The following is a 288,358-nucleotide window of genomic DNA, read 5'->3' as shown; positions in this document are numbered from 1 at the left end:
GTCCCTGTCTTCCAGCTCAGGGGGCTGAATACCCTGAGGATAACTGCTCTGACTATTAAAGACCGAAGAAAAGAAGGCGTTAAGTACCTGAGCCTTTTCCTCGTCCTCGGTGGCAATGTTCCCCCCCTGCATCCAACAAAGGATGGAGATTCTCCTTGCTCTCTTTTTGTCATTAATATATTTGTAAAAACGTTTTCTGTTGTCCCTTATGACAGTGGCCAGGTTGAGTTCTAGCTGGGCTTTTGCCTTTCTAATTTTCTCTCTACACGACCTAACGAGATTCCTGTACTCTTCCTGAGTTGCCTGCCCCGTCTTCCACAAGTGATAAACTCTCCTTTTTTTCCTGAGTCCCAGCCAGAGCTCCCCGTTCAGCCAGGCCGGTCGTCTTCCCCGCCCGTTCTTCTTACGGCACATGGGGACAGCCCGCTCCTGCGCCTTTAAGACTTCCTTCCTGAAGAACGTCCAGCCTTCCTGGACCCCTTTGCCCTTCAGGACTGTCTCCCAAGGGACTCTCTCAACCAGTGTCCTCAGCAGGCCAAAGTTCACCCTCCGGAAGTCCATGGTAGTGGTTTTGCTGGCCCCCCTCCTTACTTCACTAAGAATCAAGAATTCTATCATTTCATGGTCGCAAAGCCCAAGACGGCCTCCGACCACCACATCTCCCACCAGTCCTTCTCTGTTTGTAAACAGCAGGTCAAGCGAGGCACTCCCCCGGTAGGCTCGCTTACCAGCTGTGCCGCGAAGCAGAAGTATTTTGGTCAGACACACATTGCTGGCTGCACTCGCTCTAAGACTAACCAGATGAAATTCCAGTGTGGACATGCAGCATGTCCACCAATCACATAGGTGATTTCATGGACTCTTTCCTGGCTTGGAATGGTGGATGAACCTGTGTGTTCATGTTACCTCTTTTCCTAAGGAAAAAAGTAAAATGTCTCTCTCTACTTGATATTCCCTCATCTTGCAGTCCTCACCTGAGCACAGTTTCCATCAGCTTCATCAAAGTGTTCTTCACGCAATCCTGTGAGGCCAAGGCCAGATCTCACTCTTGGCCCTTCTCCTGGCTCAGACTATGACTCTGACGTGCCACTTTCACCACTTTCTTGCAAAATAAGGGCGCAATTGCAAGGTGGGAAAAGAATAAGTATCTAAAAGGGACCAAACGCATCCAGAGGCATCTAAAGAGACAACTCCTCACTTCCTTGGGCAAGCAGCAATATTTAACTACAGCCAGCCACACTTTGCTCTTATCCGCAGCTGTAAGGTTGGCCCCACGGTGGCCCTGGATCGCAGCCTTCTAGAAACCCAGCGATGAGCATCCATCTCCCCTTGGCTAACAGCAGTAACCCTACTTCTACACAAGAAAATGTGTACACTGGTTATGTCTCAGAAATATCAAGTCAAATGGATGTTCTTACTTATATTTCTCTTTTTTTCATATAATATCTCTAAAAATAATCCCTGAAACCCCCCTACCTTAAGTGTTTTTTGAAAAATAACAAAAAACCCAAGAAACTCTCCAGTCAGTTATAAACAGACGACGGGAAAATCCTGCACTTGACTAATTGTAGTACTGCGGCCGGGCTTTGTCTTTGGGGATTTCTCAAAGTTCAACTTCTGCATGAGTGAGCTAAGAGCCAAACCAAAAGTGAAAATCAGGCTCTGCTTGGAGCCCTGCTGAGCCAACCACAGGTGAGCTGGGTAAATCTGTGACTCCGCTTTTACTGACCTCTACCAAACAAAACAAACAGGTCTTTTTGGTGCTGGCTTGAAGAAAAAATTTGAAAGGAGCTCGATTTCTTAAGAACAGCTGCCCAAAATCTCTTTTTTGGCAGGTTGCTGGGGATTTTCTTTGCTGAAAGTGGAAGAAACACAAGAAGTTGACTCACATTTCAAATAGTTGGTTTTCAGCTGAGGAAACCTTACTTTTTTCAGTGAAAGCATTTTATATTCAGTTAAACTTTTCATGTCATTTCCGAAACAGTTTCAGTCTTCCCTTCATTTTGCAAAGAGACGAATCTATCCTATTTTTCCTCAGCATTTTTACCACTTTGACCTTGATGGCGGCTCACCATGGAGCCGGCTGGGGGGAGCAGCACAGTCGCAGCTGCCCTGTCAGCACCCTGCTCACTAACCCGGACCTTGCAAACGGGCATGTCACTGTCCCCATCCTCACCCCAGGGAAATCCACCCGCATCCTAACTTCAGAGAGCCTACTGCTCATGGCAGACCTCTCCAGGCTATTATGTTTAGGTTATAAAAATATTTCCCAGGAAAGTGGTAGCAGGTTCTTTGTTTGAAAAGGATTACCAGATTCCTTCAAACTGATAACCTTCTCCTCGCATGGACCCCAGGTACCTGCTGTGTCCAGACTATAACCCGCCCAGGCAGAAACCTGGTCCCTTTCACCCGTGGTGCCCTGATTTGGTTGAGCCCTAGGCACTGCGCTATAATAAGCAAGGTTAATAATAATCATGCTAATGGCTAGATCAACAACATCAGAGTCAATCAAGCGTGCCCACCCTCGGACCCCAAACTCAGCCTCTCTATATATAACATATTGACACAGTAACCTTTCCTTATCAAAACAGTCGATTGACTGTTTATCTAGCATTTAAGCATTTATCATTGGTTTTCAAATCAGCCATCTGCTGTTTCCTGATTTATATATGAAAGGCGCAAGCTTTCACTTTAGGAGAGTGACTTGCACAAAGCTTGTGCTCACCTTGAGGAAGTCATCGATACCCACCCCTCTTGCACACCAGTGTTCAGCCACGGGCAGCTCTCCTCCTCTTCCAGCTCCACTTTTCTAGTTGGACGTCTCCATTCAGACCCTGGTAGTACACTCTCTGGTTCAGATGCTATCTAATGAGCAGATCCTTCAAAACAAATGGAGATGAGAGAGCCAGCAGCTCTGCTTATTTTAAAGAACTTTGAAATGTAATCATTCAGGAGGATACTAAAGGCAGAAAGGGAATTTCCCTGGACAGGCTTGGTCCGAGGGGGGATGTTAGCACAGCTACAGGGAAGTCCACAGCACAGAGGAAGTTAGGTCCAACCTTTAAATAGATTTAATCTGCTTCACAGATCATAAATGTTCCTCTGGACTCTTCGCTGGGCAAAGTGCTCATTTCAGGGTCCCAGCTCTTTTTTTTGCAAGCTTTGCAGCTAGAGGAAAATGAAGGAGGCTAGGCACTCTGAGGGGAGCTATGCTTCTTAAGCCCTTTATCCTCACAAAAATACATCAGGAGTCGAGTAGACTGTGTAGGCCATTATTCAGAAAATGCTGCCACTCTTAAACAGGTGCCAGCTGGATGCGTTGCAATCTAGTATGTAAAAAGAGGTGGCTAGCGACTTTTAGCAAAGTATTTGCCCAGTGGACCAGGACAGCTCTTTTGTAGCAATAGCAGGAAAGGTTTTCTGAACTCTAGCAGACACAGAATGGGTTATGAAGTATGATGATCCCTGGTATCTGGTGTTTGGTTTTCGGTTGGGTTTTGGGGTTGGTTTTTTTCTCTGCAGCTGCTCTGTATGCATGCATCTAAACTTTGTGTGGCTCATAGATCTAGTAAAAATGATCACATCCTCCCTCTGTGTTCCATCCAGGTAATTGTGCCATGTATTTGGAAATGCATCACAAATCAGACTGATTTTCCTTTTCCTGGCAGCACTGGAGGAAGGGACTCTGATTATGCTTCAGGGCCCAAAGAATTTGCTTTGTTCTTAGAAAGACCCTCTCCTCAGGTAAAACTATCAGCCTGAGCTCTAAATCCTTGGGGGAGAAAAAATATCAGCTTTTCTGAAAGAGTGTCTGCCATAGTCTTAAACCGCAAACACCCCTGGACGGCTTTTCTCTTCACACAGGCAAAACATTCAGCCCGCGCACAGGTCAGCCAGCCCACCGCACTTCGTTGACTTTTCACTTTCCTCCTACATTCAAACAAGTTGGTGCTTCTTCATAAAGCCCGCACTTCTTAAATTACTCAGGGGGAACTTAATTTATCAGTCTGAAGGTCTGGGAAATAACAGAGGCTACACCTCCTGATTGCAATATTTGCAATATTTGACTTACTAATGGACAAAGTGCATCTTGTGTTTCCCATCAATGCTATTCATTTCTGTTGAGAAGTGACTTATCAGAGAGAGCTGACTGAAAAAGAACAAAAAGATCTAAATGTATTCCTATCCAATTTCTTCTCACAGTCAGTTCAGATGAACTTTTTCATTTCCATTGTTTGGGGTAATTAAAAAAGTTTCCGTTATCGTATTAGATACACTTCCCATCAAAAATTCCCCTAAATGATACCTATAAGCAGAATTCTTAAAATTGATTTACAATGTCACTTTTGCGATACTATGGTATGGGTTTGGGTCTTTTTTTGCTGCTGAGAAGCACAAGGAAGAGCAACAGTCTTTCCCTGGGCTGTTTTTTTGGGGTTTGGGGTTTTTTTCATGGTAGTGCTACTGGCAGTTTTAAATCTTGTCTTTGTTTTTCTTGGCCTCTTTTTGGATGACAGAGGAAGGTGAACGGGAACTCAGCTGACACTTACAGGAGAAAAAAAGCTGGACCTTTAATGGATACATTTTAATTTACCTTCTTGCAGCAGACAGCATTAAAAAAGTATCATTTTAAGGAGCCTTCAAGGAAAAAAAGAGTAATTAAAACCAGAATTTTGAGTATAAGCCCATTCAAGCATTTTTTGTCTTGCTTATGTTGTGTGAAAAGACTAAAGCAATAGCAAAACACATTAATTGACTTTAATTAGTCATTCTTTAACATGACTGTATGCTGCTTTACAGAGAACAACCAAGATAAGGGTCTCTCTGGATATGACTGAGAGAACTGGGTGATGCGAAAAGCATAGGCTCTAGCAGAGAGGAAGCTCTTCTGCCTTCAAGGACAGCAAGCTCAGAGTCCCGCTGCCAAGACTTAATGCAGAAGGGCAGCATATGTCTCACAGCTTGCATGGATTAGACAAACAGTAGTTAATTGATTCTATTTTGGGGGTAGAAGATGCCCCAGAAGTACGTTCCAGGTCCCTACCAGCAATCTTTCTTTTGAACACTGTGCTCTTCTGCCCATGGGAACAGAAGCTGATGTACTGGTAAAACTGAAATGGTTACCAGTGTATTATCATTTCTACTTGTTTTAGGTAGACAGTTTCTAGTGAAATAAGAACCTAAATCAGTCTTCTTCTATATTCTTTTGTCAAGAATAAGTAAAATTAATAAACTAGGGGCTTGGAAGAAAAAGCTTCTTATAAAGGCATGAGAATTGCAACTATTTCTGAAGTAAGTAGCATCATTTGCCATTAGAGAGAGAAACCTCGGTTAGGTGGCTCACCAGCCTGATCCAACTTGCTAATGCCTACATTCCTATGTTTTATGTACACTTTTTTCCCTAATGAGATGGCTCAAGCTGAAAATTCAGCTGTTTTCAAGGCTTTCATGAGCTGATGAGTATTTGGATACGGAGGTTAGCTGTGGCCACTTGTAGGGGCTTCCCACCACCACATGTCTTCACAGATCTTGGTTTCAATTGCAACTACAGGCAGAAGTTCCAGAATAGCACAAGAAACGATATTCCCCAAATTGTTTCTAAAATTGGGAAGTAGAAGAAAGCTGGTAAGACCTCCAGAGCTAATGCAAATGCTAGCCTCATTCACAAGATATGCGTTCTTGTTGAGTGCTTCTGCCACCCAGACTTTTGGGCTTCCCCATCCTTGAGTATATTTTAAATATAATGGAAGGGGTCTACACTTGGCTGTTCAGAGAACCACAAATCCTCAGGATCAGCCCACACTGCAGAAGCCTTCAGGTTGTTTGAATGTGTTGCTTGGGGATTTGCTCTGTAGACAGCTCAACACAATCAGCATGGAGAAAGGTCAGGGTGGTCCCCTTAAATGGGCACTGTATGGCTCAGAACTGTTATGGATGTGAATTATAAATGCAGTCTGCAAATCTATCCTGAATGCCTGCATTTTTCTTCCAAGTAAAAATGACAGAATTGTGTAGACATGCAAATGCTGCCTATCTGCATATATGGATATCTGTATACGTAACTATGTATTTAATGGGACGGATCCTGTTGTCTTTTCTTTACATAATGCATTTTTATAAGGAGACAAAGATGATAATATTCAGGTAGCTCTGTTTTAGGCCAGTCTCCCCAAAATTCAAGTTTTCTTGTTCAATTTGGAATGACTAGGTGGAACAAAAATAGCTTGTTTAGTGAAATATGGTCACCCACTCCAAAAGCAGAATCCTACTTTATCACCATCAGCTCAGAGCAGTGGCTGGGAGGTTGTCTGTTACAGTCGCTGTGTACCCAGTATCATCTGATAGCCCTGGAAGACTGGGAGGACCATCTGCCCCGATTTCAGCTCCTTCCCAGCACAGAGTGCACAGGCCGAGGGCAGGTGGTGTCTGGAGAACCAGTTAGAGCTCCCTGACCTTCCGCCTGGCCCTGGGGTTTGGGATCTGGCTGCAACAGCTTCCAGGTTAGAAAATACTTGCAAAAGACACTTAGTCCTGTTAAGTTTCATACTCTGGAGAGAAGATTTGTTTGGCTGTCCTCCTCCGCTCTGCCTCCAAGGGTGTCTCTTTCATGAGACCCCCATGCAAAGATGCCTTATACAGCAGAGACAAGAAGCACGGAGAGGTCTGTTAGCTGGCTGGCAGTGGTCCCAGGGATCAGCCAGGATTTGAGGAGACCTGGAGAAGAATGAGGCCACCTCGGGCATGTCTTTTTCTTACCTTGCAAAGTCTGTCTTCTCCATCTCTCTCTTTTTCTGAAGTTGGGGAGGATGGCAGAGGTGCTGCTGTGCTAACCTTGCAATCAACAGAGGCTGTCATCTGAGGGGACGCTGAGGGTACCTCAGGAACATGGCAAGACAGAGAAAGTGCCCCAGTGACTCGGACTGATAAACGCAAATGGTGTTCAGCATATTTAAAATGCAACCCGCATGAGTGTCAGCGGTATGTCACAGAAAAGAAGAGTTATTTGTATTTGGGCTGATGGATACAGGTTTTATTGTGTGTGTTCTGGTTTCTGAAGGCCTGAAAAGGCTTGAAGTCACCCGTGAAAGGTTAAAACCCCTAAGTGAAAGATGTAAAAAAAAAAAGCTTGAAGTCACCCAAAGGTAGTGTTGACAAATAACAGTTTCTCAGGGATCCAAGAGAAGAGATTTTTGCCTCAGTTTGGGCTGGCTGAATGCTAGTTGATGAAGCATGAATGTGACAACTGTAGGCTTTTCTCTGTGTTACCAGATAATCTGAAAACCCATCTCTAGCTTTTTCAAATATACTGTGATTTGTAATCACTAAGTAGTCAGGCAGCTGCTGTGAGGACAACACAAGCGATGGTCATCTCAGCACTGGGGGAAGACCCAGTGGGGCAATGGTGACTGACAGGGAGAATTCTGGTCATGGGAATGAGCAATTCAGCAAATTCCTCAAACAGCAAAAGGCACGTAGTGGCTTTCAAAAGAACAACACAAGCCAAGCTAAGTCACTTGACTGGCAATAAAATGAAGAGCTCATTTAAAAGAAACCGGGCATATCTGAGTTGTAGAAAACTTTCATGCTTGCACAACAAGCCACTAGGCATTGAGGCAAGACACCGACCAGCTGCCATATATGATATGATGCTGTCGGTCACATGAACCAGCTTTGCAGAGGAAATCTCACTGATGAGCCTTTTAGACAGTTACTCAGCAGATTAGCTGCCGTGGGTCTTGCAAAAAGTTACCTACCTTCCCCATTTTGTAGCGTTATGTATTCTTAAACACTTGTTCTCAAGAGTCCTTAGCAGGGTTGAAGAGAGAAACGCGCAAAGGCCCACAGTCTCCATGAGGTGATAGTGGGCAAACTTTTACCTTTTCATACTCCAGTGTAGATTGTTGCAAGTCTAAAAATTATGATACCTGGTCAGATTAAAGGCACTGGTTTTTCTCTGCTTGCTTGTTTAGTTCAGGACGAGAAAGCTGCTTCTACTTTATCAGCCTCCCACATGCAAAAAAAAAGTTTAACACCTCAGAACCTGCCAATTTCTCTCTGAGGAGGAGGAGGGCGTGAAGAAATGTCACCAGCAATTGCTTTCTGAATGCACAGTGGGCTGGAATGTCCTCTCACTGGCACTGCCATTACGCAGCCTTCAGAGGAGCCCCTTGCTGACATGTGCAATCACGACTGCAGATCTGCCTCTGCTCTCATTCCTTTTTTGCCTTTCTGCCTTCTGCTTAGTCAAACTGGAGGCATATATCCAGCGGCTCTCCGGGCTTGGGAGCATTTTGCACTCACCGTGCCCTGGGCAAAGCAGGGGAGGACCCCACTTGGAGCATCCCCGGTAGCATGATGGGAGCCTGAAGTAGCTATTACAAAACTGTCAGGAAAAATCAGGTGTGGGAATCCCAAGCTTCCTTTGTCATGAGGGAGGCATGAGAGTGGTACAGACCCACCCACGCTGCTGAAGGGAACCTGGGCGAGTAAATGAGATGTACCTCAGTGCATAAAAGAGCAGAGTGAGAGCTACTGCTGGGGAGAACAGTTTAAGAGCAAGGTGCTACTGTTATTGTGTGAGCAGGAGGAAGGAAAATGGTGGTGTTGTCTCGTAAGAGCTGCACAAGGAGAATGTCTTTATCAGGAACTGAAAGAAGCACTTTTCTTTAGAGAAGAACAAGAAGAAGTTTTTATTCCATCTCAGTTTATTTCTTAATCTGTACTTACTATGCGTTTACCACACGTTTACGGTATTGTGGGAAATACTGAACATCTGAGCCTGTGGTTTAGCCCCTTTATAGTCAATGGGCAGAAAGAGGCAGTTCCAGCTGCAGAAACCCTCTGAGCTGTTTTAGGTTCCTATTGTAGGACAGGATTCCTCCCCATGTAGACATGCCTTGCTCTCTCTCTGGACTGTGGAGAGAGTCTAGATGACTAACTTGGATGTAGATGTGTCAGTTTAGACAGAGAAAATAGCCAATAGGTGTTATGCCCACTACCTTTTGCACTAACAGAGAAGGTCTCACTGGTTCCTCGTGACGCTTCATGACTCGCTGTGTCCACTCAGTCTCAGCCTTTGACTGCATCTTCTTTGGGTGAAAGCTATTATTTTGTGCTGTGTTTGAACAGCACCTTGAGCAATAAGGGTTCAGTCCGTGCTCCTTCAGCGAACCCTTAGTGTTGCCACACACAATGATCATAACCACCATCCCAAAAAATGAAAGTATGTTTGTCTCATGCTTCTGTGATTTCAGTGTTGGGATATGTAGTGTATGGTAGTGTAATGGCAGTGTAAATGGCAGGATGGAGGGAAAGAAGAGAGACATGTCATAGGTCAGAACCATGGCAGTGCCAGTCAGCATGTCTTCACAGCAGTGACTTTTGCTGATTTCTGCCATCCGAGACTCTAGGCCTCCATTCCCAAGGCTCTGCCTCAGTGAAATGACTCTCCCAGAGATGGTTCCCATGGTTGCCCTAAGAAGGCAACCTAGAAGTGAGTCCCTGCTGCTCCCCTCTGCAGCTGTGGCACAACCTTCTGCCTGAAGCACCAGCTGGGTCTCGGTGAGCTGTGGGTTGTGTGCAGTGAGAAGGCAGTGTCCGGGTGTGAAGAAGAGCAGGAGGTATTCAGCTTCAGATGCAGTAGTTCTCTTATCCTTCCCTGGCCCAACAGCTTCCCTGTTGGCACTTTCTGGTGAAATTTGGTGACATTTCACACAGCTGTGCTGGGTTGTATGGCATAGCATTCATCTGCCATCCCATCTGGGCTACCTCAGGCTTGTGTCAGAATGTGGGAAGTGAAAGCAGAGGCATCACTTTGTATTTAGACCGTGACCACATTATTTTGAATTGCTCCTCTCCCCTTCGTAAACAGCCATGCAGTAAGCGTGCAACACCATAACAGCGAGGCCAGGTTTGTAGGAGGGAGTGTGCTGAGAGGTGTGCATGTGTAGACTGCTGGAACGAGAAGGGCAGATGTACAGGGATGCATCTTTTGTGTACTCCTACCAAGCGGAAAGTGGCCATTCTTGGTCACAGGAGACCACAGATTTACTTTCACCTAAGAAAGTAAATCGTCTAAAACCAGTTAAACACTAGTCAGCACCATTCCTCTTAGTAATCCTGAATTTCAGGCTGTGACAGCTCTGGAAGACCGGACCGCCTTTTTTCCACTTCATCTCCTTTGTCCATTGCAACCTGCATATTCCTGGGGGCAACGGCAGCCTCTTGTTAGAAAGACCCAAGAGCAACGGAGAGCTCCTTTTTGGGCAGGTGCTTTTGATACCACTGGGACGTGGCCCTGGTCCTGGCCTCCAACCTCCCTTCCTGTATGATCAGGGAGATGACCCCCCACTGTCTCTGCTCTCCATTTGCTTCTGAATACACGGGGGAAACGAGGCATCTCCCTCCTCTGAAGCAGGGGTAAGAGGCACCTCGGGCCTTCACCCACCCTTTAGCCAGCAGTAGGCTGAGGAGATGCTCTGAAACTACCTGTGGCTGTCAGAGCAGGACCCAGATGACGAATTAGCTGTGGCTTGATGGCAAAACTGTTTTCACTGACAGAAAGTCCCCGTGGTACAAGATAGTGCCAGGTGCTGCCATGTCAGATTCTGTTAGCAACCTTGCACCGTCTCTGCCAGAGCTAAGAGAGGAGCGTGCTGATTTGGAAAAGCCCTGGTCACCTCCCTCAGACATTGCCGTGACCCCTCTGAGGAACAATCCTGACACTGCAGCCCCGGCAGACATGATATTGGTATGGAGAGACTCCAGACGAAGAGCAGCCTTACATTCAGCAGAAGTCAGAATGGGAAAACGGAAGGGGAAAGGCTGGTCACATGTATTTCCCGTGTCGGAGCAGAGCTCCTTCATCCTGGGGTGGGACTGGGCTGGCGCGGGCACATGCGGCACCAGCGGTGCTCCAGGGGAAACCTACAGTCTGTGCTCAGAGCCGAAGGGGAGGTGGGATTTAGGCTTGCTAGCCCTTGGTGACTGACATCCAAACCCAAAGCTCTCCAGCCTCCTCGGCCCCTCTTCTGTGAAGAGTTCCTGATCTTTTCAGGTATGGATGACGAGCTGGGTGAGAAACACTTTACCCAGCCCATGAAAAGTTTCTGAGTCTTACAAATTTTCAGAAGAAAGTTCTGTTCAGATTGGACAAAACTCCAGTTTCCCAAGGTGTTTCCCAAGAAACTGAGAGGGAAGATTAAAGAGCTACATTGAAATAAACAGCAGTGGGAAAATCAGGCTAGACAGAAACTTAATGTCAGTCACAGAACTACCAATATTGGGCCACTTTCCTGTCTTTTGTTGCAAACTAGTAAAACAAAAGTTAAATTCAGTGGGTGGATTTTAATTGCAACATTATTCTCTGTGATGTTGGTTTATGGGTATGATGAGCCTCTAAGAAAAACATCTCCATAAACTGCGGAAGTAACTGCTCTTTTCCCCCTCTTTTGAAACATATTCTAGGAAATCATGAGGGAAATAATATGTCTAGTGAGGACTCCATTTCCAGGAAAAAAACCTCAGGCTGGATGGGCCGAAGAGAAGAGAAACTGAACAGTGAGGAGGGGACACATAATCACAGAAAACTGTGTGGAAGCTGCGTATCTCAATGCAGAAATAAAAATGTGCTGGGAAACATCACATGGGTTGCGATGAGATGTATTCAAAAATTTTGAACTAAGAAAAATAAGAATATTATTTACATTTATCTTAAGCCTACTCCTATGCATTCATTTCAAATCCAAAATGAGACAGGGATCTTATGAAAAAAAATCTGTGTAGTGATATGGCCAGAGATGTTATGAGAGCACATGGGGACAAGGCAGCTAACATCGGTTCGCCCATGCATCCATAAAGTGGACACTTCCCAGTCACTTCGCAGTTTGACTTGGCAATCAGGATCACTTTCTTTCTTCAATGTAATTTCCCAGGTCTTTATTAGAGGTAAACCAGAGACACGTTTATTGCTTTGTTGTGCAGGCACATGCATCCTTTCAATTCAGATTTCATTGTTTCTAAGCCCAAGTTTGCAAGGCTCACAAGTCCCTGGCAAGGAAAATTAGCGATGTTTATAAATCTGAATGGAAGAAAAGTGACAACCCAGCTTAAGCCAAGCCCAGGGAGTCGGCCATAACTGGACAGCATTTCCACCAAATTCACAGATTCTCATTAGCCTTCTGTTTGGTATAAAAGTGTCCACAAACAGGAGAAAAAAAGGAACACTGAGCATTAATAAAGACAGCCTACAGATACGGTGCAGGAGACCCTTTTGCTCCCTGTCCTCGTTTAGAGCAAGCATGGTGCATAGCTTTTTCTCACTAACTTCAGATGTCTCTACAGAAACCCTGCAGACCCCTTCCAGCCTGTCTTCCTTCTTGACAGTCTCCACTGTGGCTTTGGATCTGTCTCCCAAAGGAACAGCACATGGAAAACCAGATGTAAAGAGCTGAGCAGCTGATGGACAGGTTCTTTGTGCTTGTAACTTTTCCTGCCTACCTTCCAAGGGGGTCTCTGACCTCCATGCCACTGTCCTCGACTAAGGGCACTGCCCTAGTTGGGTAACATGGGGGTGATCAGAGCCACTTGCTCCTCACTGAGCACTCTCTTGAATCTACCCAGCTTCTGCATATCATTATATGTAACTTTCACTAGTATCTGCATTACTTACTCCACCTCACCATCAGACCATGGTCTGGAAAGGGAAAATGAGAGAGAAAAAGAGAAGAATACCATATCTGCATAGGTATTAAAGAATTCTTTCTCTCTGCTTGGTATGTTTGTCTCCTTGAAGATGTCATCCAAATGTCCTTGCCACAAGCCCTCCCACTATGCACCAGCTGAGGGACTTGAACCCTTTGTCATTGTAAGGGTTGAGTCAAAAAACAAGTCACAGTGGCTTGCGCCAAGTGAGGGCTGCTATCTCAAAGCTAAGGATGCATATTTGCATCTGAGGAGTCAGCCAGCTCCTCACCCAGCATCTCTGTCAACTGCTGCCTCCCCATCTCGTGGGCCCCGGAGCAGTATGTGCTGCAGTTCAGGTGGAAGCTGTTCAACTGACTAAACCATCTCCCATCTCCCTGCTCTGTTGCAGTAGTTTTGACGGCTGTCAGATGTTCTCAGCCCAGTGGCTGCTGCTGTTGCTGGATTGGTACTGATGGGAACTTGGCCTTAAACGTTCCTGCATTTAGTTGTTATTTGGATAGGCCAACAAAGCGTTTCCAAGGCAACCCAAGCTTGGGAAGGTCTTTGACAATGTTTGGTACTTTCTACCTCCCCAAAGGACGAGTGGACTTTAAGAAAATAATGCAAAGGTATTTCTATCACTCTGTAGATTTCCATATGCTGAACAGCAAAGGCTCTGAGAAGGTTTGTGGGTCCCTCAGATGAAAGATTGTAAGATTCATATACAGCAAAAACAGGGATCACAATCAATCCCCCCTTAAAACATCTTCCTAAAGAGGGCTACCGTCAGCAGGTACATTGAAGGTTTGTTACTAGCTGCTCTTAAGTCGAAGTATACACATTCCCTGAGGTGTTCAGAGAAGTGTGAGCGGACGCTCACTCTCCTGAAGGACAGCTGGTTAATAGGAATCAGGTTAGCCAGCAATAATGGGGTTAGGGCCGGTGATGACTGGGGAGTGTGTAGTACAAATCAAATATGACATGTGCAAGTGCTTTATGCATAATCAGCCAACACAATAGGATGGTTTCTTGGTTTTCTCTACACTTTTTTTACTGTTGCATATTTTGTGGGCAGATCCAAACACCTCCTGAATTCCTGCAAGACCTTAGCAGGATTTGTATTTTACACTTTGCATTATAACACTACTTATTAAAGCAAATGGTACCTTCCTCATTTTCCTGTGGTCATGCGTATCACTTTTAATGCATCAAGTTTGTGGAGAAGGAATGGCTTCTGCCCGTGCACAAGGTTATTAGCATGTTAAAGTCTTGTTAAAGGTTTATACAGCGTGGCACCATGGTGGAGATGTGCCAAAGAGTCTCAATGATCCACTGCCCACTTAAGTAAAGAAAGTTACACTAAAAGGAAACATCTTGCTGTGGCCCCATAAGTTAGTCCAAGGCAGAGTTCATTCAGAGCAGAGTTCCACTAGGGATACAACAAAATCTCTTCATTCATAAGATTTTGGCTGGTAGTAGATCTTTGAATCATACTCATTTTTTTAGAGATGAGTCATTGACTAAAACTTGATTCAAGCACCATTTAGAGTTGTCTCTGAATCCCAGCTCTGCAGCATTCCTGTGCAATATTTCTCTGACAACTCAAATCAAAACCTAGCTGCTGATCCCTGTCCCTTTTCTCTTTGTGTCCCCAGACCTGGCCTTCCAGGCAAGCACCCTGATATTAAATCCATCCTCTGTAATTATCCGATGCAGTCTAGGTCATGCTTTTACCATCTGTTTTCTGTAGAAATGATTTGGGGAATGCATCATGTAGACTGTTGCTTTTTTCACTGGTACGGAAAATAAAAGGGAGCACAATGAAAAGCACTGCCCAAGCACTGGTTAGTTTTATCTCAGCCATGCTCAGTGCACCGTGGTCATGAAGAAGAGCGAACTGAAAGGAGTTACACCTCACACTGCCAGAGCCTGCCCACCGTCTCCCTGACACTGATCTCATCCAAAATTTGCCCAGGCAGTTAGGTTCCCAGCTTCTATTTAAAACCAGGGTGGGTAGGTGACTAAAAAGGCGATAGGTCCCTAAGTACCTTTGAGGATCTGGTCCCTGACTCCACTTCCTCACCAGAGCCTCAGTGGTAACTCCCCAGCACAACGTTCCCCACAGCCAAGGCCAGATCCAGCCTCCTCCCACCGAGACGGCGCAGAAGTCACGGCAGAGGAGATAAAATCCCACAAGTGGGCAAATGCTGTTTCCATCCCCTCTTCTCTTCCAAGGAACAGAGACTAGCTTGGTACCTTGACTGTATGAAGTAGAGCCTTCATATGTGTGTATCATTGTGAAAGACTCTGTGGTTTCTAATGGAAATTCCCTGTTTTGAGGACAGAAATTTTTACTAGAAGTGATAAAATATTTCATGACAGCAGGCTTCTATAGGCGTCCTCTCATAAAGGCACAATCCGACACCAAACCCCTGGATTTTTTGCCATTCTTGTTGTCACTTATCCCTGTTCAATTTTGAATGCCACCTAAATCAGAATGGTGGCATTTTATACCCGGGGTGCACAGAGAGCCAGGCTGCAGGAATCGGGCCCTTTCCAATTATAGCTACATGGATACAGAAACAGCCGCACAAACCACTGCGAGGGAAGGCATTTTTGGCGGGAAAATTCATTCTGCAAAACTAGTGGTATCTTATGCATGGAGAAGAAGAGAACCAACAAAAACTGCATTTTGAGGAACTAAAACTAGGATCTGCTAAGCAATACTAAAGAAGAATAAAAGAGAAGGAAGAGAAAAAACCAACCACAGTGTCTGACCGTAATTTCCTTTTGGAGGATTACCTCTGTGTAAGAAATTAAGCAACTACTTTCAAGTCGATGAAAGTTTTTTTTCAATCAGTACAACATAATTCAGCATTTAGAAACTAAACTGGAAAATACAGGCATCTTTTTTCCTTAGTTTCATTACAATCACTTTATCTACATAGAATACTGGCCAAACCCCAGCCAAAATTCTCTAAGGTACACTAAGCAAAAATCACTGGTTGACCAAAGAGAGGATATTGTTATTGGATTCTTCCCCCACTGTCAAGAATAAGTAATCTTTGGGGTATAAAATGGGCCTTTGTCTCTTGACCAGGTACCCCAGTGTACTGAAAATGGAAGAAGGGAATTTCAAGCTCTGAAGTGATACATAAGCCCAAATGCCATTGATTTTCATTTTTTTATGATAAGAATAGAGGAAAGGGACAAGCCTACTAATTACAAAAATAAAGGAATGATTCTGTCTTGCTACCAAATGTATTCAGTTCACACTCCAGCTCAGCGTGTTCAACTAGGTACCTGTCTATGCTCTTTGCTGAAAAGTGATGAACTGAATCAAATGCTTTGATACACTCTGAACATCTCAGTGTTCACACAGATGGTGTCACACTGGTGGAAAGGGATTTCTCTGGCTTGTTGTTCGGATATAGAGCAAGAAGTCTACCTCCATACACACATCCCTTCAGTCACCATCCCAGTGTTTTTTTAGAAGATTAAATATGAAGTTTACGAAAATTGGCAGCTACCTCTTACCTTCAGCACTTCTTGTATGTTGAATATACAAGAAGTTCTTGTATATTCTCACAGCCCTCCAGATATGTGTTTGATGACAGAGGCACACCTTGGCACAGGTTTTGCTGATAGATAGAATGGGCTGTCCATCTAACCACCTTCCACCCTCTGTTTCCTCATCTTTGTAGCTCAAAACCTGAACACAGTCACCGAAGCTTTATCTGAAAATCTGAATATGCTGTTCTGGGAACAGTGGAACCAACCGTGTGACGTTTCCTGCAGGCTTGTGTCCTTTGTGACCTGATCCACCTCTCTGCAAAGACCTTGATCTTCACCATGATTATATGCCATTTCCATCAGGCACACCACAGCTAGCCCAGAACTACGGGCACAGTGACTGACTGGCCATGATGCGCATGCTGATTAGCCACCCAAGGTTGTTTAATGACTCTTTCTTGGGAAGAAAAATCTCCATCACCCACTAATTCCCAAAATGCTTGTAAGAAATTCACTTGGGGAAGAGTTGCTCACTTGTCTGCTGTGATTGAAATTAATGTAGAGACTAAAAGTTACTGGGGGTGATGGAGTAAAAAACACTGGGGAAAAAAGTGCAGTCACATATGCCTTGCCTGCGAGACTAGGAGCGCAAGATTAAAAGCATACAAAGGATTAAATCCAGTTAAATCTGGTAAAAGTTCTGCATGGCTAAAGATAAAGAATTTGGCATAGGAAAGTAAAAATTCGTGGACAAAGAATATTGCATGTGAGAAGTTAGACACCAGTGTCTTAGAGGGGATAGCTGTGGGCTGGGGGTTTCTGAGGAGCTCCGACTGAGGCCCCGCAACCCCATGCGGAATTAGACCCTTTTTGCTAAAGGGGCTTGCAAACTTTCTTGCTAAGGATGCTAAGAGCCTCCTTAGGAGCTTGAAGGTACACAGCAATGAGTGCAGTGCCATGTGGCCCTTCCCAAGCTCACTTTGAAGGAAGTAGCTCCTCAAAGAACGTGTAGACATCGTGTGACACCAGATCCCACTATCTGTCTGATGTTTAAAGCATAGCTTCTGCTGTGACCGTGCTGGAGTCCCGATGTCAGATCCCTTCCCACAGGTCAGGCAAAGGGAAGGGAGTTCATGCTCAGAAACATTTTTGTTACAGAATCTAGATAAAATGGTTAGTTCAATTACCATATTGAATAGTTATTTCATTGTGACATTGTCATACTTCCTCCTGACAATAAGCTGCATGCTTAAAATTAGTGAGTATTTGATCTGGCCAGAGGTGACTGTCGTATTTCGATGTGGTAAGTAGAACTGCAAAGATCTCGAGGGACACAAGTAATGCCCAGAAAATTACATATTATCCTCACAGATGATGCATTTAAAATGCCTTCATTTGTCAAAGATTTGCCACTAAGGCTAAAATTAAGGTCTTCTCTTTGCTATGTGGCACATAGGAGACAGAAGAGGCAACAGTTGCCAAACTCCTTAGTGGGTTCTCCTGTATGTACCACTTTTCACCAAAAGATATCAAAGCACCTTATGCAGTGCAGTGACCGTTTATTTTTGGCATGTTATTCATGAGAAACTGAGGCAGAAAGAAGGCAAGCTACCTTTCAGATATTACATGGAAAATCAAAGGGCAAAACAAAGCATCGCCTGGAGTTCACCCATAAAACCCCGACACAAAGATGCAATTACAGGTTTTTGGTTAGTCTGAAAATTCCCTAATAGGGCGATTACTGAGCGCTGTAGGTTTGATGAGTAAGCCTGTTCAATTGTTAAAGTAACGATTTTTTCTATGCTTATGACATTCGTTAGGATTTTTCCTTTAAGGTCAGTACAGAAATATTATCTGCATTGTTTATTCATGTCAGTCTCGTAGTTATGACAGGTTTATGTTGCAGTGCACTCTCGTCCAAAGAAAACTGCGGGAATGCTTGGTTCTGGAAGCAAGCAGAAATGTTGCAGGGAGGAGGCACAACCACTGGGACATAATACAGGCCTCTCAAACTCCTCTTCTAGCACATCTGGCTCTCCTAAAATAGCACAGACAGGAGTCAATTACAGTGATATGTTGTATTTCGGTGCCTGAGTTTAGCAAATGTTTTCACTGAGTATAGCATTTGGAGGTGACTAACTTAGAGCTATAATAATTCCAGGGGGTTATGTTTGAAAGATACACTCTGGGGATCTGTGTATAATGCAGTAAGAATAGGCACTTTGCCTTGTTACCTACCAAATGGAAGTAGGACCCCCTTGCAAATGTACCAGCATCTTAGGTTTGGCATAACTTACAGGATAATGAGTGTTCATTTTTACTCTCTGAATACTAAATTCAATCGAGTTACACACGGACAGGATCGGTTCATGGTGTTGCACGAGCAATACTAAGACTCTCTGTAGCAATACGGTCTTTGGTTTACACAAATGTTATAGCAGTTGCTGGACTGTACATCTTTTGGCTTAGCATTTTTGTATCTTATGATGCCTAAAGGTAAGAGGATTCAACCTGTCTTTGAAAAGACCCTTCTTGCGGTACTTCTGGGGTACCTATCTTATCTCAACAAGTAACCATGTAACTCATTAATGTATCTAGTAAAATTTAGAGTATTTCTTCTCAACTTGTCCTTAGATTGAAGACAGGCATTTCTTTTCAGACCTGAGGAAGGGTTTTGCACCTGTATCAGTCGGCCTGGTTAAAGATACATCCTCCCCTCACAAACTTTCTTGCTAATACTAAATAAGGCAGTTCATGACTGTAAGACCACACACAGCGACTGTTTTCAGAGAGAAAAATCCCAAAGAAACATACTGATCTGATAAACGGGAGAAAAGGTAAAGCTCAAACAAAACACAAACAAACCTTTAAAAGGAAATGGAAAGAGAGAACAAAATCTTCTGTTCAAGCCTTAGCCACCACTGAACGGGCAGATGGACATGGTGGCATGCAGGTACCTTCTCTACATACTCCTTGCTGTCAGCTCTATGCAGTGACTGCAGATCTGAAAGCAAAGCAGGGTTCAGAGCAGGCACATACGAGTGGAATAAGCGAATGCAGCCGTAACAGCACCTGGTCTGCATGGCAGCAGCAGTAATTAATGGCCAACTTTGCAGGAATGCAGGCCTGAACAGAACAGCCTGGCCTTCAGGCCGAGCCCTCTCCAGCAATGAGCTGATATATCTGAACTCAATCTCAAAAGCGTTTTTTCTTCCCCCCACCCCACTCTCACTAGGAGGCAATCCCAGGTTCTGCTTGCTCTGGAGGGTGGGAATTCCTCTTATTCCCGGCCTGAAAGAGTCACCGTGCTTTTGCAGATGTGGAGGCGAGGCCCTGGCTGCCCTGGTTCCAGGTGGGGCAGCCCTCGCCGCCCCCGGTTGTGCTGGTCGGTGCCGGTGCCCGAGGCCGGCTTGCTCTGCTCCGCGGCGGCTGCGGCGTGGAGCACCTCCACCCTCCGCGTGTCCCCTCCGCGGCAGTAGCGACAGTCCCCTTTGCCCAGAGACCTCGTGGTGCCCTGCGGCAGGAGGCAGGGCCCGTGCCATAAGAAGCGTTTGCTTTCTGAAATCCTCATAAGGTAGTCCTGCTTTAAAATGGGATAGCAATACCGAAGTGGAGTGTTTATATAAAACACTAATACGGCAGCTGTTGCTACTAGCAACAATATAGCAATCACCAGCTAATATGGAGATGTTTGTTTCAAATTTATCATCTTGATTTTGATGGGTGGCCAAAACTTCGCAGAAGAACATTTTATTTTGCTGTGTGTGGATGTGCATGCACAAGGACAAGAGGGCATGACAGCAAATAATTCTCCCAAAGTACGGGGTCAAATGTGCTCAGGGGAGTTTAACTGCAGCCAGCAGAGTTGTGCTTGGAAAGATTTGCCTTGCCTGACATTGCTTTTGCCTGGAGGATGGAGTCCAGATGTGTGGTCGTAAATGTTCCCATTCATGGTTAATTTAGTGGTGATGAGGGTCTGGTTACTGGCAGTTCTACTTATTACTTAGGAAGCAGGTACAATACAGGAACGACAAACTCACAAGGGCATCACTCTGATGAAGAGTTTGGGGATATTCCCATCATACCACTGGGGCTCGGAGGAGGCCAACTGGAGGCGAACGATGGGGAAATTCCAACTACTTCTGGTTGTTCCTCCTGGGCACCTACGGTGACAGCCATGTTCACAGCCATGGGCGCTTGCTTTGCCTGGAGCAGCTCCTGCTTTACCAGGGGAGTTGTAAGGTCTTGCCACTCCTGAGCCCGCCTTTCTTTTCTAGTTTTTGTATCAATGGGACACATAGACAATGAAACCCAAAATTACACTCAGGCCAAGTTTTCTTGGTCTTATTCTGGACCGGCTTCTAGGATATTGGCAGTCTGCAGATCATCTTTTGTGTGAAAGTGAGATGACTTATGCCTGAAAATCACATGCAAGTTAGAATTCAATGTGAAATCCAGGTTACCTCTGGTTTCCATTGATTCTCATTTTGAGATCTGAGATCGTTTTGATGCTGAAATTCAAAGCAAAACACAAGGTGCAGAAGCAGGAGAAATACAAGCCTACATCAACCAAAATCAAAAAGAAAACATTTGTATTAATCCTGAAAAGCAAAATCAAAATTCACACCTCTCTGGATTCAGTAAGAAATATAATCTGTCCCTGAGAGCAAACAAACTTGGCAGAAAAGCACCATCTCAGTTTCTGTTTTGTGAATGGACAACATAAAGAAGCAAAGTAAGCACTGCTGCTGGAGTAACAAAAAAAATGAGTAGCGTCTCACTTTTCAATACTTTTTGAATACCTTCAGCCAGAAATCTTGAAAAGAATAGAATTCAGACTTAATTACACATGTTCTCTATTACTCTGTTGTTTATTGTAAGCGAGCAAAGATTTAGATTTGCATCTGCTCAGTCAGAAATGATGGGCAACTTCAACTCCCAGACTGCTTTGTGCTGGCCACCCTGGGGAGCCCAAGGAATGAGAGATTCCCAAGTGCTGCCAAGATACAACAGCAAGCTGAATTCAGACATGACTGAACACCAGCGCAGACCCTTTGGAAAAATGGTCAACATATGCCCGCCCTTCGCAGCTAAAAAAGCCCCATTGGAACCAGTCAGCTGATGACTGGTAAAAAACTTTAGAGCTGCCAACTTAGTCTTGGGGGGAGCACCCATGAAAGAATAAACAAACCATCCTGCAAAGCAAATGCAACCAAAAGGGTGTCATGATAAGGGCACAGAGTACACCTTGGGCTGTATTTACGATATTATTTTTGATTTGTACCTTTTTCCTGAGTCACCCAGTGTGTAGAAGGGTGGTGCAACCTACCCCATATTGCAATCTAACCTTGATATCTGATTAAGGATAAAAAGCAGCAGAGCAGAGCTGGGAAAAACTGCCAGTGGGTTTCACTTTCCAAAGGCAGGGTTAGCATGAGCCCAGGTCCCACCTGACTAAAACTATAGGAATTCAGCACCAGCTGGGTTGATGGATCTCAGTCTGAACTGTTACAGATAGGGGGCAGGGACTGGCCTGATTAAAGCTCAGGCCGCCCTCTTTTCTGTGATCAAACCCTGAACCGTGCCTATGCAATCTGCAACACACTCTGGAAAGTGGTAGGAAATCAGAGCTGTCTTCAGAAGACGGGTAGAAATGTGACCTGTTCTCAGCAACCCCCACACCACCCTGTTCTTTGAGTCCGTGAACAGATCGTGCAGAGCTTTCCTTTCCAAAAAAAAACCAACCCAACAACTCTCTGACTCTGGCATAATTGCTTTCCTTATTTTGGTAAATGTTCCTGTCATCCCCCGGGAGACCGCAGTTGTGCCAGTGAAGACAAAACCGGAATACAACCCCTTTTCCACACAGAGAGGCAGCAGTGCAGAACTTGGCTCTTTCTGCTCTATATGGGCTTGAGAGAGTCACTGCTCCCGGGGCGTCCTGCCGTACCCTTCTCGCAGCTACGCTCCTGCTGCGTCCTTGCTGGTACAACAACAGGGCGAGGGCGGGTTTCAGGATTCATTCACACAGTCCCTCATTTCTAAGAGCCGTCATGTCAAACATTTGTGAAAGTAGTGTTGAACAAAAGTGAGCTGTGGCTGGGATTTTCCCATTTGTGTTTTGATAAGGAGAGAAGAAAAACAGATGCTTTCCAGCCACAGCAGATTTGTTCTTTTGTTTCCTATCAGCTCCTGATTCCTTTCTCCTCCCAACTGATGCTGCCCCTTCACTGCTACGGTCCGGGGTCCTTCACTGAGCCGCAGTGTAAGAGGAGAGAGGAGAAAAGAGGAGGAAACACCTAGCTTGACTGTAGCTCACAGAAAGGGGAAAATCACCATTTGGTCTGTGTTGGCAGCAAGTGCTATTTAAGCCTTCTCTCCAAAACCTGGCTGGACAAGGTGCTTGGGAGTGGATCACAAAAGCAGCCATGGCCTGGGAGGGGAGAGGGGCTGCCTGGGCCCAGGGGGAAGCTGAGGCATCAGTCTGATGTCCTGGCTTCTACAAGGAAAATGCTTCTCACCTTGAGGAACAAACCAAGTCCTGAGAGGCCTGGATTTACCCAGGGTCTGCTGCTCTGCGGGACCTCCTTGCTCCTGCTTTCCCTCCAGTGAATGCAAAGCACTTCAGCAGAACTGAGGGAAGCAGCCTGATGTGCAGGAGGGAAGAGCTCCTACACAGGCTAGTCCTACGAAACCCTTGTAAGTCCACCCCCTCTCCCGCACCCTGATCTTTGTGTGAATGTCCCCGTGTATTTGAAGGAGAGCACATTCACTTAGCTGGGGGTGGCGTGGGAGAAACACGTCACCTTGCAAACAGCTCCAGGTGTGCCCAAGCCATCTATGCCGCCTGCCCCAGGGCAACCGCTGTGGTACAAAACCCACCTTGTACTGTACACTGTGGTACCAAAACCATTGTACTCTAATGCATAGTGGTATAAGATCTGTACCAAACCGAGGGGCAGACCATAGCAAAGGCTCTGAGTCTGCAAAGCAGAGCTGGGTGGTAGAGAAGGAATTGGTCTCTTCGGGGAGAGAAGCTGTTCATGTAAGGGACCTTCATTTGTGAACATCCCATACGGCAGGCCTTTTCTGTTAATATTCATTGTGGAGACCAGGTTTGGGAGCTACATCTATGTTACCCTTTACAACTGGTGGAGGCAGCTGTGAAGCTGCTCTGGCTGGTGGGTGTGAGGGCAGCTCACGCTGTGCTGGTCCTCCTGTCTTCACCCACCTGGCGCAGCAGCTTTCCTGACCTGGGGACCCTGCACGCAGCTCTGCAGTGCTTGACAGGAGCCAGCGCATGCTCGCTTACTGCTTTTCACGAATACAGCCAAGCTTCGTTCTGTGCAACCGTACCATTATTCCACCAAACCATAGCTTTTTAGGATGTCTGCTATTCAGATGGGGCATGTTTGTTTGTAATGAAATAAACTGCTTTAAAGTCATTTTGGCATAAATTAAGTGTTTGTGATACACACCATACAAGAGCTATAAAAAAAGAATGCTATCACGAGGGTAAAAAAAAACAACCCCAAATTGTTTTCCATGTGGGCAGGCAGGCCTATACACATATCTTCCACGTACAATGGCCATTATATCCCCATAACTGTTAATAGATGGGAACTAATTAGGTAGAGATACAGCAGTATGTGCCAACGGACAGTCTGGGTGATGTGCTATCAATACACCACTCATGACTGTATCTTTTCCTCCTGGGAAGTTCAAAGCTTTATGCCCTGTGTACAGCTGTGCCCTATTTGTAATCTAAGCTTCTGGCCTGGCTAATCACCACCCATTGAACTCCCATTTTCCAGATCAAACCCCGTGTCTTAATCATGCAACAGACTGAGCTGAGAAATACGTCTGCGTACAGTGCTAGGAGTGAGGACAAGGCAGAACTGAATTGCATACGTCCCCTAAGCCTTCGAGATACTTAACAGACAGATATGTTTGGATACACATTTAAAAGACGTACTGAAAAGTAGATGCCCCTTGTCCCAGAAATCCTGCTGGGACTATCAGCAGGGGTGCTGCAGCTGCCAGCGAGCCTTGGAAGAAATTCTCAGGGGAACACGATGCAGGATGACAATATTTCTGCAAAAATGTGCATTGACCCATGGAATTTAGTAGGGAAATGACAGATGTCATGGGACTGCTAATTAACAAAATCAGTTACAGCAGTGAGGAAAAGATCAGTGTTAAATGCACAAGCCTGCAGGGTAATTGATTTAGATTCCCTTAAGTTTCAGCCCTAAACAAGTCTACAGATCGGTGTCTCTACAGGAGCATGGAAATGACGGCCTCAGGAGGACTTGAAAGGTCATCTACGTCATCTTCCCCTGCAAATGCAGGGCAGCTCCCCTTTTGCCCTTCTGGACGCATCTCTGTCTAACCAAAAGTGAATTTTGCACCTTGGATTTCTGCCAGAGTTGAGCTGAGACCTCCTGTCTCTTTTGCATGACAACCCAGGGTCGCTATTACGCGGGCCAGGACTGATGTGGTTAAGCAAAGAACAGCTTTCAGGGTGAATTCAGCAGCGGATGTAGCCGTAACATGCATCTGCAAAGAGCTGTGCTATGACACAGCCCCGTCCCCTGCACACGTGAGAGGGAGCATCCACTGGGGGAAGCAGCAGAGAGACCACAGTTTTACAAGCGTGATTTCCTCCTAAATCCACAGCTGAAATATTCCCAACCCTTGGACTCTCAGCCTTAGGCCCTTTTTTTCGCTAGATCAAAAGACTGGTACCCAGAATACTAGGTTGTAATTTGCTTCTATCAATGAATCAGTAGAACTAATATCATGCATTTAACATCAAACGTTGATGAATTTTCATAATGGCCTGGCAGAGTGAGTACTGTTGTCCTTATGTTCCTGATGTGCCCAGGTTGGGAGGAGTCAGCAACAGACCCTGAAGAGGTACAGGGAGAGCAGGGGCAGATTTTCCCTGGAGTTTTTGATCTCTTCAGTTGAATTAAACTTTGTTATTTGGACACATAATTCTTACTAAGACATATTTTAAGCAAGACTTTTTATTACATATTGTCGTACATTACTAAATTATTACATAACACCACTTCTTCTATAGAAGTCCAATGCTTACATTCTCAAGAACTAGTTGGCACCGGCAAAGTCTGTGTCTACATCTGCTTGCAGACAGTAAACTGTTGCCATTAGTTTTTCCAAAAAATATACAAAAACATTTCTCTGAATCTTGGCTATTCCACTCCCCCATCTTTTTAACTATTCTTAGTGTAACTTGATCTGGTCATGTGTCTTTAAACTGCAAAATCTAAGGTCTCCGAGCAGTCAAAGGACAGACTGTACCCACTGCCCTTTAACGCTAAGAAGCAGCTGCCCACACTGCAGCCCCCTCTGCACATCCCACCTCACGCTGGTGATGCTAGATGGAACCTTTACCTGGCGAGTGTCTCATCTTTTCCATCCATAACAGCTACAAGGGCTTTTTTTTTTTCTTTAAGGAAAAAAAAGTAGCTCCTCTAAAAGGAAAGAGGAAGCCAGAAATTTCGTAGCGTCTCAGTCCTGCCCCATGATGCTTCTTCCTGTCCGTGAATTTCCACCTGCCCCTTCTGCGTATATAAGGCAGCACACGTGGGGTAGAACTGTTTAGTCGCCTGCCTCCGTCCAAAGGATTAGTAGCAGTGGGGAGTGATGCTGTTTCTTCTTTCCTCTGCAGTTTGCGGGAGGTGAAGGAGCTCTGGGTGGACTCACTCCTTGGGTAAGTACTCCCTGGGATTAAGCCTGTGGTGTCGTGATTGAAGTCAGTGGAGTGCTCCAGACACAGCTGTACAGAGATGTACAAAAATATAGACGGGGGAGAGGTGCGCCCACTGCTAAGTGTAGCTCGTGGGCAGAGCTGACTGAGTTGCTTAGCCTTGTGTTTGCAGATTAACAACAATCTCATGTAGCTGTCACCACTTGCTCATTTTTCGCATGGATTAAAAATGGAAAGCTGTTTTTTTTCTGTTTTAATCAAGAGGCAGATAGAGGAGCAGGGCAGAGTGCCTTCCAGAGAAGGGCTTTATGATTGACTTGTGTTGGATATCTAGCTGGTTCAGGATCAAACTTAAATGCTAGGCTGGCTTGCAGGGGAGGAAGACAAGAAGGGTGCAGTTTTACAAAGCTCTTTCTTTGTCCATTCCCTGTTCAATAAACAGGCAAACAAAAGGACTGAAGGAAACCAGAGTGTCCAGATCTCCCCCGATCAAACTCCTCATGAAAGTGTTAAGCAGCTGTAACTCTGTGAGTGTCTTTATTGTTTCAGCTCTGTCAACAGAGAGATTTTGAAAAGCTCTGATTTCTAAACCATGGCATTCAATTACTCACATAGTGTCTTTGCTTTCTTGCCTAGTCAAAGACACTAAATGCTGGGAACATGGAGAGTCTGATTGAGTGCCAGTTGGAGGTAAGCAGCCGCTACATTTCCCCCGATCCTTGCTGGGTACTGATGTGAGATATCTTAGCAAAGTGGGGGTGGCCCCTGTAGGAGCTGCCTGCTGCCTACCATTACCCACGAGCGGGCAGAGCCCTTTGAAGGCAACTCCGTGCAGCACCGTGCAGACGGAGCTGGGCATCGCTGTGAGCAGCCAGTGGGGAGCTTTGCTCAGGAATGTGGCAGGTTCCAAAGCCATTAAGGCTCCCTGGAGAAGTTTGGGAGGAAATCTCCAGTGCCAGGGGAGGACACAGAAGGGCAGGCTGTGTCCGGCTGTGGCTTCTCTGCATCAGAAAAGCAGCCTGAAAGAGCACAGGGTTGTGACCTGCCTGGCAAGTCTGGGCTGGCTGGCTGCAGGGTTTACCACAACCCCCTCCATTGGGCAGGGAGGCAGTGTCACTCCTGGAGCGAGGCACCTCTTCAGCAGGTGTTCGGTTTTCTCTCGCTGTTCCCTGGAGCCTCCCACAGATTTCTGAGGAGCTGCAGCAACTCGATGGTGGCTCTCGCTGCTGGTGGCAGCTCTGTAACTCCAACACGCTTCTTGCAGGCTGATGCCAAGAAATGCCCCCCGCTGGTCCCAGCAGATACTGAAGACGGACTTTGCCACTCGACTGGTGAGTTTTAAAAACAAACTGAGGAACTGCCTTCTTACATAATGCTTGCAAGCTGGCGCTTCTGCAAAACCACCCGAAACTGCCCGCCTCACCTCCCTGAGAGCAATCCACAGCCCTCAGCCCCATCCAGGAGATGGCTTAACCCCTGGAGTGCCACTCACTTGCAAATGACCCCTTTCCCTTACGCTCAGTGGCAGACGTGACACTGCTGAGTGCCAGAGGTCTTGGATCCCTGTTCCCTGGTCCTCAGAGCCACGTTTCATTGTGTTCCCTGGCAGCGATGGGAAGTAAATGTGCTCTTTTCTCAAGCATCACCACTGAGGTGTGGCACTGCAAGCGAGTACAGCTACCAGCGGTTGCACGCCAGAGCAAATAAACCCTCTTGGCAGCAGCAACAGCACTTGTTTTCTCTCGGCATGCAAAACCTCAGCACCTGTAAACAACCCGGAGGAGATCATTAGCAGGGCAGGGTCAGATTTGGAGCAGGCCATCATATCAGACCATTTTTCAGGAGTATCAGAAGCAAACATTTTATATGTCGCTATAATGTTGGGTGATTTTCTCATAGCTTTTTAACCCCTCCCTACCAAGGACTTGTGCTAAGCCACAAATACAGGTCCTGAGAACTTCTCATCTGCGTAAGACAACTTCATTTTGGAGTAGAAAGCAAGTCCTTTATAGGAAATTTGCAGAAGGCAACTCCTTTAGAAAGCTTTCTAGCAAAAGGATCCTTCTCTCACTGTTTCTGAAAAGGAAAAAAAGCCACACCTCATCCCAATACAACCATCATCTCCAAATTCCTAGCATGGCCTCCTCTTTAAGATGCAGGTGCAAAACCCATGCTAAGAGATTTCCAACCCTGAAGCCCATGAGGCCCTACTGTGATGCTCCCATCCTCTGGAGCAAGTATCACCTTCCACTGGCTGGCTGGCAGGGGACAAGCACCAGCTCTTGCAGGACCACTATCATTAGAGCTGGCTCCGAAGCTGGCAGAGCTGGAGCCGTGTGTTTTTATTTCAGCCTGTGAAAGGGGCTGAAAAGCAGGAGCCCCTATTTCCACTCCTGCCCTAAGGCTGCGGCGCAGTCAGACCGCGCAGTGAAAATTGTTGTCATTGCCAGCTGCCCAAGTGACATATTTGCCTTAGATAGTTATCACAGAAACCACTGCAATATCAAAAATCTCTATAAAGGCTGTTATTTCTGTGCTTTGTATGTTCCCACTCTCTAAGAAGAAACACTGACTAGAATGTAAAAATAAAAACCCCCAAAACAGGAAAGGTGGTGTCCTTAGAGGGATGGTCACAGTTTTACAGTTTAGGCGGTTGTTTCCTTAGTAACCACTTAGTTGTCTTTCAGTTTCTCCCTGTTTAGTTTGAGTTGTTTCAACATACATCCCTGCACTGCACACAGATGAATGGCCGCATAGCACGCTCTGTTTTTTTTTTTAAATTGATTTTTTGCTTTCCTTTTGCTTGCAGCAGATGGGACAAAGAAAAGAAAGAAGGTGATATCGCAGTCATTTACTCTGAGACGTAGCTCTACCAACGGGAATTCCCCAGGGCAGCTGGACTCGGGTGCCAAAATCGCTCTGTTTGGCCAGCCTCTGGCAATTATCTGTGGGGAAGATGACACACTGCCCCAACCGGTCCAGGTAAGCAAGCCTGGCGATACAGTTATCTTACCTCTGGCTTCCAGTGCTTGTGCTGCAGCACCCAAGTACTTGTGCTGCAGCACCCGGGAGATGAGTGATTTTGGTGCTTCCCCTCCACACACACTTCTGATAAGCTCAGGGCCCATCCCAGATGTAGAAAGGGTCAGGTCTGCGGGTTTTGTCCAGCCCACTCAACTTTCACTGGAAGTCACTTTGAGTGGAGACAACCCAGGACCAGGAATAGAAGATCTGCTCCTTGGTATAAACATCTGTGATTCTACAGAAGTCATTTAAATGAATCTTGCAGCAGCATAAACTTCCAAGGATTTCTGTATTTCCCTGAAAAAAGTGTTCAACTATGGACTGCCACCGACAAATACCTAAACACTATCTTCTGGATAAAAACGGTCTTGTGACAGTTCTCCCACTGAGTTTGCTTTTCCAATAGACAGGCTTTTGTCTCTTCTAAGCAACATTTGCCTGACTTGGGAGGGAGGGGATTTGAACCAAGACTTAAGCCATCCCTTGTTTCCTTCTGGAATCTGCTTGGAGCAAGATTGTAATCTAATTAGAGCACAGTGTACCTCCAGACAATTTTTCTTCTGTTTCTAAAGAAATGTTCACTTGGTAAAAGATCTTCCTTCACCCAAGTAACTGTTCTCCCATTCCTGTTTGTTTTTTTTCCCTGCAGGATCTCCTAGCTATATTGTATATGAAAGGACCTTCCACTGAAGGGATATTCAGAAAAGCTGCCAATGAGAAAGCACGAAAGGAGTTGAAGGAGGACCTAAACAAAGGCGGGAATGTTGATTTGAAAAGCAAATCTGTGCACCTGCTGGCAGTGGTCTTGAAGGTGAGCTCCTCTGACCTGCAGTGGTGGGAGGGCATTGCTAATCTGCACGGGACCACTTCAGTGCCAGAGCTGACCTAGGTGGGACTCCAAACTAAAGCCAGAGTGAAGCCAGGTCAATGTTTCCAGCTTAGGAAAGTTTGGCATTTTCTTTTCCATCTGATTTTCAGTGCCAATTGTGCTGCTGATTTCCTGCATGCCCACAGGAAACTCACTTTGTCCTCCCCTTCAGCATCCTCCCCAGGAAGGAATACTGAGATCTATGAGTGAACGAAAATCAGCTAAGAGCTGGGTCCCGCTACTACACCAAAGCAAGTGTACTTGGCATGTTCTTGGGGACCCCACTGCTCTGCCAGTGCTGATGGTCAGATAGCTCAAGCTAGCCTGCCTCCTAGTGAGCCCATGTCACGGTGATGCTCCCTCTGTGCTCAGGGGTAGTGTCCAAAGCCTCATCTAAATCACTTGGCCTTGCAGGACTTCCTCCGAAATATTCCCTCCAAACTCCTGTCGGCCGACCTCTATGAGAAGTGGATGCAAGCTCTGGAGAAACCAAGCAAGCAGGAAAAAATTGAAGAATTGAAAGAGTAAGTTTTGCAACCAGGAAGTTTTGCAAGCAGCCCCAATGTGATGGAGTGGCTGGTAGAGGCCAGTGACGCCTCCCAAAATTGAGAGGCTCACTTAAAAGCCTGTCGTTTATATCAGCTTGCTATTGCTCCATGGGGTTTGGTCTAGAGGGCTCTAGCGGCAGCACTTCCTGCAGGTATCTGAGACTGCCCTACGACACGACTGGCGGAGGAAGAGGGGAGAGGCTGCTGTGCCTCAGCTGACGCAGTCACTGTGCTGTGGGACAGGCACTGACAGGGAGCCCTCACATCTGCTGGCACGTGGAGACCACCGCCGTGTTTTGCTCTTTAGAAAGAGCAGATGTGGAGGCTGACTGGGAGTGCTTTGAAAGATGCACAGCACAACCGCAGGCTTTCATGTGCCTTCGGGAAGCCTCCAGTGACATCTCCTGATGTCATCTCCTCTACATGAGTAGATGGCCTGCTGTAATACTTGCTTTTCAGTCAAGATCCTGTCATTCAAGATCTTATAATTAACCACAAGCTCAGCAGCCGTTGGGGATTTCTGAATGATACTTCTGCTAAGCAGTGAAACAAGCACACGCATGCCTCTCTCTGGAGGAAGCGTCATCCGTCTGCGTTTAATTGAGACACGCTCAAGTAAAGAAGTAGTGGCTGCTGCACCATGAATTAACGTCACATTTTGTTTGTGTTCATGCAGGGTGGCTGACAAACTGCCTAGACCAAACCTCGTCTTGCTCAAGCACTTGCTGTCTCTGCTCCGCCACATCAGCCAAAATGCCGAGACCAACAGGATGGACTCCAGCAATCTGGCCATCTGCGTTGGCCCAAATATGCTGAGCCCAGAGACGGACAACACGCTCCCGCTGGAAGTGCAGAAGGAGATGAATGACAAGGTGTGTTGAACTCACCAAGCAGCCACCCGCTTCGGGGCAGCTCAGAGCCATCCATAGGGATCCCACTGCCATTGCCAAAGCTGAACAAAACAGCCCCCCTGGACATCGGGGGTGCCCCTCAGCTCAGGTGCCTGCAATGTGATGGGCAAGGCTGCCCCTCGTCTCGCCTCCTCTGAGCAAAAGTAGCAGTTGCCCCGCAGTCCCCCACGTCGTATCACGGCTCCTGAATACTTTGCACACAGAGAGCAAGGGGCACCCGGTGGGCATTGCCACCCGCGGGCCCTCTGGACAGTGAGGCTGAAGCTGTGGCTGATGGCGTTTTGTTTGTGTCGGGGCAGATCAATTAGTCTGCAGCATCAGGCCTCATCCTCCAGAGTGAACTCCTGGTGAGTTCTGAGCTGACTTTAAGCTAGGAATTTTGCCAAGAAAGGCTGGACCAGATGATCCTTGTGGTCCCTTCCGGCCTGGTATTCTATAATTCTATGATTCTATGATTCTACGATTTTGGCAGAAGCCACCCTGCTCTGTGCTGCCCTTCATACAAAGACAGTAGGCAGGAGCAGGAAAGACTGTTTAATGTTTTCAGCCCTTTTGACTGAAATAAACTGTTCTCTGTGTGCAGGTGACAGTGTTGGTGGAGTTCCTCATAAACAACTGCTCAGAAATATTTGGGGAGGACATTGCCTTGTCTGCCTGTGCCTCAGCTGAGGAGTCACCGGAGCACACAGACAGCTCCACAGGTATGAGAACGGACTGGGGATGTCACAGACTGGGGCTGCTGGGCCAAATTCTTTAATTTGTTATGGGAATACATCTGTGGAAACACAGAGAGTTGCAGAGGGTTCAAGACACTGTTGCAGTGCTCTTCTACAGGAACTCTTTCCATATAGCTCCCTTTCATCCTCAGATGGTCAGTAAAAACTAACAGGTGGTTTCTCCCCACAGAACACCTATGTGCTGCTCATCAGAATGACTCTGCCTATGACAGCCCAGATCCTGAAGCTGAGGGCAGCCTCCGTACCTCTCAGATGGAGCAGCCCAAAGGGAGGAGCACTAGTGTGAGCAGAAGATATCCCACATGCATCTCTGCCCCTTCACTGACTAATTTCAGAAATGACATCAGCACGATGGACAGGAGGTACTCAGAGCCAGACCTGTCCTTCCAGAACCACCTTGAAGGCAGGATAAGGAAACAGAAGCTAAACAAAAGTGAGGACAATTTTCCAGTTCAGCAGAAACAGCTAGGGTTGGAGGCACTGGAGAAACGGCTTGCCATCTTACCTTCACAATTATCAACTGACTCTCTACCCCAAACATCCTCCAGTTGCTCTCTGGAAAGCTCTGATGGCTCGGTCTTCACCAGCTCCCCAGTAGTTTCGCCCTCTAGTCCCAAAAAAACCTTTTTAAATAGGCCCCAGTCCTTTTCCACCAAGGCCACTGAAGACTGCAATACGCCTAGCAGAGAGATCAAAAAGCATTCTATGTCATTCTCTTTTGCAAACCGCAGGAAAACACTAATAAAAACCCAGAGTTGGGGGCCTGGAAAAAACATGGGTTTTTGGAGAGACAGTTTCACAAAGAAAGAAGATCAGTTCTCCTGCAGAGTTGTCCAGGAGAACAGCCCTGATGATGACAAACCATTGCCTGTGGCGTATCAGCAAAGGCCACGTTTCAAGTCAGCTGATGAAGTGTTCAGAGAGGTAGACCAGAGGAATCCTGGAAGACCACCCTCTTACGAAGAGGCTACTAAAAACTGCCTGGCCACTAAACTTCCCTCCCACAATCTCACGGTTCAAACTATGAGATTAAAGGTGTCAAACCAGGACGCTTTGCCGCCTCATCCATGCAGCAGCTGCGCACAGGACGCAGCATGTACGGCTCTAAGGGATCTACCCAGTGGCAGAGTTTCGGCAGCGAAGGATTCTGATGTGGAAACTGAAACCCTCAGCGTCACTGTGGGAATAAACTCCCGTGTGAGTTTACCTGTGACCCCGGGAGTCTACCGATTGAGAGCCATGTCTGAATCCTGTCAAAAGAACAAACTTGAGTATGTGGCTCGGAGGTGCAGCCAGCCAGTTTTTGAGGTAGACCAGATCCAGTATGCTAAGGAATCCTATGTTTAAAAAGCCTATCCCTCCTTTTCGCACTGTACAAAGTAACTATTGTAAAAATAGACATCTTGCTCAGCCTTTGTAAGATTTTACTTTTAAGAGACCAAGAATAAGCTAGCTCTGCATGAACTTTTTTTTATCTTAAGGCTTTCCTGAAGTGTCTGTCACCTTGACATGCCACATTCTTTCACCGCAAGAGGTGGTGGTGGGGAAGACCTGTGTATTATTATGTAAAAATGTAAGTGAATATGCTGTACATAACCTGTTGTGTGGGAAAACTAGTTAGTAGTTGATAAACAGTGTTGTATTTGTATCCCTGAAAGGACAATTAAAAGGTTGGCAGGTCCAAAACCTGTCCCACCTTCCTTTTCTTTTCTATATGGTCACAGACTCCATGTCATTTGTCACGTGTGTGTGCCAAGCTGATGCAATGCTTTGCTGATTTTCTGCATTAAGAAGTGGGCTGGCAGTTACCCCAACTGAGGAAGAGCTGTTCTGCCATCAAGGCCACTTCAGCACTCTTCCATAAACCCCCTGTACCTGCTGCCATTCCCTCGCCCTGCTTGCAGGTGATGAGAATGATCTGACCACTAACCAGCATTAGTGTTGTATACCGAGCCCGGGTTTAGAGCCACTGAAGCCCTACAAGGTCATTATGGGAATGTATCAAGTAAACTTCATGTGGCCTGAGGTGCTTTTAGTCTAAATAAACTGGACAGGCTAAGCAGAAGGAAAGAGTATCTTCAGGTTTGCTTTTATGAGGGGGAAAAAACCCAAGCAACAAAAACTCCTGTAAGGAAACATTCTGGATTCCAGCTTTAAATAGCTAAAGCTGCAGCTCATTTAAAAAAAAAAAAAAAAAAAAAAAAAAGAAAATACCAGGCCCTGTCCTTATAACCTTGTAAAAATGACTGGAAGTGCAATGTGTTTTTACATGTAGGAATTTGTTTTGGTTAGTACTTACGTCCCCTTTTATGGCTCAGCATAGCCTTGAACCTGGAGCAGGGAGACTTCTGTTTTTCTCCTGTGTAACTTCACTACAATAAAACATTTTTCTGCATGAATGCTAAACTGTCCATTGTCTGTCTTTAAAACATCCAGGCCCTACATGTACTGTACCTAATACTATTCTACAGGTCCTGCGGGTCTGCTTGGATGACATGGCATATCTACATAGCGGGAAGGAAAGTAATTGACCAGCACTCTCACCACTATAGTTGTTGTAAAAGGCTGCAGGCTAGATTTTGGGAACAAATCCCTCTCTGTCAGGGAAACAAGTTACACTGCCGTGTAACAGCAGTTATCAGTGAGGTGGAGAGGGGGCTGCAAAGAAGTGATGCTGCTCCAAAGGTGGAGCAGATTAGAAAATAGCACACCAGCATCTCCGGTATGATGTTTTCCAGCTGTAGGTGTTCACAGGACACAGAGAAAGGGGAAGGAGAGTACCTCGCCTGACAGGACAAATGATGTGAGAAGGACCATACTGGTAGGCTGCAACTAGAGAAAATGCCACCTCACTCAGCCCCCTAAGCAGTGGCACTCTGCTTCCAAGCAAGCTGAATGAGAGGGCTCTCCTGCAAGCTGCAAAAGGCATTTGCCATTTTCTGGAATCTGCAACTCCTGAGTCACAGAATCACAGAATAGGTGAGGCTTGAGATCCTCCTGTCCAACCCCCCTGCTCAAGCAGGGGTCAGCTACAGCAGGTTGCCCAGGACCATATCTAGACAGCTCTCAAGTATTTCCACAGATGGAGACTCTGCAACATCTCTGGGCAACCTGTTCCCGTGTTTGACCACCCTCACAACAAAAAAATGTCTCCTTGCATTCAGATGGAATTCCATGTGTTTTAATTTGTGCCCATTGCCTCTTGTCCAATGTCACATGGGAATGACAGCTTTCTTTTGTAAAAAACACATGCATCTTGCTCTCATGGCAGAACGAGTGTGAAGAGAGAATCCATGTGCAGTGGAAAGGCTCAGAAGCCACAGAACAAAAAATACAAACTTCAGAATGTACTCAAACAACAACACAGCTACTTCTTTGGTAAGCGACTCATTCTTTTTGACTGTGGTAAGTCTAAGGATCCCAAGAAGAGGAACTGCTCATTTCCTGTCCTGTAGCCACACCAGAAAAACCACGGAGAATAAGCACGGTCACTCACCAGAGATGAGGAGAGTCTCTCTTTAGGTCCAAGGTGTCCTAAGGCAGACATGACAATCACACTCGGAAAGCTTACCTGGGTTCTAAATATTCAATATAGATGAGCCTAAATCTTCCAGCTCCTGGATAACAAAGTCCATTTGGAATTTCTTTTAAGGCATTTCAATAGAGGGAGAAAAAGGAAGATGAGTATAACAGAGAGGAGCTCTACACATTGTTAACAAACAAGGGGTAAGGTGAAAGAGTGGCCCAGTCCCCCTCACCTTGCTCTTGCATTTCTTCAAGTCTAGGAAACACCATGATTAAACAAAATCTGAATATAAATGGACCTCAAAAGAGATTTACTCCCTCATGACAGATAACTTTTCTCTTCCTCCATCTCTTAAGACTTGCCTGTTCAGTCAGCATTATTTTCATGTCACGTCCCTTCACACAAGGGATTTCTCTTCTATATAAGCACTTAGGAGGCCTCAAAGTCTAGAATGACACAGAAAGCAGAGAGTTTTGCTTTAGCACTTACTCATCTGCCTTCAGCTCAGAAAACAGCTTTATCATGCTACCAGCCCACCATACCACATTCAAGTATCCAGCCCAATTATCCTGACCTCCAAGAGTAAGGCCCTTTAACTGCTATATCCAATGAATTATCAAAGTGCCTTTGTCAAAGCTGTCTTTGACTCCTTAGCCAGAAAGATCAAATACCAATTTACAGCTGGGTCAGTTGGAGCTGACTTATTTGGTACAAGAGCTGAATGAAGACAGCAAGCCTCCTATTCTCCACAGATTACTTAGATTAATCATCAGCATTGCTTGCTTCACATATCCAATTTTCTAATTAAATTTCATGAAAACACTCTAAACGTACATGGCACATAAGACTGAAAGAGGGAAAAAAGCAGTATTAAAGCAGAAGATCCAAGCCATTGCTGTGTAAGGCAATGCTGGAATTAAGACTATTGGTGCAGCCTGAATTCAGTTCCTTGTGTTTGCATCCTGCTGTTGTTTTCAATCACATGATGCACTCTGTTCCTCCCCACAGGATGCACCTGCTCTGGGGAGGAACCAAGGCTGTGCAGCAAAAGAGAAAGTTTTAACTCTGGCATTCCCCAGCACGCCTTGCCTAGCAGGGCACCCAGGCTTTGGACGTATGGCTATGTCTGAATTTCTAGGACTTGAAAGAGCCAACAGAAGAACAAGGGAGTTCCTCATGGAGCAACATGCTCCTCTCCTTCCTTCTCCATGTTGTGCACTGCGTAGTTGCAAACTCGTGTTCTCCGCCACTTGAATTAGGACAGCAACTTACAGCAAAAGCACATTGTCATCAATTCTGTGGCCAAGCACTAGTGAAGGCTGAGATACCATGCCTGCAGGTTTCACAAACATTCAGACTGGCACTCGGATGCAGACTGCAGACATAGACACTTACATTTAGTTATCTGTATGCAAGCATTTATGTAAGCCTGTGTCTCATCTTCTGCACAGTCTGCAGTTGAGTATTTCTCTGGACTCCTGGGACTGAGTTGAGTGCAGGTGGAACACAGCACTGAAAGTAGGTGTCTACAGTCATTTGAGTATCTTAATTCTAAGATATATTCTAAGGCATCAAAAGTGGATGCAGGTCCAGATGTTTAGGCAGCTGAATCCTTCCCTAAAATCTTCTCTGACTGTGATGGGAGCTTAGACTCCCACCTCACACGTAGATGCCACATTTAGATATCTTGAATGTAGGTCTCTATAATCTAGGGCTGACACTTACTTTTACTGACAGCAGAGAAACAGTAAAACTTGGGATTTTAGGCTCCATCTAAGCCTTCAAAGGAAGCATTCTTTAGCAAGTATAAGCCCTCCTGCTTGCCCCCCTCCAGAGCTTGGGTCCTTCTGACTCAGACCTTCCTCTTCTCCACTCCTGACTCCTCATCTCTGCCCCATTTTCATTGCTTCCCCATTCCCAGCCTGCATTCCTCACCTCATCCCTTTATTTACCTTTTAATTGAACCAAACCCGATCTATCCCTGTGGACTTGCTGTCAAAGTCCCAATTTAATTTCTGCCCTCTCCATCCCCAGACCCACTTCTTTCAGTCAGCCAATTTCAGTTTTCCTCTTCCACTTCTTCTACATTTTTCCCTCATATCTGCACTGGTTATTGCAATAAGCCCCACCAACACTCATCTAGTTTCAGTCCCCCTCCTCCCCCCGCCTTGTTTTAGTCTCTGCATAGGCAGATAATCAGAATAGGAGAAGGAAACATCTCTGCAAGCTACAGGAGAAAATACACAATTCATAAGGTCCAGTGATGACCTCAATTCACAACTGTAACTATGGAAAGCCTCTAGGATGAAACTCCCATGAACAGAGGTCCTTGACTTTATGGGACTTCAGCAAGGGGTCTGCACATCTCTCGCTGTGGGGAAGTATGGGCTGTCAGCTACTTTGGAAGATTTGGAGCTCGATTAAGGTAAAATAACAAATCAAAATAAGCCACTTTTTCCCACACCTCACCAAAGCAATTCACAACCTATGATGTTAGGGATATTTTTGGTAATTTGCTTACATTCTTTGAGAAAAGGCATTGTCAGTACATTGATTTTTGCTGCCTCTACAAGCAAGGTCTTGAGGAAGAAGCTTTCTCACCTGTCTGACCTCCTCTCAAAGCTGTTATCTGAAGGGCATCTCCTTCTGGGAAGTGCAAAAACTAAAGAGATCGTGAATCCTTCACACCCAAGGAAGAACAACTGCTGGCCACTTAACAATGATGCACAAGAGAATTGTTACTACCATGGACACCTTCTGTAATACCTGCCGCAACATAGCCCAAGAAAGCCCTTCACTGGATGTAGTCACAGAACAAAACATAACTGCTTGTCTGCATAAGATCTTTCTTCTGTATTGTCCTCTCATGGTTGCTACCTGAATACCCCAGGCACAAGATGCAACATTGAGATTGCTGGTACAAATGGCAAAAATGTTAATGGAAGGAATTCCATCAACTTTCTACTAACTAGTAGCTTGGAGTGTCACTGTCCACACTTTGTATTTGCCATTTACTTCTTTACAACACAGACACTTGGCTTTCTTTTTTCAGGTGCACTTGGCTCTTCAGAGTTTCTTACACTGTATCTAGTTTGATGAAAAAGGATTTGCAACCTTCTTCTTTGGATATTATGTAAATGGAGGACAAGACTGCATGCCCTGCATTGACAAACATCACTTGGAGTTCCACAGCTAGTATTAGGGAAGGTAAGGCATCCTGTTTGTCACCCAGAACTATGTTTCGGTTGGGACTAAACCACTCTGTAGGATGTGACTGTGCTCCACAATTCTGACACCTAAAATAAAGCCAAGAACTCAGGAAATTTTTTGTAACGGGATTGTATCTCTTCAGCCTTTTGCTTAGAAATAGATCTCTATATTTTCCTGTAGCACTAAAGCCAAAATGGATGGCTTTACAATTCCTGATTAGACTATGTATACTTTAATGTTAAAAAGCTAGTACTAATGTTAAAAGCTAATGATAAAATTACTGCCTCATAACTCAGTTACATATTGTAGGGAGTTCCACACAGACTATTTTTTACCATAATGTTCCCTCTTGTAATACTGGTATCAAATGTCTCCAACTACAACAGGAAGAAGTATCACAGCAGACAAAAATCCCGTCTGTATTATTTTTAGTCCAGGAATGGGAGTTCTTATTTCTCTACTGCCTGTTCTGGTTTTGGTGCTGGTTCATCACAGGAGAGCAAGTGGTTTGCTGCAGCACCACACCAGCACTGCTTATTCCCAGGCTGACTCATTCTTCACCCATACACTGCAAGTGACAATTTCAGCTTCCCATTGCACCCAGGCAGGTCTCTTGACCCAGAGAACAAAATTTTTGCCATAATGAGGCCAAGAGATGACAGCAGTTGGCTATCACAGGAGTAAGCTTTGAACAAATATAGCTAGGCAGCCCAGGATCCTGAATGATAGCCTACAGTAGATAAAAGAGTTCTCAAGTTAAGCAGCCACTGATTTTTAGTGCCTCTTTTCCAGGACCTCCAAGCTCAAGGGTTCCCTAGAGGAAGATGGGATTATAGTTGTCAGGAATTTTATCCTTCTGCCACCTGCAAGTGTCCAGAGACACTTCCCCCCACAGGATCCCTATAAAGGGAACCTCTTCATAAAAAACGCCGAGAAAATGCCCCAGTGGCTCACTGCCAAAAGCTCCATGAGAATAACTTTATCTTTCTTCCCTTAAATCCATTTATTTATTCCCTCTCTCAGGAAAAGAAGATGTTTTCAAGTGTCATTCATGCAATCCTACATTTCTGTTCAATGTAAATCATGTCTTCCATAACGGGTGCATGAGCCATTTCACCTGCCTATTAAGACATACTGAAGACAGCAGGCCTGCTTCTCCACTGCTCTGCAGACTCAGGGGGCACTAAGAGCTGCGTGGAGCAGGCATGAAAAGCTGTTTTCTTGGTACACATTCCCTCTGCATGGCAGAATCTGCCTGTCTCAGATGGAAAGCAACACAGAAACTCATTCACCAAGTTAACTTGGAAGCTCAGCCATGAAGTTAACCAAATTCACTTTGAAGTTGGCTTGGTTGGTTGTCCAACCCAGCAAGCATTTCATGTCCATAACTGATCACGTCCAAAATTCAGGTGATTAAAACATGCTGCTACTCTGCTAGCATTAGCCAGATAGCAGTTATTGTGGCTATTGTGTGTCTCCATGAGGACAATTTCTGACTACAGGAAAAGGAAACCCACCTTGGTTAGGCGCTCTGGTTACATTTTTCTCTGAATTTTGTTAGCAGTCAGTCCTTATCGCATGTGTCATCAGAACAGAGTGAAAACTTCAGAGCAGCTTCTGAAGGCTAAAAATTCAGAAGAGAAAGCAAATTTTTACATAAAAAGTCTGACAATAATAGAGAGAAAAATCCATGGGAAAGGGCAGCCACTGTTGGAGAAGTGATATAACCTCATGTGGACAGCTGACTCTCATATACATAGCCAACTGCAAGTCTCTGTGGATGTTGGGTGAACAATTGCTTTTTTATGTCTCTCTGTTACTCAGAAATGCTAATTATGTAGTCAATTTTTTTTCTATAGAATGCATCACTTTTATCGTTTTAAATCAGTCTTTTCCATTTGCTGTGATAAATATATCAATTTAAATCTCACTTCTGAATGAAGCCTATTCCAAATTCTTCATGTTCTTCTACAAGGGGAGAGGAAACCACAGATTATTTTCTGTTTCTAGCCTGAGGTGCCATCACATAAGTCTGAACAAATGGTTCACGAATCCCAAACAGGGTTTGACTCCGTTGACTGCTGGGTAACAATATGAAAAGGCTTCTATGAAGGGCTTCACATTTTCTAAACAAAACATGCTCTTTAGCCAACCAGCTATTTACAGAACTGATCCAACGGCTACTTGAAACTCTTCCTTCCTACCACCCACAAACCTCCCACCAACTTCCTTGACAGATGCTATAGTCCAAATTCAAACCCTGCACCTTCAGTATCACACAGGCCAAGCTGAAAATTATAAAACTGTATTTTTAAAAAATTTTGAGGCCAAACCCAAGCAGATTCTAAGACAGATGATCAGAGAAGATGCTCTTACGATAAAGATTAGAGATTTGTCTACTTTTCCACATGCTTGGTGCACAGTCTTGGGCCATGCAATTCAACCTCATCATATATAGGGCATATCCCTGCCTACTTCGTCCGTGCACTGAGGAAGAGGTTTTGCACTCATCTTTCCCCCCACTCTTCCAGGTGTGAATTCTATGTCCCTGTCATAAAGCTGTGACTTCACACAGCAAGGGCAGCTGGACAGCTTTGCCTGTGATTCACCAACCAGTTCTCTTTAGCACAACTGGTCACGAGATAAGAACGTAACCACAGTATCATTCAAGAACTTCGCAGAGCGCTGTACTCCAAGGAGTGCATAACATTACATGATACAATATGCAGGTGCACGTCCATCCTACGAGCTACCGACACCAGAAGACATGGCATTTGAGAAGTCTTTGGGTCTGTGAAAAAGCAGAGCAGTCACTAGTTTTCTATAGGTGATCAGGGAGGATGGTCTTGAGATAAAGACTGGAGACTTGTAGTTAGGTTATTCAACATCAGCGTTTTTCCACATGCCTCCTGCCCAGTGCAGCTCTTCGACTGTGCCGTTTAACTGCACGAAAGCACAGATGATAGTGCTCTGCCTCCCAGAGATGTAATAAGGGGCAATTTATTTCAAGATGGACAAACACCGAGGCTACAGTGAAGGGGTAACAGAAGCAGATCAGTCTTGTTTCTTACTCTGCAAGTTTAGTGCAGTTGAACAACTGCCCTCAATACAGGGAGATGGAAAATAAGGCAGAGCTTCCTGAGCCAAAAAGAAGACAACTGGGAGAGCCCTGTTCAAGGAAAGGAGTGGTAAGAAAGGAATGGAGAGGGATTAGCAGCACACAGTCTATTTGAGCTTAAGTAAGAAGGCCACCAACAATTGATTTTCCAATTAATGAATGGTAGTTTAAAATCAAGTGTGCTCTGCTCCACCCTCTAAGGTGCTCTCTCACCCCTCCATAATTCTTTCCAGTCACTGGCTCTGAAGTCCCATGGTGGCGTAGGGCAAGAATGCAAGCCCTGAGAGCAGGCTTGTCACACTGAAAAACAATGCTTGTGGGGCACACGGAGGGAAGGGAACCTAGGGAAAATGGTGCTGAGCGTCAGACGTGAAGTGGTAGGGGGAAGCAGGATTGTTAATATCGGCTGGAAATCATGAAAAATAAAATCTCTTTTTTGACTAGTGTTGGAGAAATGAAGGCCTTCAGAACTGGAATTTCCCAGTCCTGCCCAACCCCACGAGCTCGGGACTGGGGTCAAGAGGAAGCTGTGCTGCTACAGAGAAAAGGAAGTTTAATAATTTGGTTTGAAGACATGAGTGATAGGATCTGCAATTTTTTCTATTCAAAATTACATACCAAGATTAACAACCCTACTTAAAAAAATACTGATGTCACCATAGGGACTCAAGTTTAGCTCAGGTATTTATTTATTTTTCCTTCTATGTCTCTCATCTGTCAAAACTCTCATATTTTTAAAAACTGAGTATCTCACTATTAGGACCAGGCCTATATGTAGGCAATGTCTGTATATCATGGATGCATTGAACCTAGTGACTACAAACAGCAGCAAAGACACCATCTGTTGTGGTTTAACCCCGGCCAGCAACTAAGCTTTACCCAGCCGCTCGCTCACTCCCCCTCGGTGGGATGGGGGAAAGAATAAGAAAAGTAAAAGTGAGAAAACTCGGGGGTTGAGATAAAGACAGTTTAATAGGTAAAGCAAAAGCTGCGCGCACAAGCAGAGCAAACCAAGGAGTTCATTCACTACTTCCCAGGCAGGTGTTCAGCCATCTCCAGGAAAGCAGGGTTCCATCACGCATAACGGTTACTTGGGAACACAAACGCCATCATTACGAACGTTCCTCCCTTCCTCCTTCTTTCCCCAGCTTTATATGCTGAACATGACGTCATATGGTATGGAATATCCCTTTGGTCAGTTGGGGTCAGCTGTCCCGGCTGTGTCCCACCTTCTTGTGCACCCCCAGCCTACTCGCTGGTGGGGTGGTGTGAGAAGCAGAAAAGGCCTTGACGCTGTGTCAGCACTGCTCAGCAGTAATGAAAACATCCCTGTGTTATCTACACTGTTTCCAGCACAAACCCAAACCATAGCCCCATACTAGCTACTATGAAGAAAATTAACTCTACCCCAGCCAAAACCAGCACACCATCTGAGGGCTGGCAGCCACCAGTGATACAATACTGGTGCAATATTGCTGATTCTCTTTGATCACACCACTGCAGCAAGTTAAAAGCAGGTTTCAGTGCACTTCTATTAATTGTTATCCAACACCATTGGGGCAAATAGTACATATGCACCTCATTTGGGCTCTGCAATTCTTTCATCTTTACAGTCACACTGATAGCTCTCCATGTTTGTACTGTTTTCTGTATTTCTGTCAGACATCTCAGGGCATTGATTAGCAGCAGCATGATTTTCATTTTTTGGGATTTTCAAGGCTACCCCAAGCATCTCCATCCCTGGAGGTTTTCAAAACCTGGCAGGAGAAGGCCCTGACCAATCTGATCTATCTTTGAATTTGTCCCTTTCAGTCTAGATTGCTCTGTGATTCTGTGATGTGTACTTGAAGGCAATGGCATGTTGGCCTCAAGTAGAGTTACTTCCAAGACTGGGAGCTCCATCCCTTTATCTACAGGCCCAGAGGGGTAAGAACCACAGCTTAGAATTCCATCTCAGGACCATGGAGAACCAAATGTAACCCAAATTTTGGGTAATTACGGTACTACATCAGGGAAGAATTCCTGTAGTTTTAAAAGCAGCCATGGTCCTCTCCAGACAGAAGGCAATGCTCTGGGAAGGCAATATGACCCTCCATGTCCTTCCTTGATAATTAAGCATTGTCTATATCCAAAATAGCTCCGTAAACCTCCTTCCTTTCTTAATTATGCAATGCTGCAGAAAGTTAAGATAGTGTAAACTGGACACAGCTATTCTGCGCAGCATCATATTATTCAATGCACTGTGGCACAGAGTTTCCTAAGCTAGCAACATCCAAGCTAGGGCCCCAGGAAAGCCCAGTCTCAGCACTGTAGACCCCTTATATTTTATTTCAAGATGTCATTCAGTGGTTACTGAATGCATCCTAGGTGCTGGAGGAAATGGTGGATGCACATCTTTTGTTACTAGATGCTGACACCTTCACACTTGCTTTGCTGTGAATAAACTCATTTCACATCCAGAAAGCCCACTGCCAAGGAGCATTCCGTAAGGCATGGTACAGTGCCAGGAAATTCTCATGAAAATGAAAAAACATCATCTGTTTGTGGCTCCAAAGCATTTTAACAGACCCACGGCAAACCTGGAAGGAGACAAAGCCCTTGCTCTGCAGCTTTCAAGTCAGCTGAAGGCACCTCAAAAGACCTTTCTTAGCTGCCATACGGGAGCGGATTCTTTCCTTGCTAGGCAGGCCCACTTTCCAGACAGTACCTCCTGCGCTGAGATCTGTGCATGTCCCAGACAATCCTCCAAAGAATATGTGAAACAGCCACTGTGACTGTAAAATCTGGAGTGCAGCTATGGGTACGAATGGCAGCCTAGCCATCTGATTACAATCAATGTGGTTTTGGCTCCTGCTGCAGTCAATCTTGTGATGACATGAAATGTTCCAGAACTCATGGGGTATTTTTAGCAAAAAACCAACATAAAAGGGGGCAAAGGAGAAGAGCGGAGGTTTTTCCTGGACATGGCTTTGTCGTTTACAAAGGTCTGCTAACCCACAAAGCCAGAGACCTTTGCCTCTTCCACAGAGTACTTGCAACGCTTTTGCACTCAACTGGTAACTTAGGAGTGTTTTACCAGTGTTTCACAGAGGTAAGTAGGAGAGTTGCTGCCATTCAATCAGTGCACATATTAGGCGAATGAGAAATTCACCCAACAGGTGAGACACCAGGCTGGGGCCAGCTTCTGAAGATGCCTTCATCTTCACAAGATTTGTGGGCAACGGGTGTGTAACACGCAGCTCCTCAGGAATCCTTGCTCAGGTGGTTACAGGCTCTCCTCTCGCCGCCTCCCTGCCCAGTCCATTCCAGCCAGATTTCTAGGGCTGTTCAGGAAGCACACTCAAATAATTCCTTACGAGATGTGTACAGATTGACGTTTTTGAAGGCTATACTGTGGCTATTTTTTCATGCAAACAGAAAACACCGTGACCCTAGCAGCTTGGAAATGTCTCCCCAGATCTCAAGTCCCCAGGCCAAAAGCAGAAATAGGTATATAGCCCGACTCAAATTTTCAGAAAATACAAGTCAGGTCCCCAAAATCAAAGGGTTGTACTGGTTCTGGTCAAATTTAAGGGCCATAGTGCTCTGGCTTGGCTGGACCGAGCTGTTCATTCATTAACTTTGCTTGCCCAGACACAAGCAAATACTGAAGGACTGCTCTCCCCTCCCACCCCAGTGACACTTGCACTGTGCTCCTGCAGCCCCATATCCTCTTGTCCAACCACCCAGCTGGTAATCCTGTAGTCAACACAACTCCCATTCCTGTATTGACTCTGCCAGCTGCCTGTTAATTAATTACAAAACCATTCCTTCCTCTTTTCCTTTGCCTCCCACATTTGGCCTTGTTTTTTTTGGTAGGGTTCTTTTTGGTTTGGGGTGGGTTTTTTTACTTCTTTTTCTGAAAGTTTCTCTTGCTATACAGCTTCCCCCATGCCTTGCAGGTCTCCTATGAAGCGCACTCTGCTACCTGCAGTTCTCTTGTCTGTGGCTGTCTACACAGGGCTGTCATGGAGCACAGACATCTGCCACAGTAACATAACTGAGCTGAAATAAATAGCATTTCACCCGCGAATTACATTTGAACCAAAGATTTCAAAACAAAGGCATGGATTATTTTATATACTCAGTCTTGCCAGAGTAATCAAGCCTTTATATCACTACCCACATGGGTTAAAAAAAAAGAGCTATCGCTGTATCAGTAACTCTTAATTGCTTTTATGTTTCTTTTAATGGAAATTTTTCATAGAATCTGAAAACATGTCCTCATGATTTGTCATGACAGGGAGTGCAGCTCACTATGGACACGGGATGGTGTACTGAGGGCCCACCTCACGCTCCCATCTCCCATCGTACACCTTTTCGGTGTGGTGTACTTGTGTGGAAAAAAAAAACTAGGAGTGCAGCTGTTTGCGATACCTTTCAGGACACCGGTACTTGAGCCAGCAGCACATCACCCGACAGGTTTTTGCGATCCGCCAGCCGATTTTTGCATCCCGAACGGCACTGCAGGTCGGGTTAAGACACCGTCAGTTTAACCGGAGACCTTCGCGTCCCTGAGCAGCTTGTACAGAGGCGGAAGGACGGTGACACCTCGCGGTTAAACTCCCTCATTGCCTGGGCCCAGGAGGGACCCCGCAGCGCTGCCGAGCGCAAACCCGTTACCAGTTAAAGTGCTTGTTCTCCGCTAAGGACCCCAGTGCCTGGCACGTCCTCCTTAAATCTCCCTCAGCCGTTAGCTCTTTCCTGGCAGGAAAACCTGCGTGAGAGGGAACCGGACCAACTGCCGCTCGACAACGCCTCAACCGCCTCGCGGCCACCGCCGCCCTCCCGCCCCGCGCCTGCGCGGCGCGCTCCCCCCGCCCCGCTCGCGCGTTGCCCTGGAGACGGTTGCCGCGGGGCGGGCGGCCGTTACAGCTCCCTCACCGAGCCGCTCGGCTGCTGCGGGCCGGACCCGCCGCGCCCCGGCCGGACCCTACCATGCTGCCCGCCCGCGAGCCGGAGGTCGTGGCGGCCCCCGCCGTCCCCTACAGCTACTGCAGCCAGCCCCGCGCCCTGCCTGCCCGCCCGAAGTACCGAGCGCCGCCGGACGCCGCCGAGCCGTGAGTGCCGGTGTCCGGCGGGCCGCGCCATCCAGCCCCGCGGCCTACGCGCCCCGAACGGGCACCGCTGCCCCTCCTGCCCTTCGCTCCTTCACCCTCACCCCAGCTCCCTCGGCGCCCTGCGTCCCCGCCCGAGGGAGGGGAATTCTTCGGGGGGACTTGCACCTCTGGCCTTTCAAAGTCCTTCTGGCTTGTTGAGGCGTTGGCATACGGTTTGCAGCTCTGTAACCATAACTATCTGTGCTTGATGTTGCAGAGAAAAGGAACCCGTTCATTACGCCAATCTCATGTATGACAGGAGAGTGGTGCGCGGCAACACTTACGCCCTTCAAGTTATACCTGTGGTATGTTTTTTATGTAGATCATACTACCGCTTTGTTGAAAAGTAACAGGTAGGGCAGGAAAACTGTTCCTCATTAATAATTTTAACTACTGAAGTTGTAATTTTACTTAAAATATTTCAGACAGTTAGAAGCTCTCCAGTTAAACTAGTATGCGACTGTTTTCAGCCTTTCTTTAAGGCACTTAGTTTCCCATGAACTTCTGTAGTTCTGATTTTTTTTTTCCCCATTAAGTGCTTGATTATTTTTTCCCTCCATTTCTTTAGTGTAATGATACTAAGCACAAGTCATCACTGCATCATCTGTTACCATATGCATCCACAGGTGTTATCAGTAAGAATAGCAGCTCTTGGGGAAATTAAGTCTTGGGGTAGACTTTGGATTACCCTACTAGAGAAGCAGAGCTAAATGGTCCAGCTGTATGCAAAAGCTGCTTGTGTGAAGGGAAAAGTATTTTATTTATCCTGATACAGTAGTAAATGTTTTAGTGATACTTTATTTTCAGAGAATATTTCTATATAGATACTTTGATCAAACTTTGAGTTTAAAGCAGTCTGTATTTTTAAAAGCTACTTTGTGGAAATAACTTTGTGTTGTTCAGTAGCTGTTTCTTAGAGTGAATTTCACATATGTTCTGTTTAACAAGTTCGAAAGTGATGCTCATTTCAATTCACAAACACAGTACTGAATATAAAAATATGGGTTTCTTTTGCTTCATCAGCAATAAAGAACCTATAATTTTTATCTCACAAATAATTCTGTTGATAATATGATAACTGGATTTAAGTCCATTTGACCTTCTTAAAGCTTTACTTAGAAACTCTCACTTGTCAGCAAGAACATGCCATTTCAATATACTTCATCTTGCAAAGCAAAGTTCTGTATAAAATATCCATTTCCAAATAGCAACTGATTGCTCTTAGTGTGAGATGCCATTAGTATGTGCCTATAGACAGCTAGCAAAACTTATTAGTTTCACGCCCTACATGAAAATTTAAGGTAACTGAAAATTTAGGATCAGAACCCAGAAAAGTAAATCTGAAATGCTAGATTTGTAGCATTAAAATCAAACAACAACTTTAATTTTCCTGCAGAGAGAAATTAGTCCTATTTTCAAGTACAAAGTGTATTCTGGTTTGTGATTTTTTTCTTCTTCATCCCTGCTCAGAGTACCCAACCCAATCACCTTGAGATTCAAAGGCAGAGGGAAGCACGGAAAAGAGCACTGGCTAGAAAGCGTGCAAAAGAGCAAATGCAACCAAGAACACCTGAGCCTGTGGAAGGCAGAGAGCATATTCATGTGCAGACAGGTAAAAGGCTGAATTTTTTTGAAATTAATCTGAAAACAAAAACTTGCTGACTTATATTCACTTACTAAATTGATAATGCAGTTGGTAGAATCACATAGGGTTAAGGTTAGAATCACAGAATTCTAGAATCAGAGGTTCTCTAATCCTTTCCAGTATAACCCCTTATTTTTAGTTGTATTTAATAAACTTGACTAATTAGTGACATTTTCCCAGAGGCTCTGTTTTTCAGTGTACATTCTTGAACACTAGTCAAGACTTCTTCATTTGTTCTTTCCTTTTCCAGTATCATCAGTCTGGTATATGCTTAAAATTGAGGGTTTTTAGAAATTTTGCTTAAGAGTGCAGTCGTATGTAAGAATAAAACCACTATTAAAAATTGGGGGACACACCCTAATTTAGAATAGGAAACGGCCCTATTTGTGGGAAAACAATTTTATTTGTAGGAAAAACAAAATTTGGCAGTGGGGTAATCATGAGGTGAGTGTAATGTATTGCTGTGCCCTCTGGAAACCATTTCAGACTGGGCTGATTTACAAACTGGGAAAACAGTTGTGTTACATGCTAATCAGACGCAGACTTTGGCTTCTGAACGTTCCCTCTGCCCCAGCCCTGCTGAACCTCCTACACCACCTCCAATGCACACAGTGGCTTTTCACCATTCGAATTCTGTTGGATGCAGAAGGAGGCTATCTAGTGTGGAAGTCTTGGTCTCATATCCTTTCCACTGACAAGCGAAGATAATTTTAAGTACTCCACAGACCTTTTTATCTGAGTCAGGCTGCAGTAGGAGACAGACAGTTATAATTCAAATCGAGCACATGTTGTTATAGATGTGTGGTTACCTCAAAGTCACTTCTGGTGGGGCCAGGAGTACAATATCATTCTTAAAACCCAGTAGATCCAGTGTTGTGGTTTGCTGCATACAATGGAGAAAAATGTATGTTTTCAATATTACTCATTAGTAGATGGGCAATCATTATTCTGTTTTGAAATTGTCCTATCCCGTTGATTCTATCAAGAATTGTTTATTCTGCAAGGTGGGCTGAAATGCTCTAGACTGACTTTTGAAACCTACAAAGTGAAATGTCCTTTTAGGAAGTGCACCAGACATTACAGAGAATGTGGCATCAGATGGCCTATGCAGCAAACTGATCTATGTTTTAAGTTGAGGTGTCTTTTTTTTTAACTATAGAAGACATTTTATTTCACTCTTTGGATATAATTCACCCTGTAGAGTCATCAAAAATAACTGAGTTAAAATAAAAAGAATCCAACTTGGAGCATTCATTGTGCTTTTATTTCTAGAACTGTATTTGGAAGAGATTAGTGACCGGATAATAGAGGTTGATACAGAGTGTCAAACAGATGCATTTTTGGACAGACCACCAACTCCACTCTTCATACCAGCCAAAACGGGAAAAGATGTGGCCACGCAAATAGAAGAAGGAGAGGTATGAACCGAAGTCAGGTTCGCAAGTGCTGTCAAAACATGTCTCCCATACAAAACACATTTCTGATGCAAAATTGAGGCAGAAACAGAAAGGAACTTATCCTCACAGAACATGCAAAAAAAAAAAAAGTCCTCAAATGTCTGCTGGGAGGTTAAGTGCAAAATTAAGGAAGGTGCTTCTCCACGTGCACTGGTTCTGCTGCTTTCAGCTAAGAACTACGATGTTGAGAAATGCTCTGCCCTGTAGAAATAGTGTCTGGCCTGAGAAGGCCAATAGAGGTGAGCAGAAATAGGGGCCAGGTGAGTGCTCTGCTTCTCCCTGGCAGTCCCCACAGTGGCTGTGGAAGGGTGTGTGGTGTCTCACTCTGGCCCACTCATCATTTAGCCCCCAGCTGCGTTCATGCTTCTTGCCTTAGCTGACACTGCCCCCCCCCCCCACTTGCACTTCTCAGGCCTGCCTTCAGCACAAGGGCTTTGTTCATCATCCTTTTCTCCTTGCCAAGATGCTAAGAGTGATTGTGATCAAGGGACATTTATCTCTGTTTCACTCCCATCCTCAGTTGTTTGACTTTGACGTTGAAGTCAAGCCAATCCTGGAAGTGTTGATTGGGAAAACGGTTGAGCAAGCTTTGCTGGAAGTCATGGAGGAAGAAGAGCTGGCCCAGCTGTGGGCACATCAGCGTGCCTATGCAGAGCTGCGTAATGCAGAACTTGCTGAAGTACAGCGCCTGGAAGAGCAGGACAGGCGATACAGAGAGGAGAAGGTAGGACTTCCTAAGAGCAGAACAGGCCTGTCTGAATGCTCATCAGAAGAGAGAAAACCATTTCCAGTACTGAAAGACAAGCTGTGAAAAGGGTATTGTCAAGTTTGATATTCCTCAAAGCATTTTGGTGCCATACAGCTACATTCTGCCATTTGCTCTCATGCACCAGCACCATGGAATCATAGAATCATAGAATCATTAAGGTTGGAAAAGACCTCTAAGATGATTGAGTCCAACCATCAACCCAACCATGCTGTTGTGTTTATTCGGAGCACTCATGCTCCAGTGACCTGGTGTACTCGGACACCTGATCAAGGGGCCAAACCCAACAGTACCCTTTGTACCTGGTGCAGCCTTTTCATTATAACAACTGCTAAATGAATACTAACAGAGCTTGAAAGTAAGAGAGGTACCTCCTAGTCTTTCACACTCAATGCCTACACCTACTGTATCTGCACACATACCTCTCAAGATCTCCAAGTATTAAGCTATATTAGTACTGTCTAGTAAATAGAAAGGACAAGTCTTAATTACTCGCTATTCATCAGCCTTATATATTTGGGTTTTTTTCCATGTTTTCCTGGACCAATTTGAGTTTTAATCTTTAATTACATCAAATAGGATATAAAATTGGAAACATGAAAAGTTCAGGAAATCCTGACCCAACTTCATCTCATCCCAAGGCCAACGATCAGCTTTATTTGCAATAATAAAGCAGAGAGTCATGAGATCAATGCATACTAAGGTATCAGAGAAGGGTTTCCTTTGGCCAGCTACAAGGCCCTTATTTTACAGACTTGCCAAAATCAGAAAAGGTATACCAAAGGAACGTGTTTTCCTCTAGTCCTTGTGGATTTTAGTACTCCATAGATTGAGTACAAGCTTGCTTTCAAGCACTTGTTCACACGAGAAGTTTTTGTGAAAGTTAGAGGCCATAAGTATCGGTACTTTTGATTATCTTTGCTATTTATGACTCTCACACTGTGATGATTCTTCAAAGTCTAGATCAAAGGAGTAACGACTAAAGGCCTGAAAGTTTTACATGCAATATTGTCTTGACAGGAACGTCGCAAACTCCAGCACATGCAAATGCTGCAGAAACAGAAAGAGACCACAGAGAAAATTGCGGCTCGGGCATTCGCTCAGCGTTACCTGGCTGATCTCATTCCCTCCGTCTTCAACAATCTTCGCGAGAGTGGGTTTTTTTATGACCCTATAGAAAGAGGTTTGTATTTTTCTTTTTAATATGTGAACTGAGTAATATAAAGGTACCATAAACAACCATAAAACATAGCTTATTGTCCTATGGTTTAGAATAATGTCACAAGACTTTATTCATTTATATTTGTGGCTGAAGAGAGAGTTACCAAACTCAAATTTTTAAAACAAACATTATTGGTTATCTGTACAAGTAACCAAGAATAAGCAAGAGCTGACAGTGTTACAATGAGAAGAGCTGCTTTTGAATTGGAGAGAAATAAATGGGTGGTTAGGATTGGTAGAGCAGAGAGAGAGAGAGAGAGAGATTCAAATTGAAGTAAATGTATTTTGATAGGACAGGCAAAGAAATCTGTATGTCATTCTCAATCTTTGTTAATGATTATCAGAGCAATGGAGAAATTAGTCAATTATAGTTAGGCCCTGAAAAGAATTTCGGAGTTGTACATTGGCGACTTCCAAGCTTTTAGAATCAGCAGCATTTCTTATAGGCTACCCTGCTGCACCCCACTTCCCCAGGCCCCACACAGGTGCCCAGACCACAGCTTGGGAATGGATACACTCTCTCCAGAATGAGTCATGGGGCAAATGCAGAAACTGAGTGTATTTTGCAAACAGGGCAGGCTTTGGGATCACGGCGTACAAAGAGCACGATTTGAGAAATACATGGGTAAGCAAGAGCTCTTTAGTCAGAGGGAACAAATGCTTTCAGCAGACCAGAAGCCAGATGTCTTTGGAAAGCAAGGCAGGAAATGTTATTCTCCTGACTTGTTCAGGATAGTTATTTTCATCTCACTAGAACATTACTGTTGTAGTGTAATCTCATCTGTGCTAGCCCTTCAAGGGTGCCAGACCCCTTTGAAAATCACTGCAGTTGAGAGGACTCTGGTCTGGGTTCATAACAATGAGCAACCTCAGTAAGAGAGGGATGAGATAAGAAACCCAACAACACCTGAGGGATTTCATCTGGCTCTTGCAAAGCAAGTGTCTTTTGGCAAGGATGTTCATCCCTTAATGATCATACCAAATGAAAAACAGCCCCAAGATCCTGTCACTCATCCTTAATAAAAAGACTTTTTTTTCTTTCTTTCTTCCTGCTAAATGCTTACAGATATTGAGACAGAATTCCTTCCGTGGCTGATGACAGAAGTGGAAGAAACACTAGAGAGGAAGGTTCTGGGGAGGACAATGCTTGACTGTAAGTTACCAAATCCTGGAATGTAATCTGGGCTGCTTGATGTTCTTGATTGTTTTTAACCCAGTCAGAACAAATATCACATTTACAGGGTCATTGTGAGTTAAGGTAGCAGGTGTCATTTTAGCAAAAACTCCAAGTACCTGTGGCTTTTTTTACTATATTAAAACATTTTTCATGTTGGAAAACTACTACTACATACATCTAGGTAATTGATTTCCAGCTGAAATAATAGAAGTATCAGTCACGCTGCACCCTCTCTCTGCTGGCTTTATGCTGTTTGAGATGTGTTGATGCTGGGAGATGCAATACATTTGGCAGAAGCAGAATGGTTAAAGAACACCAATTCTTTTCTCTGCTATAAAACTTTTATTTCTCATGTGTTACACAGCTATCATTGCTGTGCTGTTCTCTGTAGTGCGCCTGATTGTGCTAGTGGGAACAGAAAAGCCCATCCTGTCTACAGCCACGTGTATACCACAAAAGTCTCTTAACTTGTTTGTGTAAGCCCCCTGAGCTATGGAGTAATATGTTCATCCTCCATGAAAGGAGAAGAGAGGGATAATTGTAGGCTATGATTGACTGAGAAGTCAGGCGACGAACGCTTTTCATCAAAACAAGGGTTTACCTCCTCAGCAGTCAATAATCATGTCCTTACTTTTGAAATAGATTAAAATATCAGTCGTCTTTTGGGCTAGTTCAAGCTAAGTATTCAGGTTCTTTCATTAGTTAGTCTTCAGAGGCTGTAGTTGAACCTGAACAATGTAAACTCTGTCTTGTGTAGAAATACAAAATTATGATGAATGCGTGTCCACTGTGGTGGTCCTAGATCAAACCACTCTTTGTACTTGTGTTACATCTTTCATTCCTATGGTTTTCCTCCTGCTGTGATTTTGGGTTTGAATTACAGTTGTGTTTGTTTCCTTTGGGTTTATTTTCAGTTTAACCAGGATCCTTTGTTAGGGTATAATTTGAATAATTACAGCTGGTCTGTTAGGTATTTTATCCTATGATATATGTGCCGGTATGTACACTCAAGGATCACTTCTTCATGTAGCTCTTCAGAAGAGAGGGAATTTTCTCTCCTTTTAAGAAAGAAGTATTGTATGTGATTACTGAATAAACATCCCAAGGAGAATGTTGCTGCAGGATACACTATTGATGAGAACATCTATCACATTCCTATTAAATCTTTCAGTTTAATTTTTTTAAGCAGATATTGTGGTCTTGCAACAGTTCTAAGATACACAGAGCAGCTGGAGCAGGCCAATAAGTAATACCAGCAGTCCCTGTTTTGCTATTTACCCTCTGTATTTCCTGACTTATACCCAATCACCCATTGTTGAGTAAACATCATCTCTGCAAAAGGAACTGCAAATTAGATTCTCCAAGTTTTGTAGAGGCAGACAGAGCCTCGGCTGAGATAGTTTGTGGCTTCTTCCCCCCCTTACGTAGAAGCGTGGCAAAAATCTCTAAGGATCCATTTTTAACCTATTTGAATGAAGATGCTACTTAAAATATTTTGTCACTGTCCAATAAAAAAAATGTGAACTACAAGGGAAGCACCCACAGTGTAAGACGGCTATGTTTGTCCTCTCAGAGATGACCATTCCTCCTTTTACTTACTAAAGTCAACCCATGAATTAACAATGAAGCTCTTTTTAGTACCTGTACATTGTCCTATTTTCTGTGTTAAACCTCTCTTCCTTCATTGTTGGCCTCTATTTTTCATATTTAAATGATGTAAATCAAAGTGAGTGTTGATTTTTTTTTTTTTTTTTGGTTGCATTCTTTGATTTGGAAGGGGTATAATGTTTAGAAAAATTTACGAAGGCTAAACAGCAAAAATAATAAAGAATAGGTGCTTTACAGCTGCTTTTTGGAAAGAGAAAATCTTTTGATGACTCCCATAGTTCCAGTATTTCCTACTGCCAAAACCATCATGCTGTGTGCAACCTGGCAGTCCCTGTTCCTGGCAGGGTGACCCGGTCCGGAAGTGAGGAACAACTGTGAGGAAATCAACAAAACAATCCAGGTGAACCCTTTCAAATCAGTGCTTTCAGTGTAAACCCTCATTTGGCTGGATCTAGGCTACAGCAGGGATGGTTTTTATCATTCAAGTATTCTTTCATTTTTAGTGTTGTTTCTTTTTTTTTTCCCTGTTTAAGAAGTTATAGGTCAGTAATATATAAAATAATCTCAAATTATAGTTTTTTTCCTCCATGTTTGTTAATGGTGGCTTTCTCTGTTTCAGCCTTGATTTGTACCGTGGTTGAAAAACGCTTAGATACATTTAGCCATCAACCTCTGTCTGGTCAGACAGAGGCACCTGCTGAAGAGCCCAGGCCAACAGATGCAGCACCCCAGGTGGCGGGTGAGACAGATGCTGCCAACCAACTGGTCATGGAGAAAGAAGAGACTGACCGACTTGTTGCTGAGGAACAGCCTTCACGTCACATCTCTTTCCAGTTAGAAGAATCAGATCAAGCAGGAACAGAGGATTTGGAAACTGAGTAACAAGCAGGCAAGTCATCAAGTAAATGGAGATGAATGACTTAGCTGAAAGAAGAAACAAATTCCTATCTATTTACAAGTATTGTGCCCTAGCCATGCTGAAGGATGAACCTAAGCAACAGTAGTGCATTAAAGCATGTTTTCCGTATGCCAACATTGCTGATTTCAGGCTGTAAGAATCAAGAGAGAGGTGCAATGAATGGCAGTGAAATTCTATCCCCGTCTACACAATCCAATCCATCAAAAACCTGGGAAAAGTAATGTTTACAGTTGAAAAGTAATGCTGTCCTATGCTCGAAGGTCATGAGAAGGACATTGAGAGCATCCTAATAACCTTTGCAGTGCTTTGATAACGTTCTCAGAACAGAATTTCCTTACTTTCCCTATTTTGAAAGGTAGCTGCTATGGCACTTAGATAAATTTTTTTTCATTCATGTTATTCTCTCCTTTCCTGACAAACTTGGATGGGCATCTCAGGAGGTAATAGAGCAAAGGCTGTTGTTCCTGAAGCTCTTCAGGTTCAAAGAGTTATCTGCCATTGGGAATTTCTGCCAGTGCAAAATCCTTCTCAGCCTCCTGACTCCTGGAGCACTGCTGAGGGGCTGGAGCCATGTGCTAAGTCCAGCCTCAGTTTTCTTTGTAATCGTCCTGCTGGTTCACTGGAAACGGTACCAGACATGACTGACAAAACGTGCCTGCACTGCCACATGTATCTGTCTGTTCACAGGCCAACTCCACAAGTGGGGCATTCCCCCTCATAAAAGTACACCTGCACTCCGTTGCAGCAACACCTTCTTGCTAGCTGCGCCTGTGGAAAAAGTCCCGCCTTATCCAGACTGCTTCATGCTACCTCCTCTCTGCAGGTCAGAGGAGACGTGTGCTAACCCAGCAGGCCAGATCCCAGTCTGAGAGTGGGATGTCAGGAATGACACCTGAAGAGACAAGTACCTGCTCCACATCTTATACCCTCAAAAAGGGACGTCCAGACTTTTCACTTGTACATGTGGCTTCCCAGGCAGACCCTGCCTTCCCTCCATCCTGGGCTAGGACATCCAGTGATAATCAGGGCAGCTATTGCTTACATAGAAAATGTGTACCTTACACCCTTGGAAGGTGTCAGGTATTTACCTCTCTCTGTAAGTAGATGAAAATCAGAAGTAATGAGAGGTAACCACCAACAAATCCTTTCAGTGGTTTGATATAATATGAATGTGTTAAAACTGAGTGTCTGGGGTCACATAATTGCAGACAGACACACTCATGGATGCTTTTCAAAGCTGGAATATTCCCCTATAAACTCCTCCTCTGTTTGCTAAGTTGACAGTATTCCAACGAAGTGTGCTTGTTTTTTCATTTATGATTGATTCCTCAAAGCAGCCTGCAAAATGTGTTACATGTATGAGATTAAGGTAGCTGGTTCTCACTACGTCTGTCTGTAAGTTTCTAAGAAGAATTTATTTTTATGCATATGACTGGAATTGAAGGCTTGAAATGAAACTCTGGTTTAGGCATTGAAGTCAGTGGGAGGTTTACCTCAATTTCAGTAGGACCAAGATTTTGCGTTGTTTTTTTTTCCTATGGTGATAAGAGACTCCTGTCGTGACTTCAGGTAAATCAAGTAAATAACTTAAGGCTAATTTTATCTAGAGAAATAAAAAGGCTTCGTGACATGATTCATGAGAATTGTAAATGTTTCAGCTCATTTTTGGAACACTGTATGTCAGTTGCAAGGATTCCTCATTACTGAATGATTGTTTTCTCATGTACTTACAGGAGACTTAGCATAACCTAGAGGACTACCATGGATCATTCCTGAAAAGATTCAAACAAATGCTGACTTGAATATTTGGTTTTGGAACGGTACAAGAGGAAGGTGATCACCTGGAATATTTTCATTTTGTCACTCCTGCTTTGTGTTTGATTGCTAGAAAATTTACTTGAAGTGTTGAATTATTGTATTTAAATAGATTGTGGCATTATTATGTATTCTTAAATTATTATTAAAAAATAATGAATTGTATGCCCTGCATTTTTACTTCATTAGAATGTATAGATACAACTCAAGCATTGTGTATTGTGGTAGAGTTTGCTGTAACAGGTTATGTTTTTATGGGGCCATACAGCCATGAAGCTTTATACTGCACTGGCAGTTTTCCATTAATAGCCCTGTACTTGAATTCAGCCCCAGATGGGCAGATTGGCAGAGGAGGGGACCCCTCACATCCTCTCGGTCACTGGAGAAGTGGAAAACCATGAGCAACAGTAAGGAGGGGAAGAGGGATACGAGGTAGTGGCGTAGCTGTCACCTGTTTGGGGTGTTGCCAGCAGACACGCAGGCTGTGTGGCACAGGTCTTGCCGCTGGCAGGGTGACTCGGGGGCTGGCACACAGGTGGCTGGAGGAGCCACTCCAGCGGGCCTGGGTGCGAGCACCACATCCCTCACACCACCTCCCCACAGGGACCCCTCCTGACGCCCTTCCCCTCCAAATCCCCTTTCTCTGCTCTGTGTCCCCAGCAGCAGCTGTCCCCAGCAAGCAGGCAGGGAAGTCCGTGGGGTGGCCAGCTCTGCACCCACAGTGGCACAGGGGAGGCCTGGGGGTTTGCAGCTCCCACCCCCTGCTCAGAGCCACAGCAGCATCCCTTGAGTGTGCGTGTGGGTGCAAGGGGGAGCAGAGAGGGGACAGAGGGAGATGGCGCTGCAGGCACTAGAGGGCAGGACAGGCCACAGCAATCTGGCTGCGGAGATACGTAGAAAGACACTGATGTCACCTGTTGCACATTGCACACCCTGCACCAGTGACACCTGCCTGGACTTCCCTCCTCTGCTAAACCTCAGAGGTGTTGACCTTTTGCAAAATCTACTCATAACATGAGGAGCCAACACTTGGGGTCACCCTACACAGTCCACACTAAGATCATAGAATCACAGGATGGTTTGGTTTGGAAGGGACCTTTAAAGATCATCTAGTCCAACCCCTCTGCCATGGGCAGGGACATTTTTCACTAGATCAGGTTGCTAAAAGCCCCATCCAACCTGACCTTGAACACTTGCAGGAATGGGGCATCCACAACTTCTCTGAGCATCGTGGGTTTCAGGGCTTTCTCACTGCAGCTGCCGAGTAATTCCACGCCATGTCTCAGCCCTGGGCTGAACCCTTTCAAAAAGTTCAGCAGAACTGTTTCAGCCTGTCCTTTGAATGAGATTGGAGGAAAAATACAACTAGGATGCAGGCTTCTGGGTTCTTTCTCCCAGAACCATCAGAAACTGGACATAAAGTTCATTTTGGCATTGAACTGTGTCCAAAGGACCACTTGTAGCACAGAGGAGTTGAGCTGGTACCTCTTCTAGTCACGCCCAGGCTGGGTACCTGTCAGTAAAAGCCTCAAACAGTGGTGTGTGTGCACAGTGAGGCTTCCTGGCTCCGTGTGTTTTTATCAAAAGCAGCTGGTTACAACATGACTCTACCCACGTGGTTTCCATCTATGGATTTCTCTGCAAAGAGCCAAAGCATTACTCCAACAACCAGCTCAGCAGTTTAGCTCCATGTTTACTTCAACACCCGCTTGAGAAGTGGGAAAGACATTGAGACTTACTGCCTGGCCCTGATTCAGTTTCAGAATCCACCTGATACTGATGGACCAAACTGGACTCTCCACATTTCTCCCTTGCACACTGACAGACCGGGAGCATTTTCTTGAGACTAAAATTCATGACTGGTTTGCTGCTGGCAGAAATCATGGGTTTCAAAGAGCTGGGGAGAGAACAGATGAAAAGAATACACCTATGAAAGTGTTTGCTTGCTTATATGCACGTGTTAAACATAAACATCACCTTATCTATCTTTAATGGCTACAGCCTTGGGAGCCCACGGAAGCTGTATTACTGTAATAATAATACAGAACAACAGCCCTGTGGTGTTCACAAATCCATGAAGATCCCTGTCCTGCCCCCCTGCAGGAGACACCGTTAGACCAGTAGGACAGTATCTATCATAGTGAAACTATTTCAGTGTGGTTTCTCACTGCCAGGGTTGCTTTCCCGGTACATACCAGAAGCTAGACATGGCCTGGAGTACATTTCTGTGATCTAGCTGTGACGCTGCTCTATTGCAGTATCATTGTAGTTATAAACTGCCGTATGTCACCTCACTCCTCCTCCTCAGCCCCACCATGCACATTTGGGCCTCCCAAGTTGCCCAGGCCTTGGTTATTAACATATGATAGCATTAGCACACATATATCGTCACTGGCAGTTTAAGCTAATAAACTTGACAGCAAACTCTAGCAGCCATGGTAGAGGCATATCCCATGCTGCTGACTGCCAAGGGGTTCATGATTTCTGGCAAAAAGTCTGGCTGAGAGGCTGATGCAATAATGCTTGAAACTGCCCCAGAAAGATTACTTCTATCTATCAGAGTCCTAGCTGGATCTTGCAGCCACTGTTGAGACAACATACACTGTTAAAAATGACCTATCAGTGGAATTTGACTCAATAGGAATCGTGATTCAATCATGCTTTGGCAATTGAAATTATATTATTAATCAATCAAATACATTTGTTTCAAACAGAGTTGAGATAATACTCAAATTATCTACAGTTCCCCAAAACACAACACACTGACTCACAGGATCACTGGAAGGTCTAGCTAGACTGGAAGGGATCTCTGGGTCCCTGGTCGTCTGGTCCAACCTTCTCTAAAAGCAGGGCCCTAGATCAGGCTGGACTTCGACTGGCTGGGGTGTAGCGCTGCTGAAGCAGGTTTGGGGGGCCTGGTCGCCTGCAAGCTGAGCAGCGGGGCAGCAATGCCCCTTGCAGCCATGAAGGCAAACCGTGTCCCAGCTTGTGTCAGCAAGAGCATAGGAAACAGATCCAGGGATGCCATTATTCCACTCTATTTGGCACTTGTGGGTTCACACCTGGAGGACTGAGCCCAGCTGTGGTCTTCCCCAGTTCAAGAGAGACACCAAAAAAATTGGAGAGGGTCCCGTGGAGGGCCACAGAGATGGTTAAACGTGAACTTGCCATAGGAAGCAAGACTGAAGGAACTGGGTGTGTTCAGCCTGGAAAAGAGAAGGCTCAGCTGGATCTTATCATGGTTTTACAGCACCAAATGGTGGTCATGGAGAAAGTGGAAGCATCTCCACAAGGATGACCCGTGACAGGACAAGAAGCAACGGGCACGAGTGGCTCCAGGGGAGATGGCAGCTGGTTGTGCCCATGCTCCCTGCCTGTGCCCCTCAGCCTGCCAGGGTGCAAGTCTGCAACAAAACCCCAAGATAACGAAGCAAAATCGGTGTCTGTGCAGCAAATTCTTAATGCTGTGAGGTGCCTTCCTTGGAAGTAATTAACTACCACCAGTGCATGGGAGGGGGTTTGTGTGGATCCTTACAAGCACGGACAACTCCGTACGGCCACAGCAGTGGCAATGCCGGCGGTCGGAAAGCCGCGGGCCGGGATACTTACACTTCGTTTTTAACAAGTTTCCTGGCAGCGCCGTTGCAGAGCAAGCCCTCGGGCACCAGCGGCAGAGCTGCACCCCGCCCGGCCCGCCTCCGCGCTCCCCTCGGCCCGGCCCGGCCCGGCCCGGCCCTTCCCAGCGGCCTGCGGCGGCCCCCGAACACCGCTCCCCCGCGGCCGCTCCGCGGGGCGGCCGCGGCCCGGCTGGAGCGGAGTGGCGCGGAGGGGACGGGACGCGGCCCGCCCGCCCCTCGGCCCGCCCTCCTCCGCCCCGCCCGCTGCCGCCCCGCCACCGCCCCGCCGCCAGGCGTCTCCCCGGGGCCGCGCATCGCTGCGGGGACGGGAGGAGCCGCCGCCGCCGCTGCGCTCCCCGGCCCGGCGCTGGGGGAGCGGGCGGCGCCCGCGGAGCTGGGCCATGAGGTGAGCAGGGCCGCGCCGCGCCAGGGGCGGCAGGTGAGCAGGGACGACGTGCGGGGCTGGGCCGGGCCGGGGTCGCTCCGCCGCCTCGCAGCGGTGCTGGGCTGCTCGGGGGAGCCGGGGGCGCGCTCCGGGCGGGCGGGCCGGCGGGGCGCTGAGGGGAGGGGGCCAGGCGGGCGGCAGCGCCGAGCACCGGGGCTGGCGGGCCGGGCGGGCTGCCCGCCGCCGCCGCCGCCGCAGGAAAGCGAATTGCGCCACATGCGTCCGCCTTCAGGAGGAGACTTCTTAGTTAGTTATTTTTCCCTTCTCCCCCTCAACTTTCCCCAAGCCCCATCCGCTGCGCAGGCTCTCCTGCGTGTCCGTCCGCTGAGCCTCGCACCAGAGCCCCAGGACGGGCTGACGCCCCCGAGCCCACTCCCGCCCCTCTTGCCTCGGGGAACAGAAAGGCCGCAGGACCGGGGGTTAAGAGGGGGCACATCTCTTCATCGTTCTTTCGTGCCTCTCTTCAGCCCCACGGCACGCGCGGGGCTTCCACAGCAGAGCGCGGGGCAGCGTGCGGCCCCCGGAGTGAAACTCGGGTGGTGGTCCGGGAGGTTTGTTCCCGCGTGAGAAAACCTCTGCGGGCCCAAACGTGCAGCCGCCGCTCGCAAAACGGGTCTCGACGCCAGCGTCAAAATCCCGGCCGACAGAAGCGGCCGCAGCGGGTTTACATCGGTTTTTCATCCCTCTTCGGCGGGGTGACAGCCTGCTGCGGTCAAGTCTTGAGCTGTCATTGACTCCTATGGGAGACATGACTTTTTTTTTCTGTGGGGAAGAGGGATTTACCACATTATATGATTTTTTTTTTTTAAAGTACATAATTTTGTTAAAATTTAACTTTCAGTTGTTTTTTATTTCCCCATTAAAAGTCTGCGTCCCATAGCCAAATGACAGTTCGTTTTTCTAGAAAGGTGAATTTGGGACAGCCAAACTCTTCTCCGAGGGCTGTTGCTTTCCCTGTGTGACTTGAGCATAACAAGTATGTTCCTCCTTACAAAGGAGGCCAATAAGGCTAACTGCTTTTGTAGAAGATACTTAAAGTAGTTGATGAAGAGCACAAAGTAGTAGCTGTCTTTAAAGTGTGAGTTTAAATATAATCTTCTCAGCTGATACTTTTAATTTATAAAGCACTGTATGGGACAAAATCCAAGCTATATTTTTGGGTATGTGATATATCTACATACGTATTCGTGTGTGGCCACTTTGTCCGACATATAGGATTATTCATATCACCTTGATGATGAGGGTCTTAATGAATAAATACAAATGACACATACATTCCCTTTCCAAGAAGTGGTAGGGGAGGATGTGCTTGAAGATGAGCCAGAAGATTAGCAAATCCAGCTGTGACAGAATGAGTAAGGAAAAGGTTCCCAGTCTGAGCTGTCCCATCTCTCGGTATTGCAGTTGTAATATTAATAATATTAACATGTGCGACCAGATTCTTGGTTGTCCCAATGCTTAGCAGAAAATCTGGCTGTTTAAGTCTGAGATACCTAACCACGTGCAGCGGCACAAAGTGTCAAGCAGTCCTGTCCTGACTTGGCAACTTCTGCAAGACAAGAGCGTCTCTTTTTCTTGTGAGGTCTGCAGTACTCCGCTGACCCTGCACATGCAGCACCTCTGTTGTGCTCTGACCCTTCGCTGGGGAGAAATAAAGATGCTGTCATTGGGAATTCCCCTTTGCCGGTCCTTCAGCTCCCTGTTGTTGGGAAAGCAGCGCATGGAGCACCGCTCCACCTCCATGCATGGGGAGGTCATACTGCGCAACACGAAATGGGGCTGTGCCAGGCAGGTGGCGCTGGGTGGAACATGGGTAGTTCTGTTAAACAGAAGTACAGGTGCAGTGACAGGATCAGTGACAAATTGTGTGATTATTATTTGATATTGTGTGTGTTTGCTGCTGTGGTGTCGCTATATGTGCAGTATATTTTCCACCATTAGTGTGCACTTAGTTGCCCTGCATTGTAAGTCAAAGCAGTCAAAATCTCATTTACAAACCTAATGGGAGCTGGTATAGATCCTGGAGTAGTATAACTACGTAATAGGCTGATTGCCACCGCGTTTTGAATTGTTGAGTGCTCTCAAGGTGTATGTCTGACATTTAAACAGGACCTGATCGTTCTGATCACGCAGATGCTGTAAATTGATAATAGGATTACTATTGGTGTAATAGGTGTAAGAAGTAGAAGATGGGATGAGCGAGAATAAAAGCTAGAAATAAGATCAGAAGGACTGTACCAGTTTCTCTGGACCTGCACGTCAGAGTGAGAACAGTGGTGGGAGGTTTGGAGAGTTTGATACAAGAAAGCACATAAACACATAAATAATTATTTCTTAAAGGCAGAAGGGGCTATTAAATCATATAGTTAGTTCTCCAAGTTTAACCAGGTTGAAGCTTTAGATTGGCATCTTCAAGTTTATTTAAAATTGCTCAGTTTTTAAGATAAAAATGAAGAGTTAAATGATTTTGAGTGCATTGCTTCTATGCAGACTTTCTTTTAACATGGACACTTGTTTTGCATTCATTTTGCAGACACATAAGGCAGCATGTCACAGATTCGTGCTCTAACTAAAGACAATAACTTCTATTTCCTTTCAATTCCGTAATCTGCTCTCTAGCGAGAATCTCCTTGTTGTAAAGCTCTGTGAGCACAAGCATTTTTTCTCTGCCTGCCTGCCCTTCTGCCAGGACTCGGTGGAAAGCAAACAGCGTAAGATAATTCTCCCCCAACTGTTGAGATACATTTATTCTACAGTGTGTTGCAGGGGCTGGGACCTGAGCCACTGTTCCTTTCCTTCAAACTCCTAACTTCTTGGCTGCTGATTAAAAACCAAGACCATCAACCACCACCCCGCCCATAAGTGAATACACACACTGTACTTAAGACAGTCTGTGCTGGTGTTTGATATAAGTTTTCATGCGTTTGAGCACTCGACATTACACCTAACTTTACGACCCTAAATAGTCCTCTTCAGTAAGAGCAATCTGGCTCACAAGATGTTTGCAGAACCAGAGCATATTTAAAGTATGCATTGCCAACTAGTTCCCTACTGGCTCCACTGAGTTTTTATTTTAAGATGTTCCTGCTTTCAATGATAAGCATGAAGCAAACAAGACTGCTCTAAACACCAATGGAACAGCAGTCACACACTTGTACTTAAGCACGTGCCACCGTACAACTGGCCACATCATTTAATTGTCACTAAACCCAGAAGAAACTGTTTTTGCGTGTATGGAAAGAAGTAGGAAATCTCTTTAAATTACGCCAGGAATACTGCTATTTTGTGATAACTAGCAGGAAATAACAAGAGTTAGGACAGAAAGAAGATCAGTCTACTTGAATTTTGTATGGAAAAATCTTGAAAGTTGATCATAAAATTTAATTCCACACATATCCCAAGGATGATCAAATAAATATTTTGCTTCTAGCTTTGCTTTTCTGCTGACTGATCTCTTTCTTCTATGCATTCTTCTGAATATGGGCTATTTGGAATTTGCTGAGAAAGAGCGTTTCAGGTTCCAGGTGTCTCCAACATGACGATCTAGAAGCAGTGGTCTTTGTCCGTATGCTTCTCATATTTCCTCTTTTTTCTTGCTTTTTCTGCCTGTACTGATTGATCTTCTGTAAAATGGCATCAGTTGCAGTGCTAAATCAGGATCAAGGATGCCTTCGTAATCTAATTCTGTCTTGGAGGACAGAGTAGTTCTGCTTTTATCTTTCTCCTTCCTGCACCTAGAGCACTATTTTAGGAGAAGCTGTTTCACAAACAACTTGAGATAGTAAAATTTAAGCTTTCCAAATAGCATTAACTACTCATAATTCTAAGCTGGAATGATAATACAGTAGTGATTGTATCATAAGGCATTGATTTATACTTCTAATGAGTTGGAGAGAGAACTTCATCACACTGATTACCTCCCAGTGTTTTCTCCCATTCAGCTTCCATGATTTTTCAAAGGACATCCCTGAACACACTGACTCTGTATATTCCCTTGCTTAAACCACTGAAAAATTGCAGTGGGAATAAAATGCAGAAAAGCGTGCATTTCTAGTCCTTCTGGTGGGTCGTAAAAGGGTTTAAAGTAAGCTCAGTCATGCTGGGTTGGTAACTCAACATCCTTGTTTGTTGTCTTTTTTTCCTCTGGAGAGCCTCATGTTTCAAGTATAGAAAGATTTGGCTCCTGGAGTTCCTAATAAATCCTTGAAGATATTAGACAAATATAAATGAAAACTCTAGTTCTTGTCTGTATCAGTGAAGAGCCTGAAAAAGTAGCTGTGCAGAAGAACCGTGTGCATTTTATCTTGTTATTAACTTCAGTGCTGCTATTGGAGTATAAAAGAAGATGTAGGGAGTATCGCAGGAATATCACCTAGTCCTGACTCTCCAACAATTAAGTGCTGGGGAAGAAGACCTCCCAGCTCTGTCTGACCCACAGGAGTCAGAGAGTAAGTGCCGACGTTCATCCCAGCCCAATGGCTGGGAGCCAGTCCTCTGTGTCAGGTGGATGGATTCCCTGTCCCGATTGTTTTCTCCTCTGTCTCCTCCTCCCCTGCTCTGAGGGAAGTGGGAATTGTTCTGTCCTGGGAGGATGCTTCTTCATTGCCTATTTTATGTGTATCTTGGGGAGGAGCAGTAAGTTGTCTCTCTTGTGTCTTGAGATATAATATAATAATCTATTATAATAGATAATCCATCATCTCCTGGATGTCTAGAGCGATAGTATTCTTTTCGCCTTATGTGGGGCAGTGGGAGGAAACTTGTGCTCACGGTTAAGGTAGTTCAGCTGGTGGCTGCACAGACCCGCATGTTGCACATAGAGCTGTATAAGTGCTAAATGTCAACTCTGTGTGCTGAGGGATATTGCAGATGACCTGCGCAACCCAGACACGCCGTGTGGACACCACGTTCATTGCGCAGATGGCACCATGCTTTCTCTTCACAGCAACGCTAACCATGTTGGGGAATGTTGTGTGCTGCCAGTTTGGGAGCACTAGTCACTCCAGAATGGCAAGATTCATCCACAGATTAGTAAGTTTGCTGGATTCATCCTCCATGTTGGGAGGCACTGTCCCTCTGTCAACCTTCTGATGCCTCACCCAACAATCATCTGAAGAACTGTAGCAAGAAATGCGTTTGCAGCAAATGCAGAATAGCAGCTAGTAGAATGCATAGAGTGGTGCCACCAGTGTGGTCAACTGTGTGCATTGGGCATACAAGTCACAGGCTTGGTGTAGGTAGGCTAAAGAGTCCTGTAGTGTAGACACACAGAGAGTGCAGAGATAGCTTCTGTGCCCCCGTGCAGTCCCTCTGATACCTAGAGCAGACAAAGACAGGGCACAGCATTTGCTCCAAGTCTTGTACCATGGCACAGGTAACAAAGTCGGTGTAGGTGTGCTTCGCTTTTCTTCAGGGCGTGTAATAGAATTGCACTTGGGAAAATACTGGAGTAGCAGTATCTAACCTGTGCTAGCATATAAAGTAGCAAGCAAATGTAGTGCAGTGAGCAACATTATACTTTGCTCCTCCACTTGGTCTCTTGTTTCCAGGTTCCTGTTGCTATGAATGGTGTTGAGGGACTCGAGGATAAGCAAGGATATCTTCTGCAAGAGTGTCACGTGTATCTTTCAGAGAGAACTGCAACAGCAAAAGTCCCACATGCTTTTTTGGCCATAAACTGTCACTGCAATTTTGTTGGTTTTCTTCAGCTAGAATGTGGTTTCAATCACCGCAGCTGTATAATGTGATCAACACCGTTGGTTTGTCCTGTTCTACAGAAATAAGTAACATTAGAATCAATACGGCTTTTTTAAAGATTACAATTAAAAGTGCTGCAAGGCTGAGCAATAAACAAGTGATTTATAAAGCATTAAAATTCTGTTTTGCCAGTGCTTTGACAGATTGATACCCAAAGAAGACACCAAGTATCTAATCATTATATTGTCCTGCAATAATAAACAGTGGAAGGACCAGTGAAGCACATGTTAAAGACATAGCTAAGCTAGTTCAAAGTTTATTTTGTCTCCAGAGAGGTGAATGTTCCTTCTTTGTCAGGTGGAATGGTCTCCAGAGTCATCGCCACAGATGTAGTGTGCAGAGAACCAAAGGGAGTATGAAAGGAAGGGAAGCAGCGATGCTGAACAAAGACCTGGAAAGAGTCAGTAAGCGAAAGGGAAAGGAAAGATAATGAAATACCGGAAAGTATTAGCTAAAGGAAGGAACTTACTAAAAACATAACTGATGTTGGATTGGAGAAACAAAAGAGGAACTCTTGGATGGAAGAACAGTGCAAAAAAACCCAGAGATTTGTTTTGTAAACACAAGAAGTTCTATTTGAATTCAGTTTTCATTTAGTCTTAGCAACAGCTCAACTTCCTGTGCAGACAGGCAATCTTTGTAATGTTCTAGAAAGCAAGAAGACTCTACATACGTGGTCCAAGATGCTTTCTGGCTTCTGGTTTTTTTCTTTTATCTTCGTGGGAGTTATGGCTCACCTGCATCATTGATTAAGTAAAAGGCATTAAACCCTTTTTAAGCGATTAAGACAAGCTAAGAAGAAGTAACGTAACTCTCTTCTGCTTCAACTGCACTTAGATATCTCAGCAATCACCCATATTAATTAGAGTGACTTAATACCTCTCACAGTGAAACAGCAGCAGGTGATTTGCCTGCTGAAATCAGGTGAGTTACCTGTTGAAACACTACCTTTTTGTATTCTCAGGGCTCATCCAGGAAAAGACTAGGGCTGCTGGCCAGAATGAATCCAAATGCACTAGGATGGAACCACACCTCCCTCCTTCGGTTGAAGAGAAATTTGAAAACTAGCACATGAGGTATCTCAAGGGGATGCATCATTTGCTGCTTGTAAACCTCTGGGCCAAATAGCCCTTCTTCATTCCGATGGTGCCAAGCACTGGAAAGAGATCTCTCAGTGGCTGGTCCTCAGTGGTAGGTGCCAATGAAAGTAAGAAAATCATGTCAGGTGAGGATTTCTCCAGTTGAGGGGGGAGGCTGTTATATCCCAAATGAAGGAGGATGAAACCAACAGTTTCAGTGGAATGTAACACAGTCTGTAGCACTGATTCATCGCAAAGCCAGTGAAACTGATACATTTCTGCAAAATGTTTTGGTTTCAGTTAACTCAGCCTACTCAGACAAGAATAAGTTTTACTGGAAATATTTTGACTTGTTCGTGAGTCATTTGTTTTTGCAAACCTAACACTCCTTTCCCCACAAAAGAAGTAAATAAGCAGGCAAAGCAAGCACATGTTTACTATAAAATCTGTGATCTTGAAATTTTGTAGTTCTGAAAAGTATTCTCTGCTTTCCCTTCTGTGAAGCTGCTGAGGGGGAGTGTTTGTGAAAAGTTTCTTACCGCTGTGGTGACACTCATAATGTCCTGGTTTGGAAACCTGTTGCTTTGGATTTTTACTTTTGCAGAGGCATTTTGGGTCTTCTGGAGGTTGCAGATGGATTGTAATGATATTCTTATCACTGGTTGTGCCCGGCAAGGCTTCTGGACCTTATTACTTCTCGCGTAACAGCTGCCAGTGACAAGAATAATTTTCACGCTTGGAAATCATCTTTACTTGACCTGTGCACATTTACATGCTGTTCTCCTCTCTAAAATGTTCTTAGTGTGAGTGATAGGTGGAATCATTTAATGCATCTATTTTAATGCATTAATTTGCTATACAGATTTTTTACTGAGTCTGCTAAGGTACGTGGAGGTTTTTGGTTAATAAAAATGTATCCTAGATTTCAAGCATTTATTGAATAAAACGAAGAGAGGCTGCCCTGAGCAAAACAGAGAGATCGACAAGGAAGAAAACAAAACAAGGGTAAATGGGAGAGTAAACTGGTTTTCCCTCTTTATCTTATTCTAAAAGAAAAGAGAAGACTGTAAGTGATTTTTTTCTGTAAGTTGTTCTTATAGTTTCAGTGATTTGTCAACATTGAAGCCTGAATCTCAGAACACTTCAGCCTTTGCAGGCCTTAGCACCCGTACAGGCAAATATTTACAAATCTCTGGACCCCTAGCAAAGATGAAATACTGAGTTACAGAGTGTATAAGAGGATGTTAAGGGTCATCAAAGTGACTCAGTTGAGAAGGGGTTGTGGGTCTCAGTCCTTTTAAAAAAAAAAATTGTCAGATTTTTGCTAAGTCTTTCATACCACTTTTATCAGCATTAAAAATATCAACATTTTAAAATTATTTTAAAACAGAACATTACAAAAATGAGTATAGACTTCTTAAACTAATGGAAAACAGGGTATAAAAATAAGGTTATTTTAAATATTTAGTACCAAAATCAGTAAAACAGTTCACAAAATGGTTGAAGACAGTGTAGAATGAGTGTCTTTTTTGATCTGTAAAAATATTAGCAGGATATATTACTTTAAAATATTTTTCTTGTCAAATTCACTCATTTTTTAGACTATATAAGTCTCTGAATTGTCTTTGTGCTCAGTGATTTGCACTGATTACTTTATTAATCATCTAATTTAGAAAAATACTCAAAAAATTAAATTCCAACCTGATAGCAAAAATTGTCACGCATCTATTTAGTTGCTAAGGTTGCTATCATACTTCTAATAATATATTTGGGTCCCGGAATCTTAAATTGCATTAAATTGTAATTTTAATTTCATTTATTTTGACAAGGATGTTCTTCAAAAGTTGAATCCACAGAGTTTACAGGACAACTTAAAACAACATCTTTGTGGAAAGTGTGGCCTGGGCCTTCAGTTTGTCCCAGCAGAGCACTGACTCTTGAATCGTTCTGATTCTCCCAATGTGAATCGGGTTAGCAAGTCATCAGTGACCATTTATTAGAAATCTGATGGTTTTTTTTATTAATGTGGTAGTAGATGTTGGAGACTAGAATGTCATGGTCCAACAAGAAAAATACACTTCAGTAGTTTGTTGACTGAAACCATCTACGTATTGGATAGCGGACACTTTTAGGTAACCCTAAGTTCTTCCACTTGCAGACCTCGCATCCCATATGAACATCTGACAGAATACGTTCATGTAGATTTTATAAATTACTAAAATGACCTTCTGGTAACTTGGGGTGCAGGTGTCAAACGTCTGAGTTGTTTGGGGTTATTTTTCATTAACTCACTGAACCATACTGAATGGATGTTTCGGATGTCAAAGTTGGAGTTGAAGAGGTCATGCAACTGGGTGAAGAAATAAGGACAAATGACCTCTTGGTGAACTTGTAATGAACGGTTAGAGATCACAGGATTTTTTCTACATTATTGTAACAAGCTTTTCTATATCAGGATAACGTTTAAATGAAGAAATGGTGTTCTTCGCCTCTGTTGCTAGAGCCCTTGGAGAAGTTAAACAGATTCCAAGACACTCTCTGAAAAAATGGCATACAGACAAGTGACTGTAATAAAAATACTGAACTGCTGAAATACTAGGTATATTTTATATCTGCCTGCACTTTGCATTCATTAATCCATGGTGCTCCAAATTTCAAGTTCCTAATTTAGTATTAATACAGGAGTTAATGGTCACTTATTTTTAAGTGTTTTTTTTCATTCTGTGGCGGTGGTGGCTGAACTCCTCCTTTACTGGTTTCTACAAGGCTCTTCAGCATTGGCCTTGTTATTCTGGTTTCATAATTCCTTTCACATTCTCCTATACTGAAAAAAGAAGCTTGTGTAGACAAGAGCCTTTGTAGACAAGTCTCTAATTTATTCAAGTTTCAGTTTTGCTGGAGAAAAGGATAGAACTCCATTACTGTGCGGGATGAAATTTTAGACAAGCACAAACACTGTGCATGTAATACCACATTTTTTGGCTTCTTGTTTGAGTAATGTGCAAGAAGTGACACAGGATCCCAAGAAGGTTTGTATACCATACAATTACCAAGAAGGCTTCCAGTCCAGACCTCAGAAAGGCAGGGGTCTGATTATAAGTCTGTGATACAAGCTGTCAATATGGGAGAACAAGAGGTTGAACTGATCTTTAGTTGACTGTGGGGAGCAACTTTTTCTCTCTCCTTTTTCTGAGAAACAGGTTACTGTGCTGAATATGAATGGTGATTCACTGTGTTGAATCTGCATCTATAGCTACATTTATTCAACAACGATCTGTGAGCCTCAATTTGCGGATCTTTGGAATCATCATATGGCTTCATAATCCAGGGGAAAACTAAGGGAACAGTTAAGTAATATTTGGGAACTTGTGTAGTTTTCATTAATCAAGCATATATGCAGTATTTGGAGGACTTGGATATTTTTAAAGTTGTGCACCGCAGGCATTCTAAGCACTGCTATGAAAATATAACCCCTAAAACTAACATACCCTTTAAGAAAAGGCAGTAAGAAATCACTCCTCAAGTTACAGTTTAATTCCAGCAGAATTAGTCTCCGATGATTTAATGTAATGGTTCCGTTTTAGTAAATTAGTTCCAATAATTGCCCCTTGCATTTGTACCATATGAAGTGGTAGATTGCATTTTTCATGCAGTATCCCACTCCAGCCAGTCCACGTGTGCAAACGGGAGAGGACGTGGGTGGTTTTGCTGCCGAGTTTGCCGTTGGCAAATCCAGCTGCTGTTGGCAGAAAATCTTGAGTGTGCAGGTTGCAGCAAACAGATTGAGGGACAGGGCAGGCAGCTGTTACCTAGTACAAGGCTTGTGGCATTTAATTAAGTAAATGAGCTACTGTTGTCTCTCTACCTTGAGTATTAAGTTCTTAGTGAAAACTGTTTGCTTATGCTTTAGTTTGAGTTTTTAGGATGTATTAGTGTTATCATTGCTTCCTTCAGACAGCTCAAACAATTCTCTAAGTCTGAGGTCTTCAGCAGTGGACAGAAGAAAGAAAACATTTGTAGTAGCCAAGATGCCCCAACAAACAGTGGGGCATATTATGGAAGAGCATTAATTATGCTTTGATACATAATTTATGCATAGAGACATCCAGCTTTCATGAAGCAGCTAAAGAGACAGAGCTGCTAAACCTGTTGAAGTCACCGTTAAGATCATATGTTGCATCTAGAATACCTGTAAAAATACTGATATTCTCGACCTGAAATCCTTATTCAGGTAAAACTTCCTCAGTTTTACCAGTTTCTGAACAAAATGGTCTTTTCACAGTGTTGAAATTTAAAGCTGCTGAAGAGTGCAAGCAAGGCTCTGAAAGTGAAATTTGACCAAATAATTTGAATATTAATATTTAGATAATGTAGCAGCAACATTACATGCTGCATTACATTATTGCAGTAGCGCTGTAGGATGCGTTTGCTGATGTTGTAGGTATGTGCCTAGTTTGTGAGCATCTGAGGCTGGGAGGTTTTAGATTATCATAATCTAAGCAAGATGTGTGAGGTAAGGTGTTGGCTTCCAGATGACAAATCTGTTTTTATGATTTCCTGAAATTTACTGACGTTGCTGACGCACTGGCTAAACGTGTGTCCCCCTCTCTGGTCACGGGAGCGGCTGTTGCACCGTGCGGGAACCCGTCGGTCCCTCTGTCTCCACTGTGGGTTTCGCTCACCGCGTTTGGAAAGCTGGCGGCTGCTAATGAGTTTTATTTGTAGTGTGCGTATGAAAGGAGAGAATGTTAAAGCCAAGGTTTTCGTAAAACCTTTTTTGAAGCCGCAGGAGACTTGTTGACTCTTTGCGGTCGGCGGCCTGAGGAGGATGGAGGGAAGGGAAAGGAAATCTCCCTGCCACCAGCCCGTCCAGCGGAGAGAAGTGGCAGCGCCCTTCCTGAAATGAGTCTTGGGATGCAGGCCTGGAGCGATGAAAAGAGTCTAGCCGAGGTGTTGAGGGAGAACAGGAAGAAGTGCTTTTTCACGTGACCTCGTACAAGTGGGTTCGGTGTTTGTTTTGTGCCGCTTCAGTCCTGAGTTTCAGCGAGTAGCCCAGAGTCCTCTCCACAGGCTCATTGAAATGGAAATCGTTTTGCTGTGGAATGCAAATTATTTTAGGAATGTTCCTGGGTCTTGAGGCTTTTTAAAACTGACACTTTTAAGATTTTTTTTTTCAAGCTTATTTTAACCAATTCTCATAACAAAACAAGGATCCAGAAAGACGATTGGTGCCTTGACCCTGACCCAGCAAAATACGAAGCATAGGTTTGTCCTTACGTGTACAAATAGTTCCCTGCAAGTCAGTGGTGGAAAGACACGGGAAATGCAGAAACGCTTTGCTGGATCGCAATCAAAATGCTGAGTGCCTTGCAAATCCAAACAACAAGAGCAGCCCTCAGAAAGGCAGGCTGGCATGAGATGCCATTTGGTGTCATTCCCTAGGGATTTGTCTCCCTTTTGTTACTATCGCTTTTTGAAAATACTATTTAATAGCATTTCTTCTGTTATCAGGGCACTGGAGATGGGCAAAGACTTGTACTTGATGCATTGTCTGCCATAGGTCTTTTGCTGACCAAAATAGACCAACATCAAGTGATGCAAGGCTATGATGAGAGTGCCGTATTTCAGAACAGGAAAAACTTGCTTAGAAACAAGGAGTTTGGTCTTTGTGTTTCTGGTATCAGGACACAGGATACAAAATGGAATTACTTTTAATGAAAATTGTTCTTCTGCTTTAAACTGAAAATAGACTTGGATAGATTCGGTGCATATGTGGACCATATTTGATGATGCTACATGTTGAGGTGATCGTAACCAGGTTAGAATATTGATCGGTTGGTGCAGGGAATGGAAAGGCAGGACTTTTTTATGTATCCAAATTTAACAAATTGGCAAAATAATAGCCAACTGATCAAAAAATTATCCAGGTCAATAGGATGTCTTATTGCCTGACTCGTGAAGTCACTGGAAACTGACAGTGCTCTTGGTTGCTTGCATACCAAGGCATTTAATCTGTAGAGATGTGTATGTAGTTATAAAGTCTCCTTCAGCAGCAGGACTAGTTTATATATTTGTATAGTATTTGTGTGTGTGTATACACACTTTAAAACAATTATCATGAAGGTATACAAAATATTCTTAGCAGACACATTAAAGAAAACATATTGTTGAGTGCATGACTTTTATCCACCCACAGTTTGCCTTATGATTTTGTGCACCATTCTTTTACACCTGCATAGTCCTTTGTAAAAGAGAGAGATGTTTCATATATAACTTCGGGTTTTCATCATTTCTTACATTCACGAGTAAGACTTACCTTTGAAGAACTTCTGCAACGTCAGTGAGCCAGATTTCTGGATCAGGGACACAAATGTTTGTGTTGTACTGCTCAAGTTCTTTGCTTAATCAAGGGAAAGATGCAGAATCCTGTACATAAAGAAAACCATGATGGCAAAAGAGTTATTCTGTTTTATAATTATAAAATAAGTCCATGGTTTGAAAAAATTATGTAATCTTACAAAAGTACAAGTATGTGCTATTTTATATGATAAAGTATGAAGTGATTTATAATTTCATGTTTTCTCCAGTGAGGGACTTCACATGTGGTAGATACAAAATGCATGGAATTTCACTGTTGGAGTTTGATGAGTTGTACTTAGCATGTACAAAATCCTGATTGGGGGTGCACATGTGGGACTAACACAAACTTCAGAAAATCTACATAGGTTTCTCTGAATGGAGATTTTGGCCCTGCATATTCATTTTTCCCTGTTAGTACTCTGTTAATACTTAAATCATTTCTATATCATAGGATTTTCCTTCCTGTTCATGAATTCGGGAGAAGAGAAACTGTCAGCAGAAATGCAGTTAGCCCAGCACAAGCACTAGCAGTAGCCAAAAGAGAACAAGCAGGGACACCAGTGGAATGCTAATGCTGTGTAATAGATGCGTTGTCTCCTGAAGGTATGTTTTCTTCTGATGGATGCAACCTGAGGGTGCATAAGGTATGCTGGAATTTAAACCCTGGCAATGGATTTCTGTAATGGGGGAAGAGAGTCCTTCCTGATTTAATCTCAGTGTAAGTAGGTTAAGTGTGGTTTTCCTGTCACATCTTTGCTTGTGTATTTTAAAGACATCTGCAACCGTATTACTTACCATAGATGTCTTGAAAAAATGCTTTTACTTGCATTTTACCTCTACTCAGTTAAAATGTGATAAAAGGTACTTAGATAACAATGTCATCTACGTGGGGCTGTTGTGAATCTATAAACGGGTTGCCCTGGGTGTTCTTCTGAGTATCTGTAGTATAGCAGCATCCCCTTTTCAGCTGCACGAGTAAGGTGGACAGATGACTTCACAGCATCACAAGAGTCTTCTGGTGACTGGTTAACTAATGCATCTCTTTGGCATGCAGTATGAAACTGAGGTGCATTTTTGAGCCGTGTCAGATCATTAGAAAGAGTATGCCTGTGCTGACAGTTATCATTGGTTTTTGACATTGTTTTTGTGTGGAAAGCAATGTAAGGAATTCTCTAATAACCTCTGGGGGCTTGGGGGGGCAGATGCTGACTGGTTCATCAGAGCCATGTTTCTGCTCACAGTGGATTCATAATTCAAAAGCTATGATCTAGGTCTTTGTCTCTGCATGGCATAGGTCTCTTCTGCAAACAGCATGTTCTCTTGTCATCTACAGATGGCATCATGGTGCAACCATAAGGGTGTCACCCACAGTGTCAGTGTGGCAGTATGAAAGCTTTTGCCGTTGCTGCCACTTACGTCTCTTCCCACATCAGTGCCTGCTTTTCCTCTGGCTTTCTGGGGCATGATGCCAGGGAATGTAGATGTACCTCTTCTGGAAGAGAATCAGGTCAGCGGAAGAGCTCTGTCACACGAACCCATGTGAGTATGCTGTGGTGTCGCATGCAGGACAGCTGTCTTGAACAGCTAGTTGTAGTCTTACGTTGCAGAGGTCCCTCACAGGGCAGTTTCCTGGCCTCCCTGGCCATGGAGTTTGTCGTCTCTGGTGAAGATGAGCTTCAAGGCCGGTGAAGCGAGTGCTGATTGGTAAAATTGTGTCATCCTCCTAGAAATCTGCAGTGACCTGCAGTGGATACAGGACTTTGGGGTGAGAACTGCATTCAGAAACTTTAGCCAGGTGTCATCATAGTATTTTCCAGGCACAGGAGGAGTAGAAAGTGGAGCCTTTGCTGCCCCTCTTGCCGCCTCTTAATGCGAACCACTGGTAAGCAAGGTAGTTATCAAGACGGTTGTTGGCAGCGTTTGCGGATGCTCATGTGCATCATGAACAGCCCCAGAGGTCCTGTGCGGGCCGGTTTCCCTTGCTGTGCATTTCCTCGTGGGAGTCACCTTTCCTCTGGTGCAGCAGCGACCCCGATCCTCATGTAGGTCCTCCTCATGGACCATACCTGGAAAGTGGCTGTCGGATTTCATTACTCCCACATTCTCTGCATCAGAACAGAAGGGGTAACAGGTATTGCTTTTCCCACTGTGGACCCTGGATGTCCCAGGGCAGTTCCACTACCATAATGTGTACCCATCCCAAGTCACACATGCTCATAGTGTGCCCACTACAGTCACTTCTGAAACACAAACTGCATAGTGTGTAAATTTGTGGCAATAGTGGAACAACTAAGAAAAACAAAATCTAAAATCCTGGCTCCTACACAAACGTACTCTGCAACATGTCCTTCTCGATAGGCAGTGCAGAACCCATCCTCACTTCCTCTAACCAGCGCATAACCATTTTTCACCACCACAAAGTATTGGAACTTTTCATCATCCATTACAGTGTCTGTAATCACTGTTTTGCTATCTATAGACTGTTAACCATCTATTATACTTAACCCATCGAGTCCTATTCAACCTAAATGCATAAGCTAATTTCCTGATACCTGAAAGCCTGTAAGAACCTCATAAGGCTTTACCTCAAATTTTCAGGGCTGCAATTTTCATGTATGGGAAACATCCCCCACTCTGCTCCTCTTCTTCTTCTGCCCATTCATTCATGGGAAAGGACAATATTTAAGAGCAACCACAAACAACTTCTTTTGGCTGTGCGGGCAGCACGGCCAGTATGGCCAATATACCTGCAACACTTCATATAAAGGTCAATGTGGTTTACAAGGAGTGAAAACACAGAAGATTGGCCAATGGGACTGTTAAACTGAGGCCAGCATGGCCACTGGCCAACCACCTAAGTTTTGATTGACAAGTGACCGATGTGGCCAGAAACCACCAGGCACTGTGCCTGGTTGGCACAGCATAAGTGGCTGCCATGATTCTGCATGTGTCAGAGCCCCCTTGGTTGGGGGACAATGCACTGCACAAGAGGTGCCCTCATGCATCAGAGAGCTGGCCTTGAAGCAGGAGAGGGATTTATGGTGGTGGTTTTCTGCAGCTAGGAGGACAGGCAGTTCTGGGTCCATGTTGAGGGTAACTGGGGAAGAGCTGGCATAATTTATGAAGGAACTTGTAGTTCTGCTTACACTCCCTTGCCTCTGCAAATACACGTTGCTGTGCTTATCCTCACCCTGTCAGAGATAACGTCCTGACTGACTACTAGAAGAGGAGCAGTTCCTTGTGTTGGTGCACCTGCTGCTCTGTTGTTCGGCAAGTGGCTTGTGTTGCAGTGACTGGGATGCCCTCACGGAGGTGTTCCCTCTTGGTCTGTAGTCTCTGTGTCCTCCCCAAGGGTTGGACTTGGGCACTACGGGGTTGCTGCTGCTAATGCTGCTTCATCAGAGGACTGTACAGGGGAAAAAAAGAGAAAGTTTCCCAGGATTTGATGGCCTGTGGAGAAAAACACTTTGATGATGTATGGTTATCCTCTTCGTAGTACCCTCATTCTCTGGGGCAAATCTTCTGCAGCAGAGTCTTGTACCTTTGACCATGTCCTAGGAGGACTGTTAGGAGTAGAGCTCTGTACAAGGTGACCTGCCTGTACTGGTAAGCGCCTTTAATGCTTGAGGGGCAGCAGTAGATGGCAGGGTCACGGACCGATTCCTTCCTGGCTCCAGACTGTAGGAGAAGGCAGCCCTGTCAGCATGGGCAAAAGGGGTGGGAGAGAAGAGCCAACCTGTGCAATAGCACTTTTCTGCTGTGGTTTTTGTAGCTGCTTCTGAGTAATAAGTGAATGGAGAACCTCCTCATGCTTCTGATAGCTGCCCCCACCCCAACACAGATTAGCCTTTTGATTGCAGCAGAGGTGTCTCATAGGTGTTTGTGTTGCTCTGGACCATGCTACTCTTCATCTGAGTCCCTCTGATGTCATTCTGACCTGTCACAGCCTCTGTATCAAGAGCTGGTCTTCTGTCCCAGTTAGTATATGTGCTCCTTCTCCTCCGTGCCCCCTCCTCTACTGCCAAAGTCACATCACAGAACAATTCAACCAAACCTTAACTGGGGTGTTCATGGACCACAGTGGACCACCATCAACATGGCTGGATGGCAGACGTGTGGGGGACGGGGAGAGGATGGACTGAGGCTGGACTTTCTCATGACAGGGGACTGCTGCAGACCAGATGTGGGAGGATGGAGGTATGCTACTGACTCAAACCATATGGAAGGGGAGAGCTTGTTGTGTTGTGGTAGTTTACCAGGTAATTGCCTTGCAAATTGAATGCCAGCAAAACTAAGTAATTTTGCCTAGTAATTCAGTGGGGGGATGAAATCTTTAATAGTTGATGGCAATGCTTTGACAGTGACAACATGTAGCCTGCTGTGTCTGGGGATGACAAAGGTTGGCATGTGTACAGTCACACATGGATGCCATTAAAGTCCACTGTTCCCTCTGCAAGGCCTGAATTCTTAGAAATTAACACCACAGACAAGTGCTTCACTTTCAGCCAGAATGGAGTCAAACTGCAGAGTGCTTTTTTTGCAGAAAGAAAGTGTTTTCTGGCCAGTGGAAATAGAAAGCCTGCTCTGAGCATGGCTGTTTCCACCTGGAAGGAGGACTCGCTGATGTCCTTTTAGCGTGTGGGCCCCTTTGCTGCTTCTCTCTCACATCCACACACACTCCCAGTGAGAGACAAAAGCCAGTTTATAAACTGTATGTTCACCCAAGGCAGCTGTTTTGGCAGAGGACAGAGGTTACAGAAGAGAAGTTGATGTGCTGGCACTTGTGTTTTGTGCCTCATCTGCAGTCCCCTTCATCTCAGACAGAAGCGATGTACCAGCAGCCTGCCCGTTCTCTGCCTGGCTTCTTGTAAAAACAGGCAAACTGCAATACTGCAGGACTTGATAAATTTGCTGAAACGTAAGCGTCCAGTGCTGTCTGAGATGCCCTGGGTAGCCCTGCCTGGCTTCTAGCTCCTGGTCCAGGAGGGACTCTTTTTCCTGAATAACCAATATTATAGCTATCAGCCTCATGTGGGTGCTTCAGATGTCCTAGGGCACCTCAAAAGACACAGGATGCTTGTGCATGGGCAATTGAAGCGTCTTTCCTTGTAGTGTCTTCCCCGCTGAAGGTCTCTGATGAGCTGCTCCCTGTCAGTTTTATCCCACTGGTGTTAGGGAATGTGCGCAGCCCAAAGGTGGGAGGAATCTTTTTGGTTTTGTGTTGAAAATACGAATTTTCTTCAGTAAAGTATACCTGCCAACTACCCCTCACCACCCACCACTGCAAATCACTCTTTAAAATGCAAAGCTTGTACTTGTCTTCTGTTTGGTGAAGGCAGCATAGCTTGAAAGACATGTTTAAGCATGTGGGAAGGAAAGACCAGGCAGCTCTTTATATTTTGATATCAGAACTCTTCCAAATTCCAGAGTGCAGATCATCTATAAAATACATTTTCTTTACATATTGTCTTTTATGCTAGGATTGACAATTTAAATCCTTGGGGGTTTGGGTATGTTGTGATGAGACACATGGTAAGATAGCAAGTCTGATTTACTAACCTTGTGTGTCTTGGTCTTGGGAATGGGTCTGTGAGCACTTAAATGAGGATATGTAAGTTTATCAATTGTTAACTTGCTAATGTAATCAGCATACTTGTTATGTTGCCCAGTAACGATGATCTGTATGTTGAGTAAATGCTGGGGGGAGTGCTCAGCATGGCTGCTTTTGCATGCAGGGACAAACGGCATGTCCTCAAGCTAAGATGGCAACTTAGGTGCTTGCAAAGGATCACTAGAAGTGTTGTCTTGGCCTTTTCAAACTTGAAAATGGCACTACAGTGTGTGTGTACGTTTCAGCAGATAGCTGGATCTCAGCGTCCTCATCCTGATTATGGACAACCTGGCAGAGTCACAGCTTCTTCCTTGGCAAATTCTCATCTGCAGGCCTCTGACTCCTCTCTGCCTCATCGGGCTCTGCATTCACCTTAATTTATCACTTCTTTACTCTCCCTGAGTCTTTCCTCCTCAGTTCTCATTATTCTTTGCCATCCATTTTTCCTGTCATCATTATTGCCTTCTTCCATACTCCTCTTCCTTCAGTTCTCCCAACCAGCTTCAATTAATTTGGAAGTATCTTACTAGCCATCATTGTATTTTTAAAAATGAAGATGTTTTCTTTGAACTCATTTCAGTCAGCAACAAAATACTGTTGTCTTCATCAGAGTCAAGTTTTCACCCTAAATCATACACATACACTTTCAAACACTGCCTGAAATTTTCAAGATTTGTACAGGACACAACAAAATGGCATAAGCTAATGTGATTCGTACTGCTATTTGCATTGCCCCCTTATTATTACATGCCTTATTATTTTTGTTGCTCCAAGTAGCCTTATCCACATATTGGGATCCCACTGTGTTGGGGACTGCTCAGACAGCTACAGAAAACTCAGACTCTGCTCCTATGTGCTTGCAGTAAAATTTCAGTCAAAAACCAGCAGATGAATGGGAAGGGAATAAGATGAAAAGCAGAAAGCTAGAAGTCTCCAGAAGTCTTTCAAGAGACCAAATAAAATGTCTTGTCCTATAATCTAGTTAGTATTCCCTTTGACTTTGTAAGAGTGAGGACTCTGAAGATGAATACCAGAAATAGCAGGCTTAAACACAGAATGGCATGCAATGGGGTAAAATACACGGCGCCTGAAAATTCGGTTTAAATAATAAATGTTAATGAAGATGTGGGATACAGTGAACTGCTCTTAATTAAAATGCATTACATTAATATTGTCAGTTCACATCATTTGTGAAATGAAGTGGAATCGTTTATTAAGGATTAAAAAACAGATGGATTTACTCTTTTCCTCTACAAATTTCAGTTCTTCCTTGTTAGATTTCCCTAGATATGTTCTCATTTCCTAAAGAACTAAAAAACTATGCGTACGATAACTAGCATGAGGTTTAAATGTGAATAGTGCTAGTTCAGAAAACTGATCATTCTTTTTTCATTTATTTTACGTAGGTTTCCTTTGCCTGATCTGTAAACATGTCCACAGACCTGCTATGTAAGTACATTTCCGTCATGCCACAGTGATTTTTTGTACCATGTGTGTTTATCAGATTCCCAGATGTGCTCATGATTGATGTCTTTTATCTTAAGTATAAAGTCTGCTTTTACATTTGCGTTTCTTCTGAGGCATCTGTGGAACAATATTACCATTATAATCAACGGGATTATTCTTCAAGTAAAACATGACTTAATATGAGTAAAATTGTAAAAATCTGGCCCATGTATAAGAACAGACTGGTTCATTGAGACTTAAAATTACAATTCTATCTAAAATGTCTTATCTATCTTTGGCACAAATACCATCCAAGATTACTACTGAGTGATGTGCTTGGGGTTTTTTAATCACTCTGTGAATTTAACTCCTGTGTTTCCAAGGCATCATTATCCAAGTCACATCCAAATCTCACGCCTCATCACTATTATCCATCCTTTTTCAACAGCAAAAAATATACAAATGGCATATGCTTATACTTTGCTGTTGTAACTACCACAAAAAACTACTGCTCAGGTCTCCCTCTTACTTGCAGTCTCTCACTCCAGCCTAAGCTGTCTGCAGCTTAAACACATTTTCTATGCTTATTGATCTGATCTACATGCTTTCTTTTGGAGTCCCTCCAGTGCCTCAGCTGCCATTTTTTATCATTGCCTCTGAGGGCTGCCCAGCTGCACACTGTGCAGTGTAAGAGCAGGGAATTTCAGAAACTGATTTTATCAGTCTCCAATACTTCCTCAGAGGAACAAAAAAAAACAATTTTTTTTTTGTCAATAACTGTAATCCGTTAATAAATATAAAAATATCAGTGGCTTACTGGCAGATAGCAGCTATCTGTGGAGGCGATATCTGTACTTCAAGTTATTTGTGAAAGTGCATTTTTTGAGCTTTATCTGCTAACTGGCAATTTTGGGGCATGCTTAAGTGCCATTTAGATACAGGGAGAACTCTAAAATGAGGACTGTAATATGCCTGACTGTATTGTATGCAACAGGCAAAACTGCTGTCAGGAGTGAAATGTTGAAGAAAGGAGAGAGGACAGAGTGACTGAACAGTGGTCCTGGTCAAAATCACTTAAGACTCCTCAACTTTACTCAGATATTTAAGCTGGTTTGACTGTTTTAGCTAATTTATACCCTGACAGTTTAATTTTTCTCTCTTCAGCTCAGTGTCAGCACTTCTCTCATGCTTTTCCTAATGATCAGTGGGTTAGAGAAGTTGTCACCTGAGTAGAGGGAGTTGGGTGCGTTCAGCCTGGAGAAGGCTCAAGGGGTCTAGTCATGGTCTTCCAGTACAAAAATGGTGGTTATGGAGAAGGAGGTGGAAGCACTCTTTCCCCAAGCATGCACCGTGACAGGACAAGTGACAATGGCCACAAGTTGCTTCAGGAGAGATGCTCCTGGATCTAAGGGGCATTTTCACCATGGGATTGATTAAACGTTGGAATAGGCTGCCCGGGGAAGTGGTGGGATTTCCCACACTGGAAATATTCGAGATATGGCTTGACAGGGTCCTGGGCAACCCTAGTCTAAGGGCCTGCTTTCAACAAGAGGCTGGGCTAGTTGACCTCCACATGTCTCTTGCAACTTAGATAATTCTGCAGTTCTGTATTTCCTTGTGTCCTCAGCTATCTTCTGTGCAATGACCAGTCATCCCTACCACCTGTCCCTGGTCTTCTCAGTATTGTACTGCTTGTGCTGTGGCAGCTGCTGTGACACTTGGTCACTCTAGAGGGGTAGACATTTGTCTTCTCGCTTGGAGACGTGTGAATAGCCTCGAGGTAGTACCAGTGCTGAGGGGACTTTCTAGATTCCAGCTGGTGGGCGTACACATGCATGTGGGGTTCGTGGCAGCCAGGTAGTGCCTTGGAAGAATGTTAGTGCCCAGGAGAACGCTAAGGAATAATATGGCAAATCTGTACAGATGTGAAGTGACTCTAGATCTTGATGTCTGTTTTCATATAAATAAATAGCACAGAGCCAGCCCATGAGTTTAGTTAGTACTGGCCTATGCTAACAAGCAACACCAAGGCGTGTTTTGGGGATAACATCTACCAGGCTCAGTTCCAGGTAAGGAATTTGGATGTAACCAAACTGTTTGTGGGGGAAAAGGGGAGGAGGTGAGGAGTGTTTAGACACGTGGAGCTGATGCCAGGTGGTCTCAGCACCAGGGAACAGCCTCTGGCTCTTACTGTTTAGCAGTAGATGTGCAGCCTCACCACCCAGTCCCTAAGCCTGACCACAGCATCGTCTTTCACTAATGCTTGGTTCAATACAAGGTCAAATTCTAAGATTAAAAATCTTGTTCCAGGTCACATTAATGAAGACTAGATGTATAATTAAAAAGGAAAAAATCTAACCAAACTAGAACAAAACTTCTTAGGTTCCCAGGAGAAAAACACTGCAGTCTCAAGCAAATTGCACAAAGAGAATGTCATAGCTGCACAGTACAAGGGCTGCTGCAGCTAGACCTCGAACTCCAGCAGCTAAGTCTTCCAGCCTGTGGAAATAAAACTGAAAACGCCAACATCCCAGTGAAGTTTCGGCACGATGAATTTGAGGTAGCAAGTGTTTCTCTGTTTTAGATGGAGAAGCTAAGGAAAAAAAGGGAGAGAAATTTATAAAATGTCTGGCAGCTACTGAGGCTGGGCCGGTCAGGGAAGCAACGGACTTCCCTTGGAGCTTGTTTTTCTTTTTATCCTTGGATGAACTAGCGTGCAGCATATTATGCTGCCTGAATGTAGGGGTTTGTCACGGTTAGCGCCGGCTGCTGTCCCGGGAACGTAGGAAGGCGACGGGCGTGAATGGAGCACGCGGTGGTCGGTGGGGCTCGAGCCCGCTCTTCGGGAAACCTGTCGCTGCTCCTCTCGGCCCGGCCGGCCAAAGCCGTGCAGGAAAGGAGGTGGGTCTTTGATCCCTTTGTTGTAGCTGCTCCCTGGGAATTTGCTGAAATCAATGCCCTGTTTTCCTGAAGAAATGAATGGCTATGCCTAACTAGCTTTGTGAAGCGCCGGGGAATTCACCGCTTCTGTTTATTGACAGCTGAAAAGGAGCACATGGTGCTGAATGGGTCCTCCTGGGGAAACAAAACAGAGCGGAGTTAGTCTTAGTTGAACACTGGGGCATTTGGAAAAGTCTGCCGAAGGAGGATGGCATGGTTCCTGCCACCTTGTGCTAACATAGCCTGACTTTTTACTAAAAATGCCATTTTAAATAAGGTAAGGATTGTTTTGATTTCCCATACGTAGTGCGATTATGAAATGTTTGCATTTGTGTTCTCGAGTGCAGAAACAATGTTTGAACTGTATTCTGTCATAGGAAACACCTAAGTGACTCTTGCGCTGTTTCTAGCCTCTGTGTATGTTCATTTGTTCTTTATCTAATGGTGATTAATGAATATGAAAAGTAATAGGAAATAATTTGGTATTTGGGTCTTGCAGTCAGCTCCTGAACATCAGTCATTTATGTAGGCTATTACATGCAGTTCTTTATGTCTTTGAGAATCAGCCGAATTGCATCAGATGATTTCTTGACTGGTACAAATCGCTGCATTAATACTTACGCACAAGGCAGTGACTAACAAGCGAGACTGGCTGACAGAAAATGTGGGAATCTAAAAGCCCTTGAAATGTAAGGATATATTTCCAAACCTCTGTTTCTATGCGTAGACTCAAGGCAAGAGATGGACTTACCACTACGCTTGCTGGTTTTCAATGTACAGTTTTTTTGTGAAGACAGCAAAGAATAGCAAGAGGAGGATGATAATGAAGAAGCAGTATTTTCTTCATGCAAGTCCAGAACAGTTTATCAGACCAAAGGAATTTGGTGTGTAATTCATATGTAAATTTTCTACTGAAAACAGGAGAACAAATCGTCAGAGTTTCTATATTAGTTTCTGTGGTGACTGAAGAAAAAGGTTTCTGAGCTCAAGTAGCTACAACTTTCAGGTGTGGCCAACTTATGACTGCAGGGAAAAAAGTTAAGTAATGTCATTTCGTCCTTTGGCAGTTTAAGTGTAAGGGCAAGCTCCAAACGGAATAATCGCTGTCGCGTGAGTAGGAATTGCTGGTTTTGTGTTGCGAACCTGCTTCAGACTGTCTGTGCGTGTGTGCAGTTGTTGGAAAACTCTTGAGTAATCCCTTCATTTCGGGGGAAGTGCTTGGGAAGTTTCATGTTTTATCAGAGTAGTTTGTGTTCCTCAGTCTGGCATTTTTGCTTTGGATGACTTTGAGCTAGTAATCTTACTAGTTTTGTCTCATTTTGCTCTTCTCTGCAGCAGATAACTTATCTGTTTTTCTTGGAAGCATTGGGGCTCCATATGCAAACATGCCTTCTTTAGAATACTTTGTGATCCTGAAAATGAAAATACATTGCTTAACTGCAGAGTGTCAGCATTGTTGCTTGTGGCGTCTGCCTTTAAATTTCCAAGATTTTCAGAGGGAAAAGCAAAAAAAAGCAAATGCATTTATGATTTTGACAGAGGTAAAAACATTGAGCTCAAGCAGACTGATATTGATGTTTGTGAGCTCTATTGTCATTATTGTTATACAAATGTGTCAAGAGTGGTTTTTTGACGTCACTTTTGTATATTTATACACGATAGACATTGGAAGCCGCTAAAATTTAAAGCTAAAGCTAATTTGAAGTTAACATTTAAGTTGGAAAGGAGGTATATTTGTGTGTCATTTTAATGCTGTAGTCTAGATGTGTCATGAAAATGTTGACCGGTGAGGGTTTCTGGGTAGTTGTAATGGTGTAAATAGAAAAGAATTACGGTCCTGGAAAGCTCAGTTGATCAGAGCTATTTTAGTTAGTGTAATGGAGAAGAAAGTAGATGATTCATGTGTGACACGGAAGGTGGGTGGCATTTGTTCTCTGTTACTTGGGTGATAAGGCAAGACGGAGTGTGTTATGTTTAACTTACTGGACCCTGTTTAGGCAGAGGTGTGTAAGGAAGTACATGGGGATGTACATGGCAAGGTGGTTGTCCCTTTGCCTCTTCGAACATCAAGGATCTGTATAAAATACAAATATCATTGTGACCTATTGGCAATGTTGAAGTGGAAGGAGGATAAAATAATTGATTTCCAACCAATAGAGTAAGATATACCGAATGCAAAGGGGGACATGTGATCATACACAGCTCTAAGTAAATATGCACGTTAAATGACCAGGGTTATGCAGATACCTATCTGAGGAATGGTGCATTTCCCCCAAGGTGATGCCTTTACCGTCTGTTGATTTTGTTCTTTGAGCTAGGAAAGTATGAAAATGGAAACAAATTCTTTGCAATTTTGCTTTGCAAGGTTGCTTCTTAAATTCTTAGAGACTGCTGTTATTTTTATTTTTGTGACTTTTGGAAATAGTTTAAAGAAAATTAATCAGAAACAAATGTAGAAAAAGTGTTTGGATTTTATTTAATCTCAAACTGAGATGACTGTCAACAGGAGAATAAATAGGGCTTTATGGAGATACATTACAATCTGAGTTTAGCGTGCTTCATCTGCAGAAAAAATCTGCAATTTTTTCTAAACGCAGAAATTTTTGCAACTCTTAGATGTAATTCTCCGATAATACTCTATAATCACGTACTCTTTAATTCTCTATTTTAGAGAAGTGGACTCAAGGCTGTCCTTATGCCTGAGGAGAATAGTTATTGTAAGGGAAATGTACTATACTGCTGCCTGATCTGTTGCTGCAAATTTTGTTATCCTTTCTTAATCAGTCTGTTAAAGAAGCTCAGGTGGACATAATTTCTTTAGTACAGTATCAGTCAAGACATTAGATAATTATCTTGTGGTTCTCATTGAAAGTCTTTAGAGTAGAAAAAAGAAGTATATGTTAGATCTCAGGAAAAAGACAACAAGTAAATGGAAACACAGATATGACACTTTAGGTGTGAGTATTTTTTTCACAGAAACACATTTTTGTGGCTGTTCAGCAGCAGAGCTCCCCAATGACTATGTTTTTTTTAAAGAAATCACTTCATGCCTTAGAGGAGAATAATTTAACAGGATCATAAAAGCTAAGGATGAGAGTCTCCTACCCATTTTGTTCCCAGAGAAGCTGGGAATCAAGCATCCTTTTCGTGTTGGAAATTAGGCAAGTAATAACAGAAGTTGTTGGCTGTGTCGTCTGTTATGGAAGTGGTGCATAGCAAGAGCTAAAGCTGTTCTGCTAAGTTGGTAATGAGCCTTCATTTACAAAAACCAATGCTTTTAAAAGATGACTCCTACATTTCAGTATTCTAAATACATGCTTTAGGATTCATTAGTAAAGAAAAAAAAAAACTTTTTTTTGTTCTCTTGGGTGAACTGGAATACCAGTAGGAGGTTTGGACAGTTCACTGAGAAAGCTAACTGATTTTCCAGTTTTATTCAGACTTAGTTTCCACTGAATATAATATGGATTGGAGTGTTCTTTCAGGGTTGGCCCTCCAAGGTCTCAGCCCCCACCAGTTCTAAGTGTCCGTGTATTCACTTCTCCACGTGGTCTTCCTTCTTTCACAACATGGCTACTCGCACACCAGTAGAGCCAAGTGTACGGACTACTACCTGCAGAAGTGGGTCCCATGGTTTTTATACTGCATTTTTATTCCCTGTAGCTGTAGCTTGCTTCATTTAGTTATAACTGCCTCTAAAGACCTCAAGTTCTCCAGCTGCAGGATGCGTACAGCATCTCTTCGCTCTGTCATGCCGGGCTTCCTCATTGCGTCCTACTGTAAACTCATATTTCCTTCTCCAACGCGTCTCTACCTGCTTGGTTCTTTCTACCAGTAAGCAGCTGGAAATGTATCCCAGCCACGAGTGTCTTTGCTGGGAAAGTTCCCGCGAGTTCATGTTGAAAGTTGTGTCACAAGTGGAAGGGCAAGAATCGATTTTGGCTGGTTTCCTAAGGAGAGGTGGCTTTTGTCACTGAGCCCTCCACCAGTCTCCTCCAGATGACATCTGGACTTGGTGGCCAGTAACAACGAAGTTCAGTGAAGGAGAGAGGGACCCAATCTAAGGTTCCCTTTTAAGGGAATGTTGGAAGGGTTGGAAGTATTTCAACTAATTAATACTAAGCATTAGTCGTTAGAATCGCTGCACTTCGTTTATCAGAATTGAAACCATGGTGTTGACCTGCCATGAATAAAATTGTCGACTGTATTAATGCACTTGATGTGGTGTGTGTGGCTCCGTGCATGTGTATTTATACATACATACATTTGGGAAGACATACATGATTGGGGTTTTTTTTGCTAGAACAAAGATAGAAGATTCTGGCGTCTGTGTTAAATTACAACAGTAGCATTGGTGTTATCCACTAAACGGTCTGACACTAAAATAAATCAAGCAGCCTGCCAAAAATCTCCCCAAAAGAAAAGTGCTCAAGACCACTTAAAACTAATTCTGCTGTGGGAGGTAAAACTTCTGCTGTGGAAGGTGTAGATTAGGGGGGTCCAAAACGTGGCCCGGGAGCCACAGGGTGCTTATGAGTAGTTTGAATGTGACTCCCTTGATGGCTGTCTGTATTTCTGTGGACAGGGGGATTTTAGTTTTGCTGTCTACAGTATGGAAGCAGCGCAGTTTGGACAGTGCTAGTGAAGACCTAAAGCAAAAAGGTGTCACAGCCAGGAGCCACAGCCTTGCACCAGGACCAGCTGCTGCTGACTGCCGCGGGGAGATGCAACAGGAAGGTTTGATCTCAGGAAGCTTTTACTGGGCATTAGGACCAGGCTACGCTGACTGAAGCTGTTTCTCGTAAAAAATGGCAGTTGTTTCTGTGAATTTGCCATTAACCTCCTTCCTTGTTTCTCAACCTAATTTTATATGACTTCATGCCAAGCCAGTGGACGGAGGGAGGAGAGAAGGAAAAAAAACCCCTTGAAAAATCCAACTGCATTTTTCCATTTGATTGTTTGAAATGTATTCAGCTTTCAGCAATGAGAGAAGTCTCTTTGTTCGTGCTGATTAGGACCTATTACATGTGAACTACGGGAAGTGACTTCAGTTGATCTGTGCTTGTTATGTATATGGGTTCTGATAGCAACCAAACCCCATGTGTTGTACTAGAAAAGTGACACGTACATTTTAGTCCCAAAAATAACCAGAAAAAGTTTTTTTTTTTTAAATTAGATTTCAATCAATCAATCAATGCTTTGATCTCAAGTCATTTTTAGATGAATGAGCCTATCAAGAATTTTGATAAGCCGGTTGCTCAGGCTGCAGAGTGAAGTTAATCTTGATAAACACACCTACATATTATCCCTGCTGTTTGGGGTTTTTCTGTTGTTTTTTTTTTCCTTTAAGTTTGCAGGAAAGTCCTATAAGCTACTGCCCTTTCAGGCGTTCAAACGGTGAAGGTAACTTCTTTTTTTTCCCCTCCTAGCTGTGAAGTTTGTAAGATACAGCAGAGCACAGGCATCTTTCTGCTGCACAGGCTTCACGGGATCCTGCTAAAGCTGCTGCGTGCAGTCACACTGCCGAATTTCACAGCCTGGCTGCATTCCTTGGGGCTTCTCTAACTTTGCTTCTAAGATTTGCTAGACAGAAGGAGCACGGTAGAAAGCCTTGTTGGGGTTGGTGGGAGGATGACTTTTTATGGGAGGCTGGTTAAATTCCTTTTGGCTATGCCTGTCATAGTACTTCATGGTCGCCAGGCAAAAAACTTACTGTTCCCAGATGCGCTCGACTGTCATCGTGATTACTCCCTATTAGGAACTACTAATGAATCATAGTTGTTATTATCATTTATATGTTTGTATAACAAATAGTTTTGGAGTTCTAAAGAGTTTACGTACTTAAACTCATGTCTGCCAGGAAAATACATGTGTGCTTTGCGTTAGAAGATTTCTTTACAGTCAGATAAGTGCTGAGTCTCCCTTCTGGAGGCATCCTTCCGTACCGACAGCCGTGCTGGACGGGATCATACCGCTGTGAGGCAGGAGTGGGTGCCTGCCCGGATGATATCCCACTGCAGGAGACCTGAGGATGTACTCTCCCTCCAAATCTTCTTTCCTCTTGGGCACAAAGGCAGGGGCACGGGGAGGATGGAGGCGAGGTGAGGGAAAGTGTCACTGCAGATCAGCGTCTGGGTCAGGATGCCTGGGGGCTGGGCTCACCTGCAGTGCCAGGTCCCAGTTTTTGGGTATTAGCTCAACCTGCCGGTTTGACTGAACACGTGGGGTGGCAGCAAGGCATGTTTGCTGTTTTATTTCTGTGTTTCTGTCTCCAAATACAAGAACTCATTTTTTAAGTTTTACATTTTAGTAGAGTGAGGTCATGTTCCTATGAATGTGTTTAACGTTAAGAATGATTGCTGGGATGTTTGCAAACCACCTACCATTCTCCTCCCTGGGGAAAGGGGGGCCCAAAAGAGGCACAGGCATTCACTCGCAGGGTGCTGCTCACCCCTGCGCAGGACCAGGACTCCTCCTCCCCCTCCACCAGCATCTCAGGAGCTCTAGTCCACTCGCCGGCAAGCCCGAGGATGGCCGTCAGCTGGGCAAGACCTCAGTAGGGGAGCCGATGCTGCCCCAGCAGCGTGTCCCACAGTGTCTGTGCTGGTGCCACCAGGTAGAGACTGTGAGGCTTCAGGGTCTCCCTGTGTCAAAGACGTGGGAACTCACTGCTTGAAACCTGTCGAAAGTTTTCCTCTCAAGCACTTAGGAATAAATCTCCTTTTTTTTTTTCCCCCTTCTTTTTTTGGGGGGTGTTATTTTGGGTGCAGGGTTATGGAAAATAGAATACTTGCTTCCCAGATAATATGCTCTGTGGTGCATGAATGTGCAAGTTTGCAGTCTTTGCTCAGGTGAGCAATTACGATTGCAAAATCAGCCCGGAATGTGGTGTCCTGATTTATTTATTTATTCTTTTTTTTTCTATGCGGAACTGAGCAGTTGTAACTCTCTGCTACTACAAGGTTTTGTTGTATAAGATAGATACGAAAAGGAGACATTGAAGAAATGTTCATCTATTTTCATGTTGGACTAGGGAATCAGTTATTACAGTTAAGAAGTGAAAATCAGTGGGTAGAAAATTTAGCTTGACAAAATATCAGAAGTTATTGGGATTTGAATAAAATTCTTATCGTCTGAATCCTGGTAATTATAATGAGTTCTTTTTACTATACTGTAAATAGGATGAATTATTAATCAGTGCAGAGTTTCAGCTCCTTTGTAAATGCGCTTTGCACATCAAACTTAGGACATGTAAAGACTTCTTTCATAAACATTTTTTACAGAGAAAACGTGTGGCAGTGGCCCACAATAATGGGAAAATAACTTGGGATTAACTGTTTGCTAATTGAGTACTTTGAATTTTTGCCAAATAAATATATTGTGGAACAAGGTTTTCAAGCTTTTCCAGCAAGGAGTGCTGCAGAACAAACCACAGGGCAGGAGAACCTCATGTAACCTTTGTGCAAGAAGAATCAAGACTCGCACACTGCACATGCAATGTATATTAGACAGAAAATGTCCACAAGGTATGTATGCAGCATTCCTCTACACGAAAGCTGAGCAAGGCTAACGGAGCAGTACAGTTTTACTCTGGGATAAATTACTGTTGTTTGCTATGCAAATCTTATGATTGTAATTAGGCTAGGATTTGGACGGCTGTGTACACTGATCTTTGTTCCCTCTGCGCACGGGAGCTAATTCTAATGCTGCAAAACAGCACAGCAAATGTCGAGCACTGCTCAGCCGGACGATCGTTTCTTGCGGGGCGTCTTTGCTTGATGTGGATATTTTGAAGGGAATGATTTACCTCTGCCTTCACAGGGCACGTAGATCATACCGCAGGCATCTTGTGGGCCACGGAAGTGTTCAGGTACTGTAAAGTCTCGCTTGAAAGTAGAGGTTGGAGAAAATGCAGGAAGGACTGCCGGGTAGGCATCTCGTTTTTAGCAAACTGGTTTTAAAAAGTGGTGTTCTGCCACTGACTGGTTAAGGAGCTGGTGGTATGTTCAAGCTATCACGACAGTGATTGCAGTTCCTAGTATGGCTATGTATAGCTCCCGTTATCTCTGCAGCCGGACTTTGTGTAACCGCAGCCTGTGGCTCCTTGCCCACGCTAATGAGCTCTCCCTGAGGCCGGGCTTGTGCCTGTGGGGGTGGCACGGTGCTTGGACGGTGCCGCTGTTTCGGAAACCTGAGTTTGCTAACTGTGCTTGAGTCCGGCTTGCCCGAGCCGCCACGCCAGCTTGGCCAGGGCTGGCCGTGGGAGCTTGTCCCCGTACAGCATGGCCGGCCCCAGAGCCGCCCGGAGGATGAGGCAAGCCGGCCGCTGAGGCTGCCAGGCTGTAGTCCACAGCAAAGGAGAGCTGTCACCTAGACCTGGACTGGGGGCAAGCGCCAGCGTGGTGAGGACAGTACAGGTGAGCCACACTTACAGCCCGTTCTCCTCGCTGGGAACGCGGCTGCCAGTGCTCTGGTCAGCCCGTCTGGTGGGAGTGCATCCTGCAGGCAGCGGCTGTCGTTTTTCTGGTGACCCAAAGAGCGGAGGAAGGCCATAGCTGCCGACCATGTCTCTCGATGCCTGGGCCGAAGTGGGAGCAGATGCCTTCAGGGGCACGGGTGCCAGGCTGGGGGCGTACAGGAGATGTACCCTTCCCTTAGCCCGTCCAGCGGCGGTTCGCAGGGCACGAGCACCTCGTCAGTGTGACAGGGTGGTGGCTGCACACCCGCAACCTGGGCAGTCTGCACCTGCATCTGTGCTGGGCTCTTCTCTACGTGTGCCTCCCCACTGCTGCGGTGGAGTTCGGCAAAATAAAGATCTTACCAGCTACAGGATCTATTAGTTTTTGTATTTTTATCTGCAGATAGATAAAAAAGGCATTATTTGGAACTTTTTCAGAATCGTTGCAAGGACATAGAGAAAGAATGGAGAAATACCCCCTAGGGGACAATATAGCATTGCTGCTCTAAGGATCAGTAAATAACACAATCTGTTTTTTAACAGCTTGTAACTCCTGTGAATCTCATTTATTTCTTTTTGTTGCCTACTCACCTAAATTACAGCAAAGCAGAGCAATGGAGGTAGTTTTACTTTTTCTTGCATGCTTGCACATTGTCAAGTATTCCTATAAACATGACATCGACTCCATTAATTTTGTTTGTGTAAATACAATTTAAGGGAGCAGGGAAACTGTAAAAGCATTGAGTGAGGCACTAAAGTGCCTAACAAAAAGCAGAAAAAATCTTCTTCACAGAAAGTGATTTTTCTAACCAAGTGTATTTAATTCCTAGTGCTAATATGACAAAGTATGTGTTGTTTCCGTAGCTGGATGCTGCATATTCAGAACAGGTTAGTGTGTGTTCTGAGGCTGTTGTTGAAAAAATTGCATTTTACTTAAGCAGCCAAGTTAAAAGGGGGCATAAAATCTGTGTGAGCTTTGCAAACCGGTGCCATGCTGCAGCTATGATAATGCATACATTCCTTCGCCAACAGCATCTGTAAGTTAGCATTGAAATACAAAGGATCGTGACTTGGTCTGTAATTATCTCCGAGGAAGAACGTGAACTTGACAGTAGTTTGGGGGAAGAAATTACAAAGATCCCTGTTCCCCAGGGTAGTCCCTAAAGTTACTGTATTTACACTGGTCCAATCCTGTACTTCTGGTACACCTCGCAATTTTTACTGTGCAATAAATTCAGAGTCAGGGTACTAACATGCTGGTGTGGGGTCAAAAACACTGTGTAGCGAATGTAATTCTGGGATGCCTGTTAAGTAACTAAGTCATCTAGTTATCTTCATATCCCATGTAATAAAACGTAGAAAATCCTAGAACAAGCCTTGAGCAGCTCCGGATATTTCAAGGTGCTGTGCAGCGATGCCAGGTCAGAATCCCAAGCCGTACTAGCAAGGTGCTTAAAAAACACTTGCAGCTCTGCAGCTAATTTCATTCAGTGCTGGCTGACAGCTTCGTCATGCCGGTTAGGCGTGCCACCTGGGGAGATGTCTCTGGAGCCCCTCACCTCGGTGGCATGCCTGGCACCCGCTCGGGTGCAAGGCGGTCCCTGATTTTGGAGGAGTGCCTCCCCCGCACCCACACCACGTGAATCGTTTCAGACTTGGATCTGGAAGACCAAGGGGAGTTAGCTAATGGGGCACTAGTGCCAAATTTGGAGGCCGATTCAAGGGACACCCTTTTTCCCTGCTTTCCCTTTCTGGCCTCCACAGTGGGCACTGCCCCGGGGTGGCTGGAAGGTTTGCTCAGGAGCTCGGTGGTGATGAATCACAGAGGCATGGCATGGATTGATAAGGTCGTGTACTTTATGATTAGATACATCCTTCCTCTAACAGCGGTTCTTTGTCTCCATTTTGCTTTTGGTAATGTTTTTCGGCAGTTTGCATACAACGACTCTCCAAGCAGGGGCTGTTTGACTTGAGACAAAGTCGCTATTATTCTAGGTAAGCTCAGGAAGCCCTCATAATTTTGTTGCCCTCAGAAGACATAGATTGTTGGCCATTTATTTAAAAGCCAATTAAGTTAAATCACCAAGAAAATATTTTTTTTCTTGCAGCCTAGCTGTAAAGGGCTTTCAGGTACATAAAACAGTGTGTAACAAGAAAAAGCAGCTGTATTATTTAATTTTTGTGCATTTTAAGTGATGGCTATAGAGTGGCATGTTCTTTATCTGTAGCACTAGCACAAAAAATCATGTATTTCAGCTATTCATAGTGCAGGTGTGCAGTCTGGGAGCCATGGCAAAAGAAAACCATTATATGGTTCCCAAATTATTGAAAAATGTGGACTACTGCGGTGCCTGCAGCTTGACCAACACACAAGTCTACCTCCTCATTTAGAGTTGATGGAGAGCCCAAAGAACTCATTAGGAACACTTCAGGCTTATTTGGGGAGATTTTGGACTAGACTCTCGAGGCGTGTAATTTAGTCAAGTGCCTACTTGTGTTTACAAACTGAAACCTTTTCGAGCTACCCTGAATATGGCATTTATGGTGCTACTGTCCTTTCTCAAAGACCATCTCTGATGTCTCTCCAGGCGGTGTCTCCTGAGCCCTTACGCGTTTCTTGACTTCTCTTTGGCTACGAGCCCCTGTTCGTGGTGAAGCCTCACCTCTCCTGCCCCAGTCTCTGCTACAGCATCCCGTGGCTCCCTTGGACTCTCTCGGCTGTCCTGGCTCCCCTCCTCTGCTGCTTATTGTCGCTTACTGAATAGACTTGCTCAGCAGAGTTTTCAGAAGTAAAACAAAATGAGGTAGTCATGGATGACCAATATCAGCTTTTCCTTTTAACTCAGTCGTAAAGCGTTGTTGGCTCACTGGTTTGGTTTCTACTGTCTATAAAAAGCTTTTGTGTTAGAAGTCCCCTTTTTCCCATCGCCCTGTGTGACACCAGTGCTGGGATGACCTTCTGCTGGAGAGTCTTATTGCTCAGTTGTGTCGCTGCTCCGTATGAGTTTCCCTGGCAACCAGTTTGAGCTACACTGAACCAAAAATACCTCACTGTGCTGGGGGAAAGTCAGTTTGTAGATGTGTATTTCTCATTAATGACTTCTGGGTGCTTCGTGCGTTCAGCCTGCAGATGTAGTTATTGGGAACCGATGACTAGGAGATGCAGCATGCCCCTTTTGCTTACTTCCACAGGCAGCACAGTCTACGTGAAGGCTGCCATTGCATGATTGTCAACTGAGTTGTGACTGTAAGACCCATTGTACTCATTTTTAATGGTATACCGAGGGTCTCGTCTTCTACCAAGAATGGTCTATGCAGGCTCACAAAGTCACAGTGATCTTTCTTGGACTTCCTGGATCTCTAAAAATTACCTTGGTTATTACTAGCAGCTTTTTCCTTCTCATTTCTATATAAATATATGCACCTTGATTTACATGTATGCATGCTGTGAGCTCCAGTTTTGCTGCCGTCCTAGTCACCAAAGGTAGAGTTTGTGGCACCTCTGAATGGGCTTGTATATAAATCTTCAGAGGTCAGAACTCACCAGTTCGCACAGGAGAGAATGTACAAACTGGAGGTCTTACTTCAAACCTTCCTAGTTCAGTTTTGGCTTGCAGATAATCTTTTCGCTACCTAATGTAGAACAGTGGTGTGAAGAAAAGCATTGGTAATTCAAGATGTGTTCTCAAGGTGACAAAATTAGAAGAGACTAGACTGGAGAGCAGTATGTCATTTTTAGTAACAGGTTCCCTTTTCTGGATTTGTAGGGTGTGAGGATTGCGGTAAAAGCCTTATAGGAGAATGCAAACTCCACGGACCACTCATCAGGGCTAAAGATAGGGTTATTCCTAGCCGAGCCCGTCTCACCCTACCTCATTACCTCACTTTGCGAGTGTTGGAGCTGCGAGCTGGAAACCAGCAGAGTAAGTATTTTAGCTCTTTTTCCCACATTTGAGAAAGAGGAGATAAAACTACTGATACTGGCTTGTTTTCATGGATAACTCAAGGCATAATCATCGGGTATTAACAGCGTGAAGACTACTTTATTTTCAGCTGAGCACAGCTAAAGCTCACATTCAGCTACTGTTTTTTATGACTAGTAACCTCGATGCACAGGCTGGTGGCAGGACATTAGCCGGAGCTGGTGTGACACTTAGCTGTGAGCAATCAATTAGCTCTGTTCAGTCAATACAAGTTTAATGAATGTTGAATTTGTATCTGATAGTAACAGCCATGCAGTATTACATATTTTTTTTCTTTTCCCCAAGCATGCAAAACAGGAAAGAGTATTCAATAAGAGGTCAGAAACAAAATGGTAAATAACATCCCTCACCCACCCCCCCGTGAACTCAAAAGAACACAGGGGGTTAATTTACCTTTTGCAACAATCTTGTAAATTATGCCAACAAACAGAGCACTATAACATCAGCTTGTAGATTGAAGAGTATCAGCACATTTGTGTGGCATACTGAGTTTAATATCCTGTCATGGATTTTAAACACTTCTGTATTCAATGTGATACCCATTTTTGAAAAATGTCGGTACATATTTACATCCTTTTCAGATACTTCCCATTAGAATTATTTACCTGGGTTATTTGTCTAGAAGAAGAATACATGTGTTCAGCACTATTGTGTTTATCTCCATTTTCACAACTGTAAATATACAAGAAATAGTTTGTGATGTCTATATTAATATTAGGCTGGTCTTTTTTTATTCACAGTCCTTGGAGTATTTGCAAAGAAAGTAATACAGAAGAGAACACAGTTTGGTCCTTATGTTGGTCAACTGTCTACAAAACTGACCCACTATGATGAGAGCAGGCTAGTCCTGCAGGTAAAAACCCGGTGACTTACTGTGAAGTGCATATGTGTCTTTAACAGTTCATATGTATTTATGTATTTTAACCAGTCAATTTGCCTTCTGATCTAGTTAATTAATTGTACCTCTGATCTGTATGTATGAATGCAAATCAAATTATTAGACAGCACAGCATAACCTGAAGTACCAAAATGTTCCCATGTATTGTGTTTTCTAGAAGTTTGCTTTCCTGCTTTCTAGTTTTAACACACAGGGTGATTTGCCTATCAGTCTAACAGCTCTTGATAAACTTTTCACAGAGCATGGCTACTGAAAGTATCCAAGGATAGTACTGTCTTCCCAGATAAAACAAAAGGATTTGTGCTTAACACTATGCCACTGGCAGGGTTAAGTTTGTGCACTGAGTTAGCAATAGTGGCAGAAATATGCGCTAAGGCTTAGCAGTGCAGGGATGGGGAAACGCTTCTTAATGATGTGATTATATGTAAACTTTGACACACAGTGCACTAACTCAGTTTATTTAGTCAGATTGTTATTTAGGGCTGGTAACGTCCCTTGCTGCGTGTGCAGATACTGATCGTCTCATCTGGACCGTGACACTATTGTTTGTACTTTGCCCAGCACAAATAATGGCCTCTCAGGACCAGCCTAGCTTAGACATAGCTGCGTGCACATCCTTTCCCACAGGAATTCCTTGGGAGTGATAGTTGATCATAATCTCTACGCTCCGGTCTCTGCTTTTTGCTGCATGGGGTCACACCTGGGCACGCCTCTCTGTCATACAGCGAGTCCGTGGTCAAGCCACAGCCTCCATCAGGCCTTCCCGACAGGTCACAATTCTTCCAGAGCCTGCGTTTCATATCAGGCCCTCTAACCCTCCAGGAGAGAGGGACCAGCAGCAACTGTCCTGTGACATGCTTTATGTCATCATTTGAGCTTTCTCCGGAAGCTTGGGACTGGAAAACACTGTCTGTTGTGGAGGAAGGCATGGAGATACAGATACTTCTGTAATTTCATTTGAGAATGAAAGTAATAGCTTCAGTAATTGCTGTAAACTTCATTTGCTCATGGAAGTCATGTGAATGGTCTGCCAGGAAAGTAACATTGTCCTTCTGTGGGATTTTCGTAGCGTGTTGACACCAGAGAGGATTTATTCTTCTCAGTAACTAAATTTCTTCCGTCTTTATGAAACACTTCAATTCCTACAAATGGAGAAAGTGTACTATTTCTCTAACAAGCTTGTGAGCATGGATGAGCTGAGCACCCAATTCCTTCCTCTTCACCAAGCCATTGTAAACCACACCCTATCCTCTATCAGTCAGCCCTGTTTGCTTAAAAGTATACAATGATAAGCACAGCTCTGGCTGATAAATGGACTGTTTCTTGAGAAGAGGTGACCAGAGTCCCAGATTTCCTACATGACGAGTAGGTGCCTTGACTTCTCCCTAGCAGCATTCTGAGAATGTGACCAAACTTGTCCAACAGGCAGGTGTTTTCATCAGAGACATGACGAAGTTAGATAAAATAGTTCCCAGAAGCAATGGAAATGCATCTTGTTTTGCAATTAATTGCCCATTTACATCGTTAGTAGAACAGATACAGATATCTGTTGTGTAGCTTCAGCTGTCCATGTTCGAGACTATATTGCAGAAAAGCAACTGTCTTGTACAAGGTCGGGAGCGTTTGCCTTGTAGAGGCATTCTCTTGCAAAGGAGTCTAGGAAGAATGAAGTAAAGCAAAAAGAAAGAGATCTTTCTGGCAGAATTGTTCATTTGTATTTACTTTTGCATTGTTAAGGGGAAGAAGAGAAGACTGTTAAAATGCCATTGTATCGTTATGTTACCTCTCAGGACTTATTACACAAGTTATACAATTGTTCCATGCAAAATGTACCGTTAATACAGCACTAAAGTTTGAGATTATCAAGTACTCAGGAAGTACATTAAGGCATAAAGCTTATCTTTCTACCTGCCTGCACTTAGTTCTTATAATATTATCTTTATATAACATAAAAATGATGAAATATAAACTGGAAATACATACAAAGGCCTACAGATATTTTAGTAGCTGGGCGCTCGGCAGGTATTCGTTCTTCACTTTCTTTTGCACTCAGTGTTCTTTAAGAGTGATCTGTTTCAAAACAGCCATGATTTCAACGGACATATGACCAAGACAGGGTAAATAACTGGTGGCCAAGATTCCAAGTTAAAGAAAACTAGTATGCCTCTATACAGGACTTGGGTTTATCATGTTTTTTCTCTGTCCTCCCCCTTTGTTTCAGGTATTGAAAGATGGAGGGAAGTACTTTCTGGACACTCCCAATGAAGACTGTGGAAACTGGATGATGTTTGTCCGGCTAGCCCGGAACCAAGAAGAACAGACCCTTGTGGCTTATCAGCACTGCGGAGAAGTCTACTTCACAACTGTTAAGGTGGTTAAACCCGCATTGCTTCACCCGTTATCCAAATGGAAATTTATAGGCCAAGGTGCTGAAAGGCTAACCCTTTTACAGATGAAAGATTGATTATACTCAGGCAACTGGATCTTTATTACATACCACCTTTTATATCATGTAATCTGTAGCAAAGCAAGCAGTTTATGGGGTTTTCCAGTAAAAGGCGGTGTGTACTTACTGTTGTGGTAGTGAAGAAACTGAGCAGAGAGAAACAGAAATATCATTCACGATGGCGGTGTTTAAATGTGAATGTTGTAAAGTTCCTCAGTTCAGATAGGTACATGGTGAGATTATCTAGCAGTGTTGCATTCAACAGTACTTCACTGCAGAAAGAAGAAACACATTCCTTTCCTTTATTACATTTTTGGACACATGTTGTATTCTGAGCACTTTACCAGGTGCTCAGGAACAGGGTCCTAAGTAGAATCTTTACATACTATTTTCCTCTCTCATTAAATCTGAAGACTTAACTGCAGAACTTACAATACTGTGATGTTGCCATGAATTGATCTGTTTGTGTTAGAGATTCTGGACTGCAGCTTTGTCTGAGGAGAGAGAACAAAGTACTCTGTATTTATAAATGACACTGGAACATACAGCATTGGTTTTTGTTGTTTTGGCCACTTTCTCAGGCAAAGTTTGTTTTAATCAGAACTTACTCTTTTGTACACTTAGGAAACTGAAGTCCATATATTGAACTTTTATTGTTTTCCTTTTTTATTCTTAAGTTAATGCTTGTATATCATTGTGTGCAACATTTAAAAAAAAAAAGAAAGAGAATACTAGTCAAAAGAAGTTACTGTGGGATTTAAATCCAGCATTTCAATTTCATTTCCAAGATTGGCACACATTTCTGTGGGATAGTAGTGTTTACTTTTTTTCCTCCCATTTTTCTTTCTCCACCTGCGAAGTGAGAAAAATATTTACCACACAGTGATGGTGTGACAATAAGTTAATGGTGGTAACACTTTTTATAAAGTCTTTTACAACAGTGTTAAGTATATTGCTTTTGGATGAATAATAAAATAATTAAAAAAAAGAAAATCGATGTAAAACAGTATATGCTAATCTGAGACAGTGTTTAGGCTGTTTGAAATTCTGATGCAGTCCATACTATTTGAGATTTCAATTTGATTTTCCAATGCATACTATAAGTGTAGAACTGAAAGGATTAATAATACTGTATTTGGGAAGCATAAACACACGCTCTTCGAAGCAGTTGTAGTTATGAACTGGTAACTTACAATTTCCAGTATAATTTAAATACTATTGAACCAGCTCTCTGCTGACTCCAGCAGAACTCTGCTCACTGGCATTAATGGAGAGTTGCATCCTATATAGTGACATGAAGAGTATCTTAGGATGAGGAATGTGTCTTAGAACTGTGCTGTGTATCATGGGGAATTACTTTGGTTTTCTTGCTCCTAGGTCCCAGTATCATTCACAGCACCGTGGCATCCTGCAGATCGTCCCCTGGTCAGCAAAAGTGACAGCCTTTTGCTACACTTAGGCACACCCTGCTGGTCACGTCATGAGGCTGCCTTAGGGCTGGTTAGGAAGATAGTTTCTCAAGATATTTTGAATAAAGTCTCTTAAGTTGGGAGTAGGATTTGATCCTCTCCCCACTGTTTTTACAAAGAGATGGGGTTTCAGTGACATGAAACTGCAGCTACAAAAGCATACATGTAAGTGGCATACTAACAGCGCCGTTAGCGTACTTGCTGACCTAATGAATGCAGTCCCTAGAAGTAAGCATTTTTAAAAAGTATAGAATTTTGAGGAAGTAAAAATCATCTACGGTTGCTGTCTGATCACCGGAGAGTTTCATGTGGGTGCTGCCATAGCTTTCTCTTATTGTCACAGGTGAGACAGAGTAAATGTCAACTTGTAGTGGATTTGGGTACTGGTGTTTTACTGAGATTAGAACTTACCTTACTTGACTGTTTCACACACTGACTAGGTCTCAGCTTCCCGCAGAGGAGATGGCCGCTGGTCCAGGAATGTTGGGCAGAAAGTCATGACAGCATCGTGTTGGGCAGCTGTTTGTGGGTACCAGTCTCAGGTGTCACTGGCCAAGGTCCTGGGGCATCCCCAGGCGTTTGTCTCTGTGGAGCTCCCCTAGACCTTGGTTTTCTCCATCTAAAGAGACTATATGCAGAAGCACAATGCATGATCGGCCGCCTCGTTGGTTGAGTGGAGAATTCGGCACATACCATTTCTGTTTAGGCCAGCTGTTACCAAAAGGTACAACCAACTCATCCTGGTTGTAGATAGCAAGCAGGCTTGTGCTTGGGAGTTCAGAAGTTCAGTTTTTGACATTATGCACACAATTACCTGTCACCTGTCAGCATTAACAGTCGAAGTTGTCTTTTATCTACCATGCTTATCCAACACCGATGTTAAAAAAAGCATTTTAAGATGTCACAGTTTGTGGAATAAGATTCAGCTGTTCTCCTTCCAGGCTAGTTTGTTCTTTTTAGTGGTACAAGTTTAGTTTAATTTAAATAAAACTACAAGTACAGTGCAGATTGGCTCTACCCCTGTTGCAGCAATGGTGTTTTTTATTATAGATGAAGAAAATTGTGTACAGGGCCAGGGAGTTATATAAATCAAAGTTAGTTTTCTCCTTTGCTTTTAAATAACTAATGGATCTTTAGCCAGTGAGTGTAATCACTCGTCTCTTTTTCTATTTGCTGTATTATTGACTGAAAGTACTTGTCAGAGGAGGTCACAGTCCAGTCCAAGGAAAGATTTGGGCAGGCATGACTGGATGGGAGACTGCAGATTATGAGCTCCCTTAGACCTGTATGGGAAGGCTTCAGTGAAAGGAGGGCAGCGGAACAATAAAGTACGTGCATAGTGAGCCTGACGCGTTAGAGCCAGCAGGACTTGCAGTCCACATATTGATCAACTCTGCACCCACACTCTGTGAGTGTGACACGTCCAGGAGGCATCCAAGCTGTTGTGCGCTCACGATGCATTTTTCCTTTGCCTGTACCCTATATTAAGTGTTGTGTCCCGTGGGCTTCGAAACATCGAGGAATAGGCATGGGATATTGCTTGGAAAGACTGCTGGATGTCTGGACAGCACAGACAAATAGATCTCACTGAGTAAAGGTCATGAGGGCTGAGGCACCCGTCCTGCTACTGTCCCCCCAAAATCTCTGTACATACGCATTTCTGCTTTTAGAAACTGTGAAGGTGCCAAATGCTAGTGGATAGTAATGCTCAAAAAGTGCTTGAATCTTGAAACTAAGTTACCAATAATTTAAACAGATTCAAAGAATGCAACTTGGGTAAGGACACAAATTGGACACACAACCCCTGCCAATCTTCAGTATTATTTGGTGTAGAAAAAACGAGTAAATATGTGCTATTTTCTTCCATTCACAGCCAATTGAACCCCACACAGAATTGAAAGTATGGTATGCTGCCGATTATGCCAAATTTATGGAAGCTTCTGCAGTCTTCATTAAAGAAGAATCTGACGTCTGTCCTTTGCCTCCAGTAGCAGTAAGTACCCCTAATCTGCGTTCAAGCCATCACCAGACAATTTACGTGCTTTCTCTGTTTATCTAACTCTGGTAATGCTAGAGTAGACCATAGAGTAGTAGGCTAACAAAAAGCCAAGAGCAATTTTAACCAAACAGCTATTCAGAGAAAGGCTGCTCTTTGTCCCCTGTGTTTGTAATCCAATGGAGTCATTAGATATAGCCAGAAGTAAGTGGAACCAGTGGGATGTGTTGGAAAGATTTAAGATTGGCATTAATTTGTAGATAAGCAAGCTGTCCAGCCTCAGACTTCTTTCAACAGTTCCTCCTTGTTACGCTCTGACTGGTTGGTCGGATAATGCACTGATTATTTCAGTGTTTCCTGTGAAATAACCCTTCTCTTCTAATCCCAGTCCCTTCCCCTCTGTATGATAGTAGGAATCCTTAAACTGATAGGAAGAGTTTGTAAGTGTTGAATACATGAGCGTGAAGATTGATACCTACGCTAGGAGGAAATGTTAAACAGGGAATATGACAGAACCAGGAATTTAGAGGTGCTCCAGGAAGGAAAGTAACCCCATCGTTGCATTTCCATATGAGGGCTTTAGAGTATACGCCAGAAAAAAGGGGTGGGAGGGTCACAGCATCGGACATAGATAAGGTAGAGGAGGGCTCTCTCTGTAAATAAAGCCAGATTGGACATAGCCTCACCATGTTCTCCAGAGCAAGCTAGCCCAAGAGCCAGAGAAAGTAAGGACAGTTTATGAGAAGCTTAAGTAAAATACAGAGACAGATGAGGAAGTACATTGTCATGTATTAATTGGAAGTACATTTCATCAGTGACCGGGGGCTTTTTGTAATTGTTTTTCATTGGCATTTTAAAAAGTCAATATTCAAAGTGAATTCAACTGAATCCAGTAGAGCTCTTATTTCCACAGAAATAATACTTCTAAATAATGCACTGCGTGCCAAAAAACTTTTATATTTTAATGCCTCTAAGTCAGGAGAGGCTTGAGATCCCCAAACCTAAGGTGTTTCCTATCGAGTTTAAGAAAGTCTAATGCCAAATGTCAAGCTAAGTGTGGAAGTCTCTCCTGGAGGCATTGACCATCAGCGTCTGGTAAAGCATGGAGTCAGCCCAAAACACAAGGAAAACCTGTACGGCTAAACTTCAGTTGCGTGCAGAAACCCACCCAATTTTTGTATGGTTGCAATAGCACTTAAATTATGTCAGTCTAAGGACAAAGTACAATTTGCAACTGCTTTTATGAGTAATTCCATAAAAGGAACAAATGTAGAGACTTTTTGAAATTCAGTAAGCACAGATAAACAAAGGCGAAGGACTCAGGACTGTTACAGTAAATGCTAAACAAAAACACGGAAATCAGTATTTAGCCAACCATTTTTTTTTCCTTCTAGTTTGTAGACTCCTAGAGAGAATCCATTTCCAGCTGAACAGCTGTGTGGTAGTACATTAAAGCAAATATTGCTAAGGACAACGACAGGTCTTGGGAAAGCCCAGGAGAAGATGTAGGGTCAGTGAGAAGAATATGACTTCTCCTTACAACGGCTGATAAGAAAGACCTGTTTCTGTTCTCATTGCAGAAAGAGCCTGTAGACCCTTGGATATGCTCCAGCTGTAGAAGCACTTTTTCAACTTTTGCTCTGCTAGAATCTCACCAGTGCATCCATAAAGACCGAGTCCTTACCACCAGGTTCAGGCCACCAAATAAATTGGGACCTGTGAAAGCAAAAAGCAAACTCAAAGGGAAACTGAGAGGAGCGGCGTTAGGCAAAAGCATTGCTCAGTGCTACGGGACCATTTCCTGTTCCTCTGCTGCAAAGCTTGGCTGTGCCAGCTCAGGAAGCCATTGTGACGCTCTTGTGAGGTTTTTACCTAAATGGAGAAATGGCCGGTCTTCACTCGTGAAGGGAAGAGAAGTGAAGCAGCCAGACGGTTATCCTTGCCGACTCTGTGGGAAGATATTTGATTCCATTGACAAGCTCACAGTCCACAGTTACACACACAAAGGGGAGCGCCCCTACAAGTGTCCACAGCACGGATGCACAAAAGCCTTCATTTCCAAATATAAACTGCTCAGGTAGGCTCGGAAGGCACTCCTTTTCTGGTGGGTGTGCGGGGAAAAAAACAAGGACATCTTTTTCCTCTTGAGTGTCCTAGTGACAGTTAGTCCCTGAGTTCCAGTTTTTATTATTCCTGTTTTGGTAGAATTGGAGAAAACTAAACTCCCTCAATTGTGGCGACTACTCAAAAAGATTATGTTGAGCAATTTTAACCTGCTGTCTGCTTAATGATTAACACCTTACCCCCCAAAAAAGTTAGGCTTTTACTAATAATCTGAGAACTTGTGAAAATGCCTTCCTTCAAGAGTGCCAGTGTTTTCAAGTCTTGAAGCTGTACTGTGTACTAGAGTGAATGTAAATGCAAGTAACTTTTTTCTTTTTTTTTGTTTTAGGCACTCAGCCACTCATTCTCCACAGAAATCTCACCAATGTGGCTACTGTGAAAAGACCTTTCACAGAAAAGACCATCTAAAGAATCACCTTCAGACTCATGACCCTAACAAGATGGCCTTTAAGTGTGAAGAGTGTGGCAAGAAGTACAACACCAAGCTAGGCTATAAGAGACACTTGGCTCTTCATGCAGCCACCAGTGGGGACCTTACCTGTAGGGTATGTGCCCAGGAGTTTGGCGGTACTGAAGTTTTGTTGGAACACCTCAAAAGCCATGCAGGGAAACCAACTGGCAATACCAAGGAAAAGAAACATAAGTGCGACCACTGTGAGCGTCACTTCTATACCCGTAAAGATGTGCGGCGTCACATGGTAGTTCACACAGGCTGCAAAGACTTTCTATGCCAGTTTTGTGCCCAGAGGTTTGGGCGGAAGGATCACTTGACTCGCCATACTAGGAAGACTCATCCACAAGAACTGCTGAAGAGCAGGTTGCAGAACGGTGACTCGGTGGGTCTCCTTGACCAGCTTTTTCCATTCAGACTGAAGGAAGATGCCAGCATACTGTCCCCTTTTCCTGAAAGGGTCTCTGTGCAGAATGGGATTTTGAATAGTTCAGAATCGGGGGAATACAACTGTTCACATCTTCATTCCCAGCCAAGCTTACAAACTGCTCTTCCTCTTGAACCTTCTCCTCATTTGCAAAGGATGGGCTGTGCAGACAGCCTTCCAGCTGTCCATCCCACACCATGCTCAACAGCCGTTCCTGCCAACCTGAACCTTCATCAGCCTAATAAATACGACCTTAGTTCTACCTCATTTGCAGCAGGATCCCTCAAGCATCTACCAATAAAAGTGGATGTTAAAGGTTACAACGTGCATCTTCTTGAGGACCTGCCGTTACCAGAACCTCAATCTCTCCACAAAATCAATCTGGAAGAAGCTTCCTCAGGGCCTGTAGGGGATACTAACAAGTACCCGGTGCACAAGGAGACAGAGGCAGCAGCTGAAACTACGAGCCTGCCTTTCATGGATCTCACTCATGTGATGAGTTTCTGGCAGCTCCCACCAGGCGACAACCAGAACACTACTGGGGACATCACAATGGCATTTGGTCCAGAGGAACCATCACACAGGCTGAACGGCCTTGGCCAACAGCAAGGTCTTCAGCTAGCGACTGGTGGGATGGCCATAAACCAGCTGCATCATCTTCCTCGCTCCTTTCCATCCACTACAAATTCTGTAACGTTGCCTCATTTTCACCATGCTTTCAAATAACTATCACCGTGGGGTTTTTTTTTTTTCTTTCTTTTTGTAAGACTGTGCTTCTTACTTAAATCTGTTAGGATGAGGTGTTTTTGGTTTGGTTTGATTTGGTTTTTAAGAAAAACTGCCCCAAATGTTTTCAAAGCACGTTATGAACATGGTAGTTAAATTCAAGATGAAAATAAACAAGAAGCTCTATTTTTCATACTACTATTAGTTTTTTAGCATATGGCAATAGTAGGACTAACATATTTCCCTCAACACCCTCTATATTTTTGTTTCTTACCTTTCATGCAAACAACTGAATAAATATCTTCAGTGATAGCAAAGCATCATAACAGGCATAATAAAACTATGGCTGCTACGGTAGGAGAAATAGGGTTAGGGTGAATGGGAAGAAGGTGGAAATCACAGAAAAATAATTTTAATGAGCCATAAATCACAGCAAATTTATACACATGGCAAATGTAACAAGCTATTTATCAACATCATATAGATTTCTGTTAAGCACTTAATTACTGAACTGTATGAATCTTTAATTTAAATCAGAATCATTTCAAGAGTAAATCTGACCTCGTTTCACTTTTTTAAAATGAAGATCACTATTGTGATTACGTTTAACTAGATTTTGTTTTCTGAAGCACACTTCAGCTGTGTGCATCCCTGCATTTTTTCCTAGGGCTGGAAATAACTACCACTTCTGCATGACTGTGTAAGAACCAATGTCTTGTATATATGCAGTTTTCAGAATGGGAAGTGAATTGTCTCAAAGGTTAGAGCAAAACATTAATTTTCACTTAGAGCTGGATCTGACAAGGTATCAGACACTGGTCTCTCTCTCTCTCTCTCTTGTAAAGCACTTAAGCATTTGCTTAAATTTAAGCATATGTTATCCCATTGGGTCAACAGCTTGATTGATTTAACACTCAATAAAAAGTAATGCTTCCTACCTAAGGGGCCTTTTTTCACCTTTTGTTGATAAAAATGGCCTTTGTTTAGTCTGGGAAATGATTATTAATCGTAGCCATCTGAAATGTGGATTCCTTCACCGAAAGCCAACCCTGGCCCATGGGAGCCTGTGACCAAGCGGGACCTCTGTGGAGCCAGGGGCGGGTCCACGCACAGAAGGGTTGTGGTGGTGAGCTGACACTGGGCTCTGTTCAAAACCAGGTTATGAACCTGCCTCACAAGTGTCACCTGAAATTTAATCACAGGGGTTTTGCTTAGCAGCAGTGGGACAGCTGTAGTTGGACTTCCAGCCTTTGTTTCTTCAGAACCATGGGGACTTTTATTTGTTTCCTGGGGTAAATTGTCCATGTGCATTTCCAGTTGACAGTGTGTTGGTGTGACAGTCCTACCACCTGATGCATGAACTAGCAGAAATTGCAAAAATCACATTTCTCGGTAGATGACATAATTAAAAAAAACCCCACACTCCTCACAGTTAGTTTCTTGCCTAACCCATAGTTACAAAAAAAATCCTGGTTTTAGTGGATGATGCAGTTACTAATGGATTCTGTTGCAGCCAAAACAGACACAGAATTTCTGAATCTGAGTAAATGCTCAAACCCCAAGAGCTACTCTTCCATTAAATCCAAACAGAGTTAATTGTACCTAATGATCATTACAAATGTGGTGTGAAGCAAGCATGTTCTCCCCCATTAATCACAGGAATATTTCCAGACAGCTTCAAATAAAAAATATTTTCTAAATTATTGCTGTTTTGCTGTTAATGAACTACAATGACATTGTACAACTATGATGATCCAAATATTCTTAGAAGTTTATCAGTACTTGGACTAAAGAAAGGTTGTGTTATTGCAGTTCATGCGAGAATATGTTCTTCAGATACACTGTTGAGGGGTATTTTTTGTTATGAAAATTTTTGGCATAAGGCAAATCAGAAGGAATTTTAAGATCATTCTTGTAATGACAACAGCAGGAGGAAGAGCAGGTGCTGCACAGTCATGCCCAGTTAGCAGTTATTTAAATTATGAGTTCCAGAATAGGGAGAAGGTTGCAAACAATGTTATATGCACATTCTACAGCTAGGCTCGTAATTTCATCCAGACTTGGAAAGGTGTCTGCATTGTTTTCCTTGTTCATCCAAATTGTATTCACTTGGCTTCATCCAGGCTTATGTACTTGTAAAAAAAACCAACCAAACAAACAAAAAACCCTCGAACAACACCCCCTCCCCCCCCCCCAAACAAAAAACCATCACAAATTTTCTAGCACTACCTAATCATATACTGTTAATAGTCATTTTGTCATTTTGGTTTGTGCTTCTATGAGAGGTGTAACTAATTACTGAAATACTTGTCTTTGAATTAAAACACGACGTTAAGAAGAAAACGTTACGCAGGCTGAGCTAGACTGGCGCCCACGTGCTTTGAGCTGCTGGACCGTAGGAGGGTGCCTGAGCTCCGAGCTGCCAGGAGAGGGGCTGCTGCCTGACCTCGGCCTCTTCTGAAGCGTGGAAAGATGCGTTGGCGAGAGATGCTTATCGTTTGTAACTACGGGTTAAAGACCAAGTCTCATTCAAGTAAAAAGAAAATAATCACTTTTGATATCAAAATGCTTAAAAAGCACAGGGTGATGGCATCTACAAGTAAAACACAGAAGCAAACCTTCAATGTGTAGTACTGCAGCTTTAACCCTTCAGTCCATTCAAATTTCTTTTTCCAGATTCTTGACATCATAAACATAGAGGAAGCTGATGACGTCCCATCACAAAGGAAGGCAAGTTATTTCAGAAAGTTATGTCTGCAGGAAAACTGTTTTGTTTTAAAATTCTCACCACTCGGGAGATACCCCCGAGTCACCTAATACTTAAAGTAGGACTTTTGTTAGGGGGACTTCTCTGAGCATTTTCGAGAGGCCGTCAGTAGCTGAGGCTCATGAATGCTTTGTTTCGGGGCGAAAAAATTCTTTGAGCCCAGTGGACCTGCCTGGTGCGGGCCTGAATGTCACATTTCTGAACGAGCAATAGTTTGGTTTTGGTGGGGTGGAGATCCCAGGCCGGGCAGTGCTAAAGGAGAGCCGTGGAGACAGCAGCGGGTCCTCACCAGCTCTCCCTGGGCTGGCCGGTGGTGTCCGAGAGGAGGGTGCTGCGGGCAGCTGTGCCTTCAGGCGGTGACGGTGGAGAAGGCAGCAGGAGCTGCAGGACGTCCGTCTGGCGGCACTGCCTTTGGCTCGTGCGGGGCTGCGACACCGCTGTGGGGCGAGGCGGCCCCGCACGCGCCGGGGGGACGGTGGAGGAAGAAGGTGGAGGAAGAAGGCAGCCCCACCAGCGGCCGGTCCTCCCTCCTCTCCAGCACAGCCCCTTCCTTCTCCAAATGGGAGAGGAGGATGCAAGGGCAGAGAGGTGGCGTGGGGAAGGTAGGATGGCGCGTGGCATAGCAGCTGAGAGGCACAACAGAAAGATCTGACTCAGTTCAAGCACTCACCCTCCTGGAGATCTTAGGATATTTTACCTCGCATCATAGTAGAAATAAAAATACTCTTTTTTTCTGAACACTGATTGGAAAGCTGTAGAAGCAGAGTGATACATGCCAACTAAACAACAAAATTATAATAATCAAGTGATACCATAAAATAGAGAAACTTAGTAAACATTTGGTCTCAGAAAAATGTACTCATTTTATTTTTAAAAAAAAAAAAAAAGAAGCCATGTAAACCCGCTGAAATAATGTTAAGGAGCTAAAATTACACTACATAGAACAAAAGACTCCACATCCTCTATGTAAACACAACTATTTCTAGTGCTCATTTCCTATCCCCTGTAAGAAACTATGTTAATTTCTGATTCCTTTGGTTTTATTTACCAACCATTTCTGTTGGGACTTTACATTTTCTTAACCAATGAGTTGCTGTTAATTCCTAAGAGTTTTTCCTAGCCAGTCTGAAATAGGATGGCAAGTTCCATATATTAATGATTGATTCATTTTTCTGCTAGCAGAATTTTAAAGTACTCTTCTTCAATACACAGTTCCTGTCCCTATAATTACGTTTTCTGTAAGACGCGGGAAAATGATCTGTGAAATCAATACCAAACTGCTCTACACACAGATAGAAAATAACGGGGGGGGGGGGGGAACAAATGTGATAAACCTTGCTCTAACTTTTAAGCGTTCATTTATTTGGTTGTAAAAGAAAGCAATTGTGGTAACATTGCACAGGATGGTCTGGTATGGGCTTTTTTCACCCCCTTCTTCCTGGGATGAAAAAAAGGCTAAGAAGCACTGCTTTAATATATTTGGGCTAATTTCATGCTTGTTGTTTCTAAGACAGGCTAGCTACAGGAGTTAGTTACACTGGTTTCAGTGTCGTTCTTTCTATATTTATCTGGTCACTATTAGTTACAGCCTGATGAGAGTTTAATTAAACTTTGTAAAGTTTGGTATTTATTATTGCTGTGTCCAGCATCTTCATTTACCCTATAAACATTTAAAGGGCAAGAACATTCCTTATGGATTTTAATTGAAAGTCTTATTGGGAACTGTTGGGCTAAAAAAAAAACCCAGCCCAACATATTGCAACAGTGAAAGTTTATGCAAGGTGATCCAAGGTTGGTAATAAATCAGGTGGCCAAAAAATAAGGGGATATGCCTCCGTGACATCTCTGTCTTGCCGATCAATTTCTAAAAGCCATTGAATATTTTAATGGAAGAATGAGATTTGGTTTTAGTTAGTCTGAACTTGAAGTGCTTTGAAGCTGATGCACAGCTTACATGGCCGTTTATCACTTATCAATCACTACCATTTATCATTTATTGTTTACTGGAGGATTCTATTAAATATATACACAACATTGCAAAATGTTCATTTGTCTTGTTCAATATATCAAAGCAAAGCATTAGGGGGAAAAAAAAATCATGATATTAGATCTTCCTACTTTTTCTTTAAACCATTGAATGAACCGCTGGTAGCATCCATCTCCTTTTAGGCAATCAGTTAATTAAATTTTGGCAACCGATATACAAATAATCTCACAACTTTAAAAAGGACAGCATAATAAACTTTGTAACCTAAGGGGGAAAAAAAAGAAGGAAAAAAAAAAGTGAATTTCAGTTTGCTTATTTTATTGAAGGTGGTAGCTGTAGCACTTGGAGTGGAAGAGGTGCTGGAAAATTGTGTTGCTTAAGGTCTCCCATAATGCTTCAGAAGAAAACCTTAACACATCCTCGCCGACCAGCCACTCTATCTTCTGTTGTGCATTTGCGGCCTGAAACCAGCAACAAGCCCTATACTTGTTATTTGCATAGAAACAGCTTTTATATTTTACTCCATTTTACCTAAGAAGATTAAACCTCGATCCCTGGGAAGGTGATGGAGCAGCTCATCCTGGAAACCCTTTCCAGGTACTTTTAAGGGTGAGGGCATTTATTTGCACCACTCAAAGCCAGTTTCTCATGTCTGCTTTCTCAGCTAAAAAGCACTCTTGCTTCGCACGGAAACGGATCTCTCGCTAGCCCAAAGCGCTCTGTAAGGCATCTGGCAAAGCTCAAGTTTTACGGAAAACGCAGCAGCACTTGCCAACAGCCCAGCATATACAAGCTCACCCAGGCCAGTTGCTCCCACAGTTCCCAGGGACATACAGGACTCTCTCCTGTATTTTGGACGCTAGTGTGGATGCCTGTCCTGGGGACCTGCTGGAGGCACCGGCTGTCCCAAGCCTCTGTAAATGGGCTGCAACTACAACCTCGGCGATACCTGGAGTCGCCAGTGTCCCGGGGAAAGAGGTGTCTCCTCCCCAAGCCTGTCAAGCCCCAAGTTTCAGAGTTCAATAGCAAAACCTTGAGAATGGTGATGGTATCAATAAACCCCTGTTGGTGGTCTGCAAGACAGTGCACGATAACACTGCTAACACAGTCACAGGTAATTCGGGGAGTGGAGAAGACCAGATGAGGCCACTGGGTACTGTCAACAGTTTTTCCTGTAGCTGGCAAAGTCAAGGAGGTAGGTAGAGTTGATGGTGGCACCGTGGACTGAACGCTCCCATGCCCGTTGCAGCCTTCCCCACAGTTGAAGGTACTGAGCCACTGACCAGCAGCAATCACGGACAGCAAAACTCCACGTAGAAGGACCCTACAAAGACTCTGAGTCTCTGCCACGGACTGTTTTGTGCATGTTATTGTTCATCCCACGCTCAAGCACTTGTACAAGCTCATCTCCCAAGCTCAAAATATTTTGCCAGCTACAGGGAATCTGTCTTGGCCATATTCCCTGCCAGGATCTCATATTCTGCAGTCATATGCATCTCACAGGGGTGCAAGATGCTGATCCCCTGAGCCATCCCCTTGCACAACAGCACCACAACCACTTAAGCAGGGGCTGGAAGGCCTTCTTGCTGCCCTGACATGGCTCTGCATGGCCTGAGGTGGGAACAACACTGGCTGCATGGTCTGAAGAGCAGAAGCACCAAACATCATGGTCTGGGAAAGTAAACATTGAGGAGAAGGAACAACCTCCACACCGTCATCCTGGCATAGTGATTATTGACATGGATGCTGGCATCTTCCTCACTCGGACAACGGAAGCACATTGTGAGAGCACAAGACCTAGAGAGGTTTGCATTATCGAGCAGCAAATCCTCTCAAGATGCCTGTTATGGCAGAACACAGTCACTGCCTACTTGAAATGGAGCTGCTCCAAACCAAAGAACATTTAACACGAGAAGGAATATTCTCAGCAGCCTATACTGGGGACATGAGGAGCTCTGCAGAAGTTTTCAGTGCAATTGATTGCTTCAATTAATACAAAGAAGTTCATACTGCAAACACTGTGTATATACGATATTCTGTTGCAAAAGCACACAAGGTCCTTTTATGTTATAATGTTGAAATAAAACAAATATTTCTTACCCAAACTCTCCTGAAGATTTTTTTCCAGTAGATACACCCAAAGATTTTCTGGTTTTCTGCAGTATTCCTGGAGACGTCTCTGCAGATCATTATTTAAGAAAATTATTTGCCATAAAAAATTATAACCTACATAAATTCAATATAAAACCCAGAAACGTAGGGATCAAAGACATTGATACAAAGAGCAATATGTATTATCATTCACAGGTTATACTACAAATAACCATTAAAATAACTTTATAAAACACCTAAACATAGACTGAGTACAGGTCATGATTACAGGTAGCAATGGGTGCTAGCAAACATATTATATGGTGTCCTGCTTAGAGGGAACTGTTTTAGGGATGTGGTGGGGTTAATTTTAAGGCTGAATCAACAGGGGGAAAGTCAGATAGAACAAACAACATACAAAGCTTGATGCTTCATCTAAATGGACTTAAGTTAAAGAAGGTGGAATAAATCTTAACATCGAAGATTAAAGGTTATGGAGTCCTTTATGGGACAGAAGGAACCTCACAGCCAGACTGTATATTTTAGGTCTATATAGAGACATCTGTTTGAGGACCTCTAATTGAAAAGGCTAAGAAGCCCCTCCTGAGAATGCACACGAAAACCTCTGTGCATACACTCGGCACAAGAGATCAGGATAACGACTTGGAAAGCCATTCAATATCAACAACATCCACTTGGAAATCTTTGACCCTTCTCATTTCTAACAAGTGTTTCATGGAAATGGGTTTAGGATTTCACGTCAAGGCCTGGACTTGCAAAAAAAAAAAAAAAAAAAAAATTCACAATTTATTATTCTATCAGAAAACTGGATTCCAAAGCCTGGGATCTGCTTTAAAAATGCCACCCACCACCTCAAATACATCAGTGTGTGTGTTACAAGAAAAACATAAACATGGCTAAATGAAGTCCTTACCTGGCCTAGGTTTGTCTGTATTGGCACCTTCTTGTACTCTCTTCTGAAGCGGTAACACAGCAGTTGTTAAGGTTGGTGGTTTTCTCTGAGTCACTGGTTTCTTGCCCTAGTAAAAGAAGATGCACAATCCACACACCTCTAGCAAGGAGCTTACGGAGCCCGGAGGCAACTCTCCAAATCGCTGTTGAAGCAATGCTAAGAAGGAACAGGAAAAAAGGTGCACCCCCTCCCACTTGGAAGCCATTTCTCCTACCCAAAATAGGTAAAAGAGTAATAAGATTTTCAAACATCTTTAAAAAAAAAAAAAAAGAAAATCGGTACTCTCTTAAAGGAATTGTTTACATTATTTTTTTTTTCTATAATAAAATAGGAGGTCACTTGAAGACACTGCCAATTAGCTCCACTTTTCTGATTCCCCAAAGGGGCTTAGCCCTTTGGCATTGTGTCTAGCGACCAGGGAATAAATCAGCTATACGTTTGCAGGCAACAGCAAACCTGCAAACAGCAGGGAGCCCTAAGGAGCAGGAAAAGGTTTCTCTACGTACTGCAAAAGCTGCCAGGTTTCTGCTTCCCTACAGCTGTTACCCTGGAATCCAATCGCAGAAGAGTCCGAAGAAATTGTGGTCCAACTTTTTCATACTATCATGTTCTGTCATTTTTTATTTCAGACAAAGGGCTCCAGTTTCAGGGAACTCCTAGCTGGTGTTCAGCATGTATCTTGTCTTAAGAATCTACCAACTTCCCTGGAGTCTTACGTTTTATGTTAATATAGGTCTTTACACACCATAAACTACAGTTTGGCAAATCTGCCTCCAGGACAAGACAAGGGTGACTGCATTTGCTTACCAAAGCCTGTCCGGTGGTCTTTGCAGCAAAGGCACGGCGGGCAACTTGTTCTTCACAAAACTTCATGTGCCTCTCTGCTGCAGCCTCATTAAACCTTCGTGAGCAGTGTGGACACTGAATATAGTCTGATCATGAGAAAGGAACAACTCGTGTCACAGTTTATACACTACAGGAGAATTGCCCTGCTTTACTGGAGCACTCAAGATGTAGTTCAAAACCTGGCTCCATCAGCAGGTGACCATGGTGAGTTCCCATCAGCTCCCAAAGTACAAACTTAAGAGAACTACAAAAACCTCCTCCAGAAAAGCCCTTGGGATCCCAAAATACATGCTTACGGTATTAACCCAGCAAACAGTAATTGCTTTCAGAAATAAATCCCTGGGGATTAATAAAAGCAGATTTTATTATCTTTGTCCTATTCCCACCCCCAACCTCACAATTAACACATCTGCAGAAAAAGCGATATTTAGAAGTTCCTCGAGTAGTCTAAACCAACGGTTTTAAGACCACTTTTGAAGATTGGTCATTAAGATTGTTAGTTGTTTTCGCAAAATCCATTTCCTTTGGACACTGACAAAATACTGCTTAAGAAGTTGTGCCCTGCCAGGTGAGGCACATCCAAGAGCCCGGTGTCTGGGTGTGAAGCAGCATCGTGAAGAACACACAGCAGTGCTTCCTAGAGTCGTTTTTGACACTGTTATAGTCCTGATTCTGCTAAATGCTCTTCAGCTACATTTATCACTGGTGCAGTCCTATTCGTTTCAATGAATGGTTGGTGTTTGGAGTCAGCGCAGTCACATTCAGCCCTCGCACTGCCCTTGCTCTCCTCAGACCCTTCCTCCCCACCCCGCGCCTTTTACAAAAGCAGCACAAGTGTCTTTATCCTAATATTACAGATACAGCATCTTTACAAATCATTTCTCCAAGGAACAGAAAAGGAGGCCCAAGTAGCCACCAAAAGCCAGCCCCAGACCAGCAGCGTGGGCAAAATGGTTCTGAAGGCAGAAGGGGAGGGCGAGACAGGGCAGATGCCTGTCTTCAGGGGACTTGGCACTTCAGGGGAGAACGGGGAGCTTTGGGCTCTATTTGTAGGAGAAGGAGAGGGAAGGGGAATCTCTCTCCTCCCCACAATCCATGTACTTCCTCTCCAGTCCTGTAGTATAAGATATACAGTCCTGTAGTATAGGATACACATCTTCACTAAGCCCCTCAGCAATTTATCTTTCCTAAAAAGCAGCCCTCCAATTCCTTCCTCCACAACTACAGCAGCTCTTGCACAACTCCGTTTCCTCAAAGAGGGAGAAGGAAAGGGAGAGGTCTGCTCTCAGAGTCGGTAGGGTCAGACAAGGAATAAGAGTCATTAAAGAATTCAGCAGTGGAAATTCGGAGAGGAGCCTGACCCCAATCAAGGAAGGAAGATGTCCTGCTGCTTACACTGCATCGCTGTGGTCTAGATGAGGAGAAAGGCTGGAATCATGGCAGCTGGTTTTGCTATCAAACCCCCGAGCCACGAATCCCTGCTCTGGAAGTGAGCCCAGAGAGCCCCCCCTTCCCCTCCGCCCTCCTAGCGCCAGCGGGACTCCACTGAGACCCTTTCCAAGGTTGCTCCCACGTTTCATAAATCAGATCTCATGAGAAACACTGGCCCTGTGTGCATCTTTTTTGGATCCGTAACTTCTAACACAGTGAGCTCTGTGCGGAGACCACACCTGGTATTAGCAGTAAACCAGACCCGTCCTTTTCTAACTGACTTCCCCTAACTACCCAGGAGAAGGGGACAGTGGAAAAGCCATCACGTGGGAGTGGGGAAGCCCCTGTGCACTACAGTTGTTTTGAATGGTGAGGGGATGTATTTCACCCTCTGTTATACCGTGGTACAGCCTGTGCTAGAACACAGGCACCCTGACTCTCCTCCCAAAGCACTGTCTAATATCAGACCCCAAACTTGCTGCCTTGAAACTTAAAAGGTACAGTTAGTTTTCTCTTCCTCCCCACCACCTCTGCATTGCAATCCTACTCAATTTAAGCCAAGAAATACAGCTGAAAATTAGAGAGTATGGAGGGAATCACGTTGTGTTGTGCCGGGGGGTGCAAAACTGAAGCCCAGCTGTGGATAATAAGAGGTCACTGCTTTACGAAAGATCAGTACAAGATCAGTAATAAGATAAAGTAGACCACAAACCTGGATTGATGCTTGGTGGGGGAGGAGGCGGAAGCGGGTGGCCCTCCTTCAGAGCTTTTGTGACTTGCTTGGCTGATTTAATAGTATTAATAAAATCCTCATGGTGCTGCCTCCAGTTAGATTTCTTCCTTGGCTGTTTCTGTAATGGAAATAAAGGAAGACAAACTATATTTCCCCCTTGCAAGGGACAGAGAAAAATCTTAGAGTCACGGTTCTTCCTTTCTGAGGAAAAGGAAAAATGTTGCAAACAAAAGAAATTTGCTTTTTTTGAAAGGCATAGGAAAGCTGATTTAGCCCCTTGCCATCTATTGATGGCACCAGAAGATGGATAAAAGAACAATGCCCTCCAACAAGATGCTCTGGTCGTGGCAGACCAAAGGGCACTTAAGAGGGAATAGAAAAGACACTATGACCAATACCTTCTCTTCTCCTCCACCTGTCAGATTCTTCTTCTTGCTTTAAACCTTTGTGCACTTCTGTTTCTTTCCACAACTGATTTTAAAGGACATTTTACAACAACAGTCTGCATGGATACCAAATCAGCAGTGATTTGGCATCTCTGGGCAAAATTATACACATGCATGTCCATGTCCATGTATCCCCCTCCTCCCCGACAATGCATGAAAAAAAACTTGTTCCGCTAAGAGCTTAAGCCATTTACCAGCACCCGTAACCTGACAGCTCAGAAGGAAAACTAGGGATAACACCTGCAGCTGAAAGCACAGGGAAATTTTAGGTAGGTAGATATCAGTGCTGAATTTGTGGAAGAGCCACACCTTACAACAAAGGAGGTTTTAAGATTCAGAAGTGTCAGCTCTGTAAATAAGTTCAATTTAAATACATTTTTAAACCCTTGAGTTCAATAGCAGTGAATCTCCGTAGCTTCATCCATGGAAGATTTGGGGCTACTAACAGCTCTCAGGTTCAAGCTGGGGCATTCATGCACCAGCCATCTTGGATCACGCACTCTTTCAGATTTAAGTGAAGAGGAAGCTGTCAGAGACCCGCACACTCTTTGGAATACATACATGAACATTTCCTAGAAGAGCAGAGACACTTACGTGCCCAGAGTAGTCGTGACACCTACTGGTTTGGCTTCCGAACGGAGAAATATTCTCAAACACTAGCAGCACAGGGAGGGGGAAGAAAGCATTTGGCACCGAGTCAAGCACATATGTGAGACTCATCCACAACATCCAGGCTTTGTTCCCAGAGGAAACAATAGCGTTACTGAATGAAAGATTTCATATGGAGATGACATGCACGCTTCAATTTTAACTATACCTTTTGCGGGGGCTGCTTCTTCACCGTGGTGATTTCTGTTCCCTGCAGTCTCTGTTTCAAAGAGCTGAAGGGCTTGCGCTTCTTGTGGAAGACTTTCTTGCATATTGGATCATGTCTCAGCTGAGATGCAAAGAAAAACAGTCGTTTATGGGTTGAAGTCATGCTTTGTTAACGATGCTTCCTTACCCAAGCTTTAAAGTTAGGAGCAGGGAGCTGAAGCGGTATTTATTTCGGGTTCAGTTTAACTCCTGAAGGAGTTCAGCAAAACTTTAAAAAGCTGTCCAGGTACAGCTGCAGTTCGACACAAATAAGAACTAGAAGCCATTTCCAGTTTGTTCTGCTCAGGGACATGCTGGAGGCCAGCACAAATAAGACTTGCAGAGAATAACAGAGCGGGTCTGTGAACAGGAGCAGCGCCGTTGGACTCCCCCCTCCCCTTCCCCCACGCTTGGTTCTTTTCTTTCTTGGTTAATAGGGAGAACAGACTGATCCTGTCCAAGGGGCTGATATTTACATTATTAGTTCCTTGAGTTTAGCTAAGTGTTGCAGACTGGGGGCTCCCCGACAACCCGCAGCACTGTCCATCCCATCAGCACCACTGAAACCGCGCCAGCCCCAGGCTGAAAGGGAGCAGCTGCTTACCAGCACCCGTAACCTGACAGCTCAGAAGGAAAACTAGGGATAACACCTGCAGCTGAAAGCACAGGGAAATTTTAGGTAGGTAGATATCCAGTGCTGAATTTGTGGAAGAGCCACACCTTACAACAAAGGAGGTTTAAGATTCAGAAGTGTCGCAGATTTTAGCATTGACCTCACTCTTCTGCAACAGGATGGCCAGCCCCTTCGTGAGGAACACTCTGAAAGCGAGGGCCAAGCTGCATCCTCCCTCTTGTGCTGTGGATCACACCTATTTGAGCCCATCCGCAGCTGGTAAATTAAAGACTCCATTCCTGCCTTCCTTTGCCTACTCCCCCTTTCCTGTTCTCAGTTATTCTTCTCGATCTTCGCATTAATTTCTCTATGCCATCCACTTGCTTTCCCGTATGAGTTGAGCAGCTGCCTGAGCAAGGCATTTCGGTTACAGCTCAGCTGGGCCAAGAAGCACCTCATTCTGCCACAACACACGTTTCTGCATTCTCATTTCCCTTTAAACCTTTCCACTCATGTGCTTCAGGTCCTTATCTTCTGTTTCTAGGCATTTTTGACAGCAAACTTGAGGATTCTTCTGCAGGACCAAGAGGGCGGCAGATACCTGTGCCTTGCTCACCGAGGAGCACACCAGTCCTGCACCATCGGCGCACGGACGGGCATTACAGGACTTGTATCTCTCGCTAGTCAGAGTGACAAGAAAATTCCCACCTCCCCAAGAAACAGATAACTGTCTTTTCAAACGTTTTTGCTAGATTAAACCATCATGTTCTTCGTGTATCTGATCTGAGATACCAAACATGGAACTACTAACACGGGGTAGTTCCACCTGCGTCTCAGTGCTCCCAGTCACTCAGCTTCCAGCGTATTTTTCTTGTCTTTTTTTTTTTTCCTAAATCAGGTTTTAGTTCTCTCGTGGGGCTGATCTGATTTACCACAGAGCCACGGGATCGGTAATGCAAACTGAGGAGGGGAGGGGTGCGTGCAGAACCCCCCCTTGCAGAACAACCCCGCAGTTGGGTTGTGCCAGGCAAACTGTGCAGGCACCCCTTTAGTTTGTAATCCCGGGATCAGGGAGGTCAGGGGGAATCTTTTCATTCACTTCAGCAGGCTTTGGAACAGAGCCTGGTGCCCGCATTATGCTGTCAAAGGGACTACTTATCAGGTGGTTTATTAGTCTGTTTTTCCCAGGAAGCCTGAAATAACAAGTTCTGCCTAGAAACCTGCAACACAAAGGAAGCTTCAGGTCAGTAATTTATGTCTCACCGAGAGATAATACATTACTTTAAATGTGATATATAGTAAACATCTGGGTTTGGACAAGCAGGTAAATTAAGATAGCGCAAGAGTGCAGATTAAGTCACCATATTTCTATGAACATTAATTCTCTAATCAAGTTCACTTAATGAAAGCAGTTACTAGATCATTTGCTCTTTTAAACATGTGTTCAAGTCATTTTCTACTAGCAGCCACCTTCTTCTTCCCCGGTGCTCACCACCCCTTTCAGCTAAACGTATTGACATCCCATTAAAGAGAAAAAAAAAAATTTTGTTTTACCAGAACATCTTGTGCAAAATGCCTTCCACAGGTTGTACAAGGAACCAGATCTTGACTTCGGGCAGCTGTGTAAAATTCAAACCATGCAAGAGTCTCAGTTACACAGCACAGGACGGCTTGACTGCAGCAGAGTCAGCGTTTGGACTGAGCCCTCGCTGAAACAGTATTTCGTTGCCAGAAATGGACGTCTACAGTCTTGTGCCAGGCTCCCTTTTGCAGAACTACCTTATTTATCTTGCTCCTATGAAGCACAAGCTCTCCTTTACTATGATGGACAGCTTTTGTTTTCCACATGACTGCTCGGGTATGTCCTTTCACAACGACATCACGGTTGGGCGAGGCGAGGATGGAAGAGTACTCAAAGTCACTGCTGCCTAAATTCAGGGAGGGGGGCTGGAAAGAAAAAGCAGGCGATCTGCACCCAGATTTATTCCATTTCGTGTGCAAGTCATCAGGAGCTAGCACTGCTCAGGGTAAACTGTCGCTATTCCCAAAAGTAGCGGGTGGAACACTAAGTCTGACACAGTCTTCATTCTTAAGAGGGAATGTTTCCATGACGAGCTCAACAGCATTCCAAGATGATCTTGCTTTGTAGATGTCAAATTTGTGAGGATTTTTTGTTTTTAAATCAGAACTTTTTTTAAAAAAATAGGTTTTTAAGTTATATGGAAAGTAGTTTTAAGCCTTTCTGACTCCAATGGCAGTCACATCTTCTCATTTCAGAGCAGGGACATTACTTGTATTAAACAAAAACAGCTTTTAGGAAAACTTGAACAATTTTAACAATAACAAAGAGCCCTTTTCATGAGACTCGTAACCTACGGAGGGAAAGACTTCTCATTTAAGCGTTCCTTACCTGCTCTTGCTGAAACAAAAGAAATCCTTGTCCTGCTGAGCAGAAGCAGATGTGCGACTGCTTTTGTTTACCTTTTCCTTCAGATTTTACCATACTCCAAGGCACAGAGTTAAGGTTACTACAGTGTTTCATTAATTACAAGGGTAGAGGAACAAAGCAATTCTCTAACCTTTTTGACTCTTATTCTATTGCCTCTGTTTAAATGTCTTTCCACTTTTGTTCCCTAGCAATATCTTTCCGTGTGCCTGTGCTTAGTCTGGACTATACTCTTCCTTTCAGGCGTCTTCCTCTGCCTCCCCCATCTCTTTTATTCTGTTCTCATCCCCTCAAGGTTTTGACTGATACAGCTTATTTTTTTTTAAAAAAGGAATTTAGGAACAAGCACAGTATCACTGAATCAGCAATAAGTCAGGAAAAAGGACAATTTGCCACAGAAGATTAGTTACTTTAGACATGTACAACAGCAGATGTTCTAGTAAAGAACATGTGCACTGTCTTCAGTAAAAGATTTTCCTTTTCAGTAAATCACAAAATGACATTCCACCCAAACCACTGAACAGCATCTGTTGCTCACTTGTTCCATTTAACTGCTTTCCTGGTATCTGACTCATCTCAATATAATGGTTTCTCAAATTTCCTCTTCCGCGTTGTTGCGACTCAGCGGTCCGTCTTCATTATTCAAAGTTACCACACTTCAAGTTGCCATGCACCCACAATTACATAATTGACAATTATGACACAGGCAGACCCTGCTTAAGCCTGTGAATCACATGAAAACTAGTACAGGCATCAGCTAAATGAAAACCCTGAAACTTGTTCTGATCTTAAAGATGATTTCTACTGATTTGGTTAAGACAGACTCTTGAACAATTTTAGAAGACGAAGGCTTTATCTAGATGTGAATACTGTATTGACACTTCAGTTTTCTGAGCAGCGATCAAGAGACTTGTAGACTTAAATGCCCGTTTATCCCCTTCTCCCAAAACCACGTTACTTTATCAATTAAAATATATTATAAAAGCCTTCTTCCAATAAAAACAAGTACTTTGAATTGTTTCTGTACGTTAAAAGGCTTCATCAGTCCTTCTGTTAGCTTGTCTCCATCTAGTATTCACAAAACTATTTAAGGAATATTTAAGATGCTTTGAATTTAGTAGGAGTCAAGCCACTGTACTGATGTGTTGGTTACTGTGTTCCTTACTAGTAAAATGGTTAACTTTTCACACAAAGGCAGAAGATTGCACATCTATAGTCCTAAAGACCTAAAGCTGAGGGTTTCTTAGGAATACAGAAGGATTCATTTCATTCACATATATGGACTCATCACTACCAGAATAATTCACATTCACAGTTCAGAAATTTAAGATCACACCAAGCCTAAAGATACTGGCCCGCTGCTCATCTTCAGGAAGCCTTTGCAACAATTGTAGCGGGTCAAGTTTGTATTTCAATGAACCCAAGCTGAATGCAAGACCTGAAGAATAGTATTTCAGGAAAATCAAGACAATGGCTATCTGCAACATACAGTGTTTTTCTAAGTATCTGCTGTTTTGTTTGCCATACTACGCAGGCTGAGTACTTTCAGCAAAGCTGATTTCAACAGCAACAGTAAGGGTCACCGACTACTGCCACTGCAACATTTGTTGCGACAGATCTTATTTGCTAAGAAATGCAAAACTCAGGTTAGGTAACAGGGATGAGTAGCCAGACAACAGCTTTTCAGACACCTCTGTTTACAAAAGGTTATTTTACATCTTTCATAATAGTACCCAAACAATAAATAACCAACCCAGAAAAGAACTCAGGAGTGGGTGAAAAATCCTTGACTTACAAAACTGTGCTATATCAGTAAGGCACTATATTTAACCATCAGTATAAGGGAGAGAAGACATAAATGGATATATTGCTTTGCAAACTGAAATAATTTAATAGAAGAATCTAATCAGATCAAATCTGTAGGATTCTGCTGATTTGTTGAATACATTCAACAAATATATATATATAAAAAACTTTGTCCAGTGATAGCTTGTAAGAAAAATTTTTTTTGTAATTTTAATGCATTTCTGCTGTAATGAAACTTTGCAACAGTTGCCATGTCACTCATAACAAAATAGACATCACTAATACATTGTTTTATGTATAACTTCATTTCAGAAAGAATGACAAATTACTGGTTCTTGTTACAGCAACATCTGAATAACCCCCTCTGAGTATGATCGGCAAAGCTTTGAGTCAGCAGTTCCCTTCTCAATACAAACGAAAACTTAAGGATGTTTCCACAATAAGTTCCTCGGTTTCATCAAGACAGCTTCAGTCCTTGAATGTTTTGTTTCAGATTGAGCAACTCTTTTTCTTGCCTCGTTTTCTCCAATTTGAAGGCTAGCTTGTTGGCTTTCTTCTCCATTCTGCGTTCCTGTGCATACGAATAATTACAAGTTTACAAAATAGGCGTAACATGCATAAAGAAACCATCCCAATTAACAGTTCTAGATCATGAAGACAGCAGCAATCTGGACAATATTATTATTTATGGCAGTAATTATTAGTAGTCAAATTAATATGTGTACCACCAGGATTATCATCTTTAATTAGCTGAAGCTTCTAGTATGCTGGCAATTTCTGTTCCTAAATAAAACAACTAGTATATCATTGTGGCCAATTAGATTTTCCACATTTCTTTCACAGACTTTTCACTTTGTGTGATCTGAAACATCATAACTGTTGTCTTTGCTTCCCTAGATAATAAGGAAATACGAGGGCTCCTTCTGAAGTTATATATGTAATAGTGGCCACAATAACAGACCAAAATTTCCATATAGGAAATCAGGATGACAAAACTATGAGGTTAACTTTCTTTCCAGTAGATTTTTTTTTTAAAGAAGCAATAATTAGCCCTTTGTCCTGGTTTCGGCTGGGATAGGGTTAAATTTCTTCCTAGTGCTGTGTTTTGGATTTAGTACGAGAAGAATGTTGATAACACACTGATGTTTTCAGTTGTTGCTAAGTGCCCTCCTAGTCCAAGGACAGCTCCCGTGCCTACTGACTGAGCTAGGTACACAAGATGGGAGGGAACATAATCAGGACAGCCAGCCCAGCTGGCTAATGGGGTATTCCATACCATGTGACGTCATGCTCAGTATATGAAGGGTAGGCGTGATCCAGGAAGTACCGATCGCTACTTGGTTATCGGTCAGCGCGGGTGGTGAGCAATTGCATTGTGCATCACTCATTTTGTATATTCTATCATTATTTATTATCATTATTTTCCCTTTTCTGTCCTATTAAACTGTCTTTATCTCAACCCACGAGTTTTTCTCACTCTTACCCTTCCGATTCTCTCCCCGTCCCGCTGGGGGGGCGGGGGGAGTGAGCGAGCGGCTGCATGGTATTTTGGCTGCCTGCCAGGTTAAACCACGACACCCTTTGAGACCAGCAAGTTTTTCCCATTAATTTTCAGACACAAGAACGAATGAGCTTTAAAAAAAGGTTCATAGGACAGAATCCAAATAATATAACATGGTTTTGCAGGGTTTTATTGAAAGTAAGGCGTACCTTTCGCTCCTCTTTTATTGCCTGTTTTCTAGCTTTGCGATCCTCTTTGCTCTCATCTTTGGAACGGGGCTGTGTTGATGCTCTTGGCAGGTCACTGCCATTAATCATTTGCATGCGTTCAATCTGCTTAGCAGTAAGACCTTTCTGAGGCAAGACATGTAGGGGAATTCCGGTCTTCTGGGAAATTTTTATTGGTTTGGGCTAAAATAGAGAGCGCATATGTATTAATGGTCCCTAGTTTTCTCTCCAGGAAGTGCACATCACACTGCCTTATCAGTATAAAAACATTAGATTCAGATTTAACAGTAATAAACATGTAAGTTTCCTCAAGCTATTTTCTTCCCTCAGAAAAATGCACATTGATCCCAAAGTAAGAAATCAAACACACCTGTGAGCAGAATCTGGCCTCCCAGAACAAGAAAAAGTTTCTCCCTTTTATTTAAATATTACTGAAAAAAAAAAACTTAAGTAGGCTTTTAATATTCCTTTATAAGCTTTCAGGAAGAAGGTTTCCTTTCAAAATCTCACACATCTGGTACATCAAGCTGTGCTCTAATGATGGGGAACGCCTGGAAGGCCAAAGAACTAGAATAAATGGTTTCAAACTGTAGAAGGGAAATACAAGCCTATTTTCAAGAAAAAAACCCTAATATGTGGTTGTGAGACACAGATTACACAAAGGTATAATCACAGATAACAAGAAAGTAAGTTCCTTGCTCTCTTATGTTTCTGCCTAGCTATTACAGAAATTTTGAACTTACTCAACTTTCCTTCCCATAGAAAAAAATATATCCAAACCCTTCTTCAGTGAAGAAGGAATACCAGAGGCTAACACCCTCCCCAACCCTCTTTTCTACTCCCTCCTTCTTTTAAAAACAGATATCTGTTGAGAAAACAATCACATTTGTCTCAAATTTTCCCAAGCCAGGTATTTACTCAGAATAAGTTTAATGATTTTACCTTTGATGGCTCCTTAATAAGTGTTGGGTGATTATATAAGTTTGAATATGTACCTAAATCACAAAGAGAAAAAAAAAAAAAGATAGTGAAGAAAGGCTTGCAAATAGAAATTAGGTAAATTGTTATGAATTGTACTACTATTTAGTGTTTGAAGATATAAAATTGCAAGAATTAAGTTATCCACGCAAAAGCAGTAGTTTTATCTAGCAAGAATTCCTGCTGTTGTGCTCCAGAATCATAAACCATTTTACCTAAAGCACTGTTAGAAAAGTTCTGAGATCACCTATCATTTACTTTGAAATCCTAGGAACAAACAAGTAAACTCCAAAATACTTACTCAAAATGGATTCGCAATCCCACTTTTCTTTTGGTTCCTCGATAACTACAGCTACTATTTCTTCCTTTTCTTCCTCACTTTCTGCATTCACAGGAGCGTCTACATCTTCACAGGGCTCAAGAGCATCCAATTTCACACAACTTTGAAGAAGTCCAGAGAAGAAAAAAATAAGGTTTATCTTTTCCTGAAAGCGTGTAATTATGTAAACACAGTCTCCCCAAACCAAAGAAAGCTATTCCTAACGAAACTTGCAGCAAAAATAAGTTTCCTTAAGTAAAGGAATCCCCAAAATAAACCAAAACTTTAGGACAAGAGACATAGTTGACAAAAGAAGTATTTCTGCATTTCAAAATTATGTGGCACACAATATTTGTGATTGGAGGGCAGGAAGAGAAGAGGGTATACTTTTTAGTCTGTAACAAGGCAGCTCTAGAGGTCATTACGTACTCTGCTACTGACCAGTCGTCTTTCACTACAAGGGACATATTACCATATCTTTCAATCAGGAAACACAAGACTAATGTGAGAACATTTAGCCATTTAACTTTGGGATAATATCATCTGCTTTAAGACACAGTGAATATACTGTGGAAATGCAGTCTTACATTGACACGGGGTTGCTCTATAAGCACTGACTTTTGCAGTGCTCTGAACAGTGGTGCCCATGCAACAATCGCCTGTGAGTTTATTATCATGTAACCAGGTATACAGTGGAATCAGCTGCATACCAGCAGCACAGAATCTACTTGGCTACAGAGTCCGTTAAAAACAAAAGTAAAGGTATAAGGAGAAAAGTAAGTTACACTAAAAAGGGAAAGGAAGAATGCCTCTAGATATTACTCACACTAAATTCAATACAATTATACAAAAGGAGCATAATCTCACATAAACCAACAAAATGCCTCCACTTAATTTTATTATCTCATAAACTAAGATTAACATTCAGTGACACTAAAAAAAAAAATTGTTAATACTCATACGTAGCTGCTTTTATTGTGGAATGTAATCTTTGAGTACATGAACTGGAAACAACATACCCAAACTTTCAATATAAACACAGGATTACATAACTACTTATGTGAAGCAGTACTTCTGGGAATACACACTTTTTTGCTTTCTCTTTGTAGTAATCATTGAGGACTTCCTGCAACCGAGCATTGTCCGTGTTAATATAGCCTTCTAACTCCACATTATCCAAGGCTCCAATTTCATCTTCATCAAACTGTTCAAAAAACTAAAATAAAGAAGTGGATATCTGTAATTAGATCGCATTTGTCGTGCAACTTCTTGATAGCTTAAAGAAGATCTACACATTTATTTCTATTTGCCCCTTTTTCGTCTCCCCTATTATTTGCTGAACAACTGCCAAACACATCTGCAGTAGGATTTCCTCCTTACTGTCAGTATTCTTTCAGCACAGGAGTCACAAAGTTATATTTTAATAATATATAAATCAGCTTCTGGAAAATGTTTCTTATTCCGATGCATTATTTCAATCTGTACATTAAAAAACCTGTCACTGCTCAGGACAAAAGTTACACCGTATTTCCACTGCTCTGACATCACTTTGTGAATGTATATTTGGCACAGTGGGGACAAAGGGTGAAAGAAGTGAGTCTTTACCAGGCACTTGTACATGATTTGCTGCGTTGAACTGAGCCTCTCAGACAGAAGCGTAACACCAACTATGAATGCTCACCGTAGCGACTGGAATAACTTTGTTTAACTATATCAGTGTTAGGCCTTTTAATAGCAATTAACACTATAACCTATGCAATACAAGCCACTTGTTGCACACAATATTAAATGCGGAGTATGTGCAAAGAACAAGCTGTTTGATGCCCTGACTATGAAGGCAGTAAGAGTTTGCACAGGCATACAGGACACCACTTCATGAGATGAATCAAAAGACAAAGAAGCATTTAACACCCTTATGTTTAACAGTTACGTTCTTGAACTGCCTCACCTTCTCAAATCTGTCATCCAACAGGGTTAACTGCTCATTCCTTCTCATTACTGAAGATGTCATAGAATATTCTGTGAAACGACTCCTAGTTTCTTCTTGCATAAAAAGAAATTCTTTTGTCTGTTCATTAAGCCCATCATCTGATAAAGGACCTTCTGAATCATAGTCTTTATCATTACTGCAACTATCCTTTTCATCACTATTATCCTCCACATCTTCCCATTCATCTTCATCCTTAGCATCTGATCCCCTGAACAGAAGCATAAAACAGTTTTACAATAAAACACGGACCTTTCCACAGCTCTGACCAATGTTGGGTTATCTGAAATAATTTGGCAATAACAGATTTAAATCTTGAGAAGCAAAGATAAAAAAGGATTATTTTCAAGCCAGTAAAAGAAAAACAAGTAACGGTGTTGCCGAAGTCAGCATAATACTACTTTTGTCTGAAAGCTGAAAACATTTCTGGTAACGGTTGGATCACATATCTGTACACTGAGAGTGAGGTTATGTTTACATTCAGCTAAACATGTCAAAGTGGAAAAACAAAAATACTAGCTGCATTCTTGAATATTAAAACTAGCAAAATTTCTCTTTGTTCATAGAATGGCAAGAATGATACCAAAACCTAAAGAAACAATATGCAGTGGGGTATCACATGAAGCATTTGTAAAGGCTCTGGAAACATCCGTTAGCCTTCATCAATATTATTACTGACATATTTTAAATGTGACAGATGGTAATGTTTTAAATAGTTCAAGAATCCTATTATTCCATACGTTGCATCTGTAAACAAATACATATAATCCATGAGCTCAAAGTAACAAATGAAAGCGTTCATCAATATTATTACTGACATATTTTAAACGTGACAGATGGTAATGTTTTAAATAGTTCAAGAATCCTATTATTCCATACGTTGCATCTGTAAACAAATACATATAATCCATGAGCTCAAAGTAACAAATGAAACCCATTTCGTGGATAACACATGAAAATGTGATTTTGTAAGCTACCACCCATATAACACAAGGTCATATTTTTTCCTTTAACACACCTAAGTATTCAATTTGAAACCTGAAACCATTCTTGCTTCCTACAACAACACATGAAACAACAAATAGCATCATTCCTAATTACATATGACAAACAGTTCTACAAAGCTCTATGTACCCTTTCTGTGGTTCATTTGCTTGCAGAACAAAATCATCTTCCAGGATATTTTCTGGATTGTCAAAGTCAAAATCATCATCAAGAGCTGCAACAATATCAGGGTCAAAATCTAGCCGTGGTCCTAGAAAGTTAAAAAAAACCCAAAACATAAATATGTAAGTTTATCTGACATTACGAAGCTACTTTCCTGGATAAAAACCAATCCAACTAGACTGTTAATTTGCACTAAGGAAAGATTAAACCTAAGAATCACAAAATCCCTCAATAATATTTGTAGATTTGACACAAGCCAGGGCAAGCCACCAGCCTCTTGTCAATTTTCCTCATCCAGAAAAGAACATTCCCCAGAGGTCTTAAGCTTCCGTAAATGTATTTTAATATGTTTTACTTAGAATATTGTAGAAGAAAAAATATCCAAGTTAAAGTACTGTATGATCAACTGCCAACCCTAGCTCCCACCCCCTAAAATTCCCTACGTTACAAAAGGTCAGAAAGTGTTTCTCTACTGCAATTAACAGAAGTGTCTTTAGCGTCCTTCTGTCAGGACAGAGCGAACTACCACAATTCCTGTTATAAAATATTAAGACAGCTGTAAAGTGAATGTTCAGTGCAAGCATGGATACATAACAAAAGCATACTTACAGCCTGTAACACTGAAATAATACTAATGAAGGAAAGTAAACACCACTCAGCATTTGAAAAGAAGCGAAATTTTGAGAGTGAAAAATCCAGTTCCAGACTTGGATTCAAACAGATGAAGTAATAAATCAATAGTAGCATCTACAGTTTCCCCCTATTATTAGTTTATATTTGCTACACAACAGTAAGAGCTCATGGATTCTGCCCCCCCAAGCAAAGCTAAAAAGCTATTATTGGTGAATCACAGAAATAGGTCTCAGATTGAAACATAGGTCTTTTATAGATCATTCTTTATGTCTGCTATTGAGCCTATTCTAAACCAAAACTAATATGACACTGTAATCGAAGCCATAATTACCATCTAGTACCTAGATGGCAGTTCACATTACAGAAAGGTAAAAGATTTAATGATACCTGAAACAGGAGCAGCTTTATTTAACAAGCCCACATCCTCTTCAAACTCTGTGGCAAACACTGAGGAAGGCAACTTAATAGATGGAGCCTTAGAAAAAGAAACAAAACCCCAACATCACAATATACTTGTTCTCAGTTTCTCATTTGAGCTCACATTAACAAAAATGTGCAGATAATCATGTGACCAAAAGAAACTCTGTGAGTGCTACTTAAACATTAAGACAAGCGCTACTGTATCGGTGGCAAATTTTCAAAGTTATGCAACGAAAGCTATGTAAAGTGTTGGCAGCATTAATTCTCATGTCAATATTCTCCAGGTGTAGAGACAGTATTTTTGCATCTCTGAAGCTTTTTAGAGAATGGTTGTACAGCAGGCACAAGGAAATTTGGGGTTTTTTTTGTTTTGTTTTGGAGAACACTAACACACATTTGAAATTACCACTTTATTGAAAGGCTTATTAAAAGATTACTAACATGCACATCTAAAATAACTTTAAATCTTATGTAGTATCACCAAACTGTACCTGAAAGGTATTTCTGACTAAGAACATTGGCTTTGACTAAAATTACAGTATTTGGTTAAACCAAACTCCCTGAATTAAAAGTGACTGACTGGCAACTGCATACTTCATTGCTTGAAATTACTTATTGATTTTCTATTCCAACATGATCTAGCATCATGGAATTCCAAAAGTTATGCCAGCAATTGAAAAGTTTTTTTTTTTATTCCCTCTGGGTTCTATTACATTCCACTTTAAAAACATGGTGTACTGGTAGAACAACCTGGTATATTCGTAACTCCCAGAGCATTCAAAAGTTCTAAAAACCTTAAAAACAAATGTCAACACCAGAAAAACATATTACTTGTTCAAACAAATACCTTTGTAAGCCATCTCTGTCAAGAAAAGCCTGTCATGGGTACATAAAGTGTTTTAACACTGTGGTAGCAAAATACTGTTCATCAACAAACTTTGGCTTGTCAACTTTTGTTTTTACTTGTAGGGAAGTCTGGTTGTGGGTCAAAAGGATCCTATATATATATATATATATATATATATATATGTAGATCACAGTCATGTTGAATATGGTTAATGTGTCTACAGGATGCTAAACTCCAAAGAACAGTGTAAGATTATTATTAGCAAAAATACTACTTACTGGAACTCGCTGAATTTCGTCTTCTATGTGCCCCTCACTTGTGACAACAATTCTGCTTTGCCGTCCACACACAGAAGGGACAAGCTCAGAGGGACCAGATGCTTCTTTTAGATGCTGCAAATAGTCATAGTCATCATCAAAGAAGACTCCATACTTCCGCTGCTCTTCCCTCCTTTGCTCCTCATGCCCCTTGGAATTGTAAAAAGAAATACATTTAGTTACTTAAGTCCATTTAAAACTTATTAGCAAAAAGAAAAGTAACACATCTATTGAGAATGCCTGAATTCTAAAGTCCTTGTAGTCCCCTCTCCACTCATTGCCCTAACACACAGCCACTTAGAACGTTGTAACCATCTGGTTATACCACTGGTTCAGTGTTTGGGTGCTGGACTCAGCAGGACCTTAAACAGCTTCTTCCATAAGCAGCATAACCAACAAAGCCTGTTTTTTCAGGGTGGGTCAGGCAATCTTTGTTGTTTTTTTTTTAATACATTTATATCCCTAATGCCAGTTAGTCATCCTTCAACCCATCAGGTAGTAACTCACAACTACCAAATTCCCTACAACATCCCCTTCTTTTTAATAAACTGGACTAAAAACTACCTTCTCTCAGGCTATGTTTTTGAATTGTACAACTGCATATCCACTTTTCTCTCCTGCAGCATTTCTTATCGGAATGAACCTCAATATTAAAAGTGAGTATTTACTTTCTGTGTAGGCAGCAGAACTCTCTGGGGTGCAGTATCATCAGCAGCAAGTGGATCCCTCTGGCTTCTGTGCACTAAGTGAAATGTTACCGCTTTCTTCTTCTCTATGAAGGGTTTCTTTTTCTTGTGAGGCTGCAAAAGGACATTTGGTTAATCATCAATAAAAAATGAAATATTAGATGTACCTAAAAAGAATCTTTTGCCTGGAGCATGCTACTGTATTCCTTTTAAGGCAAAGTCTTATAAACATATACTTAGAGACAAAGCAAAAAGAGACTAGTGGTAGCTTAAGTCTTCTCACCACATGCACAACAGCCATTTCTTATATTCTAATAGCATATGCAGCTGTATTCAGCTGCAAAATGGCAACACATCGGTACAATAAATATTTGATTATAGCATATACATGTTAACATATAATCCTACAAAGGAATTTTTAAGTAACTACTTTCTAAACACTGGATCAAATCTGAAACAAATTTCATGCAAGAAACACGGGAAACTGACATAAGGAAATTTATCTAGACACACCTAGCTTCTTGAAAATTGCTCAGACACCTGTTCCTACACCCGTAATTCAGTATGAACCATGAAATGCGATGGTGCATTGACTGCACCATTACACAGACATAGCTCTAACATCAAAACGTATCCACATTCTGGATCAATAAAAATCTGAAGTATTCTTAACTGAGTGAAAGCCTTTTCTAGAAGTTAGCACATCTGACTTGGGCAAATCCTTTTATCAAAATCTCCAGCTTTACTTACCTTTCAAAACGTGTTAATAGCAGATATATGCAACTTGGAAACTACTCTACGGATCTAACCTATCTTCTTTACCTGGTAACTTTAAGTATACAACATGACACACCACATCATATCAAAGTTCAGAGCATATCAACTGCCACAATATGTTTTGAGTTAAAAACCCCAAACTGCGCTTTAAAATCTTATGCTTGGAGCAAGCATAAAAGGAAGTGCAGCAAGTTGTTTGGAAGCGCTACCCCTACAAAAAACTTGCTGGTGACCGATGGTACAAGCCAGGTGCACCAAGCCGAGCGGGAAAGCCGCCGCCCCCCGCCTCTCGCGGCGTCTTACCGGCACACACCTTGGGACGCCGCGTTAGGCCGGGACGCGCCTCAGCCGCTCCCGCTCGGGCGGCCCGGGCCGCTGGGGAGGCAGGCTGCCCCTCAGCGCGGCTTCTCCCACGCCGCCGCTGCCTGTCTCTTCCCCGGCCAGCCTCCCGCTCCCCGTCGCCGGTCCGGGGCTGCCGGGGCAGACCCCACGGGCCGGGCCGGGCCGGGGAAAGCTCCCGAGCAGCCCAGCAAGCAAGGCGGTCCACGTGCCGTTTCTCCCCTCCAAACCGCGCTGCGGAAACGGCCCGATTTCAACCCAAACGCTGGGGGCGAACGGACAGACACGACAGTTAGCGAGCCGCTGGCAGCCGCCCTGTCCCCTCCGCCCCTCCTCACCATGGCGCGAGGGCAGGCCGGGCAGCGCGCGCTGCCCGCCGGCGAGGGGAGCCGCTCCCACGGCTCCCGGAACCCCCGGTCCTGCTCGCTCTCACGCGCGCCGGCCCTCAGCACGGCCGAGCTGCAGTCTCCATCTTGGGATGAACCAGTAACCAAAGGGGGGAAGACGATCGGCTGCCACTCTGGACAGTTTGGCTTTTTCCCCAGTAACAACAACAACGAGAGTTTTCTCAGACTTAAATAGCACGTTAATAAAAGAAAGGCTCCGTGAACGCAAGCAGGGTACTTTCCCCCCACCCTTCACAGAGACATTTTCCTCCTTCTCCCCCCAAATTAGTGGAGAATGGTTCCGCTCGCCAGCGGGCCGCAATGGCAGAACACTTTGGAGCCGGCCAAGGGGCAATGCGCATGAGCAGTGGCCGTATTGCCGCTTGCAGAAGGGGGAGCGGGCGGTCGGGCGGGGCTCGCTGGCAGAGAGGCGTGGTTTAGAGCTCCGGGCTCCGCCCTCTGCTCCCGCTGACAGGGGTGTCCGTTAGGGGCGGGGCCGGGCGGGCGTCTGAGGGGGCTGGGCGGGGCCGCGGGGAGTGCTCCGACGTCCCTTCAGCGGCGGGAGCGCGGTGGGCGGGCAGCGGTGCACCCCAGTTCCCCGGGAAGGCTCCGGGCGGCACTCGGTGCGCGCAGGGCGGCTTCGGGCTGGGTGAGGGGAGGGAGGAAGCGCCTTCAGCCGCCGCGAGGCAGCGCTGGCGGCGCGGGTGGCGGGTGCGTGCTGGGGAGCCGGGACGGAGCCCAGCCCGGGGGAGCGGCGCGGTGGTGGTGCGAGATCCTGGGAAGAGAAGAACATCTCTGAGGGTTTGCAGCCACCTGTGGTTGTCTCCCCCGCCCCCCAACCTGTTACTGCCTCTGCCCGCCGCCGTCGCGGTTCCTCCTGCGTCCCGGCCCTTGGCGGAGCCGCCGGCTCCCTGCGGCGGTCACTCCTGACAGCAACACGAAAGCCTTCCCCAGGCTCCACAGAAACAGAAAATCCCCAGCGCCTCCTACAACGGCACGGCTTACAGCTGCACGTCTCTCCGGACCAAGCGAAGGAGATGAGAGAAGGTTACGTGGCAGACGTTAGTCATTTCACTTTTTGTCCTAAGTGCTCAGGCGCCTCAATAAAATACAATAAACTTTTATAAAGAACTTGTGTGAGACAAGAGGCACAGTAGTCCTCGCCTTCTGGCCCGGCAGAAAGGGCCTCTTCAACTAGCTGTGCCGCAGGGGTCTCCAACACACGCCTTTGCACGAGCTCATATCCAGGCTGAATTTGAAGGCTCAGGCGTAAATAACACATATTCATGTTAATAGTGTTTTGCCATATATGAGTTCTTATGTGATACGACACTAGTTGTATAAATTACACCTATGCAATGTAGCATGCTTGTGCACAAACACACACACATGCTCATACATGCTCCTTGCTAAGGAAAAAAAAAGTATGCTTGGTATTTTAGGAATATGATGTAAAACTATTTTGTTACATTTCAAAAAGAAAGTGTGAAACACAGAAGGGAGCAGTTTCTTCCATGTGCGTATAGACAATTAAAACAATAACAACTATGGAAAGGTTGTTACTGAAAATTAAGAAAGAATTATCCACATATTATGTGTGTATATGCATGCAGCTAAATATATATGTATATGTATACCATAAAATATTAGCTTTAACCACATTTAAGTGGATTTTATTGTTTTTCAGTAGGTGTCACTAAAGCTCCAAAAGACCCCAGATTTTCACTCTTCTGGCTATTGTTTTCTAAAGTCTTGGATCTTTACCATCAAGTTTCATCACATCACTCTCATGGAAGTGCACAAACTCATCTGATCTGCTCCATCAGTTGAAATGTCTCCTGTACTCAGAGGATTCAAATTATCCCTGCCTATATCCGCGCAAAGGCTAGAGCTTCCTTTCCTCTTGCTTCCTAAAGGTACATGGTATGTATCTTGTTGCTGTCAGCCATCTGAAGGTTGTAGTACACACCTCGTGGTAGAGGAAGGTTAGCAGCCCTTTGACTGCATGCTGTGAATGGGCTTTTCAGGACTGCACCTAACAGGCGCAACTCCCTTCCTATCGTATGTCTATGCTGCAAACCCAGTGACAGATGGAATAGCAGAGCTAGCTTTTCACAAGGTAACTAAGAGCAGAATCACTCAACTGTTAAAAATACAGTGCTTAGCATTTATCTGTGGAGTAACGAGGTAGATTAGATTATTCCTTATTGCTTCCAGGTCCGTGAGGTAGCTCTGGCATCCATAGAAGGGCAAAGTACTTGTACGTAGACTTGGCAACAGGATTACACCTGACAATCCCCTACGCCTAGTGACCCCCTATCTGATAGTGGCAGCACTGTCATTCCATATATCCCAAATCTGGTCTAGGAGTGTCATGTCAGTCTGGAAGTGGGAAAAATTAGCTTTTGCTCTCAGCTCTGTTGCTAATCATCTGTTTCATATGTGTAAGTTAAATTTACCTGTTCTGTTTTTTAAGTCTCAGGGTTTTCTGTCTTGTTTTAACTCACATCCCTACCCTGTATTTCCTGTTTAGATTGTTTAGATTCTAACTGTTTAGGGTGAAGGACCTATATTGTATGTTCACACTGTGATTAAAACAACAGAAGATTGATAATGTATGCCAACAGTAATACATCTGGAGATTAGTTTTAAGATTGAGGTATTAGCAATAATAAGCATCATATTAACTCCTTTGTTGATACCTAAGGGGGAGTCATCTCCTTCCAACTGATTTACGACATATCAAAATTCAAAATTTAGTGCCACATGTATGTGAGAAGTGTATGAGAGAGTCTCTCAGATGGCGACTCCACTTAAGCTTCTCATTTCATCTAAGCCTTACAAGGCCATCCATCCATCCCATTGTACTCTCTCATTGCGTTCTCTGCTGAGACACCTTGCAGTTTAAACTCAGCAAAGAGCATCTATGGAGACTGAGGGGGAAAGCGCTCAGGTCACTAACCACTTCTTTTATGCTTATGGCAGAAGAAGGGTCAGTATTGGAATGGTCTCATTGTTGAGGCAGCCACTTGAAAAATAATATGCTGGAGGCACGCATTTTCTTAACATAATCAACAACTTGCTTTCCATGTGAGGAAATTTATGCTAATAATTTTTCTCTTAGTTCTTGCAAAGCAGAAGTTATTAAAAAGTAATTAAAAAGCAAAAGTTGTTGTCAGTCACTTTGTAATGTTAAAAGATTGACAGACATACTGCAGCCTAGGTTGAACCGTCAGCTGTGCAGATCAGTTCTGTCCATGTGCAACAGGTGTAATTCTGGTGCAAATCTGTTGTCAATGAAGTTATTCCACTGAAACTAGTGAAAACCTCTTCTTTCTGATTAAAAAAAAAAAGGAAACTGGGAGAATAAATTAGGTCTCTGAACCATTGAGCTACAACACTAACTTTGTATTTTTAAAATAACTGTCACCACTTTGAACACACGTCTGCATGAATACACCATCCACAAGAGAGCTACCAGGTGTGTTTGAAGGACTCCCAACATTCAAAGAAAGGTTTCAGGAACTTTCCTTCATTTCATTTCCATGAAGAGGGACTTTTAATTCAGTCTCTGGAGGCTACTTTCCAACAAGTAACTGCTCTCTGAAGTTAACTCCATTATACATGCACCTGTACTTGCTAGACATTCAAGAACAAAATATTTTCTATAAAAATTTTCTGAACAATTTTATTGAGGTAATTTTCTTCATTTTATATTTATATATATTCATTCATATATATCTATAATTCAAAGAGCTAAACAGTTGTCTAAGGCACTTGGAACTGTGCACAGCAGAGTATCCTACAGTACTGTACAACTAGGCAGCACACTTTTTTTTTTGCCTGTTAAATAAAAATACCATAAAACAAGCATAGTATATGTACTGTATAAAAAAGATAATACATATTGTATTTTTCAGATGACAATGTTGGAATATATTTTTGTGTGTGTGTACATATATATAGGTATATACTACAGTACAGACAAAACCCCAAGCAGCAGCTATCATTAATTTGTAACAATTCCTGTTATTTACATTCACAGATATCAATACACCTGTGTAAGATGCAGTATCAGACCAGCCACTTCTTAAAGTTACCATATTCAGTCACTCTAATTCAAGCTGCTAAAACACAAGTAAAAGCATTCATTTTATAATTGTTATGTAAAATACACACTGCATAAGCTGAAAAGTTATCGGTATTGATTCTCCACAGCCTCACATCTTTTGAAAGTCATTAAACATGTGGAAAGTACATTTTAAAACGTCAGCAATTCTAAGCTGATAATGTTTCAGATACATTTTTTATAGTTATCAATAACTATCCAACATGAAAGGCAGTGGGGAACCAAGTCTTGAATTTTGTTTGCCTTGTAAATAGGAACATTTAGTGAGATTCAAGCGAGTTACTTTGAGAATAATTTCTTTCTATTTTCAATCAAATTAATGAAAACAATATAGTCTAAGAACTGGCCCCGTGCCTATTAATAGGTGACAGTCTCCATTTTATGCTGCAAAATTTTAATTCCAATTAATTCACATGAAAATTTCATTTCAGGTGATTGTGTCCTGCTCACAGTATATTCAGCATATAAGAACCTCCTGGCTTTACTGGATCCTAATAAGACTCTACTGGAGCTTAACCACCTGCACCAATGTGGATGGGTTATCAAGGCCTCCTTACTGGAGTCATCTCCAAGAGGTGTCCTTGCAGACCTGAGTGGAAGAGTTGTATGCGCAAGGATTCTTAGCACTGAGTAGTACTCTGCCGCAGCATATTGCAGCTCTGCCACAGAAATACGCATACTCGAACACCCAGTGTTTAAGGTACAGTTGGGTCTACAAAGCATGAGATACTAATATTGCCATGATTTACTGTTTGAGCAATTGCTCCGTGAAAAGCTGGGAAGGGAAGCAAACTTATTAGCTCCTGAGTGTACAGCAGTGTGGTCTGCAGCATTCTTGTACCTCTCCTAGATTTGCAGTTTGGTTGTAAATGGAATTCTATTTCTCTTTTAGGGGAAAAAAAAAGATCTTAAGAGCTATTTAAATGGTTGCAGGCAATTAGCACGTTCCATCTTCACACCCGTCCCACCCCTACTCATACAGTTAGATGCCCATTCAAACAAGCCATTGATATGTTTTTGTTTCAAATCACACCAGGTAAAATAATTGTCCAAAACACAGTATCTCTTTAATTCAAAAATTTATACAAGTTTACAAATCAATATACCACCACACAAAGTAGTGAAAGGAAGAGGAGATATGTTCAGCAACATCTTACTATATTATAACAATGTTCAAATATGGTTAAATTTGACATAGTATTGCAAGACTTTTTTAAATAAAGAATTAATGATTGAACAAGGAGGTACAGAGAATACCATTACTTTCTTTGTTCCTATCCAATGCAATATTTAGCTTCTAGAAAATAATGAAATATTGGTGAAATGCTGTACCTAGTTCAAATGAGCTCTATTTCCATTAAAATCCTGAAACAAGATGGGAACACTGACAAAGTGAAACAAGATCTTATTAATCATTAAAGCAAATAAATAGAAACCAGTCAAAACATTAGAGTGAAATATGTTATTTTTACTCCATCTCTCCCTTTCTCCATATAGCTACACTTCCATAAGGTTTTTTTTCAGATGTCTGTTAAATAGAAACTTTAAGCTATTCTGGGGAATTGAATTTGCTTTTTATTTGATCCTCAAAATATTTTAATATCAACCTAATACAAACTTTCAGAATTGCCTTTTTTTTCTTTAGTTCATCAAAACTAGGTCCCAGCAGTGAGCATTGCACTGAGCTTTGTACAGTAAGAATAAAGATAGCAACAATAATGGAGCTAAATGTGGGAGCTCCTAAAGGCAGGAGGCAAATTTATTCTGTTTTTCACCCTGAGTATGTCTTTATTTTAGTTTACAGCAGCGGCACAGGTCTTAACTCCTTGAGATACGAATATAAACAGACGATGTGAAAGCATTAAAAGACACAGTTTCGGTATACCTGATAATTTAATGCAAATGTAGGCTTTTAGCTTGGTTTACTTTATCATTAAAGTGTTAACAGACATTAAGACATGGGCTCATATTCTAGTCTCTACTTAGGATGCCAGCACTGCTCAGCCAGACCTGTCCTAGTGGTGCAGTCTCCCAGGTACCCAGGTGACAGTGTGGTTCTCCCTACCCTGGCTCCAACCCACTGCCAGCTCCAGACGATGAGGGGGTTTTGGTTGATTCTCAGGCTGCCAGACTAGATCCACCTTTTTAACCTGTGCTAGCTGGATCTTCCTTCCATTTTATGATGATACGAAATTGTGGCTCAGACCGTATTTATCATCACGTTGTGACAGCTATTTTGAAACAAGTTCTCTGACATAGCTGTAGTATTACTAGTCACAAGATCTGGGTTTGAAGCATCTCCGCTGGAAGCAAAGCACTAATCTCACCTGGAAGGAGGGGGTCTAATTTCTGTGATATCAGGGACATTTTCCTCCCTTTGTTTCACAGCTTTTATTTGGTTTTCAAGGGGAAAAAAAAAAGTAAAAAAAAAAGGTTATCTGATAACGGTTTTTACATGTCAACACTGAGGTAGTGGTGCTTCTCTAAAAGCTGGTCAGTGTGGCCAAAGCAGAAGGTTTGGCTGCCCTGCCCCACACCACATCAGAGGCCGGTAAAGTCCACCACAGCAAGGGACACGCACAACTGTAGGTAAATGCTAAACCCAACAAATAAATACAATCTCGTAGACCTACAAATGGCTGTGAATACTTTCAGTGATTTTGAAGAGACACTGCTCCCACCTTGTTTCAAATCACCGGCTGAAATGGTATTTAGCTTAAATAATCATTAGCATTTAGCTTAAATAATTTTTTTTGGTACTTGTTGAGTCAACACATACATCACAATTAGAGAAAATTCAGGCAGACTATTTTTCATTTAAAACAACTAATTTCAATTATAAGGACTAATATATATTACCTGAAAGAAGAGAGAGACGAGAGACATTCTAGAATCATTTCAGTTTGTTATGTGAAGAAGAAATTAGGATTTGATTAAGCATCTATTCTTCTGCACCCACAGCAACATGCTGTGATGCATGGTCCTACTGATAAATGTAATATATGAAGCAATTTCAGAAACCACTACTTCAAGCTACTCATTTTCTCTTTGTGTGGATGTAGACATCTGAGTTCATACCTGACTCTGTGGAACATAGGTACGTGTGTAAGGTTTTTCATGTATTGTGGATGACATTTAAATCGTTTGTCCAACTTGATAAAAATTAACACCTTGATCCCTTTTAGCCAGCTGGACTGTACTATGTGTTGCATGGAAAGCGTTATTTTTTTTTTTTGCCTTTTTTACATATTTTTTTTTTTTTTCCCCAAGGATTACTCACTCAGGAGTTTCTCAGGACTTACCCTGATTTTTCCCTTCTAACAGGCGTGCAGCACCATAGAGAGTTAGGTACATGATGTATTATTTCCATCGGGCTGTCGTAGCAGCTTGAAGACATTTGAAATCATCAATTCAGAGGACTAGGAGATATAGCAGAAACTGACTTCAGGCAGCTCAATAAAGTAAAGCAAACTTGCTTCACTGTACACAGTGACATACCAAAATCTTGTTATTTTTTATTGCGTGGATAACACTTTACAGCTGTCGGTTTTCTGCCAGTTGGTATTTAGAATATAAAAACAGTATATGCAATTCTAAGTCTCTGTGTGTGTACAATACACAGTGGATAGTTTATCGTTCTAATTCTGCAAGTATACTACATTTTTACATAAGTTTCAATAAAGGCAACTCCTTTTGTCCAGTTACATACATTTGCTTAAGTAGTTTCCTGAATTGTGGGCCAAAGAATGCATCTGATTATTTATCATCAAAATAGTAAGAAATTACATACAAAATTAAAGATTAGCTCAGCATCTCTATCCAGGCTAGTATTCTGCCTCTAGCAATGCTTGTAGTGAATACTTTAAAAAAACCCCAAACCCAAACCCAGAAGGAGAACAGGGAAAGCCTAAGTGATACCTCACCTACGTATCCTCATGTCTTATGTCAAAACGCAGTTTGAAGAAGTCTGAGCCAGAAGTTGTATCCTCATCTTTGTGGTTTAATTCTTAAATGAGAAGGTGCCATGTGTCTTGCCATCCATGCTCCAGGCCTAGTATAGAGGAATGTCTTCTTGGAAAGTCAATTCATTCACTTCATCCTAAGAGTTTAACAAGTTTTAGTTCGCTTGTGTAACTCGTACGTATCCTGGCATGTCAGTGGAACGACACATGAAGTTTATATAATTCAACTTTACCTTTGTCGAAGTTATTCTGCCTGTGCAACCGCTATCTTTCTGCCTTTAGTATCTTGGCTGCTTTCAAATGTTTGAAAGTGATTAAGGCAACATTGAGGTCTATTTAATTGCTCCACTTGTTTCCTTTGAAGTGAAATACTGTGTTTTATACTTCAAAGTCAACATAGTAGGCCTTTATAGGATTTTGGACACACATTTCTAAATGTAGCAAGAACAACAACAAAAAGTTTAAGCAGGAGAACTATTTATTAAGTGCTAGTGTAGGTTTTTAAGTTTACTCTAAAGCTCTAAAAATAAAAATTAGGATTCTATCAGAATTGCTGACAAACCTTAACTCTAATGGCCTGATCACTCCTGCATGATTTAGTGCCAAAAAAGACATTTTCACTGCTTCCTTGAATGTCAAAGTGGTGTTTCTATATTTATAAAATGATGGGCCTCACAAAGCTAAACTCTTTTCTGCAAATGGAATCCTAATGCCTCTTATTGATTTCATTAAAAAAGGAAGATGCTGCTTCCTTTTCTTTGCTACAAGCATGTAGATGGTTATTTTATTTGGTTATTGATATTTTGGGTCTGTACATCATTGGGTTTTCACTAAAATGTAAGTGAGCCCAACAGTCATATAAATCTATCTTCTTAAAAAAAGGTTTGTCAACCTCTTTAAAAATGTCAGCTGTTGGAAAGCACTCTCCTGTTATTAGAATTGCTCTTTACTAAAATAATCCACTCCATTTATGCAAACCTGGTCTTGTTGCAAATATCAGTAAAGAGGGAGATCTAATTTTAGCCACCAAATTGCCTTCCTGCCTTTAGGCTGACATCTAAAACAACCACCTTCAATTTTATAAACTAAAAACATTCCACAAGAATCTATTGCAGGTTCTGAGGTAAAAATCACTTCTACACAGACCTTTTATTGCCTGAAAAAGAAATACTTACACTTCATAATTAAAAACTAAACAGGGCACATAAAAGACAAAAATAAATTGTAATATGTACACACATTAGAAAGGATAAATAGCAAATACATTGTAATACTGCATTAAATGTATGCATATGTGAATTCCAGACCCCCCCAAAATGTCGTGTACATTAATTCAAAGGATAAATAAGTGCTAATATAAGACAGAGATTTTCTTAGTGTAAACAATGCCACAGGCTTTTTAATAGGCCTTTGGGCCAACTTAGAAAAACCATGTATTGCCTTTCACACTCCATACCACTTAATTTTAATAGTACTGTATTCACATATACAATTTCAAGATAGTATAAAAATTATGAATCTAAGAAGCATTCTTCACACTCAACAAAAACAGGCTGCAGACACTCTTAAGGATTTTCTGTTCGCTTTTACAAGACCACTGGCTGAAGACATACTGATTCATCTGGGCGTTCTTCCTCAAAGCAGTGCGAAAGTCCTTAAACGTGAGAAGTCACGTTAGTAATCACTGCTCAAGCCTACTAGTAAAGACTTTTGTGCCCAATTTCGATTCTGATTTTGGATTCACACTAGCATGATGTCAAAATTGTCACCACTGCCTGCCATAGATGAGAAAGATAATGATCCCTGTGGTTTGAATGGCAAGTGACAGATAGCAAGGAGTGTTTCTAAACATGAAGCATTTCATTGCATTCATAGTGTCACGTTATTTGTCTTTTGAATCCTGTTTATGTATTTCTGAGGATCCAGAGTATGTCAACATTAAAAACCAAAAAATATATGACTTGTTCTGTATTAATGTTCAATGTATTTTCTTGAAGCATGCTCATCAGGATTTTAAAAAAGACAGCTGAGTTATACTAGGACTACTTTCTGGCAACTGTATTTACTGGCACCAGAGAAAATTACAGTTCTTCACTAAAGCACTGATGACATGAGGACTTGTGGCTTGCTGTCCTTCTAATACAGGCTGCGGCCACTAAAAAAAATACATGCACCGTTGCTCACACTCTCTTCTTTTTTTCCCACTGGCCAAGTGCATCGTTAAGCAGTCCCATCCGTTCCACTTTTCTCTGTGGACCGACAAGCAAAGTCTCTCTTCCCCACGCTCTCAGTCCTTTTCACACTCCCCCCTCAGTTACCCTCAGTCACAACCCTACAAAGTCTGATGAGTTCCTGGTAGCAGGCTCTCAAGCGATTGTCTTCAGCACTTCCTGACTTGCGGAGCTCCGAAGAAGTCCACCGATTCATCTGTGTGGGCTAGCCACAGAACCGTGGTTTGTCTTAACACTGACAAACACTTCATGTGGGTTCTCCTCCTAGACAAATCATTTGTCCATTGATAAAGACGAGGGCCACATCCTTCATTAACCTCAGGGTAAGCTGTAGCACACGCTCACACTCAGTCAAGTTCCAGTGCAATCTCAGGTCTTCAGGACGCAATGATTTCCCCAAAGAAAACTGTTACATGAAGTACGGGATGTAGTCAAACAGTTACGGACGATGAAACCTGAAATGATAAATCATTAAAAAATTTAGAATTATATTATTTGAACTGACAATGACAGTGATCCTCATCCTGCTCTCACAGCTGTTTACTTTTGTTGCCTGAACAGAATTATTCCTGATTTTCCTGGTCTATGTGGGATTAGAGTCAGCCCTATTATCCCCTGCTCTCCGTCCCTCTCTACTAGAAAACCAAACAGGGCTATGGTGTGGCTCAGGCGCTGGTGTATGTCTGTCTGTCCATACCATGAAGCTGTTACTGTGGTCCCTGGCAGAGTTTTGCTTGGGTCAACCAGCACTCTTCCAGATACTGCCTGGGCATGGCTGAGATTAGCACAGGCCAGTAGGCAGACTGGGTATGGGGGGACATCACCCCGTTTTGGGGTGGGGGTAAGAAGTTAGCTGTATGAATTCAAGCTGTGCCAAGCCTGCTGGCCTCAGGGCCGGAGAACAGTCTCCAGTCTGTTTTGTTTACCAATATAGATTTAGCCACAATTGCAACCACTATTTGGAGAGACTGCCAGTAAATCAGAAAAGCTTTGCTAAGCCATAAAACTTAAATTTCTAGTTTTCAATCCTTCTGCAAAATGAAGCTAACAAAAATTTTGGATTTTTTAAAATAAGCAACAAATTTTTAGCACTGCAGATGCTTTCTTCCTATTAACAGCAGTCAACTGTGGCACATGAAGGCCCAAATACACCTCACTGTTTTTTAGACTTTTAGGTAGGGCATGTACATCACTCCAGATTGCCTGTATGATGGATAGAGAGGTGGGTTGCTCCAAAGAGTGTCGCCAACCTTTTCTAGAATAAGTTAGGAGCCTACAGCAACTGAAATTCTAACTCAGCTTAAATTTAATGAATAAGGGTAAGAAAGGCACCCATATCAGGTGCTCCACATATCTATCACCAGACTCCTAAATCTCTGTTTAAATGGCTTTAAAAATACATCTATCCATGAAGTAGTAAAAGATGCAGCAACTTTACAACAGCTTAGGTAATGATGCATCTAACACAGTAGATTTACATAAGTTTTTGTTTGACACATTTTCTCGTAACAGTTCCAGAGAAGAGAAAAGGAAACAAGCCACACATCACCCCTGTGGTACAGTACAACACAAGGATGCATTTCTCAAATAAAGGAGGTGTACACAAAAGCTGACATTCACAAGTATGCCGCTCATCTGCTAATTGAGGATACAGTGCATTGCAAAAAAGACATAGGGTTTTTGTATTTGTGTAGAACAACAATATATTGGACTATATATAGCATTTCCATTAGAAGCACTTTATAAACAAATACTAAGATCATCTTCCCAAACTTTTTTTTATATCTCTATTTTTAGAAACTCAGTTTCTTGGATTCTGTTATGAAATAACAGAAGGAATCAGCCTGAATTACTAGGAGTAGAAAAACAGTTCAACTGACAGTCATTACAGAAATGATGAACAATGAAAACCAGTGTTTTTTCTTTCCCAAGTTTAACATCAAATTTTAACAATTCAAAGATATTGTAAATACTGATTATAATATTAAAGCATCTTATATTGAATATGTAGTAATATAAGAAACTATATGCTATAAACTATTTTTGTTTAATAAGCAGCTTTGTCGTTGTCTCATTCTATCACAGAACTTCACGAATAAGCCTTTGTTAACCAGCTGCCAATGCAAGTGCCTTTTGGTTTGTATTATCTCAGTGATCTCCTTGAAAAAAATTAAAAGATGAGTAATTCATATTCTGGCTAGAGACTTTTGTCTACAGTTTTCTTAAAACAAATCACTTCTGTTGTATCACTCCAAATGTAGTGGTGAACTACATAATTTTTAATGAGAGGTCCCAGAGGAAACGGAATCTCTTTTTATTTTCAAAATTGCAATTGACTTAAAACATCTGCATCTAATTCTGCTCTTAATTAGCTTTTTCTTGTGTTACTCTGCTGACTTCTGTGCAGTGGCTCCACAACACGACCAGTGAAAAAAAAGAGGGTGGAGAAGGAACAGAGAGTCTGATTTCCCTCAGGTTGAAATTCTTCCAGGACCCTACAGAATCATTGCCTACATTTATCACAATTTGGCTGTGCCTATTTTTTACTCCATTTTTCAAGGCCCTCCTCAAAAAAAAAAAATTCACTTTTTAACTGGTTTGTCACTCCACTGGGTCCCTGAGATTTTTGGTTCAGCTTTCAAGAATCCAATTGTAATCAGTCTCAACTGTTTTCAATTCTCATGAAAAAATATCCGATTCTTTTTGTGTGACTCATGCCTATCTGTACTTATGCTTCTATATTGCAATGTAACTCAAAAAAATAACAATGTAAGCAGGGGGTTGCACTCCATCTTTCTCAGCACACAGCCAGGTTTCTATTCCTGTTCATTTTCCTTCTCTCCTTGGGATGCCCATTTTTTCAAAGTAGTATTTTTATATATTCTGAAGAACATATACTGCCCACTATCTGAAAAGAAAATTACATCAGAAGCCAAATGAAAGTATACAAATCCATGTTTGAAAAGGACATTTTCTAATGGTCAGAATGCGACACTAGATTAAAACCCTGCCTCCCGGTTTATCTCCCGGCTTAGGTTTGCTGTCTGTGAAACTGGTTTGATTTTTTGAAAATTAATTTATTCATGTTATATCTACACTGAAATGAGTTTACAGTATTATTAAAAAAAATCCGTGTTTTGGTGAGAAAAAAATCACTGAGGTTGTGAAATCAAGCATTGCACTAGGACATGCCAGAAATCACCAAACACCCATCTCCCATTGTGAACCTTCCTTGTGACACTCTCTTTGATTAGAGGATTCACACTCACTTGCTCGGACCCCGAGTTTGAAACAGCAGCAGGAAAAGGAAGGGACCCAGTCTTGGGCAGCTGTTTTTATCTGAGTTAACTCTCTGTGGAAGTGAAGACAATCATACTATGTATACAATGTCGGCTGATCCTAACAGCAAGTTTTGCTTGCTGGTGGCAATTTGCAGCCTTTGTAACTTGAAAAAAATACTAAGAGATGCCATGGGGATGGCAGAAAGTGCCTCCCTCCCCCTAGGAATAACTGCCAATTTTGAAGTCCTGCTAAAAACTGTGGACACTTCAGAGCTCTTCAAATAATAATGTTTCAGAAAACATCTTGGTGTTGTCCAAAGCAGAGAACAAAAAAAAAAATGATTAACACATTAGAAGTAGCAAACAGGGAATATTAGAATCTGTCTTGTTCCCCAGAAACTGCTGCCAGGAGCCTACGTGACCCTTAGGAAGCTCCCAAAACACTGGTGAGCTTTTCTGAAGTTCAACACATCATCTAGTTTTCACTTACCAAACGCATCTACAAAAATGTATACTTTCATGAGCAGGGGAGTACTGCCAGAGAAGGACATCCCTTTTTTTGTGTTTGAGGACTGTTAACTTCATCTGTGAGAAATGCTGAGTCCTTTCAAAGGATTATTTTTTAGATTTCCCAAACAATCTTTTTCCATGTAGCAATTGATCCACTGCAGACACCTTCTCTGCTGTATCAACTAGCCAACTTCAGGGATGGCACCAGTGACACTGGGAATCCCAACAGAATCAGTGGTGGGATTCAGGTGGGATTCAAGGGGACTCATGGTAGGAGTCTACACAAGTCATGACAACTGCAGAGGACTCACAGAAAGGCAGAAGGTCACTGCCATACTCATCTCTCCGAGTTATGCAAGAAGAGGAATTCACCCACCTGGTAAATTGCCGGCTTTCCTCATGTACTTCCATTTCTGTGCTTTTAAATTCATTCAGTTCTTTCCGTATTGCTGCCTAATAAACAATAATGATATTTGCAACCATAAGAAATATGAATCTTACAGAAAGTAGAGTCTGAGAGGAACCTGGCCCTACTCTTGCAGCTTCCCTTACAGTTCCGATTTTCCAGTCTCCCTTACTGTAATCCACAGCTCTTACACATTTCTCATCAGCAACATGAATGACTTTTTTCAATTACAAGCAGTAATACGCCACAAAGAAACCCAAAGCATCAAACACCAACAATAAACAAAGAAACACCAAAGCTACTGCAATGGCTGAACCAACCCCCCACCGAAATATGGCACTTGCTACAGACAAAAACGGGCAAGGGTTGGGTTACCTCCCCAGTCACCTGCTGAGCATGCAGCCTCGAGGGGACTGTATCTCCCTGAGGGGCTGGTGAGCCACGCTGCCTGCACAGGCACTGTACACGCAGCAGGGGCCTTGTATCTCCCCACCCGAAGACATGAATTCAGGAATGCAAGATGGATAGCATCTTTTTAAGTGGAATTAGTCACTTGGTTTGAGTAGTTTTATGTAAAATTACATGAAATATTTGGACATTTCAGGCTTGTGTTTTCAGTTGGCAGATACTAAAGAACAGCAGAAATTCAGTGCACCTTGTAAATGCCTCGTTGCTTATGTTAAAAAGAGTGATAAGCAATTTACTTCATCAGGTAATACATAAAATTTCTGAAATATTCTGAACTATATACTAAAACGGCTTTTGTTTCTATGCCATACGCTTTCCTATCTTCACTGTGAAATGAAATAACAGTTTATTCTTACTCAGTCTTTTCTTTCACCATTTTAAATAAAAGCAGTATCATTTCATTAATCCCTAAAGAAATCTCATCTGGTGTGCATGTCTTTCAATGCAGAACAGACAAGGAGCATGATAAAATTATACCACCAGGTCTCATAAATGAGAAACTTCATTTTAAGCAGGGGATGGTTCCGTTTAGCCACAACAGCACGCTTACGCGAGGCTGCTGTAATAGCTAGGAAAGAGACAGCTATTTTTGAGCACCAAATCAGCAGCAAGGACACCAGAGCTCCAGCTCCGTAATATAGTTACAGTACAATGTTCTGCTCCCACTGGAATTAGAAAAATTACTTCCTTGGGAAAAAAGGGCAGGGGAGTTTCCAGGCAACCCGGGGTCTGCCTTTCTGCTGAGGCCAACAAACATGGAGATCACAGAACCAGCCTTGGGCACCTGTTCATTACAAAATGAATTATGATTAAAAACTGCTACCCTAAGAAGAGAGGAAACTCCAGTGTTTTTTCTAGTGCAGTTTACCTTGGTTGGACCTAGGTGAAAGTGGAGGTGCTGGGCGCTCTAACCTCCCACAGACTACGTGAGGACTAGAGAGTGCTCAGCACCTCCCAGAACCAACATCTACAAACACTTCTGGGAACATTTTTAATGTCTCCACCTTGACTTGATATGAGATGCTCCTTTGATTGACAGATAAGCTGGCATTAATACTAAAATACAAGCTGAAATGAAATCAGTGCTTCACAGTCCTTAGTTAAAAGACAGTGGGTTCTTGCACATATCACTTTTCACACCAAGCACATCTCATAGGATTTCCATAAAAGTTGGTTTAGACCCAGTGCTAAAAGGGCCAGCGCTTTTCGATACATAAATCCTACTGCTCTCCTTGTATGAAGTGGTATAGGAGGGAAATGGAAGAGTATTTTAAGGTAATCTTTGACTGATCTGTTTTTTAAAAGAGAATCACAGAATCATTTGTCTCATCCGTTGTAGTTAGACGGAGGAACTATTAACTGCAGCATGTTGGGGGCAAACTTCCCAAGAAGGCACGCGGCATGCATTCGGCCAGCTCCTGCACTGACAGCTGTGGCCAAGAACCCTTAGGAGGATGGAGCAGCTTCTACCTTTTTTCACTTGAATGAGTTGCAAAAGTAACTCTCCGTGGCAGTGACGCAAGCTTCTGCCTGCAGAAACCTTGCCTGAATTCCACGGGTCGTGGCTATCTTTGCTAACAGTGTGTGCCTGGCTTAGCAAGGCTTTAAAAATGCAAGAAATTCTGGCCTGAACTGCCGTAATGGAGGTAGCAAATATGCTCTTAATAGGCACCTGAGTGGGTTTTCTTAGCTGCAAGCAGTAGATGCGCAGCAGTACCATGACAATCTCGCTGCCTCCAGCAGATGTCATTCGTGATGCCGGAGTCAAGAGAATGTAAACCAGAGGAAAGCCTCCCAAAAGTGACAGATGCAAGCGTTTTCTTATAATCTACATTTGTTCCTTGCCTTGTCTGCGGGAGTTAACCTGGCCCAAGGCTTGTCGGCACGACGGTCGTAATCCGGAGAATCCGTGACCTCCACGTACTCATTAAATCGAAGGATTCTTCTTGCTTGAAGTTCAGCCACTGTAGGCCTCAGGCTGAGCTGTAAGCGGGAGGCAGAAAATAGTAGGTTTAATAAGATGAAATAAAATAAAATAAAAGCCGAGGGTATGATGTAATCTCAAGAGAACTTTAATGGTATTTCTAAATAGGGTCACTTTCAGGTGTCTAAAAAAAGGCACCATCCTGGGAGTGCTGCACGGGAATGGGGAAGCAGCACAACCTAATTTCTTCAATTATAAAAATAGTCTTTGTCGGGCAGGTCACAGAGAATCATGACAGTTATCCCTGGAATATTAATTGTGACTTTGCAACTGTCACACCATTTACCCCACTGGGCGGTAGGTCCACTTGCATAATGATTACGCAGTCTGCTGTGTTCAACTGTAATACTGAAAATAAGCAGGATTTGGAGGTGCCTGCCTAACTAAAAAAACATCTGGGGGTCATTATCATGCCAAATTGTTTCAGGCACCTCAAACAATTCACTTTAATTAACTAAGGATGATCATATTAAGGAACCTGTATTTTTGCAGAGAAGGGCAGATTAGGGATACATATGAAAACTACCCCCATCCTCTCCCAGAACGAGCTCCCAAAGTCAGAGCAGCAGATCCACGGCTGCTTTATTTCCAGGGACAATGAGCGCAATCCCACCTGCAGCAGCCAAGGCCACTGACATGGTTAGAAGAACAGTGAAGGGATTTCTTAGGGCCCACCCTGCTTTGCTGCCCTCTCCGCTGCTCCAGGGAAGAGTGGATCTACAGGTGTGGCTGCCCTCGACCACACGTGACAGCAGTGGTCATGCTCACAGAGGAAACACGTGTCATTTCTCTCCCCTGCTTACAGGGACAAATATTAAGCACGGCCAGACTCCGTATGCTTTTCCAGGTATGCGAAACTGGACAGGATGGAGGTTCCCCCAGGATGGACTGGGCTTGTACTGCTTTTTAAACGGATTTCTAATCTGGGGACATGATGGTTGGACGTTTTTAGAATCTTATAAAAAATAATCCTATGTACACAAATACACAATACAAAAAACACATCATCACCTTTCTACTGAGTCTACGTTTTATTTCTCTTTTGGCTTCCTGTTCCTCTTCTTCATTCTTCTCTGTTTTCAGAAGAGATAAAAAGGAGTGAATATTTAAGTATTATAACTGCACATACTGTATTTCTCTTGGTTGAAAGCTTCAGGACTTCAAGTCCTGGCTCATGTTTCCTCATATTTCTGGGTGATCCTGCACGTGTGGTCCGCTTTTTGGATTTTTTGTGCTCTCATTTCTTTTCCCTATCCTCATTTCCCCTGATTCTGTAGACATCTCAAGTCACCACTGTGGGTCAGGATCAGAGCAAAGAGGAGGTGCCTGTCATTTCCTTTCTGTGTAACAGCAAACAAGAAGTACCCTGGAAAAGCTGCCTAATGTTTCAATTACTTATCCTAACATTAAAATCACTGTGGCTTTTGCTTCCAACATCCCACCTATTGACTTTAGAGTAGAGTCTAATTATTCATAAGGGTCAAGAAAAAAGTTTGCTCTGAGTATCTGAATCAGCCGATGTCCTTTACGGCTACAGGACGCAATGAATCAATGACAATTCGTTTCACTGTCATTTGTTACTGCAAATTGGCTTTGTTACTTTAATTTTTTTTTTCTGATTTTATAATGCGGGCATATGATTCAGCACTCAAGCCCTTTTGGTTAAGGGCCACTAGCTAGACCAAATGAACGAGTACGGCAGAAAATGATGTGCATTTTTTGAATGTATTTGGGCATGATACTGAAATGTGCTTTTAACAAATTTCTGTGCTAACCAAACTTGATTTCTTGAGCGACAGTGAAAAGCGCGCTTACAAAGGCACGTTCATATGGACTCAGTGGTTTTTTTAATTGACGTACATTTTGAAGAAGATTATTTGCCCTTTCAGTCCACCTCTGATGGTTATATGCAAAGTTAACTTTGTTGTGGCTGAAATATCCCACCTAGAGATATCCATAAAATTCTGATCCTGTTTTATTCATAGTTGGTGGTTAGGGACTCCACGTTGGAGTTCAAGGCTAACTATGAATTTAAAGGAATTAATTTGTCTATTGTGGATGCAGCCAACCTATATAGATGAAAAGGCAGTTTTAAATCCTGGTATAGTCCGATTTGCCCAGTCTGCTGCGGCCAGCCTGCTGTGTTAGTATAGGCAACCTGGCCGCAGAAGACCTTCTGTATCATGACTGATACACTGGAGACAACGCTACGACAGGTACTTGCAGATTTCCTTTGCTGACTCAAAGGCTCCCACGTAAGAAGAATACAAGGGAAAGGGGAAGAGGAAGAAATGATAAAAAACAGAAAGAAGAAAGTTACAGTAGGAAAAAGGCAACGCCAGCCCAAGACCTGCTCTGTGAGAAGAGCCCAACACCAACCCCAGGCTTCCATCGGCAAGATGCAATCGCACAGGCTTGCTGCCAGGATTAGGTTGGATCTAGTCATGATGGTGATTTTACTGAGATACTGAAATGTGAATGTAATTTATGGTTTATTAATAGTTTTCTCTTAAATGGTGAAGAAATGGATGGCCTGTTTCCATAGAGGAGCTGTAAACTGACTAAAACTGAAGAACGGAGAGTTAAAGATTGATCTACATTTTCAACATTTTTATTAATATATCTATCAATAAACAAGTTGGGTGTATTTAAGGACTTACGACTTCAAATGAGAACTCTTTTTATAATACCTTCACCTAACAAAATCAAAAGCTCTCTAGCTGTTTTAGGTAAATCATCTGTAGGCTTTTGTTTAAACATACTGTCTTTGCAATCAACAGACATATCAACTGAGGTAATTAAACACAAACTATTAATTTGGGGTTCCATTCACCTGGGAATCATTTGACATAAAAAATTTTGTCCCTTCACAAACTGAGTCGCTTAAGTCCTACCTCAGAAATTCCCCAGTAGCAGACACAGCAGAAAAAAACACAGCTGGATATACACGTCATCGTACTGCCTCTTCCTTAATTTAGTTTGTAGAATACATTCTGCATTATTCATATCTTGACATTTCTTTGCTATCTAAACCACCGTGCCTCCTAAGAAGCAGCAATAAGGCGCTTGATGTAAGAAACAGGGGCTCACACTGCTTAATGCATACCTTAAGAAACAACTACCAACAGCACAGCCACCTGAAATACTGCTTTTCTATATTTTGGGGGAGGATAAAATAACTCAAAAAAGTTGATCTGGACATTTAGGAAGGTTGAAGGTTAGCTGCCTATCCCAAGCTATGAAGCTACTTCCCTGTGGTCTGCAGACACAGAGTGCAGATGACTGCACGAAGGGATGGCTGGACACGGGATACCACCTAGAAACGGCAGATGAGCAAGGCCGTCACCTTAGCTGCTGGGCAGAGGGTCCAGGTAGGTCCTGGAGGAGGCTGGTGAGGAGGGCTGGAAGCCCACCTTTCAGAGGACAGCTCTAACAGGAGGCACCAGGAGCTTCCTTCACTCCTGGGCAAAGCAGGTGGGGAACAGACAGTCTTCTGCAGGAGAGGTCAGGGGGCAGGACGTGGTTTACATGTTCAAGTGGTTTTACTTCCAGGAATAAAACTCACGAGCTAAAGGAAAGGGACTGAAATCTGGTGGCTGCTGCTAATATATTGAATCCACTGTTTGGCAAATGGGCCGCCGTCTATGGCACTGACTCGTACCTAAAGCACCTATTTGCCATCTCCAGCCTGCTGGGCAGAGCGTTGCTTTAAGCCCAGTGCGACAGAAACACTGCCCTCATACAAATCCCTACCAACAGTAACACCTACAGCGTATTTTTGGTCTCCTAAGATAGAAGTTTTGAAAGTTGCCGTAGTGAGTTAAGAAGCTGTGTGGTGCTAAAAATAATGGGTCTGGTGCTCCTGCTTCCTTCAGGTGTTGTGGAAAATTCCAGCCGGAGGGCCATGTTTTGGTTGCAGGTTTGCTTGCCCAAAGGAACACATTAATGCATAGGAATACAATTCTGACTCCTTTCCACCTTAAAAGCAGATCTAATCTGAGTGATGTGGAGAAAGAAAATATAAACACAGTGCTCCCAGCTGCAAGTCCCCTCCTCAGATGTCCCGCTGCTGCCGTACTGGCAAAGGACCAGCCCAGCGAGCGCCCTTTGCTTGCAGTTAGATGCCAGCAAAACTATGGCTTCCCTCCTTCCCTGCCTGCAGCTCCTAGGAGGTCGAACTGGGATTTGACTCCTAATTGAAACAATTTTGTTTAACATCACTTATCGTGGCCTTTGAGTTAAAAAAAACACCAGTCAAAGCGGAACAAGCAGCTTCCCTGGCATCTATACATTATTGCTCCTGCAACTTTTGCCGGATTAAATCTGGTCACCTTCTGTTCCGTGGGACATTTGTTTTGTAGCAGAAGGGGAAAACAGAAAAGAGAAATTGTTCTGCCTGAGGACTGCCCCGTTCTTGACCAGAAAGTACTCCCGGAGCGTAAAACCGAACTTTCCATTGTGTCCCTATGGGATTAGCTATGTTTAGACTTCTCTGTGGGCTTGCTAGGGAAAGAGAAAGAAAAGACAAATAAAGCGCTTGCCTCTTGCAGTGCTCTGGAACACACAAAGCGGTTTCTCTTTCTGGTTTTACAAGCAAAGATAACCATTAATATTCCTTACCTAGCACCAAGAGCTAAACCCTGTTTTCCACAAAGCCAGTACTGGCAGGCATGCAGGTGCACAGTACAAGAAGTTCACTGCCCCTTACAAATACAGGAAAAAATAGAGTTTTCTTAATCCGAAATTCCTGGAAGAATAAAAAGTTTCTTTGCCATAATGCAATACTATAAATACTACTGGCTCAAAGCCAGCACACAAGAAACCTGTCTTTATTAAAAACACAAGGCTTTATCTCTTCCTTCATGTGGACTCTTGAGTTATCGTAACTTTGTTTTAGTGTGGGAAGACTCAGAAGTCTGGATACTTTTATCCAAATTATTTTTATAGAAATCCGCCCGCAATGTCTTGTGATCGTACTTGGTCACAGGATTTTCAATAACTGGTTTATCTGGAAATATTATCAAAACAAAACTTCTTGCAAGACAGATTTCCTCACTAACTGGAAATATAAAAAAAGAAAAAATACGGACTTTTTCTGAACCTCTTAAAAGATTTGGGCTGAACTTAATCCTGAAATAAACATTTAGACCTTTACCACTTAATATAACCTCAAAGTCTGATAAATACCACTCAAAACAATACTTTCCCTTAGCTGCAGTTACATACACGCAATAATGTAGCTCTTCTCCGCATCCACTGCTTAAAAATAGGAGGAAGGAAGCTTTATGAAAGAAATCCCGACTTATTCACAAAAGCTGCCTACAACAACAAAGGCGTTTCAGAGATGTAAACATTTTCAAATGATCCACAGGAAGGGAACGTAATAATTTTGATAAATAATACGACTGCCTTAGAGCTGAGAGAGAACTTGCACCCTGAAGAGGCTCTGAGTCAGACTGTCACCACCACCCCAGCTTGCTTTGGTTCGCTTTGCTTTTTACAGCTCACTGTCAACTCGAAATATTTTATATCTCGGTAATGAGCAAAAAGCAGTTTTGGATTCTCCACGTGCTCGTCAATGACTCTGCGATTTTTTTGTGATTTATAATGCTGCTTCCCAGCCTTCATTTCTTGCTCTCCCTTGCTTCTTTAAGACAGCCCCCCAGCAGCAGCAGGGGAGGACGGCTGGAGGTATTGAGTGCAGAGCCTGGGACGCTGCCAAAAGCTTAAAGTACACAAGCGGAAACAGGAGAAGAAATCTATTAACTGCTTTCCAGTCTTGAGCTACTTACTGCAAAATCAGTGAACGGAATAAACAGTGGCAAAAGGGATATTAAATACATCGCAGGCTTGTTGCTAGATTAGTTATCTAGAGATTAGCCAGGCAGAGAGGGCAGTAAGGAAGCCCAGCTGGTGCTCCCAGCTCAGTGGCCGTATCCTGGCCCACCAAAGATGTTTGGGAATTACCTTTCTCATATAGTCCAGCATGAGCGGTTCGTCATATAAAAAAACATTCATAGTTCAAATTTTATCTTTATTTATCTATGCAATCTATAGGTTCAGAAATTATAGCCTTAAAAGTCTGTTCACATTACGTATTGGACAGGAGTCCCTTGAACCCTCTCCTGTGCACCATAATGCATGAACTCTAGCTTCCCTCTTCCATAAGACATGGCACTTCTTGGCTTTTGAGAGCTTAGACAACAGCAGTAGGATTTCATTAGCATGGATGGTTGCCTGAAAGCCAATAATTGCTACGTGTCCTTGATTTGCTGGCCTAAGCAGGTGACAGTGATCAGTCCATAGACTCTGTTGGGTAAACAGCCCATTTTCTCTTCTTCCATCAGCATGCTGTGCACCAGGGTTGCACAGATGAACTCCAACTTTTCTGAACGATTGTTGGAAATAACGGCATTATACCTGCTCTTTCAGTTATATCAAGTGTGGAAAGTGCTTATACCTTAAGAATAGAGGAGGTTTTGGATTTGTTGCTATGTGTAAAATGCTTCCACGTGCATTTTCTTCATTTATTTCTTCTACTTAAGCATCAAGTACTAGCTAGCCTTGCAGAATGAACACAGGGCTAGAGGAGCTGGGCATGACAACTATTAGAGTATCTGTTTAGGTAACATCCATATTATGGAAAGATTGATACAGGAAGACAAAAAATGCCTGTTCTGAAGTGTTTGCCAGCCTAAGAACAAAACCAACATAAGTAAATGGGAGAATAGGTATAGAGGATAAACATCCAATGTACTTCATTCCTCTGCCTCTGACTATTTGAATTATAGACTTAAATTTTTCAAGAGGGATACTGAAGAAGGATTTAATCAATGGGAAGATATTCATTGAGAATGTCTCATGCAAGTCTCAGTACAGAAGATATGAAGGCCAGTATGCTGAAGTAGTTGGCATATACCTATTCACTTTCCCCTGAACGCTTCACCTTTCCTCTTTCTACTCTATCTTCCAACCTCTGCCTCCTACTGATATTCCCTCTTCCTCCTCCTCATAAAAATTAGGCCAAAGTTTAACCAGCCTAGAACTACTGCTAAGGGGTATCTAAGTCATTCCTGGTCTTTGGGACCAGCTTCAAGAAGTGGGATTGAGACAAGCAAAATTCAGCATCTTGAATATATGCAATTTTCACAGCTACCATTACAGGTTAGTATATAGATCTAGCGTTGACACGTTATTTTCTAGAACACAATTTCTCTCCAGTTATGGCTCTAACACTAGAGCAACAATGATAGGCTTCCATATGAATCCAACATATACTCACTTTCTAAGTAAATGCTAGCTGAAACCTGAATAAAATACTTACGCTTTAGGATATTTCTTTGCTCTAGCTCTTCAGTTGTAGGCCTCTGGCTAAGTCTCCTGTGAGAACAAAGTGAGTGACTGATTTAAAACCAGATCCAAATAACACATTATGATTTATAATATAGCTTAAAAGGTGTTTCTCATATGGCCACGCTATTCTTTGCCAGCAGAGGTATTCAACAACACAGGTAATTTCCAGACACAGTTATAATAACTGTGCATGTAACCACAGTACCGACTGGCCAGTTGTTTTAAAAGATGTACTATTGCCACTCGAACACATAAATAACTGATATTTGCATAGTATTACAGAAATTGTACCAGCAAATTTAAATCCCTCATTTACAGGGGGAATTTTATGAAAGAGTTCACAAACCTTTTTTGTCCCCAAGCACCATAACCTTGGTAAGTTGTGCAATCATAAGACTATTCTCAGATATTTTTAATGCAAACCCTATTAATTATTTTTTTAAAAAAAACACAACATAAGCTGTGCATTCCTCACTGATTCCTCACTGTACTGTACATACAGTACAATTGGGAGTTTTAAATGAAAGTTAATTTTATTTAGTTACCTATACATAACAACTGCCATTAAAAAAAAACCCTGAGATATTAATTTTCTGGTTTGTATAGTGGAGAACATGGTTGATATTGTCTCTATGCTTACTAAACAGGTTCACTTGTTCACTTCAGAAAAGAGAAAAGGAGCAAGAAAAATTTCAGCAGTAAAATTAATTTTGCAGACGTGTTAAAGATAGATGCCCCTCTGTCCAGCAAACCTCACACAGTTCGCTACAGATTATCTTCGGCCTCACGAAACCCATCTCATTCAAACCACGCTTGGACTTTGAGATTTGGTGGGAAGGACCGGCAGGTTTACCCCAAGTGACCAGCCCCTGCTGTAGGAAGTCCCAGGCTGGGACCCGACCCGACCCTGACCAAACTATGGGAACAGGTTTCCCATCAGCCCTCGATGCTGCCGGGTGCTGACCGCCACGCCAGGAATTTTTAAGGAACTGGCGTCAAACTTGGTTGTGATTTCAGGCATGAGCACAGCCCTGACAGGCACGGACGTTGTCTCCTGCCACCAAAGCAGAGCTGCACGGGGAGCCTGGCAGCTTCCCAGCGGAACCAGCAATGTCCCTGTGCAAGGGGCTCAGGACAGGGACCGGAGCGGCTTCTGCAGTTCAAGCCCCCGAGGGAGCACCAACAAGCGGGATGTGATCACCGGAGCTGGGATTCGGCCAGGAAAGCGGTGATAACAACCACGCCGCTTTATTAGCAGAAGAAAAATGACCCTTGGGCTCTACACAATAGATGTAACGCTCTTACGTTAAGGGATGAAATAAATGACTTAGCCAGCCACCCGATTCACAGGGCAACTCAGCTCATCTTCCAAGTGGTGACGCAGGACTGCCGTGCTCTGTACTGGGGCAGTACCGGCTGGGCTACCCCGTATCTGGAAATCTCCAACAAACACAGGACGTCCTCCAAATCTGCCTGGACAACATTTCTGAGCACAGGAGAAACAAGGACAGGTCTGGGAAAATCCAGACATGCGGTAGTCTATTCTCAGAGATCATGAAAGCCAAAATTAACACTTATGAGGATTTTTTTTAAAAAGCTTGTAAAAATGCAGGTGAAAATAAGTCTTTTTTATGCAATATTCTCAAGTCCAGGAATAGAAAGTAACGTACATCCCATAGCAGTTAAACAGCATGAGAAAGACCTGCCTCAGAGGTGAGCACAGTAAAACACTAAACACTGACCTACGAAGTCGGCTTCCCTCCTGCTGGAACCAGCACATGAATAATGAAGGAGAGCAGGAGAAGGGGGAGGGCGAGGAGGGAAGAACATGCACAGGCATGTTGTGTGTGTCAGGAACTACTACTCTGTCCGAGACGGGAATACACAAGTGCACGTCCCTGCTCACCAATGTGAGAAAAAGCTTGAACCATGGCACTGATAATTCTGGAGTCACTCTTATTCTCTTCCTCTTTTTAAAAAAAGTCCAAACAACCCAAAACCCAGAAGCTCTCAGATTTGTTTCTTGCAGAACAAAAATGCATTATTGACATTTTAAAGTTTTTTGAGAAATAAAAATCCTGTTTTCCAGGCAGTTGTACCACAAAGATCCTGCACCACACATTAGGCTGCATTTAAAACGTCAACCCAGTGTTCTTGGTTCTCTTCCTCCACTCCACCCAGTGAAACCACATTTACCCTGCCACTGATACCTCACTAGCTTCGTTCCAATCTGATGTCTGATTTCCTGCCTCTCCTCTTCAGATGTACGCTGCAAGATGTTTTTGTCTTCTAATTCTTTCTTAGATGGTCTGTTGCCAAGTTTGATAGCAAGAGTATCCCTGCGACGAATTTTACTTGCCAAAGAGCCTGAGGAAAGGAGAAGGAGGGTAGATTTAGTTCATTCATGCTTAGGTTACAAACACAAACTCTGAGCAAGAACTTTAATACCTCCCCAAAGCAGCCTTGTTCCCACATGCAGGAGAGGAATTTTAATTAACATCAAAAGAAAAATAGTTTTAGCTCAGTTCACAACAATAAAAAGCTGAAAGGCTTGGATGAAAAAGCTACCGGCCAAATGGATAGAGGAGTTTTACAAACATCACTTGTCATCTGTGAAGTGATAGGATAAAAATGACAAATCTACATTTAAGTGTCTTTGAAGTCCGAAACATTACACGTTGGTTTATTTATCTACTTAGTATATTTAGCAACCTGCTGCTCTTTTTCTTCAGCCTTAAATGGTTTAGTCTCATTCTCTCATCTTTTCCCTCATTCTTTCCATTTTTTTTTTCAATCTAATATCATTTAGTTCTTGTATAGTTCTTTTCATCTTTAACTAATTTGTAAATTAAAACAAAAAATACAGTTTAGAAAAGTGCTCTGAGTGCTTGTAAAGTAACCTAGGCAGGAACCCCCATGCACTGAAGCAACTTGTTTCTCCATAAAAACAGATATAGTAGGGACAAGGGCCGTGCAATTTTGCCAGCGTTAGCTTCAGCCAGCTGTGGAAGGACGAGTATTTTTCATGGCTTTTAGTCCTCCCCTTGTCTCTTGATATTCAGACCGAGGGGGCTACATACGTCCTAGGTTGGCAGGTTTTCATGACATCAGACAGTTTGGTACGACCGCAGGCTCCCAGCTCACTTTGCATGACACCGCGCTGCTGTCTGAATACATGAATTTTTGGTTGCTACCACTTTGGATCATATTCAAACCAAATGCAGAACTGCAGAAGACTTCAGCCTCTTGAGCTAGCTGGCACTTCACCTTCTGTTGCACCAGTGTCCAAGGAAAAAAAAAACGTTGGTTTTCCCTCACCCCCTTCAGTACGCAGCACTTTTGTGTTCAGGCCTTCTTCACTGCGGAGCGAAGCACCTCCTCCCCAACAGCTGCGGGCAAGGCTCTCAAGCCATGGTTTGATGATGATTTTATTCTGACATAAGGCCACCCTGCAGGTGGTAGGGGTAGGGCTGCCCTCCTCTCTACCCCTGACAGGTTGTTGTTGCACCTCCTTTGCTCCAGCAAAGGTGCAACCATGTGGTCAGCTGGATCAGGGAACTGATTCCACTGAAAATCAGCCACTACTGCAAAACCAAACATGAGCGCTGGCCCAAGGGAAAAAGGAACAGCTGGGAGCAGGGATGATGCAGAGGGTGGGCAGCACAACCTCCTTCAGCAGCAGCAAGGACTTCTGCCAAATGATATCTGGTGATGATACAGCCATGACCCCAGATGAAATTTCAAAGCTATAAACTTAGAAGTAATCCACTGTGATCTGCTCTGTCTGCTAAGGTGCTCCAATGCTTAAAAACACCCTGAACGAAGAGGAAGAAATGACTTTCAGACAGTGAAGCTGCTGACTGATGGGCCTCCTCTGTTGTCCACCCCTACCTGTTACTCCCACAAGAAACTCTAGGATTTCTAGTGCAATTCAGTTGAAAGCTACACTGGTGCTTTAACAGTAGAGGGTCATGACATGGGCAAGCCAAATCAATGGCTCACTGATGCCCTAACGAGGAGGCCTTGTTCCATCATCATGTTCTCCTGAACCTCCTCCTCCCACCTCCACTCCCATCTGCGCAATGCTTGATCTGCTCCCACCGTTGCACGGGCCCCAGCAGGTTTCTGAGCACAACCGTCTGGGAAATGGGACACTCATTTCTCAGTAGTGGTAAAATCTTAAATCATCTAAAACCATCCCATGCAGCCATATCCTCCTCTCTTTACTTTGCACTAGCACGGGTCAGGCACGCTCACATAACAATGTGCAAAAGGTAGCCTGCGACTTCTCGGTGGGATGCCCTGCCAGAGAACCAGATCCTGGAACAGAATCACCCATGGATTGATGTGCTTGCTAGCAGCTCCATCCCAAAGTATTTGCTCTCCTGAAGGCCACAAATTAATGGAGGCAGCTGCACAGAATCTCACTGGGTGTAGACGTCTTTGGACTACACTCAACCAGTAAGCTCCAATTAGCAATCTGGATGCAATCACAGAGGCTTAGTAGGCTCTCTGAGCAGCCCAGGCCAAGCATGTATATTAAATATATCTGACGGTGGCCATCCCTTCCTAGTACACCCTTCTTGTCAGGGGCTTACTTTCAGCACTTGCATTATCATCATCATCATCATCATCATCATCTGTGTACAGTATCGGTCCATCAGAGTCCGAGTCGCTGCTGTGGCTCTCTCTGCTACTTTCACCCTCAGGAGGGGCAGCCACGTCAGAAGCCTCCTCCACCGGTTCAGAGTGTGCCTGGTCAGGTGCCTCCGCTTCTTGGTCTTCTTTGGTAGCCAAACTGTCAATTCAGAAGCAGACATGGTGTCACACTAATGCAAGCAGCACAGAACACAAATGGGAGACAAACTGTATAAGCAAGTATGAAAACAAAAGTTCTGTTACTCAGATGAACTCCTCTCTTTCTAAAAAATACATATTAAAAACATATAAAGTATCTGTATGTATGTTAGGAAAAAAGGGTCAAGCACTCTGGAATGACATGCTGCAAAGCCTGTAAAAAGAAAAATCCTAATTCTTTTTTATTTCTTGTGGGATGGGACCAGTAGTACATAAAAGCTACTAAGAAGAGAAAAACAGCTCATAAAGTTGGGGGTGAGAAGAGCGAGTCGGAGAGCAGATGGGAGCGCAAAGCTTCCTGTTCTGGAAGCCTAACTCTATTTATTGTAAATACAGTTTTACTGCAGTTGAGTCCAAAATGCTCACGTCCATCGCTGATGAACATGGAAATCAGCAGCAGAGTGCTTTCTGCCTTGGGAAAATCTTTATGTAAAGGAAGGGTAGAGCGAGGGGAGAAGCAGCACAGGAATGTAATGCTGGCACAGAGATACCAGCAAGAATTTAAAGGAAAGTCTCTAGGCCACTAGCATCTAGATTAAACTCACTTGGGTTGTTACAAAAGATGCTGGTTCTCATGGCAGGGAAGACAGATTAATAAGCCAGCTTCTTTTATGCTGCCAACTATTTTGCTTAAAAAATGTAATTATGGCCTTGCTCTTGACTAGATTTTATAGTGTCTGAGACTTACACAAGGTATTAGACAGTGACAGACCAAACACCTACTAACCGAAGCCTGAAACTGTCATTTTCAAGGCTGCAAGTAAATTCAGCTATTGAATTGAGGGCTTTAGCAGCGAGATATTTAATGACATCCACGAAAAAAACCTCCCTTGTAATTCAGCATTATTTGTTGTTTGCCTTTGTGAGAGAGAAATAAAAGTGTTATCAGCTACTAGCTGAACTGCTGACTGCAGTGGTCACATTAAGCCATGCAACGACGTAGGAGGCAGGTTATGAGCAATGACCTTCTGGGGAAACATGAGGCACTGCAGGTGAATGGCTCAAAGACATTGGCAAAGAACAAATTGTGCTGAGATGCAACACTGCTCTGGGCCCCCGAGAAAAGGACACAAACCGTTACCAGTCAGCAGAAGACAGAAGAGATCCCCACGCGCCTACAGTGTCCCTTACGAGAAGAAATGTGGCTTCCTTGTCTGTGGGTCTTACCACTTACCCATGACAGCCATACCGTCTTACCTTTCTGTGTCTTCTCCACTAGCATCTGGACCACTGTCTAGGGCCATACTGCTCAGGCTCTCATCTGTGCCACGCTCAGTCTGGAGAAGAGGTTTAGTATCTGACGCGGGGACGGCTGGCCCTGCCACGCAGCCATCTGGCACATCTTGGGCATCTGAGGAGACAGCGGGCTGACCGGCTGCAGCAGGAAAAGGAGGTGGAAGTGGAGGTGGAGGAGGGGCAGTGGTGGGAGGAGGGGGGACAACGAGCTTGCTCGGTTGGTCTGCGTCCTCCGTTTCAGAAATTACTATGGAAGGTTGCTCAGGCTCGGGTTTTTCTGCCTTCGCTTCCAACCTGTTGGCTGTGGCACCTGAGGGGAAAGAAGCAGCCCCGTCTGGCGCTGTTCGTGGGGCTGACTGTTTCCCAGGTTTCTTCTTGCCCCTGGGAGTCCCTGACGTGCCCGATTTGCTGCAAGTCTCCTTAGAGGCTTTGGGATGAGATGATGTGGACGAAGGAGATGGTGATGAAGAGGACTTGGAGACTGGTGGTTTTTTTGCATGAGAGGAACTAGCTAAAATAAGAAAAGATAAAGCATTTTACAGTCTTGCAACAATATGATTTTTGTACCATTCTTTCTGCATGGATTGACCTGTGCTGATATTTAAAAAATGAAAAAATTACACTTGATGATACTTCTACAATCCTTCATCTATATGCTTGAGACGAGTAAATATTGCAGTTCAAATTTCACCTTTGAGGTGGGAAAAACTGAAACGATGAATACTTGCCCAAGAACAGTGGAGGGGATCAACCTCACAAATGGGTGAGAGTTTGATTCTAGCCTTCTGCATTGGCCCATTACAACTTGCTTGTATGTCGTCTAAAAAGTCCACCACTTATTCCAAACGTGTTTAGTGCCCTATTTAAAAAAACTGCTACCAGAGAAAATTGCCTGACCTTTTCTATTACGTGAATTTTTGGTCTGAGCACTAGGAGGACACCATGATCTTCCTTATGCTTTTCAATGAACACCTCAGGACCATTATGGATATCAGTTAATTACCTTCCACAATGTTATGGCAAGTGGTGTGCTCCTAGTTAGTGGCAAGCAGCAGAGGACAGCAAAACAAGAGGTACTTTCAGGTCCAGCTGGGCACGTCCATAAAACAGAGGCAGAAACCATTGATCTCACTCTGCACAAATGAGCTCCAGAAGGGAGGAGGCACTGAAGGCCTCCTGTGATATACCAGAGGTCTTCGTCTTACCCGTGACCAACTCAGGTAGCCTTGAAAAACGTAGTGACACAAGGTTTTGACACTAGCTGTACAATCTGTCCGGTAATGTTGCCGTTTAATCCTGTGATACTTACTATATTGAAGCATATATGTATCAATGCCCAAGTTTGCAAGAGATTTCAGCTAGCCTGCATGCCCATGTGCATTCCGGCCACATTTCTGATTGCTGTGTTGATGCACCCATCATCTGGATCGGGAGCTTCAGACTTCCGACTTTCATTTAAAAAGCAGTAAAAATGACAACCACCTGAACGATTCAGGCCTTTTCATCAAAATGCAGCCAACTCAAACACTTCTGCTGCAGTAAAAACGCATTAACCTCAAGAGAACAAATGAAAGCATTATAAAGCTACACAGCAGCCTCGCGGCTAAGCTTACCGAGTAAAACAGAAAGCTGTAATAGAAATCTGCTGAAAGGCCTACTTTACTTATAAGCATTTAAATAAAAACAAAACCCCAGCAGATTAGGACAGAACCAAAATACAGATACCGGCCATAAGCTCACAATATAAAAATAGCTTTCACAGTGAGACTGTTCTCAGTCTCAAAGAAGATGGAAAACAATTCAGAAGACACATTATACTGTTCTCTTCTGTAGCTGAATGTTATGGTTTATAAACATTTAGAGCGCTGTGAGGCTTTCAGTACTTCTGGAAAAGTCTGCAGAAAGTCATGACTTCAGGCAAACCATTGCCCCTCTTTGTGCTGCAAGGTAAGTGTAAAGGGCACAGTACAGAATCTACTGACACTGCACTAGTCATCCACATCAACTACAAATCACTGATTTACTGGCAAATCAAAAGGCAGCAAAGAAACGGTATAGGCAGCAGTTCATAATTGCAGTGGAAATAGATGGTGGCTCCAACCTGCATATTATTTAGCAGAAACCTTACTGAGTAAGTGGATGGTAGTAAGAAAGTGCTCTGGTTCTGATCCAGCAAAGCACTTAAACACAGGCTGGAGGTCAACAGAACCAGTTACATGCTTATGCTTAAGAACACCAGCATAATACAAATATACAGCCACACTATAATTGTTGCTGGGAAAATGTCAGAAGATGTTTCCATTGAAAAAAACTTACATTATTCTCAGAACCTTTCTGGACCTGCAATCAGATACAGCAACTTGAAAGATTTCTCCCAGGGAAAATCCCCCCTACACTTTCACGTGGGTCAAAAGTGCTGCTGCTGTTGTTGCTTCTGACTGGGCTGGCTGACAATTTTCTGTCATGCCTCTTTTTCAGTAGAAGATTTGAATTTTGTTTAAATGAAAAATTTCATGGCTGTTACTTGCCTTTTGGCACATGTCCATGCTTATGTTTAAGTCCCCCTTCTCCCAACTCCACTATTTCAGTTTGGAAACCTGCTGTGGTGCCCTCAGGAGAGCCACGGCTCAGTTGTTACTCATATTCATCTTCTCCTTCATGGGACTGGATCACTGGCTGCATCATGTGTTCACTTTCGCAGGGATCTGATAAACCTCTTGTACTAAATACTGCTCCTGATCAGCTCTATTTATTGAGTATTGCCCTACTTCAAATGTACGCAATGTACCTAATGTTGGAAGAAATTACCAGTAGAACATATACTATTTTATATGAGGGATATATATTGATATACTTTATACCCTTATGCTCTCAAGCATTGCATAAAATCTCAGCAAGCCTACTAAAAGACAAATCTGGAATCTGAATGTATTTTAATTTAAGAACCGAGATACCTGAGAGCTTGTTACCAACCATTGGTCTAAACGTTTCTTTATGTGATGGGTTGTTTTATTTTGGAAAGGTCTGCTGTTATAAGGTTCCTTCACCTGGGAAGAACTGAGTTTTCCAGCTGAATGTGAAATACAAGCAGCAAATTCTGGGTTTTCAAAATACTTATTCTTGTATTGTCTGATGTAGTAGGGACAGTTAATATCAAGTTAATGGATATTTTACGGCAAAGTTGTTATTGTAACTCTAGCAGTCTTGCAATGTTTTCAAACAGTCCTCTTCTGTGTGCTTCAAATATAAACGTGCCAAAATGTACAAGCTATGAAGAGGTATACTTGGAGAGAAAACTGGAGGGATTGAAGGGCTTTGAAAGACTGACAGAGGATTGAAAACACAAGGCTTGTATAAGTTGGCCAATGCATATATACAGTCCATTCATCAAAATATTGCTTGTGTTCAAATTATATCTGGATGTTCTCATTTTGGTCATCGTCTAAATTACAACCATTCAAACTTGAGATCAATACCTTAAGAACAGCTACCTATAATCTTTAATCTAGCATCACTGCTGAATTTCGGTTTCAAAGTGTACTGCTAAATACATCTGCTATGTGCCTGATGATGGATATATTCCATTTCCAGTGCATATTCAGAATCACAATAAGCCATCAACCAGCTCAGGGAAGCCTGGCCATTTCTAATGAGCTATAGTTTTTTTTTTTTGCAGCTAGAACAACTGCTACTCAACAGTCTTTAAAGACGTCTTCATGGTTTTATCCTTCACCTCTTTGAGATCTTGTAATCTTGTCAAATTAATCAGAATAGTAGATATTTCCAGCAGAAAGTTACAGCAATACCATGGTAGTTTTACTTTGGGGCAACTCATAAGTTTGGTTTCAGAAGTCACCTTTTTCCCTGCGGATTCTTCAGCAGTTCTCTGGGTCATTTTGTTGCCAGCATTCACACTTGAGCTAGGAATTCAATATAGTCTCTGATGTGCTTGGTGTTGTGCATACATTCATTAAACAGCGAAGCGATTTGTCCGCTGTCTGGGGTGTTTGCAGACAGCAGAACCAGAGCTCAGCGGGCAGCTAGCTAAAAACATCTGTGGCATGCTCTTTAGTAACGCTGCTATGTACGAAGGCAGAAGTTATCGTAAGACCAAGCCAAGCACCCCCATGCACATGCACCCACCGTAACTGGCACTGCCTGTGCAGTACTCACCAGCTTCTCGATTTGCACTGTGACTTGTTGGCTTGGGCGGTGGGAGAGGAGGCTGCTTAGCAGGAGCCTTTCCCTTTTTTTTAGCATGAGGTGCTTCGTTACTCTTATGGCTGGTGGTGGTGGAAGCAGCAATAGCATTTTTTGGTGGTAGTGGAGCTTTTTTAGATTTAGGCTTAGGCTTGGGTAGTGGTGGAGCATGGGATGCCGGTATTTCTGGGCAGTGATCAGTAGCGCTCTCTATGGATAAGAAAGTGAACAGAAGCCAACTGACACAGACATACGCCACGTAGTACAACAGCAAGCCTGACAACAATGGCTACTTTTTGCTGCTTGAGCTCTTGGGAATCAGGAGAGACTTCTTGATCTTTTGCCTCTTACTGAAGTATTATCTCAGAAAAAAATTACCGTCCGTCTCAGTTCAAGTCCTTCTCACAGAAGATTTCTGCCTGGCATTTCTCTCAGTCTCATCTATTCTAGACCTCCAAGGATCATCCTTAATGTTCGGTATCCCCAACTAGACTGCTGGCTGCAAACTAAACAAGGGAAATGCCATATTCCCTCGGCTTCTTTCCAGCCCTCTGAGATCAAGAGGCTATAAAACTCAGATTCCTGTGAATCTGAATGTGAACAGGGCCATTCTCTCAGCCATGGGTTCAAATATGGCTATGCAGCTGAAATTTTCCCCTGAAGCAACCCATTCTCCTAAGCTGCAGACTGCTTGCTCATAGCTACTTTATTTTGGTATCTTCCCCAGGGTATTTCTACTCTTCAGAAAGAGATGAAGCTAAATCAAATAGGATATCATTTGCCATGGGAATACTCTCCTCTGCTGCAAGCTCTTTGGGTACAAGACTGCACTTTCAAGAATCGGCAGTTCCTTAGTCAATGGGAATTTGGACTGTATCTACATTGTGTCATGCAATAAGAATGGCTCTGTAGAGTGAAAGAGGTAGCACTGAGGACCCAATGTCCACAATGTGCATTTTGGGAGACTTGACCTTGGACTAGCTTCAGGCTAGTTCTGTAGATTGCATGCCCAGTAGTGGTGGGAGCACAAGTGCCTGAATGTATCTTTTGGCTTAGACTCAACCAAAAGAAACCTGGCTTGCACGCTCTGCAAACCAAAGAAGGGTAAGTGGGGATGACCAGGAAATTAACTTCAAAACTGCACGCCTAATGCCAACTGTACTGTTAATGTAGGTGAGCCATTTATAGTCAACGTAAAATTTCGCAACATAATCGCTACGATTGTAAGACTAGCTGTTCCCAGGTAGGAGTCTTTATCTACTCAATTACACCAACTCTGTGCCCATTCGGTCTCAAGATAGCCTTCCCAAACCTTCCAGAAAAAGGATATTATAAAAGCAAGAGCATACCATCAGAATCATATGGGCTTTATTTGCATGTGACTAAGCACTACAGTGGTTGGGGAAGAAAGGAGCCAAGCAAATATTGCAAGGACTTCTAACACTCTCTTTTATCACTCGAGAGGAAACCAATTCATTTCTTGCAGTATGTTCCTACTAGAGCCTCACTCTTACACACATTAAATGGCTGTTCCTGGACCTCCTGTCCGTTCCCTGTTCTCTTCCTTCCCATGTAAAAGATTCCCAAGAGATAAGCAGCACTTTTTCATTTTAAGATTAGTAGATGAAAAACAAATAATGTGTTGGACAACAATGACATTCTTCATCTCAGAAACAAAGCCTTTTCAACCTCTGGCTTAAGGCTTGTTAACATGAATCTAATGCATCACCTGCAGTTATTAAAAGCAACATGCACACATATGTCTCTTCATGAACTGAAGGAATTAACATTAACTGCCTAGTGTCTTCCTCCTTTATTTCCAGCCCATTATAGACTAATATGTTTTTGCTAATGTTTTGCAAGCACCATTGCATAGCAACCTTTCAGATTCTTTTGAGCACAGATTCTCGTTTTCCAGAGAAAGAACTCTGGACCAGGGAAAGACTTCGAAAGAAGAAACAAACATACATATTTGTTACATTTTGCTCTCCTCTTTTATAGCAAAAAGCATCTCCTTGTGAAATTCTACCTACCTTCATTCAAAGTTGAAAAACTGATTTAATTCTGAAAAAGCAGGACATTTTAAAATTTTAATTCCATTAATAACAAACATGGCAAAAGAAGATAAGATTTTATATTTTGAAGATCTTGAAGGACATGATGATCAGAAAGAATTTTAAGTGTAAACAATTCTTTAATATACCTTTTACTTATGGGTCCAGCATGCTAAAATTTTATTTACTAAGAAGAAAGAATTTAAAACTTGTGTACTTATACACCATTACTGTGTTTTGTTTCCAGTCATATTAGTAGAGAAAATATTAAAAAGAGAACGATAACCTAGTAAAAAGAAAGACACCATTCACCATATTCTAAAGCAATACAGTGCAATTATTTAGAATCTCAGTCAATCTACGTTAAACTATATAACTGATTAAATGATGTGTATTAGAATTTACCTTCTGATTCAGGAAAAAAAGCACAAAATATAAGGCTAAAGCTTTACTTAGTTGCAAATAAACACATTTTAGTGACAACCAACTAATAATTTTCAAATTTTCTGCAGAGAAATAACTAAAAACTATAAATGAAAAACGAAATTGGAACAGTTCATCACCTCCAAGTTCTTGCTTGCAGACTTCAGTTGTGATTAAAACTGGCAATTTATATAACATTGATTTTTACTGAAATACCTTGCCATCTCTGGGATATCATCTTTATCTAGGACATCTCTTTCCATCCTGTTACGTACATCATACCAAAGACTGGCAGACTCTTTCTGCACAGCAGCATCCTATCTGCTCAGATAGTTACAGCTCTCATCGGGTCTTGACTGCCCCTTGATTACGTACATGCCCTTTTCTTGGCCTTGACCAATGACTCTTCTTTTTGCTCACAGCCATGAGGAAAGCTGTGGTGAAGATGATTGCCTTTGACTGTATCGACCCTCTTGGTGTCTTATTAGCTTTGTCATTTTTATCTTTGTTAGCTTCACCTTTTTTATCTCATCGGATATAAACTTGACTGCCCTCAGTGTCAGCCTGATCTTGCCCAAACTATTGTTTCTCATTTACTCTTGAGATACAGATGTCCAGTTCCTACCTGACCAGTCCACTATACCAGCTTTTGCCAGCGACAAGCCAAGTTTTGAAGCAGATGCTTTTCATTGCTTTTCCTCTGCTGCCCCTCAGGCTTTGTGAACATTCACTGACTGTCCTCCCTCAAATTCCCCTCTGCTGTGATGCCAAAGCCGACAATGTTTAGGCTGCCGGCATTGTGCTTGTTATCCTGGTCTGGTCCCCTCTTGTTTTTCAGTGCCTAATCACAGTGTCCTCTCTTTTACTGCAAGTCCATTGGAACTTTTTTGTGTTTTTCTGCATTTATGTAAGACACCACAATAAATTCCTGGTATATACATAAGTACTGTAGTAATACAAATAATTAATAACGGCAACAGTGGCTTGATCTTGAACCGTGACAGGGATGGTCTGATGTCTGTCAATGGCTCGAGATACAATTATGTTGTAATTGTACCTCCCTAACATGATTCTGCTTGAATATGGACCCTTGGTCTTCATGCCTGCTCCTTCTTTTGCATCTTTTGCCAAAACAAGGAGGCATCTGAATCAGTTCAGACCCATCTATTTGTTCAAGCCAATCCCCCTGGTACCTCAGTACCAGCTGCAATGTATTTTTATTGCTCTTGTTTTTCTTAATGTAGACATCTGTTCATCACAAACTGACCTTTTAACAAAAGGTCTCAAAAAGACCATCAGATAGGAATATCTTTTATTCACTGCTGCCTTGATCGAGATATCTGCTGTAAAAGCAATCCACCTACAAATTACTCTTTAAATAGGAAAGCAAAGCATATGTTAATGTCTCATTAAGCATTTGAATCAATTACATGTTTATGTTCAGAACAAATTTTCGAAAGGCCAGATTTTCAAGAAAGCTCACTTTGAGACCAGATTTTCTTGTTCCCAGAAATTGTGATTGGGGCCCGACTCTTCAGAAAGCTGTGTTCTCATGTAAACACCTAAATGATGGTCAGGGCTACAAAGTACTCAGGATACAACAGCTCTTGTGGGGACTTATCAAGTCTCAAAGACTTTCAGAGAGATGCCAGTGTGCCATATGCTCTGGAAAATCAGATGACTTATTTTGGAAGCTAAATGTGGAACCTGTTGCAAACTCTGGACCAAATGGACCTATGAAAATCCTGGGCATAGTTTCAGAAGCCATACATGACTGGGTTGGAAAATAAAAGAATTTTTTCTTTACTTTTGTGAACTTCTAAGGAACCGAAGGCCAAAGCTTTTCTACCCGATGCTTTTGTCATACAGTACTGGTATTTTTGTTTCTACAACTAAAGCAGTGACATGAAGCTAGCTCACGGAAAACCAGTAGTGCTGCAGCACAAGCATATAATCTACATCAACTGCAAAGCACCCTTCTCCTGGAAGACGAGCACAACTCAGTTGGAAATGTGGCCAGCAGGTCGAGGGAGGTGATTCTGCCCCTCTACTCTGCTCTGGTGAGACCCCACCTGAGTACTGCGTCCAGCTCTGGAGCCCTCAGCACAAGACAGACATGGACCTGTTGGAGCGGGTCCAGAGGAGGCCACAAAAATGATCAGGGGGATGGAACGCCTCTCCTATGAAGAAAGGCTGAGAGAGTTGGGGTTGTTCAGCCTGGAGAAGAGAAGGCTTCAGGGAGACCTTATTGCAGCCTTTCAGTACTTAAAGGGGACTTAGAAGAAAGATGGCGGCAAGCTTTTTAGCAGGGCCTGTTGTGACAGGACAAGGGGGGATGGTTTTAAACTAAAAGAGGGTAGATTTAGACAGATATAAGGAAGAAATCTTTTACAGTGAGGGTGGTGAAACACTGGAACCGGTTGCCCAGAGAGGTGGTAGATGCCCCATCCCTGGAAACATTCAAGGTCAGGTTGGACGGGGCTCTGAGCAACCTGATCTAGTTGAAGATGTCCCTGCCCATGGCAGGGGGGTTGGACTAGATGACCTTTAAAGGTCCCTTCCAACCCAAACTATTCTATGATTCTATGATTCTATTCTATTAGGAACACTATGTAAACTGGAAGTTGGAAGTAATATATGATTTGTTGTCTTTTGCAGGATGACTCTCTGCAAAATGAAACTCAGTAATTACTGAGTTTTGAGAATCATGGGTTTCCTTTCCAGCCTAGGCAGAGAGCTGTGTTTTGATTAATCAAAACCCAGGAACATTCAGAAACACGGGACAAAGGGCCAGACAAGGTGTCTTTTGTCTCCTTTTTGGACTCATTGACTGTGCTGATGCAGGTGCTCACCTCATACAAATCCTTTCATAAACTTCAGATTTAACCAGCTTCATTTTTTTGTTCCTGCTATTGCTACTAAAATTCTGTTCAAGAAAAGACCAATCCTAATTGTTAGAAAGCTTCCTTTAATTTCCAGTCTAAATGTATTTCAAGCCACTGTTTATTCCTTTCTACTTGTGCCAGCATTGTCCTTTAGACATGCTCTCTCCTGGCTATATACCAACTCGTTACATTCACCAAACGCACTCAGGCTCTCTCGGGCTCCGTTTTGCTAGGCTGAACAAGAACAGCTGTCTCATGATGCTTTTTGCAGCTCTCTCTGCAGTTTTGAATTCATCTTTCTTGAAGATGGATGAGCAGATCTGTATGTCTGCAGACTTCCAGATCTTACTTACTCTATGATTTCAACAGCACCATGTGCAAGAGGTCTTGTAACAGAGACAGTGTAGGAAACAGGAGAGGGGAGAATGGGACAGGTGTTAACATCTGACCTAAAGCAACCACGTTCAGATATTTTGCATTGGTTCCCAGATAAAAAAGGAAACAAAACCACTGACTGTCATTTTAAATTGCTAACTGTCCAACTTCTGCATAAAAAGTAAGCTGTTAAATCAAGAGAGAATACCTAAAACATCTTTACTGTCAGCTGCATACTTTTATCATTTCTTGGTCTACGGGACACTTGGAAAGTGAAAGGCATGTAGGCTTCTACAATCCCTTATACTTTCTGTATAGATATGCTCAAATAATTCAGTGCTTAGTTCACTAAAATCACGTCTACAATCTTATTTCTGGAGCCACATTAGGATATCTTTCCTACAAAAGAAAAAAAAAATAGCAGTTTTACAAATCAGGAGCTTTCCTCTGCCACTCAACTGTTGTGGGTGAAAGCCTGTGCCTCTCACGTCAGCCTACTGGCACAAGCCAGCCCGGCCGACTTGGTGGACAGGCTCTGCCCAAACACAGCTTTATCTAGAGTCGCTTTCCTTTTAAGAAGATTTGGATTCAGCCTCATTTACATAGTTCAGGTGATGAATTGAAGATATACTATTCTTAGAAGAACTGGTTTTAGCCAGCAAATAACTCAGCTGGAGTGAGAGATTCTTTGGGAGTCAGGCAAAAAACCTGTATATATGTATGGTACTTGTACCGATGATCTACAGAGCTCAGCGGTGTAGGAAGCCAGCTAGGCACACAAGAGGGAAGAAATTCTGCCTTATCTCTCACAGTGAGTGGTTTGCAGGATTGGTCTTCTGAGAGAAAGCAGGCTCTTATCTGAGATCTTGGAAGATGAGGGTTACTATCTTAAATTCAACAGGTTTTGTTCCACTTTGGGGAAATAAAGCAAAGTCCTCTGAGAAAAGGAACCTAGAAAATTTGACTTTGAAGAACATTCCTTGGTAGACAAACTAAAGTGTTGACCAGCAACGATGCACGCTCATAAGACCACAGCTTGTGCCTCCAACCTTCTCTTTTTTTGTTACCCACGAGAAAAAGAAAAGATTAAATTTAATGGCAGATTTAAGGGACAGCAGACAAAGTATAGAGGAAAGAACCTCTGAACCAACATACTAAGACCTGGAACCGTTGCCAGCTCTCATATTAGAGTTAACCTGTGGGGAAAAAACATTATGCGCATGTATCCCATGAATTCATTTGAAAACAGGACTACAAACCGTTTCCTTCACTGAAGGACATGAGAAAACCTGAGAGGATCGGTCTGCTATAAATGGCATAGGACAATGCTGGCATTTCAGAAGCTTATGTTCCATGTCACCCACAACACCCTCAGCACCCGCAACAAGAGCTCTGGCTTCCTGCAATGCAATTATTTATCAAAGCAGCATCTAACACACCTGACTGATGTTATGCAAAATGAAACTTATTACTTTTTTCCAGGCAGTATCTTGCTAATGGTTACTGAGCCTTTCACTTCTTCAAGCCCAAGCTAACAATGAAATGTGGAAGTATCTACCAGAATCATTAAAAGATTTAGCTTGCTGTGATAAAAATGAGTAAGACCTAAACCAAACTCAGATACAAACTCAGGGTTCTCTGGTACATCTGTGTGCCAGAGACGTCCTGAGAGGGTGGAAAGGAGAAAAGCAGCTCTGACACAGTACCAGGAATTTTTACAACATGCAGCACGCATGCTGTGCCAGCATGCTATGTCCCTGTAACGAGGGAGGCAAACAGCGACAATTTTCACACCTCTTCTACTGATGTGGCTTTTGGTCTCCTCCAACACTGCTGTAGGGGGCAGAAGGCAGAGAGACTCCTTGGATCCCCTTTGCGACGCTCATACTCCACCTGGAGCCTGGAGTGCTGGGGTCTGTCGACAAGCGCCACAGGTCAGGAGTCCCGGCACGATGGTTCAGCCCGGACTGCCGCCCAGGCAGCCAGGGTGTCCTTTGACGTGCTGCCTGTCTACTCGCTGCTCTCTATCCCTTCCAGGGTGCTCACAGAGAATGGCTACAGTTTAACCCCTTATTTTCTGCAAAAGATGCTAGTGACTTTTCTTAGTCAAAACAAAACAAAACAAAAGAATTCAGAACTCAACCCAGTACAAACATAATGTGAATAAACAATCTAGGAAAAAGATTTCTCTGATTTCTCATCTGCAAAGTTTTATCCATCAATTACCCGTTTTATGCAAAACTGTCACCAGCTTCTTATTACCCTGCCATAAAGGAGAAATTTCCTTTTAAACACCCTGCTTGGATGACTGACATCTCATCATTACTATAAACACTAACAGTTACACTATTAAATTCCAAAGGGAATTTTTTCACCAAATACGAAAGGCACCTCTGAGCTGACAGGCAGCAGGTAGGTACCCGGTTGATGGAACTGCCTGGCAGCACAGGGAACAGCTTTCAGGGGTCGCCTTCTTCACTCGCTTCTGCTTAACTCATTCTTACATTGCATGGCTGAGCCTATTGTTTGCCCTGTTGATACTGTACTTCTGTGGCTCGTGCTGAAACAACTTTTCCTTTAACTTCTTTTAACTCCTAACATATTCCACATTCTACTATGCGTTGCTGCCAACTCTCACCATATTATCACAATGCGCCTGTATCACTTGTTCTTTTTAAGCTCCCAGCTCCAGCAGTCATCATAGTTATATGACAACGCCATTTTCAAGTCCCACTTCAACAAGAGAGCAAGCAAAGACACCACCATTTCATAAAAGGATTTTAAAATAACCTCATAACTTTCAGGGGCTGAGATACATTTTTTGGAACGTTTTGATTCAGCTGGAGTTGGAACTGCAGCACACCATGGTACTGAACAGCAGGAATTAATCCTGTCTTCAGGATTATAAACATGGGAAGCGTATATAACTTCCTTCAAGATTTACACATAAGAGTTCACGACTCTAAAAAGCCTAACATTAGCCTCAATAAAGATGAACTCCTTGCATCCATTACTCCCACTGTCCAGCCAGTATTCACTCCACCTATCTCAGTTCTCATGACGGAGGGCTGTGATGTGATACACCAGCAAGTTTTATGATCTGAGCAGAAGACAGTGAGCTAGGTATTCCTGCTTCAGCTCTGATTTTGATGCTCTGTGAGCATTAGCAAACCTCCATTCTGCGGTTGCTAATTCTCGCCCTGCCAGTGGGTGTGGGTGTAATGCATACCTACTGCATCTGCCATAAAAAATCACGGAGGATTAATCTGTCAGGTGAGATGCATCTGTGCGATGCAGTGCGCCTTACTCTTCCACTGAGTTCAACAGACTAGCTCACCTTCTTGCTTAGTGTGCTATAAAGTAAAGAATAACTGAAGTGTATTCACAATGACTATCCAGTGAGTTGTACTGGATTTGCACTGTGTAACACTGTTGCTGATGTGTGGAATTGATTCTTAACACGTTTTTTGGGCAGACTATTCCTCTGCAATAAATCTATCTTGTTCCTTTTCAAGTGACCCAAGATGTTTACGTGTAGAAGAACTTCATGTTTGGATGTAAGAGAAAAGTATACTTGAAGTGTTTTGCATTTTCTGTGTGGTCATATTGACATTCTATAAAGCCTAGAATACCAAGTTTGCTCATCTTTTGTTTTCCTTCTCCCTCCTCCGTATATACTTCATTTTCTGAGAGGGACTGGAGTGATAGCTATATATTCTTCTGTACTGAGTCTACTCCTGTACAGCAATAATTTTTAATTTCTCCCTGTAAGGTCAACACAATATATAGGGAGCGCAGAATGTAATAATGTGTTTGAAATAGATATTGAACCTTTCCTACTTCATTGGAGTTCTACATTCTGCAAATTCAGCTAGAGGGGATTTCAACATAGTTAGAAATGTGTATTTCTAAAAAACCCCCGTACCTTAGGAAAAATTCCAAGACCTGACAGTTCCAAAAGGCTGTATTTAGGGACGCATAAAACAGTAAGTGGTCTGATCTAACCCCAAAGTTAACCTGAACCATTTTAAAGGAGTTTTCCATGGCTTTTATAACTCTTTTCCCCTGACCCAATACACATCTGGTTCCAGTTGGCACCAAAAGATAGACGTATTTAAATGTCATGAAAAAGGCTAATCTTGTATTTCTGTCTTGTTGGGAGACAGGAAGTATTAGAAATCTCATAAGAAAGGCAGTTCTCCTTGGACATCCAGCCACTTTTTACATAGTCAAGTGATTTACATAGCTCAGAGAAGAATTCAGATTTTTGTGTTAGCTGAACTGACCCTCTCAACCTCCAGAGGCTCATTCATCACTAGGTAGAGGTTACTAGAAGACACTGGAAAGGCTGCTCAGTCTAACAGCCAGCCATGAAGTTCCTGATCTTTTGTATCCTTGCCCTTTCCTCTAGGAAAATCCAATAAATGGAATAGTATTTAAGAACACTTTTTGACAGGGAAAAGAAGAGGCTAGAGAAAGAAATAAAACTGGTCCAAATCCTGTGATTCCGCATTAATCTTTACTTTTTTCTTACTCAGTCAAACTCTTGTTACCAAGGTAGATCTGAGTAAAGGTAACAAAATTAATATGGACTTTGGGACTGCTAAATATTTAGCAGTATTTACTGCAACTCATCTATAGAAAACCCTATAGTCATAAAGTACATTCTCCATAAACAACCTAGGTTCAGTCTGCAGTAGTGATATAGCCCCTTGAATATTTCTGAAGAGCTGGACTGCGAGTGTTTAAGATTTAATGAAAACCAACAGGTATGAGTTGCTGAAGTTACTTTCAAAACGACACATGGTTTTTAAGTGGCTTAAACTCTTTTTAACTTTCAACCTATGAGCCACTTCTCTAATGATATTGCAAGGTGATGCGCATGCACTTAGTGTCTTCTTTCACAAAAGGAAAACCTGAAGCCAAAGCTTGCCCATGGCTACAAGGAAAGGTTCACGTTGAATGTAGAAATCGAACATCCCTGCACGCATTTTCATGCTCAGACCATGCTTCTCTTTATGACCTTATTATATCCACAGTAAAAGGCATGCCTACCAGTGACGAAATATTGATGTTTCACAAGTCTTATCTTCTCGGCATGTTCTGCTGGCATCCTTGTGGCAGAACAGAACTCACAGCATGTATTGGTGCTAATGGAAGAACATGTTAATATTTTAAGTAGGTGAAAAACAGTTTGTAAAGAATGTGTTCATTTACCTTTTTGGTCTTCTTTTTTTCCTTCCAAGTCTGATGCTTTCTCTGACAAAGTACCATTATCTCCACTGGCTTTTACCACATTTTCTTCCTGGATGGTTTCTTCACCAATGGCTATGGTGTGTCCATTTGAAGTTTCAAAATTTACTGTTACATCACCATCTGAAATGAAAATAAAAAAGCTATTGTCCAGTTTAACTGCTTCCTTAGCACCTATTGACAACACACAGCATCCCTCTGCTTTCAAGTTTTCATGGAAGCAAAGCAGAAAGACTTACTGAAATGTGAAACATCAGGCTGCAGATCTGCTCTGAAAAGTTAACGCTGTAAAGGAACTCTATAGGCTTCCACGTTCTTTGGGTGGACACCTCTGCAGTAATGGGACTGGGAGTGCACGTGGGTTTTCAGGTCCAGCTTCGTGTCTGTACACATTAGTATCTATCTCGTTCTCTTCCTCCCTGCATCTTGGTTTACACAGCAAAGAAATGTGTGCGTGGACCACAACGGAGCTGCAACATGTTCCAACAGGCCCCAAATCTGGACAATTAGGGGGCAGAGTTGCAGGACTACTGTGGTGCATCCCAGTAGGTAAATCAGCCAGGAATTCAGACAGAAGTTCTCAGAATATGTGTGCCCAGTTAATGAATAAAACAGGTCACAAAGTCATTACCCAGTCTTCAGAACCAAGGTCAGGTCTTCCTGTATCACGCATCATACCATTATTAAATTCTGCACGTCAAATTCTTTCCCAGCTCTGATGATATTTTACTCACTTACCCAGACTACCTCAGCTATGAGGTTTTTAAATCCTGAAAAAAACTTCTTTCTCTTCCCTATTTGTCTCTATAATTCCTGAAAAATTCTACATATTCTTGCCGGCTCACAGCTTTCTCTCTTCCCTTATTTACTGATTTCTGTTCTCTGTTCCATGCATTTTAAAATTGCTGCTGATTTTCTTCTCTGGTCATTTCTAAGGCTTGTTATCCTTATGTTGCTCACTCCCCACCTGGAGTTCACATAGTTGATTGCTTTCCTTCTGCAGGATTCTCTTGCTGTCCATCCAAAAAATTATGCAAAACTACCTGCCGTCTCTTCTGGTTCCTCCTGTTGTTTCTTCATTAATTGTGGTAATTCCACTCTCTTCTCCTCCTCTTCTTCCTTGCTGTGTATTATCAGACCTGGATGTTTGGCAGTTCCCTGGTTTCAACACAATTATGCAGCCTCCCTCTTACCACCCTGGGCTGCTCCACAGGTTAAGCTGATGGTTTCATACTCACGCACACACTAACTTCAACTTGATGTGTAAAAACTAAGTTCTGCCTTCTTAACCTTGTCTCATTCACTATAACTGACAGTTGCACAAGGCTTCCTTCTTACCTTACCGCAACATTCAGCTTCTTCAGCTCCTTTCTTCCAGACGTGCATAAATCCATTCTTTCCTCTCTGCCTCCACATGTGGCATTCCCACCTCTTATCCATCTCATGGTACTGCAAACACCTCCTGCCTCCAAGTGGCACTTGACACTTCCCACTTCTTTCTTCCTCATCCCATGTGAAACAGTCACTCCTTCACATTTCTTACCTCTCACATTTCAAGACTCCATGTAATTTCCCCATCTAGCTTTCATCTCCATAGACATTCCTTCTAGCTACCTTCACACTGCTCAACCACTGTCTTTTCTGTATCTCTTTCTTTAGCAGCTTCAAACCAATCCTGTATTCTTTCAAATTGCTCCTTAAAAACTGTAATTTTCACCAGACAGGAAGCACAACGTGACGAAGGCAACACGGACCAGACTGATGGCCTTCTTAGGATGGGAGGAAGGGGAGAAAATTGTTCATCTTTACATCCTTTTCTCACTTTGCTCAGTCTCTGCAAGGCATCCGAAGTCCCATCCCCTTTTAAAAGCGGACCTCTTAAGGTCAAGGACACTGATGACCAAAGCATACACAGTTTTAGCGCAAATGACAGTATTTATGTTCAGACTGTTTGTAACCAACCTGAAATGTTAACACATTTCATTAACTGTCCCAGCAGTCTAAATGCAATTTACAACCATCAATGGACAAAGTCACGCAGCCCTCCCGTAAAGCAAGTAGCAAAAAATGTAACAAATTCAGAGAGGGACAAATTGAGGTATGGAGAGTTTGCATTTCCTGTTTTAAGTCAAAGACAGCGGCAGAGACAAGTTCAGAAGCCAGCTATGCTGAATGCCATAGCCTGGTAATTAGCGAAACACTGTAAAGACAAGTGATGTCACATGTCAACAAACAAGCCCTTTACTTCTAAATATCAATGTGTATGATACTAACCATACACATTGATACTTTCATGATTCTTCAGCTCAGGCAGAGTAACACAATTTTTAGGAGAAAAATATTTTTGGAAATCATGGAGTTCTTGGACTCCTCGATAAAATGACGAATGGTTTAATTTTAAGCTACAGAAAATTATTTTACTCATTTGACTTTTATTTGATCTAGATTTATAGAAGATCAAGAATATTAGAAAGAATACCACTAGAAACATAACCAGATGTAGCACAGAGGTGTTAACCATGGTTTACTCATGCTTTTCGAAACACAAATTCTGGTTAAAGTCTGGTTAATACCAGCCGCTAAATCTTACAGCATTTTGAAACAAGTGGTGTCTTCCCCACAGTTTTACATTTGTGCCATTTGTGAATGTGGTGTGTGTGACAGTGGTGGGATCTGTACGATCCCAGCACTGGTACTTTTTGATACCTGAAATGGATGCTATTGATGTGCCTGAGGGTCCCAAAGCCCCTAATTTTTCAGCCAAAAGTTCCCATATTATACTCCAGTTGCTTTAGACAGCAGACCTTGACTCAAAAACTAGGTTAATCACTAACTTAAAAAAATTCTGGCAAACAATAGGAACCACAGGAGTCGCATTATTTACAGGGATCATCAAAATACTTAAGGATATGACCAGAAGTCAGATGGTGTACCTATGGCAGGAGCAGTTACAGAACACAAATCTCTGAACTCCAACTTCAGTTTTTTGTCAGCTGGCCCAAATTACCTCTCACACTCCTCATACCTATTTATACTACAGGGAAACAATGCAATAGTGGCTTTATCATCCACGTTTAGCACTTAGGAGCTAAACTCTAGGTAACGCGTTATCACCTTGCTCAGGCATTTCCTTCAGCACTCCCCTTCTTATCAGCTCCTCTCTGCTTTGTCTTGTCGAAATCTTCCTTTCCAACACTAAAGAAAAAGCACAGTTAAGAATAGATTTATTCTTGTACTGCTGATGCTTGCGAAAAATGTAGAAAAAGATTTTTATTTTAAAGAAACCCTGAGAAATCTTGTTTCCTCTGATTCTGCAGGAGAAGTGGTCTGGGTTTTCATGGACGCTCTCTGAGAATATTCTCCCACAATTTCAGGCACAGAAGAGGGGATTCATCTGACCCAATGCCTTCAGCTGAGCGAGGCTCCATGGGGCTTCCTTTACAGTCCATGGAAAAAGGTACTTCCAGAGTGAAACTGAACTCATCCTAGCATAGGCATTTAACACCTAAAAGCAGCTCTTTACCATTGACCGGGGTGACTAGCTCAGCTGGAGATACCTCTGTCTGCTTTGTAGATGTTTTGAGTTGGGAGAGACAAATCCTGCTCAGAGCAAGCAACTCACAGGGTGGCCTTTATGACATGCAAACTGTTTTAAAGGAAAAAAAAAAACCTTACACAGAAGCTAGAAAGTTCTGTTCTAAAAGGGACTAACATCCTCATCCAGGCCGGTTGGCTTTCATGGAAAAAAAATGCAGCATCCTGTTTTTTAAAAAAAAGCAGCATACAAAACACAAAAAAAGACTGTGACATGAAGCATTTTAATTATTATGTTTATTTCCCATGGGAAAAATGCTAAATATTTTTCTAGGGAAAAGCATTTGCAGATGGCAAAATAGAATAGCTCCCCACTGCACCCCACTGTCAAACCAATATAGTTTTGGTCAGTGATCTGAGAGGCAACCGTAATGATCCGTGGAACCATGGTGCACGGGCCATAAAATGTGAGCATCACTTATAAAATCCGGTCTTCACTGTTAGGAATAGTTAATCTCCCATCCTGATTCTGTATACATATGGACATCAAAACCCAAGTGACGTTTGGAGCTCAAGCTGAGGGCATGCGGCAAAGCTTCAGCCGTGCTGGACTTCATCCTATTAATGCTATGGGATAGGGTTATTTATCTCACCTAATTCAAACACTCTGGTAATCCAATTACTCTGTAGGGCCAGTCTAATTGCTGTATGCAGATTAAATACTGCACGAAGTATTGTCAATCTCACTTGTGCCAGCCCAGTTGGAGTGAACAGCCATATGGTGAAGTGACGGCTCCTGTGAAGGCACGGAGAGAGGCAGCATGGCGCTTCTGAGAAATTTACCCTCCACGCGTAGCAGCTGATAAACATCTCTCCCCGCAGCAGGTAACCCCAGCTGCTGACTTGCAACCAGGCTGGCTGAACTCAGACGCCTGAAGGCATCGCTGCTCACAGCTTCCCACTCCCCTTCTTCGCCAGGGAAGGGGATGGTTGAACAGAAGATGAAGCAGATTCTGAGCTTCTCAACTTTACAGCACTGGGTTTATTTCTCACGCTGCAAAGTGCAGGGATTCAGCAAATGCTCTACATGGGATGCATTTCCCTGCCACAAAAGCACCGACTCCTGGCAGAAGAACAGGGGGCAGGAACCATTTTGACCAGCCCAGCTCAAGCTACCCATGCCTGTGAGATCAACAGCTCGTGAATGCAAACAGTACTGGCACAAGAACATCTAAGTTGGCATCAGGTCTGTGTTTATATACTCAGGTACTTTGTGGGATCTGTGCGTTAAAGGTCAAACCTTCACGGCATTCAAATCACATTTGACAATATACAGGAGCCCGTGAGTGTGGCTGCAGACCCTCCACGCAAGCCAGCCTCCTTGGGGAGAGTGTGGTAGCCTGAACTCAGATCAGGTTAGACTGCCTTGGGTCCCGATCCTAAATTATGCAGGAGCTCTTCCAATTTTTCCCCATTACTTTTTAAGGTATATGCCTTGCAACTATGTGTCACACACGTTACTGGCATGGCAAACAAAGCACAGGAGCGTGCCCTATTCTTGCAAAGAGTTTTTCATGTAGGTGAACATATATATTCTTTTATTATTATTTCAGCTTTCCAAGTATAATTTACTTCCTACTATTTTTCCTCTCTACTTCCTTTTTACATCTTTTCTTGGGGACAGTGAAATGAGATGATCTCTCATATATTTATTTCTGGGACTTAATCCAATACCACTTGAAAACAATGATGCTCTTTCCATCAAGTTCAAGAACATTGAATCAGACCCCCCATCAATGTCTCTCTCTAGTTTTCAGGACGATGTATTTTTTCAGTTCTACAACACTGAATTAACAACTGCATCGAATTAATTATCATGGAGAATGTCAATTGGCATTAAAAGACATTAACTCCTTACACTTTTAATGGAAGACCTCAAAGCATCTTACTAGCATTACATAGGTTTCATAACATCCCTTAGACATGACTATCTCCATTTCACAGATTAGAAAATGTATGAACAGATAAGAAGCTTAAGCCCCAATCCTTCATCATCTAAAATGCTAGCCACGAGTGGTGTTTTTATTTAAACTGATTAAGCTCAGTTAATTCAGCTTGAAAAGATAATTTATTTAAAATATTATTTGGCCCATGGAAAGAACATTAGAAATCATGCTAGTATTCACTATGAGTATCATAATTTTAATTCCTACGAAGAAAAAGGCAGAAGTTTAATTTAAATCAAAGTGACCAAAAATATGTCCCCTTGTTTAAGAGGAATTAGTAGCCTGTCTTCTTATGAACCTATACTAGGTGCTATTTAGCCAGGGTGGACTATTATAATTATAAAATTATAAATATAAAATTATAAAAATTACAATTTATTGCTTATTACAGACTTGGGACTATACAATACATTTCACATTTACACAGTCAAGTATTTTGACTATCACAGCCCAATTGCACTGAGCTTTAAGGGTCTCAAACTACTCAGTTGAGCTAATCACATTTGACTACTGTTATGTCTCAGTAAACTCTCTTAAAATAGGAGAGTTACAAGGTCATACATTTAGAAGTCAGGAAATGTTTGAATGAAGGTTGATGGGTGTGCAGATGGTACAGCTTTTATTTGCTTGTTATATACTTTATCTTTGCCATCCCTGCCTCGTTTAGGATACAGACTGCACTGTGTTCAATGAATGGTTTCTTTGCCTAAATTTTTAACCTCACCTTTCAACCTGGGGCTCAGATCCCATTTGAGGAACAACCTAAACCTTCATTTGAATAGAAAACTCTTGGTTTTCCAAAACGTCACCCCAGCAAATGAGTGAACCAAAGACAATATGTTTTCCTCCTTGATGCCCATGTGAGATATGCAAAGGTGTTATCGTGACTGTACAGATAGGCAACTTATGGCATAGGAAGATTAAGTCATATTATGAAACATGCTGACATTTGTTAAGGGTTTAATTTGAGGTACCTTTTTAGGTGTAATTCCCACATTAAAATTGTGATAAGTTAATAAAACAAACAAACAAAAAACCAACCCAAAGCATAGGAATTCTAGTTGAATTGCCTACTTATGGTTCAAAATATCTAACCAACAGAAACGAAGCTATGAGCATGGGCTATCTGCTGCTGCGCTAATGGCATAGACAACTGTAGAAACAGTTACCCTTGGACGGGTATCACTATGTGTCACCTTAGAAATAGTTCAGTCTCCTGAGTTCAGTACAGGGAGAGAACTGTAGTTTGGTGCTTCCACCATTGTTCCGCTTGGCATGCTCCCTCCTCTCACCACCTCTGTCATGACTTCATCACCTGGGTCTTTCTCCTTCACTTCAAGAAGTTTAAACTTCTTATCTTTGGTTTCCAGACCTACTCTCTTCTCTTCCTTCTTCTTCTAGTAGAACTGCCACAATACGCTACCCATTTGCTTCTCCCATAAGCACACCTTTGTCCCTCTATTCCTGCTGATCATCGTTTTTGCAATCTCTGATCTTACAAGTTATTACCTATTCCTCACTCAGGAGTAGATAACTAGTACTATCCTGGAACAAATATATGATAAACACTGTTAGCTGTACGACCGTCATGTGGACATGCTTAAGCTGAGTGACCAGCTGATCTTATTACTACAAATCTTTTCTGTCATATGTGTATATAATAATGTGTGTGTATATATATCTCTGCGAATATATGCATCTTAACATATGTCTGTGATATATATGATATATAGATATATGTGTATATACAAAAGTGTGAATACAGATAACATTTCAACATTAACATCAACATATTGTTTGTAACATTAAGCAATAATAAAATGGAAATAACAATTTCTCCATCTGTATACATGTACGTATTGAGATCGATCACGCAAACCAGTCAGTCCTGACTGTGCGTGTAATTGGTTATCAGTCCTTGCCTGCTGAGGACAGCTGAGGTGAGGTGGGCTCCACTCTCAGATATGATGCTCCAGCAGACTCAAAAAATCCCACGCCAAAATTCTTCCCCTACTGCAGTCAAAAGCAAGGCTTGCCCTGACTTCAGGTGTAACTGTCAGCAAGCATGTGAATTTATCACACTGTATGCAGCCCTCATTTACTTAGGTAAACCTTACTCGTGCAAGGGATCCCACAAACATTTGTAGTTTTAGCCCAATACAAATAATAGTAACACTAATCATAAAAACAGTTTACCTCAAAATGCCGTTTCCATCCCTCCCTCCCTACCCCCTCAAAAGAGACTGCTTAGTGATATTCAGCAGCTACAAACCTCAGGCAGTCTTAAAACCCATTCTCTGACTCAGAGTGCTGTGAGATTCTGGATATTCTCCAATCTTTAGTTTTGCTCTTCCAAGAGAAGCTCGAGAAAATTCCGATTTTTAATTTTTCTCTGACCTAGTAAGAGCTAAAATTGCCTTCTGCTCCCTGTCTGCATATATTCTTGCAGTGAAGCTTTGAAGTGGCATCTACTTTGTGCCAAGACACAAACTGCTGCCTTCTTTTCCTTCACAGCAAAACATTGCGGAGGGGAGAAACCCTTGAGATGATGCCATTTTCTGTTTGTTTTTACTTAATTTTGAAAGCCCTCTAGGCAGAAAGTATACAACCAGTGCCCAGAGAACAGATTTTCTGAGACAGAACATGGAAAATATGTTGCTTAAGGAAAAAGTTCCAAACATCATTCCCACATCGGCACAAATACTTCCACATCTAGTCCTTCATCTTTTTTTGATGTTTGTGGTATTTGCTGTTTATGAACATCTTTCAGTGGCTAGCACAAGAGAGTCACGTGAGGTTTTGTCAAAGCATTGCATGGTACGTGCCCTGGCAAGGCTGTAGCAAGAACCTATTTCAAAAAGCCTATTGAAAACCCAGATAAAGCAATAAAAGCTCTTTCCAATAGCCCGCACTCTGTCTTAGAAGAAACTCTCTTCTTCAGCTGGGTACAGATTTATCAAGTTGTAGCCCTGTTAAGAGAACAGGCAATAAATGTGATGATCATCGTACCGTCCCATGGTCTCAGGTCAGGAAATCGGCTTCCTGCATGGAAGATGCATAAACACACACGTACATACACATATCCTGTTCTGTAATGTAAATACATCTTTGATTGAGTTATCTGAAGAAGAGGATTTGCTCTAGGATTTTTATTTTGTATAGATGTTTTCCCAGTTCTTTCTGAAGTTAGATAAGCAAGTTTCTTCTGCTGTGTCAGTTAGCATGCAGCGAGGGGCAACTTGCCAAGTAAATGCATCTTCTCAGTCTCCGTTGGTCTGGGTCTGTTTCCTCAAGAAATACAGGGATAACTATTTTTTAATTTTCTTCTCCCTGAAACTACCATCTGAGGCAGGATGAATGCAATCCAAACTAGTTTGCATTTCAAATTCCAGCCTCACAGGAAGCACATACACAAACGTAAGTGATCCCATACCTTACATACATAGAGTTCAAAAGCAAATGAATATCTCCCTATAGCTCTCAATAGTCCTCAAGCATGTAAAGATACGCTTTCATGGCAAGCGAACCTGATTTGCACTGAAAAGCTCAGTTTATTCATGATGCAGCTGGGGCCGGCACCCTGTCTGTTTCTGGGATTTCTGGGGACACCCCCCCTTACAGTTAGTGCTGCAGAACAGAACAATTTATCCCTATTATTCTCTATACGGAAATACATGGGGAGGTCATCTGCATTTCTGGCCAAGAGAGAGGAAGAACTGCAGGAGGGCACTGGAAGTCAATGCATAAACGACTTATTCTGGCCCACTCCTACGAGCACTACTAGTACTACAACTGGGCAACCAGCACGAATGAAAGATCTACCTAGCCCACAACCGCCTGCTGGCATAGGACGGAAAGTACAGCCAGACTTGGAAGAAAAAGCTTTGTATGTAGGTAGGAGGGTAAACAGCAATAACACCTAAGCAAGACTATGGACTATATTTGCCTTGAAGATGTACTCCAAATCTTCACTCTCTAGAGATTAATCAGTACTCAGATACATTCTTCTTTCTCAACGTAAAAGCTCTGGGAGCTGTTCTTGTACCACTGTCACATAGCCAAATGCCTGAATTTGTAGGTTACATCTTAGAGAGTCACAAGGGGTAAAACTCTCATATGAAATTTAGGGGGGAGGAAATTTGGGAACCTTTTATTTATTTTTAGAATTCTTATAATTCGTATCATCCAGGTTTACTTTCTTTCCTTTTCCCTAGCTTAGTGAGCCAGTCTTGCTGGTTTTGAGGTGAAATTGAAGATTTTCAGATATTACAGAACTCCCACAGTTTCATTTTAAGGAAAAAAGCACTAAATATTGTGATGGTTGGCAAAATGCATGTAAACTGGGACGTACAAATCCAAGCTGATATACTGAATGTACAAAATAATACAAAAGTTTTGAAAACCTGAAATTAATTCTCTATGTCACTATGTTTGTATAATTCCACCCAAATAAATCGAATTTCACAGTGTAGCAGGATGGATAAGCAGAACTTTATTAAAAATAGAGCATATGTACTCCTTAGAGAAAAAAAAAAATCTATCTACTGAGTAACAAAAAAATATCAAAAATTCCCAAACCTCCTGTATAACATCTTAAGTTCTGTTCACCGAGACATGCATTTGATTTTGTATATTTACTCTTGACAAACTATATAGGCACTGAAATACTGTAGTTTATATAATTCAGAGCATTAGAGTGGTTTTGTGTTTTATTGGCTGTTCTACGTTATGTTATTAAATATAATAGCAGTCTTTAATGTATAAGAGCTTGAGTATGTACTACACAGTTATCTAGCAGGATGCTAGCTAAACAATGAAGTAAAAAATGAAAGGTTTTTCAGGATAATTTAAAAGTCTATATAGAAGATGATACTTTTAGATGCACAAGATATATTAAGCTCTTAGTGAATCAATTGCCTTAGTTGCTTTTTTGCCACAAAGGACTATTAAATACAAAGTCTTGTGACTGGACTTAAAGCAGAGACTTCAGTTAGTCAACTAAGCGTTACCTTCTCCTGCACTGAACTTTTTCCAACCGGTATACCATTTACAGAGATACTTCATTGTGCGGATAATTAACTTTTCAATACATAATTGTACATAATCACGTATTCAATTGACCAAGAGAGCTCCCACTTATATGATCTATGGACTATACTTATCTTTCACCATCAACTCTGTTCTTCTTCTGCCAATTTGTAGTGCAAATTCTCCTAACTTTTATGGATTTCTGTTTGCACACTGGTGCTCTCCATTTTCAAGAAAAGATTGATCGCAAAATAAAGCTTCAACTTTGAAAAAAAGACAAGGAGGTCTATATTACTCTTCCAGTTTCCAGACCTGAAAGGCAGTGCTGCAAAACCACAGCTGAAATGAAAAAAATCATGTTGTCTAAAATTTAAGAAGTCATCCAAAAGCGTGGCTCTGTTTTTCCTCTCTGCTTCAGCCTGCTTTATTGATAGCAATCACAATGCTAGGACACAAATCCAAGTGGTAACCTTTGCAGAAGAGTAAAAATTACTTCTTCTTGTTATGTTTTGCTGGATTTGTTTTTAGCTTGATCAGGTTTGTGTTCCGCTCATCACAAAACTGGTACCAGTACACAGGAGGCAGTGGAAGTAAACAGACACAGCTGAAAGAACTGGGAAGACAAATTATCACTTGAAAATTGGTTTTGAGGTAGTTAAGATGAACACTGCTTCCCAATAATTACCTCTTTCTTAGGAGTAATATATGCAGCTATGCATTGAGAGCACACAGCGGCAAAACCAGAGACTCAGAACGTAGAACGCTGCACATACTCTGCTGTAATGTCACTCGTACCTTAGCTCTGATGGTCTAGGTATACGAATGCAGCAAGGTTCAGGGAGAGAGATAACAACACTTACTATAAACTACTGTAGCTGTATGGCACTTGAAAAAGATATTTTGTGGCTCAAAGTTTGGCTATTTGTATCTATAGCATAATTTTAAAGCTTGATTTTCATTACAGTTCTGAAACTATTTCATGTTTTCTGTTCATTACACCTACTGTTAGGCATCTCCATTTTTCAGGTGCTCACCTTGAGATAAATTGTCCTTAATAACTCCATCTGAAGTCAGTGCCAATTGGAACTGTGGGTTCTCCACAGCCCTGAAAGGACTTGAGGGACCACACCATCATAAAAAGACAAGCAAATTAAGTACAAGCGAGCAACTTTTGGAAATGTTGACCTTAATTTCTTTATGCCCAATTTCCTCCTTTTGTAAAAGAAATACAAACACATACTTTGCTTTGGTATTATAAGAATTGATGTGCCATACTTCTAAGACTGGATTGAGGCCCTCTAAAGACAGTACAACAAAAGAAATACTGTATTTAACATTAATTTACCACATATTGATTTGTAAAAAATAACTGCAAAATGACACATGCATTATTATTTAATGGTATAATAATTTAACACATGCTAATATGTTGTGACAGTTTGGGGAATCTCTGTATACACAGCTTATGAATGGTGATTATTCTGGAGAATTCACTGCATATAAAATCACATACCTGTCCAACAGTAGCTGCAGAATTTTCAGAATTCGTTAACTAGAAATAACTTTGCTCTAGCAATATGAAAATACTGGGGAAGCTGAAGGAAACTGGAAGCAATGAAGGAGCTAGCAGACTTAGGGGGTTTTTTTGATTGCAGTAGTGGAAGAAATTGTGGGGGTTTTGTTGCAGGGTACCCAGGAAAATAAAAAAAAAAAGAAAAAAGAAGAGAAAGACTGAGAGAAGGATTTGAGGATCTCCGAAAGATTGTCCAAAACTTCCTTTGGTATCTGGAGTGATGATGGCACCAGAGAAGAGGCTTCTTTTTGCCTTTTGTGTAAATAAAGCATGTTTTAGAAGTTACACTGCAAGGTACACAGAGTTCCTTGCTGTAATTGTCAGGGTTTAAAAGGCCAAGCCGTGTACTCCTAAGAGTTCAGGAGAGCCTACTGAGGACGCTTCAGGAGATTAGTATTGCTTTTATTGCCTAGAGCCATGGAAGACAGTGGACAGAGGGCTTGCACTGTGGTAATGAATCCGAAGAGCTCACAGATGCTTCCCAGACTCTGATTAGGCTCAAGTTTAGAAAAGCACAGCATCAAATGTCTGAATCCCAAAACAGAAGTTTGGGATTTTTCTGGACAAAGCTTGGCCAGAGCTGTGACACACAGAGACACACACACACACGCAGGGTGGCATTCGGTTTCCTAAACGTGGGTGTCTACAGCCACTTGAGATGCCCCAGAGTTTTGGAGATGTCTGCACAGGGATGGCAAATACGATGCAGAACCTTCTGGGAGAGCAGCCAGGACGCCCCAGAGCATCTCAGGTGGCACCAAGCAACTGTGTTTAGCTAACTGAATCCCAGCCCTCAATCTTCCTCTTTTTCAGAAGGAATATAATTTAATCACAGCATTTTATTTCAGACCATTCTTCAAGCCTTGCCAACGGGGGCGTGAAGGGACAGAGCAGCCTGTATGAAGGCAGGGGTCACAAAGCTGATCCTCATTCTTCAACTGGGCATGGCCACGTCTGCTTCTCCCCTCTGAACAGACCAAACTTCTGTCCCCATGAAGGCAAGGTTTCTTTCATAATCCAAGTCACTGACTATTAGGAGGACATAGAGACATTTCTAACATATTTGAGGATATGTAATATAGAGCCTAGTGTTTCTTAGTTAAAAAAAAGAGTACTGTCAACATCAAAAGAAAATCATATATAATGTATAGTAAACAAATAAACGGCACATTTTTGGTGATAGGTTCAGGACAGAAGCTGAACAAGGTTAGGTTTTTCCTTGCCAAGGATCAAACTGTTTTTCTGTATGTCAAATACTGTGCCTAAATAATCCCTGCCATCTAACAAGCTCCAAGAGCTTTTCAAATATTACTCTGCAAAGCCATCACAGTGGTTTCTACTATCTGGCACCAAAGGGCCACACACATACCTGCTGACGTTTCCCTGAATTTGTCACTAGTCTTCTTCTTCCGCCATTTCCAAGGTTTAAAGATTTTGCCAATGGTAGAGAGTTTGCCCTTCCTCTTGAAGGGGGGAGTTTGGGATCCTGGGGCTGGTCCATCCGAGTTAGCGATTGAAGCCTTATCCAAACCATCAACTGTATAAAGAAGAAAAGTAAAGGTAACTGAAGGACGGAAAACAAAACAGTACCCTACAGCTAAGCTCCTCCACTATCAGGTTGCAACAGGCGGTGTGCGGGTCCCTGTGTTTTCTGTGCCAGAAGGCAGCCAAAGGGCATTTGACTGCTGCCCCTGGTCACAAGCCAGTCCCCACCTCAGCTAGCCCTGGGCCTCACTGCTGCTCAGCACCTCGGCGGCAGCAGGCCAGGACTTGCTTCTCACGACGCGCAAATGGCACATCCGCACATTTCTGCAGTTTTTCACCGCTACTGGAGACTTTCTTTCACCACACATTTGGGTGACTTTTGCCCTATCTTTGGTAAAGCTGAATAACCAGCTGTCATCATACAGAAAACAAAACCCTTACAACGTAAAAACATAAACTATTTCTTCTGAGTAAAACGAATCCTTTCTTAAACGAGCTCTAAAGATAACTTTCTGGCAGTGGAATGGAAATAGGTCCCTTTGATATCCCTGGTAATCAGTCATTCACAGCACAGCCTGCCATGAGTCAGGGTTCTTATTAATAAGACGTATTTAACAATAAGCTTTTGGCCTGTACCCAAAATTTAACGAAGGATTACTTTTCTGCAAAAACATATTGAGTGATATGAAAGCCAATATTTATCATCGATGGCTGCAACATCGAGTTTTGTGAACCAAATTAAGACTCATTCCACAACATGCCATAGCATACAGTTAAAATAAACTTCCCGGAAATTTCCCTGAGAAGTCTACTATTATCTGTTTCTATTTAAGAACTGAGGTTTCTTAGAGCCTTTCATTCGTGGTCCTGCAAACACTTCAAATGTGCTTAATTTTATTCACGTGAGCAGCATCACTGAAGTAACTGCGATTACTTACGTACATAAAATTAATCACAGGCTTAAATGTTTGTGGCATAAGGGCTCTGTAATTGCTTTCATTCATCTGAACATTCTAATTATAACCAATTTGGAACAGAGTCGATGCCACTGTCAACCATAATAATGATAATCGTAGATCATTAAATCAGAAAGTGCTATTCAAAGAAGGAAATATCACTGTCCCCATTTTACAGATGGAAAATATGAAGCACAGAATTGTTAAGTGCTTAATTTTATGTTTGTCAAATGGCTTCCTGAATCCTGGTCCTGTGTCCTAGCTGCTAAAAAGATGCATATTCAGACACATAACATCATGGTGCAATCTTATTATTCTGTTTCTCAGACAAATGGCATTTAATGAGTCCTACATTTGTTTTAGACTTCAGATTGATCCAGGATGCTAAAAAAAAAAAATCTTTTCTGTGAGAAAGCTGATGTAATGCAATCAGAGTCCAAGAAACTTTATTTCCAATGTTTTGAAATAAAGTACTGGGAAAAAAGATCCATTGTATAACTTCATTTAAGTCTATGAAGTTAAAACCAGAGATAAATTTGTATGAAAATGACAGCATTTAAATCAATAAATCTGAGTGAGTTATGCCATAAAATGTAATAAATTCTGTACTGTCAGAGAGATGGAACAGAGATGAAAAACTTCTCCAGGATAAATTACTGTTATTCGGATGCATCGAAATTTAAAGCTTTTATTTAAGTGTTTCCCTTGGGTACTTTCTGGTCTATAACATGGAGATAAGATGGAAGAAAGGCATGCAAATGGGCTTTAAATGTAAAAAGCCAAGATTCTGGTAGGTACCTGGATACGTCTACCCCTTGCACAAGTACAAAACCCCAGCTTCCTCACTTGTGCATCCTAGAGAACGTAACACGACGATCTTTAGGGAGGTTTAAGCTGAGACTCCCTTAAAACGAACCAGCCGCCACCCTACAGACCCTAGAAGTCCCCCCGAGGAGCCGGGGGAGAGGTGGGGATGAGAAGACCACCAAAGGCAGCGAGCAGCTCTGCAGAAAGAGAGAGGCATGGGACAGCAGAAGGACCTCTGTGGGGGTGCCTCACCTGGAATTAGGGATCACACTTCTGTCTAGGCTTACAGGCACTGCCTATGTTGTACAATCCTCTATGGAACACAGAAGCCTCTGTTGAAAACTGTGGATCTAAGGGAGAAGTACACTTACTTGCAGGGTAGTTACAAAGATTAGAGGGCTAAATTTATCCTGGCAATTCCCATTGATACAGGAAGGGTCAAGGGCCACAGCTTGTGGCTGGGGAGAGTCAGCTTAGACGAATGAAAAACACTTCCAGGAGGTGGGTGGCACAGCACTGGAGCAGGTCTTGGGAGGTTTTGGAGGCTTAGCCAGGCAAGCCAGGGCTGACCTCACGTACTGTTGGTAACAGTCCTACTCTGAGTGAGGGACTGGACTGAGCGACCTCCCGAGGTCCGTCCCAGTCAAGATTCCCATGGTGCTAAGGGATGTGGAAAGACACGGTTGCCCTGTGAAATCTGTGCTAGTAAATCCAAAGAATCAGAAGTGAAGCGCTGAAGAAAAGAGAGCAGGATCTGGTAGCTGAAGAGTTTTGTCCTGGGACAGGAGCCAAGCATTATCTCACTGGCAGAGGCAGTCCATCAGCTCATTAGAGGGAAAGGCTACCCGCTCCTTGGAGGCAGCGGGACAAAACCCATGTTCTTGTCTCCACCAGCTTGGAAAAGCTGGGTTATTGACATGAAGAGCCTGCACCCCGGTGACAGACAGCATGGTCTTTATAAACATAGATCTTTTCAAATCTTCCTGGGTCATGGAGACCAGTCTATTGCAGGCAACCACTTTCACAAAAGCATCATCTAAATTTTTTCCTCCAGTGCCTACCAGCAGGAATGGAAGAGGATTTTGGCTCCAATAGCTCCCCACAGAGAAACATGGGTTTGCATCAGTCCCTGCTCTGCCCTCTGCTGAAAATATTTAACTCTGAAATAATGATATTCATCCTAGCTAAAGAAATCTGTCTGCTTCAAATGAGCTAACATATGAAAAAAGGGATCCATTTAGTGGTGAATAATTCTGTCTGGGAAGACTGCAACTTTTGAAAACAGGATTCAACATTAACTCCTTCTGACAATAAAAGATAAGGAGTTGATTTATCAAATGAGTTCAACAAGTGCTCATAACTGGGAATTTACTAAACCATTGACCTTGTACCAGTTCCTTCATTTGAAAAAAGGACCCAAATATGTATCTGGAAAGGAGGAAAAATCATGGCCAAACATCATAGATTGATTTCAGAAATAACCTAAGATAAAGTAACATTTCTAGGAAAAAGGACTTATTTATATTCAAAAACAATCATAAGGTAGCATATTTTACCAATTAATAAACTGCCTAGAAAAAAAAACAATTTCAGCAATGACGTTCCAGAGCATTTATGGGAAGATCTTTTCAAAAGCTATTACTCCTCATCTTTGAAACACTCAGCAGGAAATTGATGTTTAAGATTTACACTGTTTGCTTTATAGGTCATGTACTATTTAAAAATAAAGCCGTGTATTTTTCACCTCAGAGAGCTTATGTACTTTCTATTAATCATTATAAACGTTATACACAAGAAAACATCTTAGCTTTCCATGATTAGAGGAGCTTGGTCACTAATGTTATTCTTTTATTTGTACAGTGTCTTGAAGTCCTGCCTTCTTTCCACCGTCTTCAAAAAGCCATTGAGTCACTTCATTGCCTTCAATAAACATCATTATTCAGTTTGACATTAGGACTTTTGACTATACTACCTGCATAGTTTATGTTATTAAATTCCAGTCCTTTGCCCTAGGTGTAGATTTCACATCTGAAGGATAAAAAGCGTACATAAGAAGGATAAGAAGTAAGTATATGAACCATGCATGTTGATGCCATGCAAAGAGGAGATCTTGTTGTAAAAGACCAACAACAACGCTAACAGAGACACTGCGAAGCCAAATCACGCTGGCACAGGCCATGAGCTAGATGAAGGATAGAAGAAGGAGAGCCTTGGGGGCAGCCAGCAAAGATTAGATCAGTTTATGGATGACCCCAACTTTCCTATGAACACCCAAAGATGGAAATGCCTGAACACGTCTTATCGTAGGAAGGCTACTTGCAATAAGCAACACTGATCTCCGTAGCTGCCTAGGAGACACTGCTGTGAATGATCTCCAGGGACGTTGTGCGGCTGAAGCAGGCGTGTGAATTCATCACAGTTTTCCCAGGGCATGGTACACTTCAGCACTGACACACGCTAACACCTTCTTCAGGTAGGAATTCACAACTAACTTTACAAAAGCAAAATGCAACAAAAAACTATACATCAGATCATTTCAAGCAAGTGTAATATAAATTCCTCTGAAGTAAATAGCTGTGATTATGCTGGTTCCAGGCCTTTCGATCTGGAACGCTGTAAGACTGGTTTTTAAAAGCTTTGACTTAAAGAAAATTCATGATCAGAAAAAGAAGGCTATTTATGCCATAAGTTCTTCTGTATTTTTACTTCTGTGTATTTTCACTCTTGGCAGTGAAAGTGGAAAGTCAGTAGAAGAACCTAATCTCACGACTGAGTAGTAGGAATAATACAAGATATATGGGAAAAAAACCCACACCATGAGGTCCTTATGCTATTCTTTTTCTAGTAGAACCATATTTTAATAGTTAACAGATCAAAATTCCTTGCTTGTAGTTTACTACTAGTAATTTGAGACACGGATGATTTAAAAAGGTCAAACCTGAGTAATTAAGTAGCTAGCTACAGTAGGAGTATACTCAAAATATACTCAAAAATAAAAAAGGATTTTTCTGTAGAAGAATCCCTTACTGAATCTGAATAGTTTTAAGATTCTTTCTCACGTTAGTCCACATTCACATTTAGCCCCAACGAGAAAGAGTTCATTAGATAGACTTTGTTGTAATCTAGTAGGGAATGTCTTATAAAATTGCTGTTTAATAATTCTTATCTGAACGGTGTTTCAAATGGAGTTTTGTGTTGTGTGGCCAACAACAACGCATGATATGAAAAACATGAATCATTTTAATTTAGTCTTACAGAGACTCCAAGCTGATAACAAGTACACTGGAATCAATGCTAGTAAGTGAAGTTTAATTAGTTTATTCTTGTCACAAAGATTCTTGACATCCTGGAGTAAAAAGCACTTAGGGTGACATCCAAGAAAAGAAATAAGGCAGAATTTAAGTGCGTTTGTCAAAAGTTGTGCTATTGGGAGCCTGAGAAACTCTGATCAGATGTTCCCTGACTCTGAAGGTACAGATGCCGTAATTCATGACATTAAAACTATCTGAAATCTCTGCTTCTCTGTATGTACAACAGCATCCCAGATTGGAGTTTCACAGCAGAGTGGCTTGGTGATGAAGTCAGCCTGGGAAGTTTCTTCTCTGCACTTCCATCTGCTCATTCCTGACCCTAAAAAAATATGCCATTCCTTCACTTGTAAAAATACAACTGTTCATTGGGCTTCATCGCAAGTAGATCTCTGAATGATCCCAAACAAAAATGCCGCCCCCTTTCCGCTCTCTTTCCTTTTTTAAAAGGTTATTTTTAATCTGGGCCACTTCAGTGACTTAGTCTCCAGCACAATCCTACACACACGTGAAGCGTCAGGGCTGGGCGAGGAGCGGGCTGTGGCATGGGGCGGGAGCGGGTGACTGGGCTGGGCAGCAGCCTAAATCAGCACCACAGCTGCAGCCAGGATACCAGGACACTCCAGCCACGAACCTGACAGCGCTGCACAGCCTGGCACGTACCACGTGCCTGAACCTGGGCAAGTCCACAAAATAAGCATGCTTTTGCCTAGAGCATTCACAGGGTAGGTGGGAGACTTGGGTTCCTCCCCCTTCCTGAACAAATAGTGTTGAAATCTACTATCCTTCCCTTCCCAAAGAACACCCTAACCAGGAGTGGGAGTCATGGCCCTCTGCAGAAAGCAGTTTTGAGGCCATTCAGCCATAAGCAAGAGGGAGAACACCAGGAGGAATGTGATGCTGTACTCGGGTAGCTAAGTTCATTCATTTACAAAGATACGGGAATTAATATACATCATGGGTGATGCAATGTATATGGGCCTTCTGCAAGAGAAAGTCGCTGTACTTTAGATGAGAATGTACATATCATTTGAATCTTTCTCATACTAAAAAAAAAAATGTATTACAGGATTGCAATACTATTAAACCTTCCAAATGAGTAGTCAGAACCGTTTTTCCTTTCCTCTGTCTCTCTACTCCCCTCACCAGCACCATTCTCCACAACTGATCTAATCTTGCTGGAGCACTTGGACATGTATTTAAGGGATTCTTTCTCACATCAGGTCTGTTAAGTATGAGACGGTACCGGCAGAGTGGCAAGTTCTTTTCTTTCCCCACCCCTCTGGGTGCTGCACCTTTCATGTCGCAATCCCTTCTCCCACCCACTTGCCTCTCAAGAGTCACCCACCTACACTGCAGTTCTGCCCCAGATCCTTGCCAAGAAAAGCAAGGTGCAGAGTGCCCAGGCGAAGGAGGGGTCTGCCTCCAGCCTCTCCTCCTCCCCACTGCTGGGCGACACAACCAAGAGGTGAAAAGGCAGAGAACCAAGTGCTCCACCAATACTGAGGTACTAAGGTAGTACTGGCATCTAATACGTTCACTAGCATTGGGTATCTAGCAGTATTACCATGGTATCACTACATCACCCTTAAAGTGTGTGAGGATAACCTTTTTGTTGTAATACAGGTGACTCAGGGAATTGCCACATCTCACCATAAATGAATTAAGAAACACAACAGAAGATGTAATAGCTTCAGTTCAAAGCTTCCTTATGTGTGGATTTGGGTCTGAATGATTTCTATGCTTATTAACTACCGGTTAGCTAGTATAGTTATTTTTTCTCTTCCTCTCAGTGCACCCAGCTGCCCTGCAGGGATGTGCTGCAAAAGTCATCTTGGTTTATCGAGACCTCAGAACCTCTTCTGACAGCATTATGATTTTTCTATACAGTCTTGCCAAAGGGCACAGAGTTGGAAGTCGTGGTTTGTATGCCAGTAAAATCAACATGTTTATGCAGCTGCATATTATCCCCATTTAGTGACAAGAACAATAACTCATCGACTTGCTATAGAGTATGGTAAGCTGCTTATTCCTGGAGCTTTCTGGAAAAAAATCAAGACACTGCATGGTAAAATGTTTGACGTGGTCATTAAAAACAGAAGTCATTCTGACACTATCAATGTCATTTTCAATAAATGTCTCAAATTCTGTAATGTTATATCGATTTTTCCTGACCAGAACCAGATGGAAAGATAGGTCTTTCTTCTTTCTCCCTTTTTATTTTCTACTTGGAAGGGAAAAAATGCAACTAATCCCCAGTGGATAAACTGACAAATGGGAGAGCTATAATCTATCTCCGAGCAGCACAATGAATTGGCATCTGAATGCTTTCGCCTTGCCATACATCTGGAGTTTAACTTTGGGGAAACTCTGTCATGAGCTAATTGACTTGATTGTGTTTTAATTAAATGAAAGGAAAAAGCTGAAGTTCAGATGTAGGCGGCTGAATGGTAGTTTCCATATGGAACTGCCAATATTGCAAAATGTTAATTGGACCTCCTGCTGGCAATGAGCTAAACAGGCTGGGTAGCGGCTACTTCAGAGGGATGCTGGCTGCTGCCTTGAAACAGCCAGAGGGATCCTCCTGGGATAACCATGGCAGGAATGGATACGACTGCCCGAATGCCTCCAGGTTTCTACAACACGCGCAAACACCTTTCAGGTTGTCGGAGTCACACGTGGACCGGCAGTGCCAAAGTCCAGAAAGGGCCTCAGGAGGCTGAACCCTGTAACTCCTATCTCGCCACAAGCAAAACCTTACCTCGCTACAGGAAGTCACACACTGCAAGGGGTGGAAAATTCCGCTTTGTTACATCTGGAGACAAAAGGCTGTGCTTTGTTCTGCCCCTGTGATCAGTCCTTGCCTAAGCTCTGCAAAAAGCACAGGTGCTGCTACACGGGTACTTTCAAGGAAGGAGGGGAGCCTGTGCTCCCCCTGAAAGCGATAGCACAGATGCCCAGGGCTCCACGTTTCAGACAAAAAGCCGCGTGGCTCAGAGGGACGCGCAGCCACGCTGTCCTCTTCTATAGAGCGCAGAAGAGGAACATAAGCAAAGTCCCAAGCAATGGTGCTGCCTCCCACGTGCATTTATTCTAGTTCTCACTCTCTCACCTGTATACCTGGAATTAACTCGCTCACAGCCTGGAAGAGCTTGTTTAGCTACCTGTCTCTTAGGTAGGAAGCCCTCGTCCCGCAAGACACTGGTCCCCAGCAAGCAAGGAGGGGACTTTATCTTCGCTTCCTTCTACCTCACACAAGAAACGGTAAATAAACCAGCATTAACTTTAGGGCTTGAGACGTGCTTGCTGCTTCACTGGGGTAAAGCTTTGCTTTAAAGTTACCTTAAGTGCTGTTCTTTTTTTTTCTGGTCACAATAACCGCATCAATTTAACTGCTGTTGGTTGTTTTGTCAAGCTACAGGCTATCACATTATCACATTAGTTACCGCAAGTTGTCTCCTGCTACCACAACCCAAATGCAGATAACGCACTTGTAACGTGCAGCTTCAGAGTTACTTCACGGTATAGTTTTCACTCCCACTGGGTTAATTCTACAGAAAAAAAAGCAAATTTATGGTTGTAGGGCACTCTGTAGAGACACTGGAAACATCACGGGCAGTACAGCTAGTCAGAGCTACCCAGCCTGACTAAATTACACCTCTCATGCAGGAACCTGTGCAGAGCTTGTCTGCTACATCTGCGCTGGCATGTGAGCCGGGGGGTTCTACAGCGCATTAAGCACTGCAGTTATACCTCTACGATCACATCACTTCTCTTCTCCCCTGTTTCTTGTGTCAAAACACACTAGGGATTTGCTTAAGGTCTGAATAAAAATAAGGACCTGACCTTATGCTTGCAATATGCCCACAAGCATGTGTTTGCAAATTAATTATTTACATCTTGGCATCATGCAGTCCTATTAGAACACCTGCACTACTACCTCCTCTTCAACCAAATGTTTAACATCCATCCTTTTGGTTTCCTAAGAAAGGAATAAGCGAATGCTCAGCAATTCCGTTATACAGGTTTGAAAGCGATCTGGCCAAAAATCTTCTTGCTACCTCCTCTCTGACTTGAACACAGCTGGCTCCGACCAGAAGGAAAGGAATCATAGGTTTAATGCAGGCTGCTTACTCCTTTTTTCTCAACCCCAATACTTGAGTGAAAAGCAGCAAATGGAAAATTTTCAGACAGTTACATTTTCCAGATAGATGAAACATCAGGTCAAAGGTCAATTCTGGATCCAAGCAACTTCTCCACAAAAACAGGGGAAAAAAAAATCCAGGCACAGTAACAGAGATGTGGGAGGACAGAAAAAACAACAACTAAAAGCAGTGTATATAAAAGAGCAACCAAACTACTTTGAATGGCTGAGGATTGAAAATTAATGCTTCTTGTGTCAGAATATTAAGGGATAAATCTCCCTGCAGTACAATGGTATAGATTTCTATCTATAGTTTAAAAATCTTTTTGGATAATTTTGTAATTCCACCTAAAAGTAAGCTGCACGTACTCATCTCGTTGAATTCTGTAATGATGTTTTTAAAATGTCACATCTGAAAACCAGAATGGCAGAACTGGAAATATTTCCTTACTGACTTTTCTTGGTATAGCCTTAATACGGGGGAGAAAAATAACAGTAGTAAGTTTACAACGAATATTTTTAGCTACAGGCAAGTGGTAAAACTTCCCAGCAGATAGTAGCTAGAAGTGTGAAAATAAACCAAAGCGAGTACGTGGCCCCTCTCCTGTGTGCTAATAAAGAGGAATTAAAGGAAAACATTTTTGTGGTCATCAGTAGGTACGCAATACTGATGCTGAGATAAAACGAGGCCAAGCGTGTCACAGGGAAGCCTTTGGCCCTGTTCCCACTTCTCCAGCCAGCGGCAAAGCTACCCACCACCCGCCCCGAAGGGGCCAGGGGCCCTGGGATGCCCGGCGCCAGCAGCAGCGGCGCCCGCCCAGGGAAGGGAAGGTGGGGGAAGGTTCCTGGTGCTGGCTCGTCCCGACAAGAGAGCCGAGGCGATAGGTATGCCAGGTCGCTGCCCTACTGGAAGGTCCCATTCCCAGCGTTCCCAGGAACTCGACAAGAGGAGAAACACAGTTCACAAGAATTTGGGGAAAGGGAAACCGAAAGACGCAAGGTGAACGCAAACCTTGTCGTCTAGTGCAAACTCTGCCCAGCAGCCCCCGTCCCGTCAGGCTGCTAACTCCCGGGCAGCTCTAGACGCTTACCTACGACTCCTCGTAGGAGTCTGTTTGCCTTCAGAGGGTGACCCAGCACGCTCTCGGGTGGCTCTTGCTACTGGCTATCCGAGCTGAGTCAAAAACCTAGCAAAACGGTCAAAGCACGGCCAAAGTTCGTCTGGACTGTTTCTAGCTCCTCTCCTCTCCATACCTAAGCAAACGCAAGCTCGGGGCCGCTTCAGATCTCCGCTGGCTGGTTCCTCTGGAGGTACATCATCCCGAGGGGGGGTTTTACTCCGCTAACAACTCGCCTACCCTGCAGCACCGGCTAAAGGACACAGCTGCTGATCCCTCTCCGACGCTTTTCGGCCGTTCCCTCGGTGCACCTGGGAAGACAGAGGTGTTTCCCCACGGCTCGCTGGATGTGTCCCCAGAAGCCATCGCCGCTGTCGGCGGAGGCAGCACGCAGGTACGGCTTGATGGAGATGCTGCCCACACAAGCGGGTTCCCGGTCACCTCAGCCTGTGTTTTCACACGACGGAAACATCAGCTGAACCACCAACCGTGCTGGTGACCTTTGTGAGGCTGCACTTTACCACTGCACTGAGCCAGAAGAAAAATAACATTTTGCCTAGGCTTTTAAAACCGAGTCAGTTCCAACTACTGACACAGGAGGGTCAGGTAAATAGTTTTGCTGACCAGGCTGAGCCGGGCGGTGTGCTGTGGAGCTGGGGCAGGAACAGAACAGGAGGCGATGGGGGAGAAGTCTGGGAAGAGATGGAAGACTTCTGCCATGAAGTCAGCACCTGAGCTCACTGCCAGCGGGTCTGAGCTGCTCCTCACAGCAGCACACCCCGACCCCTTCACCACATCCAACGCTGAAGCAATGACCGCCCGAAGCGCTCACACCGTTAGCTACTTTCCTCTTCCACGTGAAGGAAGCTGGGGAAGGAGGCACACATCTCTCCTCCCCATTCCACCCCGCCCCACGCCACCCCATCCCATTCCACCCCATCCCACCCCAACTCATTCCAGACCACCCAGCACCCTTGCTAAATACAATTCTGCATGAACATTACACGTCTGCTTCTCCCTTTATTATTACTATTTTAACCAAATCTTTCACAATTAACATGTTTACATATCTGAGAGCAGGTTTGGTTTTGTGGGCTCCCATCCCAACGTTTCCTCACACTTAAGGACTATAACAAGGAGCTCTTGATCTACAAATAACAGAACATTTACGTACAAAAAACCTTAGGAGCAATTTGATCAGTTGTGTAATTAAATCCTCCGTACAGGACAGCCCAGAGCTCGCTGTGCTGCCTTTTAAAAGCAACATTTTCTTTTATACTGGCACCACTTCAACACCTTTTTTCTAGTACAGGAAACAGCATATTGCACTTGTCCAAATGCGCGTAAGTCAAACCCGAAGCAAATGGTTTCTTTTTGCGACCCTGCTGGCCTCAGAACCCCGCCGGGGAGGTCAAGGACACTTTTAAATCCAACCAGCAAATTTCTGAGTGTTGCTGTCATTGCAAATGTTTGTAGAAGCTATTAGCTCTGTAGTCTTTGAAGAGAAAACTGTGTTTATTTTTAAGTTCAGTTTTTAGCTGCCTTTAAAATGTTTGTCTTTGTTGCTAGATACCAGCTTGGATAAACAATAACAATAAAACTCCAACATGCTCAGAAGAAACTATTACTGATTAAACACAGTTCCTCTCGTCAAAATGCCAATTTGTCAACTCTAAAACCAGAGCCTGTAAAAATTGTTCATATCACTCTGTACCTATAATATCACAATTCTGAATGCAGTCTAAGTCATCTTCTTTGCTATGAGGAAATGGGAGTTGCCAAGTTGCAGCTGACTTCTATTCCGCATCATATTTCATTACTCTCTCCATCCCCGGCTGTACAGCAAACAGCTGTTTTATTCCCTGTATCTTGTTCTTTATTAGGGCCAGGGTGGGGAAAATCAGACACAAGCTGACATATTTGTCAGCCCAGCTGCTCTTCCTTTGCCAATTTAAACTCGGACGCTCAGGAGCATGTTCATGTAAAAGGACAGGTCTGTGTGCAATTTGTGATGGGATTCAGTTATACTTTAAAAAATAGCGTGTTCCCTTTCCTACACAATAAAAAACAGGAATTCCGTCAAGCAAGCTGGTGGCACCATAAATCACTACAGCAAAACCCAGTGGAATTATAATACTGCCTTTATGCAGATTTGAAGGCTGTATTCAAACACATTTAGGACTTCAATTTTTCCATGGAATCAGTGTTTACGGAAGCAAGGCACGGATAATCAAAAAGCCTTGGTTGGAACAAATTGCAAATGAGAAAGCTGCTCTCCTTCGGCCCAGCGCACTGGGATGCCGTGCCGGGAGAGCACCCTGTTTGCAGCGTGCCCCAGGGGTGCAGACGCTCATGGAGGTGGGATTGGAAACCAGGATCCCACTTCCCTGTGGGAGAGCCAGCAGCACTCTCCTTTTAGGGCCAGGCACCAGCCCAGGACTAACCAAAGCATCAAGTCCTCCCGGGAGGGAAAAGGTCTAAAGAAAAGGACTTGGTGAGGCCTCAGATGGGGAGACGTCGTCTTGTTGTCAGAGAAGGCACTGAGAATACGCTGGGCTCTTCCAGCAGATTCTTTCCTTAGGGGAGAACAACTACTCTGTAAGAGCGTCATCACCACGGCAGATACATAATCCATACCTTCATTTCCCCACCTGCTTGTCTCACGCTGTATTTGAGGTCCCCACTTCTCCTCTGCTCTCCGTTAATAATGACTGACTGTATTGCAGTGCTTAACAGGGCTGGTCACAGATCGGGACCTCTTTGTGACAAGAGCTGTATGAACAAAAACCATAAAGACCATCCTTGCTCCAGTTCGAAGTATAAAACGAAGGAGAACAGCTTGAACAACAGATTTCCGATTTTTCATTGCCACCTGCTCAGCTGTTGCATTTTAAGAGTTTTTAGCTATCCAAAAGTCTGTATGATTTTGTTTGCAGCATGTCCTTTTCTAACACCTCTCTCATTCAGACATTGGCATTGAGCAATCATAAAATATCTCTTTGTCATCTGTAGGCTAAAGTGAAATGCCAACTAGAATTTCTATGTGCCACTTTAAACTGAACTGTTTTAGCTGGAGCTGGATGAGCATCCCTCGAGTCTGAAAGCAACTTCCCACAGAAGAAACACCAGACCCCATCTTCCCCCCGCCAATGCAGTTCAGCACTATACCATCACAGAGCCTAACAACATTCATTCAGTACTTAGCTTCCACACACATCATTTGTAAGAGCTTCAAAGGCGCCAGCGGCGATGCCTGTTTGCCCCGTGGGGGGATCTGAGCCCACCCAGCTACATCTGCCCTGCCGCCTGGGAACACCTTTCCTTTCCTTTCCCTGCTGAGCCAGGCGCAGTTAGGAGTTAGCAGTCATTGCAGCCCAACGAGAAATTTTAAGTCTTCCAGTTACCATTAAGATGTATTCAAGCTTGTCCCGAATCAGATAATACATTGATCTATTTACTTGGTACAAAACCCTACACAGACATCAAGAATAATTTAGCTTACTTTAGCCAGACTAATGCTGACAGAGGTCACTCCCACTGATGGAATGACACACTTAACTGTACTTCATATTTTCTTAAAGATTCTCTTTAAACCCAGTTTTCCTTAAAAAGAATTTTTAAAATTTATTATTTATGACTGCAGAGGTAAACCAGGCTAAATAACCCTTGCGCAATTACAAGCCAGAATACAAATAAAAACACCAAAAAGGTTTACTTTAAAAATTGAATGAAATTGATGCTGTTCTCATAATTATCAGGATTTCATAAATTTTATGATTACTCAAATTCTGTGGTATCTTTGTGAGTGCCATGACCATGCTGACACAGATGAACTGAACACAAAAGCTGTGTTTAGCCGTGTGCTTAGAAGTGCCATAGTAGGAACTTGATTAAAAAAAAAAGGTGATGCAAAAAGCCCGACTATGACTGGCAAGCCCTGCACCTATTGCTAGCAACTCCAAGCAGCACCAGAAATTCAAAATCCTCCCAAGTAAAGTATGTAGAGCATCAGGGTTCACCAAATTCATCTTTGGCTTGATTTAAGCTCTGTAAAGTTTTCTTTTTTAAACTACTACCAAATGTTTTCCTAGAGAGGGAACATTATGTGACGGAGTGCTCGCCTGTTTCCAGCGGTCCCTGGGAAAGCGAGCCATCCCTTAGGAAAGCCTACAGGAATACTTCAGAAATTCCTGCTGGCAGTTTTTGCCTGTCCCGACTGTTTTTTGCGCTCTCATCCTGGGCTTTCTGCAACTCACCCAGCAGCTGGAGCACCCAACAAGGGAGAGAAAAGGCTATTTATCTGCTCATTTAATAATGAATCGATATATGGATAGAGTCTCCCACAAAGAAATGAGCAAATGCTGAGTTTCCACTGGTGGTCTTTCCACTGTCTTTCTCCAAGGGTTCGCCCAGAGGTGGGCAGCCCATCCCAGCAGCCAGGGCTCGCTTGGGTCCCTGCTCAGCAGCTCCCAAAACAGCATCGCTGCGGGGATCCGAGGAGGGAAGGAAAGCAGAGAGCCCACGGATGATGGATGCTCTCGCCCCCGCACCGGCGGGCTGCAGCTCTGGGCTGGCAACCGGGGGTCGAACCTAGCCCCCACGCACTTCTGCAAGGCACGTCGTCTTCGCAGTCACCCTCTGAGTGCCGCTCCGACTGCGTGGTTGGAAGCCCGTTCAGCTCCAACCTCGACCGAAGGAGCGGAGGGCCGTCCTGCAGCCCCCGGCAATTTACCTCCCTCAAAAATACCTCCTGGAAAATTCTCTTTGCCATGTTGAACAAAGCTGCCGCTTAACTCCATCTCCAGCAAAACACGCTTTGTATAAGAGCAGGTTTTGAAAGAGAAAGAGGTTAATTATTACTCTTTACAAGAGCGCCTTCAAGCAGCTTACAAACAAATGATGGCAACCTTCCTGAGCTTAGGGGAGTGGTTCTGACATTTTGGAAATGAAAAGAAGCGATAAAAGGTTCAGTCACTTTTCTTGCCTTGAAAAAGGTTTATAATTTCCCCTAAACCTCCCTCCCGTTCTTGCGAACATTCAAGTACTCGGCACACATATTCAACATTTTTAGACCCTGCGCTCACTTTTCACCCTAGCTGCATGCTGAGCTCTGGGAGGGAGCGGCGATTTTCACCCCAGAAGGGACCCAAAAAGGGGCCAGCGCATCATACGGCACAGCTCCTGCCCCGCTGAACTGACGGCAGCCCGGCGTAGCGGGCCTGTCTTCTCCCTTACAGGCAGAAGGTACGGAAGGACATGGCTGGACAGTCATACCGAACCTTTCACATGCAGTACTCACACGAGCTAAGGTATTTCAGGGAAAAACCTGAAACTGTGATGAAAACATATAGAAGCCACATAAGTAAAACTGAAAATTTCCGTATTTGGTAGGAGATTTTCTGTGTATCAATACAGATGCATAATACAAGGAATGTAGGTAAGCACAACAGCACAGCCTGACTCAGGTTATTGCTAGAAAAGCCTCATTAACCTTCACTGACTATTTCCTTGTTCTAGAAGGAATAAAATTAAATTAAAACCAATTGTTAACTGGCTCTTTTTTTTTAAATCCTGTATAAGCTCAGGAATAATATACTAAACTTGAACAGCAGAGGTATGCATGATGTAACTAACTCACATTTTTTTTGGCAAACCTTATGACATTTCATGCTTTTATGAATAGCGGTCACTGAGAAGCAGTTCTACAAGAATTTTCACTTAAACTAAAACTCTTCAGTTTCATCTTTGTGAACATGTATATGGCCCATATCAACAGGGCCCATATCAACAGGGCTGTATGTTGCCTTGGCATTTTAAAGGCTGCCCTATAGGGTTCAGACAGGCATCGGTATGAGGAGGAGCTGCCCAGCCGAGCACCCAGCCGGTCACCCACTGTAGGTCAGCCCCCGCCAGAGCAGCTCGGCGATGCTGGAGCAGCCTACTGAAGGGTAGGGTCCGTGGATTGTGTCGGGGTCCCAGGGAAAACGGGATCCTATTTCTGGTGGCAACGCCAGTTCTGAAGGGGATGAAGAACCTTCATGTCACCTCAAAGCTTCCAATCCAAACAGCCTCCTTCCCGCCAAGCTCCATCACTGACACTGCCTTCCCGCTCCAGTCAGCCCCTACGCTAACTTTAAACTTCTGTCTTTTAACCCACTTGGGAATCAAAGGTTTGAGTGGACTTTTAATTATCTTTCATCCCAACACAGAATTCTAAGGTATAATTGCATGTTGGGGGAAGCTTAGCTTTGAGAAAAATTAAGAAGGAAAAAAAAAAAAGAATAATTAAGAAAAAAAAAATGCATTACTATAGCACATAGATTTTCTTCACACTCAGAGGAAGACAAAAGACTGTACCTTAATTTACTCATGTGTTAAGAATACCATGGTTTGCCAGTAATACTGCACACTTTTATGCAGACCTGCGCCGCAGCAAGGGCAGGAGGAAGGAGAGGCGCCGGTGGCCCGGAATGCCCCCCCCGCAGGGGCGCAGAGCCAGCCCCAGCCACGGCTCACGGGGATGTGGGGTTCCCCGCCCGCCACAGCAGCACCCCGAGCTCAGCGCCTGCTCCCTGGGGAGGCGGCTGAGCACAGGAAAACATAAATACAAAATATAACACGTCTCTTGCTATTTGTGCAGACGAAAGCTCCTCGTTACTGTAACTACTCTGGAGGCCACGGCCCTACATGCTGGCTTTTGGAAAGGACCTTTGCTTCCACGTAATATTTTGATGATCCCACCTCTTTCACAACTAAAACAAGCTAGAGCTTAAATCCAGAGCTAAATGTACAGTGGCAGAATACGAGCTAAATATACAATGGCAGAATAGTGTCCTTAAGTGCTTTGGTCAAGCTGTTGAAAAGAATGTAATCATAATTTTATATGAAGTCCAAGTATTTTTCTGGGGTATACCTGGATGTTGTTTTTACAAGCACAAAACACCTGCCAGTAGCAACAGATGAGTAACCAGTGAAAATGTTGGAAGGACAATAACTAAAAAAACATTAGCGTGGGTTTTTGTGCAAGGAAAAGTTCTCATCAATAGTTCCACTGACATGACTTTAATTTGGGTGGCTCTCTTTTCAGGCAATTATAGTAACGCTAGATGAAATGGAGGACTGTATCCACAAAACTGAAGGATCCCATTTACCTCTTATGGCACCTATCCAGAAGTGGGGGGACCCAGAGCAAATCCCTGCTATTGACGGGGCTCTTAACCTACTCCTACCCTAAGCCTACCTTACTCTACTACTGGGGAGCTCTGGGGAGCGTTGCTCCGTCTCTCAGCTTCTCTCATGTCCGCTGACTTCACGTACCCGTCCTCCAACTGCAAACAGTTCTCTATGTCTAAACCCAGTTACTGCTACCAGAGCTCCTTTAACTGATAAGAGACGAGAAATATTTTGAAAAATTTTCACAGTTTTCTTGAAAATTGTGCTACAGAAATTTACAGCAAAATATAATGTAAACCATAATCGGATGTTAAAAAGTTTTGCAAGTATATGTGACTATACACATACGTGTATCTCTCTGTGGGACTTCAGCCATAGTTTTTGGGTTAGAAAAAAAACATTCTTGTAAATATGTCAGAAAAAAACCATCAATACGATACCAACAATAATTGCATTAAGATATACTAATGGCTGGCTTTCTCACATAACTTCATAGCATGCTGCTGGGCTAGAGAAGGCTACTGGAAGTCCTCATAAAGACTTTTCACTTTGCTACCCATCTCCTTGAAGGGTTACCTCTTGCACCCCCTCAGCACTTCCCGAACTTCCCTCTCTTCTCTCTCAACCCAAATACACTCCTTTTTTTTCACCCCTTAAGAACGACATTTTTTTGTTTGTCTCCAAACTTTTGCTACCACCCCGTATGTTAAAAAAAAACCAAACCAAAAATAGTAGGTGCAAAGATTGAATTAGAGAGAAATACAGAGTAAGACAAAATAAACCTCTATAGATTTGCAAGCTTTCCCTGCGTTGACATCTGGGCATACAAGTAATCGCTTAAACCAGAAAGAATGGGCCCTATGCTGGTATTTTTTTTTATGAGATTGAACTGCGCGGTATTCATTTGTTTTTAAGAAATGGCTAATTTAATTAGCTCTGCTGCCTCTGTTCTTCCTCCACTCTCCCCTCACTCCTATGTGGAATTTACTGCATGAAGAGTAAAAAAATTAAACTGAAAGTAAGAAACGTCTGGCCCCATATATTCAGAGGGCGGATCAATTCTTAGGGGGTTAAAAAAAACTGGTCTGTGCCACCAGACACCTCTGTGCTGACGAAAAGATACTGGGAGCTCAGTTCTGCCCTGCTGGCATTTATACTCTGAAACACGCCCTCAGGGAAAAAATAGGTTGCCAAATACACTAAACAGTAGCATTCCCATCCAGGGACTGTCAGGGTGTAATGATGTTATCTGCTAAACCACAAGCAGGCAGGGTCTGAGGAGGCTGCTCCCCTCGAAAAGCTAAAGGAATAGTTAGCCACAGCACGGGGTTAACTCCCCAGCTGTCTTCAGCTGTATTCCTCCACCACGGTGAACTCACTTAACGAAGGACTTCATTCATTTTTTTTTGTTCATCTCATCTTCTGGGGATGTTTCTTGCAATGTTTTTCTTCCGTGGTTGAGGAAACCCCGAATGCACTGTAGGCTGAGCAAGAGAGAGCGGGAGAGACGCTTTCTCTACAAACAGATCCCTTAAGGATGGCTGCTTGAAAGGTACAAACACAAAAATCCACGGCCTGACTGTGTTCATTGGTCTATGGCTCACTTAGTTCCTTGGCTTTCATAGCGTATGCTCCATCTGTAGTGAGGTGAGGGGATAACAATAGTTAATTATCACACAAGACCATTCTCGGGACTGATTAACGCTCACGGAAGAGTTCAGAGTTGGGAGGCACGAACCCTTCCAGATCATGCCAGGGTGATAAGCTGCGGCCTTTATTCTTGCACGCTAACAGATTTTGCACTGAAGCAGTTGGGAAAGGCTGGCACGTCAGCAGGGCTGAGCTGAGGAGGGGGTAACTTCTGTCCAAGGGAAGGTAACATCGGTGGGTGCCTCTTCAGCCACTGCAGCCATTTCCAAACTAATAATCAGTCTATGCGTTAGGTACAATGTGCAGTGCTATACATCAAATTTTGTGTCTAGCTTTTCCTGCTAACTAGAGAAACCTGCAAAGTCCCAAACCTTTGCTTAATGGTTTAAAATGTACTGAAGATAATGCTTAGCTTTTGCATGCTTTCTAGTGGCCCACCTCTGTATTCTCAAGGTTTTTTCCATCTTTCACGGATGGTAGCTAGAAAGGCTATTTCCTCTTCCTCTCCTTTCAAAAAGACATGATCCTAGAGATCCAATACTGACCTTAAATAATTTTCTCTTCAACACATTTTTTTATTATGCATTTCATAATAAATGTTTCCAGGTGCATTAAATGTTTCAGAAGCAAACTGTTTGTCCTGCTGGGTCTGGCTGCAATATGCCCTCCTCCTCTTCTCCCCCCTTGCCTCCAGTAGTGATGGGAAAATTAAGTCAGCAGCAGGAGCAGTGCCAGAGGGGAGTTAAGAGGGAGGTGTTGCTGTAAGTGTCCAAGACATTTGTTTTTTCAGTTTCAGGTCTCTGTGAATTCCCCCAAACTTTTCCAACAAAAACTTTCTTCCTCTCTTCAGAATCGTGTTCACTCTATAACATGACACAGTTACATGATGATACTGTCCAACAAAAGGCTTTAAAAGCCAAGTGTCATGGTCACGTAGTTTCTGCAACGCTTTGTAGTTAACATCGCTCTCCTTCTCCTGCCGGCTTATGTTTTGCTACTCTCTCTGACTTTCTCCTCCAGCTCAAGTATAGACCATTTTTCATTTCTGCTTGGTCCTTGTCCAGCTCCTGACAAGCTGGCTTCATCCACAGTCTTCGTTGTCTATTTTATTGTTCACTCCCCTGCACAGACACAGTCTCTTTTATGTCCCACCACCAGGCCTCATATATTTCTTCCATACCCTATTTCCATGTGTCAAAGCAGCAATATTCAAGTAAGAAACAACGATAGCATCTTCTTCCCAAGAAATCGAATCTGGTGTCGTCTTCTAAGAGTCAGACCAGCCTTCTAAAACTTTTCATTTTAAGAATTTAAGCACAGGAAGTACTCTGCAATTAGTGCAATTATTTTAAATCACATACGGATTTTTAATACTAATTATTAATACTAATATTTTCCTTCTTTTTATCAATCATTTGAAAAATTTCATCGGAAGAGGAGAACCATGCATGGTGGTATAACGTGTAGGACAAGAAAACCACTACTCCCTTCGCTGTATCAACATAAAAGAGGCCAGATTAGCAGTGCACTAGAACACGGCTTCACATTTTCAGAACAAGAATATTCTTAGCATCTGTGCCAAAACCAACACTTCCTTTCCCTCAGAAATGCAATAAATCTATAAAACACCAAGAAACAAACCAGTAATCTTCAGACACATTGAATGAATTTACAGGAAAGGAAATGCACAGCCAGTTTTGAATTATTACCAATGAAATAAATTATAACACATTATATATGTATAATTTAAACATGCCCAATTTCTTGGCAATGAACTGTTTGGGTTTTTTTTCTCCTCATAAACACAGCTAGTATCTAAAAATCATTTCCCACTAGCTTACAACAACTTTAAGTGGTAACGTGACTCAAACTACTCAACTGTATCCCACTGAATCTGTGTTTCATAAGCACGCAATGAAAGTGTCATTTCTTTGTTGACTCATCAGGATCTGGGGGGAAAAAAGAGATTAAAAAAAGCCCACAGGAGATTATTTTTCAGCCTGGGTGACTTTATATTACTTGTTATGACATTAATGCTACAGGTAAGTTGATCTCTGAGGGTTATAAGCAAGGAAAGCAACTGGGAGAAAAGTCACAAAAAGTCCCTCACTACTCACGGTCACACCACATTTTTAACTCAGAAAACTGCTGCATTGGTGAACTTCACCAGTTTGGTGCCCGAGCATTAGAAACCTCTGTGCATCCCTTAGACAGTAGGGGTGGGAGGTCTACAAGCCACACTGAGGCTTACCAGGGCAAACGCTGGTTAGGAGTAATTATCACAGGCATCTCGCTCCCTACAGTGTCTGCAAAAACTGACTTGGGGCACAGGAGGACGTAACCTAGGGCTTCAGCATCGTGACTCTTCCATGAGCTGCTCTGCCTTTTGGCATCCGTGCACCACCACACACCGACTTACACTGGTATCTGGGATACATCAGCAGAGGCTGCAGTTTGCTGAGGATGCAGACACAGACACTGGCACACGGCGCTGGCTTCCCAGCTCCTGGTTTGAGAAGGAAGATCACCGCTGCACCCGACTGCAGCGGGCTGAGCTGGAGCGCAAAGCCCGGCTCCCATCGCTGTGGTTTGTTTCTTCAACACACCATCCCCTCCAGTGCCGGGCTGCCCTCCCGTGAAGTTTCCTGGGCATTCAGACCCAATTTCACTCATGGCACGTGCTATTTTACTTAGTTCAGCTGGCCACCGAACAGAAGTTGGGATCCAAATCGCTTTCTGTTGCCCGCCCTTGCCCTGCAGCCACTCAGGCAGAAGGCAATAAGAGCCCTGTCTTCTTCAGCAGAAAAGGTCAAGCGAAATGACAGTAACTTCAGTGTGCATCAACAAAGTTCTGGGTTGCAAACCCCAGACATACAACCAGGGGTGACAAATCCCCAGACAAGAGTTAGTTTTCTGAGATGAAGCTTCAAGCATTAAAGGAAAATTCTTAAGCCTGAAAAAGAGTCCCTGTGCACCTCTAAGTCTTGTCAGCAATGGTTTAAGCTGAAAATGTAAATTATACGATCGCAGTGAAAACACCAAGTTTCATGGTCTATCACAGTTATTCTAATTGTGCAAATTACCTAGTTAGCTTAATAAACATTAAGAGATTGTCCGTATTTTTCATTAGTTATTTCTAGACTATAAACTATGTGCTCTGTTCGCACAGAGCAGTAATAGCCCAGGCTTAAAAGCCCAACCAGTATCTAAGGTCTCTGCACCATTCTTGGACTTTTACTGGGCAACACATTAAAACGTTCAGATCCAGAAAATACAAGGAGGATTAAATAATACTGAAACGAGGATGGTCAATCTGCATAATGAGGATTTGCTGACAGTTTGGGCAGTTGGTCGGAGTGAAGAAAGACACCTTGCAACACTAACTAAAAAAAGCACATTCTTAGGGGTGAGGGATGAAGGCTGATCTTTGGCAACAGAACTGGTTTTGCTCACACAGTTTCAAATATTAGGACAGCTGTATCACAGTCGAACTCTGCTCGACAAAACATCACTCTAATTCATGCGAAACCAAAGCAGGAGTCAGAGAAGAAAAAGGCAACACACCCCTTGCTGTTTACATCTTTTCATATAAAAAAAAAATGTAAATTTTCACAAAGCTATCATTAACACGGGATTCTGTATTAATACTCCGATCTGCCAACTAACAAAACGTTATCACAATTTTATATATTATACAATATTATTTGTATAATACGGAAGAGTATTATACAACATACACTTAGTCAACCCTTTATCAATACAAAACAGACAGCAAGTCATTATCTTCACATTTTTTTTCTCATTTTACTTGCATGCAACCTGATAGCATACCCTAGACTTCCATACAACGACGGAGCAACCTAGATCCTCATTTCTCCCAGGCTTTTTTCCCCACTTACACTGATCATCACAGCTGTTCAAAGCAGTGAGAGAACAGTAAGGTAAATAAGACTTTCACTTTTGACAGCGACTTTATTTCCAAGTGCCTGAAAACCAAGTCAGGGACAAGAGAAATTCATTCCTATGCAGCGACCTTGTATAAAGCCTGCAAGCAACTCAAGTCTTAAATCAAATTTCCTAATAATGAGCTTCCACATGATGGACAGAGGTAATTGCATTGTCTGTGCCGTTTGTTAGTCCAAAACACTCTGTGGACTGCAAACAGGCAAGGTTAAATTGATTCACGTATCGTAATATTTAAATCCAGAACAAAACAGGGGGAAAAAACCAAACCCAAAAGAGAGGACACCCATGTGATTCTGGTCAGAGACAGTGAGAAAACAGTCTGTCTTCACACCATGCATCACCCTGATGTTCACAGTGACCTTCCTACCTAGTTCCTTCCAAACCACTTCTATCATACACCACTGTAGGAAATAGCACATTCTGGAGCCCCACTGTAATTTTACATTTGCCCAAAAATACACTTGACAGTCTAGGGTTTGTAGAGTTCACCTACGAGGGGATATAAATGACTTGATTTTGTTCTTTGCCTTTGATTTTGTTTTGGAGGCATAAAATAAAACAAAAACTCCCTCACTGTCCGCCTACCTTCCCTGCTGATGGTTTGTACTCATATTCTCCCTCTCCTCCTTCTTCAGTTTTGCATGTATTTTTAACATCAATATCTTTACGTGGCTTGAAACCAGACCTGACTGACGGCTTCGCAGCAGCATTGGCAAAACCAAATTCTGTGGACTCAGGGGCACAGAGAAAACGGACCTGCCTCCTTCCCCGACACACACCTACGCCCTGGCTGCGCTCTTGGCAGGGGCGGCAGCAGCCAGCCTCGCCCTCCGGGATCGGCCAGGGGCAAAGCCGACCAGAGCCACCGCTGCCTGTTACTGGAGACATTTTATCGTCGCCAGCAAACGACCTCCTCTCTTTTTTCCTATGCACTGGCCCTGCCCAGACCTACTCGAATGAAAATCCCTCTGCCACGTTGTCATGATCCCCATCAGAAAAAGCGCAGGATCAGGAATCCCCCTATGTCAACTACAGAAGGCAACAAATGGACCCTTGAGAAATCACTTCTCTATGTGGGACTGAACGGCAGCTGGTTAGGGCATTGCTGTGGATCAGAAATATTTTTCTAGCCACTGTTACAATTTGAATACAACGGGCAGAAATAAGTTCTGGAAGCTGGCTGTCTGCTGAAGTGTTTTTTAAAAATGCATCGGTGATTGACCCAAGGCATTAAATGCACTCTATTTTTTTTAATCATCATCATTATGTTCTAAAAAAATAAAGTGAAAAATAAATCCAAATCCAGCATTGATTCGGAAGTATTTTCCAGAAATGTTCTGTTTCTTCATTTTTTAAATCTCGAAAAGTATCAGTATCCAAAATGAATAAAGGACAGCTTTAAGTAGGTGAAAACATGCAAAGAAAGATATAAAGGTCCAAGTCTTTTCTGCTTTTAATAGGTGGGACTGTGATTCGGCTCAAACGCCCAGGAGGACTTGGGAGCTCTTTGGTTTCCTCCTGGCTGTGCCTTAGGCCCACCGAGTGATCCCAAGTAAGTTGTCCCGCCCCCTCGTGCTCAGTTTTCCCATTTAAATCAACGATTGTTATAAAAAGGACTGGAAAGTGTTTTGAAATCTGTAATGGAAAACACCACCTAAGGACAAGGCTGTATTAGCCAGGAGCAGCAAGAAAGCCAAGGAAGAGGACCCAGGAAGGAAGGACAACTGATCCGAGGGGTGGCTGAGATCCAACAGAGTGGGATCAGTTGTCAGTGGGGCTTAGCACAAGGGGCTCAGGAAGAAACGAGATCTCCTGTGAGCTTTTCATCTAGGGGGAAGTATCAGGGTGGTCATCTGAGAAGACAACTCTGCACAAACCCAGCCAGCCCGCAGAGCTCCGCCGCCCTGCCCGCGCTGACCTCCCAGGAGCCAGCTCCCATTCTCCTCGAGGCAGATGAGGAAGCTGATGATTAACACTGTGAACAGGTGATTAGGGGCTACCAAACATCAGCGCATGAAGGCATCTCAGCCAGCATGCCTGACGTGAAAGGTCACATACCCAGGCAGCTAAATGAGGAGAATTCCTGGTCATCCTTGAAGCAGCCTCAGAGTGAGAAGAGGTGAGACACCAACCTGGGACCTGTTGAGCATTAGGCCTTTATTTTCACACACACGTCTTCCTGCAGTTCACACGCGGTTCCTGTGGTGTGGCTGGTCCTCCGTGTCCTTACAAGATCTCTGCTCTCGGCCGTGCCCCGTAGCGAAGGCTCAGATTGCAACCTCCTCTGCAGTGAGTTACTGCTGCAGCTGAGGAGCTCCATCGGGGCCAAACGGCAGCAACTGCTAAGGCATCCGGGGCACAGTTTTGCTCTGGCAGATCACAGAGTATACGGCAGCATCCATGAACATGGAAATATATTTTATAAACGTGTTATATCTAAAAATGTGTACAGTTTTTTTCTCTATAAATAGTGATTCACTCCACATGCTCACACTTGGACCCTCACCAACAGTACAAATCAGAATGGTTTTGCGTGCCGAGACCTACATTTTCAGTAGTTGCTATTACTTTTGATACTTCAGCTCAAGACACACAAGGACCAATTTTTTAAACGAGCTCTTGCAGTTCCCATTAGTAGCAGGCAAATTTGTGGCTACCATTCTGTCTAAAAACAAGGGCTTTTTATGCCTTTGATTAGGTATCTAAAATATCCACCCAATCAGCCCAAAGTCTGGGGCAAATTGCCTACTTAATTAACCCAAATTCTGGCACGGTCACAAGTATAGCCCCACCTGACAGTCGTCCATGCTCAAGATCCACAAAAACTGAGAAGCTTTGGATGTAAATTTAGCAGCAACCGAAAACAGAGTTCCCTTTGTACTCACAACTCTTCCATAATTTACAAAGGCATAAAGAAGGGAAAAAAGGGAATAGGATACCCATTGCAGTATTACAAGGGTTCGGCCTCAAACCCCCAAATCAATTTAACACTTGGAAAAAATAAGAAGATGAGGCTTTCTGCCCAGAGCTTCCTTTGTGACTGTGGACAAGTCCCTTAGGGCTTCACATCAAATGGGACTTGACGTCTCAGCTCAGTATCTCTGCTTTCCCCTCCTTTAAAGTGCACCAATAACTGGAATGACCGGCTAACAGGTGTGTTGTGAGCAGCTCACTGTCCCTGTAAATACTTTGAGATGCCCTCCTGTAAAGTGCAATGATGTCAAAGTTCTTCCACTTTTGAAAGGAAGAGAAGCTGAAGGAGAAAAATCAACTTCGTTTTTTTCTTCATTAAGAATTATTACTGCAAGGGCTTGTCTGCGCATTCAGATTCGTAGTGGACTGAGTCCAGGTGAGAATTTAAGGCTACAACTGAGCATCTCCATGTCCAACTCCTCAGGAACAGAAGTGCTTGCTCCAGAACAGCACCCTCAGTAAGGCTCACAAGTAGCTACTACCGAAGAGCACTACTGGAATAACCTCTCTTACTAGACAAGTCCTGAAATTGCTGTGCTGATAACCAATTAGTTTGTTTACCAACACCTAGAGCTGCTGAAACTATTAGTTTTCCTTTTCATTTCAGGATTAAGATAAGGTTGCCCAGTTAAGGCAATTACAGTTCCTCTGCACAGACACAGGTGAAGCTGCTGTTTTCTTGTCAATGAACAGGAAATCCCATAAAGCCAAGAGAGATGAAAAAGAGCAGTCTGAGAAACATGCTCACTTCTGACCCATGATAATCATTTCACCAAGTGCCAAGGTCAACAAACAACAGGATCCTACCAGTGACTGCTTTCATCTCATGGGAGGACCTGGGTGGGAAATGGTTTTCCTGCTGCTGTCGAAGTACATTTTCATGTCCTTGAAAAAACTTTGGATCTGTAATAGGATGAAACGCAAGCCTGACGATTTGTGCTCTGTTTTTGTAAAACGTATACAACGAGAGGAACTCCCACCCACCCGAGAGTAAACAGCCCCATGGATTACGTACTTGGTGCTGCAGGTCAGCACAGGGATCTGACCCCAGTCAGACCCCGCTGAGCACCCTGACCATCAGGGCAAGAGGTTCCCGAGACCTTCCCTTTGCAGCTTGCCCTTCCCCTCCACATACCCTCTGCTGTGCTCCACAGACTCCGTGCTAAACTGACTCGCCTCTTCCTAGGAACACTGGTAGATCTGTTTTTACCGCAAGTTTCATTCTCGACAAGGCATCGCTATTCAAGAAACAACAAAAAGCTTTTGGCACCTAACTAGGTCTGCTTTTAAGTGTTATCTTCCCAATCTGCCAATCATGCTTCCACTTGAGGACTTGGCTGTTTCCCAGTACTGTGGCCAGTACTGAACCACTCAAGAACAAATCCAAAAAAGAAAAAAAAGACTGAAAAAAGTGCACAGCTCTGCTGCTCTTTGATAAGCTGTAGATCAGAAAGCAGAAGTGATAGCCTTTGCACATGATGGCTGATAACCCCCAAAAGCACTGAACTCCAGCCAATGAATGGGGAGAGAGCACATTAATCAAGTCCCACCAGGCGTGGGAAAATCACAGAAGAGGAACAAGGACAGTATGCACTCCTCCTTTTCCACATATCTATACTGTCTATACTGTCTTCCCAAGCCCCTCTTGCTATCACTGTTTGTTCAAATTTGCTAACCATGATGAATACAAACACGCTTTAGAAAACTTATCTAAATGACTGAAAAGCTGGAACCGAGGAGGAGAAGGATCAAAGGATTGCCTGGTGGGTGTCTGCAGGCAGCTAACGCCTGCTTTGCTGCCCATCTACCGCTCACAGTAATGGGAGATGATTGAAGTCCTGATCCTCCTGTCCAAAATACTTCAACACCCACTCAGCCGCAGTTGATGGCAAACTCTAGCGAGAGAGCATTGCTACTAAAGAAAGTTCCAATGGGGCATGAAAATCTGATTCTTCCTCTCTTTATAGGCACTCTAATCCATCTGCTATGAGCATACATTTGCCCAGTTGAGAAGGACTTTGAGTTTTATGGTTAGGCCTCAGTCTTGCACTTAACCCAATGGGAAAGTGCCACTAGGACCTATTTAAGTACTTCAGTATATATCTACCTTTCCAAGAGTAAAATCTTTCCTTTAAAGTAACACTTAAAAAAAACCACATTGGCTGGGGTCCATACTGAGTATTGTATTATGCATATATTTTATCTCTTCTAACACTCTGCGACTTTCATGAAAACTCTTTTGTTTCAGTTTCCTACATCAAACCATGTTCACCATATCAATCCACCCGAAGGCCCCACGGTGATTTACCAGCGGTGCCCTCCCCTGCGCCCAGTCGACAGCCCCTCTGAACCCTGCAGGGGCACAGCAGGGATCAGAGGGCAGGATCTGAGCCCTCACAGGGTGGCATGGCTGGGGAAAAAAGAAGGGAGAGAACAGGCAAGTAACTTTTCACAGCTGCTTTTGTGTGGCTCACTGGGGATCTGAATGCACTATTGATTCCTTAGCACTAAAACAGATTTGTAGCCCTTGCATGTGCAAGACAGGGATCTCCTTCAAGTCTAATCTCTAGCAGCTGTCAAAGACTTAAATGGCTTGTAGTTGGCTGGCATGCCAAAATCAGCAAAGATTTTAGGACTACTTGCCTGAGGGGCAACCCGTCTGACCTGGAACCGCTGGAAGTCAACCTGCCCTGATGAGAGCTGGATGGGGCCTCTCCAACTTTGCAACATACTAAGCATTCAGACCACACCTGCGCAGCAGACTGAAGAAAACAAATGACTGCACCCCCAAGAATCCATGCCACCCAGAAACCTACCTGCCCCTGCAGTTTCTTGTTGAGGAGATACTCTCCCAACATTTTCAACAGGGCTGAAAGGGCAGTAGGACTGCTCTTCTGTGAAACCTCCCGGAAGCACTACTACCAGCGTCTCATCACAAGTGCAGTGCTCTTAAAATGGTGGTAACTAGAATTTACCTAGCGATATTGAGGTAGCATGACCATAGCTTATATCTTCAGATAACTGTCTCTTATTGCTCCTGATTGAAAAATCTTGGTTTCAGTTGGGAAAGAATTCAAGGGTGACTTTTTTTTCTTTTAGCTAAAACTAGAAATCCAGTCCAATTATTGTCCATTAGTGTTCTGCCGAGGGAAGACAGCTATCATTAGTCAAGCTACGGGCCCCCTCCCAGGCAAAATACCCTCACAATAGACTTTTGCACCTAAGAGTTTGGTCGCGTTTCTATACAGGAAGTTTAACAAAAGCTTTTAACTGGTCCATCTGTTTCCTTACATCTGTTTCCCAACGCCCACCTTGACATAATTCTAACGTGCTGGCTGCTGGGTGAAACATTCAACGGGATGGTGAAATTTATTGGAAACGGCCAAATTTCTCTTTCGTGCAGTGTTGTCAAGAGAAGAAATCATCCAAGATTTTGACTGGGATGATATGACTGGAAAGTTGTACCACCAGCAACATACTGGGGCTTTTCTGAAAATGTATGTGTTATTACTAAAACTATTCTTTAAAACACCCATGAAGAAAAAAAAAGGGGGAAAAAAAAAGTTTGTTGTGCTGTCTCCTATTTGACAAAACATTCCCACATTAATAGCAATAAGCAAATTAAGAATAAAGTTCAGCCTTCAGATTTAAAGTCTACAACAGCTTATTTTTTTAAATGGTTACAAAGGAAACAGGGGTTGAGAAAAAACATGCGTGCAGTGACATTTTTGCAGGAAACTTCAAACCTCGCTGGAGTTAATTTAGATTCTACATCCTATTATTGTGGGAAGAGACCCACTCTGTTTTTCAGTAACTAAAACGCATCGGGTTATCCTAGCATGCCTCCAAATAGCATTCCCGAGTAGTTCGTACTACCTTCAAAAACTTGCAAACAGCTAGGGCTGCGTTACTGGGGGCGGGAGGGGGGAGGGAGGAGGGAAGTTCCACTCACACGCTATTTATTTATTTTCAATAGGCTGCTTACACGTAAAATGTCCCGGAGCCAAAAGCAACCAGATGGGCGGGTTACTAGCCGCGCTGCTGGGCGAGGTGCCAGAGCTTCTTTCCTTTCCCCCCCTCCCCTTCGTACTTATTTATTTATTAAAAAGGGAAAAAAGGAGCCCCGAGCCCCCGGGAGCACTGCGGAGCCCCGAGCCCCCCGGGGCTGCCCAGCCGGGCAGAGCAGCGCCGCCGCCGCCATCCCCGCTGCGGTCCGAGGGAACCGGCGGCCGGCAGCGCCCCGGGGAGCGCGGGCTGCCCCCCGCCACCGCCCCGGCCGCGCCCCCCGCCCTGCCTGCGCCCCGGCTACGCTGTCCCGCCGCCGGCGTCCCCCGGTACTCACCGCCGGCCGGCTCGGGCAGCGTGGAGACAGAGGTCTGGCCCATGGCTTGGCCGGGGGGGCGATCACACCGCCCGCCAGGCGTGCAGCCTCCGCCGCGGCTGTTTCCGGGGGGCCATCTCGCTTTTCGCCGGGGCCGCGCTCCCCCCCGCGCCGCCCGCCGGCTGGCGGGGGGCGGCTGCTCCCGCGGCGGCTGCGGCTGCGGGCCGGCGGCTGCCTGTCATACCGCCGCGCTGCCGGGCCGCCGCTCGGCGCGGGCCCGCCACCGCAGCTCCGCTCCGCGCCCCCCCGCCCGGCCTCCTCCCCGCCCCGGGGCGCCGCCTTGCCCCCGCCCGGCCGCGGGGGGGCTGCGCTCCGGCCCGCCGCTGCCTGCCCGGAGCCCCGCTGCGGGGCAGGGGCACGTGAGGGGCCGCAAAAGTCTTTAATAAACAAAGAAAAAAGAGAGAAAAACCAGCCTTAATTATACGGAGATTGGGAACGACGGCGCTTAATTGGCAAGCCCTCTCGCCCTGCCTAAGCCCTGCCCTTCTCCCAAGTCCAAAACGTTGGTCCAGGCATAAAATTATCCCCACCCCTTCTCTGAAGGCAGAGGGAAAACGTGACAGCGGCAGGGAGCGATCCCATCGCCCTGCTCGGAGGCGCTTCTCTGCCGGGAGCAGTTTTCAGGGCTTTGCCACCAGCACGAGTGGACAGGGAATGCCGGGGCAGGGCAGCCCGCGGGGTCGTTACGAGCCCTGTTTTGCTGTGACAGAGGTCTGAAAAAGTGCCCAACCCTTCCCCCTCTCACAGGTGCATAATCAAGGACGGGACCACTTTTAATTTCAAAAGAAAGAAGAGAGTCTAAGACAGCAGCATCCAGACAGCACTCTGCCGTAACAAGTGACAAGATGGGACATAATCAATTGGATAAATTAGTGGGGAAGATGGGGTGAAAAAGAGATTGTGCATAGCACAAGGGCAAAAGGAACAAAGGTTTTATTTTGGTTTTCCTAATGCATAACCATAATCTAAAGAGTGACCCAAGCTTAATCCTAAAGCAAACAGGTAACTGTTACCAATGATGCCAAAAAAAAAAAAAAAAAGCTCGGGTGCCTAATAGCTATTACTGTGCAGTATCTAGACACCAGCAGGGAGATGCATATGCATCACATGAGGACACTCAAGGCTCATCTAAAGAACACACTGCAGAACATATTTTAGTGAGATACATGGTGAAATTACTACGTTTCTGAGTGGCCTGGAAGTCCTAGAGGCTGAAGAGATTTCTGACCTGCTGATCTTTGTATTTGTTGTCACTGTGGTGACATTTCACGATTAACTGTGTTATTGTGGGACACATACTCGGGAAGCAAATGCAGTACCACAGGTAGTTGCAGTCTGGGTAGCTGACATCAGTTATAAGCAGAAGAGATGTGGTCATCAGCTAATACAATGTGAATAGAGAAGAATACAACTAATGCTAGTCTTCATGTTTTTTATAGAAAATAGGTCTTGGTAAACAGGTCTTTTATTTCCTCATTTTATATGATTACATACTAAATTGCCAGAGATACGGGCTTGAGTGTAATAGACTTCTGCTAGGTACTTGATTTAGTAAGACAGAAAAAAGTGAGGACAAGACAAAATTAATAAAGCACAAACAGATGAAGAACTAAGTGAAAAGGAGATCAGTTGTCCAAGGAGCACTAGCATTTAATGAAGATGTTTCTGTTGGGGAGCTCTTCAGTGTTTTCATCAGCAATCAAGAGAAGTATTATTTCAAACAGCTTTAAAAGACTAAATAAATAACTGCCGGCAGCAATTTTAGACTGAGTAAATATTACCAGAGTGATAATGAAGACAAGGCAGTCACAGAGTTATCTGTATTATTTAATAAACTCAGCTCTTTCAAACAATTAAGTTTTAATAGGGTCAAAACAAGAAAAAAGTCAGACTTGCAGGATGAAGCAACGCAGCCTACAGGGCCAAGGAAGGTATGTTAGAAAGCAGCTCTATGTAGGGGCTCGGAGAAATTCAACACGAGCTCCTAGTGAGCTACTGCTGGTACAGAAGGAAGCTGATATTCACATATGGATGTGCAAATAGGAAAGAGGTAGGTAGAAATCCCATCACATTGTTGCGCTTTTTATCAGACAAAAAGTGCTGTCCCATGTCCAGTGTTGCTGTCTGCCCCTTAAAAAACCAATGCTGAATGATGGGAGACAGCTCAAAAGAGATCCACAAGATGAGATGGAAAGTGAAGAAAGTGCTCTCCAACAAAAGGCTTGACTGGTGCGGATGCACTCAGGAAAGACTGGCATGTTACATTTAAACCTAAAAGTGCCTTTGCGAGGAGAAAATAGCATTGCAGCAGTCCTGGAAGTCCAAAAACTGAAGGCAAGGCTCTTCGCCTGACCTCCAAATCCAGACCCTGTACAAGGCACGGAGTTGAAGACAAGTGAGTGGGGCGAGTACAGAGGCAGCAGGCTGAATTACGCAGCGGGAGCTAAGTGGAAGGTAGGTGGCCTAATTGGTCCCTTCTTCCACCCAAGGAAAGGCTTGCGGAAGGGTGGCTTGTTGAACAATCACCTCCTGTCACTTGTTTCTCAGGAGAGTTTTTTGCAATTATTTCCCACATTTATTTTTCTTACCTGGAAAAATGATTTTAAAAGGTTTTGTTTTGAGAAACTCGAGTTACCCCTTTGGAGTCACTCTTAAACAGGAAGATAAAAGTGTTCCTGTCTGCCTCGGGTGAACCTCATTAATTTTATCAAAGGAATTTGTGCTCCCTGCTATGTAAAAGCCCAGTTTACAATACAAAAGTACGTATCATCTGCCTGCAAAGGTTCCTGTGGAGGTAATAAACTCCTCAAGGTCGATTTGTAAGCCAATAAAATGGGCATAGTTATCACATCCTCCAGTGCAGGTGAACTAGTTGCCCATTTCTTTTGTTTTGGTTGTTGGTGGTGTTTTTTTGTTTGGGTTGGTTTTGGTTTTTTTTTTTCCATAAATTAACTGATCATGGTGACTTTCTTTTATATGTTTTCTTTGCAGCCACCTTATTTTTAAGGGCCCTGCCTTCGTACCTCAACAATGCTTAGTGGTATATTGCAGAATATGATTACTGCTTTAGAAAGTAGGCGATGTCAGCTCAAGTTTAGGGAAGATAGATGTTAATTTATAGCACGAACAGATTTTAGGCATCACATTACATAGAATAAGAAAATGAAGCTTCTGATTATAAAAGTTTACCCAAAAGAGCAACATGTAAACAATAAATAATTTACTTGAATTAGACAATTTAAAGGTCTCATTAAGGAGATTTTTATTCACGACGGACAAGATACTGGGAGCATCCAGTACCATCACCATAGATTCTTTATTCAGCTTTTGTAAAGTGGGCAAAAATAAATACTTCCTCTTGATCCTGAACAGGGAATACTAGTTGAATACATATAACAGTACTGGTCCATACAAGAGTTATGTCTCTTTCTGCTTTATCTCCTGCCTAAAGATGTAAAGGGGCAATGTATACATCTCAGACTACTCACAGTCATTAATGATCATCAAACTAGGAAAAAAGTAGCACTTTTCTGCTTAGATCCTGCTTTTTAAGTCATTCAGTTTAAGAATTCAGCTTACGACTCACCAATGGGAGGGAACGAACCCTGAATCCTCAAAACTGTATGAGAAGACATCTACCAATGTGACCTATGAGAGAAACTGGACTGTTGAAAGCAAAGATATATTACATTTCTCCTATGTAGAGTTATATTTATGTAATTGCCTCCACACAGAAGGGATTCTAGCATTCTACTGACATTCCCATATGAGCATCCACACAAAATACATACATTTAGTATTCAGTTGTCTGGGGACTTTTATTCTGCAGTATGATAGACATATTTTAATCTGTGCATTAATTTCTTGCCATGTTGGTAGTTGCCGTTTAGGACAGTTAAAAGTTTAAGGATACAATAATGTTCGATAACAACTGATTCTAGCAGAGGTTTGAGATTGTAACTATGCAGATAAAATATATTTTTATTGGGTATACTTTTTTGGGGGGGGATTTAAATGACTTTATGTATAATGTGTTTGGATGTATATTCCACTTTGCCTTTAAAAAACTAATAGGATGAGACAAATGGACTGCCCAGCATTTTGTAGTTATTATAGTCTTCTGGGATTTCTGGAAATCCACAATTACTAGCAAAGCAAAAATGGCCTGGGAAGATAAAAGTGAGAATTTCAGGATTAAAATTTCCATGATCATTTTAGCCAGGGCTAGCTAATCTTGTACTGAAGGAAATGCTGCAACAAGATGCTAAAACATGAATATGTCTTCTATCAGGTGGGGAAACTGAGGCTCAGCTGATGGGTAGAACAGGTGCCCGAAGATCGTGCCAGACTGTTCTGACACAACATCAGCATCAATGGCATTCCTGGACCCAATGTCCCAGTTAGATTTCAGTGCCAGTAGTAATACTGCGGTTATCTGATTGCCTCATGCTGTATGCACAGCTTTTCCCTTCTTGTCCCAAGTTATAATGTTGGGTACTGTAGTGAATACTGTTAAACAGATACTCTGCTCTCCCTCAAGAACTGAAATCTTCCACCAGAAGAGGGAGAATGGCTTCTTCATGAACTTCAGATGTGTTTGTAAAACAAGAATATTGCACTTGTATGAATGTCTAGCATGAGACCTCTTCATGGAAGAGAATGTAAAACTTCAAAATTGTTGCCAAGGGAGAATGAAATAATGCACAAAATAATCTATCTCACACATCAAAGAGCAAGTTCCCTCCCATCAATAAAGCTTCAAAGACAGCTGTATTTCAGTGTGTTTACTATACCGGGATGACTGATGGCAATAGATGACCTACAACTTGTAGGATGCTGTTGCCCAGTCTTTAGAGTTTTGTAAAGAGGCATTTTAGAAAGGTGAATTTGTATTAGTCTTCCTTCAGTCACCAGGACTGATTTATCGCACTAAATATAACAGAAGCTATAGGAGGGACTATCACATTTAATCCCAGGATTCATAATGTAGGACTGGCAAAAGCGTTCAACCTTGTAACAGGAAAAAAAGTATTAGCTGGGTGCTTATCATGATAAACCAAAAGGATGGCACTGAGTCCAGAACAGAAATGATCCAGACAGGTCATTTCTTGTGTGGTCCTCCCATCCCTCCACATCCTACTCACAACTCCTGTCAGTTTGCAGAGCTGCTGGAAGATGAGCAGCATCATGTCCTGCAGGCTGCAGAGCTGTACAATTCAATGAACAAAGCAAAGAATATGACATGAGCAAAGATGAGCAAGAAGCTAAGTAATTTTTTCAGTCATGGGTCATACTAAGGTTTATAACAATGACATTGAATTTGTACCTGCCCGTAGAGAACTTGCAGTTACAAAGGGGAAGAGTTTGGGGAGGGCACACCAAAATCAGTTTGTTTGCTTAAGACTAGAACATCAGCTGTGGTTGAGCAAAAAACTAATTCTGTTTTCTGGGAAAATGAATGCAGTTCTTAAACAGGCACTGTCAAAATAAAATCACAGGCCATATTCATTAATTATACTAGGGTTGTATTAGGAGTTTGGGCCATCTCCTTTTAACAACCGGGGACTTTTGTAATAACCCTAGATTATGCTCTCATTTGGAAATATTTTTAAATATATTTATGTCTTTTTTTTTTAGTGGCTTAACAATGCTATGTTCTTGCCAGTGTCACCTCCCATTTCCAATGTACAAGCATAGCACAAAAAAAAAAAAAAAGGAATTTGATACTTCTGTGAAAAAAGAGGCTGTTGTCTTTGTGAGTGATCATCACAAGTCTACCCTGCCCCCCCAAAAAAACCCCACTGTACATACTTTCTACACAGTAAAATGAAAGGCACCTATAGAGAATAACCAACTGAGAGAAGCTTCTGTAGTTCAGTCTCTCAATTTGGAACCTAGGAGTTCAAAGCCTTGGACCAGAGCACTTAATATGCAAAGGAAGGCCATTCAGATTAAAACAAATAGCAGACATTTCTTGGATGAGATTTGCTTGTTCAGATTAAGACTGCACTGGGAGACAGGTAGCGAAGCCCTTACCTGTGGAAGATATGAGGGGCTCAGAGGTGCTTAGCATTCAGGTGATCTCAACTCCTGTTTCAGTGCCTGTTCTTATTTACCCTTACCAGCTCCCTCACAGCTGTGCAAACTCACTTATGGCGATTTGGCACGGGCGGGTTTTCCTTCTGCTCACAAATTATCTGCAAATGGGTTATGCACTTGGAAACTTGTTTGCTATTCTAAATTATTCACCACAACAGTTTGTAAGCAAATTTCGGACACCGGGAAGCAGGTAAACAATTCAAGGCAACAGGAGTTCAATAATTTATTGTCCAGGCTGTGTGCTAGAAGCCCTCAGCCGAGGGGCTCCGTTTGTGCTCTCTGACTCAGTGGTGCTATCTGCACCTAGAGGAAACTTTCACAATAGCTGCATCAATGGGGTTTTAAACGGTTAGTGATGAATGCTTGTGGATCTACTCCTGTGGTTTTATCATCTGATCTGTGACTTTTGTTGTACCCTTTAACTTATGTTACTCTTGCCTATATTAAGTAACTGCTTGGCAAGTTGTTCTAGGTAAGACTTCCAGAGACATGAATATTGCATGTATGTTGAAAAATCCCTGTTTTCATTCTAATAACAGTTTGCAGTTTCTTGTGGTACTGTACTCACTGAGCTTTTAAAGTAATTTACGTAATGTGTGTGGTTGAGAGGCAGAAAACAGAGAGAAAATGGTCCCAACACAAACATTTCGGGAGTCACGGAAAGCAGATCTACGCATCCCCTGCGTGTGCTCCTCAGCTTCAGAAACTGCCCTGCTCCCCCACTGCGCTTTCTTCTAACGTTTCAATTTCTACACGCTCCTTCTCCGCTCCAGTTCTTTTCCACAATATCTTTCAAAAGCATTTTCTTTCCCTAATGATCCTTAAAGGCAAATTCTAAAAGTTTATATCCCTCTGAGTTCTTTGACTTTTCTCCATCTCACGCTTGTTGCTAATGTTTGTTTAGTTCGCTTGCGAATATCTGGAGTCAGTTCCCTTGCTTTGCTTCAGCAAGCCTGGCCTACGCAGGAACTTTTCTTTTCTCGCAGACCCAGAGTATTTCAATAGTTATTTGGGGTATTATTACTTTCACATCTACTGTTTTAAAAGTTATCATCTGCCTAAAGACTTATCATGTAAGTAGCAGAAGTGGTGTAATCCAGGTTTTGGAGAACTTCTTGTGCAAGATTGTGAAAGATGAGCAAAGGAAAGACTCGGACCCTGAGTAATCAGACCCTTCCGACACGAACAGTGTTGGGTTTTTTTAATTTGAATTTACTGAAAATTAATATGCTGTAAGAAAAGCGTGTTCTTCAGGGCAAGTATCTTGTCTTCTTTTTTTAAGAAGAGCAAAGCACTGTGCAGTTAATACTGGAAAAAGCTGCCTTCTGTCTTTGTTTAAAGCACAAGGGGAATTGACATACTGGATCACACTATGTCCCTAACCCTAGATCAGATATGCCTGAAAACAGCTGAAGAACCCCCCAGTAGATGGCATGATATATCATTCAAAGTCTGTAAGGTCTCTAATACTTAATAATTTAAATGCTACAGTCCTCGTTTAAATTTTAAACTTTAAATTTTCAAAAACTCTTTTACATTTTTGTTATTGTTAATAATAAGAACACTCAATATTCATGTTGTTCATATGTGATCATGTCCTTTGTGTCTTGTACTGACTCCTTGATCCCAGCACCTCCTGTTGCGTTGCGTTTCGCTGTGCCGTGGCAGCGCAGTGACAGTACAGGACAGCATTTCCTTTCCAGGCAGAAAATAACAATCAGAAATTTTCCAATCAAGTGTGTGTTTGTCACCAGATATCAATCTTGTCCAGGGTTCCAGATTTATGATGAAAGACAAAAAGGACTACATTAAAAATTATAAATAGCATTCTGCCTGTCCTAGTTCAAGCCACTGGGGAAGAAGAAAGCGATGGCGTAAAAACGACATGCCAGAGTGTAGAGTTCCTCAAGAGTCAGGTTTCTGCCAGGTTTTCAAAGGCTTTAGCCGCTGCAAGTTCGTATCAATAGTTACAATAAACAGAGCGGACTGGCCCCTTTACTGATACAAGCTGGCACGTCCCCAGCAGAGAAAATGAAGTAGTGCAGCTAAAAGCAGCTGGAGGTCTGTTCTTACTGCAGGACATTACCTTTCCTCCTCCACCTCTTCTCTCAAGGCCTGCTGCGCCTTTCATGGCATTCACCATAGCGGTGGTCACGGTACTGGAGCCTCCTAATTCAGCATTTTAAGGAAAGGCTCCTACCGGCTGGACCGGCTCCCCTTAGGCATCTTTTCTCTCTCCCATCTGGGCTTAACGGCAGGCTCCGGATGCCTCCTGGCTGCTGCTGCAGCAAAGCCCAATTCTCCAGGAGAACCTGCGCTCTCCAGCCTGTCCAGCAGTGTCTCCTCGCTTCAGAGAAGTCAGCCATGATACTAGTCCAGCTGCACTAACCATTTTCCTTAGGAAAACACAGCTTTCCGCTCTTCAGGGCATGTGTGGTGGTTGCTGGCTGCAGCTTTCCCTCTACGGCTCCAAGCTCCTTAATGAATCACTGCTTTTTGGCACTGAAGCAAAATAAACACATCATTTGGGATGCCTTTGCCAAATGTACATACACTTAGAGCAGGTTTTGAATGATAGAAAGCGAAAGGTTTAATGAAATGTGCAGGCTGCGTAGCTAAAAGTTGCACAAAACCCAGAAAATGTGAATCTGAAGGTCACAACAGTCCCGTTAGCCCAATAGTTGTTCAAATTTTGTATATTTTCTAGAACACATGGAGGGAGATTACCCTAGTGTATCAGCTACAGCTCTCACCAGGAAAAAACAGTAATAGAAAGCCACACAGGGGTGCAGGACTGCTCATCGGCATGACTGTTAGATGCCTACATCTTTCTTTCCCCTTCTGTTTATTAACCGATTCAGTGTAACTACACATAGCAGATTTTTACACGGATGCTTCCTAGCCTATGTAAAGGGGGAAAGACATCAACAAAAAATTTGGCCAGCATACTGAATGAAGTTTCTCAGTTGCTCGAGCCAGTCGTGTGTACATACCCTGTCATGTACTTTGGCTCTTTCAAAGTGCCTGAGCCTGTCCGTGACTTCAGCACATCCATTTGCTCTTGCTGACTTGAGTGAGAATGGAGAAGTTTTGAAAGTGTTTGGCACAACTGTTCCTCTAGTTCCTCTCCATTCAATCAGATTTTAGAATGAATTTAAATGTATTGCTGGACTATAATTAGCTCTGAAGGACAGGAGACCACAGGGGACCAGCTCTTTCCTCTTTAAATGGGCAGCTGTAAAGACACTATCTTAAATGATAACCTGAATGCCAGCAAAGTTTGAAACCTGGACGAAGTGCCTGAGTAACTGCCAAAAATCAGAATAATCTCTGCCTTTGGCAAATCAAAGTCATTCCCTACGAAGCTGGTTTACTAGAAATCTCTAGACCAAAATACAAGTTTCAGCCTTCAATTTCATTTCCCCCATGTTTCTACTACTATGAAAATGTGGACCTTTTTTTTACCCTACTGGGAAAATGCATTTTTTTTCCACTCTCCCATGACTCAAAAACATCTGAAAGATTCTTCCTCCAAGCTTCAAGAAAAAGAGGGGGGAAAAACTTCACCTTTTGGCAAAGATACAGGATGGAAATTTTTGACTCAAAAGAGGATTTTCAAAATAAAATAAAATATAAGAAGCATGTGAAAACAAGGGGTTATAATGGAAACTATTTTCATAGCCAGCTCTAAAGTAAGCACTGCTGTTCCAGAGACACATGGTACTGATGCAAACATTGGTTTGAGGCCAAAACCCCTAGCACGCTAGTGGAATCCGGAAGCACTACAATATTAAATACACCTCAAAATATATGTCAGACATCTCCCTGTGTCTGTTCCACTTACTCTGCACAGCACGACACTATACACTTAATTCATCGGTGTCTGCAGAGTAACAGAATAAGGGACCAGTGGCAGAGGTGCTCTCCTTTTCTTGGGCTGGGTTCTTTCCTGCACCACACGCTCCCCGAACAGTCTTTTGCAAGACTGGGCTTATTATTCCTGTTCTGCAAATATTGAGCCAACATCCACTTCCCATCTGCAGCACTTATACAGCATCTATTATTACAGTGTGTGAGCACCCCTCACTGGTCCTAGAGAAATGTTGTTATCCCCAAGGTAGGATTTCCACATTTCATCCGGATTGATGGGGGGAGGGAGGATGCTACAAAAGAGGTGAGGGCATCCTGCTCACTGCACTCTCCTTGTTGGCAGACTCTTCCTGCTATCTTCAGTCTGCTGCTTCTAGCTGCTCCAAGGCAGCTGGCCTGGCCCTGGACAGTTTTCTCCTGCTGCTATCACAGAAAACCCCCTTTTTGCGCATACCACGATTACAGGTGCTTGGCCTGCACCTTTGCCGATTCATTAGAAAAGCCCACAACCGGCTAAAAGCGTCCTAATCAAGGGCATAAAATGAATCTTCTGCTTCTGAGCAGCCTGATTTTTCTGTGGATTTGTGGCTTTTGCTCACAGTTCTTGCCTTGCAATAAAATGCAAACACCAACTGAAAGTTTCCCCAGGAGTGGGGTGGGTGGAGCATCCCCCTCTGCCGCTTGAAATTCTCTGGAGGTTTAACAGGGGAGCGACGTCCCCTCCCTGCCAGGGTCTGGCTGGCTGCAGATGCACACAAGCACTTGCAGAGCACTGACTCAGGCTGGTTCTCCTCTGCCAGGTCTGGTGCCAGCTCCCCACAGGGCTCAAAAGCTGTCATTAGAGGCCACCGTACTAGAGCATTTATCGTACAAGCCCGTTTCCCTCGGGAAGGCAGACCAAAACCTCTGGCTTCACGCCTCCAAGCATGTGTGTGTGGCTGCACCTACCTGCCGGCTCCGAGAAGGAGCCGGGCTCAGCCAGGAACAACCGGCTGCTCCCCGGCTCCGTGGGGGGATGGACAGCGGCTGCTCCCCGAGGCACCAGGCTGTGGGGACGTGGGGACAGAAGAGAAAAACTCACCCCTTGGGTCTCTGTGCGCTGGGCCCACCGGCTTTTTCCTCCTCAAAAATGTACCACGGGGGCGGCGTGGCAGAGCTCAGCCTTGCAGCGCTCACCCAAGCAGCAGCTCCTCGTAGGGGCCGATGGGTCAAAGGGGTGGTGGGGTCTGCGAGGCTCACAAAGAGCAGACACGGGCAAGCAAGCAGGCTGGCAAAGCACGCGCCCTGCTCTGCCGGGGAAGAGCAGCCAGCCAAGAGGGTCACACTGCCTCATGAACACGGATGGGTTCAGTGGATGTTGACTTTGGTGGCTGGGCCATGTGCTTTAGATGTAATGTCAAAAAGGTGTGACTGGTTCAAAGATACAACTAGATGCAATTTCATGCCTATATGCATGCCAACCACCTCCCTCCCTCCTCAGCAGTTGTTTGGGGTTTTTTTTTTGAACCTTCAGAATTAGCTGCTGTCTTTCGTTCTCCAAAGTGGATGTAGCTTTCTTCTTAATAGGTTTTACATACCATTCTTTTCTAAAGCCATCCTTGATATTGGGAAAGATACCATCCCTGTTTAACTTCCATATGGCCGAGTGCATTGCCATGGATGGGGAGGGCTATAAAGAGTCGGGTTTTGCACCCTTGCCAGCGTGCTATAGGGGAATTCTGATCTAGTAACCTCCTAACATCTCCCTGGAGAAGGCTGGTTTTAATGAGGCAGAAAGCCTGGCGAGCTTTGCCTCAAGCTCCTCCCATACGCATAGCATTTGGCCTCTACATGGCGATTGTTTTAATCAAGTGTCAATCTGTGGGTCTCATTTTGCTTTTTAAATTCTCATGTGTCATTCATTTGCTTGCTGGTGGCCAGGAGAACCAGCGTGCTTTAATCACAGTAGTCCTGGGGTTTTTTTGGTGCTGATCCAGATCGTGTTTAGCTCAGGTTCATTCAGTTACAAAACCCACACATAAGGAAACTAAAACAATTATATGAACTAAAGCAGGAATGCCATATGGTTCTTGTGAAAAGTGCCTTTACCGAGACTAGTACATACCATCAATATTACACTTTATTCTAACTATCTGCTTAATACAGCAGATCATTAATGTAGCACATTTAGTTATGAATGAAAATGAATGAATTTCATTAAATTAAAATTCAGCAGCATTAAAGCCAGATGGGCTGCAGAGGGAAAAAAATGCAGGGACTTTTAAAGCTAATGTAAATGTAATATTATTGTTTTCAGCTACAATCCAATTAAACTGGGCTGACAGAAGCTTTCACAGAAATGCCCAGGAAGATAACTTGTCTGTAAGGAAAATCCATTTAAAAGAAATAGTACTTCAGATATTTTCATGGTTCTGTGGTTCACTGAATTACATTCCTGTATAGAAGCCGCAAAGCTGATGTGGGAGAGCCAGTAATAAGACCTTTACTGGTATGTTACTTACTGGGAGAAAAATGACTTAATTTTACAGTGCTTATTGTAAGTATTTGAGTGTAGGAAAAAAACAGACCCATTCCCAAAAGCAGAAAATACACTTTTCCAGGAACATGACCTGCCCGGGGAGCCCTTGCTGCCTCCTCCGCAGTCCCCGGCATCATCGGGAGCCAGGCTGCAATGCCAAGCACTCTCTAAAACCCTGGGTCGGTGCAAGAAGCAGCCCCATGCCGTGCAGGAGTGCCTTCGTGGGCACTGCAAATTGCATCTGGGCTCTCTGGCTGCCGTGCAGATACCTTTGGTTGTGGGGTACAATCCACAAAATCCAGCTTGGCATTATGCTCCAGCGTTTTCTGTGTAGTCACTTGGAGAACTCTGCTATCTGGTGTAGGACTTCTCTATCACTGGGGTATGTAAATGGTGGCCTTCTTATTTGATAGGCCTTAATGGTATTAAGAAAAGAAGAAAAAGATACCCTACATGACACCCAAACCTACTCCATTTCTCTCTTTAAACCGTTACCCTTTCAAGAAAAGCTGAGACAGTTCCTTGCATGTTAGCTGTGTATCACAGTAAATAGTTGTTTTCTTTCAAAAGAGTAAGCAAAAGTCTATATAAAGTCTCGCTTACACCCGTGATATACCAGGAGGGAAGGTGGTCTTTAGCACTCTCAAGCACAGATCCCACTCACTTAAACTCCTAAAATACAACGCAAGATGTCAGAGTCTTCGTTTTCCCATGAACTGTACAGTAAATATGAAACGCAACCTTGATTCACACATGCTGATAAAACCCAGTGCCTGTAAATTTATGAATGTAGCTGGCAGTCATTAAGTACATCATGCGGAGGTCAGGTTGATGGTCCCTTCTTTGTTTATTCCTTGTATTTAATGATCCATTGCTGGAGACATGCCAAAAACTTCCAGAATGTTTTACAACGTATTTATGTGACCGAGAAGTATGTCCTGTGCTTTCCAGCCCCATTATCCTGACATGCTGAACATAAATCAGAGTGCAGTATGCAGAATTAGCATTTGAGGAAAGCAGGAAAGCTTTTTTTTTTTTTTTAATGTATGCAGAGAAAATACTTGTTCCTTTCTCAAGTAGCCCTTAAGAGAGATTGCCTTTTGGTTAAGGGACAAAACAGGGCCACCTTCATTTTGCGCAGCTGAATTCCACAAAAGCCAAATGTCTCAGCATGGGATATTGTACCTGGATCCAGGCAGACTTCCGTTCAATTCAAGACAAAGTGTGGTTAAAATCGCATTACATTGTCAGGGGTCAGATCCCTGCAGCTCAAGCTAATCAAAGTTAATTTTTTCAAAGGTACAGAGACTTAACCCTTGCTCAGCAGTCTACTAACTCCTGGCCTCACAAGGCACGTCATGCCTATGGACAAGGGCTGGATCAGTTTAAGTAAAATTGTTTATAAAGTGAATGTATTTAGACTCATAGAATCATTGAATCGTTTAGGTTGGAAAAGACCCTTAAGATCATCAAGTCCAACCATTAACCTAGCACTGCCAAGTCCACCACTAAACCATGTCCCTAAGTACCACATCTACACGTCTTTTAAATACTACCAGGGATGGTGACTCCACCACTTTCCTGGACAGCCTGTTCTAGTGCTTGACAACGCCTTCAGTGAAGAATTTTTTCCTAATATCCAATCTAAACCTCCCCTGGCACAACTTGATGCCATTTCCTCTCGTGCTATCGCCAGTTACTTGGGAGAAGAGACCAACACCCACCTCGCTACAACCTCCCTTCAGGTAGTTGTAGAGCGTGATGAGGTCTCCCCTCAGCCTCCTCTTCTCCAGGCTAAACAACCCCAGTTCCCTCAGCCGCTCCTCACAAGACTTGTGCTCCAGGCCCTTCACCAGCTTCGTTGCCCTTCTCTGGACACGCTCCAGCACCTCCATGTCCTTCTTGTAGGGAGGGGCCCAAAACTGAACACAGGATTCGAGGTGCGGCCTCACCAGTGCCGAGTACAGGGGCACGATCACCTCCCTGCTCCTGCTGGCCACACTATTTCTGACACAGGCCAGGATGCCGTTGGCCTTCTTGGCCACCTGGGCACACTGCTGGCTCATACTCATGCATATCCGTGTATAGATATGCAAAACTTAAGCAAGTCAGTTAAATGTTGACCCAGGTAAAAAGCTACAAATTTTCTTGTGTGGCCAGTATCACTGAAAACTTTCTCAGTGCAGAGGTGTTTGCCTACGTCTATTAAATCCTAGAAGTTTTTAGAAATCTGAATAGGAATTCCAGCAGAGAGACCTGATGCAGTTCAAATCTATGGACTGGAAGAAGTACAGAAAGGAAGACATATCAAAGAGATCTGTTTACTAGTCTAATAGAAAGAAAATTAAATATCTGAATTTTAAGGTATTCTGGTATTAAACTAGTAGGTGAAAAATTATGGTGCAGGCAGCCTATACAAATCTAGCATTTCCTTATCATATGATAAATATTGGTTGATTTTATAAATAATTTTACCCGTCAAGTTGACTAAGCCAATATAAGGTAACTGGATCCACAATTCATGCAAGGAATTTTTTGTTTGTATAAGTTGTCTAGTTACATTGGTTAACTAATGGGCCATAACACTGTATCAAGAAAATTCATACCCTTTCTGAAGTTTGGGCTGGTCTGTCAGTTAATTTTTACATTGAACGTAATTTGTCTGACTAAAAGGGCCTTTCTGACTGCAAACCCTTCCAAGTGCCATGACATAATGTACCTCCCAGGTTAATGCTCACTAAAAGCTGAGCCAGTCTAAAGGACAAAAGAAAACCCAGAATATGAGGAGCGCGACCTTCTCCGCAGACAGAACATTTACATGCATATGTCATTAGTCTACTGGTACTGAGCTGCCAAAATGAGATGTCGTTCAGCTCCTCTTTGTGCCATTCCACTGAAGTCACTAAAATGTATTTCAGCGACAATCAGTTTTATACCTAATGTATTACAAACTTGCTGGTGCAGCAAGTAACTGGAATACTTCAGCACGTGTGCAGTGATGTGGCCACGTAGGAGCTCCAGGTCTCCCTATTTTCCGTGGCGAGGTACTTGATCAGCGTTTGTGTCAGCTCACACACCACGCGAGGCCTAGGGCTGTGTATTTTTCACATACACAAAAAATTATATCCACATTATAACTGCAATCAAGCCTTTACGAAAGCTCTACTACCAACATCAGACTGTGCCCTTTTAGAAATTTATGTATATAATTGCCAAATCATAAAATAGCTGAAAAGAAAGCAAGCATCATGTGCCCTCAGGTATAAAATCAGTTTCTTCCAAGGAATTTTCCAAGTTTTGCGGGTTACAGGAAAATTCCCTGTGCTCAGTCTTATCCAATTCGCCTTCTTGTGCATTTTTGATCTGCCCTTAAAAAGCGGATACATTTTATTACATTAGAATTCAATCTAAGAAACCTGAACACATGTTCATGCTTCGCTGCTTGCTGGTTATGAGGATAATCTGCAGGAAACAACATAACAATAGGGCATTGTTTGTGAATGTGAGCAAAAGGTTACAACAACAGCCTGCACCCAGACCTGACTTCTTGACTCCCATTCCCTTTGCTATGAAAAAAGCACACGTTGTGTGTAGTAGCTGTTTCCATTATAGTCGAAGTCTTTTCTGCCATTCATTGCAGGGCAGAACAGAACAAGGTATTGAAGAAGCACGTTTATCCTGAAAACACCGTGTAGCTGGAACAGTGTGCTTGACGGGAGGCGACCAGCTATGGTGTAAAGCAAATCTCAGGCTCCCCATCATTGTAATATTTGAGTACCTCACAGTACCCAGCAAACAGATCTACTACAGGCATAATCTAGGGGACAACAGGAGAGCCGTGTGAGAAATTATTCCCTTTTACAGAAATGGGGTTGGATCCACAAACGCACAGTTCCACAGTCCTCAACCTCCTCCTTCATTGCTGCCCAACCACACAGGCACCAGAATTATCTGTAACTTGAAGCTTTCATCCTTGGTACCTAAACATGCACTTAGGGGTACCACCACAGCTGTCTGCACCACAGCAATGCCCTGTTAGCACTTACACTGTTGGATAAATGGTGTGCAGTCCCTTTTAGAGAGTCCTGGCGAGCAGCCTGAAGACTCTGCTTTTTGAGGAGCTGTGCCTTTTCAAGTGATACTGGGCTGTCAAAAGAATGCATGTTTGGGGAAAAAAGCTTACCCTCCCTCCTCGGGGTCTCCATTCCCAAGACATGAGCCTAGACAACACAGTGCTGGGTAGTGAGATACCCTGTCATTTGTGTTACAGGAGCTCTCTTTCCAGACCAAATCCCACACAAGACCAGCATTTAGATGGAGGGGACCCTTTCTGTCCACCCACGCAGTAGCTTGGGCAGGACGCAGAACAGTTTGGAAGGTCTTGACTCAATCCTCTTTTCTGCCTGAAGGGATTAATTCCTGCCTCTCCTACCTTCCAACAGCCAAACCAACCAGTTCTGTTTGCTGGTATAGAACAAGTATTTGGGGACTTTTGTCCTGCCAGCTGGTGATGCCTTTGCACAGCGAATAAAGCTGTGTCAGCACCTCTCTGTAGCACGGTGGCATGGGGCTGAGCTCTTGTTTCTAGTCCTCCTTCCAAAAAAAAGTGCTTCAGCATTTTGAGTAGGTACTGGGTAGGGCAGGTGAGTGCCCTAATCAGTAGGCTGCATTATCATACACATAAGTCTATTTAAGGCCTAATGAACTGCTTGTTATTTTAGGCACCGGAGTTTGCAGACCCTGGCTGCGTGCTCCGACAACAGTGTTAACCCTCACCACAACCTGTTCTGCTGCCTCCAGCTCTTTTGCCCCAGGGGGCCTCTCCTGGCAGGGGCTGCCCTGTGGTGTTGAATTCCCAGATGCCACCCAAGGAAAGACATCATAAACTTGAAGGACAGGGCTTAAAGGTTCCCCTTGATGTTTTCTTGAAAAATAAAATTTAAGAAACCCATCTCTCACCAGAGCGCAGAGGAGAAAACCACACCATCTGCATAAAGCAACGGTAATAAGACTGGAAAGCGGTTCCTTGCAGTATGAAAAGCAGCACCAGTAATTTGCCTCTTAAACAGCCAGATTCAGCCAGTGAACCCTTCCTACTAGGCAAAACACCAAAGCAGTTTTTAACCGCGGTCTTCACTGCAGCCCTGTATGAGTTCCAGCTACATTGTCAGGCTGGCGGCGACACTGAGGAATGAGGATGGTGCCTGATTTCAGACATGCTGGAATAATGCCAAAATCTGCCCTCCGTTGGTGCAAGTGGAGATAAATGACTTAATTGGTTCTGGCTTACCCCCATTAGGCCCACTCGCTCGTACTTACCACATAAAAGAAACATGAGTTAATGCATTGTACAGGAACCCTGGCCGGTGCTGACTGCAGGATGATGAGAAAGAACTGAGCATCATGTGCACTGAAAAACAGTATAATGGGCATTATTTCAACAAGCTTTTCTCCTGCTGAGGAGGCAGTGTAGCCAAGGCTTGTATGTGTCAGCGTTGCCATACTGTAGTGTCCGACAGGCGGCAATTAAGGCAGATGCAGCTAGCTCCAGTGGAAACAGAGCCTTTATTAAAACTGGAAGGAAAACTCTGAGTGTCGATTAGGAAGCATCCTGCTAGAGGCTTTCCAACACCTGGGACCCCTGACTTCCAGCCTTTTTAGCAGTCTGTCTGCTTAAAGTTGTGCAATATTGTTTTTCCCTGGTGGTAGTCAAGAGTTACCTTCCTTTTTCTAATCTGAAATACATTCAGAATCACCCATTACCAGTATTTGCATGTAATATATATATACACAGACATGTAATATGTATATACATATACATATGACAGTTCCCAACAATGTACAGATAGATCTTAGTGATATTTAGTCATAAGTGGGAACGAAAAGGTCCAAACTAGTATTTTCCACTTAGAAACACTGAGACAGTTTTCTTTACAGAATTATTATAGTTAGAAAGCTGCAAAGGGATTTTAGGGTGAGGTGCAAGGAGGGTTCAGAATATTAAGAAATTTGCTTTCATCAGTCTCTCAGAGTGACTCAGATTGCTTAGTTACAAGGCTTTTCTGAATCCTCTCCAGATTTTCATGTTTCAAGGAAGACGTGGGACACCAAAGATAACCTAATATCCCAGGAGCAGTCAGTCTAGTGCTCAAACCAGAGTAAGACAACATCTTTCAATGTTGCAAATACATTTAAAGAGTGCATTAGCTCTCTGGGACAGAGCTCATCAGCTGAACATGTGCTTCTAGCATAATGCTATTATTATGCAAGTATCTTTCAAAATCACTGCTGCTCAACACTGAGCCTCCCAATCTGTAACTATGACCTAATTAATTTTCCCCCTGTTTATATGGCCTTTCATTTGGCTATACTGAACGCATTGGTTTCTCGCCTAAAAATAATTTTATATTTTCTTGCTAGTCAGTGCTAGTAGCACCATACAGCCTGGAGCAAAGAACCAATTCTTGCTGGATACATCCTGAATCACACCTGATGGGTGGCAACAATGCCCGAAATACAATTGTGTTTTGAAGCCTGGCATTTAGGCACGGAATAACCCATTTGATACATAACATGTTGATTTTGTATCATTTTAGGTTCTACACAGCAGAACCAAGCCAAACATCTTCTAATGCAGCAAGATAGATGTATGGAATAATTCCCTCAAACCTGTTTTTCCTCCAACCCATGTTAATTGGAATTATTTGTATTCAATCTCTCCATTCTTTCTGGCTCAGTCCCTGTATCATCTGTTCCATATTTTCGCCTGGGACTGATGTCAGACTCACCAGCTAATGATTATCAGTCTACCTCATTTACTCCCTTTAAAAATTGTTACAACACAGATTAATAACAACCTCTTTAAAAGCATGCAGCTCTCTCACAGGGGAGACCAAGGGGGTACATTGTGGGCCCTCCCTGGTTACCCTCAGAAGAGGAATGATTCTGAGCCCAGGTAACTCATTGCCCTCCCAGCCCACAAACAGAAAGCTCTGCCAGCTCCATCTCTGGGCTACAAAACAAATGGCAGCTCTGTGCGGCCAACTGTCTGCAGCTCTTTCATATCGCTCTCCCGGCCACTACAATACACTACCCCGTCTTGCAACAGACTGGGATGTCTTTGCCTCCCTACCCTACTTGCATCCCTCCTACACGTATAGAAAAGGTCCACCTAGCCCCGCACTTCATCTCCAACAGTGTCCCACAGCACTGCAGACTTTCCACAGGCTCTGCGCTCCGGCTGAGTATCACCCACGCAGGTCAGTCCTGCGTGTGCCGAAGAGAGTGTTGTTTTGCTTGGGAAACATTTTTGCTCTCATGTGTTTGCAATGCCTCCTGAACTGCATAAAGAACGTGATGCAGCCATGCATAAATATTATGAGGAGACAGCTTGTTCTATAAATGAACACGTAACAGAATTTGATTTAATGTAATGTTTGCTGGAATGGGAGGAAAAAATTGGGAGCAAAGTGGAAGTGTTGATATGTTTTATAAGGATGGTAAAAACCCTGGAGTAGTCATCTTTGACACAGCAAAATCCGAAATAACTTAGGGACCACTTCTCAGCTGTGGGATGTCCTTTTGTACCAGTTGTAGAAAACCTCCAATTTCTAAGCATTCACATCTAGCCAGTGTGACCAGGGAGTTGGCAAGGAGGGAAATCATGAGCCGCATGAAAACTTCCTTTGCTTTTTCTCTCAGCTGAGAAGCAGCCCAGTTTGATACAGGTAAGTGTTCTCTTACGATTTTATTTCTGTGTTTCTAGAAACCAAACTGGTGTTAAGAATTCACCCACTCCCCCTTCCAAACGGGATGAGACAGCCAATGGATGACCCACGGTCCAAACCAGCAATGCTTATGCTGTCTTACCCGTGCTAAAACTGAACTCAGACGACCCAGGCAAACACTGGATTTGAGCACAGCAACCTACTTTCGTGGCATCAGTTGCAGAACTGGAGCTCTAGTGCACAGTGCATAGCACAACCAGGGGAAGTACAGAAAATAAGTACTCCAAATTCCTCTGCAAAGCCACAGGAAAGCTTTACGGTTGCCAAGCTACTAATATTGTCAAAATACTTGATTTCCTTTTTCATTCTGCCCATAATACACTGTGACTGTGAAAATGGGCAGAAATAAAAAAAAAAAAAAAAAAGAAAAGAAACCCCAGTGATGCAGGTTCACACTGAGCATGCAGCCCAGCGTGGGAACATGAAAGTGCAGGGGACCACAGGAGTTATCAGGACCAGTCCAACAGGGTAGTAGACAATAGACACTTTGCTGTGGGAAACACCACTTTTGCATCCTATGGATGCTTAGGTGCCTCCTGATAAGCTGTAAAAACGCAAAGGTGCAAAAGACAAGTGTGGTGTGCCAGAGGGAGAGCAAAGGAGAGCCCGCAGTCACACAGCTCCATCCGCACTGTGCTGAGAAGTTTATTCGTGTTGCCATTTCAGGCAAACACACATCAGCTGTCTTTCACAACAGTGACAGCCCTCTTCTCCATTAGCAGTCTGATCTACTGCTTGAGGTAGCACTTATTGGTCTGGGAAAAAGCTTAAAGGCAGAGCAAAGGAAAAGCAGATCACAGATAAGAGGTAGCGATGCCATGAAACTGTGGTTAAACGCTGCTCATAGGAATGATGCTAACTTCTGCCTTCACCTTGTTCACCCTGAGGGTAGTCTGAAACGGCTGCACAACCTATCTGCATCCAGAAGAGGTGCACAAACTTTAACACTTGGGAGCCATCTGCTCTACCAGACAGAAAAGTTGAACTTGCCCTCAAGTTTTCAAATTTAGATTAAAAAAACCCAAAGAAATCTAGCTGTGATTGCAAGCAGCAATGAGGGAACTTATCTCAGGGCAATCTTTACCTCAGCCAAGTTTTTCATGTCACTGAATTAGCAAGTCATTGCGTCAGGTAGACGAGAGTTAACCGCGTGTTTCTCTGTCACAAGAGGACTGCAGGGAGAAGCAGACTTCACTGATGCACACACAGCATTACTAACGCGGCAGACAAACACTACTCTCAGAAAAGTGCTCTTAAACAGTAGCTTAAACTGCCCCCTCACTCAAGCGGCATATCATTAGCTTCTCCACCTGCGGTGCAGAAGAGTGAGGCAGGCTACCACCTGAGAGAGGGAGAGGACCCCACCACCGTCCTTCTTATTCCTGCCTGGGAGAAGGGAACATTTTTGGGTGGGAAGATGGAAATAACACTGGCTATTCTTTCTCCTTCAGCATTTCAAAATAAGACTCTAAATGGTGCTGAGCAGGACGTCTACTTTGCCAATATTATACCTGCCCATTCTACTTTGTAGACAAGTTTCCCAAACTACAGTATTAAAGAATATACACAACACTTACGGAATTTAAGAGTTCGCAAAGGTGACAGAAACGTGTGTGAAAATGAAGAGCTATGTGTACAACTACTCCATCTCCTCTAGTATTCATGTTGAAGAATCAACATCCAGAGCTAAACAAATGAACATTAATAGATGTTACGTTATTTTGAACTGGCAGACAATAAAATAATATAATGTAATGATCATCACCTTCAGATGTTGCTGACTTTGCAAAGTAAATTGTTCACCTTGAGGGACCTCAAAATCTTGCTCAAGACTTCATCACAGTTAATTTGGCCCCAGAACTTCCCCCACGTAGGTAAGAAAGTATTTTTCCCCACTATCTAGACTATCTAACCTTGGAAATTGCCAAGATGCCCTCACACGGCACTGTGCAACATTCTTCTGCTTCTAAATAAGACGGGTAATTCATCAGCATGGCTGACTCCTCCAAAACCGTGGGCAGGGTTGGGCTCTGAGGGCTGTTTGCACCAATTAACATCACAGTGTTCAAAGATCCTCAGCTAGAAGTAGAAAAGCTGTGTCCCGAGCTGGATGCCGTGCAGGTGTAAGACACTGCATCACATCTAACCCCAGCTGGCTAACCAGTCTGGGTGCAGCCACCAGTACTATGCTGTTTACTGGCTCAGATCAATGCCTTTCGGGCAAAAGGCACCGCACCATATACACATGCTCAGAGCTAGCTCAAGGACCTCTGGCATGGTGCTGGTTACACGGAGCAGACATGGCCTTTGTGGGGTGCCGAAGGAGGAAAACAAACAAATAAAAAAAAACATCGCCCAGGTTTGTACGAAAAGCAGACCCTTCCATTGATTCCCATTCCCATTTTTAACCCCAAAGCCATCCTTGCTCCTAAATTCTGTGATGCTTTAAGCCTCTTGAAGCCACACGTGCCAAAGTAAACGGCCACTTCGACCTGTTGTGGGCACCACTCAGAGCCTTAAGCTGTTGTGTAGGAAATGCATGTTTATGCCTTACAGAAGCCATAGAACATATTACAATCACTGTGCTAAGTGATACAAACTAGGGAATTTAAAAGTTACATTTGGCAACCTGCCCTTACTGTGCTCTAATTATTTCTTAATATCCCAATTTAAGGGCAGCATCTTGGCCCCAATTTTAAATTGTCTGGCACTTATAAGTTTGTATCACAGAATTAATGTTAAACAGTTTTCAGATTTTTTATTGAAAACTGCTGATTGTGTATTGCCTGACAAAGCAAAATGTCTCCATTAGAATAATGATTTATTGTAAATATGGTAGTATTAAGGCTGACTATTCTGGGTATTAAAAAGGCATGGAAAAAATAAATTGAAAAAAGTGTTATGAGAGCTGTCATAATTTGTCAGTTTAATATCTTTGTCATTTGCATTTCTTTTTAAAATGCCAAAAGCAATTAAGCCTTATCCCAACCACTAGAAGTTGCCAAATTTCACTTGAAATTAAAACAGAATAATGCGTCATGTTAGTTATTTTAATAATATTAAACAACAAAAACAGAAACAGAAAAGAGAAGAAAAGGAGGCTTACATAACAACTGCGGCTACAAACAAAGAGCTAAAATATATAGGCTGTTTTTGTGATATACACACACACACACACAAACTCCCCAGGCTTCCTACATTAACAAACCATTTCCCTTGACAGTGAGGCCATAGCAAAGCCTATGGTCAAAGTGTCAATGAGCAGCTCCCAGCAACATGCATCTTCTGCTGGTTTGAGATCGCCTATTTTCGGTTCATCTCTCCACAGGGTTTCCATGCAAGCCTCCATAACGAAATACCCCTTGCTTTTTGGACCGACGCAAGTCCCAGTGAGAAAGACAGAAGGGACTTGTGAATCAGCAGGAGCTGGAGCTAGGACGAATCGATCACAACTTTGCTTCCTGTGGAAATAGCAGCTGCTGTCATATTTGTCTTGGAATTACATTGTGCAAAGCTTCTCCTAGCAATGGTCAAGCCATGGATGAAGAGATTGTTTCTGAGATTGTCTCCCACTGTGCCTACCTCTCTATACAGACATAGAATTGTTTTTATCATTATGAAATAGCCTATTGCTATTCAGAAATACATTTAAAGGGATTTTAGCATACAATAAGTAAGTTGTGAAATACGCAAACACAGTAATTTTTGATTGTTAACGTTACAGGAATGGTGGTGCTGAGCAAACTAAGATTAAGCAAATATTTGGCCCTGGCCAGTTTAGCTTCTCCTGGGCCTTTTGCTTTATTTGAAAATTGGATGTGATCAGGGACCTAACTCTGCACTCAAGTCCATTGTTTGAGCTGTGTGTTCCCAGCAACTCAGATACCCTTGACTCAGTTTGGGTCAAGTTTCTTTCCTCTGGGAGGGAAGCAGCTAACCATAAACATCATCCCTACTTCTGTTCCCTGCGAGAAGTCCTACTGCTGGTACCACTGCCCCCACAGGGTCCTTGGAGAGGATGCTTTTATACTGGTATCAGCACAAACCATGTTGGCTTCTGCAGTATCTGCTTCTCGGTATCTGCAGAAAAGGTGGCAGTTTTATTCAAATGAATAGGGCTACTTCTTTATTCTGGCATCTCCAACAGCAAATGGGACATCCCTTCTAGACTGAGCTGCACCCAGAGCCAAGCACACATGGCTCCTGGGGTGTGGGATAACAAATCCAGGTGACCCATCTCCTCCGACACCCTGCCTCTCCACAGGGCACCAGTGGGGGCTGCTCGCTTTGGCCCTGGGACCCCCCCATGCTCACCCAGGGGCTGCCGGGCCCCACCTGCCAGAAGGGGCTATTAGAGAGCAACTCAACTGCTTTACTGAGGATTTACCTGCCTGCCAGGAGAAGGTTGCTAGGTATTCTTACAGTCCTAAGCTACTTATATTTTCCAATTATACTTCAGGAAGAAGTCTCATAAACATTTTATGTGAAAACATAAAAAATGGTTAAATAGTGAGACAGAGGAAAAAAAAAGACGTTTTGGTAAAATTCCATCCAGTCTACTTTTAGAGCCCAAAGCAATACCCCTGCAAGTCACCCCATAATAAGCATCAAATTTCTTAAAAGACTCACAGTTAGAGACAATGAACGATGATTAAACAGCAGCAGACTAGATCCTTATTATCAGCCACCTGCTCTTTGGTAATAAAATCTTGCTTTCCCCCTAGCAGATCACTTCCACCCCCCTCAGTTTGGGGTGTTTGAAGCCCCCGGAGCGCAGGCTGCTTTTCTCGGAGCAATTTGCACCGGTGCCTCTCTTAATACAACCTTTCTTCCTCCGGACGCTCCCTCATGCTGTCGAAATGGTTGGCTCCTGCAGCTATGGTCTGGTCCTTGCTAGAAGCGTATGGGGAAGCGATACCTGTCAGATTTGGATTTCTACCTCCAGACACAATACTTGCTTCTTCACCATAGGTGGCAGTGATGATTCAGAGCACAGAACAGGGGTCGGAGGGCAGTTTGCCAAAAAACCCACACAACCGGCAGATGTAAATATAAGGCATGAACTCGGCACCTGGTGGTCTGATGCTTGTTAGCTTTTATCAGAACACAAAATCAGAACTTGTTAGAAAATAAATCTGTATTATACCGTCTCTCCAAACCAGCCAGAGTTCATGGTGCTTCATAAGAAGTACTGTAGCAACTGGAATAGTTGCTTAAAATATCATGAGTGTGTGTCAACACAGTGCAACCACAACTTCTAGCTAAAAAGAACCATTTGAAGTAGGGTGGGTGGACCATCACTGCATTAGAAGATGCACCATTGTTTTAGTCCTATATGGTATTTCGTTACTTCTAGTGCAAGCTCCTATAGAGCCATTCCAGGCTACGTGTTTACAGACTTGAAAATAACACTGCAAGCAGCAGCATCTCAAGGAAGTTTAATCCTCACAGAAATGTTTCCAAGATCATGGCTTTATAAGCACACTGTTCCAGCTTCTGGGTAAAGGGGCATAAGCCATGAGTATTATTCTAAAATTACAACAAGAAGAAATTCAACTTTCTATCAGACAATGACCTGTGACACGCTATAGCGTCTGCTTCAACTGAGGCCATGAGTGCAAATAGGAGACAAATAAAGATACACAATGTAGTATAAAAGAGTTGATTATTGCTTTGTATTTTACTGCCCATGTGCAAACCATTTTGTGATCTATAGAACATGGCATATGAACCCAATAAAAGTCAACATGGCATCACTGATAGACACATTTTGCAAGGACAATGAGTGAACTTATGCATAAGAGTGAGGGGGAGAAAAAGGAGAGGCTGTTGGCCTGTCCAAAAGGATCTTCCCACTGTTGGGGAGAACAAGAGAAGGAAAAATCCCAAAGGCTGACAAACCCGCAGTTACACTGTCACTGTCTCCATTGCAAGTGGTTTTGTTTCAATAGGTTTTCAAATTGATAGGGACTATTCAGCCAAGCTTAAGCCTTAGATGGCCAAAGGACTTAGATGGCCAGAGCCCTTTATGGGCAACAAGTGAACCTTACAGCACACTGAGATTGTTATCTAGCCTAATTCTGCACACAGATCAGCTGGGCCACATTAGAGGTTTTTGAACACCGTGAGTTGATGAGAAAACCAGGATCACAATCTGAAGCCCACCTGCCAGCTTGCTCTTCCAATTACCTGAATGTTTTTCTCCCCTATGTTTTAAAAAGATGCACCCTGTTTGCCTTGAATTCAGGTAAGAGACTACGAAGTATCTGTAAGGTCAAATCCTTAACCAGCCTTGAATCCCAGCAGTCTTATTTGTAAAGGATGCTAAATAAGTCCTATTGACTTACTGAAAGACAAAAAATGACTGGTTACTTCAAACGCAAGGGAATTACAGTCAGCAAACAGCTTCCTATGTCTCTTACCCTTCCTGTCACACGTGATATCACGCAGAAGGCGGCTAAATTGACACTTGCTATTCCCCCTGTCCAACAACTTTTCAGGCCTCAGGTTAAATAGTCTTCTATGGAAAGCTCTAAGTTTCACTACTGGTCAAATATGAAGTTCGATGTGCTACTGGATATGCCTCAGAGATAGGATATTCAATGCGCGAGACCTCCAGTCCCTTTAAAACAGATTATTTACTGGAAGGCATAGCCGGCAGCCACAGTCATAGAGCCTACATAATTCAGGGTAACAATTAACCACAGCTAGCTCATTACTGCTAAAATAATATTCCAAGTGCAAAGAAGTCAAATAAATCCCCAAGAAACATGAAACAAGGCCTCCCGTTTTTGTTCAATACTAGTATGGTATGTACGACATGGCACCTTGCTATGGTGCCATTCACCCTGATGAGATCCCTCCCCCCAGCTTGTGGCACCTCTCATCGGCACGCTCCTCAGGTATGAATGAGTGTGTGAGACTTGCCCAGTTTATGGTGAGACGCCTGCCCGGGCAGGACAGGGCTGACGAGGAGCTCTGGGGGAAGCGGTGATGCTGATCTCACTCCTTCTTACAGGAAATCCCCCCCAAAAAGCATCACTTGGGAACACGTCTGTTTCCGCAGCTTCTCTCTTCCTGCTACTGCAAGTTTCTCGCTACTTTTATATTCGCTTTCTTTCCCATGAGTTATTTCCAGCCCTTCCTTGTTTTTTTAAAGCCAGTTTTATTACATCATTGCTGTCGCCAGGCTTGATGTGTCTGGCCCGAAGCAGACATGTGCAGCAAAGCCGGAGACCAGGAGCTGCAGTGGAGGCAGGCAGGGGGCTGCTGGCTGCCCTCCCCTGCCCGTAGCAGCAGGCAGTCTTGCGGCTGAATACCTGCAGCCATCCCACCAGAAACAGCTGATGCCAAAATTGGCAAAAAAAATACAGCTAGAACTGTCCTGATGTGCCATACACAGATGGATGAATATTTTATTGTTATTCCAGGAAAGGCTTTTAAAAGAACACACAAGACAACGATTATGCAGAGCTGTCTCAGTACACAGATTAAAAATATAAGCAATCTAACATTTAAAGGAAAGGACTTTTTAAATGAAAACACTGTTTCTTAAAACCACAGAATCGCACGGACCAAAACAGCTAAACGGTGCACACAGATGACCTATTAGCAACACTGATCTTTTTAAATAACAGTTTTGGCCAGAACATTATTTTAATGATGGCATAGAAGGTGAGTGATGAATTACAGAGATATTTCTGTTATGCAGAGCAGAAGATGGAGTTTTGCCCAACAATTATCCATGGTCTGACTTTGAAAGTCTCTTTGGCAATGTGATGAATTTAATAACAAAGGCCTGATTCACTGACACTGATAACCAAATGGTTATTTCTAACACTCGGTGGCTGAAACTCACAGCTGTGCTAATATTTTGTATTGCCAGAAATAGCATCTCTTTAGGAAGAATTCAGGCAGGTATCCAGTTTGTATGCATTAGCATGTTTGCATTTCAGTTGGTGAACTGCTGAAGAACAAATTAATTAGGCAGTTGGTTGTATGGTTGCAAATACCCTGCTCCTTTGTGTTCGATCTCTTAAGTGCCCAGATTACACCGCGTGAGTTTTCAAAGGTGTGCTCGCATCCCTGTAGAAGTCAGAGGGCACGGGCCAGATCTACAGAGGTATTCAACTGCACAGTCCCCACGTTGGCACCCAACTCCATGTGCTTGCAATTAAGGATCAAGAGCCCTAAAAATACCTCTGCACACCCAGCCGCATTTACCCAGTTCCCTGTAGACTTTCTGGAAACGGACGTATTCCCTACACCGCTCGAAGCGTGGAAGCAGCTGGACTCTTGGAAGAGCTGCCTGGAGAAGGGAGCGTGCCCATGCCACGTGTGGGGCTGAAGCTCGCTGGGGCTTTGGCCAGGCTGACCGCAGGCAGCGAGAAGCTCGCTGGTAACCACGGTGGAAGCTGGAGCATGGCCTTACCCTCTGCCGTGACGTCCTCATTAAGGCTTAATTCCATTTGTTGTTAGGTTGGTTTGGGGTTGTTTTTTTCCCCAACTAGTTTTTAACTCTCGTTCCAAAAGGATTATTTTAACTAATTTCAACTGTATATATATTGTTTTCTAGAAAATGCAAAGTATCGGTCGCTGTTTCTGCATGAAAATAAAAAAAAAATCTGGAGTTATTCAGCAAACTGGTGTTATAAGAGGCTTGGAGAGTAGTTGGTAGAGTTGTGCAGAGAGCAAAGCCCTACTTATTTTAATTTCCAAATTTTGCAGATAGCAGTCAAACTGGAATCTTCCTAAGGCAAAAAATTATATACACACAGAGGAAAATCTGTTTCTATGGTTTTCAGATACTAGCTTCCCTCTTCACCCCGCCAAAACTGGCCTTTAAAATAAACGTAACTCATTCCAGAAGAGATTCTTGTAGCTGGATTAAAGTGATAGCTCTGTCAAGACTTCAATAGCATTAGTTGTTGATGCTGGAGAGTTTAAAAACCTGGAGGAATTAGCAGCTCTGCCTGCCAGTGTACCTCTTGCCCACAGGCGTTCTGTGCTGGAGAACAGGAATCCTTCGCCTCCGACCAGAAAATTCTGCCTCGTCATGGAATATCGAACACATGTCATTATCATTTATTATGTTAAGGCTTCTTAAAAGCTGGCCAAAGTACCAAGTGCAAAGAGTATTCCTAATCTTACTTATTTCACAAAAATGAACATTATACTAGGACCATGTCAGTTTTTAAGTTCATAGGTACTGGCAATGTAATTTTCCATATTGCCAGCTTTTTAATTTCTGGGAAAACGCCTTTTTTTTTTTTTCCTTGGAATTTATAGAACTAAAAGCAGCAAGACCCTTTAATCTGTTTGTCGCAGAAGCTGATAACAATACACTTGAGATGAGATTGACCTGGACAGCTTAGCGGACATAAGCAAGAGTTTTGCTATTATTATTAAAACAACAAAAAAACCCCACCACCCACAAAAACAAGTTACACATGTAGTATCACCTCTGAAATCTACTGTAGAATAATTTTTTCACACACTGTGCAGGTGATCATCACTTTTAAGGTCACCATTAGACAAATCTGATGATTTGAGCAGGTTTCATAGGGCACTGAAGCTACTGCAGAGTCTGTGTCCTAGTATGTATTGTACCAATACCAATAAATCAGTGAGACACTGATGTGTTCAAGTTTTACAGCAGTCAAAGCAGCATGCAAAATATCCATCCCAAAGAGCTCGCTTTTTGCTCTGCTTAGTGCTACAAGGTAATGCAAAAGGGAAATGCAAATAATGCATTTCATCACAGATGCAATGTTGGTATTGTGTGCGCCTCCTTAGAAACCGAGAATTGCATTATTTGGCATGAAAATGCATGATCTAAAGTTGGAACATCAAAGAAAACAATAAAAAGTGCAAATATAGTCAATATTTTATGTACTAAATGTAAAAGAGAGCAAGGCATTACACGGAGAAAATAGAAACAGCTTGAAATAAGACGTACGAGAGATGCATTATCCACTTTTTGTTAGCTTTATGAGTTACTTATCCACACCTATTGCAATCTGTGAGAGGTATTTTCCTACTGAAGTATATGCATTTTTCCCTTCCTGCCACATTTCCTGCATATAGCTTCCGAAATAACACTGAAAACCTTAAAAAGGCAGATCCTACATTACAGTTTAGGTTCACATTTCCAGGAAACATAGACTTAAAACAGAAAAAACAGACTGTTAAAGGGTTAACAACTTAAGTGTGTCACATTTTACACATAGAAATTTGCTTTAGTAAAGGACACTGAAAAGGAAGAAGCCATAAAGGCTAAAGAAACACATCTCCTGCAGCAAGTGAGACAGGATACAAACAAACCCCGTAGCTCCACTAAGAATGAAGATCTGTTTTATTTCACTTACCAGCATTATCCATCTTCCCCCCTCGGTATTCAAAAAGCAGAGTTCCCCAGAAAAGCAGCCGGTACGGTCTCAGGCTCACTCTCGCTAATGAAGCTGGCTGCCCTTCTCCTGGTTATTAGACCTTGCTGGCAGTCAGAGCATACTTCATGCACTGACTGCAGTAGACATCACCAGGAAATTTATATCTCCAAGGATGACAAACAGCCATTAGCTCCATTATAGGCTGATTAAGATTGTGCGAGCCTATCAAGTAGATACTTAAATCCCCCAGGGTTTTACCTCTTCGGGGAGAAAACAAAAGAACTCCAAGCCTATAATATAGAATATACGTTTCTGAAAAGTAAAAGTAACGCTAATGACGAAAGGTTTAATGGGTAGGAAGGCAAAACTTTAAATAAAAAAGGGATATATTACAGAGCAAAGGGCTGTGATTTGTCAGTGACGCAACAGCAAAAGTTTTAAAGAGAAAAAAAAGGGGGAGGAATCTATGGCTGAGAAAGTGTTAGGTTAGATTACAATTTGCAGCCATTAGCTTTGGCTGTGCTTTAAATCCTACAAGTTCTGCACCTGATGTTCCCTATGGTTTGTGAGAAACACAGTAGATGTGCTTATCTGCAAATGCATGTCAATATATTAATTGCCTGGAGACATTCATTATTATACTGTTTATAGCTGAATGTAAGGAAAGGGTGAAAAGTAACTACAGGGCTTTACTTCTTTTACTTCTTTACACTGGATGCTGGAGGGATTAGACGCAAATCTGAATGACATATGCTGAGATGAACAGCTATTACTTCTAAATTTTCCATACCACCTGAGTCTCTGAGCACAGGCTTTTCCCCCATAGAAGTAAACAAACAAACAAAGCCAGTATAGACTCCTAAACATTTCCCTTCCCTACGCTTCTAGACTTTCCTCCTTACAAATGAAAAAATACCTTATTTTCAATCTCTCCGCTGGCAGCAGAAGGTGAACAGCAGCAGTACATGGAGGGTACCAGGAAATTTGGGTTCCATCCCCCGTTTTGGTACTGATTTGCTGTGTAACCCTAAGCAAGGGGTTTGGGTTTTTTTGTGCCACAGTGTTCGGCCAGTGGTGAAAGGGAGACCATTACACACACTGCCTTTGGTGAAAGTGAACGTCACAAAGTACTGACGCTACATAAATGCCACACAGTATCTTCTCAATATTTTTTCCCCTCTTTTAAATAATTCAATCAGCTACTCCAATCCTCTTTATTGCAATGGAAAAGAAACACAGATTATTGTGTCTGTATTATATTGACGTGAACCCCCCCTCAGTCTCACAGCATCACGAGCAACAAAATACATTTTCCATTCACCACCCCTTCACTGCCCCTTTGATCTTACTTGTCCTTTTTAAATGTTAAATAAAAAGACAGTTGCAGCACTGATCTATTTACACTGACTAAGAAGTGGAAAGAATCAATGGCTGAGAGCTAAAGTCATCAGCAAGAATGGAGAATATCTAGGGCATACTGGATATATTCTGTATTTCCAGAAAGGAAGCGCTTGGAGGGCTAAGGAGAGACTAAAGATTAGAAATCTGTCACACTTCATATTAAGCTTCTATTTATAAGTGGCTTATAAAGAGCTTATAAAAAATAGAACTTATCATAGCATGTTGCGTTAGTACATGTCACAGATAGCTACAACTACACCAATACAAACGGTTAAAAATGATCAATAAGGAGCTTATTCATCTGCTAGATTCTGTATCTGTTAATGACAATTGATTAATGTGCCAATTTAGGTAATTGGTTAATGAGCATCTGATGAAACCTAGTTGCATAGGAGCACTAAACTGGAGGCCGTGAGATGGCCATCTGATAGATGCAACCAGTTTTCTCTAACTCCTCTGTGGGAGGTAGCTGCCTGGAGAGTGCTGGATTCCTGGAGAAAAGGAGAGAACGCGAGGACTCTTGGTGGGTCGTCAAAGCCAAAGAGGTCCTGGAGAGAGCTGGGGGATGTACTGCAGCACCAGCAGACTGCTCGGGAGAGAAGAGCAGAGGATGGTGCCTTTGTGCCAGGATGCTATTGCTTAACTAAGGAGCCAACCAAGGGAAAAGCAAGCTGCCTGCGTAAAAGGAAGAGATTGCCTGGTTTGGAGATGGGACTCTGCAGAGCTGCAAAACCTACCGGTGTCTGACCGAGCCCAAACAACACCGAGGGATGGTGACAAAACCACCGCAGGGCAGAACGCGGTGGTTAAATCCCAGCAAATAAGCAAATGTCTTGTGCTGATTAAAGCTAAGAGAGATTGGTTTTGAATCCAGTCTGTTTGCTTTGAGTTTCACGTGGGCTGGGAAAGGGGAGCTATGTACTTGAGCAGCCATCAGACAATGGTGCAGCTATAGGAAACCAGTACAGACTCTTGTGGCTGGGGATACAGGTGGGCAGCAGAACAGCTTGTGCCAAAGAGCCCAAGAGCCCAGGATGCAAAGCTGCACCTACTTGAACCTCAGGGCAATGAAGAGCTCCAGATGGTGACTATTTCTATGTGGCAGGCAGGTCCCAGTGTACGTACTGTGGCTGAACCCCATCTGCAGGGCAGATGGGCTTCACGGTGTCCTTTAGGGTGCTGTCCCTCACCCAGGCAGATGAGAAGACCTACGGGAGCATAGCACAGCTCCCATCCTGCCCACATGCACAAGTTTCCTTCCAAAGAAGCTCTTAGTAGTAACAGTAGAAGATAGTAATGTGTACCGAGGTCCCATCCTAGCATGCAATTCCGATATAGTCACAGCTTACGGTCAGCTGAGGATCAGGATTGTAAGGTGCTAACTAGAGTATGTGAAGTACCAATTACAACAGCTTGATAAGCAGAGTTTGGGTGCTTCATCAGGGCTGTGACAGGTAACCATTTATTAACTCTTGAAAGCTAACTATAAATGGAAACTTAATATGATATATGACCTAAATCTCTTCCATTTGAACAGAAAATATCTCAACAGGAACCTTCCAAAAAAAGAAAACTTTACAAAATACATGACTTATTTTTTTCTTGTAGGTAATCAGATTATTGCATAGAAATTAACAAACGTGTACGATCAGACACCATTGTTATAGGGTTAAAGCAATGTCTCCCTGACTACACATGGGCAAAAGGAAGATATAGATATTAGGTAGGGTTGAACAGTTGGCTGCAATTGTTATTTAAAAGCTAAATAAGCATATATTCCAGGCATAAACTTATTTAATTTGTGAGTACAGAGCAACCCCATCACAACCCATAATTGCATGACACCAAAGTACCTCAGTCTGTTTAAGGGCAATTTTGTGTAAGGATTGAGAAGATCAGGTCTGCACAGGTCCAAAGCTCTCTGTTCCCCTTCCCAAAATCTCATACTTCATCAACCTGTATCCCAGTTTTCTTCAGCTATGAGGTGGTCTTGGCTCACAGTTCATTTCAGTCATAGGCACTTAAAACCTGGGTTCAATTCCCTGTTCAGCCACAGACTTCCTGAACGATTTTGTGCAAGCTCCTCCAACATCTGACCTCCTACAGGAACGGCTTGTACCATGCGCACTCCCCACACCTCAGCTGGGTGAGGATAAACACACTGGAGATTGTGCGAGACCCCGGTGGTACAGCGTTAAGAGCTGATGAAGCAGCTAACTCAGATAATCAGTGCCACCTCCTAGAGAAGAAAGCATTTTGAAGTACATTAGAAGCACCGCTAATGACACAGAACCCTAATGATCCCGTTCTTCAATGTACCTGATGTACACAGCCTGCTGCAGTAATGACATTTCACTCCCGGGAAAATCGATGAGGATTCACAGAGGCACAGCAATCTGCCCAGGTAAGAAGCAAATAGAGAAAGCAGGATAAACAGAGACCTCAGTGCCCAACCATCAAAACCACTTTGAGTTGACAAACCCACAGAATCAATGCACAGCTTCAGCTGTGGTGTTTCCAATCACGACAAAGATGCCTAAGAACACATTTAGAAAATGTGAAATCTGGCTCGGCTCACTGCAGATTTGTCACTGCGAAGATCTGACTCTGTAAGATGCCATTTCGGGCAAAATGTTTCACTTCCCTTTCACTGTGTCTGTTTCTTCCCACACAGAAACCATCACGCAGGTGTCTCTGGGAGAAGCTGTACTTGTTTTTAGCTGCTGTGGGTTTGTATAGTCAACGCCAACACTCTAAATATACAGCTTCATGCAATTCTTCTAAGTATCCACCAAGTCCCAGGGCAACGACCGGGCTGAGTACAAGGGATCTGTGGCCCTCCAAAAGATGTCTCCTTCTGTGAAGTACACTCCTCTCCACCAGTGGTGGGATGGTTTCACAGGGAGGGAGGGAAGGACACTTGGAAGGCATGGGAATGGCAGCAAAAGGTCTGGGCTCTGCTACAGACAAATCCTGATTTTTCAGTCAGTCATGAAGATTGCCACTTACTGCAGAAGAATGCACCAAAATCCTTGATTAGTAACGTCTCTATAAATACGAAGTTGTTAGATGCACATTCTTCAGGCTTTAGGTATATGAAAACCATCCCTCCTCTGGCACGTTCTTGAAATTTGCTAGGCAAAAGAGAAAGCCTTTTGAGAAAGTCCTAAACCGTATACATGGTTCCCCTGGGTTAGGGCTGAGGGTTCAGCATATGGTAGAACTGACCTCTAGCAGAAGCCTTCCCTAAGCCTCAGCACTTCCCAGCATCACCAGGAGAAGGTTTTGCCAAACGCCTTTTCCCCACCTCACAGAGGCAGAAGAGTTTGAGAGCAGGACAGTAACAAGGATGCTCTTTGGCTGGGAAGAAGCTACGGTTCAATCTGGAAATGTTGTTAATATACCTCTATAAGTGCAGAGGATGCTTTATTTTGCTGAGCAAACAACAGAAGCCTTTTGTTCCCTACGAAGACTCTATCCTTGAACAGCCCAGCCAAACGCAGAGGTTCCGACTCTTGCCGAAAGCTGCAAGAGGCGAAGCAACACCAGTGAAGTCAACAGATTTAAACTGGTAGAAAACAAGAAGAGAGTGGGATCCAGACAGCAACGTGTGGTCGTTGTAGGTGGGGAGTTTCACAGCATGGATGGGTGTTCAGGGGGGGCAGGAAGGGGCTGGGCACGAGTCGAGCATAGTGCAGAGAGTGGCAGGGCCAAGCGAGAGGAGGCACGGAGGCAGCGGGAGGGGAAAGCAGGGACGTGGGGAGAGGTCAAGAAGGGGGTTTCAGTGTATCACGAAGAGGGGTGCTCAGCGGGAGAGAAAAGCAAGGACAAGAAAAACACCTCTAAACGCTCGATTATTTAAGTAAATTCTAACTTGTTTCTGAATCCTTGCTATTAGTAACCACATACCCAGACAGAGGTGTGGCACGTGTTCGGTGTCACTCTTCCCGAGAGAACAGCTATCTGTAATTAACAGGACACTTTTAAACCTCTGGAAAAGCAAACACATGCTTTTGTCCTTTAGTTTTCCCACTGATCTCATTATGGAGTTAGGCAGCTTTGCACATGCCTAACTGCCTACCTAGCCCTGGAAGTCTTTGGAGGACTTCTTGGACTTGGATGTGCTTGAACGATTTACGCCATGCCCTGACATGACCAAAAGTAAATATACATGAAATATCTGCTGGTGCCACCGCAAGCGCAGCTGCACAGCTGGCAATGGGAGCCTCAGAAACAAGACATCTAATGGCTTCAAGCGTTTTTATTACTATTTAAACCAGCTCAGAACTATTGGCAGGCTGGCTGCCTTCAGACTACAATTAAATCTACTCAGAGTCCAGTCGAATTGACATGCTGGTAAAAATGCCGTCAGTCTCAGACTCATCTGTGCTCTCTCCTTTCTCTTAGACAGCCATTACTTCTGTACCACTTCCCCTTCTTCTCTCATCTCTCTCTCACGGGCACACGTATGCACACAAACGGTTAGTCCTCCTTGTTCTTCTCTTACTGGAAGGTAAACTCTCAGTTCCTGTCATGTACCAGACCCGAGTGGGGCTGGAAGAGAGGGAAGGGGTATGGATCCGAAACTGCCACACATCTTCCACTGAACCGTCAAGTATTTGTCCTCAGAAATAAAAGGTGCCCTTCTGTTTGCTTTTTACAATCTCCCAAAATTGGAAATTACTTGAAAAAGCAAATGGCTACTAAAGGGATTAGGGCTATGATGTGGGAAAGTGCAGCAGAGATATTTTCCTTTCTGCCATAGAAAATTGGGTAAGTGTTCTTCTGGGAGAAAGCTACCAGACCTGGACAGCCATTTACAATCCCTGGCATGGGTGTTCATGCATTAATGTACCATATTGCTCACATAAGTGAATTCTGTCAAGCAAACTGAAATAACCTCTCTCCTTTTCTCTTTAAATATCACAAACAAGTGCATTGAAATGAGTTACTATTCCTATGGAAACAGAGATGAGTGCCAACCGAAACCTCATCTCAGAGCATGGCCTTTGCTACCCAGAGTGCCAGGCTAAATCAGGCATATGAAATAGGGCAAATCAGGGCAAAATAAGACTATTGAGTGCAATTGTAAGGTAGCAGGCTGATATAATCCTCAGTATTAACAAGGATAATAACAAGGAATAGAAAATTTGTATCCATATGTACATTGTGAAATAAAGTCCCAGACTAAAAACCCATTTTATGGGCTACAGGTTTCCCGCACCTGGGCTAGACAATTACAAAGCCTGTTTATACAATGTTCTGGCTTTGAAAATCTGTGAACATCTTTGAATGTTCTGAAACCATCATGATATTTGGCTAGATGCTGTATTTGTATTTGAACAGATTTTTCTATAAAGATGCAAAATTGAAGCTCTGGATATAAGGACAGCCAGTTTTGGATCTCCATTTGTCTCTGGCTCAGTCTTACTGTGGCTGGTGCAGCAACACCTCGCTCTCAGTGCTCAACTCAAGGAGGATGGCTAAGACGAGCAAAAATCCTTCAGCCTTCTATTGCAATGTAAAAAGTGAACACACATTTTGAGTCATAAGGGACAAGGCACCAAGTAAAACAAAAAGCCTTTTAGTCTGGCAGAGAAAGTTGCAGTACGAAACAATGATTGAAAACTGAGAACAGGCAGTTTCAAATAAAAACAAATATCTGTTGCAACAGCAAATGTGATTAAGCTACCAAGGCTGTCAGTGGATTTTCTGTCTCTGGAGTCATCGCATCAGGACTGGATGTCTTTATGGATGACAACAGTCAAACGTAAGTTACTGAGCTCAACAAAAGGGTAAATGAGAGTAATTTAAGGGCTTGTATCGCACAAGTCAGACCTAATAACCCTTCCGGCATTAGTGCTATGAATCTATGTAAAAAAGGTCAGTCTTCATTATCCCTGCTGAAATGAAATACCAGACTTTTATCATGCCTTAATGACTGCATATAATAGATTTACAAAACATTTTACCCTGCTCCTTATCTCGGGACCTTATTCGTGACTTCTGCCCACCACTTTTCCTCTTGCGTGTTCTGCAGATGTCTCTCTTGCAATCTTAAGTACAATAAAAAGAGAGGGAATTTAACCTTACTGAGAGGTATAAATGTAGCTCTTCTTCTGTTTTGCCTTAAAATCTGCTAACAGGTAATTCGGTGAAGGAAAACCAAGGGAAGACAATATATCCTGGTCTGAGGATCTGAGGTGACACCCCACTCACGGTGAAGCCAGCAGCAAAACTTCCACTTCAGTGGGGCCAGGACTTCATCTCTGGACATAAAACACGTGGTCAGGCTTATGTTAAGGATAGGGGAGATTCAGTTTGTTTTCAGGAGTACAAGTAAAAAGACATGAAGAAAGACTTAAGCTATGGAATAGAAGAGTGTATTTGAGATATTTATCATCATTTGTCTTAATCCGTCTCTCCCAGCTGAAGTGAAATTTAGACAAGCGAGAGCTAGATAATTATCACTTAAATGTCAAATGCCACCCATAGGAAAATGATCAAATAAATACTGAGAAAGAAAAAGAAGTCTTTCAAAATCTGAAGGCTGATGAACAACCGCTAGTGTGAAGTCATGCGCTGTACATTATGCACTCTACATTTAGCCAGACAAACTTGACTGACTCTTTCGAGGTTAGTGTTTTGTAACTTGATTCATGAGACAGAAATCTGAGCAGACATAAATTAGAAACAACCAGAGGAGACACTTGACAAGATCCGCTACAGAGAGGTATAACTACAGCTTGTTACCTTACTGTCTTTTCCCCTGATGTCCTGCTAGTTATCACATAGATCTTGCTGCTAACCAGTGTTGCTTTTGTACTCCATACTGTGCATTAAAAAAGTAAAATCCATCAGCCAGAAGTTTCCATTAAATAAAGCAGCACTGTTAGGTGCTGCCAGATGTTCTGCAATATTTGGAAAGGAGAATAGCAGGAGAATCTAACTTAAGCAGAGTAAAGGACACTGCTTCAGTGTGTTCTTCCAAATGAGTTTAAAAATATCTATTAATCTATATTTATATATAAATTTAGTCTCTGTATTACTGTACTGGGACTGCATTCTCACTTAACTGCAACTTCTATTCCACGTAGAAGGGATTCACTTTACCCACATATAGTCCCAAGTTATGGTATCCATATGAGCAATTGGTATCTGTACAAGGTCTGATGGAATTACGTCTCATCTCTTCAAGCTCAGGGTTACTATCACTTCAGCCCCTGAGTTTCCATGGAGTTGCAAAGATTGCTTTCCTCCTTCATAGGCAGGAGCTCAAGCTGAATGGGCTGTGTAACAGTGAAGCACGCCCAGCATGCCTAAATGGGTCCATCTATGTCGCGCCAGCACAGACCCCTGAAACAAAACACTCACCTTTTCCCCTATGTCTACCTCACTTGCTGTTTCCTAATTTAAAGTGAGATATTTATGAATGCGAACTTCCTCTGCTTGATCAACCTCCTCAAGGGATCCAGGTAGACTAGAATCACAGCTCCAGATGCTGCCAGTACAAAGTGCCTCATACTTGCACCAAAGGATATTTCTTTTTAATGACTAATAGTCAGAGATTGACTTCACTTCTCAAGTGCAGAAAGTGTGGTGAATTGATTGTCTGTTGGCGTATGTGTAATTTAACTCTCAGTACCCTTGTAAGTCACATGAATGTCTGTGTTCTCTTTGACTTCTGCTAAACTCTTGTCCTTAACTGCTTTAGGTACCACATAGAGGATCACTTTACCTTGTACAGCTTGATCGTAGAATCATAGAATCACAGAATCATAGAATCATTAAGGTTGGAAAAGACCTCCAAGATCATCGAGTCCAACCGTCAACCCAACAATACCATGCCCACTACACCATGTCCCTAAGCGCCTCATCTACACGTCTTTTAAATACTTCCAGGGATGGTGACTCAACCACTTCCCTGGGCAGCCTGTTCCAAGGCCTGACCACTCTTTCAGTAAAGAAATTTCTCCTAATGCCCAATCTAAACCTCCCTTGGTGCAACTTGAGGCCATTTCCTCTCGTCCTATCGCCAGTTACTTGGCAGAAGAGACCAACACCCACCTCGCTACAACCTCCCTTCAGGTAGTTGTAGAGCGCGATGAGGTCTCCCCTCAGCCTCCTCTTCTCCAGGCTAAACAACCCCAGTTCCCTCAGCCGCTCCTCACAAGACTTGTGCTCCAGACCCTTCACCAGCTTCGTTGCCCTTCTCTGGACACGCTCCAGCACCTCCATGTCCTTCTTGTAGTGAGGGGCCCAAAACTGAACACAGGATTCGAGGTGCGGCCTCACCAGTGCCGAGTACAGGGGCACGATCACCTCCCTGCTCCTGCTGGCCACACTAGTTCTGACACAGGCCAGGATGCCGTTGGCCTTCTTGGCCACCTGGGCACACTGCCGGCTCATGTTCAGCCGGCTGTCAACCAGCACCCCCAGGTCCTTTTCCTCTGGGCAGCTTTCCAGCCACTCTTCCCCAAGCCTGTAGCGTGGCCTGGGGTTGTTGTGGCCCAAGTGCAGGACCCGGCACTTGGCCTTGTTGAACCTCATACAGTTGGCCTCGGCCCATCGATCCAGCCTGTCCAGGTCCCTCTGCAGAGCCTTCCTACCCTCCAGCAGATCAACACTCCCGCCCAGCTTGGTGTCGTCTGCAAACTGACTGAGGGAGCACTCGATCCCCTCGTCCAGATCTTTGATAAAGAGATTGAACAGGACCGGCCCCAGTACTGAGCCCTGGGGAACACCGCTCGTGACCGGCCGCCAACTGATTTAACTCTGTTCACCACAACTCTTTGGGCCCGGCCGTCCAGCCAGTTTTTTACCCAGCGAAGAGTGCACCTGTCTAGGCCGTGAGCCGCCAGCCTGTCAAGGAGAATGCCGTGGGAGACAGTGTCAAAGGCTTTACTGAAGTCCAGGTAGACCACATCCACTGCCTTTCCCTCATCCATGAGGCGGGTCACCTGGTCATAGAAGGAGATCAGGCTGGTCAAGCAGGACCTGCCTTCCATGAACCCGTGCTGGCTGGGCCTGATCCCCTGGTTGTCCCGGACATGGCTTGTGAGCCCCCTCAAAACCAACCGCTCCATGATCTTCCCCGGCACCGAGGTCAGGCCGACCGGCCTGTAGTTCCCCAGATCCTCCTTCCGGCCCTTCTTGTAGATGGGCGTCACAGCGGCAGCCTCCAGTCGTCCAGGACCTCCCCAGTTAACCAGGACTGCTGGTAAATGATGGAGAGCGGCTTGGCAAGCTCCTCCGCCAGCTGCCTCGGTACCCTCGGGTGGATCCCATCAGGCCCCATAGACTTGTGAGCGTCCAGGTGGCATAGCAGGTCGTTAACTGCTTCCTCTTGGATTATGGGGGGTTTATCCTGGTCGCCGTCCCTGTCTTCCAGCTCAGGGGGCTGAGTACCCTGAGGATAACTGCTCTGACTATTAAAGATTGAGGCAAAGAAAGCGTTGAGTACCTCAGCCTTATCCTCGTCCTTGGTGGCAACGTTCCCACCCGCATCCAATAAAGGATGGAGATTCTCCTTGGCTCTCCTTTTGTCATTAATATACTTGTAAAAACATTTTTTGTTGTCTCTCACGACAGTGGCCAGGTTGAGTTCTAGCTGGGCTTTTGCCTTTCTAATTTCCCCTCTGCACGACCTAACGAGATCCCTGTACTCTTCTTGAGTTGCCTGCCCCTTCTTCCACAAGTGATAAACTCTCCTTTTTTTCCTGAGGCCCAGCCAGAGCTCCCCGTTCAGCCAGGCCGGTCGCCTTCCCCGCCCGTTCTTCTTACGGCACATGGGGACAGCCCGCTCCTGCGCCTTTAAGACTTCCTTCTTGAAGAACGTCCAGCCTTCCTGGACTCAATGATGATTTTCTAAAACCAGCAACAAAACAGATGTTCAAATGCACCTCAAAGGTAATGAAAGTACAGGTATATTTTAATTCTTATAAAATATCTATTTGCCCTGAAAGAGGCTAGTTATCAGCATTAGTTATTTTTATTGTGATTTGATAACGAATATGTTTGCCACAACTTAACTGCAAAATGTGTGTGACAAACAGAGAGCCGAACTGCTATCAGCAAAGCCCATGAGACAAATTGGCAAGCTGGAGATGTGCCATATGCAGGTGTTGGGAAAATATGCATTAGAGAGAGTTTGCTTGTGCTGAATGAACAGACAAGGTAAATATTTTCCAGCTCAGGATGCAACTGTGTCACCATAGACTGTACTTTCATTAGACCACAGTATAGCAGAAGAAAAATGAAAGCCCAGAGTCCTTTCAAGTAGTAACGCTGATCATTCAGCAGCTGGAACTTTTCATTCAGACTCAAAACTGTAAGAGTGCTCCACTCCAGCACGGAGCCAGAGGGTAAACTACTGTTAATGCAACAGAAAAACTTCCACTGCTGAGAGATGTATTATGATGAACTCAACATGTTATAAATCCGGTTCAAATTGCTTGGATGCTTTGCTCAGAAGCATGCATATCTGGGGAAGAAGGGCAGAAAGACCAGAGAATTTGACTGAGGAGGCAACAATGAAGCCAGGGAAACTCTGGAAAAACATCCCAAGAAAAAACTAAGGACCAAACGCCAGCTGAAAAAGACTGAGCCGCAGGCAATGGACTTACGCCCTCTTGTTTGACTCCCGCTGTCTTCAGGGAAATATTACTTGGTGTACAAACAGATGAAGAAATCAAAGACATTCCTGTTTCTATTCTCAATTTCTCCTCCGAAGTGAAACAGCATATAACATTGCATAAAAGTCCAAAAAGGGGCCAACCAAATACGCATGACAAGTTGGTTTGTGATATTTCTTTCCTTCCTTAGCTATTACCCAAAATACTCTGTTTATTGTAACATGCCTTTCACCTGGGCATCCATTCCCAGGGTGTCATGGGAGGCAGTTTAATCCCTTTTGTGGCAAACAAGTCAGCACTGTTTTCCCGGGGTGGTAATCAGACGTAAAAAGAACTCCAAATCGACGTTTTTATGGCATTGTTCCTTTTCTTTTCCCTTTACAATAGCACCCACTTGCAGTTGCAGTGCCTATTTGGTGTGCAATCTAGGATGCTGTAATTAACTTCTGAACACAGGTCTTTATATTAAAGCATCAACAAAGGTGTAGGAGGGGAAATGATGTATCCTGCTTCATTTATTTCTAAAAATAACAAAATTTCATCAGGAACATGCTGCTTGAATTTGCCCAGAGAGCATATTTAGAAATGCAGGGAAAGCTGCCCTCTTGAGAGCAATATGAAAAAGCTCATTAAAGCTGTTACAAAAGGCGGTTAGGTATTTTAGAGCTATGTTGCCCTTCTCTTTACGTTGCAGGGTGGTGAGAAGTATAAGCTTCTTCACTTCAATGAGGAAGAGAATATTATAGAAGGACCCTGACAAAAATATATTTGAAATATTCTTTTTACCTGCATTATTAAAAGTGTTTGAATTATTAAAATGTAATGAATTTGAAATAGCTAATTATTTCACTGCTGATATCTTTTTCTTTTGTCACTGCGGTCAGCATGGACAATGGGATTACGGTAAAGATTGTTTCCTCTTTTATTCCCCATTTTCCATCTTTTTTTTTCCAAGCACAGGCATGCTGTCTTTCGATAATTCCCTTCCTCTAATTTGCTTTCAGTTTAGCAGTGTGGGTATACGGCACAATCTTATGCAGTCTTAACCTCCCAAACCTTCTGCTCTCTACTTGCCCTCTCAGGCCGCAGTCTTCAAGTCTGACAACCCCCAAACTCCAAGCATTTTGGTGAAAATTTGAAATGGTATGTTTCTATGTGGTAGCTTCAGTATTTCTCCAAAGCATTTTTTCAAACATCTTTATTTTAAATCCTTACAAAACCTTAGCATTAGGCATAAATTACTTGACAGTGATTAACCTCTCAAGTGCTTTGGAATTTTACCTGGATTTCAAGAATTCTTTCTTTGTGTGCCGTGGCTATATGAAAACCAGACCAATTGACAGAAAGCTGTATTTGTGAAGACTTTTGCTTTAATTTGTGAAGACCGTTTTGATTCCCAGTGCTGTCCTCCCAAGTGCTTGCAACTTTCCTGGCTTGGTAATAGTTGCAAATTTTGCAAGGGTATTCTGTAATCCTGCATTCAAATAAAAACTGAAGTATTGAGTAGAACTGGGCCAAGGACTGCCCCCTGCAAGATCCTGCTTGAGATGCCCTTTTAGTCTGACAGAAAACTACTGATAAATATTTTTGAGAGCATTTTATCAAACTGTTTTACACCCACTTCATGCAGATTACATCTAGGCCATGTTTCCTTAGCTTATGTCTAAAACACAGTCCTGCGGAACAGTCTCTTTTGTCAAGATATATCAAATCAAGATGCATCTAGTGTTTTTCATCACTAGGCAACTTAGCCCTCCAAAAGTAGAAAATCAAAGGAATTTACCACACATTTGCTGTTATTTAGTTACTGACTTTATTGTCTTCTGAGTACTTGCCACAACATAACTCATTCTGGAAGCTTCCTGGGATGAATTTTAGTCTAACTGGTCCCCACCTTTTCTTATAAAACACCACACTGAGACCAGGACACTGTCAAGCAACGCTGATTTGCAAACCACCCTCCCAAAGAGCCAAGGTCATCCACCGGGGCAGTGCCCTGGGCCCATGCAGCAAGCTCCGCTCCCCTGCCGTGCAGCGGGGTGCTCTGCTGCAGCTCTGCCAGCATGACCATGGCTTGCTCTGGGAAACCCGACATGGAAACGATAACACAGATCCAGGAAATCCATTTTCCTGTTTGGCTTTCAGGGATGGAGGCAGAGGAGACAGCATGGTACACTCACTCGTCCCCTCCGGCCAGCCCACCTCCACCCCCTGCCAGCCGACCCCAGGAAAGGGACTTCCAAAACAAGGGTTATGTTGCTACACCAAGAGGAAGAAGCTTCTTCCACATGTGGCGTGGACAATCCAGGCCGAGGCAGCTGCTGGGCTGAGTGAGGGCTGTCAGGGATGGTGGAACCCTACAAACTAAGCACAAGAACGCCCAGCAAATACAGGAGGAGAAAACAACGTTAAGTGAAGTGGTTATGATGAGCACAAATAAAAATCAGTTAAGGAGGTACATGCTCTCAAACTGCTGTCATGTGGTTTACAAGATGACACGGCAGAGATGAAGTTGATCTAAAAAGAGGATTGTGCTGGCCCCACGTTTCAATGAGCCCACATAAATTAAAGGAATAATCCTGCCAATGCCTATCCGTGTGAGAAATCAGCCTAGTTGTTCTCTGCACAAGTCTTATAACATTACATTTTTAGTGACTTTATATTAATTTTGTCTTGCTTCTTTTGGAAAAAGATGATGTTTCAAGATAACTAAGCAAATGACATCAATTTTTGAACTACAGTAGTCGACAAAGAGACTCTCCTACTACAGATTTAACGATCACATTTCTATTTTATGAAAGAAAAGTCAAGTGCAATAGGCAAACCTTGTAATATGCTTAGCCAGAACATGCAGATTCTCTGCTGTACATCTCTCACAGGCTTTTATGTCCAAATCAAGAACTAAACCACTTTGGAAGCATTCTGAACAGTTAACCTAAAAGGAAGCATTCAGATACTACATTGTCCTAAGGCTGTGACAAGCAGTGAAGAAGGCCACCTTATTTATTGCATCTTTAGGTCAATGTTGTATCTGAATCCAAAATAGGTTAGTGCATAATTTTCAAATTGGTAAAAAAACCAACTATGCTTTTCATCCTGACATAAGGATATTTTCAACTACACATTTCGAGACCTGGATGGCACTGTACCGTGCCTCCTCCCCCAGAGGAGGATGCGAAGATCTTCCACCACACTGCACTAGCAACACAGCCTGCCCCAAAGCTTTCAGAAAGTCTGCAGCAGCCCTGGATATCCTTGAGCCACCCGGGCTGAAACACACGAAGCATTTCTTGTGGGTGCTGTGGGGTGAGGGACCTTTGGCTCCTTAGTCTTGCAGGTGCTGCAATGGCTGCTTGGGGGTTGCTGGCGGAGTATGACTGCTAGGGGCTTGTACTCGGCTGGGACCTGGCTAATACGAGCTATCGTAAGGGCCCTTTTTTTTCTTCCCTCCTCCCCATTATATTCGTCTGCACATCTATGTGGGAGGTGGCTAGAACTTACAGCTGTAATTTACTGGATTTCTGGTTTTGTTTGTACTACTTTAACACTACAATTTTACAGGACACGGATTACATTTATAAAATGACACAGTCATTTTTCACTGAGTCACTTTTCATGATCATTTCAGGCAGTATTGAATAAATAATTGAGAAGTGTTTTGATAATTTAGTAAGAGTGTTCTTTTCATGTTTCATTTGCAGGATATGACATGGGAAAACTGCTTTAGCTTACTTTTAGTCATATATCTAGTGTCTAAACTTTTATTATTTCATATAGAAAAAATTTTCTCTTGTGCACCTACTAGCATACATGAACGCTTTGACGTTATCTTTGATACTTATCAATTGTGTATGAACCACTTAACGTTACTGGGGTGTGTTTCGTGAAATACAGTCTAAAAGCAAAAATCTAGCCAAACCCTCCTCCTCCAAGAATAAAGAAAGAAAAAAGGAAAACAAAAGTTTTTTCCTGCCATAAAATTGTTTTGAGGTCGGAAAGAATGAGCGATGTCTCTCTTTCAGGCTTCTGGGGAAAGCCTTTCTAATGCTGGAGTTTTCAGGCTGGGAGAAGGAATTCCTGTTTTCAGGATCTTTCAGACCAGTCAAGGGATTCTGCATCTGCCCTTAGAGCTGCACACATCAAATCTGTATCTCTAGCAGGCCAGGAAAACATCAGGGTAAGCAATACCTACTTCAATGCACAACGCCAATGGAGGTCTAGCTATGTATTTCTGAACACATTTTATAGATTCCATTGAATTTTGTTTTAGAAAAGACTACTTCAGGTTCACCTACAAAATTTTAGTCCAATTATTTTAATGGTTTCTTTTTCAGAAGACTACATAATAAATTAACAACTCAGCCTGAGAGTCTGCCTTTACAAACTTGCTGTGGACCAGGGTCAAAGCACTCTGTACAAATCCTGGAAAACCTGGCTCTAATTAAAGCCGACTTCTCCCATAACGAACCAATGTCCAGGTGTGCATCAGGCTGCTGGCAAAGAATAAGAGCTTCTATTAGTTCCCAAGTGACACAGACAACAGATCTCGCTCACCTGCTCCTCAGCAGTTTCTTTGACAGATCAATACAAAACCCGCATGCCCCGACCGAAGTACAGCAGAATCAATACTACGAGGAGATCCAATTTCACCAGTACAACAGATAATGTCAAGCTTGCAGCATTACCTTGGCTGAGGGAAGAGCAATGGCTGATAATAACATTTTGTGTTACGTAAATATACATTTTATGGATTAAAAAAAAAAAAAGGGGGGGGGACCTTCAGGAAATTTAAAATGCTGCCATGCCATCCCATCCCTAGCTTTTAAAGACAGCTGAGTTTGCATTTAAAGACACTGCAAATAATGATGACTCTGCCATGACTTCATCCGGGAAGGAGCAGAACCCAGCCAAAACCAGCTCAGGGCAATCTACCAACTCATGCAGGAGGGCTGCTCACTTCATATAAACAAGCCTATATTTAAAATCCTCTCGTCTGTGAGCAGGTGGGCGATCCAGGCAGAAATCCGGCACCAGAGAGACGCGTTTTTGCTGATCAGCATAACAACCGCCCCACCTAGTGTATCAGCCTCACACGGCAGCATCTTCCTGAGATACAAAACCTCTCGCCCACCGCTGGGATTTTCCCCCAGCAGTCCCCTGGCAGTCAGCTGGGCAGCTGGAGAGGTTAAGGCACCTAAACAAATGTGTGGAGGTGATAGGTAACGGGAGGTGCAGCAAATGGGTCAGAAGACCGCGGGGGCAGTTGGGAGCATACGGCATAAGGCATATTGCTGGGCTCAGGGGAAGCTGTTTTAGTGGTGACGAGGCCAGATGCTGCAGCAATCGTAAGGATGCTCTTAGCTCTGAAGTCCTACCAAAAATAACTAGAGTAAGTAAGAGGTAACAAAACATGAGCTACAAGGGGGTTAATCCTACTTTATGGCTGGGCAAAACATCCCATTTCGACCGTGTACCGATAAACCTGAGCATCCTCACAAAAGCCAAAAAGCTTGACTTTTCCAACTTTTTTCCATTTTCCTCCTCCTGCAGCAGGAAGACTACCTAAGCTCTTGGGCCTTATAGGACTGGAAATACCATGAACAAAGGCAAAAGAAAGCTCCGTTACCTTATATGTTCTTTGCATGGGAAAAAAAAAAAAAGATTACTCACATGAGTTAGACTCTCTTCAAGAATTTACTATAATGCAAACAAATTGTTTAATGCCATCAGCCTACTCATTTGCTGTTTTCTGTTGCATAGTCTGTGTTTTTAGGCTCCTTCATGGACCTGTTGGAAAATCCCAACCCATAGACAATTTTCCTCATCTCCATGTCAGGGCAGAGCTGGAGCTGGTAAGGGTCCAGCATGTCAGCTCTGCTGGCCACCACAGGTAGATGGGCTCCTGCAGTAGTTGATGCTAGGTGGAGAGCATCCCCACTCTTCTCACACTTGGTGGGCATTGCAGTGCAAAAGATCTGGAGAGTAAGATTTTCTACTGAACAGGAATCAAGGGAGCAGAGCCAAAAAGTGGTTTGCTGGAGATAAAGTGGAAGAGCCAGAGCAGAATCAACTGATTTTTCTAGATAAAAAAATCATTTGCTCTGTTTGTGGACATAACACTGGGATTACCAAAGAACTCTCAAAAATTGGAATGAGGAATTGCTTCTGTTTCTGTTGGGGATCTTTCACATTTTAAACTCTCTCCATTTTCCTTTGCTATCCGAGTCTACTTTTTCCCCTCCTTTTGATACCATAACAAAAGGACTAGCTGAATGGAAGGAGGTAATTAATATCCCTCACGTCAGAGAAGAAGAGCGAACATGCTCCTCACTCCCACATAGTGGCAGAAGAGGTTGGAGTAACTCTGTGCATCTCGGACAATCCCCCCCTCTTCCTGTCCTTACCTAAGTAACAAGGAGCCCAGGCAGAGCTCTCCTCCCACGAGGAGACCCTCTCGTGTGAAGCCAGGCTGCCTGGAGACCCTCACGTCATCAAGCGTACCTTCATAGGGCTTTCACAGGAAAAAGGTAGAAGTCACTCTGTAACGTTACCTGCTATGAAATTGCTGTAGATACTTTCTACTTGCTCCTTGTTTAATTTCCTGTGGAAAACAACCTCACATTTATTTGGATTATTATTGAGCCTGGGCAATCAAAAAACGTGTTAATGCATCTTACACCTGCTTACATCAGGATTTTCTTAAGAGGCTGGAACTGAAAAAAACCTAGTCTGGTCCCAAAGGGACATTTGCCTTCCAGAGGACTGTGATATTGAACTTCAGGTCACCTCATCTTTGTAAAGTGTTGTGAAGAGGCCTTCCTGGGATAAAAGCTGCGGTGATGTATTTCAGCCTGAGCCAAAGCCTTCTGAGGTCAATAGCAGCATTGTCAGCCACAAGTGTACATGAATCAGGCCTCCAGAAACATGAGGATGACATAGAAAGCGTATTATAACTTCATTTAAAATTAAAAAAAAAACCAATAAACTTCTCTGTCTTTTTCTCTTTCTCCTAATTTCTGAATACCTGGGCATGGCAGGATCATGTTTTCAGAAGTTTTCAACACCAAAGAAGCCCAGCAGCCATTGAAAAAAACAACAACTGAGAATGTGACTGTAAGAGCCAAACCAAAACAGTATTAAACACTGGAAAGTCACAATGAAATCACAAGCCCAGAAACACTGCATTAGACTTCAGAGGCAGTGTGCCGCTGTGTTTAGAAGAAGAGGGCTGCACAGCAGCTGAAGGTGAAGCTGGGGTGGGTTGCAGCCACAGCGATGGCTTGGCTGGGCCACGCTGCCACGCTGGCATAGCCCGAGTTGCATGCTCTGCTGAAGAATGCTCGCTCCACTAAAAGTGCTGGGTCTCCTCCTTTTTCTCAAAGCCAGTGCATTTGCTGACGGATCAAAATGTCTGTATTATCTGCTAACACTACACCAAATACACTGAAATGGGAGGAAAAATGTCATCACAGACTGGAGGGGGAAAGGAAGGGGTGCCCAGTCCTTTCTCCTTCCGTGGCAATCTCAAAGCACAGTGACCAAAACCTGCTTCCCCGTTCAGAGCGAGGGTCCATGCAGCCAGCCTTCAGCCTTCAGCCTTTCTCTTGGAGATGCCCGATAGCCACCAGTTGGTTCCTTCCTTACCTTTGACTGTCTACCTGTATTTTCTGGCAGAGAAAGCAAGGCTCCACCAGTCTGATAGCTAGATGCTTATATTTCAGTGGTTTGGAAAAACGTCATTTAAATGAACTGGACTGAACTGAAGGTGGTTAGTTATTTTGTCATATATGCACACACCACCATACCCAAGAACCTATCAATGCCTACGGACAGGGCATACCTGATATGCTCTTATTCCTTGCATGTCATGGATTCTCAACAGAAGAACCCATACTGCAATTTTACGTATGAAATACGGAAACCTACTAAAAACTGCCCTGCGGTTCTATGGCAGAGTATTTCAATGCCCGCTATCCACACGACTCAGCCAATGTTCATGCTGTTACAGAAATTCCTGGGCTCAGAGCAATCCACTTTGGGACATTACATCCCTCAGGGCAGCACGGAGGGAAGATATTCCATTAGAAGACAAGCAAGGAATTTCGGTTCCCTAGGTGCAGCCTTTACTGCAGGAATCTTCAGTGTCAGAGTGAATCCCAGAGACATCTGGCATCTACCAAATGCCACTGAACCCGGCTTCTGATTTCTCCCTGGTACAATTATTACACTGGCCGAATCACTTTCACAGTGATCCCAAATTGCCTCAAAACATGAAAGCCACTCCCGCAACAACTCTGTTTCAAAATGACTAAGCTCCCATTAACAAATGGAGATTAGGACTACTGAAAAGTGTGCATATTTTGATAGCTTTTATTGACACTTAAAAGGATTAGAATCAGAAATCATTTGCATGTATTTTTAAAACTCAGGTCCTTCTTATAAATGTGCATAATTTGAAGCATCTAATCCTGAATCTGAGAGAGATGCATGTTTGCCATTTACAGAGCTCTTTCTGGATTTTTTTTTCCCCTCTCTCCCATTATTATGATAATCAATGTTTGTATAAAAGCATTTTGGATCAAATCTCATTTACTTCATACATCATATGCATGAAGTTTAGTTTTCCGGGATTTATTTCCTCTATGGCGTATATTAAACTGAGACAAATTCACTGGAGCAGAAGTATGGAGTTCTAATAAGTATTAGAATTCACTTTACTAATTAGTGCCTGACTTAAAATCTCCCTGATATCATTCTTTAAAAATAGCAATGGGCTTAGAAGGCAGATGAAACTTGTTTATTCGATGGGCTTCTGACTGTCAAGACCCTGTTGCCTAGAATTCATCTAAATATTCTAAACATTGATCCAAATTCATCTAAGTATACATTTATCTTAAGCCTAGAGTAAAAGAGAGGGAGGGAGGGAGTATTCAAAATACTGAGGGAGAATTTCCTTTGGTTTTGCCCCTTCATTTCACTTATCTTATTGTCAGTTATTTCTTTGCTGCTTGGGAGAATTCCTTCCCATCTCTTTCACTTCCCTCTGCTTTCCCTCTGCCACAGATGGGGGGACATAGATGTGGCTCTTCCGTCCAGCCAAAAAGCAAGATCCATCTTCATCTCCTTAGCTCAGCGTGTCTGGTGCAGGTGCATGGCTTGTATGCTCAGTCCTGTGCCCCCCAGTGTCATTCCTGACTTGGCCTAAACACAGAAAAATAAAAAAACCCACAACTGCAGAAGACCCTGCTCATTGCCACTGCAGAATGGCTCTTTTCACATACTTTTTAGTGCACTTCCAGCTCTGATTTTAAGTGCTTCCAGCAGGGTAGCTTTCACTGTTCCTCCTGGGAGACTATTCCCCAGCCCAATAAATCTCACTCCCAAGAAACCTCCTTCACACATGTCCCCTCCCGTGCTTGTAGCACTTTTCCAATCTTGGCCTAGAACTACTGGAACAAATATCTTTTTCCCCACAGACTTTACACAACAATGCAATAAAGTTGCAAAAGCTGTGTGCTCCATCGAGTTACTTTCACTCGTCAGGAATTTACGCGATACCAATTTGTGTGTTGCTTGCAATAAATGATTTCTAATTTTAATAAATGACAACAACTCCACCAAAGTGCAAAACCATCCAAAACAGACAATTACAAACTTCATAGAAGACATACGCAAATAAGTAAAGAAAATCTTTACGTAAACTGCTGACACCAAGACTAAGCCTGATGGGTCTTTTTCCCCCTGAATTCGGCAGACTGGTTACAGACATCTTGCCAGCACTTGCTCTATCGGCGATGTTTCCTTTCTCTTTTTAAAAGACTGGCAGCTGCGTTATTTTAGACATTGTAAAAAAGTGCTTTCATTTGCATTTTACTTAACCCGGCCTGAGTTAAGAGTGATTTCAAAGTAACACCTAACTTGCTATTAGGCAATTACCTTGCTCTTTCGAGATAGCGTGCCACCTTCCCTCACCCAAGGATGGGCAAATCTGCAAAGCTGCCTCTGCGGCAGGCACCGAGTGAAAGGCTTTATTTGTCCTCATGGAAGCTGCAAGGGAAGGAACTTTCTTCCAGGGTCTGGTGATGATCAGGAGAGCTCTTTGACACTGAGCCAAAAAAGGGCAGGCAGCCTGGCCGGAGCCCCAAGCTCAGCCCAAAGTCCTTCACCCCTATAGCTGAAACGAAGTCATTCACTCTGCTGTTTCCCTCCAGGTCTGGCAGATTCTGCACTGCAAGGGTACAGCTTTCAGATGCTGTTTCTGATAGCCCACCAAATGCACAAGCTGTAGTACAACGCGCTCATGTACCATGTGCCCAGTGATAAACCTCCATACCACAGAGTGAAATGGGCACTGTTGGCTTCTGAGCCAAAATCCCCTACAAAATCACATATACATTTGCTAGTTCACCTTGTGAAGATCCCATTGGACAAATCCCAAGTTGACTATATAAATAAGAGAAAGCTCTGAAAATTACTGCATCAATCCTTTGGAAATCTTTCCCCAAAATGATTTTTGCTATTTGCAGATCAAAAGCCATTGTTTATCTCAACTTCCAAAGAATAAGGCAAAATTCATAGCAGATGTGTTTCCAAAGACTTAAATAGCAGGGTGGCAGCATATTTTTTGGATTTGCTATTCACTAAAATAAACACGGTGTGAAATATTGCCATTCAGTTTTGTTGCAGCAAGGCATAACAGGAGGACACCATTATTTTTTTAAAATGTTCAGGGCTCAAAAGTCAAAAGGCTGGAAGAAAGATGCCGTGCCCCTGGGGAGCTGTAACTCTCCCTCTCGGCTCACTCCTAAGGATACAGAGTTGAGAGTCTACTCAGAGAAACACAGACAGAGGTGCCTATAGCCCCTATAGTAACGAAAGCAGCATTCCATGCTTCATCCTTGGGGCCAGAGCAGTTCATATCATGACTTGGGATGTCCGCCGGTCCCCGATGGATTACACTTGCTCTGGCTGTGTAAGTAAAACGACTTACTTCAAATCCAACCCTTCTGAGCTTGCCAAAACTTCTGTTAATCAGAAAAAAGATCAGAATTATGTCTTGTAGACACTGACTTTTCATGCTGCGCTTTGGCAGCGCTCATCTTTTTTCAGATAAAAAGTTCACAGTTTCATCGGTAGTTTAAACTACTAACATTAACTGTCAGCCCTGACACTGGGTAACAGAGGAAATTAAAAAGTGGCAAGCAGAGGACTGCTAATTATCCTTTCACTCACAAAGTTTAAATATAGCTGCCTGTGTTTGAACACAAAGGCGACCTGCAATTAGGACACATTCAACTACAAATGCAGCGCAACCCCCTCTTTACTGTGCTTGTAGCTGATACAAAACAATACCTCAACACCAATTCTACTTGGTGCCTGTAATTTTCTTGAGTACTATGTATATATTAGTCACAGATGTACCTTAAAAGCTGTGATTCTCCCCCAAAAACAGAAAAAGCAAACACACGTGCTCTGGAGGGGGAGCTTTGCTCAACGTGCTCTTTAGGGCCTGGTTCCATGAAATACTTCCTTATACATCCTTAGTCTTTCAAGAAGGCATTTGAACCTTTAAAGAATTTGATATCCAAGGATTTAGCCATGGCAAAGTAAAGTGGCAGTGGTTACACTTGCCCTGTATAGGCGAATGGGGTCCCTTAGAATAACCACATTTCTGTGCCAGGGAAATTCTGACACTTCTCTGCTGCCTTCGTTCCTATTCCTGCTCCCCAAACCAGAAGAAAAAAACCTCCCATATCAAATTTTCATATGATGAAAAATTCTAAAACCCTTAGACTAATTTTTTGAAATGACAATTTGCCATTTTCAAATTTTGTCAGATATTTCTCCTGAAAATGCAGAAATGTGCCTGAAATCAGGATTGTTTCTACAAAAAAGTGGATTTTCACAAAACTCTTATTTTGTCAGGATACATTTGTATTCAAAGAAACTTTAGCTAACTTAACAACTTTAAATAATGTAGGGATTGTGCCAGACTTCAGCCTTTTCCTGATCCTCACTACTGTGCCAAGCTTTATCTGAAAAAGGCTCTGAAGCACTTCTCCTCCATTCCTAAGATTCAGCAACCCTCTTTTTTCAATTTTTAGGAGGTCTTTTTTTCCCTTCCCCATGAATTCCTAAAACTGAACGAATCTCTGCTCTGCCTGTACAAATTCTGACCTTTATCTCCCTGTGACAGCCAGAAAATAAACTTAATGTTTGCAGATTCCTAGTCCATTCACATCTCAGTCTCCGGGGTCAAAGAGCCTCCAACATCTGGGAAGCACTGGAGTGCATCAGACTTGAGTGGGCAGGTCAGAACTAACACAGACACAGCCAGACCTAGACAGAGGATCATCAGAAGTGGTATGTAGTCTATCAACACGATATAAATGGGATTTATTGAAAGCTGTGAAGAAGATAGAAAAGAAGCTAGTAGGGGAGAGGGGAGTGAAAGAGTGGGGAGAAGGTGAAAGGAAGAAAGAGATGAGCGCCTTTTATTTCCAGTATAGTTTGGATAGGAATGACTTGGGTAAAGGTGCCAAAACTGAGCTACTGACTGATGCATCCTGCTAACAGGAATAGTGTGTGGTACTGTGCAACTGGCCAAATTCCCCAAGTGGGAGCCAACGCTGTTTGTGTGCGAGACTGAAGTCATGTCTGAAGTTGAAGGGGAAGAAAAAGTAACTGCTTTTAATAGGAGTCCACTCTCCCCAAACAAGTTCTTCTTCTTGATACTGTAAATTATGCAAATGTTAAAAAATGTAGGGCAAGCTGTAAAATACATGTTTAATTAAAAATAACCATTAAATGCTACATTTTCTGAAAAATGAGACATTTAGTGAAAAACATGATCATTATTTCGAAGAGAAGCCATTTACACACAGTATTTTAGCATGTGAAGAGTCACCACGTTGCCACCTCCGGTAGAAGGCTTCCTCTTCCACATTGCCCTCCCAGCCCCCCGCTGTTCGGCCCTGTATTTCTCCGCATGTGGCCAAGCGGTTGTAACAACAACATGAGAAATGGGAAAGGCAATCCAGAATGTGCCAGAAATATATAAGAAACATGAGAGAGAAGGGAGAGGGTAAGAAAGTGTCTTACCACCAAAGCATGCAGTGATTTAAGCTGCTTTTTAGCTCCACTTCATTGTAAAGTCCTCTACCTGAGAGCATGGCAGACTTGCAAAGCGTAGCAGCTTTGAAGCTTCAGGCTATATCAAAGCAGTGCCAACACTTCTGAGCCCAAGTACTTGATACTCATATAATTTACTAATATTTCACTGCTTCAGCCTTTTAAAACTCAAAAATCCTAACAATACTAAAGGCAGTCATAGAATTTATACAACACAACATATTAAAAGTCCAATTCTGCATCAAAACGGCATGATGGGGAGCAAGTTTTCTCAGCTCACCGCCGCATTGATTGCCTACAAACTCTGCTTGTATTTCAGGAAGATCGCAGTCCTTTCCACATGAACGGAAAGCAAGAGCATCCCTTGTTGTGGTGGGTTTTAAGACTGACAGTTTCAAAGATAAAGTGAAAAGTGATTGAACTTTGAACACTGAAGCCAGGATTTTCTATTTTCTTCTAGATATTTTTCCTTTTGTGCCACTTGGTTTGTGTCTGAGAAAAACTAGCTTCTGCATCTGTTAAAAATAGCAAAATGCTAGGTAAAATACTAGGGGAAAAAAAAGAAAAAAAAAAAAAAAGAAAAGATTACCACTGAAGATATCTTTGCCTTATGCTAAAGCATATTCAATGAGAACTACTAAAAATTCAGAAGCGAAACTAATACTGGTGTTATTGAAAACTGAAATCCTACAGACTTTCTGGCACTGAAAAGACTCTGACTTCAAAAAGCAAAAATAAATAAAAATGTAAATTCTTCACCAATCTTTAAAAAACCTACCAACTACCCCCAGCCCTTTGACCTTAAATAGTGCCTGCTTTTTCAGGAAATAACGGCAAAAAGAGAAGAAAGAGAAATGATTTATGCTAACGATGGATTTGACTGATGAAACGTTTAGGTTTTAAAACCAAAACAAATGCTTTTTCAGAACAAGTTGTTTACATTCAGCAAGAGAAGGAATAAAAAGTCCTCTTCAGCTACTCTTCAGATCCCTTCTTCAGGCTTCATACTTGACGTGCGGTCTGATACTAAATGGTTACTTGCTAGAAGCCACACACCAGCAGGAAGTGCTAAATGCCAAAGGGCCTTGAGAAACTAAAACACACACAGTAGCGAAACGCTGAACAGATCCCACAGTCAGCTACTGATTAGTTGATGCAAAATACCCATTAAATGCTACGCTGCGAATGTTTGCAGTCCAATTTCTACTTAGCCAACCAGGACGATTATTACCACGTTTCGAAAATCCTTTTTTTTTTAAGCCTGAACCCAAGTCGGAATACTTGATTGTAAAGTTGCTGCCCCAGAAGCTGGGTCATGTGTAAATGACACATAGTATACATGGTTTGTAGTTGTGTTCCCAGTGTTCCCCCTTTCACACTTAATCAGCCTGGGCTAATACCAAGAACCTACCCCAGTTATTCTGCAAGAGTTCTGTGGAACGGTATCTTTTAGTCCAGCATGAAACAGGCAGATTCTTATTTCGTATGCATTACAGTATAAACTCATATTAGAAATGGCTGACTATATTCTGGCACATGCTTCTTCCCTGCACGCTCATCTAATCTAATCTAATCCAGTTTTCAGGCAGACTTAAACTTTAACAATGTATGCAGTACAAAATGATTCCTGGGTTTTTCCTCAGCACATTTCTGAAACTACAAGTTACATCTAAGGATGACTGGAATGAGATTTAACATTATAGGATGATGGTCTAAGTGTGTGTCCAGATTATTAAGAAGAGGTAGATGCTTAAATTCTGTAAGCATATGTCAAATTTCATATGGTTATGGTTGCTGCCTCTTTCTGATTGTTCAAATTTTCAAATTGATGGAAAAATATTAATGTGGACTTAGGGACAGCCATGTTAAGTTTAGTTTCTAAATGCCCAACAACGATGATTTGTCTTAACTTCTACTATAGGTTTCTACCTCAAGCCTTGGGCTTGTTGCAAAGTTCTGTACTTTGATTTACGTTGCAAATAAGTCCTGCTTGAATACAATGGAGCATCATGTTTTCCCGTAACTCCCATATTTTCATATAATGTACCAAAACCAGCTGCTTTAGTTACGAGTGTTCTTTCACATCATGAGGCTGCTCCCCCCGCACCCCGATCTGATGACTGAAAAACACCATCTTTCTAACCGCCCTCCCAAAGCATATCTGATGTCTTCTTCACAAACACTGAACTCAACTCCCATAGACCTTGGTAGGAGTCTTGTTTGGTGTATATGGAAATTGGATCCAAGAATCTGGAATCTGTAGCCATTTTGGGAAATACGAGTACAAGTGCAGAGGGAGATATAGGCAAACCTTAAGAGCTACCTGCCTACCTAGCCAAAATTTATCTTTTCCCCTAGGTTCCAAGCCCCCAGATAGTCAAGTCAATCTCTAGAGTAAGAGTTTTTTGGGTTTCACTCTTTCTAGATGCTCAAATATCTCCAGGTATCAAAAACATTTCATTTCCTTTGCATCAGCCAGAAAGTTTGTCCTTTGAGAAGAGAATCTGACATTTATTAAGTTTGCAAAATGGAGCACTCTAATCATGAAAATCTCCAATAAGTCCAAAAATCATCAGTTTTTTTCCCACCCAACATCAGCCACTGATCACTACATGAAATCTTCCCTAATTCTTCACTTCAGTGGGTGATTTTAAGCCATCCTTTCACCCACCCTGTTCTGGGATCAGCAGCAGATGGAATCGTCGCTGTTACTCGTTATCACTTTGAATAAATTAACCTGCAAAGGACCAGTTTGCTAGCCAAAAATTCCCCAAATAATCCTGGGATGTACAAGTTTTGAGGCAGGACTATCATTTGCACTCAGCCTTTCACTCTCTGCTGCAACCCAACATTTGGGGTATAGCCTGAGGTATCGATAAATCGCTGTCTGAATTCTCAGGTAGTTTTTTTTTCATCTGTCATCAGAAAGGCATGGAAAAAAGCATGAAAGGAATGGAAACATGTGTGAGGAGCTCACCTCTCTAGCCGAAAGGTGCGCTTCTTAGCAGTGGAACAAATTATCTGAAACTTCTACTTCTTGCTAAAGAGCAAGACCTCAAGAGGAACTGCAACAATATGACAGTGTCAATCCCAGAGTGGAGAAATGGGTGGTTTTTTGACTTCTGGTTTGAGCAGTAAAGTTCCCTTTTCACCAAGATGTACCTCACCACAAACCTCATCACCTTCGGAACAAAATGCAAGGCTGTATAGCAAAAACCACAACACTAAAAAGACAGCAAACTGAAAACTATCTACGTGGACATGCAGATAAAGAACGTGCACTGCAGTAGCTGAGGTTGGTGCCTGAGAGCCATCACGAACAGAACCGCCGGCTCCGCGTCACAACCGGAGCACAAAGGCGGCTGATATGAAACGGCAGCCTCCCCTCCACCCTGCACCCCGTGGCTCACCGCTCACGCTGAGGGCTGCCCTCAACCCTATGGCCACCAAATCTAGATTTTGGAGAAGTTCTGGGAAAGCACTTGAACAGGTTCTTTATTTCAAATGCAGTTCGGTCCCCATCTATGCTGGGCAAATCAAGAAACTTGGCTAACTTGATCCACCTTTAAGGTGGGTTTAAATTTAGTTACTAAACGTGGAAGGCTGCTTAAAGGTATGTAATTCAAGCAGCATTCTTGGAGTGGCTCTGGTGCTGCTCTGAAATTTTAGGAGAATATTTTTTCCTTCACCAATCTCCTAGAGATGCTCTGACAAACTAACCAGTTGTCAGGTGGGGCGTACCACAATGTTGAAGGGATGCACAGGCTATGCCTGCCACAGAGGCTCTGAACTTCACTGACATTGCACTTTTTCAGAGTCTAAATCAAAAGTCTAGATCGTGCCACCCTTACTCATGATGAGGATCACCTTATTCCTCCCAGGGTTCACCGGCAGTAAAGAAAGAGTTGGAAGGTAAAGGCCTGATACAACGATGAGTGAGGTGACAGAGAAGGAAATGAAGCAATCTTCTACCACTAACCGTAAAAGAAAAGGACAGCTTTAAGAAGAAGAAAAAACCTGAAAAGATACTGTCCTCACAAACTGGACGACAGCTGATGAAGCGAGATGCTGCAAAGCGGTACCAGGAAGTTGCTACTTTCAGCATATGATAATAGCAGAGGAAGGAGTGGGGGTAGGAAAGCACAGGCAGCAGAAACACGGGGACCACAGGACCAGCCTCATACAGTAGCATACATACAGTACTGATTTAGAATAACAAACAGATGCATTTTATGAGCCACTGCCAAAGCTGCTTTTAGAAAGGCTATTATATTTCCCTTAGCTAGAAGGGTCTCTACAAATATTGCCTCTTAACAGATCCTGCATTGAGAATGGTAGATCAGGAGGTGGTAAAATAAACGACAGTGCGAACTGTCTATTGGGGTACCAACCCATCACTGATGGAATGTGAGGAGACAACATCGTCTTCTCAGCACAACTGGCGTTGGGATCTAGAAAACAAAGACAAATATGCAACAGAAACTGCAACTTGTGACTTCAACAGCTGCAAGTGAATCACTCCAAGAACAGGCAGTAAGTAAACATTTTGCAGGTTATTTATAATGCAAATTGTCTCTTCTAAATGGAGCAGCTGAAGCACAGGTAACACCTGATGTAAATGAGTGACCTACTTTAAATTAATCAGATGGTACAGCTAGAGAAAGAGGTAGAAGCAAAAATAATAATAAGGCTCATATTGTTTCTCTAAGTGCTTCACGTTTCTGTCCCCATTACGGTTGTTCCCCAGGTTAGTGGGGGAATGAAAAAACAGGTTATTTTAATGGCATCTCAGTATAAAAACAATTCTCTAACCACCACATTAAAAATTAAACAGCTTTGCATCTTTAATGTATACTTTCCTTTTTAAAGAGGGAATCAACAGTTGTGTGCAGCATGTAAGTATTTTTGTTGTGCCCAGTGAGCAGCCGGAAAAAAAATACAGGAAGCAGCAATGGAGAAAATACAGGATGAAAGAAAAGATGTCAAAAAAATAAAAACCAGAGAAAGCAACTCTTGTCCCTTGCTGGCAGGAAGCACATCCTCAAAATTAAAACAAAAAAATCAAGTAGGGCAACAGGGAGGCCTAAATTTTGTGTGTAAGAAACTACAAATAACAACACATTTTCAAAAACACCATCATTTTACCTCTACTGGATTTGCCAGCCTCTTGTAATGAACCCAGCTCATTGTTAGTAGTCTTTGAAGTTAAGCTAACAACAACATAGTCTAACATTGACATAGTCTCAATCTTGTGAACCTCTGTGGCGACCCCTCTGCATCCAGGTTAAGGCATCTTGTGTACACATCAAGTCGTAGGGCATCAAGTCATGCAGCGCTCTTCCAGACGGTGCTGAAATACACCTTACACCTGAAAGTAGTCCTTTCTGATTTGGACAAACCACTGCAAACTCCTCTCTCCTCCCTGTCCCAAATGTCCTTCAACGTAACTTTTAAGTAGACAGGGAAAAAGGTTGAGCAGAAAATGATGCAGAAAATGGCACGTAGAGTTGTTTTTGCTTGCAGCCTCTGGCCGCACAAGCTGAATCTACTTGCTCCTATGTGGCTAAGCAAGTTTTCACTCCCTCTCTCCTCATCAGGCAGGCATAGCCGTATATTTGAGCTCCCCCAAGCAAATGGTCTGCTTTATCTTAACACTCCCTGAGGAACAAACATAAGAGGACATTGTGGTCCATTGCAAACCCGATCATGCACTGCGCTGTCCTACCAGTGCTGCAGCAGAGGAGGTCCCTCAGTGCACTCAGGAGCTTCCCTGATGGCTTTGTGGTTCATAGGTACCTCTGTGCAGTAGAGTATACAAGTGCATCCAAAATACCTACATTGCAAGGGATGTATGTGCCTACAGTCTTGTTTTAGTTAATAGAGCAGAGCTGATTTGCAACTGGGCGAGCACACATTTTCAAAATGTGCTCAGCAGTATGGAGACCAGAATTTCATTTTCCTTAATACCCGACCTCAGGAAACAGCCTGAGTAAAGAATAGCCTAACTGAGTATGCATTTATTTTACTTTGGCCACTTTCAAATACCTGCACTGTGAACTAGGACCCTCACTTCCTCTCATTTTACACAGCAAAGTTACTCCGAATCCTGGAGGAAGCCTACTCTGTCCCCAAGGGCCAGCTTCCACCCCCAAATCATCCCCTGTGCACTTGCAGTGGTTACCTCCACCAGGTGGTAAGGAGGTAAGGAGGACGGTGGGATACTGACTCACACATTTTTTTTGTCTCACCTGTTAATGTAAACCTGAAGGTAATATAAGTGCATGAAGTAAAATCCTAACATGCAACTGAAGCATAATGTGTGAAGCGGCAGGACGAGGAGTTTTGATGGCCCCGCAATACACCCTGAAGCCTTCCAGGGGCTTTTCTGCCCTTGCAGTCAGACATGCTTCGGCGAATGGGTGGGTACCCACGACTCTACTGGGGTTCATTTAAACCTGAGAACACAGGTATGAAAAGCCAGGAACTTGACGAACATCATCTCACGGGGTAGATCAAGCACCACGTAAAGCCACCGAGAGAAGACAGTCACAGGTCTGGGAGGGCAGGGCAGGGTGTGGAGGAGGATGTCTTTTCCCAAATTCTCCAGTTCAGCTCGGCTCAGGGGGCTCAGACACAAGGACCCTCCCCTCCCTCCCCCTTACCTGAACCGCCCACGTTGGACCGGAGCAGGCAGCTTCTCCGGAAGGAGGAGAAGGAAGAGATGTCGCTTTGGGAGCGGCCGCGGGGACCGGGCAAGGACCAGGAGGGCAGCGGTGCTCCCCCGGTGCTCCCCGGCCTCTCAGCCATCGCCGTCGGGGAGCCGGGAGGGGCAGGGAGGAGAGGAGAGGAGGGAAAGAGGCGGCGAGGGAGGGGAAAAGGAAAGTTTGCAGAGGAAGAGCCGCCCTTCGCCTCCGACCGCCCCGCCGGAGCGGGGCCGCCCCACCGGGACGGCGACGGGGATTTTGGGTCTGTCAGAGCCTAAATTTTGTGTTTGCACGGGGCAAAGAAAGGGCGGGGGGGGGATGCAGATGCACGGAGGGAGGGGACGCGCCCCCCCCCCCGCGTCCCCTCCCTCCGTGCATCTGCACCACCCCCGGGGTGTCTTCGTGCTCCCCGCTCTCGTCATTTCCAACTCTCGGGGGGGGGGGGTGGTGGAAGAGAATCAGTTAAAAAGGAGCCGAGCAACCGACACCATCACTTCTGTTTTGTGTAACAGGGTGTCCTCCCTCCTCCCCCGGCCGTCCCCCGCAAAACCGGGAGGTTGCACAAGGCATCGCACCCCTGCAGCTGAGCTGGGAGGCAAGAGGCTTTTCACAACCAATTTTACGACCGTGTGACTCAACGTTTTGGGAGGAAAGTACTCCTCCTGCCTTTCAAATCAGAAGCGGG

At 43.2% G+C, this 288,358-nt stretch overlaps 6 protein-coding genes across 10 annotated transcripts; 3 read left to right on the top strand and 3 right to left on the bottom strand.

Annotated features, from left to right (window-relative positions):
* Positions 1 to 25,406: 25,406 nt before the first annotated feature.
* On the top strand, positions 25,407 to 34,201 carry TAGAP (T cell activation RhoGTPase activating protein). Of its 3 annotated transcripts, none has more exons than XM_075146027.1 (10): positions 25,407 to 25,936; positions 26,376 to 26,460; positions 26,570 to 26,623; positions 27,198 to 27,264; positions 28,743 to 28,915; positions 29,607 to 29,768; positions 30,240 to 30,349; positions 31,050 to 31,245; positions 31,868 to 31,985; positions 32,191 to 34,201. In XM_075146027.1, the coding sequence occupies exons 2-10, from the start codon at positions 26,434 to 26,436 to the stop codon at positions 33,366 to 33,368; spliced, it is 2,085 nt and encodes a 694-aa protein (XP_075002128.1). In that variant the 5' UTR covers positions 25,407 to 25,936; positions 26,376 to 26,433; the 3' UTR covers positions 33,369 to 34,201. The 3 variants fall into 3 exon arrangements, with proteins under 3 accessions (XP_075002128.1, XP_075002129.1, XP_075002130.1); XM_075146028.1 differs by having other exon boundaries at positions 25,839 to 25,936; positions 28,746 to 28,915; XM_075146029.1 differs by lacking the exons at positions 31,868 to 31,985; positions 32,191 to 34,201 and having other exon boundaries at positions 25,854 to 25,936; positions 31,050 to 31,254.
* Positions 34,202 to 46,760: 12,559 nt separating this feature from the next.
* On the top strand, positions 46,761 to 57,782 carry RSPH3 (radial spoke head 3). Its single transcript, XM_075148121.1, has 9 exons — positions 46,761 to 46,974; positions 47,231 to 47,318; positions 48,484 to 48,625; positions 49,931 to 50,076; positions 50,636 to 50,839; positions 51,902 to 52,064; positions 53,169 to 53,255; positions 55,507 to 55,776; positions 57,540 to 57,782. Exons 1-8 carry the CDS (start codon positions 46,853 to 46,855, stop codon positions 55,767 to 55,769), a joined length of 1,215 nt encoding a protein of 404 aa, XP_075004222.1. The 5' UTR covers positions 46,761 to 46,852; the 3' UTR covers positions 55,770 to 55,776; positions 57,540 to 57,782.
* Positions 57,783 to 97,108: 39,326 nt separating this feature from the next.
* Positions 97,109 to 109,527, top strand: PLAGL1 (PLAG1 like zinc finger 1). Its single transcript, XM_075146025.1, has 6 exons — positions 97,109 to 97,257; positions 98,058 to 98,170; positions 100,437 to 100,586; positions 104,004 to 104,123; positions 105,707 to 106,203; positions 106,579 to 109,527. Exons 3-6 carry the CDS (start codon positions 100,497 to 100,499, stop codon positions 107,852 to 107,854), a joined length of 1,983 nt encoding a protein of 660 aa, XP_075002126.1. The 5' UTR covers positions 97,109 to 97,257; positions 98,058 to 98,170; positions 100,437 to 100,496; the 3' UTR covers positions 107,855 to 109,527.
* A 1,397-nt stretch (positions 109,528 to 110,924) lies between these two features.
* On the bottom strand, positions 110,925 to 122,444 carry ZC2HC1B (zinc finger C2HC-type containing 1B). Its single transcript, XM_075147908.1, is given in 9 exon segments — positions 110,925 to 111,247; positions 114,709 to 114,787; positions 115,634 to 115,739; positions 116,480 to 116,604; positions 118,662 to 118,800; positions 119,946 to 120,065; positions 122,151 to 122,279; positions 122,282 to 122,338; positions 122,376 to 122,444. Coding segments are annotated over 9 exon segments (1,101 nt in total). The 3' UTR covers positions 110,925 to 110,970.
* Positions 122,445 to 124,909: 2,465 nt separating this feature from the next.
* LTV1 (LTV1 ribosome biogenesis factor) lies at positions 124,910 to 135,532 on the bottom strand. The gene is made up of 11 exons (XM_075146026.1): positions 135,385 to 135,532; positions 133,913 to 134,044; positions 133,206 to 133,394; positions 132,048 to 132,135; positions 130,995 to 131,115; positions 129,822 to 130,071; positions 128,962 to 129,089; positions 127,856 to 127,995; positions 127,519 to 127,571; positions 126,559 to 126,759; positions 124,910 to 125,419 (listed from the first exon to the last, which is right to left on the bottom strand). The coding sequence occupies exons 1-11, from the start codon at positions 135,385 to 135,387 to the stop codon at positions 125,306 to 125,308; spliced, it is 1,419 nt and encodes a 472-aa protein (XP_075002127.1). The 5' UTR covers positions 135,388 to 135,532; the 3' UTR covers positions 124,910 to 125,305.
* A 7,526-nt stretch (positions 135,533 to 143,058) lies between these two features.
* Positions 143,059 to 288,030, bottom strand: PHACTR2 (phosphatase and actin regulator 2). 3 transcript variants are annotated; one of them, XM_075146023.1, is made up of 13 exons: positions 287,632 to 287,899; positions 194,550 to 194,717; positions 184,154 to 184,234; positions 181,004 to 181,162; positions 170,023 to 170,259; positions 165,811 to 166,360; positions 164,355 to 164,554; positions 161,967 to 162,123; positions 159,728 to 159,783; positions 153,415 to 153,476; positions 152,265 to 152,402; positions 149,922 to 149,998; positions 143,059 to 146,209 (listed from the first exon to the last, which is right to left on the bottom strand). In XM_075146023.1, exons 1-13 carry the CDS (start codon positions 287,774 to 287,776, stop codon positions 146,194 to 146,196), a joined length of 2,046 nt encoding a protein of 681 aa, XP_075002124.1. In that variant the 5' UTR covers positions 287,777 to 287,899; the 3' UTR covers positions 143,059 to 146,193. The 3 variants fall into 3 exon arrangements, with proteins under 3 accessions (XP_075002124.1, XP_075002122.1, XP_075002123.1); XM_075146021.1 differs by lacking the exon at positions 287,632 to 287,899 and adding an exon at positions 255,783 to 255,951; XM_075146022.1 differs by lacking the exons at positions 170,023 to 170,259; positions 184,154 to 184,234 and having other exon boundaries at positions 287,632 to 288,030.
* Between the last annotated feature and the right edge of the window lie 328 nt (positions 288,031 to 288,358).

Source organism: Calonectris borealis, chromosome 3 (assembly GCF_964195595.1).
Source record: "Calonectris borealis chromosome 3, bCalBor7.hap1.2, whole genome shotgun sequence".
In the NCBI taxonomy this organism is placed as follows: Eukaryota; Metazoa; Chordata; class Aves; order Procellariiformes; family Procellariidae; genus Calonectris; species Calonectris borealis.
Note: the sequence above shows the minus strand (reverse complement) of the source record. Positions and strands in the feature narration are given on the sequence as shown.

What these genes read in the sequence shown, in the direction of transcription:
- TAGAP (XM_075146027.1), top strand. Translation starts at nt 26,434, where the DNA reads ATGAAAGTGTTAAGCAGCTGTAACTCT. An exon ending in TGTTAAGCAGCTGTAACTCT is followed by an intron (nt 26,461 to 26,569) that starts GTGAGTGTCTTT and finishes TTTCTTGCCTAG; the next exon opens with TCAAAGACACTAAATGCTGG. An exon ending in TGATTGAGTGCCAGTTGGAG is followed by an intron (nt 26,624 to 27,197) that starts GTAAGCAGCCGC and finishes CGCTTCTTGCAG; the next exon opens with GCTGATGCCAAGAAATGCCC.
- RSPH3 (XM_075148121.1), top strand. Translation starts at nt 46,853, where the DNA reads ATGCTGCCCGCCCGCGAGCCGGAGGTCGTGGCGGCCCCCGCCGTCCCC. An exon ending in TTATGACCCTATAGAAAGAG is followed by an intron (nt 52,065 to 53,168) that starts GTTTGTATTTTT and finishes AAATGCTTACAG; the next exon opens with ATATTGAGACAGAATTCCTT. An exon ending in GGGGAGGACAATGCTTGACT is followed by an intron (nt 53,256 to 55,506) that starts GTAAGTTACCAA and finishes TCTCTGTTTCAG; the next exon opens with CCTTGATTTGTACCGTGGTT.
- PLAGL1 (XM_075146025.1), top strand. Translation starts at nt 100,497, where the DNA reads ATGATGTTTGTCCGGCTAGCCCGGAACCAAGAAGAACAGACCCTTGTG. An exon ending in TCTACTTCACAACTGTTAAG is followed by an intron (nt 100,587 to 104,003) that starts GTGGTTAAACCC and finishes TTCCATTCACAG; the next exon opens with CCAATTGAACCCCACACAGA. An exon ending in GTCCTTTGCCTCCAGTAGCA is followed by an intron (nt 104,124 to 105,706) that starts GTAAGTACCCCT and finishes TTCTCATTGCAG; the next exon opens with AAAGAGCCTGTAGACCCTTG.
- LTV1 (XM_075146026.1), bottom strand. An exon ending in GCAAATGAACCACAGAAAGG is followed by an intron (nt 130,072 to 130,994) that starts GTACATAGAGCT and finishes GCTTCTGTTCAG; the next exon opens with GGGATCAGATGCTAAGGATG. An exon ending in CAATAAAAGAGGAGCGAAAG is followed by an intron (nt 125,420 to 126,558) that starts GTACGCCTTACT and finishes TCGTATGCACAG; the next exon opens with GAACGCAGAATGGAGAAGAA.
- PHACTR2 (XM_075146023.1), bottom strand. Translation starts at nt 287,776, where the DNA reads ATGGCTGAGAGGCCGGGGAGCACCGGGGGAGCACCGCTGCCCTCCTGG. An exon ending in GTCCAACGTGGGCGGTTCAG is followed by an intron (nt 194,718 to 287,631) that starts GTAAGGGGGAGG and finishes TTCTTTATACAG; the next exon opens with TTGATGGTTTGGATAAGGCT. An exon ending in AAAAAAAGAAGACCAAAAAG is followed by an intron (nt 170,260 to 181,003) that starts GTAAATGAACAC and finishes TCTTATCCATAG; the next exon opens with AGAGCGCTACTGATCACTGC.